The sequence below is a fragment of the Sciurus vulgaris genome (assembly GCF_902686455.1).
Source record: "Sciurus vulgaris genome assembly, chromosome: 1".
Classification (NCBI taxonomy): domain Eukaryota; kingdom Metazoa; phylum Chordata; class Mammalia; order Rodentia; family Sciuridae; genus Sciurus; species Sciurus vulgaris.
Genome location: NC_136461.1, coordinates 212655744 through 212930465, shown reverse-complemented (window position 1 = coordinate 212930465; position 274722 = coordinate 212655744). Strand labels below are relative to the sequence as shown.

The window sequence follows — 274722 nt, the reverse complement described above, 5'->3', positions numbered from 1 at the left end:
ACTTTCCTGGGTGTTTTTGAGATGCAGGGAAGGCTGAGTCCTGCCTGGCTGTTGTGGAGGGTACGGGGTATGGGAGTCTTCTCAGGTGTGTGGTGCAGATGACAGCCTTGTTGCCAGGCTGTTAGGGAGCTGTGTCCCGACCACTGCGGGCAGGCAGGAGCTGTAGAACCCCAGGGGAGCACACGCATGGCCTTCACTGCTCTCCTGACTGTTCTGCTGGAAGATTTCCTTAATCAAACGTCGAGATAAGCAGAAAGAAGATAGGAAGCAGAGTGAATGGCACAGACACCAGCATTGACAGATGGGCCAGGCAGGACTACCACTCAGGTGTCAGGCTGACCAAGCCACTTCCCCTGCAGAGGACATGGAGGCTAATTCCTGGTCCTCACTGGAGTTGGATGGCCCTGCGTGGCACCTTTCCCCAGCCTCATCCCAAGGCCAGGATCCTCTGGAGACGCTATGGCCACCCATCCAGCCACAGGGCCTGAAGAAGCCTCAGGCCGGGGTGATCCCATCCCCTTGAAGCTGGGGCTACGAGGTGCCAGGCAGGCAGAGGTCGATGAGACCATGACCCTGTTGTGTGCCGTCAGTATTTCCCATGGGCTCTGCTTGACCCTGGCCACCTTGTGGACATCAGTCACTTCTTGAAGGACTGATTCCCGAATCCTTCAAGTAAGTGATGAAGAGGTGATTTTATTTTGTCTTAAGATTGACCTCTAGCAGTGCCTGCTAACGTCACTCCAGGATCTTGTCAGTGAACTTACCTGCCTGTGGCAGTGTCATCAGAGGAGACCCTCCCACCTGCAGGGGTGCTGCCAGGTGGGGACAGCAGGGCCCCAGTCCCCTTCCCTGCAGAACCCTCTGGACCCCTCCCAAGACAGCACAGGCAGCTCTGGGACTCTTGACCAGCAGAGGATTCTGTCTCAGGGTCAGTGCCAGCTGGCACAGTGGCTGTGCATTTCACGGGAGGGACGGAAGCATCCAGGTCTTCACCAGCAGGGATCTACAAATGCGTGACACTGGAGACGTTGGGAGTTTGATCTGGGGTGAGCCCTGCTCTGCGCCCACCTGCCCGTCCACTCCCTCCACCCCTCAGCATGTGCCGCTGCACCTTCCCCACCCTGAGCCCTCCCGCCTGGACTGGCTGAGCCTGCTCTCCCCTCCTGCCCTGGCAGACCTGGACTCGGCAGGCGTACATGGGCTCTCTCCTCCTCCAGGTGAGCTTCTGGGCCCTACACCTGACATGTCCCAGCTGGAAAGGAGAGAAGAAAAGGCCGGGCTGAGACTGGACAGAGAGGGCCCTGCCCAGGTGTGCAGGGAGGGGGGCTCTTGGGAAGGCAGTCATGTCACCTTCAGAGACTGTCACCCGCAAGAACGGGCTGTGGGAAGAACAAGGGAAGAAACCTGGCCCCAGGGAGGGGGCAAGGCTTCCCTGGACCAATGGGAGGCCAGCACTGTACCTTTGAGGGTCAGGCCAAGGCAGGGAGAGCTCTGGCCATGACTGGTGACAGCCCAAGGGTGGCATGGATGGCCTGGTCTGGCCCACCGCTGCAGAGGGAGTGCCTGTCTTGAGTTACGTGGTGGGTTGTTAGGTGACCTCGTTCCAGTAACTACTTGGGCTCCTTGCAGCGGGTCCTCTCCTAGCTCCCCACCCCCCAATCCAACGAAGTTCTGAGAACTTCGGCGTGGCTCTGCCTCACCCTTCCGGCCAGGCTTCTTCCTTATCACTCTGTGCCCTCCCCTTCCCCCTGGCATGAGCGAGTTTCCTGCTTGACGTCATTCTAAGTCCAGGTCCCCACAGTAAATGGTGTCTTTTGTTCCTTTCTTTCCCTTTCAGATTCCTTAATGCAGATCAACAGGGGTTGAGAAGGAAGGATGCTTTTGAGGAGTGGAGGCTTCTGACCGCCACATGTAGAGCACTGGAAACACTCCTTCAGGGTTTCCTGCTGAGGCCCAAGGCAAGGACTTGCTGGAGCACCTTCAGGGAATGCTTCAGGAAGGCCCCCTGGGAGAAAGCCCATATCCCAGGAGGAACTGTTCCCTGAAAGGGTGACCTGAAATGTAATGAATGTGGAAGAAACTTCAAGTCGACACTCATCGCCTAAAAAGTCACAAAAATTCTACAGAAGACAGTAGCCCATAGATGTGACAGATGTGGCAAGAGCTTCAAATGCAACCCAGGTGGGGCTGGGGTGGTGGCTCAGTGGAAGGGCACTCACCTAACACACTTGAGCCTCTGGGTTCGACCATCAGCGCCACATAAAAATAAAGGTGTTGTGTCCACCTACAACTAATATATGTGTCCACGTATATGTGTGTGTATATGTGTGTCTATGTATATATGTGTACATATGTGTATATGTGTGTGGGCTGGCAGGGAGCCAAAGGGTGTGCTTGGTATGCCTGGAGAAAAACAGGAAGCTGTTACAATTGGCTACATGTATGCTTGATTGCTTGACCTTTAACAGGATTGGGTGGACATATCTGATCAAAATTGCTTATGCATGAGACTGCTTATATATTGAGGGTGAGACTGCTTTTTGGGTTTTTTTGTTGTTGTTGTTGTTGTTGGGATCCAAAAAAAGAAGAAGCTGCTTCATAACAATCTCAGGGTACGTGTCTTTATGTCCCGCTGGACGGTGACATTTGGTGGCCCGTACGGGGGAACAGTAAGCGCTCAGGTAAGTAATAAAGGAGAAAATTTTTCACTAGCACAGTCAACTAGCAGTCAACTAGCAGGTTTCCCTATTTGAGGAAACAGTGGCCTTAAGGTACTAATGGAAGGCTCCCCTAGTGAGGGAACTTAACAGAAGGCTGTCCCAAGAGACAGCAAAGGACGTCCTGTAGTAAATGAATGTGTGTAAGGCGTTAGTTGTGTTAATATTTTTGTTACTTTTTCTTGTTTGGTTTCTGTTTAAATTTCACGGATTTGCATGGAAGGCTCTCTTAACGCCTCTCCCTCTTGGTACTTTGCCTATATGGACATTAGTTTGTTTCTGTCTGACTTCCAGGGAACCAAAATTTCAAGAACAGCTAAGAGAAGGGGAAGAGATATTAGAAACTGTAAAAGAAGAACAATCAAGTCAAGCTTCTGAAAGAGAAAGTAGATGTGCAGACTGAGAACAGGGATGTGACTCTGAAGAACAGGAACTGTCTGAGACAGAGCTAGAAAAGAAGTTCTCTCAGTGGCATTTAGCCCCTACCGCACCGCGCCCTCCGGCGTATAATCCAGGTCACCACTCTTTTCCAAGTTGTAGGGGTGCATGTACTTGCTACACGGGGGGGCCCCCAGACAATGGGCTGATGTAGAATCTCGGCTATTAGGTGACATTATCTGGATTAGACCTTACCTTCACTTACCCACCTCAAGTTTGGGCCCCCTGACTGACACTCTTAAAGGTGATTCTGACCCTCTTTTTAAGCAAGTGCTTACCCCTAAGGTTCGAGCAGCTCTCAAGCTTGTTGAAACAGCTATGGAAAAAGTTCATCTTGATCGTACTGACCTAGCTAAATCTTTATCATTCATTGTCTTGGCCACAAATAAGTTACCCACAGGAGTGTTTTCGCAAAAGGGTCCTATTCTATGGGTTCACATGAATTATGCCCCTAACAAGGTCTTATCCTTGTTTACTGAATCTGTGGCAGAATTAATCCTTAGGGCATTAAAAGTATCCCTTTCCACCTTTGGGTCACATCCCTCGACAATAACTACTCCTTATACTACTGATCAGATACAATATCTTATTAATAATTCAAATTCATGGGCTATAGTCTTTACTAGTACCTCTGCTGTTTTTTGACAATCATTTGCCATCTGATCCTCTTCTCCAATTTTGGAGTAAACATCCTATAATTTTCCCCAAAGTCACCCGAAAAGAACCTATTATAGGAGCTACCCTTATATTTACTGATGGATCAAAAAATGGTACGGGTGTTATTACTGTAAATAATGTTACAGAAACATTGCTGTTTAATACTCTATCTGCACAACAAACAGAACTATTAGTAGCTATAGAAGTATTTGGAACCCACCATGAGCCCTTTAATCTATTCTCTGATAGCAAATACGTTGTTAATGCTACTCAAAATTTAGAATTAACTGGTCTGATCTCCCTCACTTCCACCATTGCTAAGTATTTACAATCTTTACAAAAACTTATTTGGGATAGAAAAAGCCTTTTTTTAATTGGGCATGTTCCGGCTCATACTGGCCTTCCAGGTCCTCTAAGTTTACACAGTGATTTAACAGACATGGCCACCAGAGACCCACATATCTTTGATGCACTTGAAAATGCAAAAAAAAATTCATTCCAAATTTCACGTACATGCTTCTACTCTACGTTTACGCTATCAGATTACTAAGGCAACAGCTCGGGACATAGTCAAGTCTTGTGCTAAATGTGCTACACTTATTCCTAACCCCTCATTAGGAGTAAATCCAAAAGGGCTTCAGCCCAATCATATTTGGCAAATGGATGTAACTCATTATTCAAATTTGGAAAACTACAATTCATCCATGTGTCAATAGATACCTTTTCAGGATTTATTATGGCCTCTGCTCATGCTGGAGGAAAGAACCAAAGATGTAATAACACACTGTTTACATTCTTTCTCCATCCTAGGGGTCCACAAACAAATTAAAACAGATAATGGTCCGGGATATACATCCCAGGCTTTTAAACAATTTTGTTCCACTTTTGGTATTCAACATGTCACAGGAATTCCCTATAATCCTACTGGACAAAGCATTGTTGAGTGTGCCCATTTAACACTTAAAAACATGCTTTATAAACAAAAAGGGGGAATAGGGGCATCATACAGATCCCCAAAGGACAAATTATCTGTTGCCTTGTTCATTTTAAATTTTTTAAATCTCCATTCTGAGGGCTGATCGGCTGCTGACCGTCATTCAGAGCCTCATAAAAAACATCTACCTCGAGTGCTCTGGAAGCATATTCTATTGGGACAATGGAAAGGCCCGGATCCGGTATTAATCTGGACCCGAGGGTCTGTTTGTGTTTTCCCGCAGGACGCACAATCGCCAACTTGGGTGCCTGAAAGATTGGTCAAGGCTTCCTCAGTAGAAAACCAAGAACAACAAGAAGATGTGGAAGTTCCTCCAACTGCTGTTGTCCATGATCCCTCACCATATTAATGGAGGAGCCGTGCGTTGCCTATGGGGGATAGTAAAGGTGTGGCCTTGCCCTTTGCCCCTTACTAACTCTTCCAATCTATATCCTCCTATTCTTACCACTAATTCCACATTAGGGTTACCTACTGTACCCTTTTCTCCTGACTTAGCCCCCTTCCCAAATGGCTCCTACGACTTAGCAGGTTATGTGGGAACCTCCCCCCAAGTTTGGTTATGCTAGACCAGTAGTCAGAGATGGGTAAGATTCGTGAAGAGCTCATACCAACCTAAGACAGGGAATGAAGACATAAGCTTCATTTTCCGATGACGGGTAAGGATGTTGCTCTGTCATGGACAACCTAAGACAGGCCCGGTCTTTTTATAAACAAACAGGGGGAGATGTGGGCTGGCAGGGAGCCAAAGGGCATGCTTGGTATGCCTGGAGAAAAACAGGAAGCTGTTACAATTGGCTACATGTATGCTTAAGCTCCAGATTGCTTGACCTTTAACAGGATTGGGTGGACATACCTGATCGAAATTGCTTATGCATGAGACTGCTTATATATTGAGGGTGAGACTGCTTTTTGGGATTTTTTTGTTGTTGTTGGGATCCGAAAAAAGAAGCTGCTTCATGACAATCTGAGGTGTACGTGTCTTTATGTCCCGCTGGACGGTGACATACGTGTGCATATATGTATATTTATGTGTATGTGTCTATATGTCTATATGTATATATATGTGCATACATGTGTATATATGTATGTGTGTATATGTGTACATGTGTATATATGTGCGTATATGTGTGCATGCATGTATATATGTGCATATATATGCATGTATATATGTATGTATGTATACATGTGTATACAGGTGTGTGTGTGTATAGGTGTATATATGCATGTATGTGTGTATATGTGTGCATGTGTATATGTATATAGGTGTGTATGTGTATATATGCATGTATATATGTATATGTGTGCACATGTGTATATGTATATACATGTACGTACATGTTTGTGTATATATGTGCGTACATATGTATATGTGTGTGTGTGTGTGCACATGTGGGTATACATATATAAAATGCAACCAAGGTATTACTCTACACCAGCAAATTCATACTGGAGAAGAACCAAAGAGTGTCATGGATTAGGGAAAGATTTTAGTCTAGGTTCAAATCTCAGGGAATATCTAACAATTCTCAGTGGAGGAAAACCCATAAATGCTTGATGGTTTCCAGCGAGCTCCCACTTTTTCTAACACCAGGTGACTTGGTGCCTGGTGGCATCACACATGGGGAGACTTCAGTCAGAAATCACAGCTCATTCACACTGGAGGGAAATCCTGTGAACACAAAGGAAGTGGAAATACCATCAATCAGGTCACAACTTAGTGGGCATTAGAGGATTCAAACAGGAGAGCCATCTCAAAAATGTGAACAGCGTGAAGGCAGTTTCAGAATTCACATCTTATTCAGGGAGTTCACCCTGGGGAGAGTCCCACCTTTCAAGGAATGTGGGAAGTGTGTTGGCCAGAGCTTGCCCATCCCTATCACACCCTTCACAGGGCAGGGGCCCTATGAATAAATGACTGGGAGAAGCCTGTCACTTGTAGTTCATGCATACTCAAGGCCGGTGGACACACGCAGAGAGCCGGAAAGTGCAGCAGGGGGAGGAGGCTGGCACTGGCAGCTCAGGTCTTACTTAGTAACAGAGAACTCATGCCTCGGAGAAACACTTCTCCTATGGAGTGTGTAGAGGCCAGCCCAAAGCTCCCAGGTACTCAGTGTCACAGAACACCCACGGGAGAAAAGCATTGCTGTAGGCAACAAGGCAAGTCTCTTGGGGACTGCTCAGAAATTGGTATGAAAGGATTCACACAGGGACACATCAAGTAAGTGTGAACATGTGGAAAACCTCTCATCAGAGCTCCCAAATTACAGACCTCCAAGAATTCATACTGCAGGGAAATCCCAAATGTGCAGTGGCTAAACTTTGTGAGAGCTCACCAGTGAGGAGCCCACACCGAGAAGGACCCTGCAAGTGTCTGGGTATCTGAAAGCTTCATACGGAGCCCCTGGGCACCTGGCCTCTTCCTTGGAGAGAAGCTGCTCAGTGTCATGATGGATGCAGTGATGTTTCCAACTGTGTTTTCATTCTGGTAAGAACTGTATCTGCATAACAGAAGTGAAATGGCTTCCAGGTGTAGTCCACACGTTGTTTTGAAGGCACAATTCACAGTGAAGAGGGATTGTGGAAATATCCCATCAGATGGTACATGCTCTAGGATCTCCACATTTGCCCCTAGAACCTATGGGCAAATTTGGAAACAGTCTTGGCAGACATTGCCAAGTTAAGACAAAGTAATGCAAGAGCAGGGCAGACCCAGCCCGGTGACCAGCGTTGTGGTGGCAGACTGTGCCAGCTGAGTTACTCCATGATGTGCAGTACAGCAGTTTCAGATGGAGCCTAAACCTGATTACCCCATTTTGTAAAGCAGTAGTTTGCCATGAGCTGCTCCAGTTTGAGGAGCACTGCCAGGTGGATCAACTCCATACCTTGTTTGTACAAGTGTACAGCCACCACCTGCCCAGCACGACCATAAGGCACAGATAGATAAATTATTTATTGGCATTGACTTATCATGGAGCACCTGGACTCATGGCTCTCCCAAGCTGTATCAGAACACCAAACATGGAGCTTATCAACCTTGCCAGATGCAGTACCCTCACTTGAGACTTGTAAATGGAGGATTCCCCTAACCCCCAGTCTGATCCCATCACCTGGTCACTTGTCACAAATCTAGCCCAGGAAAACTGCCACAGCAGTGAACCTCAGTTCTGGTTCTGTTGGGCTTCAGCACAGCACGGTTTCTCCAGCCTGTGACAACATGCCTGGCCCAACCCAAGCTGACATTGAGACTGAGACTGCAGTCAGACCTTCGGCCTTAGGAACTCTGGGGAACTGGCTGGGCAGACCCCTTAGTCTACCTACAGTGACTCTTTGACACTTGGCATTCATCTCTGTCTGTACTCTGGGCACAGCATCCTGTAATCATGTGGTACCTTAACCCTTCTTAGCCTGTGACATACACATAAACACACACACACGCATATATATATATATATATATATATATATATATATATAATTTTGTGGAATATGATGTGTGATTTGAGTGTTATTGGAAATTAAGATTGGAATGGAATAAAAGAACTTGTGTTTGCCTGGGTTATGACTATCAGGTGACCCTCAAGTATTTGTTGAATTGCCACCACAGAAAGTGATGTAGCTTGTGAATTTGTTATTCAACAAATTCTGACATTGTGGAAAGATGCAAATGGGTTTGGTTTCTGTTGATGGCACAGCTTGCTCATGGCATGTATGTGTACAAGAAAAGGGAAATTTGGATACAGACTTCAAGGAGAGAGCACCATGTGGAGATGGAGAAGACTGAAGGAAGCCCAGGACGCAAGGCCAGGGGTCTTCCCGAGGCTGGAAGAGTCAAGGAAGGGCCCTATAGGCTTCAGAGAGAACACTTCCCTGCTAAAACTTTAACCTCAGATTTCTAGCCCTGGAACTGGTAAATCAATCTCTGTTATGCCACCAGGATTGTTACAGCAGCCCCAGGAGATTAATACATTTTATATGATCTTTTTGTTTATAACGGTTTTTGTTTCTCATGGAGAAATACCTAGGATTGGAATTGTTAGGTCCTAGGGTATCTGTATCTTTAAAGTTCTTTGTTGTTTTTGCAGAACTGGGGATGAGTCCAGGGCCTTGGGCATGCTAAGCAACTACTCTGCCACTGGGATGCATCCCCACCCTGTATGCTTAAATTTAAAAGAAACTGCCAAGCAGTTTTCCAAAGTAGTTGTACTATTTTACAATCCACAAACAGTAGACAGCTGATGCAATTACTGTACAAACTTTCCAAACTTTGACTAGTCAGTTCTATCTCAGCTTTGATGAATGGCATGAAACAGTATCTCATTGTGGTTTTAATCTGCACTACCAGTAGTGCTGATAATCCTTCATATAGTGTTACTGTTCATGTGTGGGGTGTGTGTGTAAGTCCAGTAAAATCTTTATTGATTTGTAAAAGTTTTTTATATGCTCTGGGTATCAGGCCTTTGTCAGATACAGTGCTTTGAATATTTTCCCTAAATGTATAGCTTTCCTCTTTTATTATTATTATTGTTGTTGAAATTGAAAGCCTTTTACTTAAAACCCATTAACAGCCAGTCACGGTGGCCCACACCCGTAATCCTAGCTACTCAGGGGGCTGAGGCAGGAGAATCACAAATTCAAGGTCAGCCTGGGTAATTTAAAGAGAACCTGCCTAAAAATAAAAGGATCTGGCCAAGTATGGTGGTGCACACTTGTAATCCCAGCCATTTGGGGGGCTGAAGCAGGACTGCAGGTTCAAGGCCCAGGTAAAATTGCCACAGTGACGAACCTCCTTCCTGTCTCCACTGGGATCCAGCAGAGTGCAGCTTCCCCTGCTTGTGATGACCACGCATGGCCCACTCCCACACCTAGAGCTGACACCTTGTGCCGCCCCCTCTGCTTTGATAACTGCAGAACTGGCACTGGTAGTTAAGATCCTTATCTGACCACATGCAGTGACTGCATCTCTGTGCTCCTGGCTCAGTTTCCTGTAACCCTGCAGCTGCTCTGCCACTTCCTTCGTCTTTCTGTGACCTATTTATATATCACTGTGTGAAGCAGGTGTGGCTGGAGTGTGCAGATGCTGTAAATTAAGAAGGTAAGAAGAGAACCTGTGACAGCCCGGCTATGCCCACCAGCGACCCCGAGCGTCCAGCCAGCCTCCGCTGACCGCAGTGGTGGCGGGAGGAGGCGCGTCCGGCCCGTTCGCTGGCAGGCCGGCTCCGGTCGGCTACTTTCGGCCCCGGCGCTCCTCCTCGGGCGGCCTCCCAGACCCGCCGGCGGCTGCCCGCGAGCGCGATTCGCCACGGCCGCGCGCCGCCCGCCACGACTGGGGCTTTGGGATCATCACGCGGCCTCGACCCCGCGCCGCGCGGCTCACCCATTCAGCGCGCATGACCCCACGTTCCCGCGCGCCACATAACCTTTGAAAACCAGAGTCCAGCACGTCAAGTGGATTCTGCGGGAGGCCACGGCGTGCCTGAGCTCCGCAGCTCGCCGGGCTGCCCTCTCCCTACTCGGTAGGAGGACTCGAACGTCCGAGAGCAGGGAACCCACCCAGCAGCCGCTCACCGCCGCCCGACGGGCCATAGAGCCCCGCCCTCCGCTTTCCTAGAGCGGCCCGAAAGTGTTTCGCGGCCCCGCCCCGGGGCCGCGAGCCACAGAGATGAGCCGTCCGCTTTCCTAGAGAGGCCCGGGAGTGGCTGGCGGGGGCATCTGCGCTCACTTCCGGCCGCCGGTTTGCAGCTGCGGACCGCTCCAGGTGGGGGGCATGGGGTCGGGGTCGTGGTCGGGGCACGGGGTTGTCAAGGGGGCGGCCTCCCCACTGTGTCGCCGCTCGCCAGGACCCGGCGTCTTGGCACGGGAGACGGCCGTACGAGTTTGTCTAGAGTACTGGGCGGACGGCTCGGAGCGCGGCCCCGGGAACGCATACGGGGTGCGAAAGGGCCGTGTGGGCGGAAGAGGGGAGCCAGGCCTGGGCAACGGCGGCCCGTCAGAGCCGGGGGGCCTCCGGATACTGGCGAGAGAACGGCGAGCTCCCTTCTGCCTCTGCCCGACTTGTCGAGGTGGATCGTGCACTTTCCCTGGGGCAGATGTGTGGGCACGTCGCCAATGACGACGGTGTCGCCACAGTTTTTTCAGGTAGTGCCACAGCCCTCTACGTGGTGCACGTACTTCTGCCAGGCCCTCCTGCAGGGGAGACTGCGTGTAGTCCCTGTGTTAACGGGGCCCTGCTGAGTGCACAGGTTTAGACTCTAGGTCTTGGCTTGGGCAACTGCATTTGTAGGCTGGATTTCCTTTGTGAGGTGAAAATAATTAACTCTTGCAAGGATATTCTCAATATTGTGGGTTGAGTAGTGAGGGATCCCAGCTGCCGTATCTTGTGCCTCGTGAACATTTCTCCTACCTAGTTCAATCTTAGAGGACTAAGATCACATGTGCTCTGCTTTTTTTCTTGGTCCTCTTCCCTTCCCCCACTTGACTGCCAGTTCTGCTCATCTCAGATGTCACTTCCTCTGAGCACCCTCCCTTCTTATCAGGACTCATGTGGGCCTCACAGGGTCATTTCCCTAGCCCTATCACACCTACTATCATTGGTAGTTCAAACTGTCAGCATCCTGACAGTGGGGCCCACGTGATCCTTAATGTCCTAAGGATGTGGGAGTCACTGGCCTTCCCTCCTGCTTCCCTTCAGGCAGCTGCAGCTGGGACCTCCTCCCTGGCCGATCAAAGAGGAGGAAGCAGGGATGTCTGCCTTAGGGGCTGCAGCTCCGTACCTGCATCATCCTGCTGACAGTCACAGTGGCCGGGTCAGTTTTCTGGGGCCCCAGTTCCCTCCAGAGGTGGCAGCAATGACCCGGTTTCTGGGAGACCTAGACAGGAGCACATTCAGAAAGCTGCTGAAGCTTGTGGTCAGCAGCCTGCAGGGGGAGGACTGCCGAGAAGCCGTGCAGCGCCTGGGTGCCAGTTCCAGCCTGTCGGAGGAGCAACTGGGTGCCCTGCTTGCTGGCACACATACACTTCTCCAGCAGGCCCTCCGGCTTCCCTCCCCCAGCCTGAAGCCCGATGCCTTCAAGGACCAACTCCAGGAGCTTGGCATCCCCCAAGACCTGATTGGAGACTTGACCAGTGTGGTGTTTGGTGGCCAGCGCCCCCTCCTGGACTCTGTGGCACAGCAGGAGGGTGCCTGGCTTCCCCACATTGCTGACTTTAGGTGGAGGGTGGATGTGGCGATTTCCACAAGTGCCCTGACCCGCTCCCTGCAGCCAAGCATCTTGATGCAGCTGAAGCTTTCTGATGGGTCAGCATACCGCTTTGAGGTTCCCACAGCCAAGTTCCAGGAGCTGCGGTACAACGTGGCACTGGTCCTGAAGGAGATGGCAGATCTGGAGAGGAGGTGTGAGCGCAGACTGCAGGACTGAGCCTTCCTTGTCAGCGCTGCAGCTGGTGCCAGAGTGCAACTTCCATTTCCTCTAGTTGGATGCTAGACTGCATACCACCCCTCCAGTTGATGGTCTTGACTTCCAGATGTGGTAAGGTGGTGGTCTGGGGTCCAAATCAGAGCCCTCTGAAGTCACCATTGGTTGCTCAGCCTGACCCCACCAAGCTTATGGCCCTCTCTGCTCATTTGCTTTCATAAATGCTGTGTTTTGGTGTGGGCACTTTCATCGTCCGTCTTAAATCCCTGCCCTTGTGGGACTGATACCATAGTGGGATGGGAAGAGGGGGAAACTTTACAATATGCATAGAAAACAGTGGTACAGCTCATCAAGGCATGACAAGTGCACACTTAACGTAGAGCAGGATGGGGTGTGGACAGCGGGGAGGTTCCTGCCACCGTAAGCTGAGTCGTGGCTGGGCTTCCTGGAGAACATGGTATCAGCACACTTGAAGGATGGGAGCAGGTGAGTGCAGTCCACTGAGGGACCAGCTGGTGCACAGGTGGCCAGTGGACAGAGACCAGGTATACTGTATGTCATGTACCTGCAGCCAAGTAGGAGGAGGTCATTGGAGGGAGGTAAAGCTGGGGAGGGTACAGAGGTCATGTCTGAGAAATTCTGCTCAAAGGACTCTGACTGAAATTTAAGCCAAAGGAGAAACCCTTTGAGGGTTTTTAAGAGGGTGTGCTCTGGTGATTGTTTTAAAAGGATAGCACTTCTATTATTTAAAAGGTTAACATTATCCAAGGGTGGTGGTACATGCCTGTAATCCCAGACACTTGGGGGGCTGAGGCAGGAGGATTGCAAATGCAAGGCTAGTCTTAGCAACTTATTGTGACCTTATCTCTAAATATAAAAAGAAAGGACTGGAGATGTTGCTCAGTGATAGAGTGCCCCTGGGTTCATTACCCAGTTCCATGAATATAAGTAAAAGAATTGGGCTGGGGCTGGGGTTGTGGCTCAGTAGTAGAGTGCTTGCCTGGCATACATTAAGCACTGGGTTTGATTCTTAGCACCACGTAAGTAAATAAGGTATTGTGTCCATCTACGACTAAAAAAAAATTAACAAGAAGGATAACATTGCTGCTGTGTTTAGAGTAGTCTGTAGGGGAATAGGGAGGAGGTTGGGAGCCCACTGTGGGGGGTGTTGTAAGGTGGAGCTGCTGGATTGGGCAGGGGCCTTTCTGTGTGCCTCCAGGGTAGGTGTGGGGGGTGTGAATGGCCAGCTTTGTATCCCTCAGTATAACCATTCTCCAGGTAGGGACTTTGGGGCTCTCAGGCTATCTCCCTTGGGAGGTCCCTGCCTCCTGCACTTTTATGGTCCACATCTAGTTAGGTCTCTGCTGAGAAACCAGTTCTTATATCTCAGGATTATCAGACCTAAGTGAACGAACTTCCAAAAACAGCAAATGAGCTCCACTGCCTAGGCCAGCCTATTGTCCATACAGGCTGTTTACAGAATGCTTTGGCTCCTGCCATCTCAGTGAAGGCCTTTTTTCTCTGAGTGAGGACTATACCATGGCAACTTAGGTGTGGGCCACAGGCAGGGAAAGGAGAAGGCTGCCTTTTGAGGGCAGAGGTCTGCCAGGGAGGCTGCTGTGTTTCTGGAGCTGGAGGACTCAGAGGCCTGGCTCAGCTAAGAGTACAGAATGCCCATGTGTCCTTCAGCCTCAGCTGGTGCCCCCCGCCCTCCCCCCAACATTGGCCCACCATGAAGGGAACAAAGAGAACCAGACCTACAGAAAGGATGTGCACAATTAATCAGAGTGCCCATGTCGACCTTAGCCAGTGACAGACCTTTCTATGTCACATACTTCTGATCTCAACTATTAAATGTGTTGGGTACTATGTACTCATGATACTTTTTGGAAAAAAACAGGAATGTAGGAACAAAATTTTCTAATTAAGTCCCTCAGTGCAGTGGCATTGAGACCAGAGGATCCCAAGTTTGAAGCCAGCCTGGGCAACTTAGACCCTGTCTCAAAATTAAATGCAAAAAAGGGTGGGGAATGTAGTTCAGTGGTGGAGTGTCCCCGAGTTCAATCCCCAGTACTGGAGAGGAAAAGAAAAAAAAAAAAAAAAAAAAAATCCCTTTGCCCACATAGAAAGCATTTGACACTGCTAAGAGTGTAACTGTCCACATTGCTCAGTATCAAAGCAAAAACAAGAACAGAGAAGAAGGTGCCAGGCAAAGCAATCAAAAGTGAATTCTAGGCACACCACTTCTGGACATCTAACATGAGCACAGACATGTCCTCATTGTTGAAGCCACTTTGACCAATTGATCTCCAAGGGCAACTTCCTCAATCTGCTGTCTGGCAGGGCTTACAGGCCCCTTCTCACGCCTGCTCCTCATCTGCAGGCCCTGGTCCTGCCCTCTGTGAAGTCAGAACTACCGACTGCACCCTGATTGTGAAGGTGATGGACTTTATTTCATGAGACAAACTTCCAACTTTCCAGCAAATGCACATACATTTTGTACGAAGTTGGACATTCAGGGAGCAGTTCTGAATCCATTCCAACACCCTACGTTCCTATATGGTGTAAATGATCTCATAAGTTAAGGCTGCAGATTTATTCACATCGACCCATCTCAAACAGGTTGTGAGTTTTCTGATGGCATCACTGACTTGCTGCTTTCCTTTCTCGGACAATGTCTGTTAAAACTGTGCCCAAGACTTCACTTGCTTTACAAGTTTTTTCATGGGAACAAACTTACAACCCTATCTCCACTGTCCAGGGCTCTAGGCACACACTGAAATGGCAGAGGCAGAGGGGTTGGGGGAGCCTGCCTGGCAGAGGAGGAGGGGAGCAGGTGATGCTATGTTGCACTTAGGTGACCTCACAGAGGGGCTGTGGGTGGACCCTGCAGAGAACTGAATCAAGACTCTTCACTTAGCAGTCTTCCTGTCTTCTTCCTAAGGAGGGAGAGAAACCATTAAGGAAAACTATTCAGGATGCAATGCTTTGTAAGGTCAACTATCCAAGACCACCTCAGAAGGCAGAAGGGAGATGGCAGCCCAGGAACATGGGGACATATAGGCCATGAACCAGGTGGGGCAGTGGATGGAAAATGACCAAGGAAACTTGAGGTTAAAGGGACTTCTGGTGAAACTGACCTAGCAAGGTTCTTGTTACAATGGGACAGTGCATAAAGGAACATGGAAGCCGGAAAGTTAGTTGTGAGTAAACTATGCCATTAACACACTTTATATTTGCAAATTCCACAACGTCAGAATTTATTGAATAAATTAACAGGTTACATCACATCACCTTTAATTCAAAGATACTCATGGTGTGATTGGCAATCACAAATTATTCTGTTCCCGTTTTGATTACTAATATCGTTAACACTGAAGTCACACGTCATACTTCAAGGATTTGTAAGTCACAGAACTGCTGGGGAAGGGCTACCTATGGCCAGAGTTTATTTACTGCAGTGCTGGGAATGGAACCAAGAGCCTTGCGCATGCCCCGCAAGTGCTCTACTCTTGAGCTACACTCTCAACCAACTCTTGAAGACAGAGTCTGGCCAGGCTGCCCTTGAACTTGCAATCCCCCTGCCGCGGCCTCCCGAACCTGCGCCGGCGGCCGTCTTTTTTTTAGAACTTTGTATACATATTTTTAGTTGTCGATGACTTTTATTTTTTTATATGCGATGCTGAGAATCGAACGCAGTGTCTCACACGTGCTAGGCAAACGCTCTACCACTGCCACAACTACAGTCCGTCTTTTTTTTAATGTTTATTTTTTGTAGCACTGGGAATGGGCCCCCGAATGCCAGGCCAGCGCTGCACACTGAGCCTCAGCGCAACCCCAGATTTTGTACAGCCTATTTTGGGCGTTAAGGTCATCCTTGGCTTCATCTCGTTTTCCCTTCCCTATAACCTGGCCGTGCTACCTCCTCCATTTTACCAAGCGCTTCTTTAAACCAGCCTTATCGACACTGTCGGGAGACTGCGGTGACGAAGTGGACTAGTACCAGACCCCGGAGCCTGGCGGTCAGAGCCCGCAGGTGGGGCGGGACCACCCTTACCCTCCCACCGGGTAGGTCCGGGGTCCGTGAACCACCACCGATGGCGCCGACTCTCTGGAGTCCTAGAACAGCCCCGGAAGCACACGGAGCGGGGCTTCATCTCGCTTCCGGCCTCGGCGGTCTCCGGGGGAAGGGGCTGCCTGCGCATGCGCAGCTAGGCAGTCCCTCCGCTTCTCTTCTGGCCCTGTCTCCGGCTGCCGCTGACTGCTGCCGGGCTTGGTCCTGGCGCCCTTCCTGCGGGCCGACACCGAGGTGAGGCTTTTCGTGGCTCCGCCCGCAATGCGGGTAGCCCGCAGCGGGCGGGCCGGGCTGGCAGGTGCGAGGGTGTCACGGGAAAAGACACGCACCGAGCGAACGAGTTCGACGGTCGCGGGACGCGCCGGCAGGCTGGTTCCCGCCGAAGGCGCTGGTGAGGCCGGGGACACTGCGGGAGGGGGCACAGGCGGCCTCTGAGAGGCGGGCGGGGGTGAGACCGTGGCGTCAGGCCGCGCCCCGGCTGGGCCCTCGAAGCCCACCCGCCGCCCAGCGCGACCCTGCACGCCCGCGGCGTCCGGGGTAGCGGGAGGCCTCACGGCGCTGCACGCCAGCCTCGGGCCCGAGGTTGGACGGCCGGAACCGCAGCTCCCGCCCCGCCGGCCCACCTCCGCGCCGGCGGGAGCAGTCCGAGGCACGCGCTGGCCCCGGAGGCCTCTGCGAGAATGCAGGCTGCCTCCGTCCCCTGGGCGCGTCCGCTGCCCGAGCCTGGGTTCCGTCTCCTGAGGGTGAGCTGAGAGGCCGCAGGCCGCGGCGCCCCCTGCTTTTTCTTGGATCCCAGGGCGGTCGCGTCCGGGGACGGCAGCCGAATCCGGCTCCCGGGCCCGTGCGAGTTGACCTTCCTCCCCGCGGTCCACAGTCGGAAGCTGTCTCGGGACCTGTGAGCCCTTCGGTGGGGAAAGCCGAAGAGTTGGCAGTGTGGACCCACGTCCTCCCACTGGGGGCGCGGCTCTGAACTCTGCGGGTGCTGGCTCCTCCGCTCCCTCGGACCGCGAATCCGCACCCCCGAGCGCGCCGGGCGCAACGCCGTGCGATCCCAGGGCGCGATGCCGCTGACCTTCCAGGACGTGGCCGTGTACTTCTCCCCAGCGGAGGGACAGCAGCTGGGGCCCCAGCAGCGGGCGCTGTACCGGGACGTGATGCTGGAAAACTATGGGAACGTGGCCTCACTGGGTGAGGACTGCATCTTGCTCTGGCTCCTAGGGACGAGGGGCGGGGGAGGGGTGAGTCTCCAAGGGGCTCGTGGGCTGCTTTGGCTTCTTGGGTCGCAAGAAGAAGGTCCTGCCCTCATCCCCGGGTACCAGTCTGATCTCTACTGAAGGAACATTGCCCTTGAGAGAGCCGCCTTGTTGCCTAATTCGAGGGATTTCGCTCCCTTTGCCTGTGACCCCTGATGGTGTTCTCCCCACCCTTCCCCGCAGGAGAACGGAGTGAATTCTCCCTCAAAAAACCCACTTAAGGGCTGGGGTTGTGGCTCAGTGGTAGAGCACTTGCCTAGCACGTGTGAGGCACTGGGTTCGATTCTCAGCACAGCATACAAATAAATAAGTAAAGGTTCATCAACAACTAATAAAAATATTTTTTTAAAAACCCACTTAAGCCCCTGGCTTTCCCTGACCAGGTACTGAAGCATGCAGGCCACTTCTCACCTGGCCTGGAAGACTGAGTGGGCAGTGGCCACACAGGCTCACCCAAGGTTTTCACCCTCAACAGGATTCCCTGTCCCTAAGCCAGAGCTGATCTCCCAGCTGGAGCAAGGGGAGGAGCTGTGGGTCATGGATCTTCTGGGGGCTGAAGAATCAGAGGTCTTGAGAACCTGCCAAACAGGTGAGAGTGGGCGGTAGGTCAGACCTAGGAACCACCTCCCAGTTCTACCCTCAGCAGCAGCACTGAGGGTGGTTGGGTTGATGTGCCCAGTCCAGCCTCTCCAAGGGCAGATGCAGCCACCACACACACATGGCATGTGCTTCTGGTTTACAAGGGCTTCCCGTACTGCTCCATTTGCTTTACTCTAGAAAATGTATGCAGTGCCTGTTACGCTGTTTTGTGGCACCTTCCCTCCCTTCTTTCCATTATGTGCTTTTTTCCTGACTTCCTTTTGACAGTAGCTTTTGGTGGCCTACCATGTCCTTTCCTCCTTCTCCTCTTGTTTCCTCCACCCTCAGTTTGTTCAGTAGTATTCTCACCCCTCCTCCTCCTTGAGTCCTGTGTCCTCAGGTACACATACTTTTGCTCTCTCACCGTTGCTAGCTGGTCTTGAACTCATGGGCTCAAGCTTCCTACTGCCTCAGCTCCCAAGTCATGTCTCGGTGCCTGGATGAATAGTATTTTTTTAAATATGTACTTTGTTCTGTTGAATCCAACCTCTCTGCTTGATTCTTAGCTCTTAAGTATTATTTTGAATTTCAGCTACTGATGCTTATTCTTCTTTCTACCCTTTTCTCCTCATTCCTCTCATTTTTGTGCATTTGATTGTTCTACACTGTCAGAGCACATAATTCTTTTATCCTTTAGCACCACTCCTAGCCTCACCTTTGATACTGTTTTATTTTTGCAGTTAAGTTTATAACTATTTTACCCTTTAGTTAATTGTTGAACCTTTTATCAGAAATTTCTGCATCATTTCTCTGTTGCCTGGAACTTGTCTTCTAGTTACTAAGAAAGGCTCTTGTATATAATATACCCCAAATTTATGCACATTCAAAACAATCTGTTTGAAACCTTTTGCTTCTGGAGGTGGGAGCTAAAATTGTTGACTTGTAATACTTCTTTTTATAGACATTTAGAGTTTAGCCATAGCTGCATTTTGGAAAATTTTAATATGTTGTATTTTTATCATCATTTAGTCCAAAATATTATCTAGTTTTTCTTGTTTTCTTTGACCAGTGATTAGTTGGATGTGTGTGACTTCCAAAACAGTTGGTGCTTTCCTAGTTATCTTAGTGTTGTCACTTAGTTCTACTACAGTCAGGGAACCTGTTCTTGTATAACTTCATTCTTCTTATATCTGCTTGCCCTTGTTCTATGACCCTAGGGTCTCTCTCATTAAGTGCACCACATGCATGTAAAAAGGGTGGGTTCAAGTATCAGTTAGGTCGAGATGCTTTATGGTTCTATTCAGATAGTCTCCAGCCCTTTTCTCATTTTATGCACATAAAATGTAGTTATTCTTTAGTTACTAAGAGGTGTTAAAATACGTATGATTGTGGAATCGTCTTTTCTTTAATTTTCTCATTGTCTGGTTCATGTACTTTGAAGCTGTGTTATTTGTATTATTCTCACTTCTGATGATCATTTTCAGGGATAAGAGGGTCCCTCCTTATCTCTGATAATACATTTGGTTCTGAGTATATTCCACCTAATACTCCATAGCAGTTCTAGCCTTACTATTACAGTTAGCATGGCATATCTTATTTCATCCACTTAATTTCAACCTATGTCTTTACACTTAAGGTAGCTCTTCCCAATAGCATACAATTAAAAGATAAGGTCTCATTTTCTTAATCCATCTTAACAATCTTTATCTTTTAATTGTAGTGTTTATTAATATTTAATGTCACTTTACGTGTGCATGTGTGTGTGAGAGTGTGAGAGAGAGAAGAAAGAGAAAGAAATATATACTGGGGATTGAACCCAGGGCCTTATATGTACTAAGCATGCACTCTACCACTGAATCACATCCCAAGCCCTTTTTATTTTTTATTTTGAAACAGGGTCTTGCTAAGTTGCCCAGATTGTTCTCAAATTTATTTTCCTGCCTCAACCTCCCAAGTTGCTGGTATTATTGGTGTGCACCACTGTGCTTATAAATATAATTTTTGATACAGTTCAGAAAGGCACTTGTGGATGATGTTTCATTTTTTTATTTTATATCTTTTTTTATTCCTCTTTCTTGCCTTTAATGTACTAAAGCACTATAAATCTTAACCATCCCTCCCATCCTTTATGTTAAAATTATATGTAATATATCTATGTATATCTTTAAACTACGAGACAATGTTATCATTTTCTTTTTAAACAGTTATAGATGCTTAACAACAGGGTTATGTCCTGATGAACCCATCATAGGTTGGAAATCCACTTACTGCTTCTAACCACCAAACATCCCAGCTTAGCAGCACAGCACAATGGAGAGTACAGTTGTTTGCCCTGGGAGCTGTGACTTGCTGCCACTGCCCAGAATTGCAAGAGAGATCATAGTGCAGAGGAAAAGACTAAACTTCAAAATCTGAAATATAGTTTCTATTGAATATATATCACTTTATGCTGTCATAAAATTGAAAAAGTCTTATGCAGAACCATGGTAAGTCAGTGCTGTACTTTGGATCTATGGTATCCCTCAAAGACCAGTTTGTGAAAAGCTAGACTGAGAATCCACTGGGGGAAGAAGTGAGGCCAGTGGGGGAGTGCCATTGGAGGGGCTCTGGGACTCTATCCTTCCTGTCTCTTTGGCTACCTGCTGCCATGAAGTGAACAGGCTTGCTGTGCCAGGCTCCTGCATCTGTGTAGCGCCACCACATGCCCAGAGAACAGGACTAAGTGACCATGGACTGGAAGCTATGAAACTGTGGCCAGAATAAGTGTTTCCTCCTTTTACCTTATCTAAGGTATTTCATCACAGTAACAAAAAGCTAGCAGTTGAGGAACCATCTGTATGTAGTTTATGAAAAAATAAAAGGAAAAAGAAAAAAAAAGCCTTTTACTGTCTTGACATGTAAGGAGCTTAGAAGTTGATGCTGGCTCCTAACAAGTAAAGAACTGGAACAAATTAGAAAATCAGTGACTCTTAGATCTATCAGAGTTGAGATCCCAGGGCAAACCACTGCCCCCACCAAATTGGATAGGCAGATACAGAGTCATGATTTGTGAACAGGAACCTCCAGAAGAACCAGTGCAGGTAGAAACAGTGAACAGAAATGTACAAATTGGTGGAAGCTCAGCATGGACAAGTCTGAGCTATAAAAATGACAGGAGACCTGTCATGAAGGCTCAAGCATTTGAGGTTTTTTTTTTGGTTTTTTTTTTTTTCCCTCCAGAAGTGTGACAGATCTCACAGTGAATATCAGGGGGAAATTTCCCTATGCTTCTGGCAGGGAAAGGGAAAAGAAACCAGTCTGAAATGTGTCAGAGCACTCTTCTTCCTCACAAGACTGTGAGGTGACCTTGCCAGAGCCTACCTGACCTGAGGAAGGGAGATTCCCCGCCCTGTGCTGTTTGCCCTGGAGCACAGGCTTGTGATGTTATGATCTCACCTCACTTCACACCCAGCACAGCAGCACTGAGGCCCATGTGCCACAACTCCCTTACCCAGCATGCCATGTCTGCATTTTGACAAAGACCTGCAAGACACAGAAAGGAGAAAAATACAATGTAGAGAGACTAAATGAGCATCAACCAGAGCCAGACATGGCAGGACTGTTGGAATTGCCAGATCAGGAATTTTTAAAAACTAATAGGCTAAAGGCTTTAGTGGAAAATGTATGTGATGTATAAAAATAGATATATAATGTTGACAGAGAGATTGAAATTCTAAAAAGAATAAAAAATGCTAGGGATCAAAAACACTGTAATAGAAATGACAGATGCCTTTGATGATTCGTTAGTAGACTGGTTAGGGTTTTAAGTATAATGTTATTTGAAGGCAGACTTGGATTAGTTGTAAATGTGGATTGAAAACCAATTTAAAAAAAGGTAAAAGACAAGTATAATCAATATGGCAACAAGGAGACAAAGTAGAATAATAGGAAATACTCAGCTAAAACCACAAAATGAGACTGGCTAGCCCAGTAGTAGAGAATTCGCATAGCCTATTTAAGGCCCTAGGTTTGATTCTCAGCACTGAAGAAACAAGTTTTAAACCAGAAAATACCAGAAAAAGTATATAAGACAAACAGGAACAAAGAACAACTATAATACACGAAATAGTGACAAATAATGTAGATATTAGTTCAACAATATCAGTAATCATTTTATTTTATTTATGTATTTTGGGGGGCAGGTACCAGGGGTTAAACTCAGGGGTGCTAGGCCACTGAGTCACATCCCCAGCCCTATGTTGTATTTTGTTTAGAGATAGGGTCTCACTGAGTTGCTTAGCACCTCACTTTTGCTGAGGCCAACTTTGAACTTGTGATCCTGCTTCATCCTCCCAAGCCGCTAGAATTATAGGTATGGGCCACCATGCCCAGCTCAGCAGTCATTTTAAATGTCAGTGGCCAGCCAGGTGTGGTGGCCCACATCTGTAATTGGGATTGCTTGAACCCAGGAGTTAAAGACCTGCCTGGGCAACATAGTGAGACTCTGTTTTGGTTTTTTGTTGTTGTTGTTTTGGTTTTGTTTTTTAAAAAACTTCATTGATCAGTAGATGATAGAAACTGATTGTCAGAGTGGGTCAAAAGCAAAATCTAAGCATATTTTCTACAAGAAACACCCGTAAACACAAAAAATACATAAAGCTTAATATGTAAAGGAAAAGAGAAGCAACACATAATGATAAAGGAGTTTATTCATCAAACAGCCACGATTCCTGATGCACCTAATAGCAGCAGCAGAAAACAAAAGGCAAAATCTGGTAAACCTGCAATGGGAAAGAAGTGACTCTAGCATGACAATTTTGGCAGTGCTAGCTGCTGTCTCTCTCATCAACGGACAAATCCAGCTGCAGAAAACAAGGAGAACGCAGCTGGGCTCAGTACCATCCATCTCCTGGGTAGACATCTGCAGACTCCTTCGTTCAACAACAGCAGGTTGATTCTGTTTTGATGGTGCTAGGGATCAAACCCAAGGCCTTTTACATGCTGGCCAAGTACTCTACACCTGTACGACACTGCCAGCCCAGATTATACATTCTTCTTGAGCTCACATGGAACATTCACCAAGACAGACCACATTCTGTGCCTGAAGCACACTTTCATGTGTTTAAAAGTATAGGATGCCAGGCGCGGTGGCACATGCCTATAATCCCAGTAACTCAGATTTGTGCAGGAAGATCACAAATCTCAAAAGGGGTTGGGATGTAGAGCAATGGGTTTAATCCCTAGTACTGAAAGAAAAGTATACAACATGTGCTATTAGACCACAGTGATATTAAACTAGAAATTAATAACAAAAATATAGACAGAAAATTCCAAAATTTTGTGTACTTTTTTCCTCCCTCCGTACTAGGTGTTGAACCAGAGGGGCACTCTGCCAGTGAGCCTTTATGTATATATATATCTGTTTTTTAAATTTCTTTTTTAGTTGTAGATGGACACAGTATTTTTATTTATTCACTTTTATGTGGTGCTGAGAATCGAACCCAGTGCCTTACATATGCCAGTCAAGCACTCTACCACTGAGCCACAACCCCAGCCCCACCTTTTTATATTTTTATCTTGAGACAAGACAGCTCAGTTACCAAGGCTGGCCTTGAACTTGGGGGTCTCTTACCTCAAACTTCCAAGTCACAGGGATTACCAGTGTGCACCACCATGCCCAGCTAAACAGCATACTTCTAAATAATATGTGAATCAAAGAAGAACTCTGAAGAATTTTTAAATATTTTGAATTAAATGAATATAAAAATACCATGTAGCAAATTTTGTGGCATGAATTGAAAGCATGCTTAGAAATTTATGTCAGTGAATGCACATATATAAAAAGAAGATATATCTTAAAGTGCCAGGTGCGCCACCACTGGTGGTGCAGGCCTGTAATCCCAGCAGCTTGGGAGGCTGAGGCAGGAAGATTGTGAGTTCAAAACCAGCCTCAGCAACTTTGCAAGGCCCTAAGCAACTCAGTGAGACCCTGTCTCTAAATAAAATATACAAAAAGGCTGGGAATGTGACTCAGTGGGTAAATACCCGTGGATTCAATCCCCAGGAACAAAACAAAACAAAACCAACAAAACTAAAAGTAAATATTCTAAGCTTCTACCTTAGTAAACTAGAGAAAAGAAGAGGAAATTAAATCCTAAGTGAGCAGAAGAAAAGAAATAATGTGAAAATAAAAAATGTGAAATGAAAGTAGTTTAGTGCTCTTTCCAGGAGTTGGATCTTTGAAAAGATCAATAAAGTTGATGAGCATATAGCTAGACTAAGAAAGAGAGAGGACATGAATCACTGATGTTAGAAATGAATGGTTTTTGTAAAGATGTCTCATGAACTTGGAGAGGGCAAAAGGATATTCTAAACAGTTCTTTGCTCACAGATTGAATAACTTAGATGAAATAAACCAATTTCTTGAAAAAGTCTCTCTAAACTCATTCAACAATGAGTAGACAATCTGAATACGTCTGTCTATTAAAGAAATTGAGTCAATAATTAATAACTTTCCAAAACAATTTCCCCTGGCTCAGATGGTTTCACTTGCGAATTCTGACCCATTTAAGGATGAAATTATACCATTTTTATCATCTTTTCCAAAAGATAGAAATGGAGGGAATGCTTCTTGACTCTTTCTGTGATGCTAGCATTATCATACTAGCAAAATTGAAGACTACAAGAGAAGAAAACAATGGACAAATATGAATATGGATGTAAAAATCCTCAACAAAATATTAATAAATTCAGTAATATATACAAAGAATCATACCCTAAGTGGAGTTTATCCCAGGTATGCACAACTGGTTCAACATTCAAACATCAATGTAGTTCATCACATCAACAGACTAAAGAAGAAAGGCCACATGGTCATATCAATAGATAAAGAAAAAGCATTTGACAAAATTCAACATTCATGATAAAAACTCAGGAGGTTAGGTATAGAGGGGAAGTTCTTCAACTTGATTAAAAAAAAAAAAAACTACAAAAACCTATAACTAACATACTGAAGGTTTTCCTCTTAAGATCAGAAACAAGGCCAGAATATCCCCCTCTCACCACTGCTTTTCAACACTGTATGGGTAGCGGTAGCTAATGCAATAAAACAAGAAAAGGAAATAAAGGGTATTACACATTGGGAAGGAAGAAATACACTCTGTTTACAGGTGACCCAGTTGTTCAGTTGATAGTCCATGCTATGGATAGGAAGACTGTCAGGATGTCAGTTCTTAGTCATTACAGTGACCCACACCTGGAATCCCAGCTACTCAGGAGACTGAGACAGGAAAATCACAAGTTCAATGCTAGTCTGGTCAGCTAGCAAGACTTAAAAAGGACTTTGGATGTAGTTCAGTAATAGAGCTCTTGCCTAGCATATCCAAGACTGTACTATGCCAAAAAAAAAAAAAGAAAGTCACTTTTCCCAACTTGATCTATATATTCAGCGCACAATTCCAGTCAAAAATCTCAGCAGGTTATTTTGTGGATGTCAACAAACTTTTACTCTGATGTTTATATGACAAGGTAAGAGATCTAGGATAACTAACTCAATATTGAAGGAAAGGCACAAAATCTGACTCCTTTACCATCTGATTTCAAGGTTCATTATAAAGCTACAGTTATCAAGGTGATGTGGTACTGCTGAAGAACTAGACAAATAGTTTATTAAAGCAAAGTAACCCAGAAATAAAACAACATAAATTCAGCAGATCTTTGAAAAGGGAGCAAAGGTACTTCAGTGAAGAAAGTAGAGTCTTTTTAACAAATGGTGCTGGAGTTGCTAGATATCCACATGTGAACAAAATGAATAGAGATGTCTTTTACCAAAGGCACACCCTGAACTTTGGCTCTGAGGAGAATGAGGCAGGAGGGCCGCAAGTTCACCTTGAACCTGTCTCAAAAATAAAGGTCTAGGGGTGTGACAGTGTTAGCGCACTCTTGGGTTCAATCCCTCTCCCCCCATACCACACACACAAAAGTTAATCCTTCAAGTTCCACGTTTTTAGTTCTGTGACAGTGTCAATGAAATTAAAATAAGTTCATTGAAATAGGTTGGAAATCATAACCTAGAGCATACATGCAGTTATATTAACCCTAGTATATTAAATAGTCATATGTACATAATTGTATATTATATACTACATCTAAGTTTGTATAGGTGTTCCACATCTGGAACACTTGGACCAAAGGGGTTCAAAAAGTCTTAGTCTATTCATGCTTAGTCTGCTGCCATAACAGAATGCCATAAACTGGGCCCTTAAACAGAAATTCATTTTCTCACAGTTCTGGAGGCTGAAAGCCTGAGGTCAGGGAGCCACATTGTCAGTTTCTGGTGAGGGTCTCTTGCTGTCTCCCAGATGATTATCTTCTCACTGTGTCCTCATCTGGTTGAGACAACAAGCCCTCTGGTCTCTCTTACTAATCCCATAATGGACCCTATTCCCAGGTACCTCCCAAAGACTTCATCTCCAGATGCCATTGAAAGTTAAGACTTTAACCTATAAATTGAAGGACGCAATTCAGTCCATAGCAAAATGTTTATATCCCTAAATGTAAAATTATAAAACTTCTAGATGATAACATAAGAGAGAAAATGTAGATTGACATTGGGTTTTACAGTAAATTTGGGAATACATCGAAGGCATGATCCATAAGATAATTGACAAGCTAGATTTCATTAAGATTAGAAACTAATGCAGTTGGGTGTGGTGATGCACATCTGTAATCCCAGCAACTCGGGAGGCTGAGGCAGAAAGATCACAAATTCAAGGTCAGTCTGGGCTATTTAGCAAGACACTGTTCAAAAAGGGCTAAGGATAGCTCAGTGGTAGAGCACTCCTGGGTTCAATCCCAAGTACCAAAAACAAACAAAAACTTTTACAAACAATAGTGATGAGAAGAATGTCCTTAGATTGAGAAGATAATTTGCAAAAACCATGTCTAATAAATGACTGTTATCCAAAATACAGAGAAAGCTTTAAAACTGAACAGAAAGAAGATGAACAGCCTGATTTTTTAAATGGATAGAAGGCCTGGACAAACACCTGATTAAAGAAGACACACAGGTGGCAAGCGTTGAAAAGTTGCTGCTTGTCCTGTCATTAGGTGCTCAGTAGAGCTACAGGGAGGTGCCCACTTTTAGAGTGGCATATCCAGGACACTGCCAGCACCCAGTGTCAGCAAGGACAGGGAGCAGCAGAATGTTCCTGCTGTCTGGTGTGGCCACCATGGAAGATCATTGGTCCTTGTCTCACAGAGCTGCACACTCATACACAAGATCACATCCACAGTCTTGGTATTTACCCAAATGAAGTGGAAATTTATGTCCACACAAAAACCTGTACACAGATGTTTATAACTGCTTTATTAATGATTGCTAAAACTCAGAAGCAACCAAGATATTCTTTAAAGATGAATGGAATGTTACGCAAGGCTAAAAAGAAATGAGCTTATCAAGCAATGGAGAGAATGCATATAACTAGGGGAAGGAGTCTGAAAGACTGCATGTTGTATTATTCCAGAATAACACTCCTGAAAATTCAAAACTGTAGAGACAATAAAATGACAAGTAGATACCAGGGAATAGGGGAGGGGTGGGGGTGAACTAGTGGACACAGAATGTTTGGGAGACAGGGACGCTCTCCTGTATGGTACTGCAGTGGTGGAGCCATAGCATACACTTGTCAAAACCCACAGACTGCAACACAGAATTGGACTCCAAGGTAACTGGAATTCAGGTGATGCCGCGTCCCTGTAAGTTCTCCATTCTAACACTTGTACCACCCTGGTACTTGGTGTCCTGAGCACATGTTAAGATTCAGGGTGAAATTTGTTCCTTCTGAGATGGGTAGAAGAGGGATTTGTGCCTTCATCCAGTTACCATGTGTTCCAGGATTTTCTTTTTATGGGAAGCATACCATCAGTGGAAGAAGAGACAGGTGGGGAATTACAGTTTTATTACTTATAGGTCCTGGGCATATCCCAAGGCCACACAGACTGGTCAGCAAGAAGAGAAGGAACGGGGTGGGGGATCTGGAGCATCTGGCAGAAGCACAGACAGGAGAGGAGTTCCACCCTGGTGGCTTAGTCCTGTTAAGCCTTTAGTCAGGCAGCTGGGTGGGGCTGGGGCTTAGAGCAGTGGTATTGTGACCCCAGGAAGTAGAGGGAGTGGTTGTATAGCTCAGGTCAAGCAGGGCTATGGTGGATCAGTGTACCCCAGAAGGCCATGTGTCAAAAGCTTGGTCCCCTGGGCAGCACAGTTGGGAGGCCCTCAGGTTGTTGCAGGAGTACTCTCAGCAGAGACCACAGGACCCTACCAGTGCGCTCTGCTTCTTGACTCCTGGTGTAAGCAGTTGATTCTGTCATACACTCCTGCCATTGCCATCTGGTACCCTCACCAGAGGGTAAAAATACCATCTTTATAAATTAATTGCCTCAGGTAGTTTGTTATAGTAACACAAAGCTCAACAATACAGGCTGTTAGCTAAAGAGGTCTTATGCCAGCATCAATCAAGGAACTCATATCAGAAAAAGAATGGAGCTAGGTGCAGTGGCACATAGTTGTAAGCCCTGTGACTGGGGAGGCTGAGGAGGAGGACTGCAAGTTTGAGTCCAGCCTGGGCAACTTCGACCCTGTCTCAAAATAAAAAAGGGGTAGAGGTATAGCTCAGTACAGTGCTCCTGGGTTCAATCCCCAGGACAAAAACAAAAAAACAGAAGGAAGGCTGAAGCAGCACAGAAGCGTTGGCCTTTCTGCACCCTCTAAGCTATTTCGATTTGTAAGTGTTCTATAGCATTTTCTTTAAGTTATTTTCTTTTTTTTTTTTTTTCCTTTGCAATGCTGGGGATTCAACCCAGGGCCTCACAAGTGTGAGGGAGTGCTCTACTGCCAACCACACTATTAGCCCTCATCTTCTACTTTTATCTACATGTACCTAGTATATTAGGAAAATGAACCTATGAGCAGTAAAATCTTAACTCTCCACCTTGTGTCTCTTGTGATGGGGGCTTAAGTAGCATTCTGTGAACATGGTTACATGCAAGCATGGTGTTACTAGCACTAGCATAAAGTTACCTGGTATCATTTGCTTTGGGGGCTCAGACCTCACATTCAGACTGACACCAGTTGGCCAGCTTTTTCCTCTCACAGTGAACTGTCAATCACAATTCTGGGTTATCTAGAATTTATAGATAATGCTTTCTTCCAGCATCTTGTTGAGGATTTTTTGTAGCAAGCACCATCCCTCCACCACTTGGATGCTGCTGGCATTCCCCTTGGCTGTGCTAATCTTGCAGGCGGTTGTGCATGGTTACAGCCTCCTGGGCCTACTAAGCTGTCACCAGATCTGGTGTCTGTCCTGGGGACAGACATCACAGGCCCCTTCATGCAGAGAAGACTATCTTTTAGGAACATTTTAGCCTGTTTGATGTCCTTATCCTCAGCACTCTACAGCTCAGGGTTGGGTGGCTCTCCCCCTGGGACCTGGCCTGCATGCAGAGACTGTCATTTGTCAGACTCCGTTACGTGGGGCTGACAGTGCTGGTGGCTTCTCTGATGGGATGGCTCCAGACAGGCACTGGTGCCTGAGTCCCTCAGGTGGGCATGAGTGAGGTCTTGGAAGGGAGAAAATGGTTTTAATTGGTTTCTGCCTTCCAAAGAGCGTGGTGAGCACAGGCTCTGCCTGGGGAATGAGTACCCCACCTCAGGGCACAGGGGCACATAGATTTCCTCCGGTTTCTTATTAATATTCGTAACGGAATTTTAGAAATGAGCTGTGATTTTTAAAGCTTTTACATAAATAGGAGCATAAATATTTATTATGTTTTGAAATAGCCTGCAGACCCCTAAATCATTTAAGAATGACAAAACCGCTTTATTGCTAGCAAGATACAATGAGAAATTGTGTTAGTCTTGACTCTGTGACACAGTATCTGAGAACATCAACTTAAATGGAGGCAAGATTTTATTGACTGACCCTTGTTTGACCCCACTGCTCTGGCCTGTGGCAGCACAACACAGCATGGTGGGAGTGTGTGGCAGAGGAGGCCTGGGCCCCTCATGGCAGCTGAAATGCAAAGAGACAGGGAGGGCACGTCCCCAGAAACCTCACATCCTTCCACCAGGCCCCACCTCTTAAGGGTTCAACCACCTCACAGTAGCACCACCAAGAAAGGACCAAATCTTCAGCACATGGGCCTTTGGCCAGCATTCCAGATCTTAACTATAACAGACATTAAAAATCATCAACATTAAAAAGTATTTGGAAGACTTGTGCTGTAGCGGACACCTCTAATCCCTACTATTCAGGAGTCAGGGGCAGGAGGATTGGAGTTTGAGGCCAGCCTAGGCAACAGAGCAAGACCCCATCACAAAATAAGATAATTAAAATTTTTTGAAACTGGATACAGTGGCACATGTCTATAATCCCAGCAACTCAGGAGACTGGGGCAAGAAGATCATAAGTAGGAGGCCAGCCTGGGCAATTTAGCAAGACCCTGTCTCTAAAAGGGCTGGAGATGTAAGTCAGTGGTAAAGCACCCCTGGGTCTAATCCTCAGTACTAAAAAAATTTTTTTTTAATTATATAAGCCTTCAAGTTGCCCTCAAAAAGATTATATAGGCAAGTTTATGTCTACATAATTTTGCAGTATTCTTTGGATTTTTCTGTATAAAGAGAAAAAGTACTTTTTTTAAAAAAAAGATTTCATCACATTTTGTAGTGACCCATGTTCACACTTCATGTTGGTGCATTGGACCCCTGTTTAAATAGAAGTTGCTTTATCATTAAACCCAATTTAAGAAATGTACACAATTTTGCTGAGTGCAGTGGTGCATACCTATAATCCCAGATGCTGGAGAGGCTGAGGCAGAAGGATCACAAGTTCAAAGCCAGCCCCTCAACTTAGGCCCTAAGCAACTTAGTGAGATCCTGGCTTAAATTAAAAAAAAAAAAAAAATTAATAAAAAGGGATGTAGATGTGGCTTGTGGTTAAGTGCCCCTGGGTTCAATCCCTGCTTTTAAAAAAAAAAAAAAAAATACAGTCTAGCTCTTCGTGTAGATCATGAGGTACCACATCTAGTTTTCATATTCATGTTACCATGTTGGACTTGGGGGAAAAAAGTGATCATTTTTAAATGTACTGAACCACAACCCCAGCCCCAAATTTTCTTATGCTGTATGTATTTCTTAGTTTTATTATTTTATCAAAAATTCTAATTCTATTGGGGTATGTTGATGCACACCTTTAATCTCAGTAACTACTCTCAGGAGACTGAAACTGAAGGATCATTAGTTCAGGTCATCCTGGGAAGCTTAGCAAGATACTGTCTCAGAAATAAAAAAGGGGCCTGGAGCTGTGGCTCAGTGGTAGAGCACCTTCCTAGCATGTGTGAGGCACCTGGTTCGATCCTCAGCACCACATAAAAATAAATAAGTAAATAAAGGTATTGTGTCCATCTACAACCATAAAAATGTTTTTAAAAAATTAAAGGGCTGAAGATGTAGCTTAGTGATAGAGCAATCCTGGTTTCAATCTTGAGCTAGTGTGCACGCATGCACACACATGCACACACACACAAATCAAGTCTTTCATAAAAATTCTAAAAAGAATTGAGGATGTCCCTCAGTGGCAGAGTACTTGCCTAGCATGTGTGAGGCCCTGAATTCCACTGGAAGGAAGGAAGGAAGTTTAAGAAAGAGGCTAGCTAGCAATCAGCTATTTTAAGAAGAGAGAAGTTTGGCTGAAAATGGATAAATGTGTGGGTTCCAACTCCAGCCAGCCAGGCTTGGTCCTCCTGTGGGAGAGAATGGGCACCCAGCATAGCCCCAGCCATGGGGGAGGAGCCCAAGACTTTGCTCTCCTGCCTGGTGCTGGGAAAGGAATGGAGACTCCCTGCTCTTTGGTTTTTAAAATTTTTTAATTAAAATATTTTTTTATTTTAAAGACAGCATTTTGATTCATTGTACACAAATGGTGTACAATGTTTCATTTCTATGGTTGTACACAATGTAAATTTACACCATTAATGTAATCATACATAAACATAGAGTAATACTATCTGTCTCATTTTACTATCTTTCCATCCCCCACCTTCTCCCTCCCCATTTTCCTCTACACCATCCAAAGTTCCTTCATTCTTCTCTTGCCCCTACTGCCACCCTCCCATTGTTATATATTGTCATGCATTTATAGAAGAAAACATTTGGCCTTTGGTTTTTTGGGCTTGGCCCATTTCACTTAGCACAATATTTTCCAACTTCATCCATTTACCAGCAAATGCCACAATTTTATTCTTCTTTATGGCTGAGTAATATTTCATTGTGTATATATACCACAGTTTCTTTATCCATTCACCTATCGAAGGGCATCTAGGTTGGTTCCAGAATCTAACTATTGTGAATTGAGCTGCTATGAACATTGATGTGGGTGCATCACTGAGTATGCTGATTTTAAGTCCTTTGGGTATAGGCCGAGGAGTGAGATAGCTGGGTCAAATACTGGGTCCATTCCACGATTTCTGAGGAATCTCCATACTGCTTTCCAGAGTGGCTGCACCAATTTGCAATTCCACCAGCAATGTATGAATGTGCCTTTTTCCCCACATCCACACCAATACTTATTGTTGTTTGTATTCTTAATAATTGTCATTCTGATTGGAGTGAGATGAAATCTTAAGAGTAGTTTTGATTTGCATTTCTCTAATTACTAGGGATGATGAGCACTTTTTCATATATGTGTTGATCACCTGTATGTCTTCTTCTGTGAAGTGTCTGCCCAGTTCCTTAGCCCATTTATTGGTTGGGTTCTTTGTATTTTGGGTGTAAAGTTTTTTAAGTTCTTTATAAACTTGGGAGATGAGTGCTCTGTCTGAAGTTGTAGGGAACATTCCTCATGCTTACCTGACAGCAGTGACTGACACCATGGTCTGAGTAAGCCAAAAGATCTGAACAGAGAAACTGAGGTAATGGTAAAGACTCACCGTGGAATGAAGGTCTTTGCAGTTGCTGAGGCTGAGTTTGAGCTGAGGGGAGGCCTTGTTCTGTCATGCATCACAGAAAGCTGTGATGTGAGCTCGCCCACGCTGCCTTGCCTCATGCTATGTACTGGAGCTTGCCATTCCCCCAGCCCTTTGTCTCAGACCTGTTGCTGGGCAGAATTGCTTAGGCATGCTTGGTTTGTTTACACTACCTGGACCCTTGACAAATAGTTCACCTATAGGCTGACTCTGTTATACTTTAACAAGCGTGTTAACCTGATTGGATAATGTGCCTATATATGTCCTGTGCAATCCTAAATAAAATTAGATCTGTGCCTTCAGAGCTCGATCTCTGATGCCTGAGTAAGCGTGCTGGGTAAGGCTTAGGTAGGGTAGGCATCGTTCGTCCTCACCCTCAGCAAACCTATCTCTGAACATCTACATGAAGTGTATGTGGAAAAGATTTTCTCCCACTCTGTAGGCTCTCTTTTCACATTATTGATTGTTTCCTGTGCTGAGAAAGAGCTTTTTAGTTTGATCTATCCCATTTATTGATTCTTGCTTTTATTTCTTGTGCTGTGGGGGTCTTGTTAAGGAAGTCTGGTCCTAAGCCAACATGATGGAGATTCAGGTCTACTTTTTCTTCTCTTTGGTGAAGGGTCTCAGGTCTAATTCCTAGATCCTTGATCCATTTTGAGGTGAGTTTTGTACAGGGTGAGAGATAGGGGTTTAATTTCATTTTACTATATGTGGATTTTCAGTTTTCCCAGCACCATTTGTTGAAGAGACTATCTTTTCTCCATTGTAAGTTTTTGGTATTCTTGTTAGTATGAGATAACTGTACTTATGTGGGTTTGTCTCCCTGTCTTCCATCCTGTACCATTGGTCTACCTCTATTTTGGTGCCAATACCATGCTGTTTTTGTTACTATTGCCCTATAGTAGAGTTTAAGTTCTGGTATTGTGATACCTCCTGCATCACTCTTCCTGCCCAGGATTACTTTGGCTTTTCTGGGTCTTTGGTTCTTCCAGATGAATTTCATGATTGCTTTTTCTGTTTCTATGAGAAATGTCATAGGGATTTTAATTGGAATTGCATTAAATTTGTGTAGCACCTTTGGAAGTATGGCCACTTTGATATTAATTCTGCCTATCCAAGAACATGGGAGCTCTTTCCATCTTCTAAGGTCTTCCTCAATTTCTTTCTTCAATGTTCTGTAGTTTCATTTTAGAGATCTTTCACCTCTTTGGTTAGATTGATTCTCAAGCATTTTATTTTTTTTTTGAGGCTATTGTGAACAGAGTTGTTTTCCTCATTTCCTTTTCAGATGTTTCATCACTTATGTATGAAAATGTTTTAGATTTTGTGTGATGATTTTATATCCTGCTATTTTGCTGAATTCATTGATGAGGTCTAGAAGTTTTCTGGAGGAGGTTTTTGGATCCTCTAAATAGAGAATCATGTCATCAGCAAATAGTGACAACTTGAGTTCTTCATTTCCTATTCGTATCCCTTTAATTTCCTTAGTCTGTCTAATTCCTCTGGCTAGTATTTCAAGTACAGTGTTGAATAGAAGTGGTGGAAAAGGGCATCCCTGTCTTGTTCCCGTTTTTAAAGGGAATGCTTTCAGTTTTTCTCCATTTGAGTGATGCTGGCCATGGGCTTAGCATAAATGGCCTTTTCAATGTTCAGGTATGTCCCTACTATCCCTATTTTTTTCTAGTGTTTTGAGCATGAAGGGGTGTTGTATTTTGTTGAACGCTTTCTCAGCCTCAATTGAAATAACCATATGATTCTTATCCTTAAGTCTATGGATGTAATGAATTACATTTATTGATTTCTGGATGTTGAAACAACCTTGCATTCCAGAGATGAACCCCACTTGATCATGTTGCACTATCTTCTTAATATGTTTTTGTACATGATTTGCCAGGATTTTGTTAAGGATTTTTGCATATATATTCATCAAAGATATTGGTCTAAAATTTTCTTTCCTAGTTGTGTTTTTGCCTGATTTAGGTATGAGGGTGATATTAGCTTCATAGAAGGAGTTTGGTAGGGTTCCCTCCTTTTCTATTTCCTGGAATACTTTGAGAAGTATTGGAATGAGTTCTTTGAAGGTCTTATAGAACTTGACTGAGAATCCGTCTGGTTCCCTGCTCTTTGAAGTGAGAGGAGCAGACACCTTCTCAGGGACACACACAGGCCACATGCATGTGTGCAAAATCACATCTAGAATTTCCTCTTCCATTCTCTATTTGTCTTTACTTACTGTGCAATGTGGTAGATTTTTAAGGCTTGGGGGGGTGATGTGGTAGAGCTCCTGCCTAGCATGTAGGAGGCTCTCTGCCTTTGCCCCCAGTGCTGCAAACAACAGTGATAACAAAAACAAAGTTATAAGTCTTGACATCCAATGGGGCAAGTCTTCCCATCTCACTGCCTACCTTCAGTGATGATCCTTGGCATTTCCATGTTACTTGTAGAATTACTTTGCCAAACAAGGATAAAATTGGTGTTTTCATTGAGGTTGCATTAAATAATTTTGAAGAGAAGTGGATATCTTTGCAATCTGAATATTCCAGTCCATAAATATACCATATCTGTTCATTTACCCAGGTCTTAATTTCACTCAACGGCAGTGTATTACGATTATCTGATCAAACTGATCAAGAACAAAAGAAGAGACTGATGAACAAAATGAAAAGGGGCCATCAATACAGATCCACAGGCTGAATAAAAAGGCATCTGAACACATTTATGCCAAGAAGTGTTAATATGGAGATGAAATGTATAGCCCAGAAAACACCATTCGTCAAGGTTGACATAAGAAAAGGTTGACACATGATCTTTTAAGTATTAATGAAATTAATTCAGTAAATAAAAAACCCTTTCTCAGAGAAAATGCCTAACCCAGATGGTTTCACCAGCTTACACCAATCATTTAAGGAAGAAATAGCACTTATCTTCCATATGTATTTTCTTTTTTTTCTCCATTTTTTTAAATTAAAAATCATAAGTTTACATAGGGCAATGTTGTTTGATTCATTCTGTTATTTTTTCCCTCCCCCCACCCCTCCCACTCCTCTTTTCCCTCTGTACAGTCCTTCCTTCCTCCATTCTTGCCTCCATATGTATTTTCAATTGAAGTTGGTTTATGCTATATGTATAATTTTAGAAATTGATTTTTCAGTTTATGTTATAGTCTATGTATTCTTCTATCATATGATTATGATGTTAGAAAGGAATACCAGTGTATGAGTTGGCTATCACTGGGTTAAATGATACTCTTTTTTTTGTTTTTTGTTTTCCTTTTTGCAATGCTGGAGATGAACCTAAGGCCGCCTGCATGCCAGGCAAGTGCAGTACCACTGAGCCACACCCAGCCCTGTCCTCTGTTTTTTGAATATCTGGATTCTTTCTCCTTTCCCCATAATTAGGAAGAACATTTCAGTAATTGTCATAATAATCATTTCTTTGTGCAAATGACTGTTGACTTAGCATAGACTCATGAAGAGCAATTTTGGGAACAAAGGGTGTATAATGTTAATTCTTTTGGTATGTATTGTCAACTTTCCCTTTAAAAAGCTCCATTCATTTATAGTGCATCCCACAGTACAGGGCAGGAACTGCTCCTGTCATTCTCATCTGTGTGGGGATCAATGCAGTCCTGGCACCTCGGTCCACTTTCTTGCTCCTTGCATTCATTTCTGGGCTTGGTGGTTCTCCATCTCATCCAGGCCTGCCTTCTGCCTTGTTGGCTCTTGTTCCAGCTGCAGCCACCCATGCTCCTGGGATCTGCTGACCACCTAGGCTGCAGGAGGTGTTTCTGAATTTTCTGATAGTTTCTGAGTCTATTATTCTTTCTTTTAAAATAATGTACTTGCTTGCTTTTCTTTTCTTTCTTTTTTTTTTTTTTACTTGCTTGCTTTCCTTCCTGAATATAACATGTGCTCTGAGACCAGAAGCTGTCTGGCTTCCTGTTGTGTTCTTTACTTGGAGCAACGTGCTGAACGGATTCATTTGCTATCTTGATAGGTGAAAAATGATAATTTGTTTGAGTTTCCCTCCTTCGATCCGAGTGGACTGAGCTTTCATCCTGTGATTGACCATCTTGCCTCTGGTGCTCCTAAATCCTGCCCAGCACATCTTCCATTGGAGCCTCTGCCCCCAAGTAAGGATTTGTGTAAGAGTGTTGCTGACCCATGGTGTCCTCTAGTAATTCCTTTATGTTTTGTGTAATAGATTCTGAGACTGGGACCAAGAAGGAACTGTCCATTCTAAACCAGGAATGTTCTGAAGAAGTGAAGAGCCCAGCATTTGTATCAAGATTTTCAAGGGCCAATTCACAGGCACCTGTGTTCCAGGAACCTTGGGACCTGGAAGGTAAAGGAGAAGGGAGCCTGAGAAATGCTTCTGGACAGAGTTTGAAGAAACCCCATCTGCACAAGAGAGTCTTTAGAGAAGAGTCTGTCCTGTGTAGGGAGCAGCCTCCAGGAGGGAGAACCCAGGAGTGTGCTGCTTTGGATAGACACTTAAATCCAAACCAAAATGTTGTTAGACCTCAAAGGAATAAAACAGGAGAGAGAGTTTTTAAATGTGATATATGCAACAAAACCTTCAAATATAATTCAGACCTCCGTCGACATCACAGACGCCACACGGGGGAAAAGCCGTATGAGTGCAGTTGGTGTGGGCGAGCATTCACGCACAGCGCAAGCCTCATCTTGCACCGCCGCGTCCACACTGGGAACAAACCATTTAAATGTGAGGAATGTGGGAAAACGTTCGGGCTCAATTCCTACCTCATTCTGCATCGGAGAATTCACACTGGAGAAAGACCCTTTGGGTGCAGCGAATGTGGGAAGGCCTTCAGTAGAAGCTCCAGCCTCATTCAGCATCGCGTCATTCACACAGGAGAGAAGCCTCACAAGTGTGAGGAATGTGGCAAGGCCTTCAGCCAGAGCCCCCAGTTAACTCAGCACCAGAGGATCCACACAGGGGAGAAGCCGCACAAGTGCAGTCAGTGTGGCAAGGCCTTCAGCCGGAGCTCCAGCCTCATTCAGCACCAGAGGATCCACACAGGGGAGAAGCCCCACAAGTGCAGTCAGTGTGGCAAGGCCTTCAGCCAGAGCTCCAGCCTTTTTCTCCATCATAGGGTCCACACTGGAGAGAAACCCTACGTGTGCCAGGAGTGTGGCCGGGCCTTTGGTTTCAACTCTCACCTTACTGAACACACACGGATTCACACAGGAGAGAAGCCCTATGTGTGTGGTGAGTGTGGCAGGGCCTTCAGCCGGAGCTCCACTCTCGTGCAGCATCGCAGGGTGCACACGGGGGAGAAGCCCTACCAATGCTCTGAGTGTGGGAAAGCCTTCAGCCAGAGCTCCCAGCTCACCCTGCACCAGCGCGTCCACACTGGCGAGAAGCCCTATGAGTGCCGTGCCTGTGGTAAGGCCTTCAGCCGGAGGTCGACCCTCACTCAGCATCAGCACATCCACACGGGAGATAACCCTCGCCAGCGCAGAAGGGGTGGCCCAGCCTTGGCCCGGGACTCCAGCCTGATGTCCACTGGAGAGCGGCATGGCAGAGCCTTCAGCCATGGTGCGGACCTCATTCTGCATTGGACAATTCACACTGGTGAGAAACCCCTGGGGTGCAGTGAATGTGGGAAGACTTTCAGCCCCACCCCACAACCCATTGAGTACCAGAGAATCGAGGCTGGAGAGAAACCACACAAATGTCAACAATGTGGAAAGGCTGTCAGCAGGGATTCAGCCCTTACTCAACATCAGGTAACTCATGTTGGAGAGACGCCCCCACTAAATGATGGTTCTGAAAGATATTTTATTCATATAAAAAAGATTTTCCAAGAAAGACATTTTTAAGTTATAAAATTAGGAAACAATTTAGCAACTGTTCATTTTTATGTTGGATAGGCTAGCATAATGAAAGTTAAATAAGAGGGTCTACATATTACTAGCAAAGCAAAATACACGACTTGGCTGACTACTAAAGTCATTAAATTTGAAAGTACATGGGAGAATTCAGTCTGGAAAATACAGTTGTATAGAGGCTATTGCGGTGCTCAGGGTGACCCCTGTGGCACCACCTTCAGACACTTGGTAGGAGATTTACAGTGAGCCACTGGCCCCAGGCTGCCCGGCCCCAAGGGGTCAGCACCTTGCGTCCCCTTCCTGCCTGAGCCCAGCTTGTTGCTGTGAACACTGGTTCTAGTGCCACTGGGTAGGGTGAGCCTTCCCTCTCGTGCCTGCAGGCAGGGGGCGCTTCCTCCCTTGCCCAGTTTTGACATTTGTAGAGTGAAGTTTGCTCTATTTTCAGTTCTAAGATCTGCAATTGAGCAGAGGCCTCAGGGCCAGTGAGGCTGGGCTGCCATGAAGCCCCATTCTTAAGAGCTGAATAGCCAGGCTCATTGTTGTTGTTGTTGTTGTTGTTTTGCAGTGCTAGGAATGGAACCCAGGGCCTTGTGCATGTAGGCAAGTGACTACCACTGAGCTAGACCCTAGCCCGTGACCAGCCTTCTTGAGTCACATTTTACAGAGTAAGATTCACTCTTCAGCATAGAGCTCTGTGGGTTTCAAGGGGCACAGGTATGCAGGCACACCGTCAAGCATAGAACCTGCCTCAGCAGCCAGGCTCCCCGCCCGCACGGGAAGCCCCACCCAGCACACCCTGCTTTGTTTTCTGTCCTCATGGCCTCCCGGTTCCAGAATCCCACTGTGTGGAGCCATTTGAATCTGGCATCTTTTACTGAATGCATTGGAGATCCAACCCAGTTGTTGCATGTATCAGTAGTTCGTTCTTTCTGCTGCCAAGCAGCACTCCGTGGTGTGGATGTGTGGATAGAGCTGTTTATCCATCCCCCACTGAAGGATCCTTGGGTATTCCCCATTTAGAGCATATAAGAATAAAGCACCTGTAAACATGTAACTACAGGCTGTTTCGTGAACCTAACCTTTCAGTTCTTTTAAATGGCTCAGTGGCATTGCTGGGTCACTAGTAGTCTTAATTTTTTAAGAAACTGCCAAACTGTTTTCCACAGTAGTTGAATGGTATTCTATTCCCACTGGCAACATGTGAATTTGGTTGCTGTAGATCCTCTCCAGTCTTCATATTGTCTGGTACTTTTAGTCCAGCTATTTTAGTACAGATGCAAGTATTCATGATCTCAAGTTGTATTTCATATTTACCATGACTTGATCATTTCTATTTAAAGTTTCCCTGAGAGTCTAAGGGCATGACTGCCCCTGAAATCATAATTTCCATTCAGAGTCTCTAGGAAGAATCTTTTCTATCCCCTACTTAACTCCCTCCAAGCCCAGTGGGACATAGCCCTTTGGGACCAGGATGCAGCTATGTGGTGGAGGATTTGTCTGTCATATATGAGGCCATGGGTTCCATCCCCAGCACCACTGGGGGGCACGGGGGAATCACCTTTCAAAGACCCTTCCTCAGTCCCTCTGTTCTTACTGTATTTTGGTTTGTGTGTCTGTGTTAAAGTGCTGAGGATGAACCCAGGTCCTGCATGTTAGGATGTGCTACTAAGCCACATCCTTAGCCTCTTAGTGTTTTCTTAGGGAACCTGGAGTCACATTTGTGTTTGGTTTACCATTGATTCTGTGGTTTGCTTCACTTATTCCCCCACTTGTTTTGTCTCTCGTGCTATAAATTTCTTAAAGCCAGAACCTCTTCTGGATGTGACCCCAGTGGAAGGGTCTGCAGATCATGGAGGGGGCAGTGGAGGTAGGTGGCTCATCTGAACGACCATGGGCTCTCCCTGACCCCAGGCCAAGTACCCCTCTACAAGGAGTAGCTTCCACTCTTGTGTCCTGCCCTACCACACCAACTACCTTGTTCCATTTTTTCTACCTACTTCTACATTACTCTGGAAGCTCTTTGTAGCCAGAGTCTGTTCTGTTGTATGCCCTTTTTTATTGTGGGGTTTTGTTAGTCTGGTACTGGGAATTGAACCCAGGACCTCACCCATGCTAGGCACACACTCTCCCACTGAACTTCATCTCCAACCCTTCTTTTTTTTTTTTTTTTTTTTTTTTTGAGACAGGGTCTTGCTAAGTTGCCCAGCCTGGCCTTGAATTTATATCCTTCTGCCTGAGTAGTTGGGGTCACAGGCATGTGCCACTCTTACACACCTTTTTTCTCTAGCACATGATGCAGAGTAGGTGTCTAGGATATATTTGGGAAGGAAGAAAGGATAGAAGGAAGGAGAGAAGAAAAGGAGGAAAGGGAAACATCACACAAGCACTGCGCCTTGTTCTGTTCAGGAATGTGCTTGGTAAAATAAAGTCATTTCTTGATGGGCATGGTGGTGCACACCGTAATTTCAGTGACTGGGGAGGCTGAGGCAAGAGGCCAGCCTGGATAACTTAGGAAGACCCTGTCTCAAAATAAAACAATATAAAGGGCTGGAGAAGTAGTTCAGTGGTAGAGTTTTCTGGGTTCAATCTCTAATACTGTAAAAACCAAACCAAAAAACCCTCCCTCCTTACCTACTGGAGGTCCCACAGCAATGTCCCTCTCAAAAAGCCTGCACATGCCATGCTCGTGCAGGAGGGAAGCATTAGGCAGGCTGGGCTAACTTGGCCTTTATTTGCTGTGGACCCTGGGATGAGGATGTTAGCAGGATCCACAGCAGTTTGGCTGAGCACCAAGACAGTGAGGGGACACCCCACAGATAAAAATAAGGACAAAAGAAACTCAGAGTGTACAACCACAAGAATGGGAAGTTATACTCCACTTATGTATAATATGTCAAAATACATTCTACTGTCATGTATAACCAAAAAGAATAAAGAAAGAAAGAAACAGTGTCAAGCCTGGAAACTGGTACTATGGCTGCTCTGGGGTCTGCTTACAGCCACTGCAAAGGTGATGGAGTGGGGGTGATTCAGGGGTGGCAGTGGAAGTTGCAGCCCCAAAGAGCTGTCCCCACTGTGTCAAGGTGAGCTTAAAAAAAAAAAAAAAAACTCCACCCACTGGCACCAGGAGGCACTTGACAGACTGACACAAGAAGATGGAGCTGGGAGGCCAGTGTGAGGACAGTTCAAAGGGAACATCAAACAAGCATGTGGAGTCATTAAAATATCTAGAATCAGGTCTTTAAGAACAGGGCTGTGGCTGTGGCTCAGTGGTAGAGCACTTGCCTAGAATGTGTGAGGCACTGGATTCAATTCTCAGCACTGCATGTAAATAAATAAAATAAAGGTCCATCGACAATCAAAAAAATTTTTTTAAATAAATAAAAGAACAAAAATGTTCCCCCGACCACCACCACCAAAATGAAGAAATGCAGGGAAGAGAAGGAACACAGGAAGGAAATTATGGACAAAAGCCACTTTTTCAAGCCATATGTTCAATCTACTGCTAAGTGGTTTAGGAAAAAATAAAAAATGACAAATATAGCAAAAATGAAGAACTAGTTAGTCTGGCTGGGTGCACGTCCATAATCCCAGCAGGAGGATCCCAAGTTCAAGGTCAGCCTCAGCAACTCAGACTAAGTGAAAAGGGCTGGGGATGTGGCTCAGTGGTTAAGCACCCCTCCGTTCAATCCCTGATAACCCCCCCACACCACACACACACACCAAAATAAAACGTGGTGAATCTAAGTTAAGGTTGAGAATTTTCTGCTTTATTGCAACTGTTCTATACGTTTGAAATTATTTCAAAACAGAAGTTGGTAAAGAGATACAAAGTTCCAGTTCGGAAAAACAGGAGGTCTGTTGCACAACATGGTGACTGCTGTTAACAATGTGTTTCAGAAAACTGCCAGAATAGATTTTACATGTTCTCACCACGGTGAATACATGAAATAATGCACATGATAATGGGCTAGAGCTCTCCATTTCAGACCATTCATGACAAACACATACTTCTAACATAATTGTGTGCATTACATAAGATATAACAAATATGTACACAATATATACAATTTCATATCAACATCAAGAACTTCCGTGCTGCAAACGGTAGCACGGAGATAGTAGAAACCGCTGGAGTGCAGCTCGGCGGCGGGGGCGGAGGCCCTGAGTTCTACTCCGGTCACTGGGAGGGGGAAACTATCTGCTAAGTAAACTCTGTCTCCGACTTCGAGAGCTAGACGAAAGCTTTCTTCCGGGCTTCCTGAGGCCGCGCAGCCGCTCAGCCCTTCCCCGGGGCCGTCTTCTCTGCAGGGCCTGGCTGCCGACGCATCATCCTGAGCGCCTCGCCTTCTTCCCGGCCACCGAAGGCGGAGGGCTCCTGCTCCGCACACCCCGGCGGGAGAGTCTCCGGGACCTCCAGCGCGCCGGCGTCCTCAGCCGCCGGAAGTGGCCGCGCGCGGGAACCGCGCCCCTTCGTCTCCGCCCCCGCCGCTCTAGGACGTCAGGAGGGTCTCAACTCTGTGGTTCCCGAAGCCGGGCCGGGGATCTTTAAGCGTTCTGGCGCTGGGTCCTGGGTCTCAAAGGCTGCTCTTCACTAGGCGGAGCCCAGCCCTGGACACTCCTGGTGGAATTGGGAAGGCCGCGTTGCAGAGGGTCGGCCTGCCAAGGAGCCCAGCTGAATCCCAAGGGAGAAAGCGGCTTCAGAGCGACTGGCCAGGCGCGGAAGCCTGCCTTGAGCTAGCTAGGCAGTCAACGTAGGCCAGACGCCATTTGTCTTCCTCGATGTCAGAATTTACTGAATAACAATAAAGTCACAAGCTACATCACTTTCGTCGGTTTCAATTCACTGAATACTCGTGGGTCAGTCAGTTGGTAGTCATGAGGTGATCACAGGTTCTTTTATTCCAATCTTAATTATTAACATCTATAAGGCGCAAGTCACACCTCACACTTCAATACGGAAAGACTAAAAGATTAAGGCAGCCACAAGGATTCAGGAGGCTTCCCTGAGCAAATGGGAAGAGAGCAGATGCAAATACAAAAGCATCGCTGCAGGTGGTCAGCTCTGCCGTGGGCCAGAGCGGTCGGGACTTACTCAAGGCATAGGTATGGAGGACAGGCAGTTTCAAAGTGTCTGCTTTAAGTCCTCACCTGCAGGAGAAACCAGATGAGCTGAAGTTCTTGAGGAAAAGAGTAGGAGAATCATCGCTGTGGCAGTTTTCCTGGGCAGTGACCAGGCAATGGGGTGTGTGTGTGTTGCCATTTCCAGACCCCTTTAGTGGGTCTTAGGTGAGGGGGTTACATGAAAAAAGCACGTGTGAATTTGCGCCTGTGGTAGTGCTAGGCAGATGGTGGTTATTGTACAAACAAGGTGCAGAGTCCTTCTAACTTAGCACTTAAATACCTCCTGGCAAGCCGCTGCTTTTCAAAATGGAGTAAATGAGAGCTAGGGAATTCTTGAGGCCACCGTTCTGTACCTCCTGGGGCAACTCAGAGCAGGGCGCAGCCTGATTTCCAGGGGTGCCCACAAGGTGAGAGGCGGCGGCAGGGGCGGTGGGGTTGCAGGGCTGCACGGCCCTGGCCGGCTGGAGCACCGAGGCAGCGATGGCCAGCTTCCGCAGGCGAGGCCGGACCTTGGCTGTGCAGGCGGCAGAGTCACACCAGGTCCTCGGTTTCCCGCTCACCTCCGTGGCCCGCGAGGACTCGCAGAAATATGAACGCAGTCCAGCGTGGAGCGGGGACACCCTGGTGGAGTCAGGACCCCGCCCAGCCTGCTACATCCGGGTTGGGCCAAGCGCGCCCACTACACACAGAACCGCTGGGGCCGGACCGGCAGAACCTCCAGGCCCACTCCGCCCGGCCCGCCGCTCCTCTTCTCCCGGGCGTAAAAGGGACCCCAGGACACACGCCCGAGGGGCTCCAGCCCTGGCCACATCCACCGTCTCAGGGTCACCTCCCTCCACCCCTCGCACTGCTTCCGAGTCTCACTTTCCTCAGTTCCAACCGGTCTCTTGGCCCCAGCGCCCTGCACACAGCGCTCCCTCATTGACAGTTTCCCCCAGCCACGCCCTCCGGGCCCCGCCTCCGAACACGCCCACCTCCCAACCCAGGCCACGCCCCCTCCGCCCCTCCTTCCGCCGCTACCTTCTGAGCTCATTCGCTCTAGTGGAGGCTTTACGCTCCGTTGGTGCTCCTAGCCTGGGAAACAAACCAAGATCACGTCCCCTATAGCATCTAAGTGAACTAATCCCCCAAAACAAAAGGCTGAATGTTCTCTTTGATATGCGAATGCTAACTCACAATAAGGGGGGTGCGGCAGGGAAGAATAGAAGTACTTTGGAGTAGACAAAGGGTAATGAAGGAATGGAGGGGGAATGGGAATAGCAAAGATAGAAAGACTCGACCAATGTAATTCCACATCATCTACAGCCAGAAGAACCGAAAGCTATACTCTATATATGTATAATATGTCAAAATACATTCTACTGTCACATAATAAGAACACATTTTAAAATTGTCTGCAAAAAAAAAAAAAAAAAAGTCCTGTCTCCTAAAACAAAGAAAACAGATGCTGACTGTCACAAGATTCTACGCAAAAGAAAATAAAGACGAACTACACGAGTGGCTTAGTCTGGAAAGACACCCATTGTGCTACTCAAGCTTGGCACTTGCTACCTACAAACAAGGCCCTCCTGCTTGTGGAGGAAGAGCAACCTGCAGGTTGTGCCACAGAGGGACTCCACTCACTTCCCCTTGGTAGTAATGGGATACAGCTTCCTGCTTCCCGGAAGTTCACATGAACAGCGGTGGATTCTACTCAGCAAAGAAGGTGTGTTGATTGCTTAGTATAACAGAATTGTGAAAAGCAGCAAAATTAATAATATAAATTGTGGGTTAAATTTTGGTCATAAGACCAAATTCTGAATGCCTCTGAGACAAAATTCAGATAATGATGTGACATGTCAGCATGACAGTGGTGCTTTGGTGACTTTAACACTGCACCTGTCCCCATGGGGATGGAATAGATTTAGCAGCAGTTTACCAAGCTTTGATAAAGGTACATTGTTTCAAAAGCAATAAGAGTTGAGGTTTCTCAGTGGTGTTGAGCAGACCCTCTGGCATCCCTTTGCAGCAAAACAGGAACCAACACTGGCAGTTTTCTAGTCTCCAACTCATTCAAAATGTTTCTTTGCCAGTTGAATGTGACATGAGTGGATTTGGTGAATTGTTCTTTCAAGTGTAAAAAAAAACGTGTTTTTTTTTTTTTTTTTTTTCTTTTTTAGGAGAATCTAGTCATTGAATACATTCAGGAGATCTGTTTACAGGAATAATATAGTTGAATTTGGAGAATGCAGTTAGGAAGACTGTGTCCAAAAACAATGGTTTGGTTAATTCTCAAATCAGGTCAAGGTGTCTTGGCAAACTGGTCCTTCAGTGACCTGCCATTCAGTAAGCCACTGCTGGTGGTTTGAGCAGGGCAGAAGTGTGCCTTCCTCCCAGAGCAGAGTGGTGACTGTGATTGCTGTCCAGGAGGAGAAGCTGCAGCCAGCCTGCATGTGACCTGCATGTGCATGCCAGGGTTTCAACTTGACCCTGAGAGGAGGCAGGATCAACTTGATCTGAGCAGGTCTGGGAAGACAAAATGTACATACAGCCTTCTTCAGAGGTGCTGCCTGCAGAGGGGAAGCCCCTCCTCCTGGAGCTGACCTCCCACTGTCCACTCATGCTCTGTGCAAATGAGACCTAAGTTCTCCCCACCAGAGGCTCAGATGTCCACTGACACCGTGGCAGGACCTTTCCCTGCACCATCACAGCATAGCAGACACAAGCTGTGGTTTCTGACCAGAGGCAGCTCCACCCTGGGGACACTTGGCAGTGTCTAGAGACACTTTTTGACCCTCGACTCAGGGTATGGATGAACTGGCATCTCATGGGTGGAACCCAGTGCTGCTGCTGAGCACCCTAGAGTGCACAGCTAGTGCTCCCGCTACCTTCCCCTCAGCGTTAGGAACCACTCATCCCTAAGCCTTAGCAATGTTGGGTTGAGAAACCGGCTGGGTGCACCCTGCCCTCCAGTACCCAGGGCCTGATCTCATGTTCCTATTTACACTCAAGTGAAATAAATTTAAAGATTAAAATTCAGTTTTTATCACAACAGCTTCATCTCCTGTACTCAACAGCTGCCCATGGCTGGCGGGTGGAAGTACAGCATAGACGGGGTGTTCCTACACTGCAGAAAGCTGCACTGTCAGTACCGGGCTGAAACACTGAGGCAAGGATCCACTAACCCTCAAGGACCAGCCAGGTGATAAAACAGAGTCTGACACCAGTGAGGCAGGCACATCTTTTTGGATTCTGTATTAACGTTCTCTGGAGAAACAAAACTGAGGGTGTCTATGTAGGGAGAGAGAGAGCAGCTGGAGACCTGGGGAAGAATTAATGTCACTTGGGTCTGTCTAATCAGATTTAGCTTTTAGTTTGGGGTCTGTATTGTTGCTTGCAGTGCTAGGGATTGAACCCAGGGTCTTGTACATGCCAAGCAAGTGGTCTACTATTGAGCTACCTCCCCATTGCAGGTATTTTGATATTCGGTCTTTCTGTGGAAATTGTTTTGTGAGGCAATTTTGCTAAAGCCATTATCTAATTTGCTACCTTTTAAAAAAGATTGTTTAGACTTTTCATGGAAATTTCTTTTCTTAAATCTATCATATGAACAGTTTTTTTTAAATTCTATGTCTCAAATCAGCCCCTTCCCCAGGATCAATTGCTCTGGTTATTCATCTCTAAGTTTTCTCAAGTGGCTGATGACTCTCAGTTATCTGTTCCTGTTTCAAGTGAAACAGGAAACCAGTGTTTCTCATCCTTGCTTCCACTACAGCTGCTAAGGTGCCCTGTTAGGCACTTCCCCCAGGTACGTGCCACTAATGCCAATGCCACGCCTGCGTGGTAGCCCACACTTGCAGTCACAGGTTCATCCATGTTTCACATGTATAAGAATTTCAATCCTTTTTTTGATAAATAGTGTTCTAGGGGAACAGACTGCTTTGTATCTATCCACTCATTTATCAGTGGACATCTGGGTGGTTTCCACCTTTTAGTTGTTGTGAATGATGCTGCTGTGCACATGGATGGATGATACATTTGAGTCCTGCTTTCAGTTCTCATGGGTATACACTCTGGAAAGGAATTTCTAAACCACCTGATAAGCTATTCTCAGTGAATTCAGGAATGTTTTGCACAGTGGCTGAACCATTTTACATTCCCACCATCAGTGCACATGGGGTTCAGTTTCTCTGTACCTAACACCAATTTTTTTATTTGTTTAAATTGGTCATTGTAATAGGTGGGAAGTGGTATGATTTTGATTCAAATTTGATTTCTGAAATAAAATAAGCTGGGCACAGTGGTGCATGCATGTTATCTCAGTCACTTGTGAGGCTGAGGCAGCATGATCTCAAGTTTAAGGCTAGCATGGACAATCTAACAAGACCCTGTCTCAAAAACAAAAACAAAACAAAACAGACTGGGTGTGTAGCTTAGAGGCGCGTGCCTATTTTATATAAGGCTCTGGGTTCAATACCTAGTACACCACACACACACTCTCTATAGATTTAAGAAACTTGATCCTGAAAGGAAAACCACAAAACTCGACACCTAAACACATCAGAGCTAATTCCTTGAAGGGCAAAGAAAGATACTCATCACAAACAGTGGGATGACACAGGATTAACGACCGAGTCCCATGTAAAGCTATGGAGGAGGTAAGACAATAGAATGGCAGAGTGCCAAGAATTCTATATTCAAACAATTTTTCAAACTCAAAGGGAAAATAAATACATTCCTTCATGAACAAAAATGAAGAGAATTTGTTGTAGCGAATGTATTCCACAATAAATACTAAATGAAGTCCTTCAGGTGGAAGACATATTTGGAGTGCAGTACATCTGTACTGCATGATTCTAGTTCTATGAAGTTTCTGTCGAAAGCAAATCTAAAGACAGGAAGTGGGTAGAGCATGGCATTGACAGAAGTGTCCTCAAATTAGGATCTGTTTTTTTATTTTTTGTTTTTTGTTTTGGGTACTGGGATTGAACCCAGGGGCATTTAATTGCTAAGCCACATCTCCAGCCCTTTTTACATTTAGAGACAGGGTCTTGCTGAATTGCTTAAGGTCTCACCTAATTGCCGAGGCTGGCTTTGAAATCAGTCTCCTGAGCTGCTGGGATTACAATGTGCGCCTAGGATCAATTCAACTTAACTGACAGTCACTGAGTTGCATTCCTCATCATGGGTGTGTTCTAGTATATCAGAATTATCCCTAATTAAAACTGTCTTAAAAGTAGAGACAAAAGTTAAAAAGAATTCACAACTAGAAAGCCTGCATTACAGAACATTCTCAACAAAATATTCCATTAGAATGAAGTGAGGAAAAAAAAGTGAAAACCAGCAAAGAGATGAACTACGCTAAAGGAATAGTCAATCAAAGGAGAGACCAAGTCAAGTTAAAAACCAGAAATAACCAAAATGACCAGGAACACAAATCAAATCTAAACCATAACCTCGAGTGTTAATGGCCTAAACTCGTCAAAGACAGACAGGCAGATTGGATTAAAAAACAAGACTCACCAGGGGCCGGGGATATAGCTCAGCTGGTAGAGTGCTTCCCTCGACTGCACAGACCCTGGGTTCAAAACCCAGCACCACACACACACACACACACACACACACACACACACACACACACACACACAAAAAAAAAAAAAAAAAAAAAAAAAAAAAAAAAACAAGAGACTCAACTCTTAGGAAAACACATCCACAGACTGAAAGTGAAAGGTTGGGGAAAAAAAAAAGATCACTCACATGGACACATAAACAAGCAGGGGTTTCTATCCTGATACCAGATAAAGTGGATTTCAAGCCAAAGTTAATCAGACGGACAGAGAAGGACATTTCATACTCCTTAAGGGAATCACAAATCAACAAGATAAAACTATCATAAATATTTACGCCCAAACAATGGAGCATCTATGTACAACAAAGAAACCCTTATCAATGTCAAGAATCAAACACTACAACAGGATAATACTGGGTGATTTTGGGCTGGGGATATAGCTCAGTTGGTAAAGTGCTTGCCTTGCAAGCATAAGGCCCTGGGTTTGATCCCCATCACCGCAAAAATAAAATAAAATAATAAATAAATAATACTGGGTGATTTTAACACACCTCTCTCACTATTGCATAGCTCTTCCGAACAAAACAAACTCTACATCTAAATAGTACAATCAATGATTTGGACTTGGGGCTGAGGGTGTGGCTCAGTGGTAGAGTGCTTACCTAGCACATGTGAGGCATTGGGTTTGATCCTCAGGACCACATGAATAAATAAATAGAAGTTATTAAAAATATTTTAGACTTAAAAGATGTATATATACAATATTTCATCCATCAGTGAGTAAATACAATTTCTTCTCAGCAGCACATGGATCCTTCTCTAAAACAGATCTATCCTATGCCATGAAGGGACTCTAAGCAACCAGAAAAAGACAGAAATAATACCCTGCATCCTATCAGATAATAATAGAATGAAATAAGAAATCAATGATAGAATAAAAAATAGAAGCTACTGTAACTCCTGGGGACTAAACAATACGCTATTGAATGAGGAATGGATAACACAAGAAATCAGGGATGAAATAAAAAAATACTTAGAGGTAAATGAGAATAATGATACAACATATCAAAATCTCTGGGACACCCTGAAGGCAGTGCTAAGAGGAAAGCTCAATTGCATTTCGCTCATTCATTAAAAGGTTAAAAAGATAAGAAATAAATGACCTCAGGTTACATCTCAAAGCTCTAGAAAAAGAAAAAAGTCGACACTAAAAAAACAGCAGAAGACAGGAAATAATAAAAACCAGAGCTAAAATCAATGAAATTTAAACAAAAGAAACACTTGAAAATATTGACAAAACAAAAAGTCGGTTCTTTGAAAAAATACATAAAATTGATAAACCCCTAGCCACACTGACAAAGAGAAAAAGAGTGAAAATTCAAATCACTAAAATACGTGATGAAAACAGGAAATATCACAACAGACACTACCGAAATACAATGATTAGAAACTACTTTGAAAATTTATACTCCAATAAAATAGAAAACCTTGAACACATCGACAAATTCCTAGAGACATATGACCTACCCAAACTGAAACAGAAGGAAAAACACAATTTAAACAGATCAATTACAAGTAATGAAATAGGAAACCATCAAAAGCCTGCCAATCAAGAAAAACCCAGGACAAGACAGATTCTCAGCAGAGTTTTACAAGACCTTCAAGGAAGAATTAACACCAATACTCCTCTAAGTATTCCATGAAACAGGAAAAGAGGGAACCCGCCCAAAGCCAACATCATTCTAAATGGAGAAAATTGAAAGCATTCCCTCTAAAAACTGGAACAGGACAAGGATGCCCTCTTTCACCACTTCTATTCAACATCATCCTTGAAACTCTAGCCAGAGCAATCAGATGAAAGAAATTGAAGGGATACGAATAGGAAAAGAAGAACTCAAACTATCGCTATTTGCCAATGACATGATTCTATATTTAGATGAACTAAAAGATTCCACCAGAAAACTTCTAGACTTCATAAATGAATTCAGCAAAGTAGCGGGATACAAAATCAACACCCATAAATCAAACGCATTCCTATACATCAGTGACACATCTACTGAAAGAGAAATTAGGAAAACTATCCCAATCATAATAGCTTCAAAAAAATAATACTTGGGAATCAATCTAACAAAAGAGGTGAAAGACCTCTACAAAGACAACTACAGAACACTAAAGAAATAAACTGAAGAAGACCTCAGAAGATGGAAAGACCTTCCATGCTCCTGGATAGGCAGAATTAATATTGTCAAAATGGCCATACTACCAAAAGTGTCGTACAGATTCAATGCAATTCCTATTAAAATCCCAGAGACAGTCTTCATAGAACTAGAAAAAGCAATCATGAAATTCATTTAGAAAAATAAGAGACCCAGAATAGCCAAGCAATCCTTAGCAAGAGGAGTGAAGCAGGAGGCATCACAACACCAGACCTCAAACTATACTACAGAGCCACAGTGACAAAAACAGCATGGTATTGGCACCAAAACAGACACATAGACCAATGGTACAGAATAGAAGACACAGAGACAAACCCACATAAATACAGTTATCTCATACTAGACAAAAACATACATTGGAGAAAAGATAGCCTATTCAACAAATGGTGCTGGGAAAACTGGAAAGCCACATGTAACAAAACGAAACTATCTCTCGCCCTGCACAAAAATCAACTCAAAATAGAACAAAGACCTAGGCACTAGAGCAGAGACTCTGCATCTAATACAAGAAAAAGGAGGCCCAGATCTTCATCATGTCAGCTTAGGACCTGACTTCCTTAACAAGACTCCTAAAGTGCAAGAAGTAGACAGAATTAAGAATCAATCAATAGGATGGACTCAAACTAAAAAGCTTCTTCTCAATCAATAATGTGAAGAGAGAGCCTACAGAATGGAAAAAAATCTTTACCACACGCACCTCAGGTGGAGCACTAATCTCTGGGATATATAAAGAACTCAAAAAACACCAAAAAGCAAATAACTCAAACAATAAATGGGCTAAGGAACTGAACAGACACTTCGCAGAAGATATACAATCCATCAACATATATAAAAAAGTTCAACATCCCTAGCAATAAGAGAAATGCAAATCAAAACTAAGATTTCATCTCACTCCAATCAGAATGACAATTATCAAGAACACAAACAACAATCAATGTTGGAGAGGATGTGGGGAAAAAGGCACAGTCATACATTGCTGAGGGAGTTGCAAATTAGTGCAGCCACTCTGGAAAGCAGTATGGAGATTCCTCAGAAAACCTGGAATGGACCCACCATTTGACCCAGCTATCCCACTCCTTGGTTTATACCCAAAGGACTTGAAATTAGCATATTACATTGATGCAGCCACATCAATGTTTATAGCAGATCAATTCACATAGCTAAACTATGGGACCACGCTAGGTGCACCTCAACAGATGAATGGATAAAGAAATGGATACACACACACACACAGTGGAATATTACTCAGCTTTAAATAATGAAATTATGGCATTTACCAGTAAATGGATGGAGCTGGAGAAAATCATGCTAATCAAAATGAACCAATCCCCCCAAAAAAACAAAAACAGAAACTGAATGTTTTCTCTGATATGTGGATGCTAATTCACAATGGGGGGTGGGCCAGAGGGCTAAAAAGAGTTACTTTATTTTTTTTTTACATAATGTACATTCACACCATTCATGTAATCATACATGTATATATATAGGGCAATACTGTCTGTTTCATTCTACTTTTTTTCCATCTCCATCCCCTCCCACCCATTTTTCCTCTATACCATTCAAAGTTCCTTCATTCTTCATTTCCCCCATCACCCCCTTCTTGTTCTATATTGTCATGCACTTATAGGAGAAAACATTCGGCCTTTGGTTTTTTGGGCTTGGCCCATTTCACTTAGCATGGTATTTTCCAACTTCATCCATTTACCAGCAAATGCCACAATTTTATTCTTCTTTATGGCTGAGTAATATTCCATTGTGTATATATACCACAGTTTCTTTATCCATTCACCTATTGAAGGGCATCTAGGTTAGTTCCACAATCTAGCCATTATGAATTGAGCTGCTATAAACACTGATGTGGCTGCATCACTGTAGTATGGTGATTTTAAGTCCTTTGGGTACTAACCAAGGAGTGGGATAGTTGGGTCAAATGGTGGGTCCTTTCCAAGATTTCTGAGGAATCTCCATACTGCTTTCCAGAGTGGCTGCACCAATTTGCAACTCCACCAGCAATGTATGAGTGTGCCTTTTCCCCCACATCCACGCCAACACTTATTATTGCTTATGTTCTTGATAATAGCCATTCTCATTGGAGTTAGATGAAATCTTAGGGTGGCTTTAATTTGCATTTCTCTAATTACCAGGGGTGATGAGCACTTTTTCATATATGAGTTGATCACCTGTATATCTTTTGCTGTGAAGTATCTGCCCATTTCCTTAGCCCATTTATTGATTGGGTTCTTTGTATTTTGGGTGTAAAGTTTTTTAAGTTCTTTATAAACTTTGGAGATGAGTGCTGTATCTGAGGTGTGTGTGGAAAAGATTTTCTCCTGCTCTGTAGGCTCCCTTTTCACATTATTGATTGTTTCCTGTGCTGAGAGTTTTCTAGTTTGATCTATCCCATTTATTGATTCTTGCCTTTATTTCTTGTGCTATGGGGGTCTTGTTAAGGAAGTCTGGTCCTAAACCAACGTGGTGGAGATTGGGCCTACTTTTTCTTCTGTTTGGTGAAGGATCTCAGTCTAATTCCTAGATACTTGATCCATTTTGAGTTTTGTACAGGTAAAAGATAGGGATTTAATTTCATTTTACTGCATACGGATTTTCAGTTTTCCCAGCACCATTTGTTGAAGAGACTATCTTTTCTCCATTGTAAGTTTTTGGTATTCTTGTTAGTATGAGATAACTGTACTTATGTGGGTTTGTCTCCCTGTCTTCCATCCTGTACCATTGGTCTACCTCTATTTTGGTGCCAATACCATGCTGTTTTTGTTACTATTGCCCTATAGTAGAGTTTAAGTTCTGGTATTGTGATACCTCCTGCATCACTCTTCCTGCCCAGGATTGCTTTGGCTATTCTGGGTCTTTGGTTCTTCCAGATGAATTTCATGATTGCTTTTTCGGTCTTTGAGAAATGTCATAGGGATTTTAGTTGGAATTTTGTTAAATCTGTATATCACCTTTGGAAGTATGGCCATTTTGATAATATTAATTCTGCCTATCCAAGAACATGGGAGCTCTTTCCATCTTAAAAGATCTTCCTCAATTTCTTTCTTCAATGTTTTGTAGTTTTCCTTGTAGAGAACTTTCACCTCTTTGTTTTGATTGATTCCCAAGTATTTTTTTTTTTGAGGCTATTGTGAATGGAAATGTTTTCCTCATTTCCCTTTCAGATGTTTCATCGCTTATGTATAAAAATGCTTTAGATTTATGCATGTTGATTTTATATCTTGCTATTTTGCTGAATACATTGATGAGGTCTGGAAGTTTTCTGGAGGAGTTTTTTGGATCCTCTAAATAGAGAATCATGTCATCAGCAAATAGTGACAGCTTAAGTTCCTCTTTTCCTATTCGCCTTTAATATCTTTAGTTTGTCTAATTGCTCTGGCTAGTATTTCAAGTATGATATTGAATAGAAGTGGTGAAAAAGGGCATCCCTTTCTTCTTCCCATCTTTAAATGGGATTCTTGGTTGGCAACGGATGTTCTTTCAGAGCTTGAAATAAGTTGTTCCAGGCCCTTCTAACTTTTAGGGTCTGGGCTGAGAAATCTGGTGATATCTGTATTGGTTTCCCCTGTATGTCATCTGGTGCTTTTCTCTCACAACCTTCAAAATCCTATCTCTATTTTGTATGTTAGGCATTTTCATTATCATGTGTCTTGGTGTGGATCTGTTGTGATTCTGTGCATTTGGTGTTCTGTAAGCCTCTTGTATTTGATTTTCCATTTCATCCTTCAGGTTTGGGAAATTTTCTGATATTATTTCATTGAATAGGTTGTTCGTTCCTTTGGTATCTCTGTGCCTTCCTCAATCCTGAAAATTCTTAAATTTGATCTTTTCATGATGTCCCATATTTCTTTGAGATTCTGTTCATGATTTCTTACCATCTTCTTTGGGTAATTCTATTTTCAAGATTAAATATTTTGTCTTCATTGTCTGAGGTTCTGTCTTCCAAGTGGTCTAGTCTGTTGGTGATGCTTTCCATTGAGTTTTTTATTTGGTTTATTGTCTCCTTCATTTCAAGGATTTCCATTTTTTTTATCTCTCTTTGTTGAAATGATCTTTTGCTTCTTGCAGTTGCTCTTTCAACTGCCATTGGTATGATTATTCATTGTCTGCATTTGCTCTCTTATCTCATCCTTTGTTTCATGAATCATCTTAATCATGTATAATCTGAAGTCCTTTCCTGACATTTGTTCTACCATACTGTTACTGCATTCTATTAATATAGAACCTAGGTTTGTTTGGATCATTTTCTTCCCTTGTTTTTTCATGTTGTTCATATATCTTCCCCTCTAGCAGTGCAGATCTGGGGTGTTGCAATTTTCCCCCTATAGGCTTATAATGACCCTATAAGTTTCCAAAACCTCTTCTTTAAGTGGGGGATCAATATTAGCAGTGCCCAGTTCAGACAGTATGCAACCCTAGACCAAATAGCCGCTATGAGGACATTAACAATATTGTCATAATAAACAGAAAGAGTTCAATTATTATCTACAGTATAACAAATAGATTTGCAATAAGGTCTACAGTGTCTAATGGAGGACAAAGAAGAAGCAGAGGGATGTAGGATGTAGCTGTTAATGGGATAAGAAGAGTATACAGAAGTTGTAGATCGTAGCGAATGAGAGTGCAATCAAAGAAGTCAGTTGTTAGCTTGTGAAAAGGGAGAAAGAAACTCTGAGGGAACAGGTAAACAAAAGGAAAATAGAGCAAGAAAAGTAAAGAAATAAAAACAAAACTTTTCAAAAAGGAGAAAAAAAATCTAGACTATAACAGTCATATAGTATTCAAACCTCCCAGTCTTCGGTAGCCTGATGCATGAGAGGCACCTGACAATGAGCTTCCAGACTCCAGCAGGTGTCTCAGGATGAGATTTGCCCCACCTAAAGATGGGAGATACAGCTTCCAAGATTATCCAAGATGGACGCTCTGGCTTCCAAGTGTGTTGGCAAATGGGGAACTGCAGTTCCGGGTGTAGGTGTGGTCGGCTGGAAGTCCTGGAGGCGGGGTGTGGTTGGTTGGGCAGGGGTCCTGGAGGTGGGGTGTTTTCAGTTGGTTGTGGGATCCTGGAGGTGGGGTGCAGTTAGTCTGGGGGTCCTGGTGGTGGGGAGCAGTCGATGTGAGGGACCCAGAGGCAGGAAGTGATCGGTTGGGCTGAGGGGTCCTGGAGACAGGCTCAATCAGTCTGGCCAGGGGTCCTACCGGTCCAGGCTGTTGTCTCAAATTGGCGGCAGCCACGTGTACCAAACCTGCAGGTACTGTGACAGTGAACTTCCCGGCAACAGCAGGCAGCTGGTTCTCCACTGGCATTCTGCGTTCAGTCTGCTGACTGCTCTCGGACAATCGGCAGGTGAACCTTGGGCAGTGGGTGATGGGTAGGTGAAAGGCAGCCGCTGGACAGGCAAGAGGCAGGCAAATGGCAGATGGCAGGCACCATACAGTGAGCAATCTGCACTCAAAAAGTAGTCAATATGCTGGCAGACTGCAGATGATCACAGTAGACAAATGGGGTAAACAGCAGGGGATTGATAAGCAGAAAAACTGCCTCACCAAGAAACAGATATCATCTGCTTGAAACCTGAGTTATGGAATGACAAGGAACGCAGCCTCCCTCTAGTCTCCCATCTTGGATTTTCCTTAAGAAGTTACTTTTGATAGGTAGAGGTGAGTGAAGGGAGATGGGTAGAGGAGTAGGAAGGATAGTAAAGTGAAGCAGACATTACCTCATGAACTAATATATATAACTAATACGACCTGTGGGATTCTACATCAAGCATAACCAGAAGAATGAGAAATTATATTCCATTATATATGACGTATCAAAATGCATTCTACTGTCACATATAACTAATTAAAACAAATTGCAAATATTTTTTATAAGTAGAGAATTTAATTAAAGGATTTGTAGGTGGTAGTGTTTCCAGGTAGTCTGCAAAAGTAAATGTTACAAAAACTTGACTTTAATCTTCGCTGACAGTAATGACAAGAAGGTACTGATGGTAACATGTCACAATTTCAGATATTAAGAAATAAAAACATGTACATTAGAATTGATAAAGTATGATAATTTAATCAGGCTAGATTGGGCTGCAGTAATAAACAAAAACCCTATAAGTGCTTTAATTTATTTTTCCTGCAAAATCCAGAATAGGCCAGGTATTCGTGGTGGCTTTGTGCCAGCAATGACTAGAGCTTGGGTACTTCTCTCTGACAGCCTGGCCGCTGTGGAGCAGAGGCTTCTCCAGAGATGGCTGTAGCAGGACCTGGGAGGGCTGTAGAACTGCAGGAAGGGGTGCACACAGCGGTGTCTCACACATCAGTGACAGCCATATGGTTCCAGTCGAACGAAGATAGAGTTGGAATAATTAATGAGTACAAAATATCTCTACCTCACGAACAATAGTGCTATAAACATATTAATACCTTTACTTTCCAGATGAGAAAAGTGGGACACATAGCGGTTAACACTTTGCCCAAACTGGAACTCAGGTATAGTCAGGCTTAAAGTCCACATGCTTCAGAACTACACTGCTCTTCCAATTTTCTGAGACTGGTATCTTTTCCAAGAGATCATTCATCAAACTGACTTCAGTTGTTTTCTACTCCTTCCAAACATGCCTAGCAGTTTTGTCTTGCTTCTTAAGTTTTACTGATTCCTTCTTCATGAGGTGAAGGGCTAACCATGTCCAACTAGACTATTTTCTCCTATCTATTCTCCTTGTCTCACAGGTTTTATTCTGACTGAAAGACCAAAACCTCCTTTTTAGATTGATCTTTCTTCACAAATTTCTGGTCATTTTCCCCAAGCCCAACTAATCCTTTCTGCCCTCTCTACGGTTACTCTCTCTTTGCCTCTGAAAGATCCTGAACTCTAGCCAAAAGTATTCAAGACTCAGACCACTGCATTTTCTTGTCAAGTCCCTGAGCCTTGAAAAATCCCACTAACTCTTCAGCAGGCTCAGGACAAGCACCAGACTCGTCCGCTGTATAACGGCTACCCTTATTCCCCTATTAGCTTGCCTATTAAAAACACACACGTGGGCTGGGCTGGGGCTCAGTGGTAGAGCGCTTGCCTAGCATGTGAGGCACTGGGTTCGATTCTCAGCACTGCATATAAATAAATAAACAAAGGCATTCTGTCCATCTACAAATACAAAAAAAAAAAAAAAAACAAACCATCTGTAATCTCAGGATCGCAAGTTCAAGGCCAGCCTCAGGAATTTAGCAAGCCCCTGTCTCAAAATAAAATACAGAGGGCTGGGGCGCCGCTCAGTGGTGAGCGGCTCCAGGCTCAAACCCCAGGAGCAAAGACCCAAACCGCCGCCCCCCGCGCCGGCGGCTCCCACGGCGCCTGCGCTTCAGGGCCAGGGACGCGGCTCTGCGCCAGGGCAACCGCGGCGCCCGAGCGCGCTAGCTCTGGGCTTCTGGCCACACATTCGCGGAGGTCCCAAGCCCGGCGTCTCCTCACCCGCCCGGTCGGCGGCGCCCCTTCAGGGTGGGTGGTCGTCCTTCTCCTGCCCTCGGCACACCTCCTGGCTGTCCGCGGCCACTCTCATCCAGGACGGCGCCCTCGCTCGGAGGAAAGGGGCTCAGACTTCTTCCTTGGGGGACCTCAGCCTTTCTTCCCAGGATGACTGACGCGTGAGAACGCAGGCGTGGCACCTCAGAAGGTGACGACAGCCACGAAGCCGCGTCCTTAGGCACTTCCGCGGCCCCGCCACGCGCGCCAGCCTTCCGGCGCCTGACCTCATCCTTCAATGGAGGCGCCAATTTCTCGGCGCGGAACTCTAAGTTCCACCCCTAAAGATCGTCTAGGTCATCACCGGACCTTTTCAAGACTGTACCGCCAGGAAAGGAGGAGGGGAAGAGCCTGGCGTTAACCAGACCACTTCCGCTCCCAGTCCCAAGGGAGCCGGCCAGGGACAGGAACCGCCGAGACCTCGGTCTTCCCCGACCTAGAGCGGCCGCGCGGACCTCATTTCCGGCCCAGGTCCAGGTGACCAGTCGGGGCCCTTCCCCTGCGGCGGTAAGTCGGACGGACTGGAGGCCCCGGGCTCCCCACAGGCGCTTGCGCGGGCGGACCGGGGTAGGGGTCCGCAGGAGGGGCGGGGTCGCTGGGCTGGCCCTGTGAGAGCTGGGGACCACGACGTGGCCCTGCAAAGGGTCGGCGGCGCGGGGTCTTACGGTCAGCAGCCTACCATGACTGCAGGACGTAATCAGGGAGTGCGGACTGTGGCGAGCGTGGGGCGTGGCCTGTGGAGGGCGTGGCGTGGTCCTGCAATGGGGTCTGTTGAGGGCCTGGGGCGTGGTCACAGGGGCGTGATCACGGGTGGGGTCTGGAGGGCATGGGGCGTGGTCTATGCGGCTGTCCGTGCTTTCTCAGTGGAAAGTGGATAGTGAGCGTTTAGAAAGGAGACCCCCATCACTGGCCTCATTCTGGGCCCTGACCCCCCGATTTTTGCTTCCAGAAAGCTCAGCGGTACTGGTCACTTTGGAGTCTTCCTGGGACTTTTCCCAAGACTAAGAAGAGGAGGTAAGAGAAAATCATTCATTCACTCCTTCCATTGGATTGGATCACTGGGGGAGGTCTAGAGGGGGACGGCCTTAGTTGTGACGCAGGTAGAGCCCCTTTGACCCAGGCAGGACCCTGTGCCTTGGGTGGTTATGACAGGAGGCACTCCAGCTGGAGATGCGGAGTGTGGGCAGCAACACCTTGCCTGCTGTTCCCACCTATCCTGCCTTCATTTAGCTCCTCTGTAGGTAGCCAGAGCAATCTTTTCTGTTTTTGCCACTTGTTATTCTTTTGTTTGTTTTGTTTTGGTACCAGGGATTGAACCCAGAGGGGCCTAACCACTGAGCCACATCCCCAGCACTTTTTATGTTTTATTTTGAGACGGTCTTGGCCAAGTTGCTGAGGCTGGCTTTGAACTTGCAATCCTCCTGCCTCAGTCTCCCCAGGCACTGGGATTACAGGTTTTAATTTTGAAAATGTTCAAACCCATAGAAAACTTGAAAATATAGTACTACAATGAACCCCATACACCTTTCACCTAGATTGTACAGTGGTTGACATTTTGCTACATTGACTATGTCTTTGTATGTATCTACTTTCTGTTGCTAAAACAGTAATTTGTGGATGTCATGAATGTTTACGATTTAGATGTGAAATGTCCTCCAAAAGCTCATGTGGGAACCAATGCAAAAGGGTTTAGAGGTGAAATGATTGGGTCATGAGAGCATTAACCTATTCAGTGTTTTTTGTTTTGTTTTGTTTTTTAGTCGTAGATGGACAATAACTTTATTTATTTTGTGGTGCTGGGGATTTGAACCCAGGGCCTTGTGCTTGTGAGGCAGGCACTCTACCATCTGAGCTACATCCCTAGCCCTAACTTTATTTATTTTAGTTATTTTTAATGTGGTGCTCAGGATTGAGCCCAGTGCCTTCCGCATGCTAGGCAAGCACTCTACCACTGAGCTACAACCCCAGCCTAACCTATTCAGTGTTACTCCACTTATAGGGATTAACTGGGTGGTAACTATAAATCACAGGGTGTGGCTGGAGGAGGTGGGTCATTAGAGGCATGTCTTTAGGGGCCTGTGTTTTGTCCTTGTAGAGCGGAGTTCGCTCTCTCTTCTTGCTGGCCATGTCCTTATCTGCTTTTCTGCACCACAACCTTCCACCATGATATTCTGCTTCACTTTGATCCTTGAGGAAGGGAGCTGGCTGTCTGTAGACTGAGACCTCTGAAACTGTGAGCCCCCAAATAAACTTTTTCTCCTATAATTGTTCTTGTTGGATCTTTTGGTCACAGCAGGGAAAAAACTGAGTAAAACAATGATTTTCAGTTCAGGAGCTAATCAAAAGTTACGCATTACATTTGATTGTGTTTCTTCAGGCTCTTTTAATCTGGAATATGCTACCTTGCTTTTTGTGGGTGTTGTGACACTGACTTGTTACTGATGCAGTCTAGAGCACACCCATATTGACACTCATTGTCCTTCATCAAGTGGTGTGGAGACATGGTCTTGGCAGAGGTGCTCATTGGCCTTATGACCAATACATTTTCTTTCTCTTCTACAAATAGGAGGCACTTCTTACTTTGAGACCAGGGTGATATTTTTAAAGCATAAATGTAACTGCCACCTTCCACTGCTATCAGAGTGAGGAGCCAGATTCTTTGAACAGCTCAGGGCTGACCTCTCACCAGGCCTTTACTCTTGGTTCCACACACCTGCATCTATTTTCTTCCTATAGACTTTGCAGCTGGTTATTTCTCACTTACCTTCACCCTCCACACCTCCCATACCGTTTCCCCACCTGCCCCTCTGAGTTGCACTTTTTTTTATTTGTGTTGAGTTCATTTGATATGTCTCCCCCTGGCTGTGTTCTATCCATGGTGCAGAATTGGAGGGAGAGGGTGGGGGACAGGACCTCATAGCACTCAAATCAGCAGCACTTCTTCAGGATGGGAGGAGGTGGGCCTGGAGGCTAATTTGGGTGTCCAGTGGGCAACCCAATACAGTGTCTGAGCTTGCCAGCCAGACTGTGGCCCTAAATACTGACCCTGAGACAGGTGCCAAAGATGATGATTAAAGGCAAGGGTGTGACCAGAGGGAGAAGATACCTTTGCCACACTAGTGGCCTACATGGTTAAGGCCTGAGGTAGTTTGGGATCTGTGGCCTAGGCAGGAGGGGCTATAAGCTAGCATCAGGTCATTGGGACAATGCAGGAGGTGCTGGATGTGGAGACTGAGGTCAGGGTACCCAGTGGCCAAACAGGCATACAGCGTCTGGGGAAGGCTCACAGGACTACAGGTCATAGACATACCTCTATAACATGCCTCCACATCCATTTCCTCAGCCCCCAGGGGTGGGACTGCAGGCCACTCCCCTAACCCATCTCCTGCCCCATGGGACCATCCCCTCCTGGCTGGCCCAGCTTCCAGGCTCCTGGATGAAGCACCTCTCTTACAAGTGCCCTGCAGCCCCTCACCCTCGTGTGGAGCTCATTGCCCAGAGGCACATACTACCTGCTAGCAGTAGTGCCTTCCTTGCATTTCCTGGCCGGGTCTCTGCCTGACGCTCCCTTCCCACCTTCCACGCTGCCCACTGCTCTGAGCTGACTGGTTGGTCTTGACCCACTGCTAGAGGTGACATGGCCAGTGCCTGTGGCTGTACAACACTCCTGCACTGAGTTAGGGGTAACCTGGGAGGTGGACCTGAAGGATGGATTAGAGTTAGGCAGCAGGTGTGGAGAGGAGACACAAATGCAGAACCTCAGAGGGGACTGGCCAGTGCTGTGGCAGAGAAGGGTGAAGACTGAGCATCCACCTGGGATGCAGCAGGGACCTGAGCTGTCAGCAGGACCTCAGAGGAGGATGGGCTCAGAGCTTACCCAGAAGCTGATTGGCTGGGTTGTGGGCAGCAGGCACAGCAGATGGCTGGGAAGATTCAGGGAAGTGGAGCCACAAGGAGGGGTGATAGAGTATGGGAGAAGGTTGTGCTGTCCCCATCAGTAGCATGCTTCTCTGGAGGACCTTCCAGCGCTGGCCTATAGCAAATGCTTTAACCAAATATATTTCCTTCATGCTCTCATTTAAAACTGTGCAGTTCTCATGTGTCAAGTGGGGGAAACCGTGGCTTGAGGAGGGGAAGTGACTTACTGGGGACACACTTATTCAAGAAGGCCCCCATGTGACTCAGCAGCCCATTCTTTTTTTTTTTTTTTTTTTTTTTTTTTAATATTGAGAGCAGATACTGTTTTATTAACTGACCAGATTACAAAAACCATGGTAGATACCTTAGTTCATCCTACTAATAACCCTATTGATCTGGTCTTCCCTGTTGCCAACATCTCCACCTTCTACAAAAGTGGTGTTTTTCTTCATTCCGTTTCTTGGAGAAGATCATTTGCAGGACTACAGGAAGTTGTTTACTTCTTTGAAGTGTTTTCCAGTGCTGTAGATCTCATGAATCAGATCCTCCATGCAGATGATGCCATGTTTACCAAGAAACCATGCAATCAAAGCATTATCCGTCAAGGCAATTCATTTCTTACTGATTTTGCCACATCCGTACTTGTAGATTAGTTCATTCACTGACTTCAGGTTTGGGTACCCCCATGCAATATCTGTTCCACGATCTTCAGCATGTTAATTGAAGCCTTGTTGAGCTTAACGAAGGTGCCGTTGAAGATCTGGTGAAAGCAAAGAAGTTATAACATTTTACAAACCTTTGGGCTCACACCATTGATGTCTCTGATCCTGATGACAAATGCCAGTTTGGGTTCTGCAGGTACATAGAAGTTGCCAGCTTTTATCACCATCCTAGCCTTTTAAATCTCTGTTCTGTACATGTGCCTATATTCCTTGTGGTAATGCTTGACTTTTTCATACATAAGTTTCCTCCTTGCCTTTCAAAGCATCTTTTGGCCAAACTTCCTCAGGTGCTTTACCTTCAGCTCTGCATAATTCCTCCACTTTTTCTTAAGGGTTTCTGACACAGCAAGAGCCTTTGTTTTCTTCTCTTTGGCACCTTCCATGATTCCAGCTGGAAAAAAACAGCAGCCCATTCTTGAGTATGTGACACTGACTTGAGGTGGCTTAAGGAGGAGAGTAAGCTAGGGGCAGGGCAGGGAGGCCTGGGTCAGGTTCCAGTCCATTTGGAGCTACACAGTGGTCAAGACCTGTAGGAGGGAGTGGAGGGAGGAGAAAGGGCCAGATAGTGGCGCAGGGAGGGGGAGAAGGTTGAGGGTTTGTTAGAAAGAGGTGGCAGTGACATCACAGCCTCAAGAATCCAAGCAAGGGGCCTGGAGCTGTAGCTCACTGGCAGAGCGCTTGCCTAGCATGTGTGAGGCACTGGGTTTGATCCTTAGCACCACATAAAAATAAATAAGTGAATAAATTAAATAATCTTAAAAAAGAAAGAATTCAAGCAAGGAGTGTACTGTGCCATACTTGAACTTGAATTTAGGGGATTCCCTGGCAGCCTGTGGCAGCCCCAAGCTCTGATGAGGTCTCTGGTGCAGGTATGCTTCATGCTGAAGGAAATATGGGCAGCCAGGGAGTCCTCCTCACTTAACACCTGGCTCCTCCAACAATGTGGGACCCAGGACCACTGCAGACAGGGTTGAGCCTAGTGGGCAGGCAACCTTCATGTTCTTTCCTTCTGACCATTCCCTCCACTGTCAGTTCTTTCCAGGAAGAGCCCAGCCATGGTGGCCAAGTCCCAGGTGAGCTGGCCTCTGGGTCTTTCAGCTTTAGCCTGGAGTTCCTCACCCAGCACACTCTTGGGGTTCAGAATAGAATCTTCCCTGGATCCAGGCCCACCTTGCTCTCTACTTCTTCCTACCAAGCTGAGCCAGTCACAGGACCTGCAAAGAGACCCCAGTTTTGAGGGTGCAGTATTTCCACAGTTACCCTTTCCCCCACCCACTTCCCTCCCCACCCAACCCTTTTCCCCAGCATCTCCCTGGAAGGCTGGGGGATGCACACACAGACTTTTCCTGGACCCTCAGGTGGGGTGAGGCTTTCTGAGCAGCAAGCTCCTGTGATTACAGAACATGATGACCTTCAAGGATGTTGCTGTGTTCTTTACTCCAGAGGAGGCACAGCACCTGGGCCCCCAGCAGAGAGACTTCTGCTGGGATGAGATGCTGGAGAACCAGCATACCCTGAGGGCTCTGGGTGAGTACCACATGGTGGTGCCTCAGGTTCCTGCACCCTGGTGCCTGGTCTCTGGGCGCTCTTGGTGCTTGGTAGACCAAACACCTCCAGTCCAAGTCGGTACCCTTATTCTACAGGGAGTGCCCAGTAGACTCATCCTCTAATTCCTTTCCCTCCGGCCCTCCACTGGGGTCTTCCTCCTCTACCTAAGTGGCCCTCAGGCTGGGCAGATTTGATTGTCTAGCAACGACAATCTTCCTAGTCCAGACCTGGGATCATCTCTCAGCTGGAGGAAGGGGAAATGCCATGGATTGTGGCCCTGTGGACCTCCCTGTACAGGTGAGTGACAGCAGGTTTCCTGGGGGAGGCACTGTACAAGCTACAGGTGATGCAGCATGGAGGGCAGGTGGCCCTGACTGTCCCTTACTGGTTCCCCTCCTGCCCCCATCCCTCAAGTACAAGTCCACAATGACACAATGTCCTGCTGCTCAGGTGAGATGGTCATCTTCTCAGTAACCAGGAAAGTGTCCACATGATAGGCCAATTAGGACTTGGGTTTTCGTATAAACAGAACATTGCATCGTGTCCACATTTGGAACTTACTGTCAGCAAGAGGACCCTCCATTCCTGTCACTCATTCCATCAACAAGTACAAATTGAGTGTACCACATGTGGTCATTCTTCTGAGTGCTGGGGTTAAGATTAAGCAAAACCAAGTCTTTGCATGGAGTTTGACTTTTGGTCTGGGGAGAGCATTCCAACTGGAAAGGTATTCTCTGTCCTGACCCTGATATCCTCTCATATTGTTGATTCCACATTAGGTTGTCAACTCCAGAGGGCAGGGTCTCCACTCCTCACCCAACTCCATTCTTCACTAGGACCTGTGCCTGGCTCTCAGGAGACGCATGGCAGGCACTGTTGGAATGAGCCGTGTGCTCCTTTTGTTGTCAGCACTAAAGTGAAAAGCTGAAAGGAAGAAAAGTATAGTCTGTATGGGGTTCAGTGCTAGCCTGTTTTTGACATCCACCAGGGGACTTAGAACATACCTCTTATGGGTAGGTGGGAACAACTCTACCTCCCTTCTCCTTTCACAGGCAAGCCTTTAATTTCCCTTCTTTGTTTTCAGATTCTCAAGTCGAGACAAAGTGTCAACATTTAACTCCAAAGGAAAAATCTTTTGGAACAGAATGAAAAGTGATGACTCAGAAAGTTCCCTAAGAGGCAATCCAGAGGTATCTGAGTCTCAACAAGCTTATAGGACTGAGGCAGGACTAGAGCATTCATGGAAAAAAATCAGTAATGGTCAGGAGGAAGTTCTTTTCCCAAAAGAAAGGTCCCAAAACCAACATAGCAGAGAAAGACCAGAAATATAACAAATTGGAACGTGTGTTTCTGGGTGCAAACATCAGAGGGATGGGCCAAGAGAAAGCACCAATGGATGGAGGTGGATAGCCAAAGTGTTCCAGGAGAGCCGTGCCTGAGTGGTCAGGTGACAGGTCCCAGGGTGTCAAAACCTGTGGATATCATGTGTGAGAACAATGCAAGAACTCACACCTTACTTGGCATCAAGAAAATTCATGCTAGAGAGAAGCCCTGTGGATGTGTTCAGTGTGGGAAAAAATTCCATCCTGACTCAATCCTTAATGGACATCAGGAAGTTCACTGTAGAGAGAAACCCTACCTGTGTAATGATTGTGGCAAGGGCATTTGTAGGAATTCAACCTTTTTTATTTTTAACTGCAGATGGACACAGTACCTTTTTTTTTTTTTTTTTTTTCCCTTTATTTTCAGGGCTGAGGACCGAACTCAGGGCCTTGTGTGTGTTAGGCAAGTGCTCAGCCACTGAGCTAAATCCCCAACCCCTATTTTGTTTATTTTTATATAGTGCTGAGGATCGAACCCAGTGTCTCTCTCACACATGCTAGGTAAGCACTCTATCACTGAACCACAACCCCAGTCCTCAAACCTTATTAAAAAACCTGTTGATACATACTGGAGAGAAGCCCTACAAATGTAATGAGTGTAGAAAAGCCTTTAATCAGAAATCAAATTTCATTAAACCTCAGAGAGCTCATGTAGGAGAAAAGCCCTTTGCATGTAGAGTGTGGGGGAGCTTCAGCCAGCTGTCACTCTTGACTCTCCATCGAGGATGCAGTCTGTGGAGAGGTGCTATAAGATGCAAAGAGTGTGGCAAAGGCTTTGGTCAAACTCATCACCAAAGAATACAACTGGGAAAGCCCTGTATGTGTGAGTGTGGGTGAAGCTTTATTCAGATGTCACACTTGATTTATCACCATGGAGCACACTCGAGAGAGAAGCCCATGCGTGCCACCAGTGTGGAAAAGCTTCAGTCAGAACTCCACCCTCATCAGACACCAGCTGTCTGGCATGCAGAGCACATGCCAGCCAAGTGGATGCAGGGGGTCCATGGCATGAGCTGCCACAGGAGTTCAGGAAGAGCCTTCCCTCTGTGCCAGGGGAAGCATCTGAGAACATAGTGGGAAGACAGAAAATGCCTTCTGCTAGCTCGTCAGGCAGTGTCTGTAGTTTCCTAGTGCAGGGCCTTGTGGGTGCAGTGGGTGTTGAGGAAGCATCTAGTTGGAGCTTACCCCTTACTGTGAGATGATCCACATGGGTCTAACAGACAAGAAAGGCTTTGGTGCACTGTGGCAGAAGGCAGGCCTCCAGGCATCACCATTGCCAGCTGCTCCTTTGATCCCTGGCAGGTTCTTGCCCACAGGTGGCTATGCCCTGTGGTGTGCTGGAATGAGGACAAAGATAGCCTTAGCAGAAGCCAGTGATCTATGAGTGGCCTGATCCCACAATGCAGACCAGGAGAGAAGCAGGTTAAGAAGTGAGTCCCCAATGTGGGCCACAAGAAAAGATGAAGCTATTTGGTGTTGGCCTAACCTTTATCCTGAACAGTGTGATAACCAAGGACTGCCTGAAAACTCTGGAGAGGAGGAACAGTTTCCTGCTGCTGTGTGCTAAGTCCCATAATTCCAGATACGTAGAATGGGCACCAGCCCTGGCTTCAGGCAAGATTCATGTTTTCTCACAGAGCCACCAGTGGGGTACAGGCTGCAGAGAAAGCTTTGTGCCAAAGTCGAGGATCTGTTTGTACAGTCTAGAAGTAATTTAATCAAAGCAATGATACACAAGATCATTAAAGTAGAAATAAAGGTGATAAAACAGTTGAAGATAAGACCAACTAATTTTGTGAGCTTCAAACCATAGATAAAACTCATGGTTGTTTATGCAAAGTGGCCATGGAAAGTTTCCAATGGCTTTTCCCGTGGCACTTTTGGGACCTGGGAGGAGCTGTGAAATTGTCATCCTCCAGCTTCCTTTGTCAGCCAACAGTGGCATAGACAGCCTAGCATGCCCACCTCAGAGCCTTGTGGGCAGAGGTGCAGATGAGCAGCCACATCAACATGCCAGTCCTGGCCTGAGGGAGCAACTGTGGAAAAGAATGCAGGGAGGGTGGGTCTCTGAGTCCTGCTCACAGTTCGTGTACCTCGTGGAGAGCATCTTCAGTAGCAGTGGTCACACACAGGTGCCCCGCGCATCACTGATGGATGTCTGTCACAATCCTAGGTGTCCTGTTGCACACAGCCCAGGACTCCAGAGGACACCTTCCTAGTGCTACCTGTGCTGTGGGTCTTACAGTAGGGAGGGCAGGGTCAACTGGGAAATCAGGGTCGGGTGGACTCCATGAGGAAGAATTGGAACCTTGGTAGGGTGATGGTAAAAAGGGCCAGAAGGAACAGAGATGGAGATAGTAAAGGCTCACTCTTAATGCCAAAGATCAGGGGTGGCAGACCTTGGCCTGTGAGCTCAGTCCTGATGACTGTGGACCCCATGTGGTGTGTTTTATATATATATGATTTAGTTGTTGATGGACCTTTATTTTATGTATTCATATGCAGTACTGAGAATTGAACCCAGTGCCTCACATGCTAGGCAAGCGCTCTACCACTGAGCTACAACCACAGCCTCACCACATGGTGTTTTTGAGCAGAAGGTTTTGGAGTTCAGCACCTTGGCCATCTCTGCCCATGGAATGCAGAGACGCACTTGAAGCTCAGTGTCTGTGCCTGCTGAGACCTCATGCCAAGTGCTGTGCACAGCCGTCTCTCTGGCATCCAGATGTGATACAGAGGCTTCTTTTGAAACTGCAAGTCTCTCCTTCCCTCCTTCTTTGTTCCTTCCTTCCTGTTCTTTTTTCTACAGGGTTAGCCAGGTCCCAGGCTGGCCTTGAACTCCTGGGTTTAATCAATCCTTCTGCCCCAGCCTCCAAAGTAGTTGAGACCAGGCATGTGCCAGTGTACCTGGCTAAAAGGTATACTACCCTGTGGTGGATGTGATTTTAATTGACATAACATGGTAGTAAGCTTTCCATTACTATAATAAATACCTGTGATAACCAACTTATGAAAAGGAAAGTTTCGTAATGGATCATAGCCTTGATGGTTTTAGTTCAGTTGATCCCATTGCATTTGAGCCTTTGGCAAGGTAGCACATCCGAGTGGGAGAAAGTAGTGGAGCAGACCACTCACCTTGTGGCCAGGAAGCAAGAGAGAGGGTAGGGCCGGACTCCGACAGTCCCCTTCAAGGGCATGGCCCCAGTGACATGAAGACCTCCAGCCAGACCCCATCCTCAACAGACTCCACCTCCAACAGTGTGCCATGCTGGGGAGTTTTTAGGGAACACATTAGTTTGCTTTTGGTACTGGGAATTGATCCCATGGTTGCTTAACCATTTAGCTACATCCTCAGCCCTTTTTTATTTTTTATTTTGAGATAGGGTCTAAGGCGCTTAGGGCCTCACTAAATTGCTGAATCCAGCCTTGAACTTGCAATCCTCCTGCTTCAGCCTCCTAAGTCGCTGGAATTACAGGCATGTGCCACCACATCCAACCCTTTAGGGGACACTTAACATGCAAACTGTAGCATGCAGTGTGGTGTAAGTCCCATTTAATTTTTGTATGCAGCTCTTCCTTTGGGATCTCCTCTTGCTACATATACATAGCTGGTTCTTTGTTCCCAACTGCTGTGGCACATTGTACTCCCTGCGTTTTATTACGTGTCACCTACTGATGAGCTTCTACATTGCCTTCTAGTCTCCACTGCTGCAAATAAGGTTGTGCTGAGTATCTGCTTCCACAGGACCCATGTAAAAACTCCTTTGGGTTACCTTCCCTTAAGAGGTTGTTGGTTCACAGAATATTCCTGTGTTTAATTCTGCCATCTACCACCAGGCTGCCTGTTAGGGCTCCTTAAGCCACTCACATCCCATCAGCAATGCCTGGGAATTTCTGGCTTGCCATGTCCTCACCCCACGGACACAGTTCTCTCGTTTTTTTTTTTTTTTTTCCCCAACCAGATATGTAAACAAAGAAACATCACAGTTGTTTCAATTTCCCTTTTTCCAAGTGAATTTGATGATACCAGTACTATCCAGCCATTCCCTTTTTGTGGATTCCCATTTTTTTTTTTTAACTTTTCTTCTGGAGTTCCTTTGTTTGGTTTTGTCTTGTAGATTCGCAAGAGTTCTTGTATATTCTAGATGTAAATAATTTTTCAGGTTTATATTGCATATCTCTTCTTGTGTACCGTCTACCGTCTATTAATTTTGCAATGACATCTGTTTAACAAATTTAACAATATTAGCTATTTTTTTTTTTTTTTTGTGCTTTTTGGCTTTAGGAAGTTTTTGCTCTTTCCAATGTCATCAGGATACTCTCGTGTTTTCTTCCATTTATATTTTAATTTTACTTTTCATGTTTATGTTTGTAATTCATTAGGAAATCAATTTAGTACGTGTAAGGTGTGAATCCAGCTTAACTTTTCTCCGTGTAGCTACCCCAAAGAGTATATTAATCAATCTTTCCCTAGGATTATTATTATTATTACTTTTTATTTTTCAGTACTGGGGATTGAGCCCAGGGTGCTCTACCGGAGTTACACCCACAGCCCTTTTTTTTACATTTTATTTTGAGACAGGGTCTCATTAAGTTGCCCAGCCTTGCCTTGAACTTTGAATCCTTCTGCCTTAGCCTCCCAGGTAACTGGAATTATAGGTGTGCACCACCGCACCTGGTTTACATTAATCTTAATGGGTTTCCATCTAAAGATTCTCAGAATTATTCTGAGAATAATGTATATAGGATTTTTTGGTACATATCCTCTATCTGTATAGTTAATAAATACATTTTCTTTCATATTATCAGGATTTTTTGTTTGTTTTTTGTTTTGGTACTGGGGATTAGACCCAGAGGCACTTTACCACCAAGCCACATCTACAGCCCGCTTTGTTTTTTATTTTGAGACAGGGTCTTGCTAAATTGTTTGGGGCCTCAATAATTGCTGAGACTGACCTCAAACTTGTCATCCTCCTGCTTCAGCCTCTCAAGCCCCTGGGATTACAGGCCTGAGCCACCATAATGGCTATATTCTTAGTTTTTATTTTTTGATACTGGGGGGATTGAAACCCGGGGTGCTTTACTACTGAGCCACATACCCAGCCATCTTTATTTTTTATTTTGAGGCAGGGTTTCGCTAAGTTGCTAAGGGCCTTGCTAAGTTGCTGAGGTTGGCTTTGAATTTGTGATCCTCCTGCTTCGGCCTTCTGAGCGTAAAGACATCAGCTACTATGCCTGGCTATATTCTTAGTTTTTAAAGTTTTGATTATAAAGGAATGTTGACTTTATTGACAGTTAAGTCTGTGGTTTTATCTTTAGTCTAACAATGTGGTGAATTACATTGATTTTTCTGATATTATCCTTATATTTTTACATATTCTTGAACCGTCCACATTTTTGTATGTGTGTATTCAGCTAAAAATATTTTATGTAGGAATTTCACATTTATGTTTTCAAGTGAGATGAGCCTTTGATATTTTTTCTTACACCATCCTTATCTACTTTAAGAATCAAGATTAGCCAGGTGTGGTGGTACAGGCCTATAATCCCAGTGATTAGAAAGCTGAGGCAGGAGGATAGCAAGTTTGAAGCCAGCCTCAGCAACTTAGTGAGAACTTGTCTCAAAATAAAAAAGGGTTGGGGAAAAGTGCCCCTGGGGGTTCAACACCCAGTTCATACACACACACAAAATCAAGATGAGAGTGGTCTAAGAAGTGAGGTAGGTTTCCTCCTTTTTGAAACAACTTGTTTAGGGTAGGTACTATTTAATGAGCCATTAAATTCACCTTTAAACTGTTCCTAAATAGTTGGTGTGTGGGAGAGGTATCTGGTCACATTTACTAGTTGTCCTCAAGTTTTCTTTTCTTTTCTTTTCTTTCTTTCTTTCTTTCTTTCTTTCTTTCTTTCTTTCTTTCTTTCTTTCTTTCTTTCTTTCTTTCTCTTTCTTTTTCTTTTTTCTTTTTTTTGTACCAACTTTGACAGCTTTTCTTTTCCCAGAAATTTGAAAAGATTGGCATTTAAAATTTGTTCATATACTATTATTTACACCATTCTTGTTTTAATTTTTTAGCCTCCATTCTGCACTTAGTGTAGTTGCAAATTCTCTCATTTTGAATAGAGGTTCATTGGATTAGACATAGGAGAATGAAGGGAAGGAAGATGGGGTGGACTGGGAAAGACAGTAGAATGAACTGGACATAACTTCCTGTGTTCATATGTGAATTCACGACCAGTGAAACTCCACCTCATGTACAACTGCAAGAATGGGATCAAAATTGTCTAGGGTTGCACCGCGTGTATGTATGTCAGGATACACCCTGCTGTCATGTATACCTCAACAGAACAAACAAAAAGAACACATGTGCCTACTTCCCTTAGCTTCTAAGCCAACAGATGCCACATCAGTGGGGTTGTCATCAAGGTCTGTCACTCTCAGCCACTGCCACCATTTAATATGACCAAAAATCATGTCCAAGGATTGCCAGCAAGAGGCAGGTTGGTAATGAACATGATCATTGCATTCTCAAACTTTGAGCGTGTCCAATTCTAAAAATAACTACTAAACATTATAAAATCAAAAAGCACTGTGTTGTAAATGTCAAAAGAGTCCCAAACTTTGGAACCATGAAGGCTTGGACCCATGTGTCCCACACTAACTGGGGGACGGCTGGCCTGTTGTCGTCTCTTGAGATTGTTTTCCCTCCATGAAATGGAGATGAAATACTTTGTGATGTCAGGGTCAAATTGATGTTATTCCATGGTCAGGACAAGTGAGAAAGGGTCCCAGAGTCCCCTGAGCCCTTGAGGGAAGATGCTGGTTGGTTGTTGATATCTTTGACAGGTTTGCATTTTGTCTGCACTCATACACATCCCTTCCATGGGGGACCAGAGTGGTGACAGAAAATAAGGTACATCACCCACAGTCACTGCAGCATTATTCACAGTAGCCAAGAGACAGAAGCAACCAAGGGTTCATCCATGGGTGAATGGGTAAAGGACATGTATCTATACCATGAATTTTACTCAGCCTTAAAAAGGAAGAAAATTCTGACACATGCTGGAACAGATGAACCTGGAGGACATGATGCTAAGTGAAGTAAACCAGACACAGAAAGACAGACATTGTGTGATTCACTTACAGAGTAGTGAAACTCATAGAGACACAAAGTTGGAGGGTGGCTGCCAGGAGCTGGGGGAGGGAGCAACAAGGGTAATATGTTCTGTGCAGTTTCCATGTGGGAAGATGAAGAAGCTCTGGTGTGGATGGTGGTGATGGTTTAAAAGGATGTGAATGTACTTAATGCCACTGAACTCCACACCTGGAAAGAGGGTTACAGCAGTGAAGTTTGTTTATTTTACCACTATCAAAAATTTAAATATTTTAAAAAGGAACAAAATTCTACTTATTACACATTAGTCAGTCTTGCAAAAGGTCCATCTCTTCACTTATTCTTTGTTTGTTTAACAAATATTTGTTGACCTAGGCATTGGGGATACAGCAATGAGCAAAGCATTGGGAAATTGATATTCCAAGTACACATGTATCTGCATAGCTTGAGTTCACCAAGGCAGCAGTCTAGCTATGAAGAAATGAGGTCCAAGGACTCAGCCTGGGGCCATCTCACCTTGAGATATCAGGAAGATGAGGAGCCTGGGAAGAGGAGTATGAAGACAGTCAGGCCATGAGACCCGAGAGGTACCTATGGATCCCACCAGGGGATGTGCTCCTCAACCTGCTGTATTAACCTTTCCAAATCATCAGTTTTTAGTTTGTCGATATTCTGTATTGTTGTTGCTTATTTTATTGATTTTGGCCCATTTTTAAAATTATTTCCTTCTTATTTGGAATTTCCCTGTTTCTCCTTTCCCAACATCTAGAGCTGAACACTTAGGTGAATATTTTCCAATTGTTCCTACTTTCTGAAAACCTTATTTTAAATTTCCTCTATTGTTTTAACTTGGTCCCAGAAATTTTTGATCATTGTTTTTCAGTCTATTATTATTATTATTATTATTATTATTGGTTCTGGGAATTGAACCCAGAACCTCACATAAGCTAAGCACAGTACTTTGCCCCTGAGCTACACCCCGTCCTAATTATTAAATTTTTATTTCCACTTTAACTGAAGAATTTAGTGTTCATGTGTTATGTGGGGGCTGTTTCATTGTATCTGGGATGTATCTCATTTATTTGTAACTGTTTTCAAATTTTATTCCTCTTTGTCAGAAGATTATACTCTGAATGTCACTGATCCTCTGGAATTTATTGTCAGTACCTCATCAGCTTTTGTGAATTTTCCTGTATGCATAATCTGCCTTTTAGGTGTGTTATTTCTGTATCTCTTAGTTCAAGTTTGTTAACCATTTTATTCAAGTGTTCTATATTTTGGCTGTGTTTCTGCCTGATTTATCAAAGAGATATGTTAAAATTTCTTTGTTCACAGTGATTGATTTGTCTGTCACCACAGATCAGTTTGATGTATATGTGTGTGTATAGTTAATGTGTACATTAACATAAAATTATTTGCAATTTTCTGAACAGAATATAATTTCCCTGTGGTCCTTTATAACATTTTGTACTTAAGTTCTACTTTTTTGTTATTTAAATTGCTAACTTGCATTTACTTTGTGTCATATCCCCTTAACATATATTCTTCCATACTTTAATTTTCAGTTACATAAATGCTCACGTTTGGCAGGGGCTGGGGAAGGAGAGCAGAAATGGAAAGCAATCCCCACTACTAGGTCTACCTCTTTTTCTAAGGAAATCGTCACCCTCTACCAAGAGTCCTTTGCTTACACTCACATAGGAGGTGAAGGCAAAGGATGTTCTTGTTCCTCCCCCAGAAGTCCTCAACCGATGCATGTGACACCTTTCAAGGATGTGTGGATGTGGTTGCCTGCAATCCTCACCCAAAACTCTGTTTTCTTCTTGTGCTACAAGGTGCTGACACACAGGGCTATCCCCTCAGAATCCCAGACCTAAACACCTAGGGCTCTCATCCACAAAGGCAACTCGAAGGTCAAGTGCTGGATGTTCAGACAGGGCAACAAGATAACAGAAGAATGCTCTATACCCTACAAGTGACCTAAGCAAGACATTTTTGTGGAATCGGTGGATGAAGGGAGAAAAAGAAATTAAAACAAGATGATACTGAAGTGCAGGCACAGTCACCAAGGAATGGAGTTCCCAGGGAGGCGGGGTGGAGTTAAAATAGGCCTTCGGCTTTTATAATGAACACAGTGTGTTTCCATGCTCTTGGAAATTATTCAACAGAGAAGGGCAAACTGACAATGCAGGAGACAGGCATGGGTTCCAGTTCCCTGAAGCTACTGCCTCTGACAGGAGCAGAGAGATACGGCAGGCAGGCGTACTTTCCGGACAGAAGGTGAAAGGCAGGGGGGTGGATGTGGTGAGCCTGTGGTTTGGTGATGGGAGTCTTGGTCTCCTCTGGGAGGCTTAACTAGAGGGAATCTGAGAAGTTATCTGATAATGGGGAGACGTGCCCTCCTGGAGAAAACCGCGAGATTGCTTGGGAGTGTGAAGTGCTCATTTTCCTGGTCAAGTGTTCCAATGGAAGCCCCGCAGTCCGGTTGGTGACGTTTCTCCAGCGGCCTCGAAGGAGAATGGCCGGGCTCATCCAGGTTGGGTTTCCTCAGGTGTGCACAATGCAGAGCGAGCTGAAGCTCGTCCACGAGCATTGGGGTGCAGAGTGAATCCGACGCGGACCCTCCGGCCGCAAGCAGAGGTGCGGTCAGCGGCAGCAGGGGTAGGTGCGTCTCGAGAAAGCGCCGCGCATTTTCTCGGTGTTGGAACGGGTCTGGCGGAAGGCCGAATGCTGTGCTGTCGTGGAGAGCTTCCGCGGTTTCATATCCTTATTTCTAGAAATGGTAGTTAAATACAACTTCTAGAAATGAATGTGGCAAAAGGAAGCATTAGGGGGGCTGTAACCGGGAAAAAAATGATAGAGACAAAAAGAAAATGATAAGGAGCAGTTAGGGACTTGTAGTTTCGCCAGATATTTTAGACAGCAGCTACCTTTCCAGAGTCCGGGAAGGGGTAAATTTCAGATGCAGGAAGCCCAGCATGGTGCGCACATGTGAAATCACACCATATACACACCACAACGCGCCACGGGTTACCCGCGCCACGAGCTGAGAGGCGCGGGTAGCAGGGCCCAGCAGGTCCGGAAAGCGCAGGTGCGGCAGGCGGGGCGCGGCGCTGGGGGCGGGGCGGGGCCAGGACCAGTTCCCGGCGTGCCACGCGCATGTGCAGGCGCAGTGCTGTTCTGCGAGGCGCCCTCTGGCGACCGCGGCGGCGCGGGGGCGGAGCCGGAGGCGTGGGGTTGCGCTTGGTGACGGAGGACGCGCGGCCGCTGCGCACTAGGCCGGCGGCAGCCGAGAAGGACCCGGACCGCGGGCGGCAGCGGCGGCGGCCCGGGAGCCGCGGGGAGTTTGGGCGCGGCGCGCGGCCCATGATGAAGGGCTGTGACGGGGCGGCCCGCGCGCAGCCCGCCGGTGAGAACGCGGGCTGTGGGCGGCGCGGCCGGGAATATGGCGGAGAGGCTGTGCTGCGGCCCGGCGGCCCGGCCCGGGCGGAGGCCCCGGCGGGCCTGCGCAAGGAATTCGGTCCTACGGAGACCGAGGGCGCGGGAAGGGCCGGGCTGGGGGCGCTAGGTCCGCGGGTCGGGCGGCTAGGGGACAAAGCGCACGCCGCGGAGGTGTGAGGGTGGGTGCGAATTCGCGAATATGCCGGACCCGGGGGTGCGCGAGTGTGTCCCTGCTCGTGGGTGGGCGTCTGAGTGTGAGGGGCGGGAATGTGGTTGCGAGTGGGCCCGACCTAGAGGTGGGCGTGAGTGCTTGTGTGCCCCTGCTCGAGGGTAGCGGTGAGTGTGAGAATGCATGACCGGAGGGTGGTTGTGATTGTGCCCGGCCTGAGGGCGGGTGTGAGTGCGTGCGTGCCCAGCAGGAGGACAGGTGTGGTGCACGTGTGCCTGGCCCTGGAACAGGTGTGAGTGCTTGTGCCCGTGGTCTAAGGTTGGGTGTGAGTGTGTGCCCCGCCTGGGGACCGAGTGAGTGCTTGTGTGCGTGCTTGTGTGCCAGGCCCAGAAACAGGTGTGAGTGCGTGTGTACCTGGCCCGAGGACAGGTGTGAGTGTGAAGGTGCTCTTCCTGAGCGGGGCGACGTCCCATTCCGGGTGGGGACCAGGTGGTAGCCGCGGGTCTGGGTTCGAGCGGGCGTGGGCTGCGACCCTGATCGGGCTTTGTCCGCCGGACGTGGGGAGTCGGTGGGCGTCTCCAGGCCGGGTCATGGCTGCCTGCGCGTGGCGTGCCTGGGCTCCGTGACCCGGCCTCTGCGGCAGGCGCCACTCGCCCTTCCCGGGGTCTCTGGAGCTGGAGCTTCCTGGGCACATCTCAGTGGCTGGTGTGGTGTGGGTGGGGGCCGCGAGCCGGCAGACTGTCGTCCGGGCCTGGACATCTTTATTTTAAAACATGCAGCCGGCTTCAGGCGCGGCAGCTGTGGGTGTGTTCCCTGCTGCTGCTCACCGCAGCTGCTGTGGGCGCTGCGCAGCCTTCAGCGGCAAAAATGCGGCTGGGCCCCCTCCCCCTTCAATGTTGCGGGGGTTTGACCAAGCCTCCAGTGACCTCTGCAGAAAAACCTACAGTTGCAAGGCCTCGGTTCCTCCCCTGGTGCAGACAATACGGACGTTTGTCTTTGAAAACCAGGGAGGGGAATTGAGCATTGCGTCCTGAGTGCCTTCTGGAAACAGCAGGTGGTTCTGCCTGCTGCTTCCCTTTCACAATGAGCCTGGGGAGAAGAGGAAGCATTATGGAGGCGTGACAGGACAGCCCAGGACCCATTCATTCCTTAAGCCATCCTGGGTGCCTGAGTGCTGGAAGAAATGGAGAGGTGCCTCCCTCCTGCACTTGGCTAGTGAACTGGAGAAGAAGGGACAAGAGGGTTCTGGAGCCAGAGTGACGGCCTTTGAGTCATGACTGTTCCTTTACTGGCTTTGTGGTCTTACACAGGACTCTTTTGGTTCCTCAGCTGTAAAATGGGTACACTTTAATAGTACTGGCTCCGGAGACTTGTGAGTGAACTAAAGCTTGCAAAACGTGTTGTCCCTGGCACTTTTATTTCAAAAAGCTAGGAATTGTTTTTACAGACAAGGTTTGGCCCTGGCAGGGTTAGGTGTGGATGACATTGGGTGCTGTAGGGTGCATGTGCTGGTTCATGGGCTCTTTAGTTATCCACCAGCACTGCATCATAGTATTACATGAGTTTGAAATCTGTGTCTATTGCTTCTTCCACAAACAAACTGAGGCTGTATTAGGAAAAACAGGTGTTTATAAAGGTAAAAGAGGAAGCTGGGTGCAGTGGTCCTGCCTGTAATCCCAGTGGCTCCAGAGGCTGAGGCAGGAGGATTGCAAGTTCAAAGCCAACCTCAGCAAAAGCAAGGCACTAAGCAACTCAATAAGACCCTGTCTCTAAATATAATACAAAACAGGGCTGGGGATGTGGCTTAGTGATCAAGTGCCGCTGAGTTCAATCCCCAGTACCAAAAAAAAAAAAAAAAAAAGAGGAAGAAATCTTATGTACTTAGGTTATGTTATTATATAGATCTGTTTTTAAAAATATCTTCAGAGAAAGAATGCTTCTAATGAACAATCTTGGAATACTGTAGAATTTTCTGTCCTTGGTTACATAGGATTGTTCCTGGATCAGGTCCACCCTCTGAGTCAAACCTCCAAAGCCATGTTGCTCTCTAAAGTTGCTTCAGTGTACCTCGTTAAAATAAACCTTGGATGACTATGAGGAAATGTGTAACAGTGAGATGTTGAGTTATTAGCACAGTGATGTTCTGCCTTGCTCAAACTGTTGGAATAAGTTGAGAGTTGCTTTAGAGCAAAGTGGGGAGAAGCCACATGTTTTCCAAGGAGATGACTCTCTTCAGGTCTGATCATCTCTTCCTTCTGTATTCATTTTTCTTTTTGTTACCAGGGATTGACCCCAGGGACTCTTTACCACTGAGCTACATCCCCAGCTTTTTAAATTTTGAGACAGCGTCTCACTAAGTTACTTAGGGCCTTGTTGAGTTGCTGAGGATGGTCTCCAACTTGTGATCCTCCTGCCTCAGCCTTCTGAGTCACTGGGATTACAGGCCTGCACCACACCTGGCTTTAAATACGTTCTTGAGAGCTATATTTCATCTCCTTCTTTGAGATTTGTGGCATTCAAGGCGAGAATGTTCATTGTTTAGACAAAAATGGTGACAAGGATTTTTAAAATGCCAATCCTGGCCTCTCTCCCACATGTGTGCTGAGGCAGAAGGCTGTGCATGGAGACTTCATGGTTTTTTTTAAACTCAAGGGGGTCAGCTGTGCCTGCCATCCTGTCAACCCCCTGAAATGTGATGGTGACATATATGAACATTATTGCCATCAGTCTGTGAGCTTTGATGATGTGGGATTGTGCGTCTCTGCTTCCACCCTTTGATGGTGTGTGCTGAGAGGAGATTGGATGGCCTCTGTTTTGCTACACTGGGTGGAGTTTTTGTGGTTCAGATTTAGTGCAGCATTTCTTGCTCTTAAGTCTTTGAAATTCTGTGGCAAAACCATAATAACATTAGGAATAATTTTTCAATATTCTGTACAAGTGTTTCCCAAATATTGTTTATTCAGTACTTTTTATAATTGAGCAGTAGTCTACATTCAGTGAGTTGTGCATGCATTGCAGTGCTACACATGAAGTTTAGAAAGAAAAAAAATCCATAGAAGACAGGGACTTTCCTGTGATTAAGTTTCAAACTGGTCTCCAGACCAGGGGTCAGTTAGTTACAGCTCACCAGGAAACCACCTGTCTGTTTTGTCAGTAAAGTTTTATTGAAACAGCCACACTTGCTTGTCTTTGTATTGTCCAAGACTGCTTTGACAGATTGAATATCTGTGACAGGCTGTGCGACCTGCAAAGCCTGAACCCTTCATTTTTGGTACAGTCACAGGACTAGCATGCTACTGAACTTCTGAGGGGAGGTGGCTGCAGGGCTCTGGCTACACGGAAGAGGTGGTCTCTGGCTAATGGGATAAGGGGACACCACAGGCAGAAGATACTTTAAATTTAGGAGCAAAGGGAAGAAGGTGGGTTATATGTGGTTTGTGGAGGTTTAAAGTTTGTGTAAGAAATAATGGGACATGAGGATGGTGATAGAAAGATCTCTCCATTTAGGTTAAAGATTTCAGATTTTAATTTTCTAGCTAATAGAGAACTACTACAGGGATGTGAACAGGGACTGTCCTGATGAGCAGTGACAGGTGGAGTGAACTGGAGAGGAATCCAGATCAGAGTTTTGGGACAGGTTTCTCTAGACAACAATAGCACATAGCCACTGTGTTTTCTGTGACTTCAGTGACAGAGTCTTGTTTTCTACTGACATTTCATTCATTTGTGGTATTGCTTCCATACCCAGGACCAGTGCTTATGTGGAACATGCTTGTTTTTAAGGCAGAAGGGTAGCTAGGAGTGACTCTTCAGGCTTCATCTTGAACTGGCAGGTCAGCTTCCATGGCCACAGAATGTACAGCCCTCTTGCAGCCAAGGGGTAATGCATACTGGAGAAAATGCGATGATCTTCACTACCCACTGCCTGCCCCAGCAAAAAAAAAAGATTGAGCCTGCTCCCTGCCAACTGGGTGGCCTCACATGGGTGGGGCTTAAGGTGCAGCTAAATAGCTCTCCTCAGCCTGGGACACAGGAGCCAGCTATACACAGGAGTCCTTAAGGCTTTTCAGTACCTGTTCTTTGGGCCTTACCCTCGGTGCTTTGGAACTTCAGTTTGAGACTGCTGAAAGCCTGGTTTTCTGACCTGGGTTCTTCCCTTTCTTTTCCACATAGTTGCTTAGATGATGTGTGCTGTGCCATGCTCTCACATATCTGGAGACACTTTTGTTTTCCTGTACTAGGAGGGTGAGGCCAGAGATGTGGATAACTCCTGTAGTCCAGGGTTGCACCCAGACTCCCCAGAGCCTCCTAGCTGCTCTCCAGAGCCCCAAGTGTTCCTGACCTGCTCTACTTTCAGTGATGCAGCTTTGTTGGGTCACTGGGCCAAGGCTTGCTTGGTGTTTCCTCCTCCAAAACAAGCAAAGCTCATGTGGTTCCTTCAGGTCTTTGAACCCGGCTGAGGCAGCCTCAGTAGGAGTCCTTCCCCACCTCCTTCAGCACCCATTTCTTTCCCTCCCATCTCCTGTGGGCTCTGGGTGATGGTTTTGGTCCCTGTGTAGCTACACCTGTCTCTGCCTAGTCTGGGAATTCCTTGAGGGCAGCAGATATATCTGTATTCTTGATGTCTTGTTTTATGTTGCCTTTAACATCAGTAAAGATGGTTAGGTTTGAACTGGATGCTGTGACACAAGCCTGTAATCCCAGCAGCTCAGGAGGCTGAGGCAGGCGGATCATGAGTTCAAAGCCAACCTCAGCAATTCAGCAAGGCCCTAAGCAACTCAGTGAGATCTTGTCTGTAAATAACACATAGAAAGGGCTGGGGATGTGACTCAGTGGGTAAGCATCCCTGGATTCAATCCCTGGTATCAAAAAATAAAACAAAACAAAACAACAACAACAACAAAAACAAACAGATGGGTGGGTTTGGGCTGAGGAGTGCCCAGAAAGAATGCTCAGCAAGCCCAGGAGTGACTGTTATTTTCTCCATTTTGACTGTATCCAACTAACTAGGGCTTCTCTCATCTCTTCTTTTCCTAAGTATAAATTGTTTGATTTTTCAAGAGATTCACTTTATTCTTGATTCCGGAAAGTTTAATTTTATGTATTTTTGAACAGATGATCTGTTTACATGGTGTACAAGCACAAAGGGTGCTCAGCAGGACTTCCTTCCTTTCTCCCCAGAGCCTGGTTCCATGAGTCCAGGACCAGCTTCTGCTATCTCCTTCTGGGATACTTTGTAACTGTACAGGCAAGCATGTGTTCTTTTTTCCTGTCCTTTTGAAAACCTTTATGACCCTTGCCTTTTTCAACTATGTTTGAGAGGTCATTTTCCAGTACTTTCTTTTCCATGACTGTGCCTTCTTCAGTGCGGACATGCTGTAATTTATCTAACCAGCTCCTGTTGATGAGCATTGTTTTTTGTGCAGATAGAAATGAGACTGCAGGTACAGTATTCTAAGTGTGTGGATGTGCCTGTCGATGCACTCCTAGAAATGTTACTTAGGTCTTCAGTCATTTGTTTAATGGCATCAGGTTTGCTTTTGTCCCTGAATGTCTTTAACACTGTACTTCCTTTGGTCATTTATTTCTCCCAATTATCTATCTTTGCATTTTAAATACTAAAGTAGGTCCAAACGTGATTTTCTCTGTTGGGAATCAGTTACCTTTTATATGTTCTGATGGTTAAGAGATAGGAAAACATACGTCTACCCAGAAACTTGTCCATGCATGTACACAGCAACAATAGCCAACAAATGGAAACCATCTGGGTATTATCCAAAGGTCCAGTGGGGTGGCACCTGCCATCCCAGCTGCTTGAGAAACTGGGATGGATGATGCTTGAGCCCATGAGTTTGAACCAGCCTGGGCAATACAGTGAGACCCCATATCAAAAGACCAAAAACAGGGGCTGGGGAGATAGCTCAGAGTCAATAGAGTGCTTGCCTTGGAAGCCCAAGGCCCTGGGTTCAATCCCCAGCACCGCAAAAAAAAAAAAAAAAAAAATAGAACAGACTAGAAATACAGGTATCCACCACCATGCCCAGGAACCCAAAAGCTCCCAAGATGAACTAGACAAGACCAGACCTCTGTTGGGGTACACTGTGGACAGTACTCACATGCTCACACCCTGTGGCGGCTGTGCAGACAGCATCCACCATAAAATAACACACATCACCAGTACATGAGTTGATGAACAATGTGGTATAGCCATAGGAAGGAATATTATTTGGCAATAAAAGAAATGAGTTACTGGTTTGTTTGCATTATGGATGAACCTTGAAAATACTATGCTGAATCAAAAAAACATAGCTGAGTGAGATGGCACACATGGGCACAGTGGCACACACCGTAATCCTAGTGACTCAAGAGGATTGCAAGTTTGAGGCCAGCCTCAGCAACTTAGGCCCTAAGTAACTTACTGAGACCCTGTCTCAAAACATAAAAAGGGCTGGGGATGTGTCTTGGTGGTGACTGGGTTCAATTCCCAATTCAAAAAAACCAAAAAACAGACATGTTATATGATTACATTTATATGAAATGTCCAGAATAGAGAGATCCATAGAGAGAAAATAGTAGATAGTGGTTGCCAGGAGCCTTGGGGATTATAGCTAAGAGGAGTAGAGTTTCTAGAGTATTGAAAATGTTCTGAAATTGACACGATACAGCTTGTCTTTGTCTGTGAATAGAACAAAACCGTACCCTTTAAATGGGCGTATTGTGTGAATTACATCCCAGTGAAGCTATTAAAAACAAGGGTAAATAGAATTTTTCAGAAGGGAGTGTTCCATGGTAAGAGTCAAAGGTCAGGTGGTACCTACAGAGGCTGTGGGGTGGATGCCATCCTGGGGTGAGATGGGACCGAAGACCCAGCAGGCCCTGTAGCAGGTGCTGTGCAGGTGGGATGGAGCCTGGAGTCTCACTTGGACTCTGTCCCTGGCTAGTTGTGTTGTTAGTCACAGTTGTATCACTAACCCTCTGAGTCCCAGCTCTCATCTGCAGACTGGAATTCTGTGCTGTCTTCTGTTCAGGGTCATTGTGAAACTGAAGCACAATCAAGTTCCAGAGGACTCCATCGATTACTGGGGGTTATATATAATGTTTTAAGAGTTAAAAAACTAGTTTTATTAGTAAGAGGCTGATGAACGAATAGCACTTTTTCTGCCCTCTTGCAGGCTGGTCTGAGACAAGACAACCACTAGGTGTAGTGAAGTATGGCAAGGACAGCTGAAGCCCAGGTCCTGGGCACAGGCACAGAGCTCCTGGCTGACCTGGGCATTCAGTTCTTTTTCCTTTTTGCCATGCTTCTTTCCCCTTTTCTGCTTTTTCTTTGGACTACTGGAGGGTGGCTGGTGCTTCCTTTTTGGATTAGTTTCACAGAAATGTTTCCTGCTGCAGTCCCGTCTGCCATCTCTAGGACTTCTTGGTGGTCAACGTTTTTCCCATCCATTGGGATTGTGCTGAGATCCTTCTCCAGCCTGCAGGCCTCATGTTACCTATGCTTGGGGCTGGAGTGTTCCCTTGTGGAGTTCCTGCTCACTCTCATTAGAGTTTGTTGCAGTGGTGCTGGCCTTTTACCTTGTGTTCAGAATCCAGCTGCACCCTGGCATTTCCTACTTCTTCTGATCAAAAGTACTAGAAGCAGCATAAAGGGATGATGCTGTGGGTCCCAGAGACCCTCATGTAGAACCCTATGCCAGCATGCATAGGAAACACAAATGGCTTCCAGGAACAGTGTGGGGCTTCTTGCTCAAGACCCTGGGGACCCAGGGCTTCAGAGCCCTTCTCCATGGATTTGGCAGGGCTCCAGTGCCTGGCTGGCTCTGTGCTTGCCAGGCCCACCCTCTCTCACCCCACTTGTTATCTCCTGTCACCTTCTGTGTGCTTCGGAGATGGAGGAGACAGACCACACTTCTCTTGGGAGACACAGCAGTGAGTGCTCACGCCCGATGGCAGCAGCATCCCACAATCTAGGATGGCAGGTCCTAGAGGCAGTTGCATAACTCAGAGGTTGTAGAGCCTCAGCCGACCTTCCAGAGAGGGGATATCTTGTTGAGGAAGGATGTTGTTCACCAGGCCTAGAGGAGGCAGCTGTGGGCCACTGCCAGTGGCTTTTAGGATTGAAGTCCAGTGTGAGGAGAGGATGTACAGACACCCAGGAGATCAGGTGGGCTCTTTTTAGCATGTAGAATAGGGCTGTCTCCTGGGGGGCCTGTGTCATCTTGACATACCATAGGGTCAGGATGCAGTTGTTGGAGATGGTATTGGCAGCTTTTTAGCCCCAGCTTCCTTTGTGGGAAACATCAGAGTGTAGTGAAGTTATCCATCCCTGATTCATTCCAACGTATTTTAAATGGTAAAATAAATCCTTTGCAAAATCTGAACCAGCTGCCTTCCAGTGACAGCACAACTGACTGGGAAATGCCACTGGACAGGACCTTCATTTGTCCCTCAGAGCCTGGTGTGGCAGACCCATTGGCCATGACCCTCATGGAGAATGAGATACACAACACAGGCTGTGTTTCATGTTGACTGGGTTAGTACTTTTAAGACAACCAGCACTTGGGATTCGTGAGCTAAAGATGGCACATATTTATTATACAGAGGGCCCTGGTTGGCATCTGGTAGAGCTTGGCTGCCAACTACGGGTTTCCTCCTGAGTGTGAGCACATGTGGGTGACCAGGGTCTCCAAATCTGGAGGAAGGGACACTCCCAGGCAACATTGTGGGTGTGGTTCATGCCTTTCCAGTCATCTACCCCATCGATCTCTGAGAGCTAGTCAGGCCGGAGCTGGCAGTGCAGGGTGAGGCCCTGCCTCCGAAGTTCAGTGTCTCCTGCAGGGACACAGTTGGCAGTTGTGTGTGCTCTGAAGGCCAGGAATAGGGCAGTGAGAGCAAACTTAGGGAACCCTGTGTAGGTGAGGGGCTAGGGCAAACCTGGGCTTGCAAGACAGGATGGGGTGGGATGGGCTCATGTGGCAGCCTGGGCAAGACTCCAGGGAAAGGCAAGAGATGGGGCAAGTAAGGCCGTCCAGACCATGCCGAGGGCTGACCCAAGGCTCTTTTTGAAGCATCAGCTTCAAACTGTGTGCTGGAAGTTGAAGGCCTCCAGGAAGCACAGAAACAGTTCAGCCTGGCCTCTGGTGGGGGCAGAGATTGTTGAGGATTAGGTGTGATTGGAGGGCTGGCACAGTTCCTAGTCTCAGGTGCTGGTCTTGCTTCTCAGAGTTGCAGCAGCATGTGTCAGAATGCTGATCTTTTTTACTGCCTAGTAGTACCCACTGTAATTGACCAACCAGTTCCTTTAAATTCATCCATTTATGGACATTTGAATTGCCACTTACTGGCTATTATGAAAATGCTGCTGGCATATATTTGTATTTTAAGTGTTCATGCAGATATATGTTTTCAGTTCTCTCAGGTATATTGCTGGATGATTTGGTAGATTTAGTAGAATTGCTAGATGATTTGGTAATTCTATACACGTTTTTGAGGAAATGCCAGACTATTTTCCAAAGTAGCTGCCCCATTTTACAGTTCCTCCAGCAATACATAAGGTTTCTCATTTTGCACTGCTTGAGGACACTGTTATCATCTTCCTTGCTCAGTGCTGGGGTGTAACTCAGGATTCCCACACGTGAGGTCTGTGCCCTCCTGTTGTCCCTGTTTTTATTGTAGCCATCCTGATGAGAGCAAGGTGCATGCTCATGATGGTTTTGATTTCGGTTGGCCTAATGGCTAAAGAAGTAGAGCATCTTTTCATGTGCTTACTGGCCATTTGTCATCTTTGGAGAACTGTTTAGATCCTTTGCCCATTTTTCAGTGGGTTATCTTTTTATTATTGACCTGTATGTTCTTTATATTTTGGATGGAAGTTCCTTATTAGATATATGATTTACAAATGTGTTTTCCCATTCTGTGGCTTGGCTTTTCACTTTCTTGATAGTATCATTTGGAGCATGAAAGTTTTTAATTTTGATGAAGTTCAACTTGGTTTTTCTTTAGTTGTTTGTACTTTCAGGTTGTGGCAAGAAATCATTGCCTAATCCAGTCATAAAGAGTTTATACTTTCAGCTTTTACACTTATATTTTTGTCTTTAGACATTTCTTTAGATATTGTTGATGCACACATTTAGGTGTTTGATCCATTGAGTTGATATTTTCGTGAATGGTGTGCAACAGCAGTCCAACTTGGTTCTTTTGTAGGTGACTGTTGATCTGTCCCAGCACCATTTGATGGAAGGACCCTTCTTTCCTTTTCCAAGTGTGTTGTTTTGGCACCCTTGTAGAAAGTCGTTGACTATTAAGGAGGTCACTTCCTGACTGCTCACTGTGCCTCCCTGTGCATCTGTCCTCAGCCATTGGCATGTTTTCTTGAGGACCGTAGCTTTGGTAGTGTATTTCCAGGTCAGAAAATGTGAGTCTGTCTCTTGGTTCTTCTTTTTCAAGATTGTTTTGGTTATTTTGGGTCCTAGAATTTCCATTTGAATTTGTAGGATCAGCCTATCAGTTTTCTCAAAATTAATCTCAATTTTGATAGAGACCTGTTGAATCCGTAGATTAATGTAGAGCATTTTCCATCTTACGAATGTTAATTCTTTCCTTCAGTGAACATGGGGTATTATTATACCATTTATTTAAGTCTTTTATTTCTTCCAACAGTGTTTTATAGTTTTCATTGTACAGGTCCTACACTTCTTTTGTTAAATTCATTCCTAAATATTTCATTCCTTTTGAAGTTATTGTAAATGGATTTGTTTTTCTAATTTTATTTTCAGGTTTTTCATTACTAATGAATCTTTTAAAAGCTTTTCCTTTTTATCCTAAACATTTAATCAAAGGTTCAAAATTTTACAGACAGTAAGGGTAAACTGTGAGAAGAATTCCACCCTTACTCTTCAGCCATCCAGGGTCTCTCTTGGGGCAGCTAGCAGCCTTAGATTCTTGTTTATCTTAATAGGAACATTTAATGCAATTATAAGCAATGCACATGTATGTTCTTTTCCTGCCATTTGGTTGATAGTTCTAAATGAGCAATAAAAATTATCTTTAAAATTTAAAAAATTGCATTTAAAAAGTGAAGTGCATGCATTAAAAAAAAATCCTTGGGACTGGGGTCATATTTCAGTGGTAGAGCATTTGCCTAGCAAGTGTGAGGCACTGGGTTTGATCCTCAGAACCACATAAAAAAATAAGTAAATAAAGTAAAAGTATTATGTCCATCTACAACTAAAAAAATTTTTTTTAAAAATTGTTTCTGAAGAGATGAGGAACAAAGAAGTTTTACTTCTACCTTACCTTCTAAGTTTGCCAGTTTTCAGGGATCCAGGAGGGTTAAGAAGGGCTGTGAACATGATTCCCTGAAGCACAGGGCTGGCATTTTCAGCCCATCTTTGGTTTGAACATTGCCTCACCAGAAGATCCATGGAGTCTAGAAAAACTGTCTTGAAGATAAATGTTGCCTGCTGGCCTTGTGATCTGGTGTGTGTCCACATACCATTCTGAGCACATCCTGGGTCTTAGCAAATCTCCGACAAACCTGTCCACACAGTGGATGTTCTTTTTTTTTTTTTTTTCCGGTGCTGGGGATCGAACCCAGGGCCTTGTGCTTGCAAGGCAAGCACTCTACCAACTGAGCTATCTCCCCAGCCCCTAGTGGATGTTCTTGGTCCTGTCCACAGATGTAGCTTGGGGCTGGAGAGGGCTGTGACCCATGTAGGCACTCAGTGGTGGCAGAACCTGATCCACATCCATTCGATCACACCTTCTCGCATGTATTGTCACCTTGCTGACCTCAGGGTATAAACAAACACATGGTTCTCGACACTTAGTGTGTCCATGGACACAGCAGTGAGGTGCTGGGACAACACGGTAAGGCGGCAGGCTGGCCCTTGCTCTCACTGTGCTTATGGGTCAGTGCTGCAGCTTTTGGAAGCCGTTAGGGTCAGGTAGGCCTTGTTCACAAAGACCATGAATTTGAATGAAGCTGAGCAGGTGGAGGAGGGAAACCGCCTGTGGGGAGGGCAGTTCAGGCTGAGGGGACAGCAATACAAACTATCCAGCTGGAGCTGTGCAGTGGCCGAATGTGCAGGCTTGGGCAGTGTGTGTTTGTAGGGGTGAGCAGGAGGGCCTGTGGGCAGCATGGGAGTGGAGACAGCAACCCAGGTTGGGGGCCTCACCAGGTGTTAATGGGGTATAGGATGTTGGAACCCAGAGACCATTTCTAACTTTTTCTTCATTTGTTTTAATTTTTATTGAGCTTTTTGGACATGTTGAGATTTCCTGGTGGAGTTGCAGGTGAACTGACTTGCAAATCAGTGAGGAGTTGTTGGAGTATGTCATGGTTGAACCTCTGAGACCTCAGAGTAGCTGGTGGGGGTGTCAGGTAGGGAGTCATAGGCATAGACACAGGAGTGAGCTGTGAGCCTGGAGGGACCTCCAGGGCAGGGGTGCAGGTGGAGAAGGGGTCCTCCTAGATACGGGTCTCCCACAGGTCTCAGGCAACAGTTCTCAGAGGCCAAGTGAGGAAGGCCAGTCAAGGGAGGAGAGAGCTGTGCATGTTGGATAATGGAGAGAAAGAAGTGGTCCAAGGAGGATAATAGAGAAAAGGGAGCCATCTGAGGCGAGTAAGGGGGAGGGGGGAGTGGGCTAATCCATTTGAGGTAAGAGTGGAAGGGTGGGGAACTGGCACTGGACTTCTTAGATCATCGTGATCTGAAGAGATGTGGAGGTGTAAGGGAGGGAGGGGATAAAGGTGCTTTTGGAATGGGGTTAAGAGAAAATGGGACAGAAGATATCAGAAGTATTAGGACAGACTCCTTTTTGAAGGGCGTTCAAAGGTCAGTGGAAGTCACCAGAACAATTCTTCACATATATTTTTTTAAGATGCAAGAAATGGTAGCTGGTTATGTGCTGATGGGACCAGTCCTGGAGAGAGGAAGTAGTGGTAAAGGAGGAGATAAAATCTTGCTGGAACTGACTGGGTGGCAGGCAGGTAGTGGTCATATACCGGTCCACAGAGGTCTGTGGGAGTCCTCCAGTGCTTTTCTCAGAGGAAGTAGACTGAGCATTGGAGGGAGCAGCAGACAGAGGAGGTGTGAAATGGGCCAGGAAAGGTGTAAACCCTGAGCAGATGTGGGACTTGGTGGGGGTTAAGGGTAGGCTGTATAGCTGCATTTTCTTGGGGTATTTAGCTGCAGGCATGGAAAAGGGGAGCCCTGGGTTTGCCAAGTAAGCATGACCAAGGGATACACAACATCATGGACTGAGAGATAAAGACCCAGAGGCCATTTGTGCTGACCTGGCTGGAAGGTCAGGGTGAGGAAGAGCTGGGGCAAGGGTGGGATTTTGCCTTCAGAGCTTCGGGAGCCTTGAGTGGTAGATATGGGGTGACCTCATCTGATCACTCCTGTGGGAAGATAGTGTAAGCCTGTGTACCGGGGGCCATGGTGGTCCAGGAGTGGGATGGTGGCAGACCCCTGTGTTTTGTCTGTTCTGTAGTTTAGAATTTACGTGTCACCAGAGGCCTGTGTGTTAAAGGCTTCATCTCCCCAGTGGCACTACTAGGAGGTGGTGGAACTTTAGGAGGTGTGTCCTTGTAGGAGGTCCTTAAGTCACTGGGGGCATGTTCCCAAAGGGGATTGTGCAACCTCATCCAGTCTTTCTCCCTTGGGTCCTGGTTCCTTTTGTGACCAGTTCGGTCTTTCACATGATCCTGCCACACCATCCAGCACCCCTGCCAGAGACCCAGAGCCATGGGTCTGCCTCCTTAGACTAGAACCTCCAGAACCATGAGCTAAATAAACTTTTTTTCTTATAAATTAATGATTTGGGGTATTTTGTTATAGTGGTGGACATCTGTCTTAACAGATGTATGTTTTGAAAGTGGTGCCAGGAGGGCTTGCTGTAGGATGGTGATGTTGGCCTCATGCTGTGGTGCATGCAATGGACCACTGTCACCCCAGGGTCTCAGGAATGTGGATCTCATCCTTGAGGTGGTGCTGGCAGGAAAAGCTGTAGGTCCTAGATTCCATGCATCCTCTAGGCTGGGAAGGGGTCTTAAGCACTGCTGTGGCTGCATATATACACAATTGGGGATGTGGAATCCAGATTGATAGCTGCATTCCGCTTTACACAGGAACTGCATCCTGGTGGGGCTGAAGAACACGACAGCCGTCTGCCCACGTGTGGATGTGCATGCTCACACCTGTGTGTGTGCCAGGGTAGGCAGAGGCTGCCTACATGTGCTGTGGTAGAAGGGGTTCTGGAGAGGAAAGTACTTGTTCTCATCAAGTGTAGTAAGACCTGTTTCTTGTGAACCCAAAGAATAGTAGTTCTGCGCTTGCTGCTACAAACGGAATTCTTCTGGAAGGAAGTACAAAACAATTAACAGTGGTTTCTCTGTTGAAACCTCATTCCTGTTATGACTTTTCTGCTGTGTGATGATGGGCTGTTTGCATTTTCTTCTTCCTCGTGAGTGACTTACCCTGAGATGTATGAATCATTCAGAATGGGTGTGGGGCAGGAGAGGGAAGAACTGCCACTTGAGTGCTGGTGCGAAAACCCTGAGGAACACTGGGAGCCATTCATGGAAGGACAGGCAAGGACAGGAGCGAAGTTGGAGGGAAAGGGACTGGATCCCTCTTGCACCTCAGCCCAGACCTTGCTGTGGACGCAGTGTGCTGCTCCTCCGTTCTCCTTTGACGTGGGCTGTGCTGGGCAATCTGAAACTGGAAGCCTGGAGGCGAGGGTGCTTCACTGCCGTGGCCGGTGCTCTGGCCCCTCTCTAGCCGGGGCATCTGCCTGTGCCCAGTCACTGGGTCTCACAGCAGTTCTTTTGTAGCTTAAATTGTATCATTAACGCCCCTGCTTAAAATATTTTAGTGGCTTTGTACTTAGGACAAAATTAATAACCTTAGCATTTCCTCTGAGCCTTTTGAGCTCTGCAGTTGCACTGGGACCTCTTCCCTCATCCCTAGCATGGCCAGTCCCTTCCCCCTTCAGTCCCCAAGGCTGGCTTCTTCTCCTGAGATCTTATTTTTTTAATGGACAGCATGCCTTTATTTTATATATTTATTTTTATGTGTTGCTGAGGATCGAGCCCAGTGCCTCACACATGCTAGGCAAGTGCTCTACCACTGAGCTACAGCCCCAGCCCCTAGAGATCTCATCTTTAAAATATTTGTTCTTTTTAGATATACATGACAGTAGAGTACATTTTGACATATTTTATATACATGGAGTATAACTTATTCTAATTAGGATACGATTCTTGTGGCTGTACATGATACGGAGTTTCACTTGGTGGTGTATTCATATTTGAATATAGAAAAGTTATGTCCCATTCGTTATACTGCCTTTCCTATTCCCATCCTCCTCCCTTCCCTTCATTCTCCTATGTCTAATCTACTTCTGCCTCCCTCCCCCTTATCATGCCTTATCATCCATATATCTGTGGGAACATTTGGCCTTTGGGTTTTGGGAATTCACTTATTTCACTTAGCATGATAGTCTCTAGTTTCATACATTTACTGGCAAATGCCATAATTTCATTCTTTATGACTGAGTAATATTCCATTGTATATACGTACCACATTTTCTTTATCTATTCATCTGTTGGCTTCATAGCTTAATCTTTCCTCATGTAATGTAGGTCCTTCTCACTATTCTTCCACATAGAACTCTATCCTTTTCTTTTACAGCAGTTACCAGAATGTATAATTATGTATTTACTTTTTAAGAATACCTTTATTTGTTCATTCATTCATTTATTTTATGTGGTGCTAAGGATTGAACCCAGTGCCTCACACATGCAAGACAAGTGTTCTGTCTCTGAGTTACAACCCTAGCTTTGTATTTACTTTTTTTTTTACTTTTTTTTTAGATGTTGATAGACCTTTATTTTATTCATTTATTTTTATGTGTTGCTGAGAATCAAACCCAGTGCCTCACACATGCTAGGCAAGTGTTCTACTGAGCCACAGCCCCAGCCCCTGTATTTACTTTTTACTCTCTTTTTTTCTCCTTTAAAGTGTAAGGACAGGAAACTATGGAACCAGCCTAGGTGCCCATCAGTGGATGAATGGATAAAGAAAATGTGATATATACACACAATGGAGTTTTATTCAGCCATGAAGAAAAATAAAATTATGTCATTTGCAGGAAATGGATGGAATCCATTATATTAAGCAAGACAAGTCAAATTCAAAAGGTTGGGGGCCCTGCGTTTTCTCTCATATAGGGAAGCTAAAGAGGAAAAAGGAAAAGAAAGGTGGGGGAGGGGTCTCATGAAAGTCAAAGGTAGATCAGTAGAGGAAAGGGACCATGGAGTAGGAGGAAGGAAGGGGGCGAGTGCTGGGAAGTGACATTGACCAAGTCATAGCATTTTATTGTCCAGTGTGCACATACAAATATGTAACTACGTAGTCCACCAAATCCCATTGTTCTGTATAACTGCAGTGTGCCCATAAGAAATGTGGGGAAAAAAACAACTGTCTTATGCAAAAAATAGATAAAGTGTAAAGGCAGGGCCCACATCGGGTTTGTACACTGTTCTTTCCCCTGGGCCTGGTAAGATATTGACATTAGCACAAAAGAGGTAGTTTTTGCATGAATTAATGAATTCATAGATAGAAGAAATAAATAGTGGAAGAATTAATGAGCTCCATCAGGAGATATTGCCAGCTACTGGTGTACATAATTAAAAGCATTTGAATGATGGAGATAAGAGCTTAATAGCAATTCAGAGGGAGGAGGCCCTTTTACTGTGGGTGCTTCTCAAAGGGTGGATGGTTTTGGTTAGAAAGGGAGGGGAGGGGAGGTGTCCCCAGGTGGGGAGCAAGCACCCAAGTATGACAGGAGGCCTGGCAAGGGCTAATAGAGTAGTGTTATTGGAACAGAGCAGAGGTGAAGCTGTGTCTGGACCAAGACTCCAAGGGTGTGCTCCAGAGTGGTGCTGTCCCCCATGGCTGACCGACACTGAGCCATGGCCAGTGAGACCAAATGTAGGGATGCTTCATTTTAATTAACTCAAAGGGCCAGTGAGGGGTGGTGCTCTTGCTGTGAACAGCACTTCCTGAAGATGCTAGTGTGAGACCTGTCCCTTTATTTAGGGTCCTTTTATTTATTGTGATGAAAGTTTTGGCTAATCTTTTGAGGGGTTCTAGAATCCCACCATGGGGGTGAGATGGGCTGGGGAGGGGACACTGAAGGCCTAGAGAATCTCCTTTTATCTAGCAGAGGTCAGCAAAAGGTAGCCCTGGCAGTTGGGATAGAGGTATTAATGGTAGAGATTATGACTTAACCACTGAGAGGTTATAGTGAAACTGTGGAAAACAGGTTAGGACCAAGGATTTCAATGAAGAACAGTAGAGGGAAAAGAGCTGTGGGTGTCCCACGCTACAGGGGAGGCATGAACATCCAGGAAGGGTACCATGTGGCAGGGAGGAACTGTGGGTCAGGGTGGTAAGACAACAAGCCAGAGAATCATTCCCGGCAGAGGATTTGGCGGAAGATTATTTGAATTCTCTGATCTCTTCTTTTAGACCCCCATTTAATGTTCTAGAAATGTCCTTCCATTTGTCTTGAACTGGGAATGTCAATCCAGCAATCACACATCTCCCCATACACAAATTGGAGGCCAGTGTTCTAGTCCTTTCTCTTCCTCTGTTCTGATGACCAGGCATTAGTGCTGGTCTGTTCATCTGAGGCTGCATGGCAGCCTCAGATGCTTTGCTGTGGCTGAGGCAGGTCTCAGTGGGAATGTCAAGCTGGACTATATGAAATTGCAATGTTTTTAGGTAAAAACAGTTGGAAATTTCAGCTGGTTGTATCTGCTTGTATGAAGAGGCCCTGCTCATGAGTGCAGTTAGGCTATGTGTACCTGTGCTCCCGTCAGCATAGAGTGTTGTCTGGCTGCCTGCCATTTTGACTGTAGTAATCATGCCCTTCATGGATGTGCATATTATTCATCGCAGCTTGTGTCAGAAGCACACTGAAATGCGGAGTGTCATTTTGCTGGGGAGTTCTCCTAGGGAGAGTACAGGGCAAGTGGAACTCTAGCACCTGAGGCTACCAGTTCACCAGCCAAGTACTCTCTCCAAGAATGAAGTTCTTCCAGCACCTCTTGATGTACTTTGTAGTGCTCAGTGCTCTTATTTCATCCCTAATATTGATATTTACCCCTGATAAACAAATATTCGTTTCTGATTTTTTACATATATTATCATTTTGTCCTTGAATAAAGACAGTTTTATTTCTTTTCTAATCTGTATGCCTTTTATTTCTTTTTCCTGCTATATTGCACTGGCTAGGTTCTCCAGTGAAATGTCACACAGAAATGGTGAGGGATCACATTCGGTCTTCCACTGCTCAGATGGCAGATAGTACTTTGGGTGTGTGGACCGCTTTGTCACGTTGGGGTTGCTTCCTCAGTTTTAGTATGCTTAGTTTTGTTAGAGTAAATGGACATGTTCTAGTCCTTTCTCTTCCTCTGTTCTGGTAACCAGGCATTAGTGCTGGTCTGTTCAGATGGTGGATGGCACAGATTCACCTTGATATTAAACTAACCTTGCAATGCTGGGACAAACTCCACTTGTGTATGGGGTGGAATCTTTTATTGTTGGATTCAACTTGTTTTAATTATCCAATTGTAGAATGTTTATGTGTGTGGTCATGGGGGACATAGGTCTGTAGTTGTTTTTTGTTTTCATAATATCTGATTTTGATCTCGGTATACTATCGACTTCAGTTAAGAAATGCTTCTTCCAGAAGCGGAAGAAGAATTTTTAAAGAGACATTACTTTTAAGTAGAAATTATCTTAGCCTGGAGTTTTCTATGTGGGAAGGTTTTGAACTATGAATTCAATTTCTTTAAAAGATAGATATATGGATTTTTCAAGTTAAATGTTTCCTCATGAGTGATCTTTGGTAGTTTGTGTTGGTCAAGGAATTTGTCCCTTTCATCTAATTTGTCAATTGTGTTCTTTTTTGTTTTGTGTTTTTGTCTGGGTACTGGGCAACTGTTTTAGTTGACTTTTTTGCTGCTGTGACTAAAGACCTGAGAAGAACAAGTTTTGGGAGGAAAAGTTTATTTGGGACTCATGGTTTTAGAGGTCTCAGTCCATAGACAGTCAACTCCATTCCTCAGGACTCAAGATGAGGCAGAACATCAAGGCAAAAGAGTGTGGTGGAGGGAAGCAGCTCAGATGATAATCAGGAAACAGAGAAAGAGACTCCTCTCACCAGATAGACAATATGCACCCCAAAGGCGTGCTCCCATATGCCCCACCTCCTCCAGCCACACCCCACCTGCCTTTAGTTACACTCAGTTAATCAGAGGATTAATTCACTGAATGGGTTAAGGCTTCAATAACCCAACCATTTCAGCTCTAAGCCTTTTGGCATTGTTTCAACACATGAGCTTTTGGGGGACACTGCACATCTGAACCCAACAGCAATAAATTCTCTCCCTTTGGGTTCTCAGAAAAACAAGAATCTAATCAATTCTGACTTCTATTACTGGAATAAACTAAAAGGGATAGAGAATACCAGGTTGGTCATCGTGTTTCTCTTCTGGAATGTGCTCTACCAGTCCTCCCATATGTACTGCTTCTGAGAAAGTGTTTTCTGCTCGTGTTTATTGGTGAGGTGGTGCAGGGCCTGCTCCTGAGGAGAGTTGTCTTTCACTGTTTTCAGACCCCTTCCTGTTCCCATGCTTGTTTTTCTGTTCAGATTGTGCTGTACTGACTGTAGGTCAGTTCTGTTTTTCCTCTATTTCCATTGCACCTAAGAGCTGTCTGTGCTATAGTTGCCCACTCTGCTGCTCTCTAGAAGGTCTCCTGATCTTGGAAGGTGCTCCCTGTGCCTGCTCTCTTCTTGGCTGTAGACTGTGGCACCCTTGTTCAGTGCTGATGTACTTCCTCCACGTCCCTGTCATGGAGTTCTCAACCTGAGGCCCAAGTTCTGTCCTCGTTGTGACTTTAGTTATGACTTCCTCCAGCAAGTGGTGGTTCATGGATTTCTAGGTCAGTTTTCTGTGTGGGGGATCCTAGGTGTAGATTTGATGAGAATGAGGTGGCTAGCACTGACCTGTCCAGAGTTCTGGTGGTCGACTTTTGTGGAGTTTGTAGGGTCCATCAGTCCTTTCCAGCAGCCTACAGCCCTCATCACAGCCACTCTTTCCGAAGCAGATATGTCAGGCACAGTGTTGTCCTCCTGGGGGACAGTGTCCTCAGTGCTTGGTCCTCTGAGTCCTCTCACCTTTGTTTCTGTTTGTCCGTGCTTTTCCCCTTCAACTGTATATTGAAGTCACTGTGAGAACTTAAACACTGGACCCTGCTGTCAGCTCCCTCCCACACACTGCTCCTGCCACCAGTCCTAAACTAGGTTTTTCCATTCACTCTTTTTCTGTTCATTCCGATTCCTTAGCTCTCAGTTTTATTTTTTTAATGCTTTTTTCACACCTTGTTTTTTTTAATTTGTTCTAATTATACATGACAGTAGAATGCACTTTGATACTTCATATATAGTGGAGTATAATTTCTCATTCTTCTGGTGATACATGATGTAGAATCCCACACATTGTTTAGTTATATATGTACATAGGGTAATAGTGTCTGATTTATTCTACTATCCTTCCTACCCCCATACCCCCTCCCTTCACTCCCCCCAACCTAAAGTCACTCTATTTATCCCTAGTCCCCAGCAGCACCACCCTTACCGTGAATTCGCATCCACATATCAGAGAAAACGTTTGTCCTGTGAATTTTGGGGATTGACTTATTTCACTTAGCGTGATATTCTCTAGTTCCATTCATTTATTGGCAAATGCCATAATTTCATTCTTCTTTAAGGCTGAGTAATATTCCATTGTGTATATGTACCACATTTTCTTAATCCATTCATCTGTTGAGGTGCTTCTAGGTTGGTTCCATAGGTTAGCTATTGGGAGTTGAGCTGCTGTAAACATTGATGTGACTGCATCACTGTAATATGCTGATTTTAAGTCCTTTGGGTATAAACCAAGCCAAGGAGTAGGATAACTGGATCAAATGCTGGTTCCATTCCAAGTTTTTTTTTTTTTTTTGTGGTGCTGGGGATCAAACCCAGGGCCTTGTGCTTGACAGGCAAGCACTCTACCAACTGAGCTATATTTCCAGCCCCAATTCCAAGTTTTTGAGGAATCTCCATACTGCTTTCCATAATGGTTCCACCAATTTGCATTCCAACCAGCAGTGTATAAGTGTGCCTTTTTCCCCACATCCTTGACAACATTTATTGTTGTTTGTATTGTTGATAATTGCCACTGACTGGGGATTTGCATTTCTCAAATTGCTAAAGATGTTGAACATTTTTTTCCTTATATTTGTTGATCCCTTGTATTTCTTCTGTGACGTGTCTGTTCAGTTCCTTAACCCATTTATTGATTGGGTTATTTTTATTAGTTGTCAATGAACCTTATTTATTTGTATATGGTGCTGAGAATTGAACCCAGTGCCTCACACATGCTAGACAAGTGCTCAACCACTGAGCCACGATCCCAGCACAGGATTGTTGTTGTTGTTGTTGTTGTTGTTGTTATTATTATTATTATTTTCACATTAGGTTTTTTGAGTTCTTTATATATCCCAGAGATTAGTGCTCCACCTGAGGTGCGTGTGGTAAAGATTTTTTTCCATTCTGTAGGCTCTCTCTTCACATTATTGATTGAGAAGAAGCTTTTTAGTTTGAGTCCATCCTATTGATTGATTCTTAATTCTGTCTACTTCTTGCACTTTAGGAGTCTTGTTAAGGAAGTCAGGTCCTAAGCTGACATGATGAAGATCTGGGCCTCCTTTTTCTTGTATTAGATGCAGAGTCTCTGCTCTAGTGCCTAGGTCTTTGTTCTATTTTGAGTTGATTTTTGTGCAGGGCGAGAGATAGTTTCGTTTTGTTACATGTGGCTTTCCAGTTTTCCCAGCACCATTTGTTGAATAGGCTATCTTTTCTCCAATGTATGTTTTTGTCTAGTATGAGATAACTGTATTTATGTGGGTTTGTCTCTGTGTCTTCTATTCTGTACCATTGGTCTATGTGTCTGTTTTGGTGCCAATACCATGCTGTTTTTGTCACTGTGGCTCTGTAGTATAGTTTGAGGTCTGGTGTTGTGATGCCTCCTGCTTCACTCCTCTTGCTAAGGATTGCTTGGCTATTCTGGGTCTCTTATTTTTCTAAATGAATTTCATGATTGCTTTTTCTAGTTCTATGAAGACTGTCTCTGGGATTTTAATAGGAATTGCATTGAATCTGTACGACACTTTTGGTAGTATGGCCATTTTGACAATATTAATTCTGCCTATCCAGGAGCATGGAAGGTCTTTCCATCTTCTGAGGTCTTCTTCAGTTTATTTCTTTAGTGTTCTGTAGTTGTCTTTGTAGAGGTCTTTCACCTCTTTTGTTAGATTGATTCCCAAATATTATTTTTTTGAAGCTATTATGATTGGGATAGTTTTCCTAATTTCTCTTTCAGTAGATGTGTCACTGATGTATAGGAATGCGTTTGATTTATGGGTGTTGATTTTGTATCCCGCTACTTTGCTGAATTCATTTATGAAGTCTAGAAGTTTTCTGGTGGAATCTTTTAGTTCATCTAAATATAGAATCATGTCATTGGCAAATAGCGATAGTTTGAGTTCTTCTTTTCCTATTCGTATCCCTTCAATTTCTTTCATCTGATTGCTCTGGCTAGAGTTTCAAGGATGATGTTGAATAGAAGTGGTGAAAGAGGGCATCCTTGTCCTGTTCCAGTTTTTAGAGGGAATGCTTTCAATTTTCTCCATTTAGAATGATGTTGGCTTTGGGCGGGTTCCCTCTTTTCCTGTTTCATGGAATACTTAGAGGAGTATTGGTGTTAATTCTTCCTTGAAGGTCTTGTAAAACTCTGCTGAGAATCTGTCTTGTCCTGGGTTTTTCTTGATTGGCAGGCTTTTGATGGTTTCCTATTTCATTACTTGTAATTGATCTGTTTAAATTGTGTTTTTCCTTCTGTTTCAGTTTGGGTAGGTCATATGTCTCTAGGAATTTGTCGATGTGTTCAAGGTTTTCTATTTTATTGGAGTATAAATTTTCAAAGTAGTTTCTAATCATTGTATTTCGGTAGTGTCTGTTGTGATATTTCCTGTTTTCATCACGTATTTTAGTGATTTGAATTTTCACTCTTTTTCTCTTTGTCAGTGTGGCTAGGGGTTTATCAATTTTATGTATTTTTTCAAAGAACCGACTTTTTGTTTTGTCAATATTTTCAAGTGTTTCTTTTGTTTAAATTTCATTGATTTTAGCTCTGGTTTTTATTATTTCCTGTCTTCTGCTGTTTTTTTAGTGTCGACTTTTTTCTTTTTCTAGAGCTTTGAGATGTAACCTGAGGTCATTTATTTCTTATCTTTTTAACCTTTTAATGAATGAGCGAAATGCAATTGAGCTTTCCTCTTAGCACTGCCTTCAGGGTGTCCCAGAGATTTTGATATGTTGTATCATTATTCTCATTTACCTCTAAGTATTTTTTTATTTCATCCCTGATTTCTTGTGTTATCCATTCCTCATTCAATAGCGTATTGTTTAGTCCCCAGGAGTTGCAGTAGCTTCTATTTTTTATTCTATCATTGATTTCTTATTTCATTCTATTATTATCTGATAGGATGCAGGGTATTATTTCTGTCTTTTTCTGGTTGCTTAGAGTCCCTTCATGGCATAGGATAGATCTGTTTTAGAGAAGGATCCATGTGCTGCTGAAAAGAAAGTATATTTGCTCATTGATGAATAAAATATTCTGTATATGTTCATAAGTCTAAAATATTGTTTGTATTAGTCACTTTCTAGGGTTTCTATCTCAACAACTTTTTTTTTTGGGGTGCCGGGGATCGAACTCAGGGCCTTGTGCTTACAAGGCAAGCACTCTACCAACTGAGCTATCTCCCCAGCCCTTCAACAACTTTTAAACTTGATCTTTTCATATTATTGTATAATTCTTGGATGTTCTATTTATGGTTTTTTACTTTCTTCTGTTCATGATCAACTCTGTTTTCAAGATTATATATTTTGTCTTCATTGTCTAAGGTTCTCTCTTCTAGGTGGTCTAGAATATTGGTGATGCTTTCTGTTGAATTTATAATTTGGTTTATTGATGCCTTCAATTTGAGGTTTTCTACGTGGTGTTTTTTTCTCAATCTCTAATTCTTTATTGACGTGATCTTTCACTTCCTGTATTTTTTCTTTCATTTCATTCCGTATACTATCCTTTACTTCGCAGATCAGTTTAACTATGTACATTCTAAACTCCTTCTCTGACATTTCTTCTACTGTGTTATCTGTGGGTTCTGTTATTGGAGCATCTTAGTTTGTTTGAGGTCCTTTATTCCCTTGTTTTTTTATGTTGTTCATGTGTTTTCCCATCTAGCATTATGGATCTGAGGCAGTACAAATTCTGCTCTGCAGACTTACAGTGTCCTCATGGTTTCCACTACCTCGCCTTTAATGGGGGAGACCAATATCAACAGCACTTAACACAAACAACATACGGCCCCAAACCCACTAGATCCTATTAAAACTTCCACACTTTTCTCGCAATGAAATGATAAGTTCAGTTGTTCCCTGTACTACATACAGTAAATTTGCTAAAAGGCCTTATAGTTTCAAATGTTGGACAAAGAACAAAAGTGTTGCAGGACTTCTGAGGGAGAAAGAGAGAAGCCAGAAGTAAAAATCTATAGGAAGAGTGGAAGAAGAATTGATGGAGATTGACCATTAGTGGAAGAAAATAGAGAATCCAGGAAAACAGGCAAGTGAGGAAAAATATCTACAATAAAAAATTTAAAAGATAAGAATACCCAACAAAGCTGCAAAATACCATTCATATGGCACCATCACAGTCCTCAAAGCTGATGACAAACTGATGCATGGAAAATTCCTGGTTTCAAACATAGCAGAGATGCTAGAGAAGGGAAAAGATTAATCAAAACCAAAACCTACACCAAACAAAAAGCTCAGTGGAAAACTGAACAACTATTTGTTTCAGCATTCAAAGGTTTCTCAGACCTGTCTCTAATCTTCATGGGATTGCCAGGCCCAGACCAACCCACGCAGACCCAGTCACACTCCCAGGCGTCTGGGTTTCAGATACTCCAGACTTGACCACATTGTAGTTCCAAGATCTCAGTGCCGTTCCAGTTTTCAGAGAGAGCACCAGGGATGCACTCACACAGAGAAGTGACCCTGAAAGAAGCTGCAATTGGAGGTCACCAGCACTTCCAACGGGAAGTCTCCAGGCGCAGCCAGCCCTGCAGGCACTTTGACTCTGGACCTCCACGTCCCAGGCTGATGTCCCCAGACAGAGGAGGCTGTACCCTGGGATGGTGGTAGTGGCAAACTGGCTAGCACCCTGGCTCCCCAGGTGTTGGCGGCATCCCAAGATGGAGGTGGCCCTGTGCAGCCAAACCTGCAGGCACTCTGGCAGTGGTCCTCTGGGTGGCAGGAGTGGGTCAGCAGCAGCAGGCAGCGGGTTGTTGGCAATGACACCTGGAGGACCTGTTGGCAGCAGCTTCCGGAGAAAAGAGCTCCAGGCCTAGGTAGCGGCAGCAGAGTTAGGGCAGCGGTGCCAGAGCTCACACCTTGTGTTTTGAGTGTTGGTGTTTTCAGAGGGTCAGGCAGGCAGTGCTGCAGGGCTCTCCTCCACCCTGTCCCCTCTCAGTATCTGCCTTCTGACCACAAAACTGTGATCCTCACTCCACTTGGGGCCATTGTCACAGTGTGCCTTGTCTTCATCCCACCAAACATTTGAGGATCCTTCCCTGTTGGCATAGAGAGAGCATCTGTGCCCCTGTCCAGCTGCCATCCTTGCTGCTGGACACCAGGTGCCATCAGTTGGACCAGGATGGATGTGTGGCTCCGGGATGAGGTTCTGCAAGTGATGCTAGACCAGGGGCTGTGGTGATCTCTGTCTGGCCACCCTTCCTCAATGACAGGGCCATTCTAGATTTTCAGGGCAGAGGTGTGTTGCTTTTTGGTTCAGCAGAACCCTCCATATGGAGAGTCTATAGTGTTTGAGGTGTCTGTTGGGGCATCTGCGGGATTCACCACTCCCCTTGCTGCCTCCCTGCCAGCTACTTCGGTACGACTTTCCCAGGATTTGGAGTTCACATAAAGTAACATCTGTGACCCAGGGCCTCCGGCTCTGCTTTCTTTTTTTTTTTTTTTTTTTTTTTTTTTTTTTTGGGTGCTGGGGATCAAACTCAGGGCCTTGTGCTTACAAGGCAAGCACTCTACCGACTGAGCTATCTCCCCAGCCCCATCTGCTTCTTGACAGAAAGTTTGAGTGAGGACTTTTCCATAGGGGACAGGAGTCCCTTGTCAGGTCTTCAGCTCTAGCCTGACTTCAGCTCTAGTCTGTGAGGTTGACCTTCCTAGAAGGTCTGAGCTAGGAGACCTGGAGCCAGAGCCAGACTGGGGATGGGTTCTGCCTTCACAGAGCAAGTCAGTGAGCCTTTCTGACCCCATGTGGGACGCCTGAGGAAGTGATGTGATTCTGTGATGGCCCTGAGGGCAGTGATAGTCTTAGCACAGGCCCTGGCTATGAAAGAAAGCCAGCCCTTCTTTCTCCCTGGATGCCTCCTCGTCTTCGGCTCATGGTTCTCAAGCATGCGAACTTGACCCTACAGGTTCTCCATGTGGGCGGTGCAGGCCTTGTCCACCTTTCGTGTGCAATCAGTGTGGCCTGAAGTTCTTCAGAGTAAAAGGTGAGTCCTGTTCCCTTTGTCAGAGCCACTGCTCAGCAATGGTGTTTTCTTTGCTTCCTCCTTGGTCAAACAGGGATTACAGGTGACATGTGGTGTTATAGTTTGGATATGAGGTGACCCTGAAAAGCTCATGTGCAACACAATGAAGGAATGTTCAGAGGTAAAATGGTTGGATTGTGACTGTCATAACCTAATCAGTGGATTAATCCACTTCATTGGATTACTGGGTGGTAACTGCAGGCAGGTAGGGCATGATTGGAAGAGGTGGTCACTAGGGGCATTCTTTGGGTCTGTATTTTGTCCCTGGTGAGCGGAACTCTCTCTCTGCTTCCTGAGGGCCATGTCCTGAGCTGTTCTCCTCTGCCACACCCTTCTACTGTGACGTTCTGCCTCCCTGTGGGCCCAGAGCAGTGGAGTACTCTGATCACAGACCGGAACTCAGAAATCATGAGCCAAAATAAACTTTGCCTCTTCTAAGTTGTTCTTTTCAGGTCTTTTGGTCACAGTGACAAGAAAAGCTGACTGAAATGCTTGGTCAGTGACAGGGTGAGCTGAGTGCCTGTGTCTGGGTCCTGCCTATCACCTGCTTCCCAGGATCATGCAGACAGGGAGCTGGTGAGGACTGACGTCTGCTTTGAGGCAGAGTCTGGGGTGGGAGTGCCAGCAGGTGACAGAGGACTCCCTGGGGATAGTTGGGTGTGACTAAGCTGAGTACTGAGGTGCTGATGAGGCCTCAGAGAAAGAGGCAGACACAGGGCGAAGGCACTGAACTAGAGTTCTGTGAAGACACCAGCTGAGAGCCAAGCATGCTCCTGGTCCCAGGAAGGCCAGGTGTGTAGCCACAGACTGCATCATGCTTGGCACTGGGCTAGGTTGGAAGCCCTGGAGATGATACCCCTGGAGAGGCAGTGTGTGGAGAGAAGGCCTTGATGACAACACAGAGGGCTTTGGAGCTCCTGCTCCAAAGGGCAGGAGCAGGGAGGAATGTTAGCCAGGGTCAGCATTCATTCTGGGATGTCTTAAATGGTTTTATTGAGATAGATATAATATATATGCCAAAAATTCACCTAACCAAAAATTTGATGCTTTTTAGAAAATTTTACAGAGTTGTGCAACCATTACCACTGTACAATTTGAGACCATTTTCATAACCTCAGAAAGATTCTGTGCATTCATTTCCAGCCCAGCACAGGCAACCACTAAACCACTTTTGTCTGCAGATTTGCCTTTTCTATGAGTGGAATCCTGTAAGATTGGATTGGTCTTTTGCCTCTGACTCTTCTGTTTTGGTGTTCATTTCTTTGTACTGCTTAAGTGTCTCCTGATCGTGTTCTCTGTTTTGTTCCTGTGGCCTAGTTGATGTGCATGGGTTGTCTCATGAGACCTGTGCATGTAAAGGTCTGCATGCGGGACAGAACAAACATGTTCTCATTTTTCTTGGGTAGATTCCAAGGAGTAGAACTTCAAGCTGAATGGAAAATGCATGTCTAACCTCCGAAGAAACCAATGAACTGCTTACCCATCTTGCTGTCATAGCAGGTCCCAGTGCCTGTTCCTTCACCTCAGTAGTGCTCACCTGAGCTCAGATTCCAGCCCTCTTGGTGGGTGTGAGGGGGCTGTCTCCGTGTGGATTTGCTTGGATTTTCCTGATGACTAATGATACTGAGCATCTTTTCATTCACCTGTTGTTCATTCATATATATTCTTTGGAGAAATGTCGATTGAGATCCTTTGCTCAATCTTTAAGAGGGTTTCTTTTTTTCTTGGTATTGAGTTGTAACAGTTCTTTGTATGTTTGTAAATGCAAGTTCTTTGTCAGATGCATGATTTGTAGAATTTTTTTTCTCCTGTCTGCGACTTATCTTTTTCTTTACTTCTTGTCTTTTCTTTTTTAAGTGGTACTGGGGATCACCTAGGGATTCTACCTCTGAGCTACATCTCCCTCCATCCCTTTTTATTTTTTTTATTTTTATTTTTTTATTTTTATTTTTTTTTAATTTTATTGTAAACAAATGGGATACATGTTGTTTCAGTTTGTACATGGAGTAACAGCATACAATTTGCATATTCATAAATTTACAGAGTAATGATGTTTGATTCATTCCATTATTTTTTTCCTTCCCCCCCACCCCTCCCACCTCTCTTTTCCCTCTATACAGTCCCTCCTTCCTCCATTCCTGTCCCACTCCCACCCCCCATTAAGTGTTATCATCCGCTTATCAGTGAGATCATTCCTCTTTTGGATTTTTGAGGTTGGCTTATCTCACTTAACATGATATTCTCCAATTTCATCCATTTGCCTGCAAATGCCATAATTTTATTATTCTTTATAGCTGAGTAATATTCCGTTGTATATATATACCACAGTTTCTTTATCCATTCATCAATTGAAGGGCATCTAGGTTGGTTCCATAGTCTGGCTATTGTGAATTGAGCCACTATGAACATTGATGTGGCTGTCTCTGTAGTGTACTGATTTTAAGTCCTTTGGGTATAGGCCGAGGAGTGGGATAGCTGGGTCAAATGGTAGGTCCATTCCAAGTTTTCTAAGGAATCTCCACACTGCTTTCCAGAGTGGCTGCACTAATTTGCAGCCCCACCAGCAATGTATGAGTGTACCTTTTTCCCCACATCCTCTCCAACACCTATAGTTGCTTGTGTTCTTGATAATCACCATTCTAATTGGGGTGAGATGGAATCTTAGTGTAGTTTTGATTTGCATTTCTCTTATTATTAGAGATGTTGAACATTTTTTCATATATCTGTTGATTGCTTGTACATCTTCTGTGAAGTGTCTGTTCATTTCCTTAGCCCATTTGTTGATTGGGTTATTTGTCTTCTTGGTGTAGAGTTTTTTGAGTTCTTTATATATTCTGGAAATTAGTGCTCTATCTGAAGTATGACCCTTTTTATTTTGAGGCAGGGTGGTACCAAGTTGTCCAGACTGGCTTTGAGCTTGTGCTGCTCCTGCCTCAGCCTCTTAAGTAGTAGGGATTATAGACTGTGCCATTGCATCTGTCTTCTTTTCATTTCCTTTTTCTTTCTTTGTTCCAGAGATTGAACTCAGTGGTGCTTAACCACTGGGCAACATCCCCAGGTCTTTTCATTTTTTATATTTTTATATTTTATTTTTTTATAAAGGAACTCTTTTTTAAAAAATATTTTTTAGTTGTCAATGGATCTTTATTTTACTTATTTATATGTAGTGCTGAGACTCAAACCCAGTGTGTCACACATGCTAGGCAAGTGCTCTACCACTGAGGTACAACCCCAGCCCTATATTTTTATTTTTGAGATGGGTTCTCACTCTTTGTTGCCAAGGCTGGCTTCCAGCTTGCAATCCCCCTGCCTCGGCCTCCCAATTTTTTCATTTTCTTAATGGTGCATTTTAAGGCAAAAAAAGTTTTGAGTTTCAGTAAAATTCATTTTATTAGTTGCACCCTCTATCACCTGCCTTGGGTGTTGCATCTGAGAAGTCTTGGTTCTTCAGAATACTGAGAGCCAGTTTCTGTACTCAGTTTAGCAACATGGAAATTGCTGGTGATGCCAACAGTGCAGGGACATGGTCTATAGTGTTGGGTCTCAGCATCAGTGAAATGCGAGGTGGTTAGGAACCCTGTGGTGGCAACTGCAGGGACACCTGGGTAGTGGGCGAGGGAGCCCTGTCTCTGGATTAATGTCTTTAAGATGGAGGAGACAGGAATGTTTTTAAATGCTGGCAGGAAAGGACAGGCAAGGAATAACTGAGCGCATAAGCTTTCCAGGAAGGAGAGGAAGGAGGAAGACATTTGTGTGAGTTTTCTATTGCTTCCATAACAAGTTATCACAGATTGAGTAGCTTGAGACAGTGCAGCCTGTCCTGGGTGTTCTGTAGGCAGGGTGACTCTGGAGCATTCTGTGCCTGTGGGTTTAGGTGTACAGGTGCTGTGAACCACAGTGAGGAGGCCTGGACCATCCTGAAGGCTGTGGCAGTGACCACATGATGTGTGCCCATGTGCTCCTGGGGCTTGCCAGCAAAATGTGACTGCTCAGTGCACCTGTTTCCCAGTGCCTGGGACACATGCTTGACACCTGCTTGCCTTGGGTCCCTGTAGGGCCAGCAGGAGCTGGGGTGGATCCCAAGTCAGCTTTTCTTTGGTTCACCTTGCAAGCAGAAACCCAGAACATTTGCTCTCATCTTGGGCTCTGCTTTTTCCTTTTGGTACTGGGGATTGAACCCAGAGGTGCTGAATCACTGAGCTACATCCCCTTGCCTTTTTATTTTTTATTTCAAGATAGGGTCTTGTCAAATTACTTAGGGCCTCACTAAATTGCTGAGGCTGGCCTCAAATCTGGAATCCTTCTGCCTCAGCCTGCTCAATCTTGGACTCTGCTTTTGAAAGAGTCCTATGAAGGTGAGCCTAAGCAGCAGGGGACCAGGGTCCTGGTGGTCTTCCTCAGCAGACTTGGAAGTACCAGTGGCCTCAGGTAGTGTCCAGGTAGATGTGCTTTCAGATGCACTCAGTGCATTTCCCACTTAATATTTTAGCCCAGATGAGCTCATGGGGACATAATCCCACAGCAGGGGGAGTAGTAGCCATGGTCCTCCCCAACCTCTGCCCCCTCAAGGCCAGAGATTGTGCTTAGGGCTCAGCAGCCTGTGTAGTCTGTGCTTGTGACCCAGTGGCAAAGACTGACCCTTCCAGATTCCTTTGGAAAGCTGCTCCCAGCGGGGTGCCCACACACAGGCACCTTGGTCTGGCTTCCCTTCTGGGTGAGGAGGGTGTCTTCAGAACCCACACCTCCTGCTGATACTCGGTAATATCACTTAAAGTGTAAATGAAACTGGGTGCTGTGGCGCACACCCGTAATTCCAGCAACACGAGACTGAGGCAAGAGGATTACGAGTTCAAAGCCAGTTTCGGCGATTTAGTGAGACCCTGTCTCTACATAAAACATAAAAAGGGCTGGGAATATGGCTCAGTGGTAAATTGTCCCTGGGTTAAATTCCCAGTACAAAAAAAAGAAAGACTAGGTGAATAAAAAAGATTGCTGAGATAAAAATGTTTACTTTGATTTACTATTACGAGAAGGATGAACAACAAGTCAGTGCAGAGGAAGACAGAGGGCGTGCAGTGCTTCTGCCCACCTCCCAGGCCTGATGGGAACAGCCAGGGCGTGGAAGTTGGTGACGTCTGAAGCAAAAAGGCGGCTTGTTGCAGCAGTGTCTTGTGGGTGCTTGTCTCCACACCACTCTGGCACCCTGTCTGTCCCACCAGTCGGGTGGAGTGGCGCTCTGTGAATACCTGAGAATGGCAGTTTTCTCTGGAGAGCAGCAGTCCCTAGTGGCCCGTCAAGCTTATCTGTGTTTGGCAGACCCTTGATTGCAGGGACCCTTTGATGCCGTCTTTTGGCAGAAAGGATTGCAATGTTTTATGCACAGCACTTGTAACATATTCTCAAGAGAGCAAGTGTTCAGGTATTTCTTGCTTAATGTGGGTTGTCAGACATTCTACATGAAAACGCTGTCTTCTGTTTACATTAAATGGGGAAAGTTACTAATCACATGACATTCCAAACAGTTTCCTAAAAGCAACCAAACTGTGGTGAAGCACCTTCAGAGAAGAAGCCGGCTTGTGTCAGGGCCTCCTGGAGGCCAGATGAGCAGCATGACACTGGCTGCTGCTCTTCCTGTGCTGGCGGGACAGCACTAGCTGCGTCTGGGTGCACTCATTTGTGATTGTAATCTTTCTGGTTGTATCTGGAATGTAGCTTGAGGCTTTTCTCCTGCCTGCTGTTTTGTTAAACTATTGATTCGATTTTTTGAGATAAATACAAAATTTTCCCTGTGACTCATTAACAGAAATGCATATTGGAAAAAAACATGTGATTTATGAACTTGTAAACTATCAGAAACCAAGAGATGTCCTACCAGGAAGTGTTAGCTGGGAAGGTGTCTGCAGTACAAGTGCATTTGCAGCTTGATGAATGTCAGTAGATGATGAACTGAGTACTTATTTCTTTTGTGTATTGAAATAATGTGTGTGGTAGCAATGAAATTTAAATCAATGCAAAATGTGTCTGGAGTCAAACTCCAAATCAGTTTTAAATGCTGTGGATAATTTTTACAGAAAGCACATCAGTTCCAGGTAAGGGTGGCTGACTGGACACAGGCAAACACTCTCTCTCCCAGAAACTGCTAAATGAATGCTAAACTGGTGTTTTAAAACTTCACATAGGATGGTCAAAGCAGAAGAGACAAAGTGATGCAATTCTGGAAGCTAGAATGCACACAGGCGAGTGGCAGCTCACTTAGCAGATCTAAGAAAGCTAGATCCTGTGCTGGCACTGGGAAAGCAGATGATGAATTCCACCTGTGCTGCAGAACCATCAAGCTGGGTGTGGGGGCCACACCTATGATCCCAGTGGCTCAGGAGGCTGAGGCAGGAGGGTTGCAAGTTGGAGGCCAACCTAAGCAACTTAGTGAGACTCTTGTCTCAAAAATTAAAAAGGGCTGGGGATGTGACTGTGGTGTAGTGCTCCTGGGTTCAATCCCTAGTACTCCCCCAGCTCAAAAAAAACAAAAAACCAAAATTCACAAACGTTAGAGGTACAAGGGATATAAAAACCACAAAGGTGAACAGAAAACAGAAGACAAGATGTTAACAAGAATAATCCAGAGGGTTTGAGATGACCTTAGGGAACCTCTAGAAACAAATAATAGTTGAAACTTTTAAAAGTTCCCACCAATAAGGTTGGGGTGTACTTAATAGTAGAACACTTGCCTAGCACATGTAAGGCCTTGGTTGCATCCAGCACTGCAGTAAACGAAGTTCCATCAACAGGTTTAGTGTCCAGTTCATAGTTGACTTTGTGGACTAACTAGAAGACCTTTATCAAGAACACAGCAAAGACTGTTAATGAGATGGGAAAATGACAGTGAAGTTGGTTGAGATGTGGACAATTAGATGTACCACAACTTTAAGGTACATTGGATTTCAGCCCCAGAAGGGAAAAATAGAATGGAAAGGGTAATATTTGAAGAGCTGTCAGCTTCAGAATATTATAGAACTGATAAGAGATTTGGATCCATGGGTGATGGAATTATAGCTTACAGTCACCCTCCTTGTCCATAGGGCTTCTATCCAAGGCCCCTGTGGATTCTGAAAATGCAGTCAGCGTCACACCATGTCTGTATGCTGTGCTTTTTCCTATACCCGCATACACAGTCTGGTACCTCCAACTAAGCATGTGTCACTCACTGTGGCCATTGCCTTCGAAGTTTGAGGTGCAAAACTAGCATGAATATCATTTTCCTTTGCCACAATTCCACAGGTAGACTTGTTCATACTATAGATGTTAGCAAACTCAGCACACAGTTTTCTGTCTTTCCTTATGTCGTGAACTTTCACTTTTTCACTTAAAGGAAGCACTTTACAACTTCTGTTTGGTTCATCTGAATCACCAGTGTCACTGCTCCTGCCTTGGGGGCCATTAACATGGTTCTTACTGCAGCACAGCCTCACCAAAGCTAATTGCAGAGGTCTGTGGGTGAGCTGTGCTCACTGACTGGTGTTTACAAACTTGACTGAACTACTGCACTTTTTAATTATGCCAGAGAGTGAAGCCGGTGGTCTCTGGGTGCTTGTGATGGCAGCAGCAGTAATTGTTTCCCAGAGCTGCTGTGGGAGAGTCAGTTCATGCCGCACTACATGCACACACTTGTACAGTTAGTGCACTTGAATGCTGCAAATTTTGTGTTATTCTACTAGCAAACTACAAACAGTTGAACCGTGGCAGTTATTACATCATCCAAAAGAAACCACTGTTTTGTAAACAATTAAACTCATATGTTCCAATATCTGAAAGACTCCTGGCAGTGCACAGTGGAGTCTGCCCTCCCAGCACTTTGCCCATGACTGTGGAGCTGTCTGATGGCCCATGTTGTCTGGGGTACCCTGCAGAGCTCCTGAGCCACAGCTACCTGGCAGGTTCTCTGGGCTGCCTACATAGCGCTGCCACCAACCTTCATCACATTCAGTGAGAGTTCAGAGGTGACAAGTCTGTGTGCATTCCAGGGAAGGGCCATGGAAGAGGCGGAGCTCAAGGCAATACCACAGCATGGGCACATTTTACAGGCAGGGTGAGCTCCATGCCCTTCCTTGAGATTGGGGCCTTGTGCTCAGATGTTATGGATGTGAGTGCACTTAGCTGATAATTGCCAGCCACCAGGGCTTTGCCCAGCTCCACTGGTACCCACAGTAGCCCTTCACGCTGTTGAGGTAGGTAGGGGTGGCCCCTTGACCCCATGGCTGGTGCTGTGGAACTGTGCTAATGGTACCTGTTCACCCCAGGCCTTTGCTTACCCTGTTGTGACAGGCACTAGGACAGTTGATTTGGGACTAGAGTCCAACAAATCAGAGTCTGTGTAGATTAGGCCTAGAGTGGCAACAAGGGCAGCCATTTCATTTCCACAGGGAGCTGTATAATGAAGTTGAACTTTTAAGGACTGGGGATGCAACTCTGTGGCAGAGCACTTGCCTCGTATGCATTGAGGCACTGGGTTTGAGCTCCAGCCCCTCAAAAAAAAAAAAAAAAAAAAAATCAAGTTGAACTTTGAAAGGTGAATCTGTCACTTAAGTTTAAGGTGAGCAGGAATTGCTAGAAGCAGCTGAGAGTTGTGCTGACTTCACACCTGTCTGCTTTTGATTACTGAAAAAGAATGAAGGTAAGAAAAATGATCCTGATCCATCTAGCTTTCCAAATGTTGTGGCATTCAGGACAGATAACAGAGTAAGAATGATGGGGAGCCCTGTGACTACAATGGGGTCTGTCCCTGTGATGGTGGGTACACTGGGGAGAGCCAGCTGTGGGAGGCAGCAGGACTGAATTGAGCTGAATGTGAGGGTTGAGCTCGTAAGGGCACTAGTCCAGTGTAGTTTGTGTAGTGGGGCCTGTGGTGCCCACGAGGACCAGCCTCCAAGGCAGTGGGAAGATCTGTGGGGAAGGATCTTGCATCCTGGAGAAGGGCACTGTCCTGGGCACTGTAGAAGGAAGCTGCATGTTCTCTTAGGGAAAGATAGAAGTGATCATTTCCTTTGCTAGTGAACATTCCTGGTGACCAAACTTCTCTTGGGCTAGATCACAGACATGTTCACAAGGCCACACCTGAGCACAAGTCCCATATAGATCTGTGGTCTGGCTGCTCTGACCCAAGACATCTTTATGTTTTGTTTCTTCTCTCCTTCAGTTGGATGAGATGTTTTGCTTTCCCTTCTATATGGGCTTCTTCCCTTAGAATTCTCTCAGCACAACTGAGGCATGCAGTACTTGTATTCGTGTACCTTCTGTTCATTTCATGTGGAGAAGCAGCTGCTTCTGTTGTGTGCTGATTCCAAATTAAATTTAAGACTTAATGATTCAAATTTTTCTGTTATAATGTTTCATGGTGTGAAGGAGTACTCTAACCAGAGCATGATTTGATTATGAACTTGACAGTATTCATAATTCACTAAAAAGCTTTTAAGCTTCAAATCAGAAGTGACTGATTTTTGAAATGCTGAGCTTCATGAAGGACTTCTGGGTTGGATATATAGTTCACATCTTAAATGAAAAGTAAGTAAAAGAGCCTGGGGCTGTGACTCAGTGGTAGAGCACTTGCCAAGCCCGTGTGAGGCACTGGGTTCAATCCTCAGCCCCACATAAACAAATAAAACAAAGGTGTAAAAAAATTGTGATTATCAAACATGATTGCTTCAGTATTGTTGTTTCTTACTTTTTTCTTTGAATTTCTAATACTTGGGACTAGATTTGTGAGAAATGTGCCCAAGAGTTACACAAGTATCAGTAGCTCTTCTCCCAGCTCCCCAGGCCCTGCCACACAGCCCTGGGTTCAGCACTGATGGTCTGGGCTGTCATGTGGCCTTCCACATGTAGCTCAGTGCCAGGATCCTCTTCCAGCACTCTGATGCCCACTGAGGAGATGGATGGAGGCAGTGGTTCTGCCACCTGTTGGTGAGAGACAGAGGTACCTGCCACCAAAGTTGTCTGGTGTACATGAGAGTGGGGACATGGCTGGTGGACCTGAGCCTAGGCTGGTCTCTGCTGTGCCACAGACCCAGATGCCTCATTTTGCTGGCTCCGAGGGGACAAGCCCATGCTCTCAGTGGAACTTGTAGCCCCTGTACATGTTCTGGCTGCCAGACAGGCACAGTGTAGGCACAGGTGTGCCCTGAGGTTCTGGTGGAGTGTGGTGGGTTGCTGCAGTGAGAGGAGGCCTGAGCCAGGGCCAGCCAGGGCTGCAGGCATTTTTAAAAATATACCTGGGTTGGACATCAAGAAAACAGTATCAGCTCTCTGGAGGCCAGATGCCAGATGCCAGGAGGCAGAATATTGCAGGGGAAAGTCAAGAACCAGCCTGTACAGCTCAGGGCATCATCCAGGGCTTTGAATCGATGGCCTCTGTTCCCTAAGTGGAGGCTGGAAGACAGGGTTGATCAAATAATCAAAGACTGTGAGTGATTGGAAGCCTGAATCCTCTCCCTGGCGTCCTCCATGTGGGTCTTTTCTCCAGAGAGCGGTCCCAGAGAAAAGAGAGGTGTTGGTACTGGTCTCTGGCCCAGTTGAGGGGTGGGATCCTGTGCTCAGAACCCTGGCAGCCAGGCCTTTCTCTCTACACTTGCTGCTGGGGTCATCCATTCATTCCAGGAAGAACCAGAGGTCTTAACCAGGGGCCCCAAGAGATGGTACAGCCACACTGCAAGAACCACACGCACCACAACATTGCTGGAATAATCAAGCTTCCAACAGGACATACAGTCCTACTTCTCAGAGATGGACTATTCAGAGAGGTGAACATCAAAAGTCACAGGAGAATCTTTAGGGTGAGAGCCCATCCACCCATGCAATGAGCAGGGATGCTACGAAGGAAGGAATGCTTGGCCGTCTCAGGCGTGAGAGCAGGAGTGGGAGACCCAGGAAGGATGGGCCCTCGCAGGAAGACATACGAATGTAGTGTCAGTCCATCCCTGCTGATGGAACAAAGACCTCAGCCCCAGTGACTTGTGTGCAGTAGATGTCCCTCAGTCTGGGGGCTGGTAGTCCACAGGACAAGCCCTGTCCTCCGTGCTACCTTCCGTGTCCTCAGTGGCAAAGAAGGTGGAAGGCAAAGCCTTTGGGATTTAATCATGACCCAAGAGCCCCACCTCTGCACACTACCATGTTGAGCTTAGGTTCCAGCATGTGGACTTTGGAGGATGCAACACATACAGGTTTATTGGGAAGGGAAGCGAAGGGAAGGTAACTTTCTTAGCTGGCAGCTGCCCTGCAATGGGAGGTTCCTGCAGAAAGATTGTTCCATCAGCTTTCAGGACATCTCAGACCTGAGTGCTGCCTTATGCCTTTGTTGGGACCAAAGCTGCCTTGTTTGTGTGAGACTGCTACTGCTTCTCGAATGGTCTGCGTCCTCCATTTGCATTTGGCAGTGTTCTCATGGCAGCAGGTGGCTGATTTGGGGCCCTGATCCTCTCATTGCTATCAGTTCATTTTCTGGGAGGCATTTTGTCTGTCCTGCCTGCCCACTTGTCTGGTTCACTCTTCATCCCTGAGCCTGGCTCAGTCACCTTGGGGGAGAGCCTGGCTGGGTGGCTTCAGCCCTTTGACATTTGTTGAGAACTTGTTTCATGTTTCATGACCTGGGGTGTGGTCAGTTTCACAGTTTCAGAAATGCCCCATGGGCAACTGAAGGAATCAGTGTTTCCTGCCTTTGGTGTAGTATTCTGTACGCCTGCCAGATAAAGACTGGCTGGGTATGTTGTCTCCTGTGGCACATGTTAACTCTCCTATGTCTCCTCCTCTGTCCTCGTTGCCTTTTGTGCTGTGAAACTGTGCACCAGGTCCAGAGGCCCCTGTCCACTCCGTCGCTGAAGCCTGTCAGCACTGATAAGAGCCACACAGCAGTTCCACTCTTGGTTTTCTAAATTTCATGCTGTTATATGTTGTTATCTTTAAATTTTTGTTTGTTTATTTTTGGTGCTGGGAATAGAACCAGGGGCACTCTGCCACTTTTATTTTGAGACAGGATCTTATTAAGTTGCCCAGGGCCTTGCTAAATTGATGAGGCTGGTTTTGGACTAGTGATCCTCCTGCCTCAGCCTCCTGAACGGCTGGGATGGGATTACAGGCCCAGTTCATGCCCTATGATTAGATGTGTCTCCTCTAAGAACACAAAGTCGTGCATCACTTAAGGGGGGCATTCTGAGAAGTTAGCTGTGATGTGTCTTGTCACGCAGACATCAAGATTCCTGGACGAGGCAGACAACTGCAGCCCCCTGGGATGACCTGTGGGGCTGCTGTTCTGGGCTTGTGCAGCACACGACTGCACCTGGGTCTCTGAAGGTCTGGCCCGACAGCCTCTGTCTTCACCAGACCACTGGTCCATTACATTTACTATGATTGTGCTACTGCGTTTGAATTTATTTCTGCTATCTTACTTTGTTCTGTCCTGTTCTTTGGGGACAGCTCACTTTCCTTTCTTGGCCTCTCAATTATTTCTTGTTAATTTTATCTCTGCTGTGTATTAGAATTTACTCACTCATTTCCAGTGTGGTTACACTAGATATTTTAACATGTAGAACCCATTTATCAAAATCTAAAATTCATCTACGTTTTTTGCCCTCCCCAAACACCTGAGGCCTTACAGTCCTACGTCTGGCTGTGTCCGTAGCACAGCAGGTCCTGCCTCTGTCTCAGCTCCAGCCATCACCTGACTCTCAGGAGTCCTGAGCGGGGGATGGTGGCTCTCCTTCCAACCCACGATAGACCCTCTGGGGTCTGGCTGCAGAGGGTTCCTCTATGTGGATTTGTTTTCTCCCCTGCTTTCTTGCAAGCTATAAACACAGCTCAAGGTCAGCTGCTGGTCAGGACCCTCAGAGGCCATACCACTCTGGTTCCTCCCTTTCTCCAGGTTCCTGTTTTCCTTAGTCTTTGCCCGCTTGGATTCTGAACATTCTTGGTAATTCATCAGTGGATTTTCTATGTGGCTGGAGGCCCATCCAAGGAGGTTCCAAAGAAGGGGAGGGGAAAGGGACCTCAGCTTGGCCTGGGTGAGCTCCTGACTTTTGTTCCGGAAAATAATTTCGGGCACATCAGAGTTCAGTGAAAAAAAGCAGTGGGACCTGTACACACTCAGCAAGGGGGCGTGGGCACCAGGGAGGGTCACCCACTTTCAGGCCTCAGGCTCCTCTTTTCAGGGAGCTTTGAGGGCAGCATGGCAGCTCCTGCTTGTGGATCACAGACACTGCGGTGAGTCATGCTCTCTAGATCTTTTTTTTTTTTGGGGGGTGATGTTGGGGATTAAACCCAGGGCCTTGTGCTTGTGAGGTGAGCACTCTACCAACTGAGCTGTATCCCCAGCCCTCTCTAGGATCTTGAGGATGACACAGTCATCATCTAGATGGTGGAGTGTGCCTACACTGTAGGTCCTTAAAATGCACGTCCTTTGAACATATATGTTTTGTAGACTAACGGTGCACTTAAGCTTTACTCAAAATAGGCAGTTTTGGGGCTGGGCCTGGGGCTGTAGCTCAGTCATAGAGTACTCGCCTAGCATGTGTGAAGCACTAGGTTCAAACTTCAGTACCACATAAAAATAAATGAATAAAGGTATTGTGTCCATCTACAACTAAAAAAAAAAACCACACAATAGGCAGTTTTTATAAGTGAGTGAATTTACAGTAACGCTAAGGTTCGTAGATTTCTCAGGAATTTGGGAGTGACAGGCCTGGAGGAAAATACCAGTCTGTGAAGTCAGTCGTCGTGGGCTTGTAGGGCCTACCAAGTCTCCTTCCCTTTTTCTTTCTCCTGTCTCTGTCTTCAGGCCCTCTCTCCTGCCTCATCATCAGAGCAGTGCTCATCATCAGAGGGTGGGTTGAGGCCATGTGGGTCATCATTCTGACAGAAGGCAAGTGTTTTCTACAAAAACTTGGACTTCCAGTCTGACTTTGGAACATGACTCCCATCCAGGGCTGACTTCTCTCCTGGAGGACCATCCCTGGGCACAGCTCTTTCTCGTTCCTCCCTGTTGGTAGTTGCAGAATGCTGGCAGCTCTGGAAGTCTCCTCAACTCTGCTTCTTATTGGGGTTTAACCTTGGGGTGGCCTGAAGTCTTCAGAGAAGAAGGCTTCTGACAGGTGGGTCTCTGGAAAGAACATGCTTCTCAAGGTCACCAGCAGTGTTGTGGGACTGCTGTCAGGTAACGTGAAGAGCGTCCCCAGGGGCAGCAGCCTCCCTGGCCCCATACCAGGCAGCAGACCCTGATGAGGGGCAGCCGTGGCATAGGGGTTGCCATCTTCTCTACGTTTTCTCTCATCCATGACCTCATCTTTTTTCCCTGCGTTCTGTTGGATAAATGTTTCTTCCTTTTATTTCTCCCATGGAGTTGATTATCTTCACGCTGGCCCTTAACGTTGTGTGATATGTTTCCTTTCAGTCTTCCTGATGAACTTGTCCTCACTCAGGACGTCTGACACACACACACACACACACACACACACACACACACACACACACACACACACACACACACACACACACACACACGGCCACCTGCTGAACTTGCCCTGCTGTGGTTTCGCCTAAAATGGTGGTTGTTTTATCCTTTGTGAAAACTAGAAAGGAGCTCTCAGGCCCTGGTTGGTCATGTGCGCCCAGAGCCTCTAGCCGTGGGGACCTGTGGCTGAAAGCTTACTGTGTGACTCATGCCCACAGGGGGCTTTTCTTTCCTGTTTCTGGCTGACTTTGGCATCCTCACTCTGGTCTCTTTCCCTAGTGCTTTTCTCCAACTGTCCTCCCTTGGGAGGGCTGCATGAGTCTTCCTGCTCCTGGGAATTGGAGAACATTGCATCTGAGAAACTTGACTGCAAGCCTGGGGGGTCATAGGGGACACTTGTAGGTTTCTGTTGCAGCATGTGGAGAGGCTCACTAGGAAGATCTCTGGATGTGGCCGTCCTTGGCTGCATGGACAGTTCAGAGGATGTGCAGATGCCACCTGGGATGCTACCTGAACACAGGAAGAAGGTACCAGTTTTGCCACAGAGGCATATTGTGGTGGGAGCCAGGGCAGCATGGAAGGACAAACCAGTGGGGCTCTGGGCAGCCAGCTCCTCCCGTAACTGCACCTCTACAGAGGAGGCCTTGAGGGTGCCGGGTAGTGATCCCAGCTTCCTCAGTGTGGCTCCTGTCCCTGGCATTCTCAGGCGCTGTTAGTTTCCCAGGTCTTCCCCTGGAAAATGGGAAGTGCCATAAAGATGGTCTTAGCCTTTTACTTTTCAGCCCAGCGTAGGGCATGAGGGCCACGCCAGTGATTGAAGTCACAGGGATTCCTGCTGGTCAAGGCCAGGGATCCTTTCCTGTCCCGACAATCCCCACTAAATCCAGCACGTGTCTACATGTAGGAATCGGTGTTTGGGAGAATGGTGCAGGTATAGGAAGTGCCAGGGCAGCCTGGGAGCAGCCTGGACCAAGGGTTGGGGCAAGAGGCACAGCACATCGATGGCAGGCTCCTCACACCGTGCCGCAGTCTCATGCCTACGTACGTGTGCACACACATGCCATGTTCACGTGTGGCCCACCAGCCCTAGACAGGGTTGGGAGAGGTGGGCTAGAGGCCTGGTCTGCTTGAGGGTGCTGCCAGCTCCAGAAGCAGATTCCTGTTTCTGGGGGCTCATTCTCCAAACACACCCCATCAGGGGCCAGCACAGAGCGTCCTCTGTTCCGGAACTCTGTGTAGGAGGTTGGAATCAAGAATCTTCTCGCCCACTCATGACCAGAGCTTAGCTGCACCAAGGAGTGGGGCGAGGAGCAGCTCTGGGGGATGGCAGGAGAGCCTGGTGCTGCTGTGTGGGTGGCTTCTGTCCTGTTCCTTGTGTGTCTGAAACCTTACTGTGCACTGTGGTCAGTGGCTGGACCTGCTCTATACCTCCTGGGACGGGCTGCCCTCTGTCTTCTTTTCTTTTTCTTTTTCTTTTTCTTTTTTTTTTTTTTTTCCTTTCTTTCTTTTCCAGCGCCGGGAATTGAATATAGGGCCTTGTGCATGCTGGGTAAGCAGTCTGCCACTGAGCTACATCCCCAGCCTTGCTTCTGCCAATGGTGTTGACGTTGCTCTGGCTGTTCTTTTTGCTCACCTTCCAGGTGAGGACCAAAGGGCCTGCTCTAGGACCATGCCCTGTACAGTTGCGCACGACTTGCAGATGCCATCAAAGGGCAGCTTCTGTCACACTAATGTGGGTCTTTGGAACCTGTATGTTGCCACTACTGTGTGCCAGGCACCCCTCAAGGAGCTAGGTAGCAGGGTCCCTGCCTACCTTGGCGGCAATAGCACATTCTGAGGAACCCAGTGCTAGCAAGCTTAGGGCCTCCTCAGTCCAGTGCAGGACAGAGCATGCTGGGCAGTGGGACCTAGGACATCCTAGGCACCACAGTGTCAAGTTCTGGCACCTCTAAGCAAGTGCCCGTCTCCTCCTACAGGAAACCAGCTCCTGTGCTGTAGGACTACTGCATGCCCTGTCTCTGCTGCTCCTGTCTCTGTTGAAGCAGTAGGCCAGTCTTCAGGTAGTGTCAACAGCAGGAGATGCTGTCTGACCTTGCTCAGGCTGACCCACTGAGTAGCTAGGCCCAGGGAGAACTTAGCTTGTGCTGAAGACAGCTTGGACATCAACAGAGTATGTCAGCCTGTGCTGTGCTGAGGTGCACCCCTGGTAACACTTAGGGTGACATTCCTTAAGAGGCTGGGTTAGGGTGGAGCCTTTTGGTGGAGATCCTTCAGGATATCAGGGGCACTTCCCGTGGGTGCACTATAACCTTTTCCCTCTCCCAGCATAGACTGAAAACAGGCCAAGTGCAGGGTCCACATCAGTAACTGAAGTAGAGTCCCATTTTTCCCCCCCATGGTACTAGGGATTGAGCACTGGCCCTACTCTGATATTTTCACATCACACCTTGTGACAAGAAGGTCCCCCAGTATAGGGGCCACAGCCAGGTGGGAGGAGGAGTGCGGCGAGGTTCACCCTGAGCATCTGCACCCAGACAGGCAGGCGAGAAGTTCCCTAGAGGGCAGGTGAGAGGGAGCCAGGTGCAGGGCACAGGATATTTTGAGAAATGTAGCCCCTAATAAAGATTGAAACATTCCATTCTATTGAAAATTGTCTTAAAATCAACATATGTTCCAAAGTAGTGTTGACTCACTGAGCACTTACTGATCTTTGGAAGGTTTTTAAATAGTTGCTTGTGAGGAGACTTAGCAAGAGCACCGCCTGTTCCATGTGGTGCTGCGTGTTGCTCTCTCCTTTGTTGGACCTGGGTCTTCTCTGGTGCCATGTCCTGGTCCCAGGCCAGACCTCTGTTCTGCCTTTGGCACCTAGGAGCAGGAAGGGCTGTGCCACAAGGCAGCTCTGTGTCCTGCTGCCCATCTCTAGGACTTAAATTTGCTGGCCGAGCCCATAGACTCAGCTGGTATTGAGGCAGTGACACCACAGTCAGAACTCTTCACACGCTGTAGTGAGGCATCTCCCGAGGTGGGACTTTCCCTTTCTCCTTCCCCAGAAGCATTTTCAAAGCTGGTCCTTACCTACAGTGTTGATCTCACAGCTTGCCAGCCTGCTGGATCCCAGAGTTAGATACAGTGTGGCCCTCCAAAGGGTCTGGGGAAAGCAACCTCCCAAGGCAGTGGACACCAGGAGTGCCCAGCTGCTCTCCAAGCCTACACTGCACTGAATCAGTTGCAGGCTCAGGGCTGAGAGAATGGGCCATTGTGCCCTTTGCACAGTCAGTCTTTCAGGATGTGAACCAGCTCATTGTGCAGGACTTGGAAAGCTGCTTACTGACAATCTTAAGAATGGACTTAGACCTTCTGGAAATGCTGGCTGAGCAAAGACTTGTTCATCCTAATTCCTCCTTGAAACTCACTGAAACAAACACAAAATGAAGAGCAAGAAACAAGATCTCATCCACAGCGGTTCAAAAGCAGCTGCAGTCAAGGAGACCAGCCAGCTGGGGAAGAGCATCCATGGCAAACGAGGGGTCTCAGGATCAGACTCACGCTGAGCAGGAAGGATTGCAAAGGACAATGCTGGTGAGCATCTGTGTAGAAGATGGGTCTGTGTGCAGGTGCAGCTGTATGGTGTAGGCTGGGCATCTGGTAAGGGAGGCAGGCCCAGGTGCTCCACCTGTGTTCTCAGCAAGGTCCAGACTCCCAACAGGGTGGAATGGGATGGGTACCATGGTGCTCACCTGTGATCCCAGAGGCTCAGGAGGCTGAGGCAGGAGGATCACAAGTTCAAAGCCAGCCTCAGCAACTTCGAGAGACCCTGTCTCAAATAATGAAATAAAAAGGGCTGGGGTTATGCCTCAGTGGTTAAGCTCCCCCTGGGTTCAATGCCTGGTCCCAAAACAAAAACAAGCAAATAAAACAGGGTGGAATGCTGAAGGGGGAAAGTGGGGGGGGTGTCTCCAACTGCCACGAAGTACCCATCTTGGCAGTTCCTTAGATCTGGGCCCCTGGTATATGGGCCAAGAAGAGACCTCTTCTGACCCGACTCCACTGAGCACTTCAGCAGACCCACAGTCCCTGCCTGGTGAGCTTGGGCCCTGGGGTGTGACTGCTTCCCCCAAGTGTCCAGCTAAGGGATGGCCCACCCAAAGGAGGCAAGACAGGGACAGAGGCCATAGCAGGGCCCCAATGCCTTCTTGGGCTTCACCTGACCCACTGGGGAAGAAGCTTCTTGTGGGGTCAGAGTGCTACTTAGCAGGTTTGGGGTCTCGCACAACCTGCCCTCTAAAGCATCATTCAGAGCATGGAGAGGCCTGAACCTCCTGAGGGCCCTGCACAATGTAGGGCCCAGTCAACTGCTGCGGCTCCTGTCCCCACACCAGAGCGTGTGCTGAGACCAGTAAGAAAATTTGGTAGAGGAGCAGTCTGGAATGATGCCCAATTTGAGGGCACTGCCTTTCCTTATTTAAAGGTATTGGGGCTATGGTGCAGCTCAGTGGGAGAGCACTTGCCTAGCATGTGCAAGGCCCTGGGCTCCCTGCCTAACACCACAAAATAAAGGAAGAATGAAAGAAGAGTGATGATCCAGAGCCCTCAGCACCCTCATGTGGACACTGGCAGGAGGGGAAGAGTCAAGGGAAAGAGCACAGCTGAAGAAAATCAGAGTTGCAGCTCAGGAAACAAAACTTCACTGTATAGCAAAGAGGTATAAAATTTAAACCACATGAGTTGGGAGAAGATAGTTCCAGAACAGTGAGCTGCAGAACTGGGAAGGGTGGACAGTAAAACCATCACAGCACGAGGCCGCACCACTAGCAGGCCATGATGGATACTCACCCCCACAGGGCCAAGCTGTTGGGGAAGGGAATGGAAGCAGAAGGGCCAGCAGGGGGACTGTAGCACCCAGCAGTGTGAGGGGACATCATAGAGGGAGCCCTTTGGGTGAAGGAAGCTGAGTGCATATTGAAGGCTGAGGCAGGGGGATTGTAAGTTTGAGGCCAGCTTGGGCAACTTAGCAAGACCTGTCCCAAAATAAAAAAAGAGCTGAGGATGCAGCTTAGTAGCAGCATACCCCTGGGTTTAATAACCAGTACAAACAAAAAGACCAGCATTCCTGAGCGCTTGGGAAGTGTTCTTCATACAAACCCAGCCATCTGGTTCACAGCATCAATCTGTTCCAGAAGGCAGCAGAGCAAAGAAAGCCATGTGGTTCTGAAAGGGGGAGAAAAAATTGTCATCCCAGAATTCTCATGGAGTCACGTTGCCATGAGTGTATGATGTGTCGGGAAGACATGAAGCATGGGGCCTGCAGAGCTGTGTGGAAAACCTTATCAAAGCCCAGTGTGTGAGGACAGCAAACTCTGAATGTTGAGGCAGAACACCTGAAAACTGTGGTTACAGAAGAGAATGTGATGATTTAAGACACTGATAACATAAATTTAAAACAAATTGTGTTTAGAGACAAATGGAAGTGAAAGTTTGCTGCCCTTAATTTTCAAAGCTAGGCATTAGTAAATGTCTAAAGTGATTAAAATGAAGAGAAATTAAAAGACTAGGCTTTAATCATTTTGACTAAAGTTGGAAACAAAACAATGCTTATTATTTTGATTCACCATCATTCTGAACATTTTTTATCAGTGCAGTAAGCTATAAAGCAGCAATAATGATTATAAATGTGAGAAAAATGTCCTGGCAAAATAAACTGTATGTAAGTATTAAACTTAAGTTGGTAAAGATTCCCTGGGGAGTAGGGTCAACCTCCAAACAGAGGAGGCTGAATTGGTTCACGAGGTGGGGTCAGCCTGCAAGGGGAGGAGATTAGATTGGTTTGGGTGGTGATGGGTCAGAGTTGGAGACACCAGTATGAATTCATGTGTGGCATTATGTAGCTACAGGTGGGTGCATGTCGAAATATCCTGGATATGTACATACACTCAAGTTAGCATACACAAACATGGCTCCAGTGTCAGCTGAGAGGGTCTAGAAGCAACAACCCTTGGAACAAACATACCTAGAGATCAGATGTTGGCTCTAATACCATCCCTCAATAAAGGGAGCCAGCAGTCCTTGGAGAAATGACTGAAATGATAGGGTTCAGGAAGTATTCAAGATGAGCCTGGAACATCTTGCAGAGGCAGAAAGTCAGGAAGAGCTAAAGTGAACACAACACCACAATGACAGTAGTTTGTGAAGGGACCCCAATAGCTACAAGAGCTCCCAGCCAACAAGCTAGCACTTGGAGCAGAACCCCCAAGTCACCCTGGAGTACAACCCAGAGTGTGAAATGAGTATCCATGAGTGCAAGTTGACATGAATAACCCTACAAGCAAGAAAGGGGGAAGAACAGATTAATCTTCCTTGCAAAAAGAAAACTGTCCAGGGAGACAAGTAGTTTTACCCTCTTTGAACCCCAAACTGTTATATTGAAACAGGAAAATAGACCCATGCTGTAGTGAAGAGTCAAATCAAAACTGACATGGATGTCATAGTTTGGACAAGATCCTCTGGAGAAAAGGCTAGATACCTCACATACAGACACAGAAGGTATCCAGATGAAACTAGAGCCAAACCCAGAATATCCAAACATGGATTACCCTAGTGGGGTCAGTGGTAGAATAGCCATTGCAGAAGGGAAGAGGAGCAAGCCTGAAGATGTGTCCACGCGAAGCAGGTACTTGGAAAACAACGAGCATCCCCGAGCTGCCCTGGTGTCCAGAGCCTGCTGCATGCAGGAGCTCAGGAGGAGGCACAAAGCACCAAGCTTGATGGAGACCTGGAACCCAGATCCAATGTGTCAACACTGAAATGCAGAAGAAACACAGAGAATCTGGACTGAGTTGTTCAGAACCGTTCACAGAAATGGCTTGAAAACAGGCAGAGAAGACATCAGATGGCCAATAGAGAAAACCGTGGCAGCGATGCCTTTCTGTCAGAAATAAGTCATGAAAAGACTGGTGTCTAAAGCCCCAAAGAAAAGCCCACTGCCATGCACAGGCTTCCTGAGTGAAGGTGGATTGAGGCACTAGCACACTTGCAGAGCAGGAAAACTCAGGCTCAAGAGGAGACCAAGTGGAGGTGGGTTGTGCACACAGGAGCAGAGGGCATAGGTGGTGACCGCAGGGTGAATGCAGAATGCTTTGCTTATAATGAGTAGCACTGTGGCAGAATGAGGGGTGTTTAATGTGTAGCTAGAGATTACAGGACCAAAGGGGGGAAAAAATGTCCAAGACTCATGTATTTGAAGTGATATTCTTTCACTTGAAGACCATGATGGGTATGAGAACTATAAACCCAAGGTTATTTACTAATGAATTCCTGCTAAGTCAACCATGGGGATAAAGTTGAACCACATGGCAATCCACAGGAAGGCAGGATGAGAAGAGCAGAGGACTAGCAGCATGGTGTTGGGCGCGTCCAGGCCCCAGTGTAGCTGGCTCCTCACTGGAGTACAGCAGCCTGTCAGATGGTGTGCAGATCAGTACTCAGGTGTGTGCTGGCTACAGTGAGCCTCCTTCAAGACATAAGTGGGCTAAAGTGAGAAAAGGATAAAAGGTACATGCTTATAGTTCTGGTGGATAGTGTGTTGAAATGGCTGCAGCAGCATCCAATATACTGATTTCAGAGTCAAGAAAACTACCAGGATGAAGATATTTCATAACAATAAAGGGGTTAGCAGAGATACAAACGTGTGACGCAAAACCCAGCAGAACTGCAAGGAGAAACAAGCCCACAGTTCTATCGGAGGGACTCAGAATACCCAGCAGTGGTAGAAGAACCAGAGAGGATCCTCTTGGCAGCTGTCAGCCAGTGTGACCTAATTGGCTTTACGGTGGTTTCCACCCAGCAACGCGCTTGTCCAGTGCACACGTATGGGAAAGAGGGTGGATATTGTCAAAATGCACTTTCAGTGAGTACCAAAATAGACTTTTTCTGGGCCATAAAGTGTCTTAATAAACTTAACAAATCCAAATCATTTAAGATAAGTTTCTGACCAAAAAATGAAATTAAATTAAAAACCAATAAAAGTATCTGGAAAGTTGGCAATTATTGGTTGATACACTTCTGTGTAATTCACGAGTCAGAGTTTTCCGAACCAGATGAAAATGAAAATACAGATTATCAAAACTAGTAAGGCATCCTGAAAGCTGGAGCAGAGGAAGATTTTAAGACTGAACACCTAAACTGGATTTTTTTTTTTTTTTGAGGGGTGTGGTGGGATTGAACTCAGGGGCACTGGACCACTGAGCCGCGTCCTCAACCCTATTTTGTGGTTTATTTAGAGACAGGGTTTCACTGATTTGCTTAGCACTGCATTTTTGCTGAGGCTGGCTCTGAACTCGGATCCTCCTGTTTCAGCCTCCCAAGCCGCTGGGATTACAGGCATGCTCCACTGCACCCAGCTCTGGATTTTTTTTTTTTTTTTTAAAGGGTGTAAAACATTGAATTCTACTTCCACCTTAAGAAACTAGGAAAAGGTGAATAAATTAAATCCAAAAGAAGCAGGGGAAAGGAAATGAAGATCAAAGTGGAAATTAAAGCAGAAATATAGACAAAATATTAAAGCTAAAAGCAATCTTTTTGAGATCAATAAAATTGAGAAGGTTCTAGCCAGACAGTTTCGGGGTAGTAAGAAAACGTGGGGAAGGACAGACACAGCATCCCAGTGGAAGGCTGATTGTGAAGTGGCAGAGGAAGGCACAGCCACTCCATGCTACCTGGCCTGCGAGGGCCAGGCTCCTGGAGGACATGCGCCCTGCAGCTCCCTGGAGACGGGGCACAAGCACAGCTCAGCCCTGCGAGTGTTGGGCACGTCTAGTTCCTGGCCAGAAGCCTGCGCACAGAACACTGCATGCCTAGGGGGCTTCACTGCACTCTCCAACACCTAGGCGAAAACAGCAACTCCACAGAGGTCCCCAAGGAAACCCATGACAGATACCCCTCCATCCATCTGATCACGCCAGTGCTGTCCTGACACCAACCAGAGACTCGGCGAGAGGAATGAAACATAAAGACCAGTCTCCCACGTGAATGTAGTTGCAGAAGCTTTTGTTTTTTGGTTGTAGATGGACAAAATACTTTTATTTACTTTTATGTGATGCTGAGGATCGAACCTCCTGCCTCACATGTGCTAGGCAAGCACTCTACCATCCAGCCACAACCCCAGCCGTAGATGTAGAAATTCTTGACAGAATTTTCTCCAGTTGAATTCAAGAACATAGGAAAAATATAATTGCGTCATGACTGTTTTTGTCCAAGGAGCGTATACTTGGTTTTACATTAGAAAACTGATAAGTGGAATTCAAGTATTAATAAGTTAGAAAGGGAATACCATGTGATCATTTCAGTAGATAAGAATATTTTACAAAATCCACCAGCCTTTCCTAAGTTAATAAATAACTTGACAAACTGGGAACACAAGGGAGCTCCCTGAACCTGGCAAAAGGCATTTAGGAGAAGCTACACTCACATTCTCAGTAGTGAGGACTGAATGCTTCTCCTGTACCAGAGCAGGCTACTGGTGCTCACCCTCACCAGTTCCGTTCATCATCTTGCTGGAGGTTCTCGCTAGTGTGATACAACAGGATCAAGGAGAAGGATCTGGGCTTGAAGAAGTGAAACTGTCTTGGTTCTCTGTCAACTTGATCATCAATGCAGAAAACTGATTAAAACCACAAAACAGCAACTAGACTGGTGAGTTTTGCAAGTTACAGGTACACCACCGAAGTGCAAAAATAAATAACATCTCTCTGTACTAGCAGCCAACAACTGGAAGTTGTTTTTCACTTTTTAGCATAAAAATGGGAGGGCTGGGGAGGTAACTCAATGGTAGAGAACTTGCCTAGTATGTGTGAGGCTTGTGTTAGATTCCCAGCACCACAAAGGAAAAGAAAAACAGGTGTGCCAGGCCTGGTGTGGTGCCCGTTGTCCCAGCTATTCAGGAGGCTGAAGCAGGAAGATCTCTTGAGCCCAGGAGTTCAAGATCAGCCTGGGCAACACAGCAAGAATCCATCTTGAAGGAGAGAAGGCAGGACTGACTGAGGAGTACGTTTTCTAGGTATGTGTGGAAACTACAGAACATTGCTGGGAGGAAACAGACCTTGCTAGCTGGGGTGACAGGTCCTGCATGGTCAGAAGACTGCTTGCATGCTTGCCCACCCAACCAAACCCAGCAGCAGTGATGCAGATTGAGAAACTGTTCCTGAAATTCATGTGGAAATGCAAAGACCTAAAGTAAGTAAAAAACCCTCAAAAGCAAAGGGCACAGTTTGAGGGGTGACACTGCCTGTGGCGTTTGGGATCATCAGTGCAGGGTGCCCCAGCCGGAGAGTTGTCTGGAGAGGATGCTGGGACCCACGTAGCGGGGCAGGCAGTGGTTATCTGGGCGCCTTCTATCAGTGCTGTGGGCCAGGCTTGAAGGAGGAAAGGAGGGTGCAGGTGGAAAGGGTGGATTTGAAGTGCTTCAGGCTGTAGCAGATAATTGCCAGTTTTTCAGATATTCACTAACACTGCCATTTTTCTCTTAAAATGCAAGAACCATACAAGTCCCCCTGTTTTCTCTGAAGAAATTAGGAACACTTGAGTTTCATGTTTAAAAATAGCATTCCTAGTCCTCCACATTTGAACGAATGGTATGTTGAGTGGTGTGGCTTCAAGAAGGCTGGCGAGGGATTCTCCACCTGTGACTGAGTGGACCTAGCTTGGGTCCCTGCTCCACAGGGTGTTGGGAGCTGTAAGTTGCCTGGCTGGCTCTACCCTCTCCAGGTGGTCAGGGAGCAAGACCATGAGGCCCACAGTGATGTCCCTACTCTGCACTGCTGCAGGCTTTTTTGCTGTGGGTCACACCTAGGGGAAAGTGGGAGGGCACGTGGCTCTGTGCCCCACATAGCAGCCCAGCCTCCAGCCAGCAGTGCAGCAGCCCCTGTCACTGCCTGACTTCTGGCGGCAATGGTTCGTGCTGGGTTCTGAACTTTCTGAAAGGGAATCAGGTGTGTGCTCAGTTGTGTGTGGCTCCCTTCCCTGTCCCTCAGGCCTGGGAGGCTCATGGCTGCTGTGGGGGCATGGCAGGCTGTGTGTTCTGAGGGACTCCTGTGGGGACACCTTGACTGACCAGCAGAGTGCTGCTGGTAACAGTGGCCAGCCCAAGCGCTGAGCACTGTACAGGTCTCTGCAGCCTCCATGGAGCAGGCCCAGCTGTGGTCTAGATGGACAGGTGTGTTCAGGTTAGGAGAGGCTGCCTTTCCAGTGATCTGGCTGGCACTTGGTGGCTCACACACTTTCAGTTAGCCTCTCCCTAATGGGAGAGCTGCATATTTCTTATTGGCCTCTCTGCCCTTTGTCCTGCTCATCTGTAGGCACTTCTGTATGTTCTGGATTTAGTCCTTGGTCAGAATGTGTGTGTGCTCTCTCACCCCAAGTCATGGACTCGGGGGTTTCTTGTAACAGCTGTTCTATTGGATTGCAGTCCAGTTCATGGGGTTCCTGTTTGGTTTAGCCATCTGTGCCCACTGCAGGGCCAGAAGGTTTTCTGTGTCCTCTAAGAGTCTTTCGTTAGCCAGCATGGTGTCATAGCCTATGATCCAGCTGCTTAGGAGGCTGAAGCAGGAGAATCCTAGAGCTCTAGGCCAATCTGGGCCACTTAGTAAGACCCGGTCTGAGGAGGTGACTCGGTGCCCCTGGGTTCAAATACTAATACTTCCCCCACCCCATAAAGCCAGTCATTTCACTCTAGCATTCAGATTTACATTGCTCTGGAGTTGCTTGTGCCTGGGTGAGTGTAGGGTCCTGGCGCATACAGCCCTGAGCGAGATGCCATCCTCCATCACAACCAAATCCATGTGATGCGAGTACATGTGGTGTGTCCTGGGTGCCACCCATGCAGAGCCGTGCTGTGTGTTGCACATGTCTGTTCTGCTGTCCCCACTGCCAGGTAAGTGGTGGTGTCTGTGTCCACAGCTGAGCACATGAAGGCTCGGATGTCAGGTGCCAGCAGGAGCCTGGTGGACTACATGGTCCTGTGCCCTCAAATCCTGCAACCCCTCTAGTGGGCAGCTGGCAGGAGGTCATCCCATTGCCAAGGAGGGCCTGGGCACAAGGAAGCTCCCATGGGTTTGGCTGGCCAGGGAAATTCCAGCCCTGGGAGCCAACTTGACCTTGAGGGGTAGGTTTTACCGTCATGCAGTATTTTCCACATTGGTACTTAGATGCTTCTCTCTCATAGTGCAGCCCCTTCCCATCTGATGCTGGAGGACGCGTCCTGATGACCCTGTGACATCTGTCCATCTCGGTGCCCAGGACCTGGACGCAATGTCCCAGACCCAGGACTACGAATGTAGAAGTCATCATGTTGATGGACAGGAGTCCAGGATCCCAGGATCCAGTACCAGGTAAGGAAGCACCATGCAGACCTGAGTGTCCCTAGCCTCAGGTGAGTGGGAAGGAAGGGTTCTTGGGAGGTGGGTACAGGACTCCAGGGGATCATGCTGGTTCTCCAGGTCCTGGGCACCTGCACATAGCTTCTCACAGGCTTGGCCAGTGCTGGGCTGGGCCTGCCTTTGGGAGTCCTGCTTTATCCATCACAGCCACTCACTGCTGCCTTGCCTGCTACAGAGGCCGCATGACCCACATGGGAGCCCCTGTGCTGGCCATGGCTCCCCAGGCCTTTCTGTAGGCCTTGGCCTATGTAGATGCAGTAGCCATAGTTCCTTATTTTTGTTTTCCTAATTTTCAGCTTTTTATTTGGAAATATTGTACACTTATAGAAAAGTTACTAAAATAAGAACAGTCCGGAGAACACTCACTGCCCTGGCCCAGTATTACTTGCTGTTATCATTAATCGCTCAATCCCTTTTTCTGAGTACTTCTGGAGCAGGTCCAATGCTTGGCCCCTGGTCCTTGGGTGTGTGTCCCCTAGGTAACCTCTCCTTGAGCTGGGGTACTTGGCATGATGAGCAGATGTGGTGGTGACACAGGCTTAGATTTTCCCTGCCACTGGCCCCTGTGCCAGCCAATTCTCTGCTGCCCTTGGCAGCACTACCTGACCATGTGCAGTGCAGGGTTCCTTGGCTGATTTTGCTTCTGGCTTCTATATCTTTAGACTTTCCTAATCTGCATGATTTCTATAGCCTCTCCCTGTTCTTTGTGACCCAGACCCTTTTAAACATAATTTTCATTCATTTTTAAATAGAATATTCAATAAGAAAGGTAAGGTTACATATAAAATCTGTAAGGTATACTCAGCAGGACCTCTTTTACCTACTTGGTTTCTGTTTGTAAGAAGAACTGCTGGTGTGGTTTCCAACTTTTCCCTCATTCCTATAAAATGCAATCCCAGCATTTGTATAAGAGAGGCTGAGGCAGGAGGATCACAAGTTTGAGGCCAGCCTCATCAACTTAGCAAGACTCTGTATCAAAATGAAAAAATAAAAAGGGCTGGGGATGTCAGCAGTGTATAAGTGCCTCTGGGTTCCACAAAAAAAAAAAAAAAAAAGAAAGAAAAAAGAAAAAGAAAGAAAGAAAAGAAAAGAAAAAAGCAGAAAAAGGCATCTCTGTGTTCCCCACACAGTCCTCAGCAGCTTCCTGGAAGTCATTGCCTCTCACCATCACAACTATTCTCCATTGTTGACAGCTTCCCAGGCCAATGTTGTATGTTTCCCAGAAACTTTTCAACTGGTCGTGTGCAGTTACAGGTGCTGCTGTAGAAGCAGCCTGTGCCTGTGTAGCGTTGCTCTTTTGGAGCTGGATCTTCAGGTGAACTTCTGATGAGGAGTGATGTGGAGCGTGATGCTGCCACAAGCAGACACCTGTCCACCATGCCTCCCACGGGCGGCCCGGGCTGGGACTGGGGCCTGTGCTGGCAGCATCTCATGACTGACCAGTCCAGAGGAGATGCACCATTTGTCACACTTCACCCTGAGATGTCCTTTTCTCCCCCTTTTTCTGTGGAGTTTTTATTTGTCTTTGTTCCCTTCTGTGCACCAAGAATACGAGCCCTTTGTGATTCATATTGCCGATGTTTCCACTAATGTGTCCAAAAAGCTAGAATCTTTTCTAGTCATTCGTGGTGTTTTTACCTTGTGAAAGTGTAGTTCTTGTGCAGTTAAACGTGCCAGTCTCATCTTCCAGCATGTCTGGAGTTTTAGTCCCTTCCGTCCAGACTTTGTGTTGCAGTGTGTTTGGTGGTGCTGGCAGTTGTGTGTGTGGGGTCCTGGGGTTGAACCCCAAGGAGGCATGCATTCCACACTGAGCTGTGCCCCAACCCCACAGTTCCTTTTTTTGTGTTTAGGTCTCAGATCCACTTGGGTTTAACCTTGAGTGAGGTGTGGACCTGGCTCTTTGTTTTCCAAACATGTTGCAGCTGTCCCAGCACCATGATGAAAGACTGTCTTTCCCTGACCTGAGGCCTCAGTGTCCTCTGACCATTTCCTGGGAGTCTCTGAGGAGCTGGGGCTGCTTCAGCTTCTCTTTGACTCTGTTGACCTCTGTCTCGTGCAGGCTCCACTGCCTGATGGAAGCCGTTCCCCAGTGAGCTGTCTTCCACCCAGGCCTGTGCTAGTGGGACCCCAAGTCCCCAGTTGTGCTGCACAGGGCCAGGCAGGTCGGCAGTGGCCGATGGTGTTTTGGCTATTTGTACATCTTTTTTTGAGAATGTCTGTTTGGACCATCTACCAGTTTTCTAACTTTTTTTTTTTTTTGGTACTTGGGATGGGACTGGAGGCCTCACGTACTCCAAGCATGCCTTCTACCACAGAGCCACATCCCAGCCCCAAGGGTTATGTGTCTCTTTATTGTTGCATTGTAAGTGTTCTTTTTTGTTATGTTTGTTTATTTTGGTAATGGGGATCAAACCCAGGAAGGCTCTACTACTGAGACACGTCCTTAGCCCTTTTGATTTTTTTTCATTTGAGACAGGGCCTTGCTAATTTGCTGAGGCTGGCCATGAACTTGTAACCCTCCTCAGCCTCCTGAGTTGCTATAAGTGCGCACCACCACACCTGGCTGCACACATGATTTCGATGCTCAGGATTTGAGTCCTTGCCACAGATTATGGTAGCTGTATACTCCTGCTGCTCAGCTATATTCACGTGATGGTGGTGGTCTGTGGCACAGGCTCATCTCTGATGAGTCTGGCACATCTGGTGCTTCTCTTGCTGCTTGTGCTTTGGTGTTATGTCTAAGAAGCTGTCACCAACCCCGAGGTCATGAAAATGTCCCCTCCTTTCTTCCTAGTTTTTGGATTTAGCGCTTCCATTGAGCCCTTGTTTCAGTCTGCATTGTTTTGTGTGTGGCCTGAGGTAGGGCTACCTTTACTCTTCTGCAAGTGGTGTCTGCCTGCTGCAGCACTGTTGCTGAGACTGTCCTTGCCCTTGTTGAGTGACCTTGATACTGCATCATTGGAATCCAGAGAACAGGGAATGTGACTGTCTCACCTGGTAAATTTTACCTGGTATGTACTTGGCACTCACGGTGGTCATTCTGGAAATACTTGTTTAGACAGATCATTGTCTGAAAGTAGACATGTCCAAGAGCAGGAGCAGCGTGAAGGGTGCTTTCACATCAGCACCCCAGGAATTGCTGAGGAGGGACCTGTCTCCTGTTGCCCTGTAGGACAACAGGGTCACCACAACCTCACCCACCCAGGGATTGCTGCTTCTCTCACTTTTCACCTTCCTCACCAAATGGTTTCTTCTTTTTGCAATTCATTGTAAATACTCTCCCCCAAACACCATTCAAACCAGGGCAGCAGGAGACTGCCAAACCTCAGCCACTTCCCACTACCTGCAGATACCAGTCTCCACAGGTGGCGAAGCCCTGAAATTCCTTGGGCCGTTCCCCAGCTGCTAGTCAGGCTCTCCTCACCTGCTTAGTTTGGCGTAGATTGTCTGTCATCACCTGGTGGCAGTGCCCTTGCTCTGTGCAGCCCCCACTGGTCAGATACTCAACTGAGCCTGACTCCAGCCCCCAGAACAGGATGCCTGTTCTCCAACCCATAGTGATGTTATCTCCCGAGTCCACGAGGAGTGATGAACAGTCCCAGACCCCAGCCTGCATGTGGCCACAGCCACCAGCCGTGTCCCTCCCTGTCCTTGAGGTCCAGCTCCAGCCAGAGTTCTTGTGGCCTCCCCAGACTGGGTGCCTCTCTTGTTTCTGAAGCTCCTTGCCTTGAAAATCTGTGGGTCCTGCCCACACCCGTCCGGGAGTGGCTCCTTGGGGCCCAGGGTTCCCTGCACCCTTGCCTGCCTCTGTTTTCTGAGGGTCCTGACCAGATGCGATCCCCAGGAGGTACCATGCACTAAAAAGGAGTGAAACCTATTTTCTGTTGAGTTGGGGTTAGTGCATCATATTCACATTTTTAAGAAAAACGAGAACTGATGTTGCTGCTTTTAAGACTCAGAATGTCAGTAACGTGCTTTTACTTCTCTGCTCAGATTGTCTGGGGAGTATCCCAGCTTTGTTCTGTAAGAGAGAAAAAGTGAGAGCATCAGCCCCAGAGAGTGAGGCAGGACCTTGTGGACACCCTGCCCACATCCCAAGGCTGGGGAGGCTGTGGCACTGGTTCTTGTCACTTTCACCCTTGGTCTGTCATTGGTGTGCTTCCCAAGTTCTGGCCCCAGACCCCACATAGTCCTGCCAAAAACCTTGCCTTCCCCCACCCTGTGGGCTTCTTTCCTGGAAATGCTTCACCCATCTATCTGGAAGCTTCCACCTCGCTCCCTTCAAAATAGCCAGGAGGACCTGGTCACCAAGTTGGGTTGGGCAGCAGGGACTTTTTTGGGTCTCTGCTGCAGGCACTGCAGCCTCTGCCACATCTGCATCTGTCTTTACATCACCCTATCAGTGAGTCCACCTTCTTGGAAGCCCCAGCAGTCTTGCTGGGTGTTGTTTGGTTAGAATTGTCCCTGCCCACCTCGTCTGTGCTGTCAGGGATGGGGTGAGTGTCTTCCAGGGTGCAGTGTCCGCAGGGGAGGCTTGTGACTGTGTGCCTCTGGCCACACCCCAGGCCCAGCCTCCATGCCAGTTGCTCAGGGAGGTTGAGGAAGAGACTGTGAGCAGAGCTAGCTGGACAACAGAGTAGTGGCAGGTGCAGGACTCTCCTGGAGTTCGCTCTGGAGCAGCACCAGCCCAGGGGTAAGTGTCTTTCATTGTGGAGAACAGCAGGGCACACCTGAGGGTGATTTAGGAGAGTAGCACAAAGCCTTATTGTCCCATGCCACTGGGCACTCAGTTCTGGGGCAGCAGGGCCGTGGTCATGGCAGCTCACGGGTATCCCTGGAGATGAAGGGGACCCCTTCATTGTGCCCTGGGACTCTGCAAAATGATCGCTTCTGCCTCAGCCATTGGCAAAAGTTGGCCTTGTGGTCACTCGTGGGCAGAAGCTCAAGTGACCTACAAAAATCACTGAAGGCTACTCAGTGTGAAGGTCACAGCTGGGAGATGGTCAGTCTATGTGCACTCTTTATACTTTTTTTTTTTGGCGGTGCTGGGGATTGAACCCAGGGCCTTGTGCTTGACAGGCAGGCACTCTAGGAACTGAGCTATATCCCCAGCCCCTTGGTGGCATCTTTTGCCTTTAACCTGTCTTTTGAGTGAAACCCACTCCCAGCTCACACTGCTCTGCATTCTGCAGCGTGGCCAGTGAGAAATGTCCACAGTGGCCTCCCTATGCAGTTGGGCACTAAAGGGTTAGCAAGTAGTGTGTAAGTCTGGACCTTGGGGATGGTGGCCACATGGGGGTGGATATGCTGCAAATTCAGTCAACGGCCAGGAAACCAGCACTGGGGGCCTGGCTCTGAGGCAAGATGACACTTCTGAGCCTCGCATGTGTGGAGCTTCTGTGTGTCTGGGCCTCCGAGGGCTGCTCACGCTTCTCTGCCTACAGCTCGGGTCTCTCCCAGCCTCCTGAGTCTTTTGGAGGAACTGGCTCGACAGTCACCCCATGCACCTGGTGTCCTTGATTCACCCTGAGAAGCGGCATCAGCAGGTCTGAGTTTGTCTTGGATGTCTCTGTCACCGGCCACAGGGGCGGACGCGGCTGCAGGACTACAAAGCCACAGTCCTGGCCATCACATGCACATTTGCATGCCATCCTGGCCCAGTGTGCCTGCTGCTCCCAGGGTCCTCCCTGCCTCCAGTGGACAGGAGCCCTGTGGGCTCTCCTGGCTCCCTGGTCCCACCTGGCCTGGGGCATTGCAGGTGCTGCAGGTGCCTGTCAGGAGAGGAGGCTCTTCCCGGGAGGCTCCCACAGCTCTGCTCCTGGTCTTCATCCCCACAGCAAGGAGACACAGCCTATGTGGCCCTGCCCAGGAGTGAAATGAGCCCTCATTACAGTAATCTGCAGGATGTAAAATTACATCTTAAAATGTGGATACTGCTTACTTTTAAAGAATCATCCTTTTATTTGAGGAGTTTTAGGTTGAGTGGCATTTGCCAAGGTAGTGCCAGGGGCGCCAGTGCCAATAGCCGTGTCTGTGGGTGTGTGGCAGACCAGCAGTCCACACTGGTCTGTCATCTTTGCCTGAAACCTGCACTCTACTCTGTATTCCTGATTCTCACCAATATCCCTCTGTCTTCAGATCTCATCTGGCGTGTTCTTGTCATATGTCTTCTTGGTCTCTGCTGGTCTGTTATGGTTCCTCAGATTTTACTGCGTTTTGTTTTTGTTTTAATACTGGGAATTGAACTCAGTGGCTCTCTACCACTGAGTTATACCCCCAGCCCTTTTTTATTTATTTATTTATTTGTTTGTTTTTTGGTTTTTGGTATTTTTTGGAGACAGAGTCTCACTTAGTTGCTGAGGCCAGCCATCTTGAGATCCTCCTGCCTCAGCCTCCCAAGTCAGTGGGATTAAAGGGGTGGGCCACTGTGCCCAGCTCGACTTTCCCAGTTTTTGATGACCTTTTACAGTTGTGAGGAGGACTAGCCAGGAATTTTGTAGAGTGTCCCTCAGTTTGGATTTGTCTGATGTTTTCCTCACAATTAGTTGGGGCAGTACATGACTTCGGGAGGATGACCCCACTGTGTCAAGATCTCAGCTGTCAACAGGCTTTTCACTGGGGTCACCAGTGTTGATGTGAGGCTGTGCTGTCCAAGGTCCTGTGTGAGGCCCCCTCCCCTCTCTACTCCTGAGAGGGAGCCCACAGCTCCGTGGGGACTGCTTTGGGCTCCCTGAGGAGCGGGGATGGGCCCTTGTATGCGCATTCCTGGGACTCCTCTGTGGGGAGAGGTCTGCCTCCACCTGGCCCCTGGCACTGCTTGAAATCCTGCATCACTCCCATTGTCTTGTGTCCTGGCTCTGATCACCGGGGCTCCCGTGACCTGGGATGCACCCCTCCTCTGGGGTCTGAACCCCTTTGTATTCCCTGCCCCAGGCCTGGAATCTGCCACTTCTCTGAGGAGCCCTGGCCCTTCATGGGAGGAACCTGGACTCTGGGCCTGGACCATCCATTTCATTGACTGTGCCCCTCAGAGGTCTTTTGGTGTGAGGCTTGCAGAACTGAGTGTGTCCAAGAGTCTCACAGTACAGCCTGGTTGCTGTCACAGGCAAGTGAGCTGACCTGCCCTTTGCTCAGAAGACACAGCTGGGCTTAGGTGTTGCCACCAGCCTGGGCGCCATCCCTGCTGGCTGCTGCCTCTGACCTGGAGGGGTCATCTGGTGGGCCTCCATGCACTTTTCAAGCACTTCTGCTCTGCCCCAACCTGGCCACAGCCTTGCAGGCCTCCTGTGGCTCCTCCATCCCTGCGCCATGCAAGCTCTCCTCTCGGCTGCTGGGAGAGGGTCAGGGCTTCTGACGTGGGAAGGTAAGGCTTGTTCCTCTGTCCTCTGGTTGACTTTGTGGACTGGCCCCACCAGCAGGGACTTGCCAGCATCATTGTCAGCTTTGTTTGCTTATGGACCTCAAGGGGAGCCCCGCCTCACACTGTGTCTGATTTCCCTGATGGCGTGTTGTGGGCTGATGCGCTAGATGTGAGCGCCTGGGTGGCCTCTGCTTGTCACAGGTGTTTGCTGCTGTGAGTGTGAGTGCCACATCTGTGGGTTCCTGCCAGGTCTTCAGCTTGAGGGCAGGGCCAGCTGTGCCATGGTCCTGGTCCTTGCCACCATGGGCATTAGGGCCTCTTGGTGAGACTGTGCTTGTGTTTGCAGTGCCCTTCTGTGTGGGTCTGCATTTTCCTGATCTCTGTCCTGATTCCTGATGGTGACAAGCACCTTCTACCTCAAGGGGCCATGACATGTGGGTAGTCCATGCTGCTTCTTGGCTGTTCTGGGAAGTTACTAAGTTGCTGGGGTCTTGTTAAGTTGCCCAGGCTGGCATTGAGTTTGCAATCCTCTCAGCCTCCTGAGTCTCTGGAATTAGAAGCATGTGCCACTGCACCAGACACCGCCTGACTTTTGGTGAGCTCAACCTTTGGCATGCATGGCTATGATTTTTATTGGATTTGCATCTTGTGAAGGCGAGTAGAGGTACCAGCCATTGTGTTCTTTCTTGGGGACCCCCTCAGGTCTCATGTATACCATCCTTGGGGTAGACTCTTTCCCTGGTTCTTTCAGTGTTTTTTTTTTTTTTCCCCCGGTTGCTGGGGATTGAACCTAGGGCCTTGTGCTTGCAAGGCAAGCACTCTACCGACTGAGCTACTCCCAAGCCCTCAGTGGTTTTTACATGGGCCCTTCCCTGTGGCAGGCTCTGAGTCTTCCTGCAGCCTGCACGTCAGGCAGTGCTGGGCTCCTGGAGTGAACTCACTGTGAGGGAGTTCGTGTCACCGGGACATCAGCAGCATCCACATCAATGAGAGTTTTCTGGCCACTGCCCCCTGTTGAGGGAGCAGTGCTCATGGCCTGGAGCCCCTGCCCCTCTGCCCTAGGGCGAGGATCTCCACAGCCACAAGTCTGCAAGGAAAGCTCTGAGATGGCACTGACTGAGCTTGGCTTCCAAGGTTGGACTGGGCCTACCGTGTAGGCTATGGGCTTCTAGGGAGAGCTCCATCTCCCACACTGTGACCACAGGAGGGGTGGCTGGATGACATGCATGTGACCCTGCACAGGTAGGCAAGACGGTGCCATCAGCCAAGATGTTGGGGAGGCAGGGTGATTCCGAGCAGTGGGCAGGGCCATTGAGTTTTCAGCAGTGTAGGAGATAGCCTGCGGGCTGGAGGGGTGGGAGGAAGGAAGACCCACTGTGGTCACGTGAGTGTCAGGTTTGCCCTGGGGTCAGGGATGCAACAGTAAGGGCCTGGCTGGGCTCTGGGGTACAGGCTCTAGGGAGGGCCCCCCTCCCCCCCCCCCAAACACACTGACTCTGGCCATTTTTCTTTGTGTAATACTTGGATTCTCTTTCCTGATTAAAGTGGGCTGCGTAGGGGCCCCAGAGAATGCAAATTTAAGAAGCGAGGTGTGTCACTGGGGTAGGCACAGCCAGCAACATCCTTGAGAGGCCTGGCTGGAGCCACTTGAAGTTCTCCCCAGCCTTCCCTCCATGTAGTGCTGAGCTGCAGAGGGAAGAAGAGAAGGTGGGTCACAGAGCCCATGTCAGCATCCCATGTTTCCCCTACAGAAGAACTCACATTTGTGTTGCAGGCTGAGGGGAAGGTTTCCAAGGAGGGTCACTGGAATAGGCAGGCACAGGACCAGACTGAGAGCAGCACAGCTGCATTGTGGCTTTAGAGGGAGTGGGGTCATTCAAACCTGTGAAGCCAGGTGCCAGGATGCTTAACTCTCACACTGGGTGCCATGGGAGGGGCGCAGGCAGCCTTGGCTGGCACCCTGGGTGCTCTGTGGAGTTGTTCATTGACTATGAATGCAGAAAAAGAAGGGAGCCAGGGAGCTGCAGCAAGAATGGTGAGAATCCATGCTTTGCTGTGGGAACAGACCAGAGAGGTGCAGACTGAGGGACTAAACTATAGGACCAGGACAGCACAGGGGCCCAGAGACAGAACCTCAGCAGTGCCTGCTCTGCAGGGCTATATGCAGAACCTCTGAAATTGGAACAGGCACCAGCAGGTGGCAGGGCCAATGGGGTGTGCTAAGAACTTGCAGTGCTTGCTCCGTAGACCTAGCTCATGAACAGGAGGGACTCCAGGATGACCCATGCACCACAGAGAGGTCTGTGCTCCCTGTACCAATCAGTCAGCTCAGGGCAGATCCCACATGGAGGCCAATCTCAGACCAATTCTGAGATTCATGGGAAAAGGAGAAGGGTCACTAATGGCGCAGGGCTGGGTGTAGTGGTAACACCTGCGATCCCACAACTTGGGAGGTGGGGCAGGAGAATACAAAGTCAAGGCTGAGACTCTGTCTCAACATAAAAAGTGAAAAGGGGGCTGGGGAGATAGCTCAGCTGGTAGAGTGCTTACCTCACAAGCACAAGGACCTGAGTTTAATCCCCAGTACCGCAAAAAAAAAAAAAAAAAAAAAAAAAGTGAAAAGGATGGGCTGGGCTGTGGCTCGGTGGTAGAGCGCTCACCTAGCATGTGTGACACCTTGGGTTCGATCCTCAGCACCACCTAAATATAAAATAAAGGTATTGTGTCCACCTACACCCAAAAAAGAAATTTAAAAGAAAAATTATCAAAAAAAAAAAAAAAAAAAAAGTGAAAAGGACTGGGGATGTCGCTCAGTGGTCAAGCACCCTAGAGTCAAGCAGTACTACAAACATAATTTTAGAAAGTAAAAAATAAAAACCTGTTTTCATCAAAAGACCGAAGGTGCCATAAAGACAGTAAAAAGACAAGACCCATAGTAGATTATTTTAACATATAACTGAGAAGGTAAGAGTGTTTAAAACACAACTCCTGCCAATAGTAAGAAGGAAAAGTTTAACAGTAAGTCTTTTGCGTCTAACAAATGAGGAACATAAGTGACTGACGAATGTGAGAGAAATGTTTTATTGCATCAGTAATCAGGAACAAGTGACAACCAGTCTCTGTGTTTTCATGTGTGTTTGAGATTTTCTGTTATAAAGTTTGGAAAAAAATTAGATGAGTGAAAAGGGAAAAATTACACGAGACTCTACTACTCCTAGATGACCCCTTTTAATCTTTGGTTTTAATTTCAAATCATTTCTATACAAATGTATATAGATAAGGAGATACATGGCTTTTGAAAATAAGGCTCTATAGCTTTATTTAACTATGGATTATGGTACTGCTTCCCTGACATTAACTTTGCATTCACCTTAAAACACCCCTTTGGGGACACCATTAGGGCTCCCTTGGCTGAGGGGTTGCACAGGCCCATGTAGGTGCTTTGTGGGAACATCCCTACTGCAACTGTAAAACTTTAAAATTTTGATACTTTGAAAGCTTTATTGCTTACCATGGTTGAATTATGCACTATTTTTATAGAAGATAGTGTGTGTGTGTGTGTGTGTGTGTGTGTGTGTGTGTGTATTTTCAGTAACAAAAGTAATATTGTGAACACTGTGGAAAACTTGGAAAATTTGGGAAAAAAGACAAAATCACCCTACCCCCCACCCCCACCCCCACCCCTACTGACACAACAAAGTCTCTCTTGCTCAACACTCACAGCAGGACCCACCTGAAGCTGCAGAGGGCGAAGGGAACAGCACTGGGCGGCATAGGAGGACTGCTCAGACACTACTTTGCATCAGACTCAACCCAGGACTTTGAGCTTCCATGGATGACTTCTGCCTGAAACAGGCAGGACATGTCTCCCGATAAGAACCTTATCAACCCACAGAGAGGTCTGGCTGCCCCCTTGACCAGGTGGTCCAACTGACTATCCCCATGACCATCCACCTGCTCTGATGTACTGCAGTTGCCAGGCTACCAGGGTCCACTCAGAGGGGATTGGCCCAAACCCAGGCATCCACACGTGTTGGCCAAGGTGCTCAGATGCCAGTAAGGAAACAGTGCCTTCACGCTTTCCAAGGGTCAGGGATGGAATGCCCTAAGAACAGGTCTCAGCCCAGTGGGACCAAGGGCTTCAAACTGCCTGTGCAGGATGGCAGTGCCCACTTGTCAACCCAGCTTCCTGAATGGACCCCACTGTCTCTATAATTAAGAGACTGCTCATTCTGTGCCTTCTTCCTCCTCCCATCTGCTTTCTTACTAGTGACATCTCCACTCGGGATCAGAGCTAGTTCCTTCCCTGTCTGTGTGAAGTGTTCCTTAGAGCCTCCGCCACACGGGGTACTGAGCCCCGCACCCAGAGCACTCCCCAGCCACAAGCCCCTCTGCCTGTAGTGCCCACTCACAGGAACAGGGGCCAGTGATTAAGGAAGGGCTGAGGCATTTGGCATTGGTATCAGCAAGAAGCAGGGGTATGCCAGGTGTGGTGGCCCATGCCTGTAATCCCAGCCACTTGAAAGGCTGAGGTAGGAGGATCATGAGTTTGAGGCCAGCCTCAGCAATTTAGTGAAACCCTGTCTCAATATAAAATAAAACAGGCTGGGGATGTAGATCAGTGATAAAACACCCCCAGGTTCCATCCTCAGTATCAAAACAAAACAGATGCAGGACTGCTGCCTGAGGCTTGGCCAGGCAGTGGTGATAGCTGCACGCCTTCTGCCCCACAGTCAGGTCCTTGCCTTTGCTGCTTCCCGTGTGGCATCAGGGCTTATGGGTGCAGAATCCATGTGGAGCCTCAGTGCTCCCCAGGAAGGCCGATAGGCATGCAGGCATTTGTGTTTTCTGAGCAGCCCTACCCCTGGCCTGGTTCCACAGGCAGGACAGGCCATGGAGAAAGATGATGCGTGTGATGAAGGGCCCCCTGCTCTGGGCCACCACAGGGTCAGTGAGTGCGAGATGAGGGAGGAACCAGCCAGGTGGAGGCAGTGTCCCCACAGATAGGCATTCCAAGACTGAAGGGTTTTTCTTTCCAGGTAGACATTTGGAAGCAGCTTTAAAATGCCAGATGTCACCCAAGCACAACCTGACTTCAAACATACCTGTTTTCAAATGGTCTTGTCCTGGATGCTTTAATTTCCATTATTCACAAGTTATCTTTTTAATTAGAAAAATTACAGGGTTGCAGGCTGTGCCCCCCTCCCCCTGCATGGGGTCCTATGGATCACCAGGAGCCAATAGCTGGAGCTCCCGGATAAAACCCCTCCACCCACCGTGCAGAAGTGGTGGTGCTCCTGCTCTGCGGAAGATCACCTGGGACTGGGGGCTTGGGATGGCAGTGAGGGTGGGGAGCGGAGCTGGCCGCCTGGGGCCCTCGCTGATACCTGTGTCCCCACAGGCTGGAGTGGGTGGAGATCATCGAGCCACGCACCCGGGAGCGCATGTATGCCAACTTGGTCACCGGCGAGTGCGTGTGGGACCCTCCAGCCGGCGTGCGCATCAAACGCACCAGCGAGGACCAGTGGTGGGAGCTCTTCGACCCCAACACCTCGCGGTTCTACTACTACAGCGCCGCCTCGCAGCGCACCGTGTGGCATCGCCCTCAGAACTGCGACATCATCCCGCTGGCCAAGCTGCAGACGCTGAAGCAGAACACCGAGTCCCCACGTGCCTCGGCTGACAGCAGTCCCGGCCGCGGCAGCCGCGACGGCAGCACCGGCTCCTCGCTAGAGCCGGAGCCTGACACCACAGAGAGGGCACAGGAACTGCCCACCAGGGCAGGGCGGCCTGCAGCACAGGGGACCCCAAAAGAGGACAGCGGCAGGTGAGGAGGGTGTGGGGCTGGCTAGAGGAGGGGCATGGCCAGCTGGCGGTGGGCGGGGCAGCCAGGAGGGGGCTGCCCGGATGTGGCCGCCTGCAGATGTCTGGCTGCAGCTCCTGCCTCCTGGCTCTCCACCTGTGACCAGTAGCTAGGGTTTGGGGTCTCTGGCAGGTGAGGAGACAGCTGTGACCCAGCTGATGCACATGCTGGCTGGCTCCTTCCCATTTTGCTCAGGATCAGCTCTTCGCTGACACTGTCCTTACTTACCTGGATCCCTAAATCCAGGAGCTCATTAGGGGAACAGAAACTTACAGACCCAGAAGCCCTGAGGAGCCTCAGTCAGCTGTGAGGAGGCCCCTGTCAGTGGGTGTTTTCCTGGCTAACAGTCATGTCTTTGATACTTGACTTCCATCAGTTTGTTGAGGAGTTGCCCTCCCTTGACTTAGCGTGGGGGTCTGTGGGGATCATGGCATTGCAGGTGCTGCCTGGGCTAGAGCTGGACTGATTCTCCTGAATCCCCCAGGAGGGTGGTGCTGCTGTTATTCTCATTATACAAGTGAAGAAACAGGTGGCTCAGGTGGAGAACCTTGTCTGCATGGTCAGGCAGGTGGGTCTGCAATGGGAGCCTGTGGTCAGGGTCCCCCAGCTACCAGGTGTGTGTCTACTTGGTCACAGACGTCTTTGTTGTATGCCTGATCCTGAGCAGCTTCTTGTGTTGTACATCTGACCACTGTCCTTTTCTTCTGCAGGGCCTCACCCTCCATCAGTCCCTTCCAGGTGTAGTGTTCATCTCTAGGGCTTGGGTTTGGTTTTGCATGTTCTGTGCATCCACTTGAAGTGCTGGTCTTCTTCTAACTCTGAACACGGGGAGCACATGGGAACAGCTCTTGCTGCCCTCCCCTGCTGACTGCCTCATCCTTGTCATTGCTGGCGCAGCTTCTCCCTGAGTGGTTGTGGTGAGCAGAAATAGGGGCCCTGTGGACAAACACAGCAGGTGGGAGGGTGAGCTGCTCCAGAACAGGGCCTACGGCATCCTAAGGGGGCAGCAGGCAGTGTGATGGCTGTTTTTCAGTCAGAGGGGCTGCCACATTCAGACTCTGCACATGTATGGTTTTGAGCATGTTCATCACTTAGAGACATTGATCAAATCCTATTGATCTTCTCCTGGCGTTTATCTTTTAGCAGGCAATGCCTTGCAGGTTGGTCACACCTGACTGAAGGTTAGACAGAAGCTCCTCAACTGCATTTAAGTGGGTCTTGAAACAGATGTTTCCTTCATGCTTGCATGTGCATCAGAGTCTACAAGATTCTGCTGGAACTGTAGCTTGAGCTTGGAAAATACCTGCTACCAATTTGTGTGGGGTTGCTGGTAATGTTGACCAGAGGGAAGGGGATGAAGTGTCTCAACATTGCTATGATTTGAAGGCTCATTGTCTTTGCAGGAACTGCTTCGGCGTGTTTCACAGATAGCCACCATTTGCCCTGTGATTTTAGGTTGAGTTCATTAAGAAACATTATCAGGTCTACAACAAAAAGTAATCTCCAAAGGCACTCAACAGTGTTTAATAGTGATTGAGAGAAGTTTTTCTCATTCAGAAAATCTCACTTGACCCTGAGTTTAAAAAAAAAAAAAATCATAATGAAATATTATGGCTGCTGAGTTGTTGTATAACAGGTTGTTCAGCTACTATCTCTGACCGAAATATCCATGGTACTGATGATGGCCAAGTCCAGGGGAGTGCATGAAGTCAGTGCAGACACCAGTGTTTGATGACTCATGGTGCATTCAAGTATTTTCTGAAAAATACCTACTAATGAACAACAAATGGCCATAGGCTTATGTCTTCACATGCTTTGTAAGTGGTCCAGCCAAGCCTTTGCCTGGGCCACCCGTGCTCCCAGTAGTCACTTGTGACTCCTCTTGGCAGAACCCAGGTTATTTCCAGTTTTACCAATTTAGTGTTTTCTCAGGTGATTTTGAGATAGGACTTCTCCACGTTGCCCAGACTGGCCTCAAACTTGTGATCCTCCTGCCTCAATCTCCCACATCACTGGGATTGCAATCTTTGCCACCACACCTGACATCCCCAGCCCTTCTTATTTTTTATGGAGACAGTGTCTTGCTAAGTTGCCCAGGCTGGCCTTGAACTTGTGATCCTGTTGCCTCTGCCGTCTGAGTGACTGTTATTATAGGTGGCACTGGGAGTTCTTTTTAATTATTAGTATATATTAGTCTAATCATATGCCTTTTGAATATCTGTCAAGATAATTTCCCTCCAGGTCACTTATTTCTTCGAGTGTCTGTTGCAAACCTGCCACTCAGCTCCATGGGGGTCTTTCTAGCCATGGTTCCTCCTCAGGCTGTCCCGTCAATTCTGATTGAAGCTGTGACTCACTAACTCCATCTCTGGACCCCTAGAGCAGCAGCTGTAGTCCCAGTGGCCCAGGTTCCTGAAACACAGGACAGGGCTGGTGTCCTGTCCTGGCACACAGCTTTTAGATGGGCCACTGTGGGCTGTCCCTGTGAGAGGAGGTGGGTGCAGGGCAGAAGAAATACCCATGTGGACTGAGGAAGGAGTAGTGTTGTGGGCAGGAGCCAGGCCGTGTCCTCCCTAGTCAGCTGAAGGGCACCCCCCATGTTCTTACCTAAATCACTGTGCTTACACTTACTTCTTTTCCATTCTCCCGTGTTTCAGTTCGTCGCCACCGGGTGTACTCCTGGAGAAGGACTATGAGGTTTACCGGGATTACAGTGCAGATGGCCAACTGCTTCACTACAGGTAGACACTTCTGCCTCCCCAAGTCCATCTACCAGCCCAAGGCGGACTCCTGGGTGGGCTGGCATAGGGCACCTGGAGCAGAGTCTGACTCAGCAGGAAGCAGGGGCAGTGCCCGCCATCTGGTGGCTGTGGAGTCTGCTGTGATGGCTTGATAGCCCCATCTGGGAAGACCCTTGTCACTGCCCAGCAGAGGCAGCCATGGGTCCTGGGTGCTGCCTTCGGCCCCCATTAGAAGAGTGAAGTCTGAAGGTCCCTGGCATGTGGTCAACCCCTGGGCAGCACTGGCTACACATCAGAGTGCTTTTTAAGTTGTCAGGAAGATCCTGTTAGTCTGGGAAGGGAGCAGGCCTCGGCTTATGGGGAAGCGTTGGAGGGCACTGCGGGTCAGCCCTCAGCCCACTGGTCTTCCTTTGGCTAGTGATTGGTTGGTTGTGGGGATCTCGGGACCAGGGTAGGTGCTGTCCTTGGGAGTAGAATTGGAGCTGGAGAGAGCTGGAGGCCTGAGGCCCAGACTCAGACAGTAGTCTGTTTCTCAGATTTGTATTTGTGCAGCATCAAGAGAGTGGAAGGGACTCGAGCTACCCTGGCCACACTGAGGCCTGTGACTGTGGTGTGTTCCTGTACTGTTCAGGCTTCATTACCCCTCATGAGATGGGTCTCGCACTGGCCTCGGGGTCCCTGTGACCCTGGCATATTCCTGTGTCTGCTCATCCTCACTGTGGCAAGTTTGATTTTGTCCCGGGCACAGGCCTAGGCTTCCCTACAACCCCTGCAGTGCTTTCCTGGGCTGAGGAGCGGGCTCTATATGGACTTGTGCCCACCTGGCCTTTGGCTGAGCATTGTCACAACCCTGCCATCCCCTGGGGAGCCTTTAGCCCCTAAAAGAGCCTGGCTCACTGACAGCACCCCTGTTGTCATTGTGGGCACCTGGGGAGCCTTCAGGGAGGTGGGTCCCAAGTAGGACAAAGAGGGTCCTCTGGGCCTTTCAGGCATCACAGAGTGGGTGGCAGGTGGCAAAGGTGAGCCTGTCCCAGTGTTCCCCCACCTACCAAACCTCTCTGGCAGCTGAGCTGCCCTCAGCCCTATGGAGCCTCCCCTAGCAACACAAGCTGACAGGTCTGGTCTCTTATAGAGGCTTGACGTCTCCAAGGCCCCTTGTCCCCAAGCCCTCAGCTCTCTGGTGGCCACTGTTCCTGTGCCTGTTGCTTGTCTTGGCAGCCCCCAGCCTCTCACCCTGCTAACAGTGTTGCCTGTCAGACCCCACTCAGGCCCCTGGTGTGGGCCATCTGCTGGCTGAATCATCCACCACAGGGCAAACACTGCATTTGTAAGTGAAAAAACAGTGACTGAAGAAGCAGGCCATCTGCAGTGTTGACCTCTGGATGGGGTACATCTGAGACCTGCTGGGCCTAGCTGTCCAGAGGCAACCCAGCATGTCTGCCTGGGTGGGGCCAGCTCCCGAAACCCTGAGAGTACACTGGCCCTTGGCCAGTGTGATGCTGCAACTGGTCTCACCTGTGATCTTCTGGGGGTGGCTCCATGCCACACAGTTCAGCCATACCCTCCTGCCCCTTCTTCTGCCATTACTGAGACCTTGTGACAGAGACCCAGTGATGTCTGGAAGAAACAGCAGGTCCACAGGAGGGGGGCCAGTGAATGCACAGACACCCTGGAGGCCAGGTGAGCTGCCTGGTTGTGCAGCCAGTCCTGTGGCCACAGCTTGGTGCCCACCCACCCCAGAGAGCTGGCATTTTCTCTCACAAGCTGTCCTGGATGGCAGAGACGGCATGATAGAAAGTAGAACTGCAGGAATCACGGTGGTATGGAAGACCTTGTGAGAGAAAGCCAGGCAGCCCAGGCTGGGGCAGCAGCTGTGCTGCCGCTCAGCCTGGTGGGAAGGTGCACTCTGGTATTCCTGCTTCCCAGCACTAAGGCTCACCGAGAGTCTCACTCTGGCTGCCCAAGTCTCTGGTTGGCCAGGAGTTAGTCTTTGGGACCAACTCTGGGTGTCTTGTGGAGAAGAGAAGTTCCAGAGACAGAGTCCTACCAGGGCCAATTCAGGTCTGGGGTGGGGGCAGTTTGGGGAGAAAGGAATAGTGGATCTGAGAAGCATTTAGAAAGTGAAGTTGCTGGAATGTGGGGACCATGTGAGGGAATGAAAATGTGTCCCACCAGAGCCCCCAGGTGGGATGTGGGGGTGGGCATTCTTAGAGCTCAGCCTCCAGAGGGACTTTAGAGCACATGCAACTGCCTTTGAAATAGTACACTCACCAGGGAGAGCGGGAACAGCAGAAGTAGCACCAGCAACATGTCCACCTGCCTGGTTCTCTCCCACTTCATCCCTGACTGGACATAACCAACTACTCTAGTTCCTGGAATAGAGGGTATTCCTGACCAGCAGGCCTTTCTGCCTATCCTGACACTTGCTCCTGCCTCAGCAGCCAGGAGCAGAAACCTGAGAGCCTCCTCATCCAGGCCACAAAGAGCATAGCCTCCAAGACTGGTCCAAGGCTGTTGTGAGTGGCCCCACACCTGGCATTCTGGAGTAGGCCCAACCCCAACTCACGTACTCCAGGGAATGGAGCATCAAGGCCTTGTCCAGATTTGTCCCTTATCAGAGGGACAGATGGAACCTAGGGACCAGACTCACAGCTGGGTCACAGAGATGCTTCAGGCTTTTCTTTGTCAGACCTCAGACCCACCTTCACCCACTGGCAGCTGGAGAAGCTAACAAGACACACGACCCGACCCTGAAGTCCTCAGAGATGTACTGAGCAGTGAAGTCTGCAGACTGCTCCTCCTCAGCAGTCACCAGGCCGAGAAGCTTCACAGACCCTTGGAGGTTCCTCTAGTCAACATCTAACAAAGAGGCCCTCCTCAAAGGCCTCAGGAAGAGGAGGAGGGGGAGCCATGAGCAGGCTGCCCTCAGCATGAGCCCAGCCCCAGTCAGCTGGGCCCCATGTGGGACTCAAGGAAGTGCCCTCCTAACACCTGCCAGAAACTAAAGTAAACCCAGAGCTCAAATTGCCACTGTAGCTTTTCATAAATGAACACTAGAGTTTCAGTCTAAAATACCAGAATTGGTTAGAAACAGAAATAGATCCACATGTGCACCATACTAAATGGCAGTGTAAAAGAAACAAATGTGTATTCTAGAACTGAAAAAAACTAAGAACCAATAGATGGTGCTAAGGTCTGAATGTGTGCCCCTCCTACCCAGATTCCTTTGTTGAGATGCTTAAGGAGATGGAGCCTTTTCAAAGTGATAAGCCATGAGGGTAGATGAAGAGTCCTACTAGTGACAGATAAGGGCACTGTCCTTATAAAATGAGGCCTCCATGGGGCACTGTGGCACCTCCCTGTAATCTCAGCTACTGAGAAGGCTGAGGCAGGAGAATCAAAAGTTCCAAGGCCAGCCTAGGCAATTTAGTGAGACTCTGATCTCAAAATAAAAATTAAAAAGAGGGATGTAGCTCAGTGGTAGACTAACCCCTGAATTTAATCCCCAGCACCACAAAAACAGCAACACCTAAAAAATCAAAGCCAGCTCAGACCTTCTCTGTGTGAGAACACACAGCCAGGCATCACCTGTGAACCATGAAGGAGTCCTTAGCAGACAGAACCATGACTGTGTACTTCCAGCTGTTGTTTATAAGCCACTCAATCCATGGAGTTTTGTTATAGCAGCCTGAATGGATCAGAACAATGGGTTTTAAATTAGATTAAACATAGCTGAGTAGAGAATTAGTAAATTAGAAGACAGATCAGAAGAGAACATTTGTTCTGAAGTATGAAGAAGCCAGGAATGAGAAATACAGAACACAGCGTGAAAACCCACAGGATGCACAGTGAAAAGGATTGTAATTAAATTCCTAGACTAGAATAAATATAATAAACATAATATTTGAAAAGATAATGATCAGGATTTTTCCAAAAATCATAGAAGATGTTGAACCACACATTTTTAAAGAATTGCTGTGAATCCCAACTAGAGAACCACCCCTTAGTATCCTGGGGCAGAGAGCTTGAGGGAGGGACAAGTTCTGCCCACCCCCACCCTGATCCCTGTCATCTCTCCCCAGACATGCCCTGGGTCTGGCCCCCAGTTACAGCAGGTACAGCCATGGGGTGCAGGACCTATGCCAGCTTTGAGCTCACGGCAGGCACAGCATGCACGGACATGGAGTCCATGCAGAAGTGTAGCCCTGGGGCAGAGAGCAAATGAAGCTAAGAGACCAAATGTCCAGCATGAACTTACTAGGGCAGAGGCCAGAATTCAAACAGGAGGCTGTGGGTACCCTTACCCTTGCAGGCATTAGTGGGTAGGTGATCAGGGGAGGATTCACAGGAGCCTCTGGTTGAGAAATGGAGCCTTGAAATGTTGGCATGCTGGGCTCACCTGGAAGCTGATGATCACACATACCCCCGAACTGTATGCTCAGTTGAGTGGTCCCTGGGCAGGCCCCTTTCATTGTCAGTCATAGCTGCAGATCTGTGCCTGGTGCTGGGCAGGGTGCAGAGCAGAGCATGCAGGAGAGCTCCTAGGGAAGGGTGCCAGGTGGTTCGCAGGAAGCACCCCCTCAAGTGGGGAGGGTGCTGGAAACCACCATGCTGAGGCGTGGGACGGGGCTGGCCTCCTCCAATAACTGCTGTCTGCTCCCCTGCAGGACCTCCTCACTTCGGTGGAACTCAGGCACCAAGGAGCGCATGCTCATCAAGGTCGCTGACAGGGAGCCCAGCTTCCTCACCCCCCAGGGCAATGGCTACTCTCCAGATGGCCAGGCTGGGGGCCGCCCCCGACGACCCTCTGGCAGCCAGCACTCGCCCAACCTACAGACATTCACCCAGGACTCAGAAGGCGCTGTCTTCTTCCCTGAGAGGCGACCCTCGCCCTTCCTGAGAAGGGCTGAGCTCTCTGGGAGCTGCTCCCCACTGCTCACGCAGCCCCGAAAGTCCTCCAGCGACTCACAGCCCTCCTCCCCACGCTATGGCTACGAACCCCCTCTCTACGAGGAGCCCCCGGTGGAGTACCAGGCCCCTATCTACGATGAGCCCCCCATGGATATGCAGTTCGAGGCTGGTGGGCCCTACCAGGCTGGCTCCCCACAGAGGTCACCCAGCCGCAAGCCCCGTCCCTTCCTGCCTGGGGCCAAGCAGACCCCTGCCTCACCCTGCCAGCAGCTGGTGCGTACCAAGCAGAAATGCCCTGAGCGCTTCCTGAGCCTAGAGTACAGCCCTGCAGGCAAAGAGTACGTCAGGCAGCTGGTGTATGTGGAGCAGGCTGGCTCCAGCCCCAAGCTGCACGCAGGCCCCCGGCACAAGTATGCACCCAACCCGGGTGGTGGCTCCTACTCACTGCAGCCCAGCCCCTGCCTACTGAGGGACCAGCGCCTGGGTGTCAGGTCTGGAGACTACAGCACCATGGAGGGACCCGAGCCCCGACTGGGCCAGCCACCCATACCACTGCCCCCTGCCCAAGAGGACACCATGTCTTGGTCCAGCCAGCAGGACACCATGTCTTCCACAAGCTACTCTCCAGGTACACGCAAGAGGAAGAGCAGAAAGCCCTCTCTGTGCCAAACGCCTGGCACTTCCTCCACAGATGGCCCAGGGGACCTACTGGGCGAGCAGCCCCTGGATGAGGAGCGCTCCCCATGTGGGCCCAGCCTTGCCCAGATGAAGCATGCGGAGGCTGAAGTGGATGCGGCACGGGGTGTGGCTGAGCCATTCCTGGCACAGGCACGCCTGGCCTGGGAGGCACAGCAGGCCCACTTCCACATGAAGCAGAGGGGCAGCTGGGACTCCCAGCAGGATGGCTCTGGCTACGAGAGTGACGGTGCTGTGCCGCTGCCCATGCCTGGACCCGTGGTGCGCGCCTTCAGTGAGGACGAGGCGCTGGCGCAGCAGGACAGCAGGCACTGGAAGCGGAGCACTTTCGAGAAGCTGGGCTTCCCCCAGATCCTGCTGGAGAAGAGCGTCTCTGTGCAGACCAACCTGGCCTCACCAGAACCTTACCTCCACCCCTCACAGGTGAGGAGTACTCGGTGGGCAGACGGGGACCCTGGGCTCACAAGACCTCTAGGATCATCTGCAGGCAGAGTGGGGCTGAGCGCACCTGGCATCCACGAAGTGTGTGTGGCACTGAGCACATCCAGAGCCTGGCCTCTGAATGCCCAGCACACCAGTGGCAGGGAGGGCTTCAGGGAGCACCCCAGTGAGGCCTCCACCAGGCATAGGGCTTCCTGGGCCTTGGCCTCCAGGGAGTTTCAAGTTGTGACTCAGGCCAGAGCAGCTGGGAGCGGCTGGTAACCAGCACTGGGACTAGTGTGGGGCATCAGCATTCTTCGGTGGCTCCAGAACTGTCTCCAAGCGAGTGTCCCTCAGGCAGGAATTGCTGTTGGTGAGTCAGTGACTGGGTGGTTCCCAGACATTGCAGCCCTAGCTGGACCCAAAGCCAAAGCCCAGCCTGCTGTGTCCTCCCCAGTGGGCCACAGCACACATCAGTCGGTGTCCCGCAGAGACCACAGGTACTTCTGTTCAGCAGCCCATGCCTGAGTGTCCACCTGCGGGTCTTCCCCTCTGGAGACCACCAGGTCATGCAGATTTGATGGCGTAATGTCCTTGTCAGTGCTTCTAGCTTCCACCTTTCACACTGGTTGATTACAGACACAGGCCAAGCCTGAGGGTGGCCTGGCATCTGTTTAGTTGCCCAGTGACCCCAGGTTCCAAGGAGGGTAGAGTGAGAATCTTAAGGCCTCCTGGAGATGAATGGCAGGCCCACCTCTGCCCTGCTGGGGAACGCCTCCATGGCCCTAGGGTAGCCAGCATCCTGGGCCCTCCAGGCTGGTGAGCTCAGAGCTGCATCCAGCCAGACTTCCCATCTGCTGCTCATAAGCTGTCAGGATAACAGGACAGATGGAAGAGGCAACCTTGGGAAACAGTGAACAGGCAGAAAGCCACCCCAAATGGAATGGGCAGGTCAAGAGCAGGACAGAGGGATAGGCCTGCAGGGGCAAGCATCGGAGTCACGCAGAGAAGGGAGCAGGACCTGCCAGGCTCACTTGCGGGGCTGGGACACTAGCACCTCCTTAGAGGTGCAGGGTAAGTCAGGTGCCCCTGCCTTTCCCTGCCCTCTTTCCCTGGGTACCTGGCAATGCCACTGTCCTGCTACCGCCCCACCTAGGGTTTGAAGCTCAGCTTCTTAGCTGTGTCGCTAGGCTGGCCATGTCACACCTGGCTGGCTCACACATCTTGGGACTATAATCCCAGTGGGCCCAGCTGCCCACACCACCCCACCTCTGATGGCCCAGCCCATTTGTCCTTCCCAGTCTGAGGACCTAGGTGCCTGTGCCCAGTTTGAGAGCAGCCGGCAGAACTGTAGCGCGATGCCCAGCTCCAGCTGTGTGTTCCCCACCTTCACACTGCGCAAGCCCTCCTCAGAGACGGACATCGAGAACTGGGCCTCCAAGCACTTCAACAAGCACACCCAGGGCCTCTTTCGACGGAAGGTGTCCATCGCCAACATGCTGGCCTGGAGCAGTGAGTCCATCAAGAAGCCCATGATTGTGACCAATGACCGCCACGTGAAGAAGGAAGCCTGTGAGATCTTCAAGCTGATCCAGATGTACATGGGTGACCGGCGGGCCAAGGCAGACCCGCTGCATGTGGCCCTCGAGATCGCCACCAAAGGCTGGAGTGTGCAGGGTCTCCGGGATGAGCTGTACATCCAGCTGTGCCGGCAGACCACTGAGAACTTCCGCCTTGAGAGCCTGGCCCGTGGCTGGGAGCTCATGGCCATCTGCCTGGCCTTCTTCCCACCCACACCCAAGTTCCACTCCTACCTGGAGGGCTACATCTACCGGCACATGGACCCTGTCAATGACACCAAAGGTAAGGCCCAGTGTACACCCGCAAGGTCTGCTGCAGCTGAGGTAAGGGCTGTGGAGAGGGCTTCCAGCCATGCTGGGCAACACCTGTCCAGTCCCCTGTTCTCACACCCCAGCAGACCTGGCACCACACAGGAGTGGCACTTCTAAGAAGACGCATGTCCCCTGAGAGACCCCATACCTCAGCTTTGGCTGGTTTGAGGGCATCCTCAGAGCGCCCCACCTTGGCCCCGAGATAGAGTCTTCGAGGGCCCAGATGAGGACTTATGGCCTCCTGACTCAACCAGCTGCATCTACTCTGCTCCAAGCCCTCAATGACTGGTTGCCCTCCCTAATGAGGGGCGGCATGACCAGGCCCTCCATGCCTGCCCAGTCTGGTTTCTGTCACCGGCAGTGTGAGGGCAACTGTGCCATGCGGCTCAGGCTGCATGTTCCAGGCAGGGAGGGGCACGGTGGCCACAGTGCATCTGCCTCAGCCACAGGCTTCCCACATACAGGCCTGTGGAGACCAACCAGCCTTTGGGATACTGTAAGCTGGGCTGCTCTGAGGGCCAGAGATTCAGGCCAGCACAGGTGGCCACTTGCTGGTGGCTGCTGAGTATCAAGTACAAGGCCCCCAAAGGGGATGCACTAGGTCTTTTGGGCTCAGGCCATGGTCTCTCAACTGGGCAGCACCCTGATTATAAACCTAGTGGACAGCCTAAGCCCTGGGCTTGACAGAGTGCACATTGGGCAGGGACACAGGCAACCCCAGGCTATGTCCCGCTTGGTGCTTGTGAGCATCTGCAGGACACAACCGTGGAATTGACGGCCAGATGTGCATACCTGTGTTTAGGCACTCACACACATGCACATGCACCCCTTCCAGGGCGGACATGCCAACTCCTTTGGGCATCCAGTCTCTGCCTCGGTGGAAACTGGGATCCCCCCAGCCCAGGCATGGGAAAGGCAGGTCTCACACTGCCATGGAACCTGAGTGTGCATCCAAACGTGAGTTGGGGATCCTGGGGAAGGTGTGTCAGGCCCAGGAACCACCAGCTCCTCAGACAGTTGTGGACAGTTTTGGAAAATGTGTGCTGCCATGTGTGCACTTACAGCACATACCCCAGCAGACACAGAGCCTGACCTGGGACCGGGGCTGCAGTGGGGCCTCGGGGTCTCCAGTCCTTGATCTTTCTGGACGTTTCTAGGAGCTGGTGGAGTCCTGTGGCTTCTTAGGTCACCCATCTTGCTTCTCCTGAAGGGGCCTTGAAATGTGCCTAGAGCTGGAGGCTGTGGAGATATGTCTCCAGGGCTCGGCCAGCAGACACCCAAGAGCCTGCTGGGTGGAGTCCAGACTGAGCGGGGCAGTAGCTGGGAAGCAGAGGCCTGAGCTTGCTGGCTCTGCCTGCCAGCTGACCAGCAAGTGTATGGCTATGCCATCCCACCATCCAGGGGTTCCCAGAGGAGCTTATGCTTCAGGCCCCATGCAGGGAATCCCTCTCACACAAAGGAATGTGTGGTTTTCTCCGAGGGTCTCATACCCATAGGGCCCTGTCTTGCACATAAAAGGGATGCAGGCTTAGCTTCAAGGCTCCTATGTAAGGCCCACAAGGTCTCAGAGGACCATGTGGGCGCAGGGGGATAGGTTCTGTGTGATTCTGCCAGCATGCAGACTGTGGCACAGTCTGCCTGCCCACAGCCAAAACCCCATTTCTAGTGCTGGGGACCCCATCCTAGGTCTGCCTGTCCAAGGTTGTGCTCCACCCTGATCCCAGAGGAAGGAGCTCCACGCACAAGCTAGCCATCCCTTCTTCAGCAGGCCTCATGCTCCCTCCAGCCAGCACATGGTCCCTGGGGAAAAGCAACATTGGTCAAGAATGTGGGTTTGGGCTGGTTTGTAGCTCAGTGGTAGAGCACTTGCCTGGCATATGTGAGGCACTGGGTTCGATTCTCAGCACCACATATAAATAAATGAATAAAATAAAGGTCTATCAATATCTTAAAAAAAAAAAAAAAAAACTAATGTGGGTACTGCTGGATGTGGTAGTGACACCTGTAATCCCAGCTACTCAGGTGGCCGAGACAGGAGGATTGCAAGTTCAAAGCCAGACTCAACAACTTCCCGAGACCCTGTCTCAAAAGAAAAATGTTTGGGGTTGTAGCTCAGTGTGGCAGAGTGTCCCTGGGTTCAATCCTAGTACTGAGAAGGAAAAAAAAGCAGCCTTATCAGCCCAGAAAGATGTTAACTGTGCTCTAGAGGGACCAACAGTCTGACCACACAGCACCTAGAAGAAGGAGACTGCAGCAGAGGGACAATGATGAGGGAAGAGCTCAGCCTGGCTCCTGGGCTTGGCTCTGGCGCTGGCTCTGGCGCTGACCCTGGCCCTGGTGCTGGCGCTGGCCCTGTCCCCGAATTGCTTGTCTTGGCCTCAGGAACCTTGATCAACTTGTCCATCAGCATCTGTATGACCTCCACTCTGTGGTCACCACCCCAGGACCAAGGCATCACGAGGTGACTCCCATTTAACCTTGTATCTTGCATGGTAGCATCTTCATATCAGGCACTAGGAGCTCTCTCCTGGTTGTCCTTAGGAGCCCCTCAGATGGAGTAGCATGAAGAGAGTGATTGGCCCTGGATCAGGAAGCTGCAGGAGCCGGGTGCTATGGCGCACACCTGTGCTCCTAGCAACTCGGGGGGCTGAGGCAGGAGGAAGAGCTAGGCATGTAGCTCAGTAAAACACCCCTGGTTCAATCTTTAGTATCCCCCCCCCAAAAAAAAATAAATAAAGAAGTAAAATAAGTCGTGAGAGAAGTCTTGCAGATGGTGTGGGAGACTATAGCCCAGAGGCGTTCTGCTGCTTCACAAGCTTTGTGCTTTTAGTAAGACTTCTGGTAAAGCATACCAAGAAGTAAGCAAAAGAACAGAGATAACGAGGATAGTGGTAGAAGCCAGTGAAAGAGAGTACAGAACAACAGCTGATGAGACAGAAAACTGGTTCTTGATAAGCCTGCCGCCAAACTGATGAGGACAGAGTGAGAGAAGACTGAATCACCAGAACCAGGAAGGAGAGGTCACGCCACCAGATTCTACAGGTGTTGAAAGGGTAATGATGAAATAGAGTAAGCTATATGCTGAGGAATTCAAAATGGACAGATTCCTCAGGTGACACAGGCTGCCAGAGGTCACTCAAAAAGAAACAGACACCCTAAAAAGTCATATGTCCATTAAGGAAATTGAGTTTGTACCTAAAAACCTTCTCACAAAGAAAATTCCAAGCCTAAATATCTTCACTGGTGAATTCTACCAAACACTTCATTGTTTATGCAGCAATTCTGTGGAATGTCTCCCAGAAAAATGAAGTGGAGGAAATGTTTCCTGATTCATTCTATGCTAAAATTAGAGAAGGACATTACAAGAAAGAATCCCTCATGAACAAGGAAGAAAAAATAATTAGCAATATTTTAGCAGCTTGAGTACAACAGTATATAAAGGAGATAATACGTCTTGATCAAGTGGAGTTTATCCAAGGAACCCAAGAATGAAAGGTTGGTTCAGCCAGGGGTCGTGGCACATACTGTCATCCCAGTGGCTCAGGAGAATCTCACTTTCAAGGTCAGTCTCAGCAACTTAGCAAGGCTCTGGCTCAAAATAAAAAAGACTGGAGATATAGATTAGTGGTAGAGCACCCCTGGGTTCAAGGTACAATCCCCAGAATTGCAGGAGAGGAGCAATCACTGGAAAATGGAAACTACATGTAACAAAGTAAAAAAGAACATACATTTCAGAAAATCCAATATTCCATTCTTGATAAAACTGAATAAACTAAGAACAGAAGGGAACCTCTTCACCCTGGTTAAAGACATATTAAAAACCTACCTGGGCCAGTGGTGGAGTCCTTGCCTAGCATGGAGAGGTCCTGGGCTCCATCCAGCAACTCCAAAACAAAAAACTACAATACCCAAAAGGAATTTTTAAAGCAGGTTTCAGGCACACACTTGCATGTGTTCATAGCAGCACTGTTCACAGCAGCCAGCAGGTGAAGTGGCCCAGGGTCCATCCACAGAGGAATGGTAAGCCACACATCTAGAATGACATTCCGATATATGCTGCAGCATGAATGAGCCTCGAAACATGCTGACAGGTAGAAGCCAGACCCACAGCGGCAAACCTTGTGTGTTCCCACTTACGTCTAGAAAAGGCAAATTGATACAGAAACAGGCTTAGGCAAGGTGAGAGGAGAGACTGAAAGCTTCATAGGTACTGAGATTTAGTTTTGAAAGATGAAAGAGTTTTGGAGATTTGGCGACAGTTGCGTGACATTGTGAATGTAGTTAATGCCACTGAATTGTCCTTAAAAAATGGTTCAGAGGCTAAATTTATGTTTATATTTTATCACAATCTAAACACACCCACACAGACATCATACTTATTGGCCAAAGACTGAATACCTTCCACTAACAACAGGAGCAATGCTAGGACCTTCAGTCACACCCCGTCTGCACAGCATCACACTAGAGGTCGAAGCCAGGCCTCAAGTCATGACGAGATAAAAGTCACTCACATCGTAGAGGAAGTGTGCAGTTGCTTTATTCACAGTATGACCTGCAGAATAGTACTGGAACCAATGAGTTTATTACAGGATACAGGACCAATATATTAAAAAGTGATCCATTTCATATACTAGCAACAAGCTATAGGAAACTGATACTTTTAAAATATCATTTGCAATAGCATTTACAAGTCTGATATACTAAGAGAGAAGCCTGATAAAAGATGTGTAAGACCTCTACACTGAAAAGTACAAAACATTACTGAAAGTAAGAACTGAATAAAGGGAGAAGCACACCATGTTTATTGATCTGAGACTCAATAGTGTCAAGATGTCATTTCTAGGGGACTGAGGCAGGATCCATAGTTTGAGCCCAGCCTGGACAACTTGGCAAGACCCTGTCTCGAAATAAAAAATAAAAGAAAAAAAGAGTTGGGGATGTAGCTCAGTGGCAAAGCACCCCCTGTGTTTAATCCCTGGTGCAGCAAAAAAAAAAAAAAAAAAGCAACAGACTGATTCTAAACTTGATGGGAAATGTAAAGGGCCTAAGGTAACCAAAGCCCCTCAGGCAAAGAAGAGCAAGCCGGTCATAGCCTCGCCTGCTGACTTGTTACAGCTGCAGTGTCAGGAGAGGGCGCAGTGTGGCATCGAGGTGCACTTGGTCTTGGAGCAGGACTGAGGCCCCAGAAGTGTACCCACCTGAGTGCTGGGCAGTTTCCTCAGGGGCAGGCAGCTCAGTGAAGGAAGGGCAACTTTGCCCAGTGGTGCTGGGACCCCTGCACATCTAAATCCAAGCAAGACAGATCCAACAGAGCTTTGCATTGTCTGCGGAAAACAACTCCGCGGATCGCAAGCCAGAATATACGACCTAAAGCCAAGCTGAGCGTGGTGGCACACACCTATAACCCCAGCCACTCGGGAGGCTGAGGCCTGCAGACTGCAACTTAGTGAGACTCTACGTCAAACTAAAGTAAAAAGGACTGGGAGTGTAGCTCAGTGGCAGAGTGCTTGCCTAGTGTGAGTGAGGCCCTGGGTTAAATTTTTTAAATAAATAAAACCTAAAATAATAAAACTTCTAACTTAGGACAAAATCTTTGTTTTCCTGTATTAAGCAAATATGTTTATGTCATACCAAAAGCACTCTCTAGAAAAGAAAAACATTGATAAATTGAACTCTACCAGGTCCTGTGGCACATGCTTGTAATCTCAGCTCAGCAGGCTAAGGCAGGAGGTTCAAGGCCAGCCTCAGCAACTTATTGAGACCTTGTGTCAGAATAAAAAATGTAAAAGGAAAAACACAACAAAAATATATATACAAGGACCGGGGGTCTCTCTCAGTTGTAGAGCACCCCTAAATCCAATCTGCAGTACCTGGGATAGGGGGCATCCTACAAGACACAATTAAGACAGTGAGGGGTTGGAAGTGTAGTTCAGTGACGGTGTGTGAGAGGCTCTGGGTGGTAATTGGAGACATCAGCATGAACTCAGGTTTAGCTTAATATAGACACAAATGGATACATACAAAAATGCTTACAGGTCTGTGTACATACAGGGTTAGTAGGCTCACAGATGTCCTTGCTGCCAGCTGAGAAGACCTAGCATCGGGGGCACCTCCACCTAACTTCGGTCATGGTTTCTAAAGACACTTTCCCTGAAGAGGAACTATAGTCCTCTTCACCCCACTCCTTGGGGAGGTGACTGATTTTAGGCCAGTGCAGGGAATATACAAGATGTGCTCCAAAGTAAAAAAGTAGGGCGGACGCAAGCCAACTGAAAGAGCTCCAGTGGCAGAGCTGGGACAGGGGAGCAGCAAAACCATGACCAGGATGATGACTGAAGTTAATAATGTCCACAACTCTAGCCCAACCCCTGTGAGTGACTTCCCTCCAGAAAGCACAGTGTGGAAAGGGAGAGAGTGTCTTCACAGTGCAGAAACCTGACAGGTGTGACCTCAGCAGTGGCCAAGTCCCTGGGGACAGCACAGAACTGTTGTGCAGCTCCCCTGGGACAACCCCAGTTCCTCTTCCCCTAGCAGCAGCATCCAGGTGGCCAGTCCCCTGTTTCTGTTGGTTTTCTATCTGGTGGGCAGATTGGGCTGAGCATATCCAGCTCAGGAGCCAAGGCAGCCCCAGACTTGTTGCTTGCAGAAGATGGTGAGCCTGTTGGGCCACCTCAGTGCTGCCCAGTCCCTTCCCTGCACCTTCCTGCCTACCACTGGCGTGGAGAGCCAGCCTTCTGATCACATAATGCCAAAAGGGCCCTGGTACCTCACACAGTCCTGGGTGTGCATATGCCTGCATGTGGCACCTACCCACTGACAACACTTGGTCCCCAGCTGGATGGGGACAGTCCCCAACAGGCCCAGGGGCCTCCTTGCCACCCGTTGCGGGAACCACATGGGCACTGGTTCCTGGCTTGTGTTCTGTGGTCCTCATGGTTCTGTTTGCTCCCCAGTGACACAGCACATAAAAGAGCTCCTGGAAAGGAACACTAAGAAGAAGTCCAAATTGAGAAAGAAACCCAAGCCTTATGTTGAAGAGCCGGATGGTAGGGCTCCTGCAGCCCTGGGCGCTGCCTCTGCACAGCTCTGCTCTCCAGCCTCGGCCGCCTGGCCTTCTCTTCTCTAACTGTTTCTGGGCTTGGGGAGGGACACTAACCTCAGACCTGGATCTCCTCAGCGTTCTGGAGGCCCAGGGTGACTGACAGAATCCTGGAGAGGCCAGGCCTGCTCTGCCCCTCCCTTGGTGTTACCCAGAACAATTCCAATTTTGTTTGCTGGGTTATTGTTGGGCAAGGGGCATGAGGTATAGCCAACCAGGGCCTGGAGGCACCCCCAGGTGAGTGAATGTGCCCAAGCCAGGTGAGGCTCACAGGGAGAGGGACAAGGGGTACTCTGTGGCAATACTTTCCCAGCCCAAGGTCCCCCTGGGGCCAGGGAGCAGAGCCTGGCGTCCAGAAGTCAGCAGGGAATCTCTCATCCATCTTTCATGGCAAGCCACTAGCATAGTCCCCAAGTTCAGGGGTTTTCCTGTCCTTCCCTTGGGTCCTGGCTCAGGACCCAGCCTGCCCAGTCTGTCCAGAGGTATGAGTGGTTCTGCTAACATGCCAGGTCAGTCACCGCAGGGCCTCCAAGACCCAACGCCCCCACCACAAGCTATACAGAACTGCTTTCACCAAGTGTGGCTCACATGCATCTGTCTGGAACCCTGTCTCCCGCTCTTTGCTTCACTTCCTCTGAAAGGCCCGCTCTGACTGCACACGGCTCCAGGGGACACACAGTGTTGGGAGCTTTCTGCAGATAAGGCCTACGTAGAATGAACTCTTGGGCCAGCAGGAAGCTTCAGGGACTTGAAGGGACCTTTGTGGGCAAGGCCAGTATGGCATCTGCAGGGCAGGGGACTTGTCCTTACACTGAGGCCTCTGAAGTTGCCGCCAGCAGGTTTGTGCCAGGGCAGCTATAGTCCAGGGGTTAGATTCCAGACCATGGGCTTCTGGACACTCCTGTGGGACAGCAGTGGAAGGATCTCTGAGCTCCTGCCTGAGCCAGCCACTGGTGGTTTTGGAACTGGAAAGATGCCAGCTGACCAAGAGAATCTTGCTGCTGCAGCTGGGGGAGCAGATGCCCCAGGACCAGTGTTCTGATCCAATGAGGACAGTGCAACCTGAGTTGTGTCAGGTACAGAGAAGGGAACAGGCCTGCCCTGGCCACACCTGTAGTCTTTGAGGGCTTATAATTTGGGCCTCTCGTGTAGCAGCATGGACACTGCTTCTGTCCACCCTCTGTGGGCTAACCTGCATCCAGATAGATGGAGGTGCTGACTGAGGTCCAAATGGGGCAGATGGGTCAAGCAAGGTCAGATTGGGGGTCCAGGAGCAGAGCATCTTACACAAGTGAGGGTCTCCCTAGGCTGACCATGGGCATTGCCCATTAAATCCTGGGTGTGAGTCACCTCAGGACCCAGGACTGTGGTGCCTGCAGCTCTGCCAAGCACTGGGTGACACAGTCTCAGCTCAGCCCTTCACAGGAACCTACCAGTTTGTGCTGCCCCTGTCCTTCTTTCAAGAAATGGGCACAGCCAGGCGCAGCAGTTCACACCTGTAACCCCAGCAACTCCAGAGGCTGAGGCAGGAGGATCACAAGTTCAAAGCCAGCCTTGGCAACCTTGGAAGGCCTTAAGCAACTTAGTGAGACCTTGTCTCAATAAATTAAAGTGGGGGAGCTGGGGATGAATCTTTGTGGTTAAGTGTCCCTGGGTTTAATCCCTGATACCAAGAAACTGAGGCTCAGAGATCATCAGCTGAGAGGTAATGGCCCCAGGATGCTATCCTGGTTCAGGCCCAGGCTGAAGGCCTGGGGGGTTTGCTTTAGCGACAGGAAAGCAGCCCTTCCACCACCCTCAGACCTCTCCTGCCCAGTGAGCAGTTGTCCTCACTGCTGGGCTGAACCAGGGCCCAGAATCTTCTCTACCTGCTGCTCCCTGCAAAGCTCCCTCTAGGCTCTGAATGTTCAGGTATGGCCTGAGTCTCACGTGCTTAAGCACTGTTCATTCCCACAAAATGAGGGGGCCTCAGAATGTCCTATGATAGAAGGATCCAGGCACTGTCTAGAGCTAGCTGAGACCAGAACCAACACCTGCTGGGCCTTTGGGTCCCCAGGGACCTGGAGAAGGTTGTGAGAATTCTTTTGAATTGTCTTCATCTTGATTTAAGAATTCCCTTTCATAGATATGCACAAGGAGAGAGCCGTTTTAGGATAACAAAAAACAAACATGTTTTCATGAACTGATACATTTGTGTTTTCTGGACTGAGTCTAAGGACCCTGTGTCCTCAGACATCCACAGAAACTACTTTCATTGAAAGAAGGCAAAGGTGAGGGCCTGGATCTAGTGGCCTCCCTTACACCCTGGCAGGCAGCAGGTGTGGGGCGGGGGCAGCACCTTCTAGAGCAGGGTCCTGTGCCCAGAGGCACATGGATCAGTCTGCCTGCTTGTCCCCTGCTTCTGGCATCTTCTCTCACCTGCCTCCCCACCCCTTTCCTGCTTAGGCCAGGGTGGCCAGCACACATCCCAGGTCCCAGGCGAAGGCTTACCTGCTCCTTCTCTTTCTCCCACTTGCACTGTCTTGGCCTTTCTTCCTGCCACCCCCTGACCCTCCAGGACTTCTGGCTAGAACCTCTGCTGCTGGGAGACGGAGTTGCAGAAAGCCCCTCTTGAAGGAGGAGGCCTGGTCCCCAGTCTCAAGGAGCCCAAAGGTGATCCTACCACCGCTCTGCCCCCATGGGGAGAGTGTGCTGGTTCAGGGTGCTGCTGTACTTCCCCTCTCACTGGCCTAGAACGGGGACCTTACTTTCCTTGACCCTCATTCCCGCCCCATCTCCAGGCAGCCCTGGACTGACCAGGGCCCCTAGCTGGAGACCAGGGCTTCAGGGAGCTGTACCTGCCTTCCAGTAGCTCACCGCTCTCCGCAGCGTGGTGTCTTGTCCAAGAACTTCTTCCCAGGGCCAGGGAGGGCAGGGGAGGTCTGGAGGCCTTGGGGCTCTGGGTTTTGCCCTGTCCTGCCTGTGTCTTCATACAGGCAAGCAGCTTGGTCCCCAGTCTGTCCCTTCTGTTCTGGGTGGCCATGGAAGAGCTAGGTGGGCTGGCAGAGGGGTTGCTCCCATAGCCTGGCCCCTGGAAATGAGAAGAACCTCTAAAGGACATTATCTAAGAGTGGGAGATACTGTCCTGGTCAGGGGTGGGTGGGAGCCTAGCCAGGCCACCCATACCCCAGGGCCCCCACAGGTGCTGCCCTCCCTTAGCCCCTGCACCCTGCACATCCACCCTAGGCTGACCAGCACCTGTTCTTTTGCAGGGGTGGCGATAAGCACCTACGCCAAGTATTGCTACCACAAGCTACAGAAGGCAGCCCTGACGGGGGCCAAGAAGGTACAAGCACGCTGGGAGGAGCAGCCCAGCCCAAGTGTGGTGGGGAGGTGTGAGGCTCAGGGGAGCGCTGACTGGCAGAGCACAGGGTGCTGCCAGGATGCACCTAGGCAGATGGCCAGGTGCTGCAGGGGCCGCCTCCTGCACCACACCCCTTTCCCCTCAGGGGGCTCCTCTCCATACATAGATCCCCATTTCAGGAATGGTACAGGAAAACTGGTGTGTCCTGGGCAGGGCCAGGGCATCAAGGGGACCTCCCACATAAGGTGGGACAGCAAGGGAACAACATCCTGACTGCACCAACCCAAGAAACCAGGTGGTGTGGTGAGGTGCAACAGTTGGGTGCAGCCATGGCAGGCCACAAGACCACCCTCTGGAGGGGACGGAGGGGACCCTGCCTTTGCTCTCTGGGAGCCTGAGCCCTTCCTGCCAAGCCCCTCTGACTCCAGAGGACTGAGGCCTCAGTTACAGCACACAGCTGGACTTGTCCAGGAAGTCACTTGAGCCCCTGCACCTGTCCCAGATCTGGCCCCTTCCCCACTTCCTGTTCTGATATGGTGCTCCAGCCACTCTGGCCCAACTCACTAGGACTCTTAAGCCCTGCCAGTCATGCTTCCAGAAGCATCAGATCAATGAACCTGGCTCCCACTGTGGTCCCCGACAGCCCAGACTGACCCATCCACCTTCCTGCATGGCCAGGGGGCCCACTTTGGGTGCTGTAGCTAGCCCAGCAAGAGACCCCTTGGTGACTTGGTGGTCAGGGTTCTGGGACTGCCCCTGGCTCTGGTTAGGGAGGAGAAGACACTGGGTGTGGGTGGGGGAGGGCCAGGCCAGACCAGGACAGAAGAGCCTGGCTATTTTCACAGGGGCTGAAGAAGCCCAACGTGGAGGAGATCCGGCACGCCAAGAATGCTGTGTTCAGCCCTTCAATGTTTGGCAGTGCACTGCAGGAGGTCATGAGCATGCAGAAGGAACGTTACCCAGACCGGCAGCTGCCCTGGGTACAGACGCGGCTCTCCGAGGAGGTGCTGGCACTCAACGGTGACCAGACGGAGGGCATCTTCAGGTGCCATGTCAACCCTGGTCCCTGGATGTGGGGGACACAGGCTTGTGTCCACCATGCATCTCTGGTAGCCCATCAAGCCTGCTTTTCAATGCCCCTGCCTTAGAGCAGATGGAAGGGTGGGCCACCCTGTGGAAGCTGATCCTAAAGGCCATGTGGCCAAGAGGAATATCAGGGCTCATCCTTCGACCCCAGTATGGAAGCACAGCCACCAGAGATGTTCCCTCTACAGAAATAGCCACCAGGGGTCCAGAGCGTGCTTGGCCTAAGATGTGAGCCCCAGAGGTGAGGTCAGTTAGCCAGGAGAGCACTGCAGCAGCTCAGCAACCCAGCTCATCATCCTCACCTGTGAACAGGACTGCAGAAGCCCCCATTGTGACTTACCTCTTAGGAGCAGGGCTGCCCAAGCTCCTGAAGGAATTGTCTCCCCAGTCTGGGAAAACAGGCTTGCAAGCTTGGGCCTTCATGGCCTGCAGAGGGAGGTACGTGCACAGCACAGCCTGCCTAGGGTCCAGGAAGGGACGGTCTGGGAGACCCCACACCCCTGACCCAAGCACAGGGGGCAGAAGGTCAAAAGGGCAATGAGGCCTTGTTACAGCAACCCCACTGGAAAAGGGCCTTGAGGGTCTGCACCACCTTTGCCCTCCTGCCTGAGACCTGCCCTGTGCTCTGCAGGGTTCCTGGAGACATTGATGAGGTGAATGCCCTGAAGCTGCAGGTGGATCAATGGAAGGTGCCCACAGGCCTGGAGGACCCTCATGTCCCAGGTAAGCCCCCAACCCACTCAACACCAGAGCATGCACTCCTCAGAGGGCAGATGGCCATTCAAACCAAAGCCTCTGTCCACTCACTCCTCCTGTCACCTGCTGTATCATGTCCTTCCTTCCACACCTCTGAGGCCAGCCCATCACCAGTCAGAAATATCACTGGACTGCACCACTCCTCAGTCCCCAAATACTCTTTCAAATTGGCAGGACAATAAGTCTTATTCAAAGCCAGCCTTGAAGGAAGATAAAATTTCCATCTTGGGAAAAATGAAGGGTCAGGATACCTTTTATAAGAGAACAGCCAGGAAATGTACACATGAAGATTTATTTAGCCTGTAACACAGCAACGGCCATGGCGGCAGACCTGGGCAGGGGACCCTTTCCAGACAGGCCTTTCCCCACGCTCCCTGAGGCGGTCCTAGCGGGCTGCTAGGCCCACGGGTTCCCCGAGCAGGCCCACCTGAGCCGCCCTCGTCTGCAGCGTCGCTGCTGAAGCTGTGGTACCGGGAGCTGGAGGAGCCCCTGATCCCGCACGAGTTCTACGAGCAGTGCATCGCTCACTACGAGAGCCCCGAGGCCGCCGTGGCCGTGGTGCACGCGCTGCCCCGCATCAATCGCATGGTGCTGTGCTACCTCATCCGCTTCCTTCAGGTACCCGCGCCCTGCCCCACCCGCCACGCCCCACGCGTGCACCCGGGGACCCGCGGGCCCACCGGCCATGTCCTCCGCTCCGCCCCTCCGCAGGTGTTCGTGCAGCCTGCCAACGTGGCCATCACCAAGATGGATGTCAGCAACCTGGCCATGGTGATGGCACCCAACTGCCTGCGCTGCCAGTCGGATGACCCGCGCGTCATCTTCGAGAACACGCGCAAGGAGATGTCCTTTCTGCGCGTGCTCATCCAGCACCTGGACACCAGCTTCATGGAGGGTGTGCTATAGCACGCGGGCACCACGGACAGCGGGCTGCGCGGCGCGCGGGAGCGGGGGCCCGCCGGGGCAGCATGCCAGGCCCCGCCGGCCGCGGGCCAGCCGGCCCCGAGAAGTGCCTTCTGTTCCCCGGAGCCGAGCGACACAGCCCTCCCGACCGGCCGCAGCACTCGCCGCGCCGCTTCTCCGCCCGGGCAGGCCTCCAGGGCCCCTGCTGCCCACCACCAGGCCGCGGCCTCCTGCGCGGGGCGGGCCCCGAACCACAGCCCTCGCGGCGGGCAGGGCAGGGCCGGGCCGGGCAGGCACTCCTGGGGCGAGGGGAGGGTATTTTTTCGTGGTGTACCTGCGAGTCCAGACTCCACCCCGCACCCGGCCCTCGTGTGCAGAGCCGTCGGGGTCCGTTGGCTAAGGACCTGGTTCTAACCCAGATGCCGTTCATCTCCGAGCGTCCGCACCGTCCTCGTGCAGAGCACTCCACCCTCCTTCCTCACCTTCCTCACCCGCGGCCTCCGACCCAGCCCCGCGCCGCGCGGCGGCCGGGCCGGACTCGCCTGCGTTCCCGTTCTGGAATCAGTTCCGACTGTTGTCGAGCTTCATTTCTCCCCGTTTATATATATATATTTTTTAGAGTTGAGTTTTTATTTATTATTAAAACAAAACAGCCAGCCCTGCCGAGGCGGCCCCTGGGCGGGCCTGGGTCTGGGCCTGCGGGCCACAGACGTGCTCTGACGCGTGGACCGAGGGACAGCGCTTCGTGTGAATAAAGTTCGTGTGGACACCCGTGCGCTGCGTGGGGTTCCTTCGGTCGCAGCGGGGCGGGCGGGGCGGGGCGGGGCGAGGCCGGAACCCGAGGAGCGAGGCCGCGGCGCCGGGGGACGCCTGTTCGCGCAGCACCGTCCCTCGCCTGACCTGCCGGCCGCTTCCGGAGCGGGAGGATGTGGCGGACATGCGGGGCGCTGAGGATTTCGGCCCTGGCCTTGGCGCGGTTGCGGGGAGCCCGGGGCTGCAGCGGAGACGGGGGCGTCTCCTACACTCAGGGCCAGATTCCGGAGCCCCGGACGCGCGAGTATTTCTACTACGTGGATCATCAGGGCCAGGTGTGTGGGGAGCGAGGCAGGAGAGGTGGTCCTCGTGGGGGCGGAGCAGGAGCAGGGGTCCCGGTGCGTCCAGGCGGGGAGAGGAGTCCCCGAGGGCCGGGGTAGCGAGGGGGGAACCTGTCAAGTGCGTGAACCCAACTCTGCGGAGCCCAGACAACCTGCTGGGAAGACCAGGGGCAGCCTCCCACCCGGGGAGGCGCCGCCCACTTAGTCATCAACCCATCGTGTCTCGGAAGGAGCAAGCCAGGTAGCCTCCGCGAAGGAGGTGGCACGACTGATGGGAAACTGTAAAGGAGGAGGGGAAAGTGCAAGGAAGCATTACCGGGTTGCGGGTAGACGTCGGGAAGCAGCGGCTGGGCCTGGTGCCCTTTCCGCGCGCCGCCCTGCACCGAGTGTGCACAGAGAACAGGAGCAGTGAGCGCAGGCCTGGGCTCGACCTCCGCACACCCGCAGGGCTCATGCTTGGGCCACGGCCTGTCCCCCTGCAGCTTTTCCTGGATGATTCCAAAATGAAGAACTTCATCACCTGCTTCAAAGGTACGGCTGCGCCCGTGCCTTCGCCCTCCAGGACAGCCGAGCACGGGCTCTGCCCGCCCCCCACAGGGTGACCCGGCTGTCCCAGCGAGGCCCGCGCCGGCCTTTGGTGTGGCCCCGGGTGCGGCGCCTGCCGAGTGCTGAGCAGCCGCACCCTCTGCCTCCCGCAGACCTGCAGTTCCTGGTCACCTTCTTCTCTCGCCTGAGACCCAACCGCAGCGGGCGCTACGAGGCCTCCTTCCCCTTCCTCTCGCTTTGCGGCAGAGAGCGCAACTTCCTGCGCTGTGAGGACCGGCCCGTGGTCTTCACTCATCTGCTGGCCACGGGCCGCGGGCCCCCGCGCCTCTCCTACTGCGGCGGGGGCGAGGCGCTGGCAGTGCCCTTCGAGCCAGCGCGCTTGCTGCCCCTGGCTGCCAACGGGCGCCTGTACCACCCGGCGCCGGAGCGCGCGGGCGGCGTGGGCCTGGTGCGCTCGGCCCTGGCCTTCGAGCTCAGCGCCTGCTTCGAGTACGGGCCCGGCGCGCCCGCGCTGCCCTCGCACGTGCGCTGGCAGGGCCGTCGCCTAGCCCTCACCATGGAGCTGGCCCCGCTCCTGCGGGCGACCCCGCAGTCCTGAGCCGCGGGCGCTTCCGGACGGCCCAGCGCTCCGCCGGCCGAGTGCGCGTGCGCGCGGAGGTGCGCCCCCCACACCCGCCGGCGCTGTCCGAGGTGCTGCGCGGGCCCGTCCTGGGCCTCGGCGAGGACCGCGCCGCCCCCCCGCTCTTCGCTCCCGTTCCGGGCGTCCTCTCGATTGGCCCGCGCTCCCGACGTCAGGCCCGGGCGGCCGGCACAGGAGGCGCGGGGCTCCGGTGCGCGTGCGCGCCCCGCCTCCCTCCCCCGACACCCCCGGCCGCTGCTGGAGCCAGGCCGCCGCGGGCTCGGCGGGGAGCCGCTCGCCGCCGGAGCGTCAGGTGAGGGGGCGCCCGGCCCAAGGTCACCGGGCTTGGGGGCGGGATCGGGGACCTCCCCGGGTCGGACCCTCCGCGCTCACCGAGGAGGGTGTGCGACCTGGCGCCGCGGAGGGCGCGCGGACACCACGCCCTCCACGAATGCGGCCTGCACCCACCTGCGCGGGAGGGGGAATGGGGAGATTTTGCGGGATCGCGGCGCCAGGTCGCAAGGACCACCCGGAGACCCTGACTCAACAAGCCCCGCACTGTGCCCGAGAGAGGATACCGAGTGCGCCCAGACGCCTGCTCAGCAGGGTTAGGGTTTGTCCGCGGGTGAAAGGACTTCTCGGCCCTCATCCGGGTCCCTCATCCCTGTCCGGGCGGTCCTTCCACAAGGACGTGTAGATCTAGGGGGTCCATGCACGAGAGCTGCAGCGCCGACCCATGAGGAGGAAACCAAGGCTCTACTGCTGGAGGCTGCGTGGGTGGGCGAGTCCTGGAGCCGAGGCCACCCATTGGTGCTCAGGGAGACTAATCTCATGGGCCCAAAGAATGCCCCCCACCCAGTTTCTTGGGGTTCACGCATCCTGAGACACCTGGCAAGTGCCTCTGCCTGATCCAAAGCTGTTCCATTAAAACTTTATTGCTGTGCTTACTCATCTCTCGTGATTTTAAATAATCATGTGAGTTTCAGTTTATCACGACTCAGAGAGCAGGGACACCTGCGTAAGAGTACACTCTGGGCTTGTCTTCCTTGGCTCCAGAGGAGCAGGCTTCTCAGTCCCCATCATACCTTTAAAACTGGGCCCCTTGTGCTTGGCACAAGACCCCAGCCTCCCCATCCCTAAGGCCACAGCTGCGTGCACATAGACCCCTGCAAGGCACGTGCTCCTTCCTAGTCTCAGAGGTCATTGCTCCTAGGGGCCACTTAGAAAGCCACACTGGAAATCCAGTTGGTGTGGTTGGAGGTACAGCTCAGTGGTGGACTGTGTGCTTAGCATGTGAGGCCGTGGGGTCAATCCCACACAAAGAAGAAACACCAAAGCCTGATTGGTGACTTAAAACCCCTCTCACACTCCAGCTTTCCAAGGACTCCACCTACCCCCAAAACAGAGGCTTTCTTTCTGGGAGGCATCCTAGGGAGCACGGGCCCATAGCTCCTGAATTAACATTCCTATTGTTTGCCTCACCCCCCAATTCTCTACAAGTTTCCTGAGAAAAAGCCCCAGCTCTAGCTGTCCATCTGGTTCCTCCTGCTCTTGACAGATGAACCACCAGGTGGAGCCAAAGCCTACCTGCTACTAGTGTTAACTCGGAGTTTAAAGTGGGACCCAGGTCTTGTTCTAGGGGCAGGAAAGAGACCTCTGCCTTGGACTGAGCCTTAGGTTCACACCAGTCCTCACAGTGAAGGCAAGGGGACATGCCTGCCTAGGGCCTGTTTTCCCCTTCTGGTCCTGCAGTCCTGGGGCCCAGCTCTAGAGCCAAGGAGCTGGATCACCAGGTTGCAGAGGGTGCTTGAACCAACTGGGTCACGCATGAGAGAGGCCCTCAGGACAGGCATGGGAAGGCGTCTGAGAATGGGTGGCTTTCCCCATGTGGCAACATCCTGAGGAAGCAGGACACCAAAAAGCCTCAGCTTGAACCTCATGCCCTCGGCCTTGGTGTTTTTGTCAAGGAAGGAAAACAGAAAATTTTATTCATCAGTTTCTTTATTGGGAGGGGTGGCTGCAATCAGGGAGCCCAGGGCCTTGTGTATGCTAGGCAAGTGGCTACCACTGAGCTACTTCCCCAGCACTTGAACTGATTTAAAACTTTTCGAAAGTTAGACACAGGTTGTGGGCCTCACCTGTGCTCTTGGGCTGGCTCTGGAACGTTAGCAGTGGCCTGCCAACCTGTGTTTCAGGAGGTGCATCCCATCTGGGGCCAACCCTGGGGAGGCTCGCAGTCCCAGGCCGTTTTCTAGGGAAATGGCCCCGGGGGCTCCCGTGCTGCTGCTGCTGCTGCTGCTGCTGCCACTGCCCGGGCTCCCGCCCCGCGCCGCGGGCTGCCCCGCCGCCTGCCGCTGCTACAGCGCCACGGTTGAGTGCGGCGCCCTGCGGCTGCGCGTCGTCCCGCTGGGGATCCCCCCAGGGACGCAGGTGGGCACCATGTGGGGCCAGCCGGGCCTCGGGTTGGAGCAGGCTGCAAGAGCCCATGGGATGGAGGGAGCCTTGTGTAAGCATCCGGGCGGGGCGGTTGGGGCGCCCCAATGGAGCGAGACTCCTGCAGTGGGATAAGATTCGCCCTCCCCCGGCCCGCAGACGCTGTTCCTGCAGGACAACAACATCGCGCGCCTTGAGCCCGGCGCCTTGGCGCCACTCGCCGCCCTGCGCCATCTCTACCTGCACAACAACAGCCTGCGTGCTCTGGAGTCCGGCGCCTTCCGTGCGCAGCCGCGCCTGCTGGAGCTGGCACTCACAGGCAACAGGCTAAGTGGCTTGCGAGGAGGTGCTTTTGCGGGCCTAGCCCAGCTGCGTGTACTCTACCTGGCCGGCAACCAACTGGCACAGCTGCTGGATTTCACCTTCTTGCACCTGCCGGTGAGAGGCCAAAAGTGCGGGATCTTCTTGTGCTGCCAGTCATCCTGTGCACTGTAGTAGTTAGGGGAGAAAAGTGAACCTAGTCTAGCTCCCCAGGGCCCTTTTTCCTGATGATCTGCTGTCCCTACTCCAGCGACTGCAGGAGCTGCACCTGCAAGAAAACAGCATTGAGCTGCTGGAGGACCAGGCCCTGGCCGGGCTGTCCTCCCTGGCCCTGCTGGACCTCAGCAGGAATCAACTGGGTACCATCAGCCGCGAAGCCCTACAGCCCTTGGCCAGCCTGCAAGTCCTGCGCCTCACAGGTAACTCTTCAGGCAAAGGTCTCTAGCTGGGCTCAGTGGCATCAGTAGGGAGCAGACTCAGGTGTGGAGGGGGTTCCTGTGATAAACCACTGGGCAGCGCATTGAAGGGCCACACCACCCCCCTGCAGTTGTGGTACAGGGCTGCTGAGAACTGAAGTGCTGTTTCATACATAACCTTGGCACCTGCCTAAGGAAGTGAAAAAAGGTAGACCATCCAGAAAGGCTTAAAAGAATTGAGGTTCTTGGACACTTTGGGGCCATGCAGGCAAAAACTGAAAAGAACTGACCAGTACTGGAGCCATTTCCAGGAAAGGGTATCTGAATTAAGATCTCAGTGTTGTTGGAATATCCGTGTGGCCACTGAGGTTCCCCGAAACAGTGGGAATTGTTTGGGGAAGAAAATTCAGAGAAGCAGTGCTTTCTAAGGGACAGCATCATCGAACTAAGCAGGGGTGGTGGTGAAGGGCCTGCCTCATTCCCAGGAACGCGGGGCAGAGAAGAAACTCCACTGAGATGGCTATGGGAAGTGGAGTGTGGGCTTTTGCCAGAGCCAGCAGAACCTACACGGTGTTCTTGCTCTGCCCACAGAGAACCCATGGCGCTGCGATTGCGCCCTCCACTGGCTGGGTGCTTGGATCAAGGAGGGGGGCCAGCGACTGTTCAGCACCAGGGACAGGAAGATCACGTGTGCAGAGCCTCCACGTCTGGCACTGCAGAGTCTGCTGGAAGTCTCAGGCAGTAGCCTCATCTGCATTCCGCCTTCTGTGCACGTGGAGCCGCTAGAGCTCACAGCCAACCTGGGAGAGGACCTGCGGGTGGCCTGCCAAGCCTCCGGGTACCCGCAGCCCCTGGTGACCTGGAGGAAGGTGCCGCAGCCTCGCGAGGGCCGGCCGCAGGCCCAGGCGCAGCTGGAAGGCAGAGCGCCAGGTCTGGGCGGCCAGGCCGCCCCCGACACCGGCAGCGGCATGCTCTTCCTCACTAACATCACCCTGGCACACGCGGGCAAGTACGAGTGCGAAGCCGCCAACGCGGGGGGCGCCGCGCGCGTGCCCTTCCGCCTCATGGTCAACGCGTCCCGGCAGCCACCGCCCGGCCCGCCCGGCCCGCCGCCCCGCCCCGCCGGCCGCGCCCCGCGGCACGAGGCGGGCAGTATGGCGTTCCGCGCGCTAGGCCTGCCCACGCAGACAGCCATCGCAGCGGCCATCGCGCTACTGGCGCTGACGGCGCTGCTGCTGGCCGCCATGATCTGCCGCCGCCGCAGGCGGAGGAAAAAGGCGGGCGCGCCGCCGGGGGAAGGCGCGCTGTTCGTCAACGACTACTCGGATGGGCCTTGCACCTTCGCGCAGCTGGAGGAGCTCCGCGACGAGCGGGGCCACGAGATGTTCGTCATCGACCGTTCCAAGCCCCTCTTCGCCGAGGGGCCGGCGGAGGCGCCGGCGGCCCGCGGCCGGCCAGAAGGGCCGCCGCCCGCTCTGCGCCTCCCGTCGCGCGTTGCCTACGAGATTCACTGCTAAGCCCGCGGCGCGCGCTGATGATGCGGGCGCCGTTCATTGGCCCGCGTGGCTCCACTCGTGAGGCGTCGACGGCAGACGTCCCAGAGCCGCAAGGAACCGTGATCTGGAAGGTCCACAACGTCCCTGAGCTGGTCCTGGCCCTTAGCTCTTGGGGGCGGGGGGGGGGGCCCTATGCTGGTGGAGGGCCAGAAGGCCGAATGACAGTTGATGCCCAGTAGCCATGCTGGGGAAACAATAGAGGTGGGGACAAATCACACTGGCCAGTTGGGACAGAATAAACAGCCAGATTCAAACTCCAGACGCACTGCACGTTTGTACCTTGAGGCCACCCTCCAGCCCCATAGCCAGCTGGCAGGGTGGCTCTAGTGCCAGGGCACGGAACACTGCACAGGCCACAGGCTGCATGAGCCCATGCCTCCATGAAGCAAGTCCCACCCCACCTTCAACCCCACCATGCTGCACTCTTGGTAAGGAGATGCAAAGGGCCCAGCACTGTCCCTTGGATCACAGCTGGGATCCCAGGAACATTCATAGAGCAGCCAGTGCAGCTACACAGAGCAGGGTAGTGCAAGCCTGAAATCCAGCGCAGGACCCGCAGTCAGCCAGTCAGGGAGCAGGTGCAGGGCACTCAGAAAACATGGGATGCTTAAGGTGTGCCCAGGGGCAAGACAGACCCTGCAGGAAACCTGAGACCAGTGTCTTTGTGTCAGGCCTCCAACAGAGTCCCAGCAAAAGCTCTTGGCCTGTCTCACCCAAAGCCAGGAGATCACAGGCTGAAATAGTCTGCAGCTAGCCGCCCATAGATGTCTGTGGTCCAGAGCACATGGGCACGGCCTGAGGCCAGCAACAGCTGGTGCAACTCAGCTTCTACACGGGCAAACTTCTCCTCATTGATGGAGGCTTCCAGCAGGACAGATGCAGGTGGGGGCCAGGGCAGGCCCTCATAGCAGTCCACAGGGAAGGGGTGCACCACAGTGCGCAGCTCAGTCTGCACCGCTGAGTCCCGCAGCAGCTCCTTGAGGCCAGCCATGGATAGTGGGTTGCCATAGAGGCCAAGGTAGCGGAGACTGGCACAGCGGGTCAAAGTGGGCAGTGTGGCCAATAGCTGGGCATCAGCAAGCTGGCACTCAGTCAGCTCAAGATGCAGCAATGTGGCTGCTGCTGCCCGCAACAAACCCTGGAAGGGCACCAGCTGACTGCCTGACAGATCATTACCACTCAGATCCAGCTTCTTTAGGTGTGCAGCATGGGAGCTCTGTGCCAGGAAGCGCAGGTCCTCAGGCAGCAGAGCACAGAAGGCCAGCTCCAGGCTCTCCAAGGGGCTCTGCAGGGTGCTATGGAGACACAGGTGTCATAGACAAGTAGGCCAGGGGAGTGTCCCGATGGAAGGGAAGGGTAGAGCACTGATGGGGCCCACTCACCTGAGCAGCTGGTCCAGCCTGCCTGAAAGGAGAGAGGAGCCCATGCTGAGCTCTCGAAGACAGGTGAAGCGGCCCATCTGGGCCAGGAAGTAGCGGAAGTTGTCCTCACCATCTACAGAGGGCTGCCTTGAGTCCCCATGCACATAGTGTAGTCGCAGGCTGGCTAGGTGCTGGAAGCGAGCCACATGAGGGATGATGACAGACAGGCCACGCAGGCCTAGATTGTTGAAGCGCAGGTCCACTCGGCGCAGACAGCCTGCATCCAGAAGCTGCAACAGGGCCACAGTGTTGCGCATGGGCAGGTCCTCAGCCCGGAGGTCCCGGCAGCAGAGCCGCAGGGGGCTGCCCACGCTGCTTCGGAGAGCCTCACGCAGGAATGAGTAGGAGGCCCGGTTCACCCGCAGGTCCACACGAACCTCCACAGGGACAGGGGCCGGTCCAGGCTCAGCAGTCCTGCTCTGTTGCTGGGCAATGCATGTGCGGGCTACGGCTGCTGTGCAGTCCCACATGCTCATAGTACCAGGGTCCTGCTCCACACCATCATCCAGGAGACCAGTCATGTCCAGCACCCGCAATGTGTGCTTCCTAGAAGTAGGGATGGACCGAGATGGGATGAGAGAGCAGGGCCTACAACCCCTCCCAGCCACTTTGGGACAAGAACAACATGTCTGTTGCCACATTGAGCTCTTCTAACCTTGCACCCCAACATACGCTGTCCTCAGAGAACCCTCTTTGTAACTCCAGGTCTGAGGTCCCTGCAGGTGAGTCCATACCTACAGAGGGAATGTGTGTCAGCCTCAGCCTCTGGGGTGTGGAGCCGGGCAGTCAGCCCCAGGATCACAGCTTGCATGCTCTCAGTGCTGGGCCGCTCCTGCAGCAATGCCCGGCTGCAGTGAGCACATTCCTGCAACAACTGCTGGAAGCTGAGCAGTGGAAAGGGCCATGTGTGCACCAGCTCACGCAGTACCACAGTCTTCTTGTCCATGAAGGCCACCTTGAACAGCAGGGGAAAGAGCTCTCGGGGCAGCAGGGGCAGGGCCTGGCAGGCAGCTGGCTGGCACTGGAGCACTTGCCGAGTGCTCAGGAACACAAGTGTGTGCATGGTGCTGGGCTGGGCAGGCAGCCACCTGCAGGAGAGGGGCTTCAGTGGAGAAAACCCTAGGCCACCATCAGGTCACACCCCCCAACATACATCAGTGATGAGAAAGCCCAACATATGCTTGACTGGAGTAGGCAGTGGAGGACAGTGACACAGAGAAGGACCTTTTAGGTGCCTGGCACTGGGCTGGGCAGAGTGGACTGGAGACAAGGCCACACCTCAGGCCCCAAACTCCAGAAGCAAAGGGCTTTGTTAGGAAAACAAAGAATCAAGTAGTACATAAATGGTGTGTCACCATCAAGTTTGCGTGTGCCTCCACAGATGGTTATTGCTCCACAGAGGCTCCCATTGGCACTTGCATCCTACCAGATCATAAGGCTGTTTCAAAAATCCTCCCTCAAAAGTAGAATGAAGACCAGGCCCTTCCAGGTGGCCCCTCATCAGCCCTAGAGCAGATAGAGTACTCCTGGGGAGGCCAGCAGCCACCTCGGGCTCCCTCCCTCATCTTCCTCACTGATGTATTTGAGGGCTGCTCTCGAATTCCAAGAAGCACAGACACAGCTTAATAACATCCGGGTTTGTGGAAACACAGAATCCCAATGAGATGGCCTGGGATCAAGGCCCTTAACGTGAGCCCAAGGGATAATGACTATTTGCTGGGATATCACCAGGGATGGAAACCCAAGAAAAAGCAACTCTCACCTTCTGTGACCCTCGCCACCTGTCTAAGCATCTCGCTTCTTCCCTGAGGAACCAACGAGAGAGAAACCAAGGATTCAAAAGGGCCCAAGTCTGAGATCGCTCGAATGAGGCACAAACAGCACGCAAGCTTAGAAGATGCATGCAAAAGATCCAAGGCTGCAGGATATCTGCAACTCATGGGCTCAGGCCTGCTTCTGATTTAAGCAGACTTCCTGTGCGCCAGCCACCTCACTCTGATCCCCCTCCGACAGACTGGAAAGCTAAGGCCTAGGCCTTGACCAAGGTCACAGCCCAAGTAAGGGGCAGGGAGCAGTCCGGCCGCAGGGCCCTGAACTTGCTGCCCTCTCGACAAGTCCTTAGGAGACCACTTCCTAGGAAATCCCACACGCCCACCCTCGGCCTGGCGCTGCCGTGCGCAAATCTCGCGAGGACGATGCATACCTCGCCGACGGGACAGACGGAACGAGCACCTGTCGCGAAAGGAAACGAAGGCGGCCGGCCTAGCCGCCCAGGGATGAGCTTTGGCGCGATGCCCCCGTTCGTCCGGCGCTGCAACAAGCGCAGACGCCCCCGTCGGGCTCCTGCGGGCCCTCAACCTGACGACCCTCCGCCGCCCAGGCAGGTCTGTTCCCCGGGCCTAGTGAGGCCCTGCCCACCCGAGGCTGTTCTTTCAGCGTTGGGGGTCTCTCGGGCCCATCCCGCCTGCAGCAGCACCGCCCAGGACTCACAAGCGCCAGCCCCCGCCTCCCGGCCCGAGCGCCCGGCGCCACGCCCCTTATAACCAGCCGGTCCCGAGGACGCGCCGCCTCATTCAGACCCAAGCCCGGCGACCCGCGCTCACCGGCCCCACAGCCGCCACAAGTCACCAGCCCCGCCTCAGCCGGCCGCCCGCCCCGCCCCGTCCAGCGCCGCGGCGCGCCGCGATGACGTAGACACCTACCATTGGCCGCTCCTCCAGGACCCCACGGATTGGACGTCCGTCTCAGCGGCCCCGCCCCGGCCCTGCCGCGCACCCCCATTGGCTGGTAGCCGGACGTCGCTCTCGCAGCGGGAGTTTTGCTGGCGCAAGACCGGATCTCAATGGAGCGGCTGCAGGATGTGCGGACGCGACTTCAAGAGTGGGAGCGCGCGTTCAGGCTGCAACACCGACGGCGGCCCGGCCTGGTACGGGATGTCGGGGGTGGGAGCCGAGGGTGCGGCCTCCGTCTGACACGTTCCCTTCACAGGAAGACGTGGAGGCGGCGCCCAAGAACATCCGGGGTGAGCAGTGCGGTACCGGGGACCACCGAGCGCGGGACGGCCTGGCGGGGGACGGTGGGGCGGGGCCGACGTGATGCGAATCCCGCCCTGACCCAGCTCCCGCCCACTCACCCACCCAGCTCTCTACCGGGAGTACCGTACCCTGAAGCAGACGGTGGGCCAGGCCGGCGGCGGGCTCCGCAGCTCCGAGCAGTCGCTCCCACATGTGGTCAAGGAGGTACCTGAGCCCCAGACCCCAGCCTGCCGGTCAGCTTCCTGTATGGCCGAGTTGGAAGCCAAGAGCAATCACAGCCAAGACTCTGGAGTACAGAACATGGGAGCCCAGTGGGAAAAGTCCCGGCCTTCCTGCTGGGGGTGGGTGTTGGAGGCATCACAGCCCTCATGCCAGGCTTTTTCTGGTCTGGACTCCTCCTGCCTCCTTCTTTAGGTTCTGGAGCCCAGCTGCTGGGGACCCCACCTGAATCGGGCAGCAACCCAGCGTCCACAACCTACTCCACAGCTGAGCCCCTGGGGATCTGTACAGGACTATGGGAAGAGGCTCAAGGACAATCTGAAGGTCAATCCACAGGTGAAAGGTGGAGGTGGGCATTCAAGCTGGGCCCAGAGGTGCCCTGACCCAGAGGCAGGCCTCTCTGTCTTGTCTCCACAGTACGTGCAGGCATAGGCAGGGTCCCTGTTGCTTCAGGCTTGACTGCTGAGGGCCCTTGAGGACAATCTTTGCCCTCAGCCTCATTTCACAGCCAGTTTTGTGCCTCTTTCCCTGCCCTGACATTGAGGGTGGGGTCTGGGCAGTTTTCTGAGTCTGAGTTCCCACTTGCTAATACTATTCTCCCTGACCCAGGCTAAGCTGACCCTGGGCAGCAGACGCCAGCCTCCACAAAGACCCTTGTTGAAGATGCCCACCCCAAGTCCACCCAGCCCAATGATTGCCTCTACCTCTCCAGAAGAAGTCAGTGATGGCACGCTTCCCCAGCCATCTGAGCCCAAGCGAAGTCTAGGCCGGCTCCAGCAGCTTCGGGCATCTCTGAGCCTGCGGCTGGGCTCCTTAGACCCTGGCTGGCTTCAGCGATGCCACAGTGGACCCTTAGATTTTTCGACGTCCCCCAGTGCCTGCAGTCCTGGCCTGGGTGAAAAGGGGTCACAACCTCTGGCCTCAGGTATGTTTCCTGTCTTTGGTCCTAGTACTTGCTCTGAGAAATTTTCACAGGACCCAGAGACTCCAGCCCCACAGGCAGCCCAAAATGTTAAGGGAAGCCCTCCGCTCAGCAACCCTCAAGGCAAGAAGCAAAGATGGAATGAGAATGGGGTGAGCCCTGTGCAGCTCCAGCAAGACATTAACCAAACAGGACCCCTGTCTGAGGGTACTGGGGCTACAGCACTTGAGGAAGACTTTCCAGGGCATCCTGTACAGGCCCAGCCACATCAGTCCTGCAGCAGCTCCTCAGGTCCAGCTAGGGCAAAGAAGGCTAATGCCATGGGCCACGTGCACATCTGCCCTAGACCAGCTGTCCCAGACAGAAGTAACTACGTCCGGCTTAACATGAAGCACAAGCACTATGCTCGGGGTGGGGCCCTTCGAGGTAGGCTCCTCCGCAAGCAGGTGAGATGGGCACAGCAGGACAGGGTGGACCTTCCCCTTATCTCTCCTATCTCCCTTTTACATGATTCTTTCTTGTGCACTCTCTCCAGGCATGGAAACAGAAGTGGCAGAAGAAGGGGGAGTGTTTTGGGGGTGGGGAGGCCAGAACCCCAGCCGAGGATTCTTGTTTCCAATGTGGGCCGTTTGGCCACTGGGCTCCCCAGTCCTCCAAGCCAGGTGAGGCCTCTGGCCTGGGGAATGGGTGGAGACAACACTATGCAGGGAGTGCTATGCTCTTTTGGTGGACATTTCTTAAATAGAAGGCCCTGTCCGCTCCTCACCCTTGGCCCAGGCCCCACTCTGACCCTTCAGAAGGAGAGTAGCAAGGGCAAAGACAAGTACAACATGCAGGTGTTTCCCACTTTGGAGGAAGCAGCCTGGAGAACAGACGCTACTTGCTGCCACCTCCCCAGTGAGTCAGGGGAAGACGGTGGCTTTACCCAGTGACCACTGTGCCAGGCTGTCTTGGTCCTGCCTGGAGCCCCCACAGTACCCTATCTCTGCCCAGGTGGTGAGAACACAGGACCTCCTGGGCCTGAGCTGCAGGTGGATCCCCCTTCCCGGCACCCCCCAGTGCTACCACTCTACCCACCAGGGCCTTCAGGACAGGTGGCAGGTGAGCAGAAACCTACTGGACCAGAGCCTTTACCAAGGGGTGGGAAGATTTCAGGGGCCTTAGTGACCAACACCTGTGTCCACAGAGACACCAGCTGAGGTGTTCCAGGCCCTGGAGCAGCTAGGGTACCACGCCTTCCGCCCAGGGCAGGAGTGTGCAGTCATGCGGATCCTGTCTGGTGAGTGTGGCTGCCCGGGGGCTGACTCCAGCCTCCGCACATGGAGCCTTACAACTGCCTGTTGTTTGGCCTAGGCATCTCCACACTACTGGTGCTGCCCACAGGTGCTGGCAAGTCCCTGTGCTACCAGCTTCCGGCCCTGCTGTGCGCCCGCCGCAGCTCCTGCCTCACCCTGGTAGTCTCTCCGCTCCTGTCGCTCATGGATGACCAGGTGCACGGATAGGGCCTCAGCGCCTACCGAGTGTTGGGGCCCAAAGCCTCTGGAGCCCTGGGGTTACTTCTTATTCCCTGAACACCAGGAGCTGCCAGGTACTCTGTGGCCTTTGCTCAGGGGTGGCAGGGCCTGACCCCCAGCACCTACTATCTGGGCCCCTTAGCTTCAGAGCCCCAGGCCCAGGGCTGTCTTGTAGACCCTCCCAAGGTTTGGAAGTGAAAGTGGTCCAAGAAAGGTGCCTTATTGAGGTGGTGGGCCCAGAGCCTCAGCTGAGGATTCTTGTTTATGGCATGAGTCATTTGGCTGGGCCTCACAGTGCCTCCAGCCAGGTGAGGCCTCTGCTCTGGGGAGTAGGTGGGGGCCAATGTCTTCATCCCAGGACTCAGGATCTGGTGCTTCTCCAAGGGAGCCTGTTGGATCGAGCAACTGCAGAATTCAAGCAACAGCCAGGGTTGGCTGGCCTGTGGCAGCATTGCCTCTCTATCCGCAGGTGTCCAGCCTGCCCCCGTGTCTCAAGGCAGCCTGCCTCCACTCAGGCATGACCAAGAAGCAGCAGGAGTGTGTCCTGCAGAAGGTCAGGGTGTCCCATGGATGGGTGTCTGTGGGTAGCCCCCTGGGTAGTGTCCCTAACCCTGCTGTTTTCAGGTGCAGGCGGCCCAGGTGCATGTGCTGATGCTATCCCCAGAGGCACTGGTTGGGGCTGGGGCCGGCCTCCCCCAGCTGCCCCCCGTGGCCTTTGCCTGCATTGATGAGGCCCACTGCCTCTCTCAGTGGTCACACAATTTCCGGCCCTGCTACCTGCGTGTCTGCAAAGTGAGTCATGGGGTGTCAAGGTGGGTGGTGGATGGACCAGGGTCCTGGTGTGCTGGATATTGGGTGGCCTCACCACCACGCCTCCCTTCTGGGTCAGGTACTTCGGGAGCACATGGGTGTACACTGTTTCCTGGGTCTCACGGCCACAGCCACACACAGCACCGCTCGCGATGTGGCCCAGCACTTGGGAGTAGCCGAGGTGCTTGGCCTGGGTAGGCCAGTCCCCATCCCTGCCAACCTGCACCTGTCTGTGTCTGTGGACAGGAACCCACACCAGGTAGGCATGCATACAGCAGGGTCTGGGCAGAGTCCACCTCCTGGCTGCCCAATGACTACTGCTCCCCACCAGGCTTTGGTGACGCTGCTGCAGGGTGACCGCTTTAGTACCCTGGATTCAATTATCATTTACTGCAACCGACGGAGGGAAACAGAGCAAGTTGCTGCACTTCTCCGAACCTGCCTGTGTGCGGGGCAGGACCGAAATTCTGGAGGTAAGGCACAGCAGGCTGGGCCCTGGGCCACACCATGTGCAGGCCCTGATGCTGCCCACCATCTCTCTCCATCTTCCCCAAGGTCGTGCCCCAGAGACTGTGGCTGCAGCTTATCACGCAGGCATGTGCAGCCGGGAGCGGCAGCGAGTGCAGCGGGCCTTCATGCAGGGCCATCTGCGGGTGGTGGTGGCCACAGTGGCCTTCGGGATGGGACTGGACAGGACAGATGTGCGAGCTGTGCTGCACCTGGGGCTGCCCCCAAACTTTGAGAGCTACGTGCAGGCTGTGGGCCGTGCTGGGCGTGATGGGCAGCCCGCCCAGTGCCATCTCTTCCTGCAGCCCCAGGTTAGCACCCTGCCATCCCTCACACCGGGCCAGCCCTGGTACCCTGGCCACACACTCACAGCTCTGCTTCTACAGGGCAAGGACCTGCAGGAGCTGCGCAGACACGTGTACGCTCACAGTGCCGATTTTTTGGCCCTGAAGAAACTAGTACAGTGCCTGTTCCCACCCTGCTCCTGCACCCCACAGCCTCCAGAGCAGGAGGGAGGCAGCCATGGGGTGAGGCCCACAGCCGAGGCACACCCTCAGGAGGCCAAACAGCACAATGGCCACTCAGCAGCCCCAGTGCAGAGACGGGCCTGCCCTGGCCATGTACGATTACTCCCAGTCCAGCAGACAGTGCAGGCCCTGGACATGCCAGAAGAGGGTGAGGGCCGGGAAGATTGAGGGGGGGGGGGCCTGTCCGCACACCCACTAAGCCCACTCCCCACTACAGCCATCGAGACCCTGCTGTGCTACCTGGAGCTGCACCCACGGCACTGGCTGGAGCTACTGCCAACCACCTATGCCCGTTGCCACCTATACTGCCCCAGGGGCCCCACCCAGCTCCAGGTCCTGGCCCACAAGTGAGTGCCCACCACCCTAGGTCAGGGACAGGGACAGAGGGCCAGGGCTGCCAGCATCATGCCCCTCTCCTCCCGAACCCAGGTATCCTCTTGCAGCTGCATGCTGGGCCAGGTGGCCACCTGAGGACATGAGGCAGGGCAGCTCCATGGAATTCGATGTGGGCAAGCTGGCGGATGTGATGGGCTGGGAGCTGGCATCTGTGCACCAGGCTCTGCGCCAGCTGCAGTGGGACCAAGAGCCCAGGACAGGTGCCTGCCCTGAGGCCCCACCTGGCTGCCTGCCCCACCCACCTATACCTGATGCACTCTCTGACAGGTGGGCTGCCCCACCCACCCACCCACCCATATCTAATGCAATTTCTGACAGGTGGGCTGCAGGGCACAGGAGTGACTGTGGAGTTCAGGGAGCTGGCACTTCACCTGCGCAGCCCTGGTGATCTGACCGCTGAGGAGATGGACCAGGTCTGTGACTTTTTGTACAGCCGTGTGCAGGCGCGGGAGCGCAAGTCTCTGGCGCATCTGCGCCGAATGTTTGAGGCCTTTCACAGGTAGGAAGGGGGTGAGCAGATCCTGGGGCCACCTCCCTGTCCCCATGGCTTCATGGCTTCACGGGCTCCTCCCACCCCTGCACCCCAGTGTGGCCTTCCCCAGCTGTGGGCCCTGCCTCGAGCAGCCTGACATGGATCGCAGTGCCCAGCTGAAGGCCCTTCTCGGCTGCTACTTTGAGGAAGAAGAAAAGGAAGAGAAAGAGGGAGGGATAGAGGAGCAGGGCCCAGAGCCTGGGCAGGTCCAGGTGAGTGCAGTCCCTCTGGACATGATCTCCAAGGCCAAGGATGGTGCCACATCCACACTCCTGACTTGACAGGAATCCTACCTAGCCTGTCCACAGGCTTCCTGGACTGCCTAGGCTTGGCTGTGTGGGGCATGGTTCTGTGGAGGCTCAGGGGGATGTCTAATGTGCGCGTCCACCCACAGCTTCAGGACTGGGAGGACCACGTCCGCCGTGACATCCGCCAGCTCCTGTCCCTGAGGCCAGAGGAGAGGTTTTCCAGCAGGGCTGTGGCCCGCATCTTCCATGGCATTGGTGAGAGCCCCAGGGGCTGCCAGATGCAGGCAGGGGCTGTGGACAGGAACCAGCCCACCTCAGGTCTGTTTTTCTGCTCTACCACAGGAAGCCCCTGCTACCCAGCCCAGGTGTATGGGCAAGACCAGCGCTTTTGGAGAAAGTACCTACACCTGAACTTCCCTGCCCTTATGCGCCTGGCCACAGAGGAGCTCCTGCTGGTTGGCCAATAACTACCCTGCTCAGAAAGGTGCTGCCCCCGTGGAGGACAGGCAGACGTGGCCACACTCAAGGCAGCGGTGCAGCTGTCAGTGATCAGCACAGTGACTGACTGGGTGAAACCTGCCAGCAATTGAGTGGGAACAAAGAGGCCCTAAAATGCAGAATAAAAGGAGTTTGAGCTGTTTTTATGAGCCCACCTTTCCATCAAGGCAGCCCTCAATCTGAGAACAACTGTGCCTCATACTGCAGACGCATCCAGGTCAAAGGCACACTCGGCTTTATTGACAGTCCTACCACCCAGTTCAAGCCAGGGTGCTGGGTGCCAGGCCGAGGTCCAGAAGGGGCAGGGCTGCGAGAATGAGGAAGACAGTGAAGCAGGGATGTGGTCCCAAGCTATCAGCCAGCACTCCAGCCAGGGCACCCATCAGCAGCTTGCCCAGCAGCTCCAGAGTGGCCAGGAGGCTATAGTGCGTTGCCTGGGGATGGGGATGTGTGGTTAGGGCCTCCAACCTTCCCAGCTCTTGGGTGTCCCTGCCACATACTCTCACCTGCAGGGCCCTGGGTGCCAGCTGGCTGCAATGCATCATCACAGTGAAGGTGGCAGTGGTGACCAGGCCCCCCAGGAAGTGCTGCAGACACAGGCTCAGCAAGGCTACTCCTGAGAGAGCAGAGGTCAGTAGGATCCAGGGTTCCTGGACCCTCCATCCCAAAGCCAGACCCTCACCTCTCAGGAGCGTGCCAGGGCCCACGCTGGCCCCTGGGGTGTCCAGGTGGAGGAGCAGAGCAGTCTGGCAGGCCAAGCCCCCAAGGCGGAGCCCAAACGCTGACCTCAACAGGGAGAGTGGCTGCCTGGGGTGGGGTTGGAGAGATGATATGTCAGAGAATCCAGGACAGGACCAGGGGTGAGGAGTGGGAAGGGCAGGCTGGGGAGGGCTTACCAGTGCCTGGCCAGTAGGGCTCCACCCAAGGAGGAGCCAGTGACAGAGCAGGCCACAGCCCCCAAGCCATTCCACAGCCCCAGATCTGGGGCAGAAGCACCGTGGTCCAGCAGGAGGAGTGGAAACAGGCTGCCGGCACCCTGCTCACCTGGAGGAGATGGGGAGTAGATGTGGTCCCCAGGCCTGCCACCACTTTCCTTCTCCCCACCTGTGGCCTCAGTGGTGCTGGAACACCAGCTGGACCCTGCCCTGCCCCCATCTTTCCTGGGCCACAGGTGCTGGGAGAGAAATGGCACTGGGCATTTGGTGGAGCCCAGAGCCAGTAGACACAAGAGCAAACCAAGGGCCGGGGCTTTGGGCTGGAGTGGCGAGAGGACGAGGACGAGGCAAGGCAAGGCCTGGGTGCTGGGATCAGGCTGAGTGCTGGGTTCTGGGGCCAGTCCCAGAAAGAGGGTGGCCCCTTAAGTGGGACCCAGAGGCCCTGGGGACCCAGCTCTGTTGTTGCCTGACTTGAAGCGTCACTCACCCAGCTTGTAGGTGAGCACAAAACCTGCTGTCCACAGAGTCCCAGGAGCAGCCAGCAAATCCTGCAGGTGTGGAGTGCCTGGGGTGTGCTCTGAGGGCGGAGGCCAAGGCATCCGTTGCAGCGCTGGTGCGGTCCAGGCCAGGGCAGCGGCCAACCAGTAGGTGGCAGCCAGGAGCAGAAAGAGTAGTGGCCAAGAGAGGGTGGGCAAGAGGACCAGCAGCCCACCCCCAGCCAGCGCTGCCCCCAGCTTGTAAGCAACCACCTGCACGGTGTTGCCGGGTCCCAGTTCGGCTGGGTTCAGGAGCTGGACGGCCAGTGTGTCCAGGGCCACGTCCTGCACGGCCGCACCAAGGTTCAGAAGCAGTAACAGCCCCATCACGGTGGCGGGCAGCCCGTCCTGGTCAGTTTGGCTGGGAGGCAGTGCGGCTAGCAGCCCACACACCAGGCCCAGAGACGCTGTGCTGAGCGTCAACCAAGCCCGCGGGGAGCCCCGCCGGTCCACCAGTGGGGCCCACGCCAGCTTGAACAGCCATGGTGCGTACAGACCTTTGGCTAGACTCACACGCGTCAGGGAGAGGCCGCGGGCCCGCAGCAGGATGGGCAGCAGGCCGGACTGCAGCCCATAGGGCAGGCCCTGCACCAAGTAGAGGCCAGCCAGCGACAGCAGCTTCCCGTGCATGGCCAACGTCAGATGGGCCCGGCGGGCTCAGGCCGGGAGCAAGGCCCGGAGGTCAGCCTCCGGGTGGGGTCTGACAGGGCATGGTCCCATCCGCACCGGGTCAGTGCAGGGCAAGCTGGGGCCCGGATGCGCGCTTTGAGGTCCTGAGGCTGTCGATACGCCGGAAGAACCAAAGCTAGGGACAAACCAGCGAGCGAGAACCAGGTCCTGCAGCCCGCTGCTCCCAGCGTGCTTTGCGCGGGCGGGGCGAGGCCTGCCTGGTTGGGGCGGGGCCTGGGGGAGGGGCCCACGCCACTCAGGGCTGGGCTTGCTGGCGCCCGCTCCGCCCTTCCCCCCCGCCCCCCGCAGCACCGCTGCCGGGAGCAGTCCTTGGGGTCCTCCCAAGCCACGAAGCGTAGTGTGGACGCACGCCCGCGGGCAAGTAGCCGCAGAAGCCCCGCGGCTGCCCGTTCACGAAAAGCCGCGTGAGCCACTGAGATCCTGGTAGGCCCAGAGCGTCGTCTCTCTAGCTCCTGGGCGCCCCTGGTGGCCAGCTTGGTCAGGGCATCCCGCTGGCCCCTTCGCATGAAGTGCAGGAATCCGAGGTGGCAGCAGCTGCCTGGGGGCTGGAGAATCCAGCAGCCTCCAATAATCCCCTCCCCTCAGTGGTCACCAGCCCTGCCCCACCCCGAATTATCCGATCCGCTCCAGAAGTACTTCCCAGTATCCAGCCCCCACGGAGGAGTAAACCGGCCTACCGTGTGCTTCTGTCGTTGGTCTTCCGCTGTGCTTGTGACTTCAGCCCTCTCCCCAAGGTCTTGTGTGATAGATAGGTCAGGGCCAAGGGTCACCTAGGACACACTGCCAGCCACACTGCTTATATCCTCCCGCTCTCGCCCTCTACTGCGATGCTCAGTGGCAAGGTGAGGAGCGCCTAGTCAATCAGGCCCAACCCTTCCTGATTCTGTGCCCAGAGCTGTGCCCTCATGAGATCAGGAGGCCAGGATGAGGCTGTGAAATGAGGCCTTGGTTTAAGAACCATCTTCAGCGTGGGCATGGTGGCCTGTAATTCTAGCAACTCAGGAAGCCAGAGGCAGGAGGATTAACCTCAGCAACTCAGCAAGACCCTATCTCAAAATTTAAAAATAAAAGGACTGGGCATGTAGCTCAGTGGTAGAGTGCACCTGGGTTCCATCCCCAGTAAAAAAAAAAAAAAAAAAAAAAAAAAAAAAAAAAAAAAAAAATTTCAAGGTCTGTGTATCTCTGCATGCAAGAGAGAGCCAGGTTATTTCTGTGGCTACTGAGTCACTGGTGTCTTGTCATTTCCAGGGAGTCCTGGAGCTCGAGTTTTCTCATCTATAAAATGGGACTATCATGCCTACCTCAGAGGAACACTGCTGTGAATCAAGGACGTGACCCATAGCACTGTTAGCAGGGTGCACACAACAGGCCCTCAATCCTCTGTTCCAGAGGCAAGGACATGGGCCTTCCCCTGGGATACTTTTCCCTCTACATCCCTTTTCTGTCCCCAGGCCTCCCAAGCAGAAGACTGCATTTGCACTAGGACTTCCCCTTCCACCTGTCGTACCCAGGTGGGAATGCCCCCTTGAGCCCTTTCACTCCCTAGCAGGAGGGAGCCCAACCAGCCCCTCCTGTTGGCACAGGAAGGGTAGGGATGAAGGACACAATTTGTTTTCTTCTTCAGGAAAGGCTATTTTTTTCTGATGTGGCCTTTCTGGGGCCACTGCCCCTGTGATTCATTATCAAGTCTCATCTCCTCCCTGAGAGATCTGGGGGTGCTGCAGGAGGCACAGGTGGCCTGTCCTTACTGGTACCATCACCTAATTTTTTTGTGACTTGTCAGACCAGAGATGGCAATGGAGACCTAGTCCACTAAGGTGCTGTCTCTAGGACGAATGGGTGGATGCTAGACAGGAGGGCCCCGCTGTGGGAGCCAACCTTGACCACTCCTGAAGATGGACCCTGGTGTCCCTTGAGTGGAGTCCCCAAGCCTGCACTGAAGGCAGTCAGGACAACCAAAGGTGGGGGTCAACCAGGGAAGTCAGGTTCACCCCCTCCAGAATCAGAACCGCACGCAGCTTTATTAGGGACCCGCAGAAGGAGATGCCCAGCCTCCACGAGGCAGCAGCAAGTTCTCAGGGCTCCAGAGACCTCCAGGTCCCTGGGCACAGTCAGGGCGGCCCAGCTTGGTCCCTGTGGTGGCCTTAGGAATACTCATGGGTGAACTTGGTGTGAAAATCGCTCAGCTTCTCCAGTAGCAGCCGAAGCTTCTCCATGGGAGGCAGAATGGTCATCCTGAAAAGGGCGAGCTGTAAGCCAAGGGAGCATGGCCAGCGCCGGCAGGGGCTGTGTGGGCCTAATCTCACCGGAAGTGATAGGTGCCCTCCAGTTGCCCGAAGCCGCTCCCGGGCACCACGCAGATGCCGGTCTCCTCCAGGAGGCGCTGGCAGAAGAACATGTCCGGGGCCAGGCCGAGCTCCTGCGGTGTGGAGGGCAGGGCGGTCAGAGCTCCAGACCCAGGTCTTCGCCCCGCCCCGCCCCGCCCCGCCCACCAGACCTGAGCGCGCTGGATCGCGCGTGGGGGCAGCTGCACCCGAGGGAAGGAGTACATGGCACCCTGCACCGGGTTGCATCTGATGCCAGGAGTTTCATTGAAGACCTGCTCGGTGAGCTTGGCCTTGGCCGCCAATTCGGCTAGCACCGCTCGCCTCTCCTGCAGAGGGGGCGATCAGGACAGGGCAGGGCAGGGCAGGGCCGCGGCATCCCTCAGTCCCTTCCCCCAACTGGCTCGCCGGAAGCCCCCAGCCTGTCCCCTCACCTCCTGGAACTGCACGAAGGAGGGGTCAGAGGGTGTTGGCGGGCTAACCACCATGTCCAGCAGGGCCTGGCCCGGCACAGGCGGGCACAACCGCACACTCATCAGCTTCAACATCTGCCGCTGCACTTCAGGGTCCATGTTCACCACCTCCACGTAGCCACCACGGAACCCGCACCTGCCAGGTAGGGCAGGCGTCGGGGCGGGGCCAGGAAGAGGGGGCCGGGGAGTGGCTGGGGTCCAAGATCCCACCCCCAGCCCACACGCACTCGCCCATGTAGCCCTTGGAGACCGAGTGGAAGGAGGCGAGCTCCTGCTGCGCGGCGTACGGCGGCCCCATCTCGGTGAGCACCTTCTTGAAGGAATAGAACTGCGAGCCCTCTGCGTACACGTTGTCCTGGTACACCTGCAGGGGCGGCGGCGTCAGGCGCGCCCGCCGCCGCCCGCCGCCACCCGTCCCTGCGCTTCCCCGTCTGCACCTCGTCGGCCATCAGAAAGAGCCCCTCTTCGAACGCGAAGCGGATCACGGCCTCGATGCACTCGCGGGTCTGCACCTGCCCTGGGGACAGCAACATGGTCGGGTCAGCTGCAGGCACCCACCACCCCACCCCGCCCCCTCATTTGCACGGTGGGGCTGACTGACCCGGTGAGGTGGGCCTAGGAACATCTAGCGGCTGGAGGGGCAGGGTGGGCCGGGCAGGGGGCTGAGGCGGCGCACCGGTGGGGTTGCCCGGGTTGATCACGCAGAGTGCGCGTGGGCAGCAGTGGTCACGCGCTTGGGACAGCGCGCGCCGCAGCTCAGCCACGTCCAGCGCCCAGGCGCGCTCCTCATCCAGGTAGTAGTCCACCTGCACGGCGTCCAGTTCCGCCAGAGTGGCCGAGTAGAGTGGGTACTGCGGGATGGGGATGAGCACGCCCGTGCGCGTGCGGCCCTCACCAGCCACCAGCAGCTTCAGCACTGTCTGTGGGCGGATGAAGAGCCCAGCGTCGCGGGGCCAAGAGGTTGTACCCGTCCCCCGCCCCTCGCCCCATGGAACCACAGATGAAAAGCCATTGGTCCTGCCCTGGTCCAGCCTACCACGATGGCATCGCTGGCGCCTGTGGACAGGAAGATGTTATTGGGGTCCGCGGGGATGCCTCCATCTCGCCTCTGGATGTACTGTGCAACGTCCTCACGTATCAGCTGGATGCCAGAGCTGATGCTATAGGCCCCTGGACTCCAGGCAGGCAGAGCAGAGTGGGCCTATGAAAGTGGCTAGTCCTCCTGCAACCCTCCCAAGGGATCCACCCCTCTGCTTCTCCCTGGGCCTTGCTCTCTGTCTAGCACTGGCACTCACCCAGACTGTGGCCCCCACATGCCTGCAAGATGCGCTGAGCCCTTCTTTTGGCATCCTCAGGGAACTCAGGGCTGCTCAGGAGATCTGGGTGGACACAGAGGGCCAGGACCTGGGAGGACGGAATGATTCGGTCAGGGCACACTGGCAGCTGGGGACAAGGAGACATAAGTAGTGCAGGAGCCTCACCTGGCGCAAGAAAGTGATGGGCCTCTGCCCCATGGCGTGTGCATCTCCAATGTTGGCACGGATGACCTCAGTGAAGGGTTTCTTCACTCCCTGGGAGGGAAAGGGAGAAGGCAGCCAGATTGGGCACCATCACCCCCACAGCCCTTGTCCCAAGTGCCACTGAACTGGAGGCTGATTCAGTAGCCCAGGAGCAGCAGGAGGGCAGCAGGGCCCAGGACCATACCTGGCGCAGCTCCTGCTCCAGCTCCAAGGCCCGCAGCACTATGGGGCCACGCACAGCATACTCCACCTTGCGCACGCATGGGTTCATGGTGTTCAGTGTCAACACCTTCTCCTTCAGCCCATTCCTTGCAGCCTGGCTCCGGTCACCTACTCTCAAGGCCATGACTCTGCTCAGATCAGGCAGAAAGGTGGCTCAGGAGGTAGCGGGCCCAGAGGTGGTGATGGGGGCAGCAGGGGCCAGGCTTGGGGGCTTAGGATGGGAGAGGGAACCTGAATCAGGGAGCTCAATGTAAGAGGACACCCTCTTCACTGCAGCCTGCTGGCCCCACTGACAGGGACAGAAAAGGCCGAAGGAACTCCAGCTGCCTGGGCTCCGCCCATAGTCTGGGCACAGTTCTGCCCCAGGGAGCCAGAGGGAGTGGGTGAGGCAGCAGGCGGAGCTTGGGGTGAGTCCCAGTGCCCGCCCAGTGTCCCCATGACAGGGGACAGGAGACCCACATAGGGGGTAGGGAGAGACGGCCTTGGTGTTGGGGGAGGGGAGAGCTCAGTGCCTGGGTCTAGTGGACAGGAGAGGTTGGCAGAGATGGCTAGGGGTGACCAGAGTGACCCCTAAGGTGAGACTGGAGCCAGGAGACACTGGATTTACCTCAGCAGGGCACTGCTGAGGCCTAGCCCTCTTGGCACCCCCATCTTTTCTTAGGCCAGTAGACAGACCTGTCTCCTAGGTGACAGCCAGGCCTTAGGAATGCTGGGGGCCTTGGGGGGACAGGAGTAAGGAGTAGACTCTAGGTTCCGCCAGGGCAGTGGCCACAGCCCAGACAATGCAAGAGCACTGTAGTTGGACCTTGGTCCCTGATCAGCATTGAAGGGAATGGAGGGAGAGGGAAGGTTGGAGACAGGGCAGGCCAACCCTGGACCCTCAGACCCCTTGCCCCAGGTTGCTCTGGGCCACCCTCATGCCCTTTCAACACGCATCACCTAGGGTTGTCCTTGGGGCCATGCCCCAGGCATGGGGCGGGTACCCTGTCACCTTCCCTCCTTCCTGATTGGTGGAGAGAGCAGGAAGTGAACTGTGATAGGCCCCAAGAGCCCCACCTCCACAGGCTCACGGGCCATGCTGAGGATTTGCCCTGGGGCTGACAGGCCAACCAGCATCTAAGGGTGAGCTGACAGTCAGGAAGCCAGCCTCTGAGCTGGGAGTGGGCAGCTGGTTAGACCCATGAGCAGCCTTGGCTCCCCTGCTTCTGCAGACTGGGAGAGAAGCCCAAGAGCCCTGAGTGGGGCGCAAGCGCGCGCACACACACACACACACACACACACACACACACACACACACCTCTCACCTTGCACCCTCAGTTCTGCTGCCACAATGACCTCCCAGTTCACAGGCCTGTTCCTCTGGCCCTCAGGTCAGAGCACAGGTTAATATGAGACTGGCCCCAGCCAGAGCCAGCCACTGCCTGCCCTCTGGCATCAGGGCCCAAGTGGCAGCTGCAATGGTAGGTGGACCTTAGGCAGCTGTACCGCCCCACTCACTAAATTTAACCAGCAGCTAGCCCCTGGCCCTCCCCCAGACCTGCTAAGGGCAGGAGCCCTCCAAACACAGATGCAAGAGGAAGGGCGGGCTCTAGACACACTGGATAGATCAGGTCAGCAAGGAGAGGAGGATAGCCTAAACTCACAGTCATGCATGGTGGTCATGCACAGCTGCCTACTGACAGATAAATGATAGGGCAGTGCCCTCAACCCTCCAGCTTGAGGCCCCTAAGGGGCCCCTCTCACCCTCACAATTGTATCCAGCCAGCTCAGAGCCTGAGTGGCCAAGTGCTTGTCACCTATACCAGCCCAGGCAGAAGCTGGCAGCCACGGCCCAGGATCAGGGCAACATGCCATAAACTGGGGAACCACTGCCCCTGGGAAGTGCCTGATGCCAGCCGTGCCAGTTTTGCTCCACTGGCTCTGGCCCAGAAATCCTGTAAAAAATACTGCCTCCCTTTCCAGGTCAGGGTCCCTGCCCCTTGTATGTGCCCCCTCAGCCCTGCTCCCAAAGAGCTTCCTTCTAAAATATCCTACTGCCCTCAGGAAAGCAAAGAGTTAACAGAGCCTCCAGGAAGCTGAACACAGCAGGGGAGGGTGTGGGTGAAGGCCAGGCTTCTTGCCCAATGGCCGTGGGCCTCCCTCCTACACAGGGGCCAGAGCTGCCACTTGTGAGCCCCAGAACCACGTGCGAGCCCCAGCATGCACCTACAGGCCTGGGTGCTTGTGGGCGGCACCTGATCCAGCAGCACCACCTGCCCCTCCCCAGCTGAGACACTGGAAGGCTTGATGGCAAACAGCCCTTTATCAAGAGTTACAGGGTAAACAGTCTTTGCAGCTGGATGCCTGCAGGTATGGCTCTGCCACAGGTCCATCCCTGAGAGAGAATCCAATGTCCTGAGCAGCAGAAGCTGGGGAAGACTATGGTGGCTTCCACCTGCAGTTCTGGGGCACACATTGAGCGTGGGCCTCCGGGGCAAGCCTCTGGCTGGGCCTGGAGATGGGCACTGCCACCTTGAACAACAGCCCCTCACATAAGCAAGCAGCATGGCCTCTTCTCCACTGGGGCCTCCTCAGACGGGGCTGTGAGCTTGAGCAGGGGTGGGTCCCCACCTATCCGGAAGCCACAGTCAGGCTGGGAGGACTCAGGGTCAGCAGGCAGACCAGGCTCAGGAGCCTCAGGCCCCTCAGGTTGTGGTCGCAGAAGTTTGGCAGCAGCTCGCTGGCGCTTGAGCTCTGCCAGGGTGTGGTGGGCCTTGTCCCGGACAAGGGTGTCAGGGGTGGTGCTCTCCACCAGGCTCAGCTGGTATGACACACTCCGGTCCAACCGCTTGGAGTAAAGGTGGCGCCCTGGGGGGCCCCCTACTCGGCCATTGTGTGACCTGGCCACCTCAGGGCCATCTTCCTGTGGGCAGAATCAGGGCCCAAGGCTGTCAGGAGGCACCCCTCTTCTTGCCTCAGCCTCAGGCTCTAGGCTATGTGGTTGTGGAGGGGCAAACACGAGGGGCAGAAGGACACCAGCCCAGTCCTGAGGGGCACAACCCACCTAGGAGCCCAGGGCTCTGGTACCACCAGCTCCACATTGGACCAGTGTGAATGGGAGAAACTCAGCTGCTGATGCCAAGCCACAGCCTAGGACCAACTGCCAAGGCCACATGGAAGGTGGGCAGCACAGGCCGGCACTCACCGCTGGGGATGGTAGCCAGAGCTCTGCATCCGTCTGGTGGTCCTCGTCCTCCTCCAGTGGCTCTGGACTGGTGGGAGGAGGCTGCTGCCACACAATGGCCTCCTGGGCATGCTCCTTACGGTACAGATTGGTGCGCTGGGTCAGGCTCACTCGCCTCACCACCTTCCTGGGAGGCCAGGGGTGGAGACGGAGGTGAGTTGGGGGCACACAGCCTGCCCCTTAGACTCTGTCCTGAGCTCTGCTGGCAACTCCATCTCCAAGCTGAGATCCTCTGACATCCTGGGGCACAGCAGGGTGGGGGCTGGGAATGGTCTATGGTAGGAGGCTTACCCTCTGCTGCCTGCGCTGGAGGTGCGGCGGCGCAGCAGGGAGCGCTGGCGGCCCTGGGCTCGAAGGAGTGCATCCTGCTTCTGCTTCAGCTCTAGCAGCTTGGCCCGAACCTCTTCATCTCCACATACATCTGAGAGGTGCACACAGGCGTCACAGGGGCCCTCCCTGCCTGTTCCTTCACCAGGTGGAGGCAGCCCCCAGAGCTCACCAAGGGGCGTCTCATCCATCAGGGATTTTCCGTTTAGGTTGGCCCCATTTGCCACGAGCAGCTCCACCAGGTGCACCTGCAGGCCAGACAGTGGGGACTGCTAAGGGCTTGACCCGCAGTCAGGAGCCCACTCACATCTGCTCCTGCCCACACTCACCTGGCCCCAGTAGGCGGCAGCATGCAGCGGCTCCCAGCCATCCAGGTCCTTGACGCTCAGGCTAGCTCCGTGCTCCAGCAGCAGGGCAGCTGCCTCACTGAAGCCACTGGCGGCAGCCATATGCAGCTGCAGGCAGGCCACCCAGCCTGAATCCAGTTCCATGCCTATCCAATAAGCCCCCAGCCCCACAGCAGACCGCCCCCTCTACATGGCCAAGCCCTCACCAGTGTGGCTCCATGATCCAGCGGGTCATTGAGGTCAGCCCCAGTGTGCAGCAGGCTCCGGAGGTCATTCAGCATGTGCAGCTCTGGCACCGCCCGGGCCTCCTCAATGCTGGCCTGGGTGATGCCTGTGGAGCAGCAGGCTCAGAGACAGAATGCCTGGGCCCACCCCTTGCAGGCAGGCACAGCACACTCACCACAGTTGGCCATGGCAGTCTCAAGGCAGTCCAGGGTCTGCTCATCCTCACACAGGTCATAGGGCATGTTCCCATCAGTGTTGATGGCCAGGAGATCAGCACCCCTGCAGGGAGGATGGATGAAGGCTGCTGGCTTCAAGACCCTTCCTCATTCACTAGGCCCTTTGGACAGGGAGTTCCCAGCCCCCTTTCAGCAAGTCCTCCCTGAGCAGAGGCCCTCAGCTTAGGACTGCCTTCAGGAAGTACCAGCAGACATGGGGAGGACATGTAGGTTCTAGCTGCTGTTGGAAAGGTAGCCTCTGGGCTCCTCTGGCAGGCCCTCAGCCCTGGATCTTGTCCTCAAGCCAGACAGGCCATCCTGCAGTCTACCCATCTGGGCTGCAGGCTCATGGCACCCATCTGTCCCCCATAAATTCAGGGTACACCTGCAGGAGGCATGCAAGTACTCTGCAGGTCCCAGGGAAAAGGGGAAGCAGGAAGGCCTGGCAGCTGCTCTTCTGGCAAACTCACAAGCAGGGGAAGCAGGTCTGGGAAGGACAGCTGGGGACACAGAGGGGCTGCATGAGGAATGGAACCTATCTGCAGCGTGTCATCAGCTCCAAGGGGAGTCTGGGGGCCTGCTTGCTACATAGCTACTGCCCTACTCAGAGGAGGCACCTATGTGTGATGGTGACAGCCAGTCACCCACACAAGGATCTCTGATATGCTGAACCTGGGGAAGCCCAGGGGTGCTTTACCACTGAGTAGTATCTCCAGCCCTTTTTATTTTTTTTAATTTGTGTGTGTATGTATATGTGGGGGGGGGGGGGGGACTGGGGATGGAACCCAAAGTCATGTACACACTTGGCAAGAGCTGAGCTACATCCCCAGTCCTTTTTTAAGAAAATTTTTATTTTCAAGGCTTGGGGATGTAGCTCAGTGATAGAGTGCTTGCCTAGTATGCATAAGACAGTGAGATCAATCCACAATACCACCAAAATAATTTTTTTTTAACTTTGAGATAAGATCTAAGTTGCCCAGGCTGGCCTTGAACTTGAGATCCTGCTGCCTCAGCCTCCAAGTAGCTGGGATTACAGGTGTGCATCAACTCTCCCCACTCCAACTTCCTTCTTGTTAGAGGTAAAGTCCTCACCTGTGCCCAGGACACTTCCCAGACCCACCTGCCTCTTTGTTCCCCCTCCCTCCTTCTCAGTTCTACCCTCAATACTAACCAAAATGGCATTTCTCAGGGGAGATCATGGGAAAGCTCTCAGTTCACAGCTAGTGGTCCAGCCTACCAGGTGGGCCCAAACCATTCCCCTGATGTCCCAAGCAAGATGGGCAGAGAAGTTGAGGACTTAGGAAGCCAGGACCTGGCCAGCTTCACCAAATAGCCAAGTGAGCTGCTGTCTATGACAAAGCCCCTCCATGATAAAGGCTCAATGGACACTACCGGGCAATGAGGAGCTCCACCAGGTGCAGGTGGCCGCAGGTGGCTGCAGCATGCAGGGGCGTCCAGCACTCACTGTCGCGGGCATTGACATCAGCCCCAGCCTCCAGGAGCTGGTGCACCATCTCTCGGAAGTCATCGATGCAGCACTGCAAACACGCAGCCTGAGTGGCCGGAGCCCTACCAGCCCCTGCCCTGCCCACCCGCACACAGGCTGACCTGGTGCAGTGCTGTCAGCCCGTCCTCATTGGCCAGGTCAGGGCTGACTCCACTCCTGAGGAGCTGGCGGACTGTAAGAAGGGGGTGGTGATGTTTGGGTGAGGCCAGTGACTGGCCTCTGCTGTCCCTGGCCTGAGGCCGCCTGGGCCCACGGTGCTGCTGCTCAGGGATCAGAGAGGATGAGGAAGACTGGGACAGGTGGCAAGAGGCACGTAGACTCAAAGATATGGGACAACTGTCTGCCCAAACACGGTCACGTGCACAGAAGCCCTACTCCCTTGGCCCTCAGAGCAGGCCCTCCTGTGAGGCGGCTGGCTAGCAGTTCACACCCTGCTCCCAGTCCCACAGCTGCTGCAGCTCCAGCACAGGGGCTTGTGCTCCTCTGCTCTTCCTGATGATGAGCCCAACCCCTCAAGCAGTGCCTGTCCCTGCCCTCGTTCCCTTTCAGAAGTCCTGTCTCAGGCCAGGATCTTGCCAAGGTCCCTGGGGTCCTCTCTGGCCATGTAGCAGGACACAGCTCCCTGTGGTTTGGCCTGTGGCACACACAGTACCGTCCTCTACAGGCCCCTCCCTCTTCCAGGTCTCAAGAAGGCTCCTGTACAGGCACTGCCCACTCCTTGTCACCTCTGTCCCAAAGACAGATAGGAAGAGCCCTTAAGAGAAACCAAGAGGTCTCCTCCCCAGACTCCAGAGCCCTGCACCCAGTGGGGCTGCCAGTATGAGACATGGAGAGGAACAGGCGCCTGCAAAAAGGTCAGGCCTGTCATCAGGCTGGAAGGGTCCAATGGTGAGGACAGAATCAAAAGGGGGACTGGGGCAGCCACAAGAAGGGTCAGCCATGTGGGCTCTTGGCCTAGCTGACCCTGCTCTCTTTACCTCTAACTAGAAGTATGTATTACTACCCCACTCTGCAAAGACAGACACAGAGGACAGCAGGCAGAGACCAGGACTCTCGCCCACAGCCCAGGACCCTTGCAAGAAGCAATGAGAGTATTGGCCTGCTCAGTTCCAGACATGGAGAGCACTGGATGCTTCTGCAAGCCCAGATGGACCCACCCTGTGGCCTAGCCCTCTCACACTGGCTTGCCTCACAGCAGGGCCTTTTGCACGTAGCCCCTGCTGTCTCAGCATGGGTTGTCCTAACAGGAGACCCAGGGTCACCATGTGGCTAGAGCCTAAGAGTGGTTGACAGGCACAGGCCCACACCAGAGCCCAAAACAAGATGAGGCCACACCCAGATGGATGGGAGTGCCATTTGTGTATCACGTTGGGACAAGTACACTCACCTTCTTCCAGGTCATTTCGGGCAGCAGCTTCCAGAAGGACAACACTGGGAGGGAAGACAACTTGCTTCTGGGGCTCTCGGCCAGCTGCCTCCTTCCGCAGCTGTACCCCATTGCCTTTCTTGGCCTCCTTCTCGGCCTGGGCCCACATCTTCACCTGCTGGGCACGCCGCTTCTGGGCATGCTTCAGCCGCTCCTGGGTGCTCATCCTGCCCACCATGGGCATCTCTGCCAGCAGCTCCAGGTGCTCAGTCATGGTGGGGGGTGTCTGCCCACAGGGCTGCTTGGGGTACCACAGTGCAGGGGTTGGAGGCCAAACCAGGTTTGAGGGGCAGGGCAACTGGCTGGACTAACACACTTGGGGGCATTCCCTTCCCAAGGTTTGTGCCCTCTGTCCCTGGCAAGGCTGTGATCAGGCCCAGGCAGCCCTGAGAGGAACAGCCCAAGCAGGGAGAATGTGCAGGGGTACCATAGCTGGTCCTACGCAGGCCTGGCACCTCAGCTGCTCAGACAGCAGGGCCTCTGCAGAGAGCACCTCACTTCCTTCTTGGGGTCAGGGTGCAAAGACTGTGGGAAATAACCCTAAGACCTGGCCGGACTCAGTCCAGGGTCTGAAGCTAATTATCCAGATAACATGTTCCAGCTTCCTGGTACCTTGCCAAGAGAGAGGGAGGACAGGGCCAATGCACAGTGGGCCCCTGAGAACCCCTGGATATTTCTGCTCTTTCTAGGCCTCAGGAGCCTGGGTGGGGCCTAGGAGCAGTCATGGACTGGCCCTGCCTACACCCCGATGGTCCTCCAGTCAGCACATCAGGACCAATGAGGTGGGCCACATATGGTCAGTCCTGGGCAGCCAGGGCACGGAGGACACAGGGCACCTGTCAGTGTCTTCAGGGGAGCCTCCCCTTCTGGCAGCCATACACACCTGAAGAGCAAATAAGGAAGCACATCAAGGCCAGCTCCCAGGGTGGGGCAGGCAGGCTCTGGTGAGACCAGGCTCCCTGCCACCCTGGGGTCCTGCTTGTGTGGGGCCTACCCTCTGCCTGCAGAATATACTGCAGGGCAATAATCCTTGGGGGGCTGCTCTGCTCTCACATTGTTCCACACATTTAGGAAAGGCAGAATGAGGGGCATCTCAGGCTCCCTATCACCCTCTGCAGAAGGGGCTGCACAGGTGCACAGCTGGTGGGCAGAGCCAGTAGTATTGTCCGTATCCAGCCATCCATCCCTGTGCACTGCGTGGGAAAAGGTCTCTCCCTCAGTCCCTGAGCTCAGGCCCTGCCTCCTTGGTCTTAGCCAGTGATCAGCTCTCCAACCCCTCACTCTAGCATCTATCTGCTCCTATTACTTGCCAGGCTTCCTGGCTCTGGCCAGCCAATACTTCAGCCATCCTGAGCTGTACTGGAAACCTGGGCAGTGTGGACATAGGCACAAGTGGCCTACCTGGCTTGAGGTCTACAGGGACCAACAGGCAAATAGCTTAGGCTATAAACTTAGGGGTACAACCCTGCTGGACTGCCCACGTTGGCCCCATTCCTGCCCAAGATGTGGTCACTGGGCTGCCCACTGCCCTGTTTCTCAGAAGGCATAGCCACACACTGCCCAGAGATGAATGACTCAGAATTCTGTTCTCCACACAACCAGGCCTTGTGGTCACCTAGACACTAACCCACTTTCCCTCTAGCTAGTCTAGTACAACAAGGGTCTCAACAAATATCCCCTTTTGCCTTGAAGGGGATTGCCATGCCATGTCACATTAGGTTGATCCGATCCCTCCTGACAGAGTTAGCCCCTGTGAACTTGGTCTGAGGTTCCTAGGGACAGAATAGGAGGGCCCTTAGTGCTGGGCGGGTGTGCTTTCTACAGGTCAAGAGCTTTCCCAACAGCACTCTGCTCTGAGCAGCCTGCTCCGAAGTTTGGCCACCTCTGCAGACTGCTGGGGCCAGGGCTTACAAAAGCCAGTCCAACACCCCGCCCAGGCTCCCCAATTCTGCTCTCACCCTCTAAGACCCAGCATCCCCACCCAAGGGAGGCCAGGATGGGTCCCACAGGTACCCTGCTAGCTCCTCCAGCATGAGGACAAGGATTGCAGACCCTGCCATGTGACAGTCCTCCCTGCTGCCACCCACAGTACATATCCTCCTCCTCAACAGGGCTGACAGGGTGGGACCTGCATCTCTCTGTCATCAGGATCCTGTCAGGGAAGTAGTCCCAGTCTTCCCCAAGAGATCACAGCAAAGAGGGAGACCCAGTGCCCCTGTCTTCCCTATCTCGGGCCAATGAAGATAACGGAAGATGATCTGAGACCATGCCTACTGCATCATTTGATAGATCTTATTTTTTTGTACTGGTATTTGAACCCAGGGATGCTTAACCACTGAGCCACATCCCTCCACCTCCTTTTTTATTTATTAAATACACACACATACACACACACACACACACACACACACACACACACAATTTTTTTTTTTTTTTTTTTAGATAGGACTTGCTAAGCTGTCCAGACTGACGTGGAACTAGAAATCCTCATGTTCAGCCTCGTGAGCAGCTAGGATCACAAGTTGGGTCACCATCCTGGCAACAACCACTTTTCAAATGGAATACAAGCTGATTTTTAATTTTCTCCTCCTGAAGCCCCTCAAGGTGCAGCTGGCCCCTCTGGCTGCTATGAAAAGAGTGCATGTGGGGTATTCTGCCCTCCCCATATGGCACACAAAAGCAGTGCCCACACCCCCAACACCCTGGTGCACCCACCTTGCTGAGCTCCTTGCTGGAGGCTGACTGAGGGCAGTCTCTATGTGAGCTGGGGTTGGTCCCTACCCTGCTTGACTGCTTCCTCTGAAAGGAGGTGCCCAATGAGGCCAAAGAGTCCCACCATGCAGGCACCCACCCAAGAAAGTCCCCCTTTCAGGGAGACTAGCACCCACCTTCCCCCAGGCATAGCCATAAGCTCCCAGTACCCTAGATCCCCTGGGTACTGCCTCCAGAAGTCAACCTCAGAGGGGGCAAGCCAACCAAAGTCCATGGCATCAAGTCTTAGGTTCCAGAAGGAAAGGCCACCTCCTGCCTATCTGGATCTTGGCTGCCCCAGTGGAATGTCACTAAGATATAGCCCCTTCTCCCTGTCATGAAAAGGACCAGATCAGGTAAGCCACAAAGGCTAGTGGCTGGGTCAACAGAGACCTACCAAATGTCTACCACACTGCACCCAGACTAGGAGTGGGTGGAGCAGGGCAGCTCCCGTGCCAGTCCACAAATCCTCCCCAAGCCTCCCTGGAATGTCAGATAATCTGGTTGACTTATTCTAGTTCTCAGTTCCAAGCCCAGGCAAGCTGCACAGGAGAGTGGAACACTGTGGGGTGGAGCCTCAAAGATGGATACTGGCCACTGCCCCTCCCTCTCAGCCTCATACGACTGGGCCCCCCCAGACTGCAGAGAGCATCGTGGGGCAGCAGCAAGCCAGCACCCAGACCCATCCCAGACTCCAGCAGTTCTAGGATGGCCTGACTTCCTTGGCCTGACACCCTTAGCACCAACCCACCCTGCCCCCAGCCAAAGCCCTCCTCCAGCATGTCCTTGCCATCATCCCCATGCCTAAAGCCACAGCTGCCCTGTTAACCACTCTACCACAGTGCCTCACACACCCACTTAAGGGCCTCCACAGCACAGCAAGAAAAACTCAGTGAGACCCTGTCTCTAAATAAAATATAAAGTAGGGAGCTCCAAGATGGGAGACTAGAGGGAGGCTGCGTTCCATAACTCGGGTTTCAAGCAGATGATATCTGTTTCTTGGTGAGGCAGTTTTTCTGCTTATCAATCCCCTGCTGTTTACCCCATTTGTCTACTGTGATTACCTGCAGTCTGCCATCATATCGACTACTTTTTGAGTGCAGATTGCTGTCTGGTGACTGCCATCCGCCATTTGCCAACCTCTTGCCTGTCCAGCAGCTACCTTTCACCTACCCATCACCCACCACCCAAGGTTCAACTCCCGATCGTCTGACAGCAGCCAACAGTCTAACCGCAGACCGCCAGTGGAGTGCCAGCTACCTGCTGTTGCCTGGAAGTCCACTGTCACAGTACCTGCAGGTTTGGTTACACGTGGCTGCCGCCATTTTGAGACAACAGCCAGGACCTGTAGGTTCCCTGGCCGGACTGACTGAGCCCCGTCTCCAGGATCCCTCAGCCCAACTGACCACTCCCTGCTTCCAGGGCCCTCAGACCGACTGCTCCCTGCCACTAGGACCCCCAGACCGACTAACTGTGCCACTTCTCCAGGATCCCGCAACCGGATTATAAAACCCCACCTCCAGGACCCCTGCCCAACCAACCGCACCCTGCCTCCAGGACCTCCAGCCCACAACACCTACACCCTGTGCTGCAGGGAACACATTTGGAAATCAGAGTGGCCATCTTGGATAATCCTGGAAGCCGTATCTCCCATCTTTAGGTGGGGCAAATCTCATCCTGAGACACCTGCTGGAGTCTGGAAGGTCATTGTCAGGTGCCTCTCATGCATCAGGCTACTGAAGACTGGGAGGTTTGAATACTATATGACTGTTATAGTCTAGATTTTTTTTTTCCATATTGAAAAATTTTAAGTTTTTATTTCTTTACTTTTCTTGCTGTTTTCCTTTGGTTTACCTGTTCCCTCAGAATCTTTTTCTCCCTTTTCTCATGCTAACAACCCAGGGCTTTGGGCTTGCAAGGCAAGCACTCTACCAACTGAGCTATCTCCCCAGCCCCCAACTTCTTTTGATTACACTTTCACTCTTTCATGATCTAGAACTTCTATATACTCTTTCCTTATCCCATTATCAGTTACATCTTACACCCCCCCATCCTCTTTGTCCTCCATTAGAAACTGCAGACCTTATTGCAAATCTATTTGTTATACTGTAGATAATAATTCAACTCATTCTGTTTATTATGACAATATTGTTAACATCCTCATAGGGGCTATTTGGTTTAGGGTTGCATATTGTCTGTACTGGGACTGCTAATATTGATCTCCCCCTTAAAAAAAAAGTTTTGGAAACCTATAGGGTCACTATAAGCCTATAGGGGGGAAACTGCCTATACCCCAGATCTGCACTGCTAGAGGGGAAGATACATGAACAACATGAAAAAACAAGGGAAGAAAATGATCCTAATAAACCTAGAGTCTATACTAACAGAAGCCAGTGACAGCATGGTAGAAGAAATGTCAGAAAAGGAGTTCAGGATATACATAATTAAAATGATTCATGAAGCAAAGGATGAGATAAGAAAGCAAATGCAGGTAAAAAATGATCCCTCCAATAAGCAGTTGAAAGAGCAACTGCAGGAAGCAAAAGATCATTTCAACAAAGAGGTAGAGATTTGGTGAGGACCGTTTCTGTCATGCTGCTTGACAAGGTCTGAGCATGGGGAAGGGCTTGGCAAGGCCACCATTCCAGGAAACTGCCACTGTCATCTCTCCTAGGAATTGGGTGACTTCTTGTAAATACCATACTTATAACTATGCAACTGCAAATCACAGTCCCTGGATTGTTGTGATAAGAATTTAACCTGGGGGGGTCATGGGAAGGAGGCAAGAATGGAGGAAGGAGGGGTTGTATAGAGGGAAAAGAGGGGTGGGAGGGGTAGGGGGGGAAGGAAAAAATAACAGAATGAATCAAACACCATTACCCTATGTAAATGTATGATTACATAAATGGTATGCCTCTACTTTGTGTACAGAGAAACAAGTTGTACCCCATTTATTTACAATAAAAAAATAAAAATAAAAATAGAGAAAAAACTAAATAAACTAAATATGGAATTTAAGAAAAAAGCTCCCCCCCAAAAAAAAAAATTTAACCGCAATGAGTGTACAGAGCTTGGGGAAGGATAAAGCCCCCCTCCCAAGACAAAAAAGGAATTTAACCTCAATGAGTGTGCAGAGCTTGGGGAAGGATGAGGAATGCTTTAAAAAAATGCACCCAAAAAAAAAAAAAAAAATGCACCAATATCACACATAAGTCTGAAGGTACCGAGTGTGAGGAGTTCTTCAGAAAACTACAGTTACAGGAATCGCTTGCTCCTATGCTGACCACACCTGCCCCAGCTAATGCTTTACCAGCAAAACAGCCTGACAAAACAGGAGACTTCTTGTCCCCACAGTGCAAAGACCACCCTACTTAGCTTACAGGATTGGGGGACATGTTTGGAATCCACCTAGAGGGAAACAAGCAAATAAGGATAGGGACCCACCTCCCACAGATCCACCTCTTCCCTAAACAGGAGCGCACAATGAAAATGGTGAATAAAATTAAATATTTATGGTAAATAGACAAATGTCCAATATTTGTCCTTCCTTCAAAGGCCTGGACGTCAAGGGCCACCCTGGAAATGTAGGACTAAAGAACAAAGAAACAGCATAGGCAAACAACTAGAAAAATATTATCTTAAGATCAAATGCCCTCATTGCATGTTAACTGGTGAAGTAGTTTATGCTGGTTGAGGCCTCACATGTGTATTACAATAGGCAGAGGACAAATCAATGACATCAAAAATAATAGGATAAAATTAAGTACTCACACTGATTGTTTGGATAAATAACCTAACTTGGTCTTAACTGAGCTTCTTTAGGTAACAGAGTAGACCTTTAAGGTTAAATAAAAAAACATAATCATATGAGCTAAAGATTAAGTGCATTTTTGCTTAGCAGTTCAGTAAATTAGCTTAAAACAAAATAGAGTCACTATGCTGACAATAGGTCTGACACCAAAGGGTAAACAAAGGCCAGTAGGATGAAAAGAGGAAAATATCTTTCACTGTAATTTGCTTATGTGAGTAACTTTAAGTGAATATAGAAAGTTGGCCTTAATGTACCCGCTATGTGTTAGACACCCGCTGGAGAGTGTGGTTAATGACAAATCTTGTGGTAATTTTTCCACAACTTGCATTGTGTTTAATCCTGTTTTACTTAATACTATAAAAGAAGAGCTAAAATAAATCTGAGCAGCACTTGCTTCAAGTTGCTACAGTGGTTCAAGTTGTTCCTCTGCGCCGACTCCACCTGTCCTTTGGGGAACCTGTGAGTTGGTGGGGCTGCTCCCAGCAGACATTCTCAAAAAAAAAAAAAAAAAAAACGGAAATCCTTGAAAAGAAGGAAACAATAAACCAAATAAAAAACTCAATGGAAAGAATCACCAACAGACTAGACCACTTGGAAGACAGAACCTCAAACAAGGAAGACAAAAATATTTAATCTTAAAAATAAAGTTTGCCAAACAGAGAAGATGGTAAGAAATCATGAATGAACAGAATCTCCAAGAACTATGGGACATCATGAAAAGACCAAATTTAAGAATATTTGGGATTGAGGAAGGCACAGAGATACAAACCAAAGGAATGAACAACCTATTCAATGAAATAATATCAGAAAATTTCCCAAACCTGAAGAATGAAAATCAAATACAAGAGGCTTACAGAACACCAAATGCACAAAATCACAACAGATCCACACCAAGGCACATTATAATGAAAATGCCTAACATACAAAATAAAGAGGATTTTGAAGGCTACAAGAGAAAAGCATCAGATTACACAGAGGGGGAAACCAGATTTCTCAACCCAGACCCTAAAAGATAGAAGGGCTGGAACAACATATTTCGAGCTCTGAAAGAACATGGTTGCCAACCAAGAATCCTACACCCAGCAAAACTAACCTTCAGATCTGAAGACGAAATAAAATCCTTCCACAATAAACAAAATTTAAAAGAATTTACAAATAGTAAGCCTGCACTACAGAATATTCTCAACAAAATATTCCATGAGGAGGAAATGAAAACAACAATGTAGGTCAGCAAAGGGAGGAACTACCTTAGAGAAAAACCACTCAAAGGAGAAACCAAGCCAACTTAAAAACCAAATATAAGCCCAAATGACTGGGAATACAAATCATATCTCAATAATAACCCTGAATGTCAATGGCCTATACTCATCAATCAAAAGACATAGACCAGTAGATTGGATTAAAAAGAAAAAGACCCAACAATATGCTGCAAGAGACTTATAGATAACAGCATCCACAGACTAAAGGTGAAAGGACGGGAAAAACCTACCACACACACGGACTCAGTAAAAAAGTGGGGGTTTCCAGCCTTATTTCAGATAAAGTGGACTTCAAGCCAAAGTTAGTCAGAAGGGATAAAGAAGAACATTTCATACTGCTAAGGGAACCAAAAATCAGGAAGACATAATGATCATACATATTTATGCCCCAAACAACAGTGCATCCACATACATCAAACAAATCCTTCTCAATTCTAGGAACCAAATAGACCACAACAAAATGATTCTGGGTGACTTTTAACACACCGCTGTCACCACTGGATAGATTTTCCAAATAAAAACTAAACAAAGAAACCATAGAGCTCAATAACACAATCAATAACCTAGACTTAACAGACATATATAGAATATTCCATCCATCAACAAGCGAATTCACTCTCTTCTCAGCAGCACATGGATCCTTCTTGAAAATAGACCATATGATATGCCACAAAGCAGACCTTAGTAAATGCAAAAAAATAGAGATACTGCCTTGGTGTTCTATCCAGATCATAATGGAATGAAATTAGAAATCAATGACAAAATAAAAAACAGAAATTACTCCAACACCTGGAGACTAAATAATATGCTACTGAATGAAGCATGGATAAGAGAAAACATCAAGGAGGAGACAAAAAAAATTCTTAGAGGTAAATGAGAAAAATGGAACAACATATCAAAATCTCTGGGACACTACGAAAGCAGTACTAAGAGGAAAATTCATTGCATGGAGCGCATTCCAGAAAAGAATGAAAAGTAAACAACTAAATGACCTAACATTACAGTTCAAAGCCCTAGAAAAAGAAGAACAGAACAACACCAAAAGTAGTAGAAGACAGGAAATAATTAAAATCAGAGCTGTAATCAATGAAATTGAAACAAAAGAAACAATTCAAAAAATTGACAAAACAAAAAGTTGGTTCTTTGAAAAAGTAAACAAAATAGACAAACCCTTAGCCACACTAACAAAGAGAAGAAGAGGGAAAACTCAAATGACTAAAATTCGTGAAGAAAAAGGAAATATCACGACAGACACCTGGATACAGAACATAATGAGAAGCTACTTTGAAAATCTGTATTCCAACAAAATAGAAACTACGGAAGATATTGACAAATTTCTAGTGACATATGCTCCTCCCACACTGAACCAGGAGGACATACACAATTTAAACAGAACAATATCAAGCAATGAAATAGAAGAAGCCATCAAAAGCCTATCATCCAAGAAAAGCCTAGGACCAGATGGATTCTCAGCTGGGTTCTACAAGACCTTCAAAGAAGAACTCATTCCAATACTTCTCAAAGTATTCCAGGAAATAGAAAAGGAGGGTACCCTACCAAACTCATCCTATGAAGCTAATATCACCCTCATACCCAAACCAGGAAAAGACACATCAAGGAAAGAAAATTATAGACCAATATCCTTGATGAATATAGATGCAAAGATCCTTAACAAAATACTGGCAAACCATATCCAAAAACGTATTAAGAAAATTGTGGGGCTGGGGAGATAGCTCAGCTGGTAGAGTGCTTGCCTCGCAAGCACAAGGCCCTGAGTTCGATCCCTAGTACCGCAAAAAAAAAAAAAAAGAAAAGAAAACAAAAGAAAATTGTGCACCACGATCAAGTGGGGTTCATCCCTGGAATTCAAGGATGGTTTAACATCCGTAAATCAATAAACATAATCCATCATGTCAATAGACTTAAGGATAAGAATCATATGGTTATTTCAATTGACGCAGAAGAAGCGTTAGACAAAATACAACATCCCTTCATGCTCAAAACACTAGAAAAAATAGGGATAGTAAGAACATACCTGAACATTGTAAAGGCTATTTATGCTAAGCCCATGGCCAACATCATTCTTAATGGAGAAAAACTGAAAGCATTCCCTTTAAAGACAGTAACAAGACAGGGATGTCCTCTTTCACCACTTCTATTCAACACTGTCCTTGAAACTCTAGCCAGAGCAATTAGACAGACTAAAGGAACTAAAGGGACATGAATAGGAAAAGAGGAACTTAAGCTGTCACTATTTGCTGATGACATGATTCTATATTTACAGGATCCAAAAATCTCCTCCAGAAAACTTCTAGACCTCATCAATGAATTCAGCAAAATAGCAGGCTATAAAATCAACATGCATAAATCTAAAGCATTTTTATACGCAAGCAATGAAACATCTGACAGGGAAATGAGGAAAACAATTCCATTTGCGATAGCCTCAAAAAAATAAAATAAAATACGTGGGAATCAATCTAACCAAAGAGGTAAAAGAGCTCTACAATGAAAACTACAAAACAATAAAGAAAGAAATTGAGGAAGACCTTAGAATGGAAAGATCTCCCATGTTCTTGGATAGGCAGAATTAATATTGTCAAAATGGCCATACTACCAAAAGTGCTATACAGATTCAATGCAATTCCAATTAAAATCCCAATGATGTACCTTACAGAAATAGAGCCAGCAATCATGAAATTCATCTAGAAGAATAAGAAACCCAGAATAGCTAAAGAAGGAAGAATGAAACAGGGGGTATCGCAATACCAGAACTTCAACTATACTACAAAGCAATAGTAACAAAAACGGCATGATATTGGCACCAAAATAGACAGGTAGATCAATGGTACAGAATAGAGGACACGGACACAAACCCAAATAAATACAATTTTCTCATACTAGACAAAGGTGCCAAAAATATGCAATGGAGAAAAGATAGACTGTTCAACAAATGGTGCTGGGAAAACTGGAAATCCATACACAACAGAATGAAACTAAACCCCTATCTCTCACCCTGCACAAAAATCAACTCACAATGGATCAAGGACCTTGAAATCAGACCAGAGACCCTGCATCTTATAGAACAAAAAGTAGGTTCAAATCTTCACCTTGTTGGCTTAGGATCAGACTTCCTTAACAGGACTCCCATAGCACAAGAAATAGAAGCAATAATCAATAACTGGGATAGAGTCAAACTAAATAGCTTTCTCTCAGAAAAGGAAACTATCAGCAATGCGAGAGAGAGCCTACAGAGTGGGAGAAAATCTTTGCCACTCATACTTCAGATAGAGCACTAATTTCCAGAATATATAAAGAACTCAAAAAACTCTACACAAAGAATACAAATAACCCAATCAACAAATGGGCTAAGGAAATGAACAGACACTTCACAGAAGAAGATCTACAAGCAATCAACAGATATATGAAAAAATGTTCAACATCTCTAATAATAAGAGAAATGCAAATCAAAACTACCCTAAGATTCCATCTCACCCCAATTAGAATGGCGATTATCAAGAATACAAGCAACAATAGGTGTTGGAGAGGATGTGGGGGAAAAGGTACACTCATACATTGCTGGTGGGGATACAAATTAGTGCAGCCATTCTGGAAAGCAGTGTGGAGATTCCTTAGAAAACTTGGAATAGAATCACCATTTGACCCAGCTAACCCACTCCTCGGCCTATACCCAAAGGACTTAAAATCAGCATACTACAGAGATACAGCCATATCAATGTTCATAGCTAAAAAATTCACAATAGCCAGATTGTGGAACCAACCTAGATGTCCTTCAATTGATGAATGGGTAAAGAAACAGTGGTATATATATACAATGGAATATTACTCAGCTATAAAGAATAATAAAATTATGGCATTTGCAGGCAAATGGATGAAATTGGAGAATATCATGCTGAAATAAGCCAATCTCAAAAAACCAAAGGACGAATGATCTCACTGATAAGCAGATGATGACGCATAATGGGGGATGGGAGGGGGCAAGAATGGAGGAAAGAGGGACTGTATAGAGGGAAAAGAGGGGTGGGAGGGGTGGGGGAGAAGGAAAAAATAACAGAATGAATCAAACATCATTATCCTATGTAAATGTATTAATATGCAAATGGTATGCTGTTACTCCATGTACAAACAGAAACAATATGCATCCCATTTGTTTACACTAAAAATAAATTAAAATTAAAAAAAAAAAAAAAAGAGAGAGTGCACCACCATCAAGTGGGGTTCATCCTGGGAATGCAAGATTGGTTCAACATCAGGAAATCAATAAATGTAATCCATCACGTCAATCGACTAAAGGATAAGAATCATATAGTTATTTCAACTGATGCATAAAAAGCGTTTGACAAAATACAACACCCCTTCATGCTTAAAACACTACAAGAAAAAAAAAAGGGATAGTAGGAACATACATCAACATTGTAAAAGCTATTGATGCTAAGCCATGGCCAGTATCATTCTCAATGGAGAAAAACTGAAAGCATTTCCTTTAAAAACAGGAACAAGACAGGGATGCCCTCTTTCACCACTTCTATTCAACAGGGTCCTTGAAATACCCAGAGAAATTAGACAGACTAAAAAAATTAAAGGGATATGAACAGGAAACGAGGAACTCAAGCTGTCACTATGTGCTGATGACATGATTCTCTCTTCAGAGGTTCTAAAAAACTCCACCAGAAAACCTCGAGACCTCATAAATGAATTCAGTGAAATAGCAGGCTATAAAATCAACATGCATAAATCCAAAGCATTTTGATTTATAAGCAATGAAACATCTAAAAGGGAAATGAGGAAAACAACTCCGTTCACAATAGCCTCAAAAAAAAAAAAAAAAAAAAAAAACTTGGGAATCAATCTAAACAAAGAGGTGAAATATCTCTATAATGACAACTACAGAACACTAAAGAAAGAAACTGAAGAAGACCTTAGAAGATGGAAAGATCTCCCATGTTCTTGGATAGGCAGAATTAATATTATCAAAATGGCCATACCTTCAAAGGAGCTATACAGATTCAACGCAATTCCAATTAAAATCCCTATGATGTTTCTTATAGAAACAGAAAAAGCAATCATGAAATTCATCTGGAAAAACAAAAGATCCAGAAATAGCCAAAGCAATCCTGGGCAGGAAGAGTGATGCAGGAGGTATCACAATACCAGACTTTAAACTCTACTATAGAGCAACAGTAACAAAAACGACATGATATTGGCACCAAAATAGATAGGTAGACCAATGGTACAGGATAGAAGACAAGGAGACATACCCACATAAGTACAGTTATCTCATACTAGACAAAGGTGCCAAAAACTTACAATGGAGAAAAGATAGCCTCTTCAACAAATGGTGCTGGCAAAACTGGAAATCCATATGCACTAAAATGAAATTAAACCCCTGTCTCTCACCCTATTCAAAACTCAACTCAAAATGGATCAAGGACCTAGGAATTAGACCTGAGACCCTCCACCAAACAGAAGAAAAAGTAGGCCCAATCTCCACCACGTTGGCTTAGGATCAGACTTCCTTAACAAGACCCCTAAAGCACAAGAAATAAAAGCAAGAATCAAAAAATTGGGATGGATTCAAACTAAAAAGCTTTTTCTCAGCACAGGAAACAATCAATAAATAATGTGAAGAGAGCCTACAGAGTAGGAGAAAATCTTGTCCACACACACCTCAGACAGAGCACTCATCTCCAAAGTTTATAAAGGACTTAAAGAACTTCACACCAAAAATACAAAGAACCCAATCAATAAATGGGCTAAGGAACTGGGCAGACACTTCACAGAAGATATACAGGTGATCAACACATATATGAAAAAGTGCTCATCATCCCTAGTAATTAGAGAAATGCAAATTAAAATCACCCTGAGATTTCCTCTAACTCCAATTAGAATGGCTATTATCAAGAACACAAGCAATAGTTAAGTGTTGGCGTGGATGTGGGGAAAAAGGTACACTCAGACATTGCTGGTGGAGTTACAAATTGGTGCAGCTACTCTGGAAAGCAGTATGGAGATTCCTCAGAAAACCTGGAATGGACCTACCATTTGACCCAGCTATCCCACTCCTTGGTTTGTACCCAAAGGACTTAAAATCAGCATACTACAGTGATGCAACCACATCAATGTTCATAGCTGCTCAATTCATAATGGCTAGATTGTGGAACCAAACTAGATGCCCTTCAATTGACGAATAGATAAAGAAACTGTGGTATATATACACAATGGACTATTACTCAGCCACAAAGAAGAATAAAATCACGGCATTTGCAGGTAAATGGATGAAGCTGGAAAATATCATGCTAAGTGAAATAGGCCAAGTCCCAAAAACCAAAGGCTGAATGTTTTCTCTGATAAGTGCATGACAATATATAATGAGGGGGGTAATGGGGAGAACAGAAAAATGAAGGAACTTTGGAAGGTGCAGAGGAAAATGGGGTGGAAGGGGGTGGAGGACAGACAGTTGGTAGAATGAAACAGACGGTATTACCCTATGTATATGTATGATTACATGAACAGTGTGAATCTACATTGTGTACAACCACAGAAATGAAAAGTTGTACCCCATTTGTGTACAATGAATCAAAATGCACTGTGTAAAAATAAAAAAGATTTTAATAATAATAAAAAAAAAGATATGTATCTGGTAGCTTGGCTGCTGCTTGTGGCAGAGACTGGGAGTTGTGGACAGAAGAGGCATTTGAATACCCCAGACTTAGGAGACCTGTGGGGACCAGATGACTGACACGCCAACACTGTCTGAAACCCCATCCAAACAAGGCAAGAATAAGCGGGGGGGCATCCCAGGGAAGAGAGTTCACAATTAGTTAGCAAATTCCTAGAAACTGGATGGAAGAAAGGAGGAGGCTGGAAGAGTAGAGATATAGCCCCCCCAAGTTCTTCAGGAAAAGAAATCAGAGAAGGACACAATACACAATGACAAAGTTTAAAAAAAAAAAAAAAAAAACAGGGACATGACAAAAGAACAGATTCCTCTGAACTCCAACATTATTTGTGGGGTGCAGAAATTAGGACACTGGCCAGGTGTGTGGTGTATGCCTATAATCCCAGCAGCTTGGGACTGAGGCAAGAGGATCCTTTGAGCCCAAGGGTTTGGGGCCAGCCTGGGTAACATAGAGAAACCTCATCTAAAGGTACTTCAAAAAGAGAGTGGATAGCCAGGCACAAGAGCACAAGCCTATAATCCCAGTGGCTTGGGAGATTGAGGAAGGAGGATCCCAAGCTCAATGCAGACTCAGCAATTTTGAGAGGCCCTAAGCGACTGTTGCAAAATTAAAAAATAATAATAATAAGCTGGTGGCACTCACCTGTAATCCCAGCAGCTGGGGAGACTGAGATAGGAGGATCTCGAGTTCAAAGCCAGCCTCAACACCAGCAAGGTGCTGAGCAACTCAATGAGACCCTGTCTCTAAATAAAAATACAAAATAGGGCTGGAGATATGGTTCAGTGGTTGAGTACCCCTGAATTCAATCCCTGATACCCAAATAAATAAAGGACTGGGAATGTGGTTGAGTAATTAAGCGCCCCTGGTTTCAATCCTGATACCAAAAGAACAAAAACAAAAACCATAAAATAAAAAGAGAGAAGACAAAAATTACCAATATTATGAATAAAAAAGCATTACTTCAGTTCCTACAGACCATTAAAAGGACATTATGGTCTGGATCTGGAATGTACCCCAGCGTCTCATGCATCCCAAGTTGAGGCTTGTGGGATGTGATTGGATAATGAGGGCGCTGACCTCTAAGCCACAGGTGATAGACTACTGGAGGGCCAGGTCACTGGAAGCCTGTCCTTTAGAAGGGCACATCTTCTCTCCGGCCCCTGCCTCTGTTTCCTAATTACCATGAACGAGTGACCAGGCTTCCTCTTTGCCACACTCTTCTGCCTTGGTATTTGGCCTCACCTAGCAGAGTAATGGAGCCTGTCAACCACAGACTGAAACCTCTCAAACTGTGAACTTTTAAGTTCAAAATTAACTTTTCCTCACTTAAGTTGTATTTTGATCATAGCAATGAAAAGCTGACTAACACAAAGAATAAAAAGGGAAATATTTTGAACAGTCTGTGATAAACTACCTTGAACCAGGGGTTGACAAATCACAGCCTATAAACTACTCTGGCCTGCCATTTGACTTTGTAAATGGAATTCTACTGGAACACAGCTAAGTTCATTTGTTAACAAACAAGCAATCTTTGGCTGTTCCATGCCATGTTAGAGTTGAATAATTCAACAGAGACTAGAGACCTGGAAAACCTAAAAGTTACTGTCTTTACAGAGAAAAGAAAAAAAAAAAAAGTCACTCTGGACTTCAATAAATGTACAAATTTCTTCAATGAAACAAATTATTAAAACAGGCTCAAGCCTGCCATGGTGGTACATTCCTGTAATCCCAGTGACTAGGAAAGGCAGGAGGATCATACATTCGAGGCCAGCCTGTGCAATTTATCAAGATCCTATCTTTTTACCTGGGGTCTTGCACATGTTAGGAAGCACTCCATCACCGAGCCACATCTCTAGTCCACCTGTCTCAAAACTTTAAAAAAGGACTGGAGATGTAACTCAATAGCAAATGCCCCTGGTTCCATCAGGAAAGGAAAGGGAAAAGAAAAGGAAAAGAAAAAAGATAAAGGTCAAACACAGGGACACGTACCTGTAATCCCAGCTACTCAGGAGGCTCAGGCAAGAGGGTTGTAAGTTTGAAGCCCGTCTGGGCAACTTAGTGAGACCCTTAGTGAGACCCTGTCTCAAAACAGAAAAGAAAAAAAAAAAAAAAAAAAACAAGAGCTGGGGATGTAGCTCAGTGGTAGAGTGTTAGAGTGTCCCTGGGTTCAATTCCGAGTACTACAAAAAAAAAAGAAAGAAAGAAAAAAGAAAAAAAGAAGAAAGGAAAGTAGAAACTGGTTGGGCTGAGAGTGTGGCACAAAAGCCGCCAGTAATCCCACCTACACAAGTGGCTCAAGGCCAGCCTGGACAACTTACGAAGATCCTGTCTTTTTTTTTTTTTTTTTTTGCAGTGCCGGGAATCGAATCCAGGGCCTTGTGCTTGCAAGGCAAGCACTTTACCAACTGAGCTATCTCCCCAGCCCCTAAGATCCTGTCTTAAAATAAAATGGGCTCGGGGTGCAGCTCAGTAGTCGAGAGCACACCTACCATGTACAAGGACCTGAGTGCAATCTGTAGTATCACCAAAAAAAAAAAAAAAAAAAAAAAAAAAAAAAAAAAATATATATATATATATATATATATATATAAAGACAAACCATTTTTCTAATTGTTTCTCCCCACATACACCTCAACCTGGGGACCGAACCCAGGAATGCTCTACATCTCCAGCCATTTTTTTTTTAAATTTTGAGACAAAGTCTTGCTAAATTGCCCAGGCTGGCCTCCAACTTTTGATCCTACTGCCTCAGCCTCCTGAATTACTGGGATTATAGGCATGTACCACCACACTGGGTGCCTACAAGCCATTTTTCCAGGCAAAAGATTTGAACAGACATTTCGCAAAATAAGATATACAGCCAGCCAGGCACAGTGGCACACACCTATAAACCCAGCAGCTCTGGAGCCTGAGGCAGGAGGATCACAAGTTCAAAGTCAGCCTCAGCAATAGTGAGGTGCTAAGCAACTCAGTGAGACTGTCTCTAAATAAAATACAAAATAGGGCTGGGGATGTGGCTCAGTGGTTAAGTGCCCAAGTTCAATCCACAGTAACCGTTCCCCCCAAAAAAATCCCCAGAGATATACAGCCAATTAAAAAAAGCACATGAAAAGATGTTCAACACTCTTCAAACTTAGAAAAGTGCAAATTAAAACCACAGTGAACTACCACGACACACACACATCTATAAGAATGGATGAAGTTTAAAAGGATGACGTTAGAGGTGTGACTCAGTGGTAGAGCCAAACCCAAGATATTTACAGAATGGCCTGCCTACTGTCAACTTCACCCCACCCCATGAAAGCTGTTACTTCTATCTGGAAAATTCTCCTACCAGATCTTAGGCATCACAGATCAAGTCTTTTTTTTTTTTTAAATATATTTTTATTAGTTTTATTTATTTATATGTGGTGCTGAGGATTGCACCCAGTACCTCACACATGCTAGGCAAGTGCTCTACCACTGAGCCACAATCCCAGCCCTCAGATCAAGTCTTAAAGGTTACTTTCTCAGCAGTCTTCTATGATCACCTCACTGTTACGTTTTAATTTCTGACATGACACTTACTGTTGGCTTCCCTGCTGTATCCTCAGAGCTTAGCCCAATGCCTGACTCACAGGAAGCACTCAATAACTGGTGAACAAACAGGTGAACAGCCGCTGCATGTGCCAGCACTGGGGACACAAACAAAATGCGGACACAGGATGGGACACGGAAAGGCCTTCACTCAGGTGTGCACACCAATGTGCCAGGCACATCTAGGAGGTAGTTCCAAGAAAGCCTAGAGGGACTGGGGCTGTAGCTCAATGGTAGAGCGCCTGCCTCATGCACTGGGTTCAATCCTGAGCACCCCATAAAAATAAAGATAATGTGTCCATCTATACCTAAAAAAAAAAAAAAAAAGAAAGAAAAGCCAAGAGGTGAGAGAAGAGCCTTCAACTGCCACCCAGATGTCTCCTCTTGGCCAACAGATAGATGTTGCATAGGCACTGGGATGGGGCACACTTGGGGTTGTGCAGGTGTGGAATCTGGGGGCTGAAACAGTCTGTTGGGTTGCCTGAGACTGAAGTTCCTAAGCTGCATGCAGTGGAGACATTCACTGGAACCAGTTGTTGATATGGATCAGAGATTCAGGAATCCCTAGGACACAGACCCCAGAGTTGTGCCCAAAGATACAGAGCCCCCCTTTCTAGGTGCCTGCCAGCCAAGACAACCCTCTGAGGAAATCAAAGTTCAGGCATACCCTGAGCTGGTGAGGAAGGATGCCAGGAAGGCTATTCAAGAGACAGGAGGTGGGCCCCAGCTAACAGGGGGAAACCCAGCTCAGGCATCAGGAGAAGGAAGGACCTCCTAAAGCTTGTCCATCCCAGCACTGAGCATGATGGGGAGACTTGGAACAGGTTCGGGCAGCTGGCCTCTCAAAGCTCCGAACATCCATCACAGTGACAAACATGGAGCAGCCAAGGCTCTGTGAAGGTTTGGACAGTCACAGCCCCTCAGACAACTCAGTTTCAGGCTGGAGTTCCCCAAGCTGGTCCGGTGGGGACTCTGGATACCAGACAGCCACAGGCGAGAGGACTCTTTCAGGAAAATCCGTCTTGCCAGGCAACACCTGGGGAGCAAAGACCGCCCCCAGGAGGTGTCAGTGCTGAGCCAGAGAGGGCAACGTGGTACCCTCGCCTCCGCCTGCACCCCAAACAAGGACCAGGAAGAAAAGAGGACTAGTTTTGCTCTGGCTCCCCTGAGCCTGGGATGACTCCATACACACCTCTCCTCTTTGAACCGGTGGAAATTAATCCCACCATGCCCTGAGCCTTTACTCTGGTTTAGCCAGAGGCCAAATCAGCTGAAGCATTTTTCACGGGTTGGTTAGTACTTCTCGCCTGACCCCAATTCGCGAAGCGTCGCCCAAGATCCCGCCTACAAGTGAGGTCACTTGAATCCTGAGAGGCTCCGGTTTCAACATTCCCCTAACTCCAAAGCCCACACCAAGCGTGGGCACGTCTCTTCTCTGTGGCTTTAGTGTCCACATCTGAAAATGAAGACCTACCTGACCAGCAGGCTGCAAGAACCACACCTGCCATTTGGACAAACGGGACACGCCTACCGGTGGCCTCCGCAGGCAGCCCTTCCGGAAGCCTCTCCTGACCCTTGGCGATCGCGGCCCGTCAGGGGCCGCACAGGCGCTCGGCGGCCAAGCCCGCCTCCTCCGCCCCGCGCCCTCGTGGACTCCGCCGCCCGCCCCGCGCCGCCCCCAGTCACCTTCGGCCCGCAGGCGGCGCACTCTTTCCGGCCCCGCGACTGGCCAAGCGGCCCCGCGCTCCTTCAGGCGCAGCGGGGGCGGGCCCCGCGCCGGCCTCGCCATGGCAACGCGACACTTCCGGCCCGCTAGGGCCCGAGCGGAAGTCGCAGTGCCCCGTGGGAGCCAGGGGCGGGGTCACGCTGCCTAGGCGGAGCGCCGGGAGCTCCTCCTGTAGCGAGCGTGTTTTCTCTGTGCTGTTGGGCATCGCGGCGTGCTACGCCTCTGTGGCGCGATCTTCCTCTGGCTGCGGGTGGGGCGGGAAGGCAAGTGGTCAAATGATCCTGGATGGGTGGTCGTCTATTTGTGCTAAGCTTTGAAGGAAGGGTAGTAGGAATCTACCTCTCAAAACAGCCATGGTGGGCGAAGGGAACAAACAGCGCATGCCAAAGCAGAAGGGCCGGGACTGCACCCGAGAAGTGGGCAGCAGCTCGTGTGGTAGCTGGGGGGCCCGGGAGAGAGTGATCAGAGAAGAGCCGCTAGAAGGAGAAGCCCTGAACTCCAGACCGAAGAGCGGGGCTTGTAAGGGAGGGCCAGTGGAGGAGAACACCCTCAGACTTCTGGAGAGAGCGAGGTCCTTGCCAAGTTGGTCTAAGAGTCCATAGGTGTTACCCTCGTGATACACAACGACCCCTCAATGAGAACCCTGGAACGAAAAAGAGGAGAGGGCACCGAGAGTGCCAAAATGATAGGAGTCTAGAGGAAGCCGGATGCTGTCTGAAGGGAGAATCTGGTAGTGGGGAAGAGCACAACCATGCCAGGTGTGGGGTGGCTGAAGCAATGTGGTAACAACCAGGCCAAGTGTGGGGTGGCTGAAGCAGGGTGGTACTCCACGTTCATCTCCCATCTCAGCCCCAGGCTCCCTCCTGTGCACTCATGACTCATCTTTTCCCTTTGGCACTCAAGGTGCTAGACACTCATTGTATGCTGCAGGCCAACCATTTAAACTGCTAATAAAGTGCTCCAGCAGATCTAGTGGCCCTTGACTTTGGTACCAGCATCAACCACTACTGCTAGTACCCTGGTCCTGATGCTTTCTTGGGCAAACTTGCCTGGGCTTTGGGTCAGGGTGGAGACCACAGGTTTTGACTGACTCCAGGGACAGAGTCAGGGAGAAGGTGAGGGGTTCAGCTCAACCCTATAGCACATTCCTGGGAAAATCACTTGAGTCCACTACATCCGATTCCCCATTTTACTCCTAGGATGGGGACTTCATAGTCTTTCCCTTCAGGAAGTCTTCTTGATCGTGTTCATTAAGTCCAGCCCATAGGACCCAGGTTCTACTGGCTGCTTTGTCTTTAATTCCAGGAAAGATCCATCCTTTCTTGGCAACTTGGCATGGGCAAATCATTTCCATCTGTTAAATAGGAACTGGCCCAAGCAGACAAAATCCTGGGCCTTGCTCTCCTCCTAAGGGTTTTTTCCTTCGAGTTCCTGGGAGATGCCCAAACATCCAAAGGCAACCTAGGAATGGGGACTGTGGCTTCAGGAAGTCACCTGGAGTCCCCACTGGAATCCTCTCTGCCCCTCCCTTCCAGATTAACCGAAACCTGCTAATTGTGGCAGCCCTCGCAACTCCCCTCCCCCACAGCCTCTTCCTCCCTCCCCTCCCCCTTCCATCCGAATGATAAAGGGCCCGGTCTGCCTGCCCCAGCCCGGCCTCAGGCCCCTGGCCCAGCCTCCCCATACTGCCCCACAGTCTGAGCCTTCCACGAGGACAGGCCCCTACCTACGCCGTCAGCCTCCCCTGCATGGGGCCTTATAGCGATTCCCGTCTGGGGTCCCCGGATGCAGAGCGGTCCTCGCAGCCCCCCAAGAGGAGAAAGAAAAGATACCTGCGGCATGACAAGCCCCCTTACACCTATTTGGCCATGATCGCCTTGGTGATTCAGGCCGCACCCTCCCGCAGGCTGAAGCTGGCCCAGGTGAGAGGGTCCCCCGCCTCCCTGACACCCCGTGGTGGGTCTTTTCCCCAACCCGCTTCCCAACTATCTCACTCTCAAGTCTGGTTTCCCACCCGTACTCGGCCCACCCGGCCCACCCATCTCCGCCAGTGGGACCAGTGGTGGAAGCCGAGGGACTCAAGACGACCTTTCTCTCGGGCCCTCCCCACCGCGTCGCCCCCTGGTGCGGAGGTTTCCTCGAGCGGGGTGCCCCTGAGCCGGGTCGTGAGGGAGCCGTGGGGTGCCGCCACCGCCTCGGCTCACGGCGTCGGCCATCCCCCGGTTTCAGATCATCCGTCAGGTCCAGGCCGTGTTCCCTTTCTTCAGGGATGACTACGAGGGTTGGAAGGACTCCATCCGCCACAACCTTTCCTCCAACCGGTGCTTCCGCAAGGTGGGGCCCGCGACGGTCGGAGCCCGGGGGCGGGGCGGGCGAGTAAGCCCCAAGCATCCGGGACCGGGCGGCCCCACCCAAGCCTACCACCCCCCAGGTGCCCAAGGACCCTGCGAAACCTCAGGCCAAGGGCAACTTCTGGGCCGTCGATGTGAGCCTCATCCCGGCGGAGGCGCTACGCCTGCAGAACACCGCCTTATGCCGGCGTTGGCAGAACCCGGGCGCGCGCAGAGCCTTCGCCAAGGACCTGAGTCCATACGTGCTGCATGGCCAGACCTACCGACCGCCCACACCCCATACGCCACCCAGCGAGGGCTTCAGCATCAAGTCCCTGCTAGGGGACCCCGGGGAGGGGGCATGCTGGCCCCAACAGTCCAGCCAGCCTGGACAGAGCAGTCCAACTCAGGCAGGCATAGGGTGCAGTGGGGAGGACCTGGTGGTGCCCACTCCACACTTGCCCTCCTCTGAGAGGCTTCTGTGGCCCCTCTGCTCCCTCCCAGTGCCCACAAGAATGGAGGAGGAGACTTCCCAGGGGGCAATCATTGGGCCCTCAGGCCTATCCCCAGAGCCCAGAACCTGGCCCTTGCACTTCCTGCAAAGTACCTCAGACTCTGGGGGAGTGTCCAGTGGGGGATGCAGGGCCTCCCTGTGGGGACAGCTGCCCACCTCCTACTTGCCCATCTACACACCCAACGTGGTAATGCCTTTAGCCCCACTACCATCCACTTCCTGTCCTCGGTGCCCACCTTCAGCCAGCCCAACCTACTGGGGGGTGGCCTCTGAATCCCAAGGGTCTCCAAGGCTGCTCTGGGATCTAGACTCTCTCTTCCAGGGAGTACCACCCAACAAGAGCATCTATGATGTGTGGGTCAGCCACCCTCGTGACCTGGCTGCCCCTGCTCCAGGCTGGCTACTCTCCTGGTACAGCCTCTGAAGCTTTCTAGGGCAGGGGTTGCTTCTCTCCCCACCCCCTTGATGGGGAACCAAGGTAGGAACATGTCGTTGGTAGCCCCAGTAGCCTTGAAACACCAGGCTCCAGCCTTTCTTGTTGTGGTCCACAATGTTTATTGGGCTATTCCAGTAAGAGCTGCCGCTCAGTTAGGCACCATCTTGGGCCTGGTCAGTCTTGCCTCTGCCTCCCCCACACCCAGGGGCAATGCTGGAGGAGCAGGGCTGAACCTCAAGTAGCCAATCATGACTCTATCTTCAGGCCTAACTCATCAGTCTATCTATCCATCCATCACCATCTGTCACCTCCCTCCTTGGCTCCAGGCTGGGGGAGGGAGAGCCTAATGGTGGGTCAAGCCTGAAGTCGTGCCTTCCCTCAACTGTCTGAGAAGGAGGTAGCACCTTTGGGGGAAAGGGTTAGAGAATAAAGACTGGATCTTATGTACATAGACTTGAAGTAGTAGTGGTGGAGTAACATTAAAAGAATTTACAGCATTTTAATGTGGAGTCTTATTTTTGGAGCAGAGGTGGTGACCTGGGAAACTCCAGGGCCAGAGTCAGATCTGGTTCCTGTGGCTCTGGTATCCCCTGCTGTGTGCTGTGATAACGGCAAATGGTGATAAGGAGGGAGCTGAGGGCTCTGGCCCAATGGGGTGGGGCAAAATCATTTCTCCAGGCTGTTCCCTGTCTGGGGTTGTGGGGAGCAACTTAGGAACTTTGGAGAGGAGTGGGCCCCGAGAGATCAAGAAGGTTGCCTTGGGAGCCCCAGGTGTAGGAATTTTACAGCTACCTCTGCCAGCAGAGTTATATCCCCAGGTCTCTTGGGCAGGGCCTCCACCCAGAACTAGGTGAGAAGGTTCCCTGGAGGCTCTAGTGCAGAGCATGAGCCGCTGCCCGGGCTGGGGCTTGGAGGGCTGCCAGGAGACGGCGTAGGAGCGCAAGGGGTCCCAGTGAGTGGGGTGTCAGTACTGAGGGAAGAGGGAGTCCCAGAGCGTGGTGCCTTGCGGCGCCGGGCTGGTCCCAGCTCCACTTGACCCACTCGCTCAGCGAACTTGAGCGAGCAGACAGTCTCCCCAAGATCCTCTGGCCTAGTGGAGATCTGCAGAGGAAAAGCGCTTGTGGGCGGGCCGGCCCTAGAGGGTGGCGCTTCACACACAAATGACTCTCCTGCACCCTGCCCCATGCCTGCTCCAGCCAGGAGCCCACCTGCAGTAGCAGCACCGCGGTGGTACCCGGACCGAGAGCCGGCTGCAACAAACGCGTAAGCTGCGAGTCACGGAAGGGCACGTGCGACCGGCGGGCGCGCAGCGCAGCCATCACGCTTCCCAGCGCCAGCAGCGAGCGGTTGATAGTCTGGGCCTCCCGCAGACGCCGGGCACTGTTGGGATCTCCTCGCTGCGCGCCAGCCGCCCCTGCCTTCCATGCACGCTCTGATCCCGCCAGGTCCACCAGGTGCAGAGTGCCTGCAAAAGCAAATGAGCCCGACGTGGAGGGAGACCCGGCTTCTGGCACTTTGGAAACCCCGCAAAGACTTAGGCAACTGCAGGGCTACCTGCGGTGCCTGGAGCACGTAGTGGAGAAGCTGCGCACAGGGTCAGCGTAACAAGGGCGTGGGATCGGGAGCTGCGTGGGTTCATGGCGGTGGCGGCGGTGGCCCGGTTGCTTCTCCCCAGGCTCAACATCTGGAAGGAGGAGTGACGAGGCGCACCTGGTGCACAGTTCCCACTCCCAGGTGAGAACAGAGGAGAGAGACTTTAGAAGACATTTTTACCTGGTGCAAAGTCTCCAGGTTGGGTACATCCCAGTGTGTGAGGCCAGCTACCTGGATTCCCCCCTGTCCTGCTGGGCCCTGCCTCACAGAGAGGCGCTCGGGAGGTCCTGGGGCCAGGAGATCCCTAGTAAGACCAGGAGAGTTTGGTTCCGGGATTCTAAGAGTAGCGGGATTCTTGGACCAGGGCGAAGAGTAGCCCACCACCCCTTCTGCACAGCCCTGACCTGACAGCCTCGTTGTAGATCTCCACCATGCTGAGGGTCACACGGTGCTGCCCTCCAGTCCCCATTTCCCTGAACAGCGACTGCAGCGCCCTGGGAGCTATGCCTGGGTCCTCAGGTGGGCCCTGAAGGGATACCACATTGGGCTCACATTCAAGTCTCTGAGGTTTTTCCCCCCAGGTGTGTGATCCACCCCACCTCCATGCTGTATGTCTTTCCAGTCCCGGTCTGGCCGTAGGTGAAGATGCAGACACTGTAGCCTTGGAGGCAGGACAGCACAGCTGGTTCCAGCTCTCCAAAGACCTGGGAGGAGAGGTGGGAAAAGTGTCCTGAGCCCTTTCCAAGGTCTCTATGTAGGACCTTAAAGGGTGGAAAGTGCAGTAAAAAAAACTGTATAGAGTACAATTCCCTTGGGAGATGGCTCCAGGAGAGCACAGGGGGCTGCCCAGAAGACACTCTCTGCCTCCCTAGAAAAGGTAGTATGTACAATTGACCAGGCAAAGGTAAGAGATGTGACAAAAAAGGAACAGCCTGTACAGATAATGGGGCATCCTGATGACCACTTAGGTGGTCCTGGAGAGCAGTAGTCAAGGGTCCAGGTGCTGGGGCTTGACTGCCTGGTCCCAAACCTGGATGACTGGAAGCTACTCATTCTTCCTGTGGCTCTTTTGTGTTATTTCTCTGTTCGGCACCTATCTTAAGTCTTAGTGGGCATGTGTCCAGGAGGGCCAGAGCAGCACTTAGCACACAAAGGATGAGAAAGATGAGACTGGAAAAGGCTCTGGGGGTGTAGAGAATAGTAGCCAGCCAGGACTGCTAGAACCTTGGTCCTGAGAGAGAGACAGAGAAGTGACTGACAGGGAAATGGGTAGACATAGTAGTTGCTTTCTTTCTTGTTTTGCTTTGTTTTTATGGTATTGGGGACTGAACCCAGGGGTTCTCTACCACTTAGCTATATCCCAGCCCTTGTTATTTTTTTATTTTGAGATATGGTCTCACTAAGTTGTCCAGGTTGACCTCATTCTTGACATCCTCCTGCCTCACCCTCCTGAGTAGCTGGTATTACAGATGTGCACCACCATGACCAGCAAACAATGACCTTTTGAGCAATGACATGACTACTTTCATTGTAGAAGGTGCTGGTAACTGGGTGGCTGTCACCTCTGCTTGAAGTCTTGGCTGATGGCCATGAGGCTAGAATATAGAATTGCCAGGGTGGGAGCTTAGAGTCCATGATTAGACAAAGAGGCACTGGAAGTGGTGGTGCAGAAATAAGGAACACAGGTGAGGGGCTTGGTCACAATGCAATGAAACTGTTGGGCCAGCAGGCAACCTGGATGTGCGTCACTGCCATCCCTGTCCCTTACCTAACCTTCTCCCAGCTCTGAGCCTCCATCTCAGTTCCAGAAGCTCTAGGAGCAAAATTTATATGTAGATGGAAACTGTATTAGCAAGTTGGTGGTAGGCTGGGACTCGAGTCCCTGCTTTTCCACTAGTGTCTGGCAGAAAAAGAGGGAAAAACATGGGATCTGGGCAAGGCAGTGGGGGAGTGCTAGTGCTGGACACTGGCCTGTTCACCTATGGCCCTCAACCTGCATTGCAGCCACAAAGCAAGGAGGGCTAGTGTCCTCCCAGCTGGAAGAGTCTGGACCCCAGAGACGGGGAGTGGTCAGTCATGGAAACCTGAGGAGGCATCACCCGTGAGGTCATGGCACTGTTTCTACCACTGTGGCACCCAGCTGTACTCTAGCCAGTTCTACACAAGCAGGGACTGTCACTTCAGATAGGTTCATTTTCCTTAGTGTCCAGCAGGGCAACCACTCCCAGACCCTCGGGCTACTCCATTCTCTTTCAGGCTGGAACTGATTCACCCTCCCTTCTACAGGTGGACAGACAGGAAGGGGAAAGGAGCTTCTTCTGGACTTTGGGAGACTCTGAGGAAGGGTCAGGATAGGTGCTGTCACCTCCTCCTGGCTGGCATCTGGAGAGAAGACCCAGTCCAGGTGGAAACGACGCTGGCGCCCTCGATAGCAGGTGGTGACTGTGCCCCCTGGTCCAGCCTCCACACTCACCAGGCTGCAGGGTGTACCTGGCCTCAGCCGACATAACACACGAATATTCCCTGCAGTGGGGATCAGGTCAACAGATTGCCTCTTCAGCCAAGAGACATAAAAAAGATCCACCTCCTCCACCATGCCCTCTCTACCATCTGCTCCCCATGCCTGCCATACCCTTAAGCTCCAGCAGCCGCCCTGGGCATCCAGTTGGGGGCCCCTGCTGCCCCTCAGGGAGTTGAGTCCCAGTCCCTCCAGCTGACAATGCCCCCAGGGCCCAGGATACCTGAGGGAACATGGATTTGAGGAAGACAAAGACAGGTATTCCAGGGTCTCCAGGTAGGGTGGGATACTGGGAGCAATATGGAGCCATTATAGTCCTCAGCTGTGGTGATTCACAACGTTCAGTGGCTTTGGGGCCCTGGGGGCATCATTTGGTGGGCCTGACAAGGACATTATATCTGTCTTTCTAGGCTTCTCAGCAACTATCAGTTTGCACAGGATAGACATGAGATCATAAGGTCACATACAAGTTGTTCTGGTCTCAGAGTTTACAACAGACCCCTAGTATGGGCATTTCTCAAGGCCAGGAAGAGAGAAATAACGGAATGAACAGGCTACCCAGATTGATGATGTGACGAGGGGAGGGTTCCTGACCTGGCCCTGGGCCTCACTCAGCGAACCCTGACAGCTCTGGGTAAAGGTGCTGACCAGTCCTCTGAGGTCACCACAGCCCTGGCGCAGGCTGGCCATCCGTGCCCGAAGTCCTGGAGTAGTAAAATAGTTGAGAGGGAAAGCCCAGACCTCAGGGCCTTCCATGAGCCACCTGCTCCCAGCCCTTACCTGCCAGCTGCCCATGCACCTGCTGTAGTTCCCGTCTGCAGTTCTGCTCCGTCTCCTGCTGAAGCTGCTGAAGGGCCCCTCGGAGGCCCTGCAGCTGCACCTCCTGCACCCCCAGCTGCCCCACCGAACCCCACCCCTGTCACTGAGAAAATAGGCACTTACCAGGCCCTGTCCCAGATGCCCCCCTCCCAGTGTCCCAGCCCACCTCACCCCGGGCCCTGAGCCCACCTGGACTCGTAGGGCTTCTGTGGTGTCCTGGGCCTCCTGAAGCCGGCCCTGGAGCTCCAACAGTGCCTCTGCCTCCTCCTATAGGAAGTGGGAGCCAGGTAGGTCTTTGAGTCAGGTAGGAACTCAGGGAGGGGCATTCCATGATCCATTTCATAGATGGGAAAACAATGCAAGTGGCAGGCCCAGCTGAACCCATGCCTCCCAACTTCAGGCAGGGTTCCTCTCCCTAGTCCCTCTACTTTCCCAGAGACGGTCACTCTGAGAAGCATGAAGTGGGGGTACTCCCAGATGCATCACCCTGATGGGCTTGCTCTACATAGACCACCCTAGGTCCTGTTTGTTAGAGACAGCCCCCTGATAGAGTCCACTGCTTCAACCAACTTAAAGACCTAAGAAGGCTGGGGCACTGTTGCTGATGCCAGGTGTGCAGGAGCCAGGACTGTAGGAACAGCAGCAACCAAGACGTAGGATACCTGTGGGGCCCTGTTGAGAGGGCCAGGGCCCCAGTGCAGCAGGAGGTCCCGAGTGAGGCTCAGGCTCTGTTTCAGGGCCTCATTCTCCAGTGTGAGATGCTGAATCCTTTTCTCTGAGTCTGTTGCCCCCTGGCAGAGATGGAGGCACTCAGGACCCATGTGAAAGTCCTGTACCCCTCTTGCCCTCTCCCAGCACCTGCTCCAGCAGCCTCACCACTCCCAGGCGCAGTCTGCCCAGCTCCTCTTCCTGTTGCTCCAGCTGCTGCCTCATTTCTTCCAGCTGCAGAAGAGCAGAATGGAACTCCTTTTTTGTCTCACACCCTCCAGTGCCTGCTGCTTCTGGGCCCCTCACCTGTCCAAGGATGAGCTGCTCCAGCCTCTGCCAAGCTCTCTGCTCCTCCTCCAATTGAGAAAACTGCTGCCCCTGGGCCTCACCCCTTGGTACCTCCCCTTGGATGGGAGCAGGCTGGTAAGGGTTATCTTCTTGAGCGAGGGATCCTGGAGAGGTGTGAGCTCAGTTAGGAATGAAGTGGTCTGAATCTTGGGGACCCCAGACTGCACACCACCTAGATTCTGACAGGATTCCACCCTCCACAGAGGGTACCCCTTACAAACCATCTGGAGTGGGGGGCTGCACTTTGGAGGCTGGATGAGTCCCCTGGAGCAGGACCTGCCTCCCCCTGGGGCTCCGAATCCATGCCAGAAGAGCCAAGAGCTGACTGGTCACTGTCAACAGTGGAGGAACCTCCCCAGGCTGTGAGGAGATAAGAATCAGAGAAAGAAACCTGGAATGGTGGCCCACACCTGTAATCCAAGCTACTGTGTAGGCCGAGGCAGAATGGCAAGTTCAAAGTTTACCTCAGCAGTTTTAGCAAGACCCTGTCTCAAAATTTAATTTAAGCGGGAATGTAGCTCATCCGTATAGAGCTCCTGGGTTCAATTCTCAGAGGGAAAGGAGATTCAGAGCAGAGACTGAGTCGGGGAGGATTGTGGGGGCCACAAGGGTTGGAGAAAGAGAAGTGCTGGAGACAGCTCCTCTGCCCTGCTCACCTTGCCCAAGTCGGGAGGATTCTCGCAGCTCTCTTCTGCCCCCAGCTGGACCGAGAGGAACTCAGCAAGGCGCATAAGAGCCTCTTCCAGGGACACCTCGGCTGGGCGGTCCTCTGCTCCCCCTTCAGGCCCATCCTCAGACTCCGAGCAGCCCGCTAGGCCAGGCAGTAGAAGGGGGAGGCATTCCAAATCACCGTTGGAGGCTGACTGGGCCTCTTTTCCCTCCCAATGAGGTCACGGCACCCCTCCCTCTCTCGGATCACGAAGATCCCTCAAGGATCCCGAGGCGCTCCGGCCTGCACTTACCGGCCAGGTCTGTCAGCTCGGTCCACAGTTCTGGCGTAAGCTGATCGGGGCGACGACGACCTCTAGGCTTGCAGTGGGTTCTCTAGGAAGGGAGAAGGGAGAAGGGGTGTCCCTGAGGAGGAGGCAAGCAGCCTGTTGGGGCTCCTTCCCGCCTGGAACTGGGTCAGATGATAGGGGCCGAGATCTAAGCTCCCAGTGCTCGGACCAAGAGGAGGGTCCTCCGCACCGCCGCGTCCCTCAGCGCCAGCGCCCTGAGGACGTAAGCGGCGCAGGCCTACCACCACCGCATCTCCTGGTGGGGGCAGGCCCACGCTGCTCACCTGGGCAGGATCCTCAGGGTCGGCGGTCGCCGCTGCACCTCCATCCCTGCGGAAGAGGCTATAGAAGATGTAGATGAGAAGCGAGTAGAAGGCGTACATGGGCGCGCGGGGCGGCAGAGGGCCCCGCTTCGCGCCGCCCCGCGTCCCCGCGTCCCCGCGTCCCCGCGCCCGTACTCCGTACTCGCCCGCCCCAATGCCCATGCGCATGCTCGCGGCGGCCGCCCCCACGGCCCAGATCCCGCGCGCGGAAGGCGCGAGCTGAAAGGCGGGAGTGTGGTCGAGGGTCCCTGAAACAGGTGTTCCCGCGACCGCACCTCGCAAGGTCTGTCCCTCTCACAGCTCCTCCGCTCGCCGGACACTCAGTATCGCGAACGCCCACGGTTGCCTCACCTCCTTTTGGAGTCCCTCCGGCCCTCCGCGGAGACCCCCACCACTCGCTCGTGGGGGAGCACTCCGCACCCAGGTGTGCTGCCTCGCAGCCCCTTGCAGCCCGCCCTCTTCCGAAGCCCCGCCCTCCCCTCGGAGCCCCGCCCAGACTGCCGAAAGCCCCGCCCTGCCCCCGCAACCCGGCCTTGACCGCTCTGCGGTGTGCGCTGCTTCCCAATCCCAGCGCCCCGGACTAGCCCTTGTCGAGCCCCTAAGCCTGGGGCCGACCTCCTGCCTTCCAGTCCTCCTCCTAGAGCCTCCCATCGTCCTCCCCAGGCCCCGCCCCGGCCGCTCTAGCCTCGGCTCCTCTCGCTGGTGGCAGCGCTCGGCCGAGCTCGCCTGAGCCACGGGAGGCGCCTGAGGCTGTGGGGCCGATTGCGGTGGGCCTACTTCGGCCTCCGACTGCCGCCACCAGGAACTGCGCACGGCTGGCGGCCCGCAGGTCTGCGCCGAGGATCCTTCCGGGCCGGGGTGCGGAGGACGGCGCTTCCCTGAGTGCTGGGACAAGCCCCGGCCGCCGCGAGGGCCTGCGCGCCCCAACGCTCGGTCTTTCTGGTCCTGCGCCCATTTGAGTTCACGCCCGCCCTGCCCAGCTCCCAAGCGTTGTTCCCCACTTTTCCAGTCGAATTAGTCCTTCTGCACAGGTGCTTCCAGTGGCCTCGGGGCTCTGGAAAGTTTAGGACTGTACCTATCCCATCATCTAGCCATGGGGCCCTGGAACCTGGGATTCCCGCCGAGCCACCGTTAGGGCTCCAGGTCCCCGGCTTCTGTTCTTTCACTCCAAAGTTGAAACTCTTTCCTGTCTCCTCAAACTCACTACTGCCCACGTCCATGGCCCTCAAGCCTGGGGGTGAGTGGAGCACAGTCCTGTCCCACCTGGTGCTGGGAATGGTGTCTCTTCAGGGAGCGGTGAGTTCTGCGCAGGTGAGTAACCCCACTCCCACACACTAAAAACCTAGTTTGCTGTATCAGGGGAAGGTGGTGGGAGGCGAAGGTGGGACCAGGTCTCCATGAGAAACCCAAAGCTTTTTCCGTTTGAAGAGGTCACCCTGCCGTCTTGTTTCCTTCACTAACAGTCGAGTCGAGGGGCTGCTGCTGGTTTCCTGCTCCAGGCTTTGGCTGCTGCGTCCATGCTGGTCCCAGGGCTGGGCACACATGAAGATTGTCTTGCTGGAGCCTGGGTGACCACAGTCATCGGCCTGCCCCTCCTGGCCTTCGACTTCCACTGGGTGAACGGGGACCGTTCCTCTGCTAACCTACTCCTGGGCGGAGGCATGGTGCTGGCAGTGGCTGGTGACCACCTGGGTCCCGAAGGCTGTTCGGTGGCTGGTCAGGCAGTACTGTTGGTGGTAGCAGTGACCATCCTCATTGTGGCTATTTTTACAGCCAACACTTACGGGATGTGGGGTGGTGCGATGCTAGGTGTAGCAGGCCTCCTGAGCCGACTGGAGGAGGAGAGGCTGCTGCTGCTGCCGAAGGAGGATGTCTGTCGCTGGGCCCTGGCAGCAGGCAGTTGGGCCTACTGCCGGGCTCTGCACACACAGCGCCTGCAATGGGAATGACAGTTGCACACAGCAAGGCAGGGCTTCTCCCTTGGTTACCACCTCCCTCTCCACCAGCCTGCTCCTGGAGCCTCCTCCCCTAGGAATAGGCTTTCTCTCCTGCATTGGGCTTGCTGCAGGTTGACTGATGCAGAGTGGAGTTTAGGTGCTGTCTCTTCTCCTGTGTGGTGCAGGAACTTGCCGAGACCAGAGTGAAAGGACCTGGGTCCTAGGCATGTTTGGGGCCTGATTCTGGGAAGGACATAATTTCGGGTTCAGAGAGGCCTGATCTACAATAAACCTTAGGAATTCTACAGGAATATGGAATTTGCCAATTCTTGAGAGGGACTGAGGGGTCTTTGGTGAGCTCCAAAGGCCTCCAGGGCATCAGCTGGTTTCCCTGAACGCAGGATGAGGATGTGCTGGAACAAGCATGGACCTCATTCAGTCTGGCCTCCTCCTGGCACCTTTGTCAGAATATCTGCTGTGCCTAGAATATATAGTCTCAGAGTTCTTGCTTTCCTGAGACAGATTTATGGATATGGGTGCCCAGCCTGGCAGGTGGCCCTCTGGGGCAGTGACCTTCACGGGCTGATGGCTGGGTTAGTAAGGGCAAAGGAAGTCTGTACCACAACGATTTGCAGAAATGGATCTCCCTTCCCTAGGCTGACTCAATGACTACCTGTTTGCCTTCCAGTTTGTGGAAGCAAAGACCTATTCCCTAAGACCCTCACTTTCCTCCGTGGACCCCTCTTCAGTTTCCAACCCCAAGGATAGCAGAGCAGTGGGTTAGGGGTCCGAAGTGCGTCACCTCCCCCGCAGCAGTCCCTCAGACTGCGTCCTGCAGAAGCATATCCTATCCGGCACAAGACATGGGTGGTCCGCCAGGCCCTTAAAGTTCGTGCCCTTCCACTCCAGGGAGCCAGGCCTCATTAAAGCCCAAGTGTCGGGGTACGATGGCGCAGGGAGACCTCCAAAGTTTGAGTCTGGGGCTGCTCCGCCCCTGCTGACTCGCCGCGAGTAGGTGCGGCCCCGTAGCCCCCAGGCGGGTTTCCCAACTCAAGGTGTGCGCCCCTCCGCGGGTTGTCCGGGCCCCGCCCCTCCTGCCCACTCTATAGAGGAGGCGGGCCCTCACTCGCTTCGTGCACCCATTGGCTCTGGTCGGCGTTCCGTCTGGCTCCAGGTAGCGTTCCCATTGGACCTGCGCGGAGTCCACGTGATGGGGAGGACGAGGGGGCGGTGGCGCGGGGGGGCGCGCAGGGAAAACAAAGATGGCGGACGCGCCGGGGTCGGTGGCCGCGGCGGCTGCGGGGCGACGCGCGGGCCGGGCCCACTGAGGCGGCGGTGCGGCGAGTAGGCTGCGGGGTCGCGGCGGCGGCGAGAGGCCGGCGGGGGCGCGTGGCGCCCCTAACTTCCAGCCGGCGAACGCGCCGGCACCCGCCCGTCGGCCCGGCCGGCCGCAATGTCCGGCGCCGAGGAGGCCGGCGGGGGCGGCCCGGCCGCAGGGCCCGCGGGCGCAGTGCCGGCCGGGGTCGGGGCCGGGCCCGGAGCGGTCGCGGGACCGGCGGCGGCGGCGCTGGGCGAGGCGGCGGGGCCCGGGCTCCCGGACGAGGCGGGCCTGGCCGGCGCCCGGCAGCTGCAGGAGGCGGCCGGCGACCCTGACGCGCCGCCCAAGAAGCGGCTGCGGGCGGCCGAGGCGGCCGAGGCGGCGGCGGCGGCGGCGGCGGCGGGCAGCGGAAAGCTGGAGGAACGGCTCTACTCGGTGCTGTGCTGCACCGTGTGCCTGGACCTGCCCAAGGCCTCCGTGTACCAGGTAGGGCCGCCGGCCCTGCCCGGCGCCGCGTCTCCTCGAGCCGGGCCCGGAGGCCCGGGGCCGGCGGCCCGGACCCTCTCGGGTCCTCACGCCCGCCTTCTGCGCCCGGGGGACCCTGGAGCCTGTCCGGAAACTCCTCGTTTTCTCTTTCCTCTCCCAGCTCCGAATCCCCCTTTTCCGTGTTCCGACTCCCTGACTTTGTTTTCTCTCTCTTGCTTAAATCCCGCCTCTCCTCTTCCAGGTTCCTTCACGGTTCCTCGATACCTTCAGCTCCCCTCCAGCTGACCCCGAGGAGAGCTGGAGACAGGTGCCCACACTCCATGCCCTTTCTTGGCGCTACTTCTCACTCCCAGGCTTCCTGGGCACACAGAGATAGCTCCTCTGTTCTGGCAGCCACACCCCCAAGCGTATCCCTCCAATTCTGAACTCATTTATATGTCCTTTTTTGCTCTCCAGAGCCCTGTCAGATTCTTTCTGAAAACAGGAAGAAGGGAGGGGACTGCCTTTTGTCCCTCCCCCAGCCCTCCTGTCCCTGATCTGGAGGAACCTCTGCAACAAGCCAGCTTCAAGACTGGCAGTCTGGGTATTTTCTCCAGACCTAGCCTGAATGTCCCAGCCCCCCTCACCCATGCCAGGTCTGCAGAATGGGTTTCCTTGACTGCCAGTGCTGCAGAATGTCTGTCTCTCATTCACCATCTGAGGAAGATCCAGTGCAGTGGCTGGACTTAGGATCCTTGACCAGCTCAGGGCTGCCTGAGGGATACCTGGTCCAGGTAGATCTAGAATTCCCCCTCTCAGGTAACAGCAGGCTTCTGGTTTAGGCCCAGAGTCGGTGGGCAGTATCTCTTTGCCTTCCCCTGATCTTTCCACCTGCGCCGCAGTCCCTTTGAGAAACAAAGTGGATTCCCTCTCGATTTTTTTTTTTTTTTTTTTTTTTTTTTTTTTTTTTTTTTACTTACAGGAACTGGAAATGGCTGGTGGGTCCTTGTTTCCCTGATTCTGTTTAGACTGGGGTCCTGAATGAGGAGGCCACTTTTGTAGGAAGGACGATAGGACTAGTTAGAGTTCCTATTTCCCTAGCCTCTGGTTCTCTCAGTCCTTTCTACTCAACCAGAGATTGCTTGAGAAGACCCCACTGTCCTGGATGGGGCACCCACCTTCCTGGGTGTCAGTCCTGGGTCATCTGGAGGAGTGTCTTCCACAGCTCTGGTCCCAGCACCCACATTTATCCCTCTTTTTGGGGACCATCTGAACACCTACAGCCTCATGATCCCCCTTGCTGGAAGAGCTTTTCCTCTTCTTGACCTTGAGTAAGAACCAAGCCAGTGGTCAGGGGTTCCAGGGAAATCAGGGTTGTTCTTGTCTCCCTTCCTATGAATGGACTGGAGTTGGACTTGGCATGATGACAGGCCACACAGTAATGGCTTCTGATGCACACAGCTCTGCTTATGGCCAGACAAGCTGGTGACCAGGCCTCTGAACCTAGCTGGTTCAAACCAGCCTGCACTCTTTTCAGAGTAAGCTCTTGCCTGGGCTGCTGGAGGCAGGACAACTGAGCCGAAGCCGTAACAGCGTGAAGTCCAGGGTTGCCCTGACTAGTGCCCTGCCAAGTTGGAGCTGCCCCATGGCTTCTCTGGGAACAGACGAGCTAAGCATGGGGAGCCATGGGCACTGACACTAAGTTGTGGGCTCTGCCATGAGCCCATATCCCACCTCCATTCTTCCCAGGTAACACTTGGAGCAAGAGAGTTCCTCACTCATCTCTAGAGGCTGGGAGAAGGAACTAGAATGTGTGACTGTGGAAGAACCTTTGGGCCCCGTGATGGAACTTTGACTGCTTACAGATTTATTGTGTGAAATGGGAAGGGGACCAGAGGAAAGAAGGAAGACTTCCTGTTGTCTCTGAATGCCACCAGGAACACTTCCCATGGTGGTTCCCTGCCATGTGCAGTGACTTTGGAGGTTATTGCTATTCCCAGCAAGTCATTCTGGGTCATGTCAGACCACACTTTTACCAGGTCTTCCCAGAGGAACTGGGCACAGATGGAGTGGGCATGTCCCTAGTCAGGGCCTACTGCTGACGACCACCTTGGCTTGGGCATGGCCCCTCCATCTTTTGCTAGCCTTCATTGGTGACCCACATTGATTGGCTGTCTCTTGTGAACCAGTCTCTGCCTTCTTGCTTTCTGTTCCTGCAGGCAACATTTTTCCCCCAGTGCTGGGAATTGGACCCAAGGGCACTTTACTACTGAGTTACATTCCAGCCTTTTAAAAAAAATGCTTTTTTCAGTTTTTGAGACAGGGTCTTACTAAGTTATCAAGGCTGGCCTTGAACTTGTGATCCTCCTGCCTCAGCCTTCCAAATCACACAGGTATGCACTATCATGCCTGGTTCTGGCTGGCAACATTTTGCCCGATCCCAGCAGAATTTGTGGCTGGGAGTAGGTCCCTGCCATACCTGGTGTCCTGGCGGCTGGCTCAGACACTCTGATATGAGAAGAGGCAGTGGCCAAGCTGAGCCCTGTGTGTTGTGCCTAGCTTTGGGCTGTATGGTTGGCTAGGTACATGGTAACTTGAGAATACATAATCTGGCAACCAGGTACTACCTGTGGTGTTAAGGAAAGTCTGGCAACCAGGTACTACCTGTGGTGTTAAGGAAAGTTTGGGTAGTGGCAAAAACAGATGTGAGCCTCATGTGTGGGTTCATCTACCTGGTTCAAGATTGAGTCCTTGGACCCACAGGGTCAGCTTTCCACGCAGGCCATACACATACACCAGCATGTCACAGGCTGGGAAGCTTGCTAAGGCCCTTGAGCAAATGGTTCCAGCTGCTGTGGCCTGTGTCATGTCGGGTTAAGGGCCATCACAGGGATAGCAGATGCATGCTTTTGATGTTCTGTGTGGGTGTTAGGTGTGTCCTGGGCAACTGGCCTGGCAAGATGTGCAGCCACCTTCCTGAATCCTGGACAAGGCCTTTCCAAAGTCCCAGGCAGGCATCCAGGTGGATGGTAGGAGGCTGGAGGAGCAGCAGCAACACCCACTGGAGAGCTTTGGGCAGGACAGGCAGCTTATGCTGACATCCTGCTCTGGATACAGTCCTGTGCCCCAAGGACAGTGTGACCTGTCAACACCTCTGCCTATGAAGTGCCTTCTCTGAGAAAGACCTTGGTGGTGCCCAGGATATTACAATCACAGCCTGATTCCTGACCTCCCTATCCCAACTATCCTGGCACAACCCTTTATATACGTGTCAACATGGTCCTCCCTAAGATGGACTCAACTCAACCTTTCCTCTGGATGTCTGTGAGACCCAGAGTCTGAGTCCTGACATCTGGAGGAAGACACTCATGGACTTTGAGGTGTGGGAGTCAGTAGGCAGGGGTCTTTTGAAATGGGATGTGGTCTTGCCTGCACTTGCTATGACACAGAGGCACACCCCATCATCTGTCCCCACCTTCCACTTGGCTGCTCTCCATGTCACCACTTACAGCTCTGCCTTTGGGCTGGTCTGAGGCAGTGCCCCATGTCACACTATTCCCTTCTCCCTGCCACAAAGGCGCCCATCTCTCCCTATTGCCTGAGTCCCTCTTAGACCTGGGGGAGGGTGGTATACCCTGCTCCCATCCCACACCAAGACCTTCTGCCTCTGTGCCAGGTCTCAGCTCTGGGGACTTATACCTGATTGACAGTTCTGTTGATGAAAGGCCCAGAAAACAGGTACTGCTCCATCTCTGCCCACAGCCCCCCACCTTCTGAAAACATGTAGCAGCTCAGGGTTCACCACTCACATGGCCATGAGCCTCAGATGCCACTGATATTTTCTTTGAGGCAGGAAAGAACTTTGAAAATAAATCTGCTTAGGGGTCCAAAACTCAGGACTGAGCAAGAAGGGTTTCTATAGGTTTTGTACACGAGGTTGTTCTTTTTTGTGGTGATAGTTTGTCAATTTAAGTTATTATTTGTAGTACTGGAGGTTGAACTCAGGATTTTTCACATACTTGGCAACTGCTCAATCACTGAGCTATGTTCTCAGCGTTTTAAAATTTAATTTAATTTAATTTAATTTGGAGGCAGGGTCTCATTAAGTTGCCCAGACTAGCCTTGAACTTGTGATTCTCCTGCCTCAGCTTCCTGAGTTGCTGGAATTTCAGGCATGCAGAACTGCACCCAGCTTTAAATTACTTTTAGATCTGAGGACATTTCTAGGTATAATGGGGGCAGGTTGCTGAGCTCCACCTGAATCCTTACATCAGGAGGGGAGGTCAGATTTAGCTGGTTCAGAACTTCAGATCTAGCCTGAGTGGAAGTTTAAGTGCTTCCTTCCCTCTTAATGATTATGTGGCCTTGGACAAGGAACTAGTCCTGCTAGGCCCATACTATGGAGGTTAAGGAGTCATGGTTGAGTGTAAGATGTGTCCCAGAGTGCCACTGTTGTTAAAGCCTTGCCTACACTACGAAGCTCTTGGGAGGAAGGAGGCATCTCCAGCTGACTGAGCAGTGCTTTTAGGTTAGTGCCCAAGGGGAAAATCCCTCAGCTACATTTTGGCACTCTGACCTCTGCAAAGGGCTTGTGGGTCTCTGTCCTACTGGGCACAAGGGTGGACTGTTCACATGGGTACCATCTGTCCTGTAGTAGAAAGAGTAGGTCTCCAGGGTTTGAGAGGATCATGTGGTCCAGGCTAGAAAGAGATCCTAAAAGGCTAGCTGACCAGAGAGAACTCATGACCAGCTGGAAGTCTTAGAGCCCCATTTCCTAGGACCTGCTTGTGGCCTTGGCAGGCTTCTCTTTGAGCCTGGACAGTTCATCTAGCTCCCTTAACCCAGGGTACAGGGCAGGTCATACAGACTCCTGGGTATGCACAGGCCAATCACATGTGAGCTGCCTGCATCCAGGTGGAGGGCAGGGCTAGGTGCTGTCCTGGAGTGTGCAGGTGCAAATGGCTATTTCTGGGCCTTCAGGGGCTTTGCTGTGGATGATTGCAAGGGTGGTGTATGTTTTGAGCCTGCTGTGGTCTGGGTGCCCAGCTTTGCCACCAGTCATATTAACCCTCCTACCTCATAACAATCATCACCTGTGCGTGTGAGAAAACTGAGAAGAAAAGTGATGAACCTGAAGTCATGCTCCTCTTGACCTTGGTCTGGGGCCTGAGTCCAAATCTGTGACTCTGAGCCAGCATCTGCCCTAGGAGGGCCTGCTGGGAGGCCCCGTAGTGTTGTTCTGGGTTACAGGTGCAAGTCTTCCAGGCTGCTGGCGGGAAGGCAGCCTGACCTGAGGGTGCCTGGGCTCTTGGGTACCTGACCCTAGCCTGTTGAGTGTGCATTGTGGCCAGCATTGTGTGTAGTCATCTGGGTGGGACTCAGCTTCTGGCTGGGCAGTGGGCACAAATCAGGGAATCATGTGCACTGGCAAGACTGTGACTGCCCTATGGCCAGGCCTATGTGTGAAATCAGGTCTTGTTCAGGAGGTCAACAGAAGACATTGGGGCATGGTGACCACCCTGCTGTGGGCAGACTGCCTGGGCTAGGTGTTGACCTGGAATTCACCTGGAGAACATCCCTTAGCTGGTGAGGGGCTATGTGTGGGTGTGGCTTGTCCCTTGGCTGGTCTAGCATGCCATAGAACATCTTCAGCTGAGTTGTCAGGGCTGAGGGAGGCAGTGACCCCAGAGCTTAGAGATCCCCAGGAGGCCCAGAGGGAGGCAGAAAATGGCAGGATCAGCACTACCTCTCCCATCGTGAGAAATCAACTACTTGTATAGGAGTCTGTGGCCAGGGGTTGGTAGCAAGAGTGGTGCTGGGAAATAAGTGGTGACATGCTTGGCAGCCTCAGTGGGCAAAGATGAGGGCAAGTGACTCCAGCCCTGCTTGGAAGTGCTGGGAAGACCAGGCTACAGCCAGGAATGCTGTTGCCCTCTCCTTAGGCTGGTGGACCCTGGAAGCAGCTCTTGGCTGGATCCAGAGCCTCATCCAAGGCCTAGGTAGCCTCAAAGCAGCGTAGGGATACCAAGTCCTGGAGGCTCAGGCCAGTGTTCTGTAGGCCTCCCTCTTGAGGAATGCTGCATGGTGCTATGGGTCTGGCCCCACTTCTGAGGAGGCAACTCGAGGCGTGTGTGGCCATCTGATACCGTGCTATGTCCTGCCCTCCCTGACTATATCAGCAGCAGCCCTCAGACCAGATAGTCCAAGCAGGTGGGAGCAAAGAGAGGCCCTGTGACCTGGGCCATTGTGCCACCCAAACCCCCATTCCACACCCCACTGACCCCTGGGATAGACAGAGCAGCTTGGTTTTCCCATCAGGATTTGCCTTAACCACCACCTCAGCCAGTCTGGACTTGTTGCTGCTTGGCCCCTGCTAGGTCACTCCTCACTCATTGTAGTGTGTTTTAATTTCTAACCTAATTTAGAGTATGAGACTTGAATGCAGGTGATACGTGGTTTTTTTGTAGATGTGGATTCTGTGGCAGTCCTCTGTTGCCATCAATCCTCAGCATGTAGGTTCCATCAGACCTGGCCCTTAGAGTTCCTGCTAAAGCATTAGGAAGACAGCAGAGGTTCACCGTGGACCCCACCTGTACAGTGTAGTTCCTGGCACAGCCAGGTAGCAGCCTTATGAGCATCTCCCTGCCCGATGCACACTGCCTGGAAGCTGTGGTGTGATGGGCCTGGCATCTGGGTGTCTTTCTCTCCCTCTGTGCTTCTGGCATGGAACCAGTGCCTCCCCATACTAGGCAAGTGCTCTCCCACCAAGCTATACCCCAGCACCTGGGCCTCCCCTCTTATCCTGTGAGCCCCCGTGGTCTGACCCACCCCAAGTCCCTTGATGGCACCATTTGATACTCAGGGGTATATATTGAACAAGTGAGAGATCAAGATGGGAGAGGTTGTGGCAGCATTGTCCATATGAGCAAGGACCTCCAGCAGTTTACACCAGCCCAACATAGCACCACATCCACTTGCAGCGCCCTTCCCACCTGTCTTCATCCTGGTTCAGCTTGGCCTCCTGCCTGCTGCAGCTCTGTGACATCAGCTCTGGTGATAGCTCCAGCAGATAGCTACCCTTCCTGGGCAAGGGCTGGCACAAAGAACCAGAATTGAAGTCAGCCTGAGGGCCCTCGTCCCCATATGAGCAGCCTTTCAAGAAGGCACAGAGAAAAAGCCTATCTCAGTGTGTGGGGAGCAGCTTCCACTCCCCAGCTGGAAGCTGCTCTCTGAGGGCCTCTGCCTCGCCAGGCCAAGTGTTCTGGAAGGTGTTCTTGTAGGACAGGGGAAAGGAAAAAGTCCAGGTTTCAAGACCTGGGTTGGCCAAACCACCAGTCAAGCTTGCTTCAGGGAAAAGGTGGAACTCCCGTGACCTGATGATGCCCCACAGAGCTCAAGCTGAGTCCTGTCACCACTCCCTGCCAGCAGCTGTTACTTGGCTAGACAACAGCATGAACTTGGGTACTGGTGGATGCTCCCTCCTCTCCTCACCAGCTGGAGTCCCTTGGGACAACTGACCAGGCTGACGCTACAGGAAAGGGCGGGCACGTGTGCACGCGTCCCGCAGGTCTGTGAGCTTCGTCTCCCTTTCCTTCTTCACAGTGTACTAATGGTCACTTGATGTGCGCTGGCTGTTTTATCCACCTACTAGCAGATGCCCGGCTGAAGGAGGAGCAGGCCACATGCCCCAACTGTCGTTGTGAGATCAGTAAGAGCCTCTGCTGCCGGAACCTGGCTGTGGAGAAAGCCGTGAGTGAGCTGCCCTCAGAGTGTGGCTTTTGCCTGCGCCAGTTTCCTCGTTCCATCCTGGAGAGGCACCAGAAAGAGGAATGCCAGGACAGGTAACTGCTAGGGCTACGGACTCCACTACACTTGTGGGATCCAGGATGGGGCTGGAAGCCCAGCCTGGTGCAGGCGAGTTCCGCCTGAGGATAAGCTGGCTTGTCCTTGTTGTCTGAGTCTTGGATATGCACATGCAACATGACAACCCTGTAGGCCCCAAGGTGGGGTGAGCATGGGGCTTCCCAGAGGACAGGGCAGGTTCTGTACCCATTTGCTATCTAGACATGACCCTGACCTAAGCTTCTAACTCTAGAAGCTTTGCTCTATAACACAACCCCAGTAGGTGGACAGGGCCACTCATCTGGTGAGTCCCCACACCAAGCCTCCCCTGGAATGAGGCTGTGTGGGACTAGGACCATGGTCATCGGCCCCCTTATTACCAAGCAGGTGAGAGATAGCACAGCAGTGAGTACAGGAGACATGTTGACTTATAACTCTTACTCCTCCTCCCCCCTCCCCCACCTCTGTCTCCTCCTTCCCTCTTTCACTGTCTCCCTCTCCTCCTCCTCCTCCCCTTCCTCCCCCTCCTCCCCCTCCTCCTCCTCCTCCTCCTCCTCCTCCTCCTCCCCCTCCTCCCCCTCCTCCCCCTCCTCCCCCTCCTCCCCCTCCTCCTCCTCCTCCTCCTCCTCCTCCTCCTCTCTCTCTCTCTCTCTCTCTCTCTCTGTCACACACACACATGTGCAAGCAAGTACAACTGTTCTCTGACCCTGTCCTTATGACTGGGCTCAACAGGAAGAGGTCTGTGACTGGGCAGAAGCTGCCTCTGGGGGACAGCTGGTCACAGCCACTTCCTCCTCACATAGACGTGACCGCTGTGCTCACCTTCTACCAGGGTGACCCAGTGCAAATATAAGCGCATCGGCTGCCCGTGGCATGGCCCTTACCATGAGCTGACAGTGCATGAAGCTGCATGTGCCCACCCCACCAAGACGGGCAATGAATTGATGGAGATCCTAGACGAGATGGACCAGAGCCACCGCAAGGAAATGCAACTCTACAATAGCATCTTCAGCCTGCTCAGCTTTGAGAAGATTGGCTACACAGGTGAGGTGCCCCACTGCCCTCTGCATGCTACACAGGTGTGAGCTGGGGATGGTGCTGGTGACCAGAAGCTGGGTGTGGGAAACAGCAAGCTCTGGGCAGTGGGCACAGGCTGCGCCGGATGGCCAGGCTTTGGACAACCTCCAGGTGGACAGGAGGACATCTCAGGGAAAAAGATAGGTCAGGTCAGAGACTGAGCAGAGGGAGGGGCTGACAGGGCCTAGGGCATACCTGCATGGCTCTCACAGTAGCCCCTGCCCCCTGTCCTCCCCACCCTGGCCTACCATCCCAGCAAGTTGGTGTCCTCACTGTGTATGGCTCCACAGCCTTGGGACAGGTGGGGTCTAACCAGAAAGCAGGGCGTACGTTAGGGAGTCCTGGGAACTCAGGGCTGCCACTCAGCTGGAGCAAGAAGAGCCTCCATCAGGTCAGGCTCTGTCAGCAGACCTCACTGAAGCCGCCACAGGCCTCCCAAGGCTGGCAAGAAGCTGTTCAGGGACAGGACTCCAGAGCAAGCTGAGGGCACCCAGCTCAGGCTGTAGAACCAGGAATGGATGTCCACAGATGGGCAGACTGGACTGGGCCTAGGCCCACTGGATCTCGTGGTTCCTGGGCTACTGCCACCACCTTTGAACATTTCGGAGAGCAGGAGTCAGGCTGGAGCCTGGTTCAGAGGACAGCAAGAAGCACCTGCAGACACTGGGCCACTCAGGGAGACCCCATCCCTCTACTGCTCTGCAACACCAGGCGGCCAGCTCAGAGTGCACAGGGCAACCATGGGCAGCCACTCATACCACGCTGTCTAGACTGAGCTTGGCTGAGTATGGGCCTGAGCAGGCCCCAGAGGCTGAGGGCCCAGGGGGCTACAGCAGCAGAAAGCCACAGCCCCTGGTTAAGAGCAGTCTCTGCTGATCTGACAGGCCCTGTGGGGTCTGGGTGGGCAGGGGTGTGTGGCTACAGCAGTGGCTGGGTAGGAAGCCCCATCCATGCAGGAAGGACTGGTTGCCTGGGAACCCACACCTCCACAGAGGGACTTGCCAGCCACAGGCTGTGGGCACAAAAGAGGACTGCAAAGGCAGGTCTGCCCGCTGACTGACAGCCCCAGAGATGCCAGGCAGAGCCTGGTTGCAGCCGGACACCTGAGGACCTGGCGTTCCCCTCGGGCAGGACCGGGTGCCACTCACCTGCCGGCTTTTCTGGCAGCTTTGTATCCGAACCAATAAAGTACACTTGTTCTCAGAACTGCATCCTGTCTGTGTGTCTGCTTACCCCGCCCCTGCTGGGACACCAGGGCTAGGGTGAGGAGGGCGGTCCATGGGTCAGCCACGCCTGGGAGATGGCCTCATATCCCATAGCCTTGGGGCTCTACAGCTAATTGGTGTTTGTCCCCCTGGACCCCTGAAAGCTTGTGCGCCTTCATGTACAATACTTGCTTTTGACTTGCCTTGTGACAAGTAGAGCTCACTGTGTCCGGGTAAGTTGCCTTCCTCCCTGGCTGAGCCTGTCCTCAGCCTGGTCAGAGAAGGTGCCACCATCCAGCTCTGCCCAACACTAATGGCTGGCTGTTTCTGGCCCTGTCTGTCTCCACAGAAGTCCAGTTCCGACCATACCGCACGGATGACTTCATCACACGCCTGTACTATGAGACACCGAGGTTCACGGTGCTGAACCAGACATGGGTCCTGAAGGCTCGTGTGAATGACTCAGAGCGCAACCCCAACCTGTCTTGCAAGCGCACACTTTCCTTCCAGCTCCTCCTCAAGAGCAAGGTCACAGCACCCTTGGAGTGCTCCTTCCTGCTGCTCAAGGGCCCGTATGACGATGTGCGGATCAGTCCTGTCATCTACCACTTTGTCTTCACCAACGAGAGCAATGAGACAGACTATGTGCCTCTGCCCATCATTGACTCCGTGGAGTGCAACAAGCTGCTGGCCGCCAAGAACATCAACCTGCGGCTCTTCCTCTTCCAGATACAGAAGTAGGACGGGCTCAGGATGCCCGAGGAGCTGAGGGCCAAGGCCGGCGCCGCCATCCCATCAACCCCTGGCTTGGCAGCGGCTTCACATGACCATCTGATCATTTTAGCAAGAGGAGAACAGACAAAACCAAACACTGGGAAAGTCTGCATGCGTGTGCCACAGGGTCCCTGGCTCCAGCTCCCCCTCACCCCAGCCTCCCTCTCCTGAGGGTGGCTGGAGGCTGGGCTGACTGCAGAGGAGACAGTGCTCTGGGCTACCCAGGCTCAGGGATGGGTGTTGAGGAGGCCAAGAACCAGCGGCCCTGCCCCTGCCCCCATCCTCACAGTGAGGCAGCACTGCCTACTCTGGTCCTGGGCCGGGCTCAGGGGCCCTCACTGACTTCAGACGGCATATTTGATTGCAATTAAAAGGCAGCCTTGTTTCCTACTTTCTGTTTTGTTGGAGGGGAAGGAGTGGCTGTGAATGGACAGCGTGGGAGCTCTGGTTTGGCCTGGGGGTTACTGTTACTGCACCTGTGTGTGCCCCCAAGAGAGACTTAGAGACACTGCTTCCCCCACAGTCTGTCTCAGTTCTCTGGACTGAGGCCTGGACAGGGAAAACCAGGAAGGGTCGGGACTCCCCCAGCTACCCAGCTACTCCAGGGAGGCAAGACTCAACTACCAGGGCTCAGCAGATGTTTTCGGAATGCAGGGTGAAATTCTGTCTCTTCCCAGGAAAAAATTAAACTCTACAGGCTCTTCTAAAAGTGACGCTGTTTTAGTAAGAGAGAACTCATTCATTTTCTTTAGCCTCAGGACCCAGGATCCTCAGGCTATAAAGGAGGCAGGCTACTGGCTGTGAGCCTGGCTGGGTGAGGTCAGAGAGGGCCCCCACCCCAACCTGCTCTCAGGGACTGGCTACTGGGCCTGTGTTCAGAGAGCCACTGCAGGGGCCAGGGTTGGGCAGCATGGCTTCTCGCCTGAAGAAGGTGATCTATGAGAGGGCTGGGGAGTGGGAAGCAGCCCAGCCTGAAGGAATAGACCCTAGTCCTTTATTCCCTTGGGACCCTTAAAGCTACTGGGAAGGTAGAATTTGCTCCCTTCGACTTTTGTTTAGGAGATGGGGCTCTTCAGTGATAGCTTTTTGTTGCTTTAATACCAAAGAACTAGGTTTCCTCTGCCCTGAGCGGGCCACCACACACCTGGGAACAGTCCCACCCTCCCTGCAGGCTGCCTGTGCCCCATGGGGCTGAAGGACTGGATAGCTCTGGCCACAAGGGTGCAGAGTTTAGGCCAACTGACCCCTGAGGCTCCTCCCACCCCACCCTCAGGGGGCCGAGAAACTGAGGGAAGGGGCTGTGACAAAGAGCACAAGCCCCAACTATATTCCTGAGCATGGCATAGCACAGGGTGGCTGCCCGAGTCAGTTCTCCCCTCCAGGGTGGCTCTCCTGTCTCCTCACAGACTGAAAGTTTCTCAGAGCTGTTTTCAAGGATCCTTTTGGGCTCCTGTCCACAGCTCAGGGCAGAGGGCTTGCAGGGAGCCCCTCTCTGGGGAACCTTCTCTCCTGAAAAGCTGATGTGGCTCAGAGAGTCAGGAAGGCCCATGTTTGGCTTTCCGCCTTCTACAAAGAGAGCCCCAGCCCCCACCCCAGATTCCAGCACATCTGTAGGAGCAGTGGCCTCTGACTCAGGTACACCCGGTGACTCCTCTGCCCTTATGGGACAGCCCCTCTCCTATACCTACCTGACAGGCACAGAGGACCTCTGGAGGACAGAAGCCCCTCAGAACTCTTCTGGATTCCAAGGTGATGGTGTGAGGGACAGTGCAGATCACCCTGTCCACCTACCCTTGGGTGTGTGTATGAGACTGATCCAGCAGGGGATGATGTGGTTTCCTGGGTTGGGACAGGGTGGGAGATTTGTTCTCCAAGGCCACAGCCATGCTGGGACAAGGAGGGGCACAGCTGGGCTGGCAGGAGCTTGGAGGCAGCAGATCTATGTGTATGTGTAGCTGTGGGGCCTGGGAGGCCACAGGAGGGAGGAGGCCCAGGGCTGGCAGTCCTACAGCCTTTCCTTCTCAGTGCTGGAGCCCACAGCCCATGTGTGAGTGGGGGACAGCAGGGTCAGCCCAAGACGTATGCGGGCAAGGGCGGTGCCCAGACAATGCCCTCTCTAGGGGTGTGGTGTGCCTGGAGATGCCTGGGAGGACTTCTTAGGCCTCCTAGCACTGTCCTCAGCATGGCCCCTGCCCTATGACTGTCACATGCAGCAGCTGAGTCTAGCAACCTAGGGGAACTGGGCAGTGAAGGAGACTAGCATGTCTCTGGGCTGTGCTGGGCACTGGCACCACAAACCTTGCATTATTGTCACCATGGACCCTTTATTATTGGGGCACATCTATTGGCTTGTCTCCAGAGTCCTGTGTCTTCTTGCTGTCTCAGTCTGGTCCCTTATCTGTCATCTCTGAAGACAGGGGTGTTTAGCCTCTGCAGATGTCGGGGGGGGGGGGGGGCTTGTGGGGGCAAAGGCCAAGCCAGGCCTGTACCCCCCATTTTACTCCCACTCCCTGTGAGCACCACATCCTTCAGTTCGCCCAAAATGAGACATTTACAAAAATAATAAAAATTAATTTTCAAACATTAGAGCAAGAAGTGCTTTTACGACCGTCAGAAATGACTTTTGTGGTCTGTGTTTTCTTTGGATATTTTCTGTATGTAACCATAGTTTAAAAAACATTCCAAACTATGTTTTGTCTGTGTGTCCTTACCGGAAGACAGCCTCTTGCCGCCCCAGCCTGTGCCCTCCAGACCTCCGGCTCTGTGCAGCACCTCGGGCCTGGTCACCTGGGGAACAGCATGGAGAAGTCAGTCATCTCTGAAGGGAATTGGGCTCTTAGAACTGGAAGGAAGGCAGTTCATGGTCTTCCCAGCTGCTCTAGGGCCTCCCTGTGTCTTCTGAGTCAGCTTGTCTTCAGCCAGTCTTTGCTTCCACACACCTTGATCCTCACTCCCCTCCTCCCTCACTGTGCTCCTCACACACCTCATCAGCCTGCCCTCCAAGTAGCTGCCTCAGTTTCAGAGCCACAATTTGGAGGGATTGGCAGTGTGGGCCTTGTCCCTAACACCCCTGGGTCTAGCTGGGGGCCTGGCAGGGCACCTCACCCTTTACATCCTGTCCCTTCTCTGCCTGCTCTATAGCCTTGGTCCCACCCTACACCTGTAGCTGTGGAGGCAGCAAGGCCCAGAATAGCCCAGGCCCCAGCCCACATCCAGAGGTCAGTGCTCTGTTTCACCATCCTGGCTCTGGCAGCCCTTACTGGACCTATCTGCACCCTTCACAATGCCCTCTCCCCAACAGACCTGCTGTCCATCCATCCACTGCCTGGGAGTTTTACCTCATTGGGTCTGTTTTGATTATGATTTAAAAAAAATATGAAACCCATCTATCTCCCACTTCTTCTGGGTCCTCAGGACACAGCCCAAGAATCAGGTATCCAGTACTCATCTTACAGTGTTGCAAGGAGTAAGAGCCCCAAGACATGACAGGTGTTTGGTGTTCAAGGTAATGAGGGACAGGGTGCCCCAAGTCACAGGGTTCCAGACGTGTCAGACCTTCCTAAAGGTGAGAAATATGTGTTACAATGCTCCAAGCCTAGACCCTAACTCCCTCTTACTTCACATTTTTAATGTGCCTTCACTGAATCTTGTAGTGATACAACCTGCATATATATCTAGGCAACAGTACTTGCCCATTTTGGAAAACACGTTTCCCTCTTCTTTCCTTCCCCCAACATCCCTGGGAGCTTGAGTTCCTTAATACGACTAGCTGTGCAGGCTGTTCCCTGGAGTATCTGTCCCCTTGATTAAGTTCACATGCCCAATTGCCCAAGTGTATTTTACCAAAAATCACTTTTGTTTATTAGGACACTATGTCCCTTTTTAAAAGTTCCAAGTGTAAGGTGGTGTGTTTTGGTTTCAGAAGAACGGGGCGACGGTGCAACAGAACACCTGGGTGAAAGCAGGAGCCACGGCCCGGGAGAACACCCAAGGGGCTGCGGGCAAGGTCGCCCCTCCGCCTGGCCCCGCCCTTGGCGCGTGCCTGGGGACCAACGCTGGATGTACCGATCTGGTAGAGCTCAGGTTGCCTGGGGTACACGGACTATATCTCCCAAGATGCTCTGTGCCCGCGGCCGAAGGGCGGGCCGGGGCGGGACCTGGGCGGAGGCTGAAGGGACCGGGCTTGGGCGAGACCTGCGCGGTGGGCGTCAGGGGTGGGGCCTTGGGCGGGGCTTGCGCGTTGACCCGAGGGGGCCGGGCCTGGGTGGGACCGCCGTGCTGCGCGGGAAGTCCGGGTCGTCACGGTGGCTGTGGCGGCGAGAGCATGAGCCTGGAACGCGAGCTTCGCCGTGAGTCCCTTGGGGCCCAAGTACCGGGAGCATGGGGCGGGGAGTTGGTCTCCACTCATCTCTCCGCCCTCCTTCCCGGCAGAGCTGAGCAAGGCCAAGGCCAAGGCCCAGAGGAGCGGGCAGCTGCACGAGGAGGCGGCCTTCTGCCATCAACTGGGGGAGCTGCTGGCCAGCCATGGTGAGCGCACGCGCGGGCAGCAGGCTGGGGACCCGACTCTTCTCGGCGGCAACCGGAGCTCCCGTAGCCCGCCTGGCCCGGTGACCCGCGCCGTCCCCTTCCGCAGGCCGTTATGCTGAAGCCCTGGAGGAACACCAGCGGGAGCTGCGGCTCCTGGAGAGCGCCCTGGACACCCTCGGCTGCGCTGTGGCCCACCGCAAGATCGGAGAGCGACTGGCCGAAATGGAGGATTATTCTGCTGCCCTGCAGGTGCACAGAGTGCAGCAGCTTGAGCTTCTGGGGCTGCTTTCTGAGGAGGGAGGCCCCCACTCAGGAGCCTCAAGCTAGAAGGACATAGGCAGCTACACTCTGTGGGCTTGCCAGGGACACAGCCTGGTTCTGCGGTTAGTGTACCGCAGCCTTCCCTGCAACCAAGCAGTAGTGTGTTCCTGGCAACAGAAACTATTAAGGAAATATTACTTCTCAGTTTGTTGGGAAGGAATGTGACCCACTTGTTGTTGGAGGTGGTGGCAACACCCCAGCCAACTTCTAGTCATCTGTGGCGTGAGCAGCTGTCATCACAGCCCCTGGCACCAAGCAGATGGGGCATGTGTGGATGGCACTGCAGGGGAGCAGGGGACTCTCCTGGGCAAGAGTGGCTTCCCCTGGGGTTGGGACTTATGGGTTTGCTTAAGATGAAATTAACTCAGCTGCTTTCCCTCTCCACACCAGCACCAGCACCGTCACCTGGAGCTAGCAGGTTCCCTGTCCAATCACACTGAGCTGCAGAGGGCCTGGGCCACCATTGGCCGCACCCACTTGGACATCTATGACCACTGCCAGTCAAGGGATGACTTGCTGCAGGCACAGGCTGCCTTTGAGAAGAGCTTGGCTATTGTAGATGAGAAGCTGGAGGGTGGGTGCCTTCACCTGACCTCCATCTCCTGCCATCCAGGTCCCTCTTTTTCCAAGATTCCTGCATGACAGGCTATAGGGCCTATGCTGCCTGCCAGATTTGAGATGGTCTTTGTGCACTTTATGCTCTGCCTGCAGCAGGACCTCTGCTCCCATGGTGGGGGGAGGGGCTTGAAACTCCATGTGGGGAGGAAGCAGCTCAGTATCTGGAGGGGGTATCTTCCAGGGACCCTGTCCCAACGAGAGCTGAGTGAGATGAGGACTCGACTCTACCTCAACCTGGGTCTCACTTTTGAGAGCCTGCAGCAGACAGCCCTGTGCAATGAGTACTTCAAGAAGAGCATCTTTCTCGCTGAGTGAGGCTCTAGCCTGACCCAGGAGGGAGTGGGTGGTCCCCAAGATCTTCCCGAGGGGGCGGTCTGGTTGGGCTGTTGATCTTCCATGAGCAGAGGGGCCTCTCATCTGTGCTGGAAGTTGGGGAGGAGCAGGTTCAGGCCCCAGGCACACAGCATGGCAGTGCTGTGGTCCATGTGGCATCAGTAGCCTTAACTAGCTTGGCCACCTTTTCATCTCAGGAGCATCTTAAGCACTTTGCTACCCTTTGTCCACTGTTCAAAAGTAGGAAAGGGTCCTGGGCATTCTGAGCACTTGTTCCCCACCCTCTGCAGGCAGAACCACCTCCACGAGGACCTGTTCCGTGCCCGCTACAACCTGGGTGCCATCCACTGGCGGGGAGGGCAGCATTCTCAGGCCATGCGCTGCTTGGAGGGGGCCCGAGAATGTGCACGTGCCATGAAGAAGCGGTTCATGGAGAGCGAGTGCTGTATGATGGTCTCCCAGGTGCTGCCCTCACTTGCCCAGGGCTCAGCTTCCTCTGGATGGGCTTGGTCCTTGGAGAGTCAGCACCTCACCTTCTTTGCTCCCTAGGTCCTCCAAGACCTGGGGGATTTTTTAGCTGCCAAGCGTGCCCTGAAGAAGGCCTACAGGCTGGGTTCCCAGAAACCTGTGCAGAGAGCAGCTATCTGCCAAAGTCTCAAGTATGGTGAGACTGGACAGGGACTTGAGAACGAACCCCAGAATGGTTGGGAGGGCTCTGGTCCTCTAGCAGAGGAGGCCTCAGTGTCTGTCCGCTTCACCTGGTCCTCTTGCAGCAAGAGGAATGGTCCCTGTTCTCAGACCAACCCTCACATTCATCTGAGCCTATAGCACAGCATGTCACAGGGTGTGAATAAAGGGCCTTTATTCACAAGGCAGCATCTTCACAGACAAGCTGACCAGATGGGAAAGCAGGTGGCATGTGTGTGGCCCTGCATTGATCACAGTGATGGTCAGTGGTGGTTGATAGCAATGAGCTCTTGCTCCAAGCTAGGCACTGTTACAGACTGTGAGCTTATTTGTTCTAATCTCAAGGGACCCACACAGTAGATTCTTCTGCCCTCTTATCCACTGACAAGTGGTAGAAGTGGGGTCGGGGTCCCATGCCATGCTGCCCCCTTGCACGAGACTCTTTCTGGCAGTGCAAGCAGTGGTCAGGCTGCAGCAGCAGCTGGAGGATGCTGAGAGCAGTGACCCTCCGGGTGCCATGGCCATCTGCGAGCAGCTGGGGGACCTGTTCTCTAAGGCAGCTGACTTCTCCAAGGCCGTTGAGGCTTACCAGAAGCAGGTGTGTAGCCCCTGCTAGGGTGGGAGGAAAGAGCCAGCAAGATGCAGAGTGGACATGACCTCACTATGCTCCTCTCCAGCTGCACTTTGCTGAGCAACTGAATAGACCAGACCTTGAGCTAGCCACCATCCATGTGTCCCTGGCCGCCACACGGGCAGACATGAAGGACTACCACCAGGCAGTGTACCACTATGAAGAGGAACTCAGGCTGCGCAATGGCAATGCCCTGGAGGTGATATGTTCTGTCTCCTCAGTGTAGGTTTGTCCTCATGACTCTGCCTCAGACCCACCATTCTCCAGTGGGCATAGATGAGTATCTCTCTGGATAGGACTTCCTTCTGAGGATTGTCAAACTCCATTATTTGGAGATGGGAGAGAACCAATGCAGATATTCCTGTTGTATGTGGGCAGCTGGGGAAGCCAGTCTATGAATGTGGTGGGCAGCAGGCACCAACCTCATCCTTCGTCCACTCCAGGAGGCTAATACCTGGTTCAACATTGCACTGTCCCGCGAGGAGGCTGGTGATACATATGAGCTGCTGGCCCCATGTTTCCAGAAGGCTCTTGGCTGTGCCCAGCAGGCCCAGCAGCCCCAGCTGCAGGTACATGAGCCTGCACTGTGTTTACTGGGTCCCCAGGAAGCCCAGCTTCCTTTCAGCCTGCCTGTCCCTCTTGTCCCATACCCCCATCTCCCCCACTCCACCCCCAACCTTGAGCAAGATGTCCTCTTTGTTTCTCAGAAGCAGGTATTGCAGCACCTCCACACTGTACAGCTGAGGCTACAGCCCCAAGAAGCCCCTGGCACCAAAACCAGACTAGAGGAGCTGAGTGTGGCTGAAGACCTGGTGGAAGAGGAGGAGGAGGAGGAGGAGGTGGAGGAGGTGGCGGCTCGTGAGGCCCTGGAGGGCAGCGAGTTGGAGCTCTCAGAGAGTGGTGAGGGGTGGGACTGCGGCTGGCCTTGTCCCTGACCCCTGCTCTAGACTGGTTCCTGGGCTGGGGCTGTGCCTGCATAGAACTTGCTCAGGACTCAGCAGCAGGCAGGCAGCCCTGGCTTCTGTGGAGGTGGACAGAGAAGGCTGGCAGCTGCAGGGAGGCTGTTCAGGGCAGAGCCTGGGGAGATGGCCCAGTAGAGCCTGCTGTGCACATCCAGGCAGGGCGAGGTATGGTGCATGCAGAGGACCTTGGTGCTCCATGCCAGAGCCAAGCACATTCCTGGACCCCTCCAGAGGCTGGTGTGGTCGGCTGTGCTGAGGGTGGATGTGAAGGACCTGCTGGAACAGGTCTTAGACTAAAGTTACAGCTGTGGGGTTAGAGTGAGAGGTCGGGGGTGAGAGTAGGGTTGGTGGGAGGTAGGGAGCTGATTTCTGACTGTAGGGTGGGTAGAGGGAAGCCTGGCTATGAGTTTTGGAGCACAGGGTCCTGGAAAGGCTGAGACTTGAAAACAGAGGCCTCTAGGACCTCAAGGTGAGTCACCCAGCAGCCGTGGGAAGTTGGTCCAGGCCTTAGAGGAAAGGCAGGTTGATGTTGCTGGTGTGTGGGTGGTGTGGGAAGAGTGACCCAGGACTGAAACTTCAGGGAGCATCATTCAGCAGGTGGACACACGGAGGCTAGTGTAGGAAGAGTGGGTAGAAAAGGCAGAGGCAGCTGGAAAGAGCAGAGGGGGTGATATTTAAGTATCATCAGGAGCAGGAGTGAGTGGGAAGCTGAGGGCAGGCGGAGCACCTGGCCTGACAAAGGTATTTCCTAGGAGAGAGGATAGGGGATGGAGGTAGGATATCTCCCAACAGCAGGTCTGGGATGGAGGCTGGTCTATAGAACAGGGCCTGTTGGCAGGGGTGAAAGGCCAGCACATGGTGGGTTGGGTGGCAGCTCCACTGAGGGAGGGGTGCATCCCCTGTGGCCAGGAATAGTAGAGCCTTGACAGGGCGAAGGGTGGACCAGGAGCAAGCTCTGACCCCACCTGGCTGAAGAGCTCCCAGGGCCCACCGATCTGAATTGTGCTCTCCTTGTGGCCACTGCTGCCCCAGAGGTCAGAGGAGCCTGGGCAGGGCAGGGGTTTCTCCTGCTGGCTTCTCACAGGCTCACAGTTCACACAACTATTCCAGAGGATGATGCTGACAGCCTGGCCTGGCAGCTGGAGGAGGATGAGGAGCTTCAGGGCCATCTGGGCCGGCGGAAGGTGAACAGGGTAAGGACCACATGTCCCAGTCCCGCCTGTCCCGGCAGCACCACCTGCCGCTCACACCTCTGCCCCGAGTTGGGGCTGCTCTGCCCACAGTGGAACCGACGCAATGACATGGGGGAGACCCTGCTACACCGAGCCTGCATCGAGGGCCATCTGCGCCGTGTCCAGGACCTCGTGAGGCAGGTAGGCTGTCACCCTACAGACTGCTGGGCCCTGGCTTCATTGTGGAGGAGCTGTGGGCTCATCTTCCTCGTATTTAAGATGGGTCCTGAGATGCCAAGCAAAATCTGGGCTGGCCTGGCCAGGATGGGGACGGATTACAGACCAAAACCCTGGTGCCCTCCCTCCCACCTCAGATCCTCCAGCCAGGCACTGTGCTTGCCCCAGGTCACAGGGCAGCTTAGAGGCTGGAGGTGCGCTGTGGCTGTTCAGCCACCTTATGGGGCAGAGGTGCTACCCTCAATGCTCTCCTCCACAGTGGAGGAGAGGGCCAGAGCTAAGCTGCAGAGCACACTGGGCCAAGCTCCTTTCTGTCCTCGGTCACAGGGCCACCCCCTGAACCCTCGGGACTACTGTGGCTGGACACCTCTACATGAAGCCTGCAACTATGGGCACCTTGGTGAGCAGGGGACAGGCAGGGCCAGTGCACAACATGGGGTGTGGGGAGCAGACACTGGAGCTGGGCTCATGTCCCCACCTACAGAGATCGTCTGCTTCCTGTTGGACCATGGGGCCGCAGTGGACGATCCAGGTGGCCAGGGATGCGAGGGTATCACCCCTCTACATGATGCCCTTAACTGTGGCCACTTTGAGGTGGCTGAGCTACTTATTGAGCGAGGGGCATCTGTCACTGTCCGAACCAGGAAGGTGAGCTGGGGGAGTTGGGGGAGTGGGGGGAGGGGCTGCCCTGTCCCCTGCTCAGCTGGGTGCCACACAGGGCCACAGCCCATTGGAGACGCTGCAGCAGTGGGTGAAGCTATACCACAGGGACCTGGACCTTGAGACGCGACAGAAGGCAGCAGCTATGGAGAGGCGACTCCGGGCGGCTTCTTCAGGCTCAGGCAAGTGGGGACCTCTGCATCTGTGGACATCACCCCAGCTCTGGGCCCTACTCTAAAGGGACACTCTAGCATAGATGGCAGAGACAGAGTCCAGTACCTGTCTCACAATGCATTCTTCCTCCTACAGCCTCCCCAACCTCCTGGACCATCTCAAGTAACCACCTGTTTGACCCTGAGACCTCTCCTCCCTCGAGCCTCTGCCCAGAACCCCCTTGGCCCACCCCTAGGCCCTCAGAGGCCTCTCCAGCCTATGCCAGGGTTTCCCCACAGCAGGCCAGACCTCGAAGGAGCAGGCACAGGTTGGCCAGTAGCAGCAGCTCGGAGGGTGAGGACAGCGTCGGGCCCCACAGGTCATCCCAGAAGAGGCCAAGGCACTTTGCTCCAGCACAGCAGGGTGAGGCCAGGACAGCTGGCCCTGCCAGCAGCAGGGAGGCAGCTGCAGTGAGCACTGGTCAGACAGCCTACCAGGCAGCCATCCGAGGTGTGGGCAGTGCCCAGAGCCGCAGCCTCGGGCAGAGCCCTCGGGACCCAAGTGAAGCCCCTGGACCCCAGGCAGCTCTCATTCCTGAGGAGGAATACCTGGCTGGGGACTGGCTGGAGTTGGACACACCCTTGCCCCACAGCCGCCCATCCCGCCTGCCCCGACCCCAGGGCACTGGGGACAGCAACAGACCCAGTGCCTCAGGGCCAGGCAATGAAGAACACCCTGCCAGGCCCCGGACCTGGGCCAGGCAGAGCCGCCAGACCTGTCTCGAGAGTTGGAGCACACCAGACAGAGCTGGAGACAGCAGCTTGGCTGCAGAGCTCCCAGAGAAGCCCAGTGTGCCCAGGGTCCCTGGGCCCAGTGGGGAAAGCCCTGCAACAGGCCAGCCCTTGGTGGGTGACAAGCTGGCAGCAGAGCTAGCTCCCCAGCTTGGGTGGGTGGGGATGAAGGCCTCTGTCTTTCCTGACTGCCCTGTCCCCTGCCCCTCCTGCCAGGGTCTAGTGCAACCTCTTCCCATCCGGATTCGAGTTCAAGTTCAGGATAACCTTTTCCTTGTCCCTGTCCCACACAGGTATGGTGGCATCTACCCTCTCCCAATACCAGCCCCTCTGCCCACCATGTAGCCCCTTGCCTGAGTCCTCAGTGGCAGCAGAGTACACAGTTCCCTTATGTGCATGTCAGGGTGGGATTTGATGACTTTGCCTTGATGGCTTGCCCCTGTTGTGCCCCAGGGTGCCTGCGTGGAGGTGGCCTGGGCAGTCCTATAGCCCCTAGGAATGGCCAGAGGAGCAGGTAGCATGCCAGGCTACAGGGACAAGAGGTTGCTGTTGAGAGGAAGGGATGGGAAGGTCACCTGGAGAAAGAGCTGTAGGCCTTAGCAGGGTTGACAGGGCCTTGGGGAATCTCCTGGGTGCAGCATTCTACCCTCCCCCAACAGTGAGGTTCACTCTGTGGCCTGGCTGGCTGACCAGGCTGCCCAGCGCTACTACCAGACCTGTGGGCTACTACCCAGACTCACCCTACGGAAGGAGGGAGCTTTGCTGGCCCCACAGGACTCCATCTCTGATGTGCTGCAGAGCAACGATGAGGTAGCCAACAGGGCTGTGGTCGCAGTCCACCCTTACGGGCTGTCTCCAGGCCACTCACCAACAGTGCTCTTCAGGTGTTGGCTGAAGTGACTTCATGGGACCTGCCCCCGTTGACTGACCGCTACCGCAGGGCCTGCCAGAGCCTGGGACAAGGTGAGGGCCCCAAGAGCCTGTCTGGGGCAAAGACTGAGTAGAGGTGGTAGGCACACAGTCCACACCTTCCAGTTGCCACTCCCAGTTCTGTGGTGTCCCCATCCCAACCTAACCCCTTGCACTCACCTGTGGGTGACAGGTGGGGGCAGACCGCACTGCACTTAGAGAGGGAGCTGTCAGGAAGCTTGTTGGATGGGAGATGTGAGTTGGGATGGGGGGTGAGAGGTGTGAGAGTGGCCCACCTGTGCAGGGGCTCACACACTGAATCCCAGGCTTGTGGGAATGGGCTCAGCTTTAACTCCTGGGGCTGCCTGGTTTGTTCATAGAACTCAGAGGACACAGTGTGGGCTCTGGCCCTGCTAACCCCATGTCTCCCTCCCAGGGGAGCACCAGCAGGTGCTGCAGGCCATGGAGCACCAGGGCTCAAGCACCTCCTTCAGTGCCTGCTCCTTGGCCCTGAGCCAGGCCCAGCTCACACCCCTGCTTCGGGCCCTCAAGCTACACACAGCACTCCGGGAACTGCACCTGGCAGGGAATCGACTGGGGGATGGATGTGCTAATGAGCTGCTGGCTGCCCTGAGCACCATGCCCAGCCTGGTCCTCCTTGATCTCTCCTCTAATCACCTCGGCCAAGAAAGTCTGCGCCAACTTGCTGGGGGCCCTCAAGGCCAGGCCACCTTGCAGGTAGGGGTCTTGGGGGGAGCAGGCCAGCAGGTCCAGTAACAGGCTACAACAGCTGGGAGAGCTGGCCCGTGCCCAACCTGGAGCAAGGAAACTAGACCCGAGGGGACTGGGCCCATGGGCATCAGGGAGCTCAATGCCCACACATGTCTTCCACAGAAATTGGAGGAGCTGGACTTAAGCATGAACCCTCTGGGGGACAGTTGTGGCCAGGCCTTGGCTTCCCTCCTACGGGCCTGCCCCTTACTCAGCACTCTGCATCTAAAAGCCTGTGGCTTTGGTTCCACCTTATTCCTGAGCCACCAGGCAGCCCTGGGCAGTGCCTTCCAAGGTAAGCTGACTAGGCACGTCAAGTCCCTGAGCCCAGGTGTTGAGGGATTAAGGGACCTTGAGTATGAGGGCCCTGAGATGTCAAGCCTGACTTCTTCAGGAGGAGGCAACACCTGAGCACACAGGTGGACATTTGGGTGCTGCACCAATCTGGGCTGTGCTCCCAGACCCCCACCCCCAGCACACTACAGGCAGGGTCCCAGGCAGGCCATTTCTGCCCCATCTCTGCTAGAGACTTCTGCATGCCTTAGTTCTGCTCATGGCAAAAGGCTGAGAACAGAGCCACCCAGGGAGCCCTGGGACAGATGCTATGTTAGGCAGCAGTGGTAGGAGTTCCCCTGATGCCTCCCAGACATGCTAGCCCAGGGCCCATCTCCAGTAGCCAGGGACTGTGGGGTGGGGAAGGTTGGGCTCAGGAGAACTTGGGCAAGAGCCTTTGCCACTAGACCTCAGTTTCCCTGCAAAATTAAAGGAGAACAGCCTCTCCAAAGACTGTTCTGGACCCAGAATTCAGGGTGGGAGATGTATAGGGTGGGTTGCTACATGGGGCCTACAAATTCTGGTCCTGGTGCAGATGCTGAGCACCTGAAGACCCTGTCCTTGTCTTACAACGCTCTGGGTGCCCTTGCCCTGGCCAGGGCCCTGCAAAGCCTGCCCACCCATACCATTTTGCACCTAGAACTTGCCTCTGTGGCAGCCAGCAAGAGCGATATGGGCCTCATGGAGCCCATTGTCAGGTACCTGGCCAAGGTATGAGGTGGGAAAGGAGATGCCAACATGAGGCCTCAGATACCAAAGGGCCCCATAGCTGCGGCCCTTGGGAGGTTGGAGGGGTTGGTTTGGGGCAAACAACTGCAGGACACCTGAACAGATGCTTGCCTCAGGCTATGAATTCCTGGCCACCAGGAAGGACATCTGGGATTTGGGGGTGGCCTCTTCACCCCAAAAAGGTCCCAAGGAGCCCACCAAGCCCTTGTGCTCTCTCCCAGGGGCTTTTCCAGCTGGGGCTGGGGCTTGTGGTTTTCACATCACAAGGTGCCAAGCATGACTTAGACCAGGAAGAAGAATTTCCTTCTCTAAGTTGTGGGGCTTCCTGCGTGTAGGGGCCTCTGCTGGGAGGGAGGGAGGGAGGGAGGGAGAACCAGTGCCCACTGGCTTGGCTCCCTCCCTGTGCTTGTGTTCAGGAAGACTGTGCTCTGGTCCACCTCACCCTGTCTGCAAATTACCTGGGTGACACAGCTGTGAGAGAACTGAGCAGGTGATGCCCCTGCCCTGTTGCCTGAGTGGGGTGGGGGGTGGGGCTCAACCTGAGAGCCTGGTATCCCAGTTACTCTGACATCCACCCTGTCTCCAGGGCTGGCCCTGGCAAGCATGCTGCTCTCCTAAAGTTTTTTTTATTATCATACTCTGGTGACCCTTGAGAGCTTTCCCTCTAGTGTGGCATTTCTTGGCACCCTTTGTGTATCAGTCCATGTAAAGACTACCACTCTATGCCCCTGGAGATCTGGCTGGCTCTAAGGGGAGTGTCAAGAGGTGCCCAAGTTTGGCAGTTCTGCCGAGCTGGCCACTGCAGTCCTGACCTTGGTAGTGCTGCTAACCATTGAGTGCATGTCCAGCTATGTTAGGCCACAGCCTGTTGGGTCTGACCTGTGAATCCCAGAGCTAGGGTTTGTGGGGCATCTTTCCCTAGAGATCCAGTGAGAACTTCCATGGAAGCTAATCCCTACACGTCTCACGCTATCTCAGGTGTCTCCCTCTCTGCCCCTCGCTTATCTCTCTGGACCTGTCTGCCAACCCTGAAATCAGTTGTGCCAGCCTGCAGGAGCTCCTATCTGCCCTCCAGCAGCGGCCCCAAGGCCTCCATTTCCTTGGCCTGTCAGGTGAGGGCTGGGTATGGTGGTCACCTCTGCCACACTTTCAGGCTCAGGTACCTTCTAAGAGACCAGCATGGTGAGAGGCAGTGTGAGGTATGACAGGAAAGGAGCAGGGGAGCCTGAGGTCTCTGCTGTGCTCCACCCAGCCTGACCCTCAAGTATAGACCATGACAGAAAGGCCCCTCATCCACAGGGATCTTCTCATTCTTGATGGCAGGAAGAGGAAACCCAGGGTCAAGATTCACCACCACCATGGGACCCTCTCACATCCTGGCAGGGGCTGCTTGGACTCTGTCCAGGCTGTGACAATGTAGTTTGTTCTGCCACACCAGGGCAGCCCCAACATGTGTTCTCTGAAGGTCCACTTCAGGAGAGGAGCATTTGGTGAACTGGCTGACCAGCAGCCTGGCATCCCTAACTGAAGCCCGGGCAGAGTGGCAGGCTTTGCCCTTCAGTGGACATAGGCTTGTGCCTAAGGGAGTCCCTCAGTTCTTCCTGAGCTTTACTTCCTGCTTCCACCCTGGGTTGCTGGCACCTGCACCTTCACCCAGATTCTAAGCTTCTCCAGATTTTAAGTCTGCTGGGCTTTCTGGCCAGAGGACCAAGCCCTGGCAGCTCAGTGTCCTGAGCCCTCAGGCCCACGACATACAGATCTGCAGTAACCTGTTAAATTCATTTTATGGGTGGGCGGGTCAAAGTATAGGCACGCTGCAGGGATGGGAGGACGTCCACCAGTGGGCCCGTCTGCCTAGAGGTTCTTCCCACGGTGAAGCAGGGCTTTTGCCCTCCAGGCTGTGCTGTCCAGGGCCCCCTGAGTCCGGGTCTCTGGGACAAGATCACCGTGCAGCTGCGGGAGCTCCAACTATGCAGCAGAGGCCTGTGCGCCGAGGACCGCGATGCCCTGCACCAGCGGCTGCAGGGTCCCAGTTCATGCACTCTGACCCGGGGCCCCCAGCTCTTCTTCCGGCGCCTCTGACCCTGCCCACCTCCCGCTCGAAAAGCTCAATAAAAAGTCGCAACTGCCTTCGTCGTGTGGCTTCCTGGCAGGAGGGTGGGCGGTGTGAGGTGGGATTCGCTTTGCCGCGTCCCCACCCCCCAGGAGGTCCCGCACGGAAAAGGGGTCGTGGGGGCGTGGCCGAGGGCAGCCACGCGCCGAGCGCAGGCGGGAGGGCTGAGCGCCGAGCGGCCGATCGGGCCGTTCCGGCAGGCGCAGGCGCGGGAGAGCGCCCCGCCCCGGCGCCATCTCCGGGAGCGGCGGAGCGCGCCCAGGTACTCGCGGCGGCGGCGGCGGCGGGGCGGGACGGGACGGGCCTGGGCGGCGGGCGGCGCGCTTGATCTGGGCTCTGCTGGCCGGGAGGACCCGACTCCGCTTTCCTCGGGGGCTCCGGGTCCTGTTCGCGGGCTCCCCGCGCTGTGTCCGAGGAGCTCGGCGGGAGCTGGAGGACGCGGTTCCATCCCGCCAGCGAACTGGACGCTGCTCCGGGAACCGCGCGCCAGGCTGGCGACCCCCTACGACTCCGCCCGCACCCGCCCACCAGGCCCCTGCGTCGTGGTTTCCCACTGTCATGGTTCCCCTAGGCCAAAATCAGGGGTCTCATTTTTAAGTCCTTATTTTTTCCACCGTTTCAAATCCTTCGGTGGGACCCAGCCATCGGCCCCAACCTCCCTACTAGGCAGGACCCTCCCAGGGGTCCTGTTTCCAAACAGCCCCTACCTGGCAGGGAGCCTTGCGACGAGCTTGCCTTTGGCCCTCCAGTAGTTCCTACCATATTATAGATAAAACCCTCTCTCCGTCCTGTTTCCCCGGCTTGTCTTTTCCTCAAAGCACATTCCCTCTGACGGGCTGCTTTAGGGTGCCCTTGTCTGCGCAGAATGCTGTGTTCCAACAACTGCTCGTTTCCACCTGTCGCAGAGTAGCTCCACCGCCCGCCCTGCCCGCCTCTCTGCTCTGACAACCCATGGCTCTGTGTACTGATTGCTGTGGGAGGCTGGTGGGGAAGCTCTTGGTCAGGGCCTTCTTGAATCGTTGCTGGAATTCTCCTCAGGTCTCACTCTGTGGCCGACAGAGCCTGCAGGATGTTTCACGGGATCCCCGCCACCCCGGGCATGGGAGGTGAGTACGCCTCTGCACTAAGCAGAACAGGAAGGGCCCGAGCTTTCCCTGTGGCAGGGCTGATGGGAAGGGTTAGGGGAGGGAGTCAGGAAGTCACCAACCTCCCTCCATCCTTCATACTGCCTTGGAGGTGGCCAGAGGTAAACAGTAAGGGCCCCAAGAACTCCAGGCAGAGCTAGCCTGGTCCTGCTCAGCACAGAGACGATGAGCTTCAGTGTGCTCAGAGCCTCAGCATCCTGAGGATTCCTGCATCCAGCCCAAGTTGTGAGGTGTGTGACAAGCCTCATTTGCACTACACTGTGGTGTTGCAAGCAAGGTGTGGTTCTCCCTGTTGTACAGTGGGTAGCTAGGCCTACCACAGCCACTCAGAGCCAGTATCCTACTCACTAATCAGGGGTGAAGATGGAACCCCCATCCTTAAGCTCCCCCTGAGCTCTTTGGGATACAGCACAGGAGAAGCCTCTGGGAAGGAACTGAAATGGGGCTGAGATCAACCTGCCCTGGGCTCACCCTGTGGCGAGCTTGCCAACTCTCTGCCTACTCTGTTGCAGCCCCTGGGAACAAGCCAGAGCTGTATGAGGTGAGTGTCAGGTGCCCTCCTGGCCAATGTTGGCCCATAGCAAACAGCTGTGTGAACCCTCTTGGGCCCTGGAGCCACCAGGTGCAGCTGGGTGACACGTTACCTACTCTTTCCAACAGGAAGTGAAGTTGTACAAGAATGCCCGGGAGAGAGAGAAGTAAGTCAAGCATCCAGGCTGCCCCCTGCATGTACCTGTGCCCATCCCAGCCTCTGGGGAGTAGCCTCTCCCAAAGCCACCACCACACTAGTGGTAGGGGAGGAAAACATGGGGTCAGGCCAGGCAGACAATTTCCAAGGAACATTACCAGGGATGGGGTGAGAGGTGGGCTGACAGGTCCACCACAGCTGCGTCCCTGTGTGGGAGGCTTCCCTGCCTCGGGCCATGGCCTGATGGACAGATTGTCTCAGGTATGACAACATGGCAGAGCTGTTTGCAGTAGTGAAGACAATGCAGGCACTGGAAAAAGCATACATCAAGGACTGCGTCACCCCCAACGAGTGAGCAAACCACCACCCTCAGATGTCCAAAGGGTACCCCACATTGGAAGCCTTGCAGAGGGACTCCATGGGCAGCAGGAACAGTGGTCTGGGACCTCACTTCTGTAGGACCTTCAGCACTGTGGGGGTGCTCCTGGGTGCTTGGTGGCCTCAGTGCTATTTCAACCAGGGAAAACCTGCATGGGTGCAGAAGTATCTAGTGAAGGACAGGCACACAATATGTATGCCCCCGGCCCTGCCTGCCAGGTGTGGGTGGCCTCATTCCGGCGGGTTGGGGATGTTCAGTTAGAGGCAGTGCTGCTCAGTCCTGGCACCCAGTGTGGACATGGGGGTTTTGTTCAGTGAGGTAATGAACCCAGCCATTGGCCCCCCAGGACCATAGTGGGTATCTGGGCCTCTGCCCAGTGTGAGCCTTATTCTCTGTGGCCATCATATTTTGGCCTCTGCTCTCCCCTAGAATTCTCATCTTCTACAGGCTTGATGGCAAGCCTCAGCCCTCAACATCCAGTCTCTGACTCCATCACCTGGTCCTCCATGAGAGTCACTGTGTCTGAACCGTTAGGGGAAAGCAGGATGAGCAGGGGCTTGTTTCAGGTGTGGGCAGCAGCTGGCCCTTTCACTAGGTACACTGCAGCCTGCTCTCGGCTCCTGGTCCAGTACAAAGCTGCCTTCCGGCAGGTTCAAGGCTCAGAAATCAGTTCCATTGATGAATTCTGCCGCAAGTTCCGCGTGAGTGAGCCAGTCCCTCCACCACAGGAAGGGTGCAGTTGGGGTCAGGGGTGGGATGAGGCCATGGCCTGCATGGGGCCTGCCACTCTGCAAGACCCAGCACCCACATCTGCTCTCCTCAGCTGGACTGCCCGCTTGCCATGGAGAGGGTCAAGGAGGACAGGCCCATCACCATCAAGGACGACAAGGGCAACCTCAATCGCTGTATTGCCGATGTTGTCTCAGTAAGCCCAGCCTCCTGGGAGAGCGGGAGGGCTTGCTGCAGCCCACCACTGAAATAGAGTCCCAAGGGCCTCTGCTGAGCAGCATTCTGGGAGCCCTGGAGGCACACCTGTGGCTGCCCATAGGCTCCTGTGAGGAGGAAGGCACAGGGTCCACTCTGGCAGGGTGCTGGCCTGGGAAGGTTGTGTGGCAGTGTGCCCCAAGTTCCCACACAGCTCTCCTTGCAGCCAGGAGACCCTCTAGGAGGGTCCTGCATATAATGCCCCAGGCAGGGAGGAGCCCCAGAACTTCAGGATTAGGTGTGATGAGTAGCCTTGAGGTGGGAGAGGCAGACAGGCTTGGCCATGGGCCTGGCCCTGCAGGGGAACCAGGCCCATAGCTGCCAGAAACCTCCCCACACCAAGCTGGTCTGCGAAACCTCCTGCATGCCCCCTGCCCCCAGCTCTTCATCACAGTCATGGACAAACTGCGCCTAGAGATCCGTGCCATGGATGAGGTAAAAGAGTTGGGCGGGGAAGAGGGGCGGGGGTGGGGGAGGCAGGGGTGGGGTCCCAGCCCCTCACCTCTCTGCAGATCCAGCCTGACCTGCGGGAGCTGATGGAGACCATGCACCGCATGAGCCACCTGCCCCCAGACTTCGAGGGCCGCCAAACAGTCAACCAATGGTGGGTGTCACTCTTGGGCAGGCAGAGTCCCCAAGGTGCCATCGTAACCCTACTGCCCACACCCCACTCATTCCACTTCCAGGCTACAGACCCTGAGTGGCATGTCAGCATCTGATGAGCTGGATGACTCCCAGGTGCGCCAGATGCTCTTCGATCTGGAGTCTGCCTACAACGCCTTTAACCGCTTCCTGCATGCCTGAGCCACGGTGTGACCTGTGGGGGATGTGGGATGCTTCCTAGGAGACAGTTCCTCGTTCCCTCTGGCCATAGCCGCCCTGGACATCTTCGTGAGACTTGATGTTCAGAGCAGCTGTCTTGTGTACATGGTATCAGGACTCTCCCCCAATAAAGATGCCGTCCTTACGCCTTCTGTGGGTACTCCTCTGGGCCTGTGTGGCCTCATCTGTCTATCCTAAACTTCTGGTAGGGTCCTGCAGCCATTGCTCCCAAACCAGCATGGTAGCTTTTCCCTGTCACTGCCGCTCTGCACACGGTCTGTTTCATGCAGGGGCACTGTCCTCCCCAGTGGGCCCTGCTTGGCACAGAGAGGTCTAGGTGAACCTCTACTGCACCTGCCTTGGGAATGGACCTGCCATGCCATCCTCCCCACTCAGCCCCTGAGAGCTCCCAGCAGCTTGGGGCTGGATGAAAACTACCAACCACAGAAGGCTGCCCGAGCTGCCCTACTAGTCTCCTTTGGCATTCATTATGAACCTGCCTCACGTCAGAGATCACTGTCCTGGCCAAGTATGGTGGCACAGGCCGGTAATCCCAGCTATTAGGAAGGATGAGGTAGGAAGGTCGCAAATTTGAGGCTAGCCTGAGCAACTTACGTGTGATCCTGTCTCAGAATAGAAAGGGCTGGGAATGCATTTCAGTGGTAAAGCACCCTGGGTTCAATCCTTGGTATGAAAAAAAAGGAAAAGTATGCTCACCTAGGGAAAAGCAGCAAGCCTCGGGACCAAGAGAGGCGTGCTTAATGCTGCAAATGGCATGAGGATGCTGGCAACATTTTGTGGTTGGGGAACAGCTTTTTTGGGGGAAGGGTACCAGGAATTGAACTTGGGCACTAGACCACTGAGCCGCACCCCCAGCCCTATTTTGTATTTTATTTAGAGACAGGGTCTCACTGAGTTTCTGAAGCCGACTGACTGGTTGGTTGGTTGGTTGGTTGGTTTTTTTAATTTTTTTTTTTTTCTTTTAGTTATGGATGGACACAATGCCTTTATTTTATTTTTTTAAAGTGGCACAGGATTGAATCTGGTGACTCACACATATTAGGCAAGCGCTCTACCACTGAGCCACAACCCCGGCTGCTGCGATCTTCCTGCCTCAGTCTCTGGAGCCCCTGGGGTTATGGGAGTGTGCCACCTGGCCTGGTGCGAACAGCCTCTTGATACCACTGTGCTTAAGGCCTGCAGTTGTTCAGAGGGACCAATGGCCAGGGAATGTTGCTTTGATCTGTTATCTTTTTTTATGATAAAATGTAACATTTGCCATTGTAACTATTGGAGTGCAGCCACTTTCAAGTGCATCAGTCCTGATCTTAATGAGCGTCCTCACTGTCCACCTACAGAACTCATCATCTTCCCAAGGTGAACCTCAGCACCAAGGATCACCAGCTCCCAGCCCTGGCACCCTCTCCCTCCTCTCTGTATTTGACCACTCTTGTCCCCTTGTGTAGTGGAATTCAGTGTTTGTCCTTCATGAATGGCTGTATTTCAACACAACGTTCTTGGGGGCCCCTATGCTGCAGCCTGAGATGGGAATCCCTCCCAGAAGGCTGAAGGCTGCTCCGATATGCATGTGTTACTCATCCCTCCGCAGGTACTCCGTGTAGCCTCCGCCTCCTGCCGTCTTGCCTAATGCAGCTGTGACAGGCTATGGTTTTAGTTTTTGCTTTTTGACTGTATTGGGGATTGAACGCAGCGCTGCGCGCACACACACTAAGCAAGCCCTCTACTGTTGAGCTGCATCCTCTCCCAGCATTTTGCTTTTATGATGGGTGCAGACGCATTGAGCATCTAGATGATGGGGTGACGCAGAGGATCCAGGGTGCTGGAGAGAGTGCAACACCCAGGAGACCGACCCTACTGGGGAGTGAGCCACCCATCTGGTGTGGGTGGCAGAAGAGCAGGGAGCTGAGGATGCTCTGTGGCAGCTCTTAGACTAGGCAAGCGGGCATGGGGAGAGGGGGAGGGCACGAGAAATGGAACTGAGGCCCTTTGGGGGAGGCCAGCCTTGCTCTGACTTTTGAGGGTTCAGACAGGTTTGGCCCCTGGGTCCAGAGGTCAGATCTGGATGCCAGGCCCAGATCTTTGCCCGGAGGCTGACAGAGCGTGAGCAGTGTGTGGTGTATAGCCAGAGGCCGTTTCAAGCCAGCCTGGTCCTGCAGCCAGCCCAGTGGCCACAGGCAGAAGAAAACCTCCATTTTGGGCCATGGCATCTTCAGAGCTGTGTGGGGTTGCCCTTTTTGGCATTCCAGGCAGCCCCTCCCTGGCCCTGCCTTAGCTCTCACTTAGGACAGGCAGAAGAGGCACCAGACCCCAGGGCCCAGGACATCCAGCCTGCCCCGCACCCTGCCCTGCCCTGCCCTGCCCTGCCCTACAGGACTAAGGAACACAGTCCTAGGGCATCAGGCTCCCAGTTCACCAGCCCAGCCACACCCTGCAGGGCTCAGTCAGGGCTTGGCTGAACCCAGTGGGAGGGGTTGACAGTGCCCCATAGGCCCAGTCCAGAAGGCAGGGCTGCCCTAGGCCTGGGGGGTGTCCAAGCTCCCTGGAGTCCAACCCTTCCCCCAGACTGCCACAAAGTAAAGATAAGGCCCTGGGGTCAAAGGCTGGAGAGCGAAGCCAACAGGGAGGAGCACCACTGGGAACCACAGCCCTCCCCCAACCCTTACCAGCCCCAGAGCTCCAGACCCTTCTTGGCCCTCCAGCCTTTGTTGCCAAAAGCTCTGTCCCAGATGCCAATCCAATAATGGACACAATTTTGAGAAAAATGAAAAAGGTTTATTGCTTTGCTAGCAAAGGAGAAGCACAGGGCACTCCTGTCCCAGGGGCTGTGATTCTGCCCACCAGCGGGAACAGGGGCTGTTAAAGAGGCGACCCAAAGGCCACATTCCCGTGCTCTCTGTTGGAGTAGTATTCACTGGTTAACTCGGGAGACAGGCATTTCTGAGGCCTTCTGCTGCCCTCCCCACAGGCTGGATTCCTCCCTTCCTGGGGTGGGTGTGCACTCAGGGACAGATAAGTCTGCCTCATGGGGAAGAAAGGTAAGCCTGTTCCCCTGAGGTTAGGGAGGGGAGAGATTAGGGAGGAGCAGGGGGAGAGGAAGAGAAAGAAGCATGTCCCTTTAAAAATAAGTCACCAAAAATAAATAATCTAAAAATATATATATAAATAAATAAATAATAAAAATGAGCCACAGTGGCTGAGCAGCCAGGGCTGCGTTCAGAGCAAAAAGTGAACCACTGAACCACGAAACCACCATTACACCCTGTCACCAAGAGCCCTGCCAGGTGGTAGCCAAGGCCAAGAGCCTGTCTTCCCTTCCTGTTTGTCTGCTGGAGCTTTGTCCATTTCCTGGGGATTTTCCCTGGAGGGCTTGGGGTAGGGAACATGACTCAGCAAGTACCTTTGTGGCTCCTTACACAGCAGCCCATCCCAGGCCCAGAGACCAAACCCCCACCCTCAACTGGGGCCACAGGCTTAGGGGGGCTGCTGGGAAGGCACCAGGGCAGGTGTGTGTGTAGGGGCTCTGAGGTGCTAATGTGGAGAAGGACAGGTACATCCGGTGGCATTCAGGCCCCTCTGCTCCAGGAGCACAAGCTTGAGGGCAACCTCCAGAGACAGGCGGGAGGGGATGCTTGGAGCCCTTGGAGAGTAGACGGGTGGCCCTGCACCACAGCTCTGGGTTAGGCAGGCAGGGGAGGGATGCTGAGGCCACTCACCCAGGGGAAGGAGCCCGGCCCTCACTCCACAACAGGCAGCGGCTCTGCGCCTTGCTGACAGGGAGGACCTGCCACTGGAATGGTTAACCCAGGAACCTCCAGCAACCAATCACAGAGCCCTACAGGAAATACCTGGGAGAGGTCCTGGGGCTGGGGCCAGACATTAGAGCCCAACCCCAGTCTGGCCCCAGCAGCCCACAGCTGGCCCAGACACATAGCACCGGACACTCAGGACCCAGCATGGTGTTCCCAGCCCAGCTCACACCAGGGCTGCTGTTGGCCATGACGATGGCAACAGCCGTGGTGGCCCAGCCTGCCAGCTTGCTGAGCTTGCTCACCTCAGGCCAGGGCACTCTGGATAAAGAGGAGCTGAGCAGCCTATTAAATACGCTGATGGACCGTGTGCACTGTACCAGCGGGCCGTGTGGAAAGGTAACAGCCCCACCCGATGGGTCCCCCAGCCCCGGCCCCTTCCTGCCCGCTCCACCCTGCAGCCTGCTGCCAGCAGCCAAAGGAGCTGGGCAAACTCCAGGAGGCGGGCCAGTGGCCGAGCCTCTCCTCCCCTGCTGGGGGCTGCCAGACCTGCCCTCCCCAGCACACAGAGCTCCACTTCTTTCCCAGGGCATCAAGCTGGCAATGGCTTCAGGAGGAAACTACCCAAAGATGGGGGTCTGACTGGTGGGGACCTCTGGGTGTGCTAGCCAAGTGAGGAGCAAGAACAGGATAGGGTGTGAGAAAGGCTATGGGGCCCATCCTGGCCAGGGCCTGCCTCTGCCCTCTCTGGTGGGCCCAGCCCAGCTCCTGCCCACCTGTTTGTGCCCACAGTGCCTGTCCGTGGAGGATGCCTTGGCCCTGGGCAGGCCTGACAAGCCAGGGCCTGTCCCAGGACCAGTCCTGGAGTCCAGGTACATCGCCCGCCTCAGTGCCGCTGCAGCTCTCTATCTTAGCAACCCACAGGGCACATGTGCAGACATCCAGGCTGGTCGCTGGGCCTCCCGTGCTGACCACTTCCTGGTCCTGCTGGAGAGTCCTGAGGCCATGACCCAGGGCCTAAATCAGCTGCTGCAAAAGATCAAGGCCCAGGCTGCTGGCCAGCCTGCTGGGGAGGAGGTGAGAGCCCATGTGGGCTGACTGAAAAGTACGGTGAGGAGGGGCCAGAGCACAGGAGGGGGGCCATGTAAGAAGTCAGTACTGACTGCAGCAGGGGAAACATCCCACACAATGCCTTCCAGGCTTTGGGGCCAACTTGGGAGGCTAGAGTGGGGCTGGGGGCTCTCACATAGCACTGACCACTGACTGGGGCAGGGAGTGCCAGAGCCAGGAGATGGAGTGGGGTGTGGGGTTACTCAGAGATGGGAGACCAGGAATGCTCTTGTGCCTCAAGAAGGCCAGAGAGCAGACTAGAGGTCTGGACTCGCTGGACCAGTGCAGGCTGGGCTGAGGCCTCAAGGAGGAACTGAGGCTAGCCAGGTCATAGGTGAGAAGAAAAAGGGGTTCTGATTCCAGGAAGTGCATCACGCTGGTAGGTGCAGACCCTGGGGGTGAATGGGAGACACATCCAGCAGGCGAAGGCAGACCTGGAGTCTAGAAGTTCACTGAGGGTGGGGCTGAGGCCCATCTCTCCCCCAGACATGTGTAGACATCCCTCAGCTGCTGGAGGAGGCAGCGGGGGCAGGAGCTCCTCAAAGCCCAGGCCCCGTCCTGGCCGCCCTGCTGGACCACACCAGGAATGGGTCCTGCTTCCATGCCCTGCCAAGCCCTCAGTACTTTGTGGACTTCGTGTTCCGGCAGCACGGCAGTGAAGCTCTCAACCTCACACTGGCTGGTGAGACGGGCTGAGACCCCCAGGCTCCATGTCCCTGGGAAGGACGGCCTGGAGCCCATAGACTGTGCACTGCCTCCATCCTTCCTGACAGAGCTAGAAGCTTTGATGAAGCTCCTGGGAGTGGGTGGAGAGGCCCACAGTGACCACGACCACACTGACCATGATGAGCACAGTCAACTGGACAGGGAGGCCAACAACTGGGACCCCGTTCCCCTTATCCCCAACAGCAACTCCAGTATATGGGACACAGTAAGCCACCTGTGCAGTCTTAGGGGAATTGGGGTCCCGTGGGTATGCTCAAGCCCCTGATCCCTGTGCCGCATAACCTCCCCACAGGTATGCCTGAGTGCCAGGGAGGTGATGGCTGTTTATGGGCTATCTGAGCAGACTGGGGTGAGCCCTGAGGCGTGGACCAAATTGAGCCCCGCCCTGCTCCAGCAGCAACTGAGCGGGGCCTGCAGCCCCCAGGCAAGGTCACCAGCCCAGGACCAGCTCAGCCAGGCGGAGAGTGAGTGCCCAAGCCCCCAGTGGGGCCTACCCAGCTCTGCCCCAGGGTGCTGGCCTCAGGAGTGGGGCCCACAGAAGGAGGAGGGAGTGGTCACTGAAAATGGGAGGCTTGCAGGTAGAGAGGGAGGCAGGCAGGGTGAGGGCCTGAAAAGGGGCTGCAGTTAGACTGTGAGGTAGGAGGGCCAGTGTACGCAGAGGCCTCCACTGACTGCGGGCAGTCCTGGTGAACTCCTGCTAATTCCCTGGCTGGGCTTGGGAAGCAGGGGGCTCTCAGTGTGGTCTCACCCCCTAGGGTATCTGTATGGCTCCCTGGCCACACTGCTCATCTGCCTCTGTGCTGTGTTTGGCCTCCTGCTGCTGACCTGTGCCAGCTGCAGCTCAGCCACCCACTATGTCATGCAGACCTTCCTGAGCATGGCTGTGGGCGCACTCACTGGTGATGCCCTCCTGCACCTGATGCCCAAGGTCTGTGGTCACCCACTGCCAGAGCCCCACTTCCTTTCCCTCCCTCCCCAGCCCTCCCCTTCACCCCTGTGGGCCCTAAAGCTCCCAGCCCACCTGCTGCTCCCAGGTGCTGGGGCTGCACTCCCACAATGGAGAGGTCCACACCCACATGGAGGAGGGCCTTGGCCCACAGCCCACCTGGCGCCTACTGGCCGTGCTGGCAGGCCTCTACATCTTCTTCCTGTTTGAGAGCCTCTTCAACCTCCTGCTGCCCAGGGACCAGGTCAGGCTGGTGGGGATGTGTGTGTGTGCGCGCGGGTGGGCGAGTGCACGCATGCGACTGGGACTTGACGGTCCGTGACCCGCCTTCCCCACAGGACCCAGAGAAGGACGGGCATTGCAGCCATGGTGGCCACAGCCACGGAGTGTCCCTGCAGCTGGCACCCAGCGAGCTCCGGCAGCCCAAGCAGCCCCACGAGGGATCTCGGGCAGATCTGGTGAGTGGCCCACTCCCCACCCACGCAGAGCCTGGTCCAGGAGAACCACCGGCCTGTGACCCATCCCCACACCAAGGCCCGCACCCCTTCTCCACCGCAGCTGGGGCTCACTCTCGCTCCTCCCAGGTGGCAGAGGAGAGCCCAGAGCTGCTAAACCCAGAGCCCCGGAGGCTGCGCCCAGGTGAGCTCCGGGGAGGGGAGGCGCGGAGGGCTGCGGACCTGCGGGCGGTGGACGGGAGGGGCAGGGGCAGGCCTACGAGGACCCACGCCCACTGCGCCCGCAGAGCTGAGGCTGCTGCCCTACCTGATCACCCTGGGCGACGCCGTGCACAACTTCGCTGATGGACTGGCCGTGGGCGCGGCCTTCGCGTCCTCCTGGAAGACCGGGCTGGCCACCTCGCTGGCGGTGTTCTGCCACGAGGTCCCTCACGAGCTGGGTGAGCGCTCGGGATGGGGCCGCTCCCGGGCGAGGATACCCGGCGGGGCGTGGCCTCCGAGGGTGGGTGGGACATTGGTGGCCTTCCCGGTGGTGAGGGTGGCTACTGGGGGCAGGAGTGCGTCGGTCCTGGTGGGGGGGCTGGGCCAGCTCTTGATGGGACCCTCCCCACAGGGGACTTCGCGGCCCTGCTGCACGCGGGGCTGTCGGTGCGACGTGCGCTGCTGCTGAACCTGGCCTCGGCGCTCACGGCCTTCGCCGGCCTCTACGTGGCGCTCGCAGTCGGAGTCGGCGAGGAGAGCGAGTCCTGGATCCTGGCAGTAGCCACAGGCCTCTTCCTCTACGTGGCGCTCTGTGACATGGTTAGGGGGACGGCCCAGGGCCTGGGTGGAGAGCTGAGTAGGGGCCCAAGCTGACCGCTAACCCAGCGCCACCTCCTCAGCTCCCGGCCATGCTGAACTTGCGGGACCGGCGGCCCTGGCTCCTATTCCTGCTGCACAACGTGGGCCTGCTGGGCGGCTGGACCGTCCTGCTGCTGCTGTCACTGTACGAAGACAATATCACCCTCTAACAATCCTGCCCGAGTCTACGGCCCTTGACTCTGCCTCCAGGACCTCAGGAGTCCTCAGCCCTTGGATGGACCCAGTAACCAGAGAAGCCCTGGCCTTTGAGAGTCCCCTCCCCCTCCCCAGTGTCCTAGCGCAATTTCAATAAAGACAGCCTTCCCCTCGAAGCCTTGCAGTTCTCTCCTTGCGCAGAGAAAACAGTTAGCTTGAAGAAAGCCCAACCTGCAGCCACCAGGGGGAGCTGCTCTTGGACTCCTCCAGGGAGCCCGCCCTTCTCTGTGTGAGACACCACCTGGAGAACCAGGTCAAAGAAATTACCCAGGGTGCGTGGGCTGCAGGGGGACCCTATTCCCAATCAAAACCAACATCACCAGTGGTGCTTCACACAAGAGGCCTCATTTCTCTCTAACATGGAAGCAGTCCCAGAGGTAATCAGACCAGAGTATGACAGCTCACAGTCCCTGGGGCTGCCCCACTGTCCTTCCAGGAAGTGTCCACCCTGAGTCCCTTGCAGCTGTCTCCTTGGACTCCTTAACACCACCTATCATAGACTGGGTGCTTAGCACAACAGGAATGTGTTCTCCCACGGTTCTGGAAGCCAAAAGTCCAAAGGCAGGGTGCCAGCAGGGCCAACAGTCCCTCCCAACACCCAGGGAAGGATCTGATCCATGAGCCTTTCCTGACTTCTGGTAGCTTCATGTGCTCCTCAGCTTGTCACAGCACAACTCAAATCTGTCTCCATCTGAACATGACACTCTTGTGTATCTTTTCTCTGCTTATAAGGACATCTGCCTTAATCCAGTATGACCTCATCTTAAGTAATTCCATATGTAATGATTCTTTTTCCCAATAAAATCACATTCTGAGGTGGAGGTTAGGGTTTCAACATATCTTTTTGGTGGACACCATTCAATCCACAATACCCCTCATGGTCCAAAGCTGCCAGGGCTTTAGTCATTATGGGCACTCTCCAGGTAAAAGAAATGGGATAGGAGAAGAGAGCAAAGAGATAAGAGGTCCAAGGGCATAAGATCCAGTCTGTCATTCACTTGGTATCACAGTTTCACAAACAGGACAGCCAGAGGCTTATCTCAAGTTCTACAGGTTCACGTGTGCTGGAGGGGGAAGACACTGCCTTCAGGAACCAATGCAGACTGGGCAGGAAGGACCATGTCTGAGAGCTCCTTGAGTTGACACAGTTCCCAGGAATGGTGGGGGACAAAGAAGCCATACGCTCCAGCCAACTCTGAGACACTGATTCTTACCTCAGCATGCCGAAACTGGGGTTAAACCCAAGGGTGCTTTATTACCGAGCCACATCTCCAGCCCTTTTTTATATTTTATTTAGAGACAGGGTCTCACTGAGTTGCTAAGTTGCTGAGGCTGGCTTTAAACTCACAATCCTCCTGCCTCAGTCTCCCAAACTGCTTGGATTACAGGCATGTGCCACAGCACCTGGCCTCAGCAAAAAAATTTTTAAGAAACTTCACCAATCTCCCAAAAGGCATTGAGGAATTACCCTCTTTCTTCTAAACCCAGCTCACATTACTGAACATGCCAAGATGGCCAGTAGCATGGGGGATAGTTGCAAAAAGCCATGGGCTGGCTGGGCACACACCTGTAATCCTAGCAGCTTGGGAGATTGAGGCAGGAGGATTGCAAGTTCAAAGCCAGCC

The 274722-nt window shown here is 51.0% G+C and overlaps 17 protein-coding genes, 1 long non-coding RNA gene and 1 pseudogene across 57 annotated transcripts; 13 read left to right on the top strand and 6 right to left on the bottom strand.

Annotated features, from left to right (window-relative positions):
* The first annotated feature begins 10457 nt into the window (after positions 1–10457).
* Positions 10458–12466, top strand: COMMD5 (COMM domain containing 5). Of its 3 annotated transcripts, none has more exons than XM_079153513.1 (2): positions 10458–10560; positions 11494–12466. In XM_079153513.1, exon 2 carries the CDS (start codon positions 11546–11548, stop codon positions 12218–12220), a length of 675 nt encoding a protein of 224 aa, XP_079009639.1. In that variant the 5' UTR covers positions 10458–10560; positions 11494–11545; the 3' UTR covers positions 12221–12466. The 3 variants fall into 3 exon arrangements, with proteins under 3 accessions (XP_079009639.1, XP_079009640.1, XP_079009641.1); XM_079153514.1 differs by lacking the exon at positions 10458–10560 and adding an exon at positions 10590–10734; XM_079153515.1 differs by lacking the exon at positions 10458–10560 and adding an exon at positions 10741–10940.
* Positions 12467–13261: 795 nt separating this feature from the next.
* ZNF251 (zinc finger protein 251) lies at positions 13262–44383 on the top strand. 6 transcript variants are annotated; one of them, XM_079153472.1, is made up of 5 exons: positions 13263–16526; positions 17167–17480; positions 18021–18134; positions 37325–38874; positions 43575–44383. In XM_079153472.1, exons 2-5 carry the CDS (start codon positions 17354–17356, stop codon positions 43653–43655), a joined length of 1872 nt encoding a protein of 623 aa, XP_079009598.1. In that variant the 5' UTR covers positions 13263–16526; positions 17167–17353; the 3' UTR covers positions 43656–44383. The 6 variants fall into 6 exon arrangements, with proteins under 6 accessions (XP_079009601.1, XP_079009598.1, XP_079009599.1 ...); XM_079153473.1 differs by having other exon boundaries at positions 16289–16526; positions 43288–44383; XM_079153474.1 differs by lacking the exon at positions 43575–44383 and adding an exon at positions 39542–40518 and having other exon boundaries at positions 16289–16526.
* A 14810-nt stretch (positions 44384–59193) lies between these two features.
* On the top strand, positions 59194–67277 carry LOC306669455. Of its 2 annotated transcripts, none has more exons than XR_013766119.1 (3): positions 59194–59893; positions 60336–60400; positions 65470–67277. It is a non-coding gene; the product is annotated as an uncharacterized lncRNA (long non-coding RNA). The 2 variants fall into 2 exon arrangements; XR_013766120.1 differs by lacking the exons at positions 59194–59893; positions 60336–60400 and adding exons at positions 60435–60840; positions 65059–65099.
* Positions 60863–65472, bottom strand: LOC306669447 (large ribosomal subunit protein uL30-like; annotated as a pseudogene). Its single transcript has one exon. The product of its transcript is annotated as a large ribosomal subunit protein uL30-like (transcript).
* Positions 67278–77301: 10024 nt separating the features above from the next.
* Positions 77302–169236, top strand: ARHGAP39 (Rho GTPase activating protein 39). 7 transcript variants are annotated; one of them, XM_079153240.1, is made up of 13 exons: positions 77302–77474; positions 129016–129191; positions 131179–131344; positions 144154–144579; positions 147273–147356; positions 152024–153386; positions 154685–155246; positions 162229–162321; positions 165626–165699; positions 166563–166762; positions 167435–167526; positions 168008–168177; positions 168271–169236. In XM_079153240.1, the coding sequence occupies exons 3-13, from the start codon at positions 131265–131267 to the stop codon at positions 168463–168465; spliced, it is 3339 nt and encodes a 1112-aa protein (XP_079009366.1). In that variant the 5' UTR covers positions 77302–77474; positions 129016–129191; positions 131179–131264; the 3' UTR covers positions 168466–169236. The 7 variants fall into 7 exon arrangements, with proteins under 7 accessions (XP_079009366.1, XP_079009365.1, XP_079009367.1 ...); XM_079153238.1 differs by lacking the exon at positions 77302–77474 and adding an exon at positions 128519–128651; XM_079153239.1 differs by lacking the exon at positions 129016–129191.
* Positions 169237–169334: 98 nt separating this feature from the next.
* LOC306669442 (UPF0598 protein C8orf82) lies at positions 169335–170835 on the top strand. The gene is made up of 3 exons (XM_079153444.1): positions 169335–169550; positions 170039–170087; positions 170255–170835. The coding sequence occupies exons 1-3, from the start codon at positions 169389–169391 to the stop codon at positions 170698–170700; spliced, it is 657 nt and encodes a 218-aa protein (XP_079009570.1). The 5' UTR covers positions 169335–169388; the 3' UTR covers positions 170701–170835.
* LRRC24 (leucine rich repeat containing 24) lies at positions 170835–175531 on the top strand. The gene is made up of 5 exons (XM_079153307.1): positions 170835–171034; positions 172917–173151; positions 173314–173592; positions 173726–173894; positions 174483–175531. Exons 2-5 carry the CDS (start codon positions 172981–172983, stop codon positions 175406–175408), a joined length of 1545 nt encoding a protein of 514 aa, XP_079009433.1. The 5' UTR covers positions 170835–171034; positions 172917–172980; the 3' UTR covers positions 175409–175531.
* A 171-nt stretch (positions 175532–175702) lies between these two features.
* Positions 175703–179693, bottom strand: LRRC14 (leucine rich repeat containing 14; the record flags this gene model as incomplete). 7 transcript variants are annotated; one of them, XM_079153373.1, is made up of 5 exons in its annotated part: positions 175703–176742; positions 176830–177414; positions 177603–177956; positions 178631–178673; positions 179571–179693. In XM_079153373.1, 3 exons carry the CDS (start codon positions 177929–177931, stop codon positions 176175–176177), a joined length of 1482 nt encoding a protein of 493 aa, XP_079009499.1. In that variant the 3' UTR covers positions 175703–176174. The 7 variants fall into 7 exon arrangements, with proteins under 7 accessions (XP_079009499.1, XP_079009498.1, XP_079009501.1 ...); XM_079153372.1 differs by lacking the exon at positions 179571–179693 and adding an exon at positions 179072–179210; XM_079153375.1 differs by lacking the exon at positions 178631–178673 and having other exon boundaries at positions 179571–179687.
* Positions 179694–179710: 17 nt separating this feature from the next.
* On the top strand, positions 179711–186225 carry RECQL4 (RecQ like helicase 4; the record flags this gene model as incomplete). The annotated part of the gene is given in 21 exon segments (XM_079146868.1): positions 179711–180006; positions 180008–180107; positions 180318–180548; positions 180618–180633; positions 180667–181490; positions 181580–181706; positions 181822–181941; positions 182038–182145; positions 182231–182323; positions 182398–182534; positions 183028–183111; positions 183183–183350; positions 183448–183627; positions 183700–183841; positions 183924–184550; positions 184620–184749; positions 184832–184998; positions 185117–185297; positions 185386–185542; positions 185725–185833; positions 185921–186225. Coding segments are annotated over 21 exon segments (4122 nt in total). The 3' UTR covers positions 186046–186225.
* A 69-nt stretch (positions 186226–186294) lies between these two features.
* Positions 186295–188391, bottom strand: MFSD3 (major facilitator superfamily domain containing 3). 2 transcript variants are annotated; one of them, XM_079153419.1, is made up of 5 exons: positions 187499–188206; positions 186973–187120; positions 186759–186883; positions 186583–186692; positions 186295–186510 (listed from the first exon to the last, which is right to left on the bottom strand). In XM_079153419.1, exons 1-5 carry the CDS (start codon positions 188175–188177, stop codon positions 186337–186339), a joined length of 1236 nt encoding a protein of 411 aa, XP_079009545.1. In that variant the 5' UTR covers positions 188178–188206; the 3' UTR covers positions 186295–186336. The 2 variants fall into 2 exon arrangements, with proteins under 2 accessions (XP_079009545.1, XP_079009546.1); XM_079153420.1 differs by having other exon boundaries at positions 186295–186692; positions 187499–188391.
* Positions 188392–190234: 1843 nt separating this feature from the next.
* Positions 190235–194221, bottom strand: GPT (glutamic--pyruvic transaminase). 3 transcript variants are annotated; one of them, XM_079153346.1, is made up of 13 exons: positions 194081–194212; positions 193384–193493; positions 192739–192904; positions 192516–192605; positions 192330–192438; positions 192071–192204; positions 191711–191954; positions 191472–191551; positions 191262–191398; positions 190996–191170; positions 190735–190890; positions 190544–190656; positions 190235–190472 (listed from the first exon to the last, which is right to left on the bottom strand). In XM_079153346.1, the coding sequence occupies exons 2-13, from the start codon at positions 193425–193427 to the stop codon at positions 190382–190384; spliced, it is 1539 nt and encodes a 512-aa protein (XP_079009472.1). In that variant the 5' UTR covers positions 193428–193493; positions 194081–194212; the 3' UTR covers positions 190235–190381. The 3 variants fall into 3 exon arrangements, with proteins under 3 accessions (XP_079009472.1, XP_079009473.1, XP_079009474.1); XM_079153347.1 differs by lacking the exon at positions 193384–193493 and having other exon boundaries at positions 194081–194221; XM_079153348.1 differs by lacking the exon at positions 193384–193493 and having other exon boundaries at positions 194074–194213.
* Positions 194222–195303: 1082 nt separating this feature from the next.
* On the bottom strand, positions 195304–219960 carry PPP1R16A (protein phosphatase 1 regulatory subunit 16A; the record flags this gene model as incomplete). 3 transcript variants are annotated; one of them, XM_079153319.1, is made up of 12 exons in its annotated part: positions 219828–219960; positions 216555–216631; positions 200008–200929; positions 198722–198792; positions 198506–198651; positions 197074–197177; positions 196880–197004; positions 196656–196781; positions 196499–196595; positions 196291–196420; positions 195961–196126; positions 195304–195678 (listed from the first exon to the last, which is right to left on the bottom strand). In XM_079153319.1, exons 3-12 carry the CDS (start codon positions 200258–200260, stop codon positions 195304–195306), a joined length of 1593 nt encoding a protein of 530 aa, XP_079009445.1. In that variant the 5' UTR covers positions 200261–200929; positions 216555–216631; positions 219828–219960. The 3 variants fall into 3 exon arrangements, with proteins under 3 accessions (XP_079009445.1, XP_079009446.1, XP_079009447.1); XM_079153320.1 differs by having other exon boundaries at positions 196499–196574; positions 219828–219950; XM_079153321.1 differs by lacking the exons at positions 198506–198651; positions 198722–198792; positions 200008–200929; positions 219828–219960 and adding exons at positions 218133–218239; positions 219616–219800.
* Positions 219961–221506: 1546 nt separating this feature from the next.
* Positions 221507–223616, top strand: FOXH1 (forkhead box H1). The gene is made up of 3 exons (XM_079148904.1): positions 221507–221789; positions 222097–222201; positions 222299–223616. Exons 1-3 carry the CDS (start codon positions 221616–221618, stop codon positions 223133–223135), a joined length of 1116 nt encoding a protein of 371 aa, XP_079005030.1. The 5' UTR covers positions 221507–221615; the 3' UTR covers positions 223136–223616.
* On the bottom strand, positions 223248–230904 carry KIFC2 (kinesin family member C2). Of its 4 annotated transcripts, none has more exons than XM_079148860.1 (19): positions 230730–230904; positions 230416–230473; positions 230096–230177; positions 229790–229944; positions 229355–229493; positions 229092–229237; positions 228954–229019; positions 228740–228868; positions 228267–228344; positions 228039–228153; positions 227853–227962; positions 227373–227481; positions 227106–227263; positions 225340–225444; positions 225145–225266; positions 224921–225044; positions 224702–224831; positions 224356–224612; positions 223252–224248 (listed from the first exon to the last, which is right to left on the bottom strand). In XM_079148860.1, the coding sequence occupies exons 4-19, from the start codon at positions 229862–229864 to the stop codon at positions 223994–223996; spliced, it is 2118 nt and encodes a 705-aa protein (XP_079004986.1). In that variant the 5' UTR covers positions 229865–229944; positions 230096–230177; positions 230416–230473; positions 230730–230904; the 3' UTR covers positions 223252–223993. The 4 variants fall into 4 exon arrangements, with proteins under 4 accessions (XP_079004988.1, XP_079004985.1, XP_079004986.1 ...); XM_079148861.1 differs by having other exon boundaries at positions 230806–230879; XM_079148859.1 differs by lacking the exon at positions 230730–230904 and having other exon boundaries at positions 223251–224248; positions 230416–230568.
* A 60-nt stretch (positions 230905–230964) lies between these two features.
* Positions 230965–232696, top strand: TMEM276 (transmembrane protein 276). The gene is made up of 2 exons (XM_079148915.1): positions 230965–231765; positions 231918–232696. Exons 1-2 carry the CDS (start codon positions 231673–231675, stop codon positions 232401–232403), a joined length of 579 nt encoding a protein of 192 aa, XP_079005041.1. The 5' UTR covers positions 230965–231672; the 3' UTR covers positions 232404–232696.
* Positions 232697–233614: 918 nt separating this feature from the next.
* Positions 233615–245462, top strand: LOC306666671 (zinc finger TRAF-type-containing protein 1). Its single transcript, XM_079148894.1, has 4 exons — positions 233615–234195; positions 241777–242015; positions 242849–243060; positions 244648–245462. Exons 1-4 carry the CDS (start codon positions 233845–233847, stop codon positions 245037–245039), a joined length of 1194 nt encoding a protein of 397 aa, XP_079005020.1. The 5' UTR covers positions 233615–233844; the 3' UTR covers positions 245040–245462.
* Positions 245463–249309: 3847 nt separating this feature from the next.
* On the top strand, positions 249310–261126 carry TONSL (tonsoku like, DNA repair protein). 9 transcript variants are annotated; one of them, XM_079145342.1, is made up of 26 exons: positions 249310–249421; positions 249504–249599; positions 249706–249848; positions 250311–250494; positions 250720–250849; positions 251162–251333; positions 251421–251535; positions 252011–252156; positions 252236–252388; positions 252633–252758; positions 252897–253089; positions 254262–254344; positions 254435–254524; positions 254888–254960; positions 255045–255208; positions 255279–255402; positions 255530–256278; positions 256381–256457; positions 256824–256974; positions 257049–257127; positions 257510–257811; positions 257968–258139; positions 258713–258888; positions 259323–259396; positions 259885–260018; positions 260804–261125. In XM_079145342.1, exons 1-26 carry the CDS (start codon positions 249397–249399, stop codon positions 260986–260988), a joined length of 4116 nt encoding a protein of 1371 aa, XP_079001468.1. In that variant the 5' UTR covers positions 249310–249396; the 3' UTR covers positions 260989–261125. The 9 variants fall into 9 exon arrangements, 4 of the variants coding, with proteins under 4 accessions (XP_079001468.1, XP_079001466.1, XP_079001469.1 ...); XM_079145340.1 differs by having other exon boundaries at positions 254262–254524; positions 260804–261126; XM_079145343.1 differs by having other exon boundaries at positions 254262–254524; positions 260345–260928.
* Positions 261127–261214: 88 nt separating this feature from the next.
* On the top strand, positions 261215–265184 carry VPS28 (VPS28 subunit of ESCRT-I). 2 transcript variants are annotated; one of them, XM_079145425.1, is made up of 10 exons: positions 261215–261281; positions 262058–262125; positions 262677–262705; positions 262825–262862; positions 263114–263203; positions 263827–263932; positions 264055–264156; positions 264597–264650; positions 264728–264819; positions 264902–265184. In XM_079145425.1, the coding sequence occupies exons 2-10, from the start codon at positions 262089–262091 to the stop codon at positions 265017–265019; spliced, it is 666 nt and encodes a 221-aa protein (XP_079001551.1). In that variant the 5' UTR covers positions 261215–261281; positions 262058–262088; the 3' UTR covers positions 265020–265184. The 2 variants fall into 2 exon arrangements, with proteins under 2 accessions (XP_079001551.1, XP_079001550.1); XM_079145424.1 differs by lacking the exon at positions 261215–261281 and adding an exon at positions 261332–261603.
* A 3827-nt stretch (positions 265185–269011) lies between these two features.
* On the top strand, positions 269012–273901 carry SLC39A4 (solute carrier family 39 member 4; the record flags this gene model as incomplete). 2 transcript variants are annotated; one of them, XM_079145403.1, is made up of 12 exons in its annotated part: positions 269012–269203; positions 269597–269881; positions 270401–270596; positions 270688–270845; positions 270933–271104; positions 271396–271568; positions 271675–271830; positions 271925–272044; positions 272171–272225; positions 272329–272481; positions 272655–272842; positions 272923–273900. In XM_079145403.1, 12 exons carry the CDS (start codon positions 269012–269014, stop codon positions 273049–273051), a joined length of 1977 nt encoding a protein of 658 aa, XP_079001529.1. In that variant the 3' UTR covers positions 273052–273900. The 2 variants fall into 2 exon arrangements, with proteins under 2 accessions (XP_079001529.1, XP_079001530.1); XM_079145404.1 differs by lacking the exon at positions 269597–269881 and having other exon boundaries at positions 272923–273901.
* Positions 273902–274722: the final 821 nt, after the last annotated feature.

Bases quoted from the DNA above. Each gene is read 5' to 3' on its own strand.
- COMMD5 (XM_079153513.1), top strand. From the start codon at position 11,546: ATGTCTGCCTTAGGGGCTGCAGCTCCGTACCTGCATCATCCTGCTGAC.
- ZNF251 (XM_079153470.1), top strand. From the start codon at position 17,354: ATGCCGCTGACCTTCCAGGACGTGGCCGTGTACTTCTCCCCAGCGGAG. The intron at 17,481-18,020 runs GTGAGGACTGCA...CACCCTCAACAG, and splicing joins TGGGAACGTGGCCTCACTGG to GATTCCCTGTCCCTAAGCCA. The intron at 18,135-37,324 runs GTGAGAGTGGGC...TTTGTGTAATAG, and splicing joins CTTGAGAACCTGCCAAACAG to ATTCTGAGACTGGGACCAAG.
- ARHGAP39 (XM_079153239.1), top strand. From the start codon at position 131,265: ATGTCCCAGACCCAGGACTACGAATGTAGAAGTCATCATGTTGATGGA. The intron at 144,580-147,272 runs GTGAGGAGGGTG...CCCGTGTTTCAG, and splicing joins CCAAAAGAGGACAGCGGCAG to TTCGTCGCCACCGGGTGTAC. The intron at 168,178-168,270 runs GTACCCGCGCCC...GCCCCTCCGCAG, and splicing joins ACCTCATCCGCTTCCTTCAG to GTGTTCGTGCAGCCTGCCAA.
- LOC306669442 (XM_079153444.1), top strand. From the start codon at position 169,389: ATGTGGCGGACATGCGGGGCGCTGAGGATTTCGGCCCTGGCCTTGGCG. The intron at 169,551-170,038 runs GTGTGTGGGGAG...GTCCCCCTGCAG, and splicing joins ACGTGGATCATCAGGGCCAG to CTTTTCCTGGATGATTCCAA. The intron at 170,088-170,254 runs GTACGGCTGCGC...TGCCTCCCGCAG, and splicing joins CTTCATCACCTGCTTCAAAG to ACCTGCAGTTCCTGGTCACC.
- LRRC24 (XM_079153307.1), top strand. From the start codon at position 172,981: ATGGCCCCGGGGGCTCCCGTGCTGCTGCTGCTGCTGCTGCTGCTGCCA. The intron at 173,593-173,725 runs GTGAGAGGCCAA...TCCCTACTCCAG, and splicing joins TCACCTTCTTGCACCTGCCG to CGACTGCAGGAGCTGCACCT. The intron at 173,895-174,482 runs GTAACTCTTCAG...CTCTGCCCACAG, and splicing joins GCAAGTCCTGCGCCTCACAG to AGAACCCATGGCGCTGCGAT.
- MFSD3 (XM_079153420.1), bottom strand. From the start codon at position 188,177: ATGCACGGGAAGCTGCTGTCGCTGGCTGGCCTCTACTTGGTGCAGGGC. The intron at 186,884-186,972 runs GTAAGCCCTCCC...ACCCCACCCCAG, and splicing joins GCCCTACTGGCCAGGCACTG to GCAGCCACTCTCCCTGTTGA. The intron at 186,693-186,758 runs GTGAGGGTCTGG...CTGCTCTCTCAG, and splicing joins CCCTGGCACGCTCCTGAGAG to GAGTAGCCTTGCTGAGCCTG.
- GPT (XM_079153346.1), bottom strand. From the start codon at position 193,427: ATGGGGGTGCCAAGAGGGCTAGGCCTCAGCAGTGCCCTGCTGAG. The intron at 191,955-192,070 runs GTAGGCTGGACC...ATCCGCCCACAG, and splicing joins GCGCCAGCGATGCCATCGTG to ACAGTGCTGAAGCTGCTGGT. The intron at 190,891-190,995 runs GTGAGGGGACAG...CCCCCTCTGCAG, and splicing joins CCTTCGTGCAGTTCCAGGAG to GAGAGGCGAGCGGTGCTAGC.
- FOXH1 (XM_079148904.1), top strand. From the start codon at position 221,616: ATGGGGCCTTATAGCGATTCCCGTCTGGGGTCCCCGGATGCAGAGCGG. The intron at 221,790-222,096 runs GTGAGAGGGTCC...CCCCGGTTTCAG, and splicing joins GCAGGCTGAAGCTGGCCCAG to ATCATCCGTCAGGTCCAGGC. The intron at 222,202-222,298 runs GTGGGGCCCGCG...ACCACCCCCCAG, and splicing joins CCAACCGGTGCTTCCGCAAG to GTGCCCAAGGACCCTGCGAA.
- KIFC2 (XM_079148862.1), bottom strand. From the start codon at position 230,514: ATGTACGCCTTCTACTCGCTTCTCATCTACATCTTCTATAGCCTCTTC. The intron at 228,154-228,266 runs GTGGGCTCAGGG...TCGGTGGGGCAG, and splicing joins CAGAAGCCCTACGAGTCCAG to CTGGGGGTGCAGGAGGTGCA. The intron at 225,045-225,144 runs GTCAGGGCTGTG...TGGTCTTACTAG, and splicing joins ATCTACAACGAGGCTGTCAG to GGATCTCCTGGCCCCAGGAC.
- TMEM276 (XM_079148915.1), top strand. From the start codon at position 231,673: ATGGCCCTCAAGCCTGGGGGTGAGTGGAGCACAGTCCTGTCCCACCTG. The intron at 231,766-231,917 runs GTGAGTAACCCC...CTTCACTAACAG, and splicing joins GAGCGGTGAGTTCTGCGCAG to TCGAGTCGAGGGGCTGCTGC.
- LOC306666671 (XM_079148894.1), top strand. From the start codon at position 233,845: ATGTCCGGCGCCGAGGAGGCCGGCGGGGGCGGCCCGGCCGCAGGGCCC. The intron at 242,016-242,848 runs GTAACTGCTAGG...ACCTTCTACCAG, and splicing joins AAAGAGGAATGCCAGGACAG to GGTGACCCAGTGCAAATATA. The intron at 243,061-244,647 runs GTGAGGTGCCCC...CTGTCTCCACAG, and splicing joins TGAGAAGATTGGCTACACAG to AAGTCCAGTTCCGACCATAC.
- TONSL (XM_079145340.1), top strand. From the start codon at position 249,397: ATGAGCCTGGAACGCGAGCTTCGCC. The intron at 252,157-252,235 runs GTGTGTAGCCCC...GCTCCTCTCCAG, and splicing joins TTGAGGCTTACCAGAAGCAG to CTGCACTTTGCTGAGCAACT. The intron at 257,128-257,509 runs GTGAGGGCCCCA...TCTCCCTCCCAG, and splicing joins CTGCCAGAGCCTGGGACAAG to GGGAGCACCAGCAGGTGCTG.
- VPS28 (XM_079145424.1), top strand. From the start codon at position 261,578: ATGGTTCCCCTAGGCCAAAATCAGGG. The intron at 262,706-262,824 runs GTGAGTGTCAGG...TCTTTCCAACAG, and splicing joins ACAAGCCAGAGCTGTATGAG to GAAGTGAAGTTGTACAAGAA. The intron at 262,863-263,113 runs GTAAGTCAAGCA...AGATTGTCTCAG, and splicing joins AATGCCCGGGAGAGAGAGAA to GTATGACAACATGGCAGAGC.